General features: G+C 35.5%; 25 protein-coding genes across 35 annotated transcripts; 15 read left to right on the top strand and 10 right to left on the bottom strand.

The window, feature by feature from the left end:
• Window positions 1-1444: 1444 nt before the first annotated feature.
• Window positions 1445-6770, top strand: LOC143465744 (twisted gastrulation protein homolog 1-like). The gene is made up of 3 exons (XM_076964205.1): window positions 1445-1738; window positions 5416-5616; window positions 5798-6770. Exons 1-3 carry the CDS (start codon window positions 1489-1491, stop codon window positions 6100-6102), a joined length of 756 nt encoding a protein of 251 aa, XP_076820320.1. The 5' UTR covers window positions 1445-1488; the 3' UTR covers window positions 6103-6770.
• Window positions 6771-11550: 4780 nt separating this feature from the next.
• On the top strand, window positions 11551-23492 carry LOC143465772 (WD repeat-containing protein 3-like). Its single transcript, XM_076964241.1, has 23 exons — window positions 11551-11772; window positions 13664-13873; window positions 14024-14142; window positions 14476-14554; window positions 15246-15344; window positions 15835-15910; window positions 16373-16482; window positions 16649-16772; window positions 16910-16994; window positions 19325-19558; window positions 19676-19803; window positions 19962-20112; window positions 20693-20837; window positions 20917-21050; window positions 21237-21372; window positions 21587-21772; window positions 21968-22063; window positions 22265-22330; window positions 22440-22490; window positions 22561-22604; window positions 22790-22918; window positions 23103-23196; window positions 23288-23492. Exons 1-23 carry the CDS (start codon window positions 11602-11604, stop codon window positions 23441-23443), a joined length of 2823 nt encoding a protein of 940 aa, XP_076820356.1. The 5' UTR covers window positions 11551-11601; the 3' UTR covers window positions 23444-23492.
• A 2679-nt stretch (window positions 23493-26171) lies between these two features.
• On the top strand, window positions 26172-27219 carry LOC143465720 (uncharacterized). The gene is made up of 3 exons (XM_076964170.1): window positions 26172-26352; window positions 26464-26603; window positions 26869-27219. The coding sequence occupies exons 1-3, from the start codon at window positions 26246-26248 to the stop codon at window positions 27012-27014; spliced, it is 393 nt and encodes a 130-aa protein (XP_076820285.1). The 5' UTR covers window positions 26172-26245; the 3' UTR covers window positions 27015-27219.
• Window positions 27220-45002: 17783 nt separating this feature from the next.
• LOC143465344 (uncharacterized) lies at window positions 45003-46433 on the bottom strand. Its single transcript, XM_076963578.1, has 3 exons — window positions 46192-46433; window positions 45953-46059; window positions 45003-45587 (listed from the first exon to the last, which is right to left on the bottom strand). The coding sequence occupies exons 1-3, from the start codon at window positions 46326-46328 to the stop codon at window positions 45478-45480; spliced, it is 354 nt and encodes a 117-aa protein (XP_076819693.1). The 5' UTR covers window positions 46329-46433; the 3' UTR covers window positions 45003-45477.
• Window positions 46434-50497: 4064 nt separating this feature from the next.
• Window positions 50498-63824, top strand: LOC143466175 (uncharacterized). Its single transcript, XM_076964813.1, has 13 exons — window positions 50498-50584; window positions 50734-50772; window positions 50869-50951; window positions 53440-53531; window positions 53659-53877; window positions 54875-54983; window positions 58176-58552; window positions 58681-58801; window positions 59172-59272; window positions 59592-59851; window positions 59974-60032; window positions 60249-60601; window positions 60723-63824. Exons 1-13 carry the CDS (start codon window positions 50498-50500, stop codon window positions 62003-62005), a joined length of 3183 nt encoding a protein of 1060 aa, XP_076820928.1. The 3' UTR covers window positions 62006-63824.
• A 5541-nt stretch (window positions 63825-69365) lies between these two features.
• On the top strand, window positions 69366-71670 carry LOC143464901 (protein OSCP1-like). 2 transcript variants are annotated; one of them, XM_076962944.1, is made up of 2 exons: window positions 69366-69572; window positions 69890-71670. In XM_076962944.1, exon 2 carries the CDS (start codon window positions 70549-70551, stop codon window positions 71668-71670), a length of 1122 nt encoding a protein of 373 aa, XP_076819059.1. In that variant the 5' UTR covers window positions 69366-69572; window positions 69890-70548. The 2 variants fall into 2 exon arrangements, with proteins under 2 accessions (XP_076819059.1, XP_076819058.1); XM_076962943.1 differs by having other exon boundaries at window positions 69834-71670.
• A 2774-nt stretch (window positions 71671-74444) lies between these two features.
• Window positions 74445-79638, top strand: LOC143464900 (tyrosine--tRNA ligase, cytoplasmic-like). The gene is made up of 16 exons (XM_076962941.1): window positions 74445-74577; window positions 74711-74826; window positions 74989-75056; window positions 75165-75311; window positions 75433-75512; window positions 75594-75735; window positions 75870-75953; window positions 76728-76808; window positions 76914-77006; window positions 77123-77258; window positions 77412-77497; window positions 77683-77812; window positions 77901-77995; window positions 78628-78827; window positions 79059-79200; window positions 79280-79638. The coding sequence occupies exons 1-16, from the start codon at window positions 74489-74491 to the stop codon at window positions 79388-79390; spliced, it is 1800 nt and encodes a 599-aa protein (XP_076819056.1). The 5' UTR covers window positions 74445-74488; the 3' UTR covers window positions 79391-79638.
• Window positions 79639-82422: 2784 nt separating this feature from the next.
• On the top strand, window positions 82423-87489 carry LOC143464963 (uncharacterized). The gene is made up of 2 exons (XM_076963051.1): window positions 82423-86279; window positions 86427-87489. The coding sequence occupies exons 1-2, from the start codon at window positions 85697-85699 to the stop codon at window positions 86531-86533; spliced, it is 690 nt and encodes a 229-aa protein (XP_076819166.1). The 5' UTR covers window positions 82423-85696; the 3' UTR covers window positions 86534-87489.
• On the bottom strand, window positions 87300-90435 carry LOC143464962 (sphingolipid delta(4)-desaturase DES1-like). The gene is made up of 3 exons (XM_076963050.1): window positions 89614-90435; window positions 88483-89225; window positions 87300-88292 (listed from the first exon to the last, which is right to left on the bottom strand). Exons 1-3 carry the CDS (start codon window positions 89786-89788, stop codon window positions 88014-88016), a joined length of 1197 nt encoding a protein of 398 aa, XP_076819165.1. The 5' UTR covers window positions 89789-90435; the 3' UTR covers window positions 87300-88013.
• Window positions 90436-93620: 3185 nt separating this feature from the next.
• Window positions 93621-99632, top strand: LOC143464988 (uncharacterized). The gene is made up of 11 exons (XM_076963082.1): window positions 93621-94377; window positions 94493-94628; window positions 95103-95510; window positions 95668-95883; window positions 96103-96248; window positions 96696-96813; window positions 96938-97066; window positions 97644-97717; window positions 97833-98055; window positions 98181-98220; window positions 98337-99632. Exons 2-11 carry the CDS (start codon window positions 94526-94528, stop codon window positions 98626-98628), a joined length of 1749 nt encoding a protein of 582 aa, XP_076819197.1. The 5' UTR covers window positions 93621-94377; window positions 94493-94525; the 3' UTR covers window positions 98629-99632.
• Window positions 98953-110817, bottom strand: LOC143464987 (tonsoku-like protein). 2 transcript variants are annotated; one of them, XM_076963081.1, is made up of 24 exons: window positions 110559-110816; window positions 110141-110236; window positions 108554-108648; window positions 107359-107543; window positions 106943-107158; window positions 106429-106600; window positions 106244-106349; window positions 105930-106072; window positions 105681-105833; window positions 104855-104980; window positions 104157-104364; window positions 103906-104054; window positions 103617-103689; window positions 103322-103485; window positions 103118-103225; window positions 102091-102953; window positions 101650-101879; window positions 101364-101467; window positions 101003-101203; window positions 100741-100894; window positions 100513-100663; window positions 100310-100405; window positions 99942-100004; window positions 98953-99450 (listed from the first exon to the last, which is right to left on the bottom strand). In XM_076963081.1, the coding sequence occupies exons 1-23, from the start codon at window positions 110581-110583 to the stop codon at window positions 99968-99970; spliced, it is 3855 nt and encodes a 1284-aa protein (XP_076819196.1). In that variant the 5' UTR covers window positions 110584-110816; the 3' UTR covers window positions 98953-99450; window positions 99942-99967. The 2 variants fall into 2 exon arrangements, 1 of the variants encoding a protein (XP_076819196.1); XR_013118566.1 differs by lacking the exons at window positions 98953-99450; window positions 99942-100004; window positions 100310-100405; window positions 100513-100663 and having other exon boundaries at window positions 100754-100894; window positions 101003-101190; window positions 110559-110817.
• A 954-nt stretch (window positions 110818-111771) lies between these two features.
• Window positions 111772-116021, bottom strand: LOC143464849 (uncharacterized). Of its 3 annotated transcripts, XR_013118545.1 has the most exons (4): window positions 115787-116021; window positions 113854-113987; window positions 112124-113566; window positions 111772-111844 (listed from the first exon to the last, which is right to left on the bottom strand). XR_013118545.1 is itself a non-coding variant. In XM_076962870.1 (3 exons), the coding sequence occupies exons 1-3, from the start codon at window positions 115953-115955 to the stop codon at window positions 113330-113332; spliced, it is 540 nt and encodes a 179-aa protein (XP_076818985.1). In that variant the 5' UTR covers window positions 115956-116021; the 3' UTR covers window positions 111772-113329. The 3 variants fall into 3 exon arrangements, 2 of the variants coding, with proteins under 2 accessions (XP_076818985.1, XP_076818986.1); XM_076962870.1 differs by having other exon boundaries at window positions 111772-113566; XM_076962871.1 differs by lacking the exon at window positions 115787-116021 and adding an exon at window positions 114283-115245 and having other exon boundaries at window positions 111772-113566.
• On the top strand, window positions 116006-119450 carry LOC143464848 (somatostatin receptor type 2-like). Its single transcript, XM_076962869.1, has 10 exons — window positions 116006-116670; window positions 116882-117044; window positions 117409-117580; window positions 117742-117885; window positions 118025-118119; window positions 118244-118382; window positions 118570-118662; window positions 118772-118963; window positions 119088-119165; window positions 119317-119450. The coding sequence occupies exons 1-10, from the start codon at window positions 116412-116414 to the stop codon at window positions 119425-119427; spliced, it is 1446 nt and encodes a 481-aa protein (XP_076818984.1). The 5' UTR covers window positions 116006-116411; the 3' UTR covers window positions 119428-119450.
• Window positions 119451-119600: 150 nt separating this feature from the next.
• LOC143464847 (uncharacterized) lies at window positions 119601-127087 on the bottom strand. Of its 2 annotated transcripts, XM_076962868.1 has the most exons (13): window positions 126695-127087; window positions 126179-126324; window positions 125316-125549; window positions 124820-124974; window positions 124334-124411; window positions 124117-124269; window positions 123800-124032; window positions 123588-123678; window positions 123258-123467; window positions 122829-123190; window positions 122414-122718; window positions 121271-122292; window positions 119601-121195 (listed from the first exon to the last, which is right to left on the bottom strand). In XM_076962868.1, the coding sequence occupies exons 1-13, from the start codon at window positions 126793-126795 to the stop codon at window positions 120437-120439; spliced, it is 3849 nt and encodes a 1282-aa protein (XP_076818983.1). In that variant the 5' UTR covers window positions 126796-127087; the 3' UTR covers window positions 119601-120436. The 2 variants fall into 2 exon arrangements, with proteins under 2 accessions (XP_076818983.1, XP_076818981.1); XM_076962866.1 differs by having other exon boundaries at window positions 119601-122292; window positions 126695-127086.
• A 2549-nt stretch (window positions 127088-129636) lies between these two features.
• Window positions 129637-141156, top strand: LOC143465057 (matrilin-1-like). 3 transcript variants are annotated; one of them, XM_076963194.1, is made up of 11 exons: window positions 133593-133727; window positions 136118-137452; window positions 137661-137731; window positions 137849-137940; window positions 138475-138586; window positions 138863-139037; window positions 139116-139188; window positions 139333-139475; window positions 139646-139751; window positions 140083-140197; window positions 140662-141156. In XM_076963194.1, exons 2-11 carry the CDS (start codon window positions 137289-137291, stop codon window positions 140715-140717), a joined length of 1107 nt encoding a protein of 368 aa, XP_076819309.1. In that variant the 5' UTR covers window positions 133593-133727; window positions 136118-137288; the 3' UTR covers window positions 140718-141156. The 3 variants fall into 3 exon arrangements, with proteins under 3 accessions (XP_076819308.1, XP_076819307.1, XP_076819309.1); XM_076963193.1 differs by lacking the exons at window positions 137661-137731; window positions 137849-137940; window positions 138475-138586; ... (4 more) ...; window positions 140083-140197; window positions 140662-141156 and adding exons at window positions 129637-132160; window positions 133105-133284; window positions 135213-135351; window positions 135441-135777 and having other exon boundaries at window positions 136118-137284; XM_076963192.1 differs by lacking the exons at window positions 136118-137452; window positions 137661-137731; window positions 137849-137940; ... (5 more) ...; window positions 140083-140197; window positions 140662-141156 and adding exons at window positions 129638-132160; window positions 133105-133284; window positions 135213-135351; window positions 135441-136100.
• Window positions 141157-144118: 2962 nt separating this feature from the next.
• On the top strand, window positions 144119-147737 carry LOC143465648 (transcription factor E2F5-like). The gene is made up of 2 exons (XM_076964049.1): window positions 144119-144267; window positions 144499-147737. Exons 1-2 carry the CDS (start codon window positions 144204-144206, stop codon window positions 145335-145337), a joined length of 903 nt encoding a protein of 300 aa, XP_076820164.1. The 5' UTR covers window positions 144119-144203; the 3' UTR covers window positions 145338-147737.
• A 69-nt stretch (window positions 147738-147806) lies between these two features.
• LOC143465647 (uncharacterized) lies at window positions 147807-150801 on the top strand. Its single transcript, XM_076964048.1, has 7 exons — window positions 147807-147956; window positions 148591-148668; window positions 148805-148915; window positions 149015-149169; window positions 149270-149415; window positions 149554-149640; window positions 149844-150801. The coding sequence occupies exons 1-7, from the start codon at window positions 147824-147826 to the stop codon at window positions 150325-150327; spliced, it is 1194 nt and encodes a 397-aa protein (XP_076820163.1). The 5' UTR covers window positions 147807-147823; the 3' UTR covers window positions 150328-150801.
• A 98-nt stretch (window positions 150802-150899) lies between these two features.
• LOC143465649 (uncharacterized) lies at window positions 150900-155776 on the bottom strand. The gene is made up of 5 exons (XM_076964050.1): window positions 153145-155776; window positions 152864-152983; window positions 152033-152197; window positions 151494-151647; window positions 150900-151392 (listed from the first exon to the last, which is right to left on the bottom strand). The coding sequence occupies exons 1-5, from the start codon at window positions 153238-153240 to the stop codon at window positions 151247-151249; spliced, it is 681 nt and encodes a 226-aa protein (XP_076820165.1). The 5' UTR covers window positions 153241-155776; the 3' UTR covers window positions 150900-151246.
• A 1388-nt stretch (window positions 155777-157164) lies between these two features.
• On the bottom strand, window positions 157165-160719 carry LOC143465650 (uncharacterized). Its single transcript, XM_076964052.1, has 5 exons — window positions 160513-160719; window positions 159822-159967; window positions 159597-159702; window positions 158238-158326; window positions 157165-158139 (listed from the first exon to the last, which is right to left on the bottom strand). The coding sequence occupies exons 1-5, from the start codon at window positions 160577-160579 to the stop codon at window positions 157981-157983; spliced, it is 567 nt and encodes a 188-aa protein (XP_076820167.1). The 5' UTR covers window positions 160580-160719; the 3' UTR covers window positions 157165-157980.
• Window positions 160720-161830: 1111 nt separating this feature from the next.
• Window positions 161831-166267, top strand: LOC143465651 (uncharacterized). The gene is made up of 4 exons (XM_076964053.1): window positions 161831-163454; window positions 163564-164721; window positions 164925-165025; window positions 165789-166267. The coding sequence occupies exons 2-4, from the start codon at window positions 164577-164579 to the stop codon at window positions 166035-166037; spliced, it is 495 nt and encodes a 164-aa protein (XP_076820168.1). The 5' UTR covers window positions 161831-163454; window positions 163564-164576; the 3' UTR covers window positions 166038-166267.
• Window positions 166268-166569: 302 nt separating this feature from the next.
• Window positions 166570-170961, bottom strand: LOC143465645 (dual specificity tyrosine-phosphorylation-regulated kinase 4-like). The gene is made up of 10 exons (XM_076964047.1): window positions 170470-170961; window positions 170172-170393; window positions 169879-170057; window positions 169543-169697; window positions 169306-169440; window positions 169097-169226; window positions 168874-168967; window positions 168520-168765; window positions 168028-168145; window positions 166570-167742 (listed from the first exon to the last, which is right to left on the bottom strand). Exons 1-10 carry the CDS (start codon window positions 170828-170830, stop codon window positions 167646-167648), a joined length of 1737 nt encoding a protein of 578 aa, XP_076820162.1. The 5' UTR covers window positions 170831-170961; the 3' UTR covers window positions 166570-167645.
• A 1532-nt stretch (window positions 170962-172493) lies between these two features.
• LOC143464592 (tektin-1-like) lies at window positions 172494-179983 on the top strand. Its single transcript, XM_076962457.1, has 9 exons — window positions 172494-172616; window positions 174976-175195; window positions 177526-177691; window positions 177778-177906; window positions 178193-178336; window positions 178511-178733; window positions 178912-179079; window positions 179220-179330; window positions 179818-179983. Exons 2-9 carry the CDS (start codon window positions 175006-175008, stop codon window positions 179893-179895), a joined length of 1209 nt encoding a protein of 402 aa, XP_076818572.1. The 5' UTR covers window positions 172494-172616; window positions 174976-175005; the 3' UTR covers window positions 179896-179983.
• Window positions 179984-181131: 1148 nt separating this feature from the next.
• Window positions 181132-189080, bottom strand: LOC143464593 (uracil-DNA glycosylase-like). Of its 3 annotated transcripts, none has more exons than XM_076962458.1 (7): window positions 184203-186902; window positions 183881-183945; window positions 183566-183680; window positions 183211-183381; window positions 182919-183030; window positions 182665-182843; window positions 181132-182456 (listed from the first exon to the last, which is right to left on the bottom strand). In XM_076962458.1, exons 1-7 carry the CDS (start codon window positions 184260-184262, stop codon window positions 182316-182318), a joined length of 843 nt encoding a protein of 280 aa, XP_076818573.1. In that variant the 5' UTR covers window positions 184263-186902; the 3' UTR covers window positions 181132-182315. The 3 variants fall into 3 exon arrangements, 2 of the variants coding, with proteins under 2 accessions (XP_076818573.1, XP_076818574.1); XM_076962459.1 differs by having other exon boundaries at window positions 182778-182843; XR_013118520.1 differs by lacking the exons at window positions 181132-182456; window positions 182665-182843; window positions 182919-183030; window positions 183211-183381; window positions 184203-186902 and adding an exon at window positions 186909-189080.
• A 3748-nt stretch (window positions 189081-192828) lies between these two features.
• LOC143466017 (DNA damage-regulated autophagy modulator protein 1-like) lies at window positions 192829-199731 on the bottom strand. The gene is made up of 6 exons (XM_076964592.1): window positions 199349-199731; window positions 197865-198020; window positions 196557-196656; window positions 195775-195952; window positions 195573-195598; window positions 192829-194681 (listed from the first exon to the last, which is right to left on the bottom strand). Exons 1-6 carry the CDS (start codon window positions 199450-199452, stop codon window positions 194475-194477), a joined length of 771 nt encoding a protein of 256 aa, XP_076820707.1. The 5' UTR covers window positions 199453-199731; the 3' UTR covers window positions 192829-194474.
• A 2472-nt stretch (window positions 199732-202203) lies between these two features.
• Window positions 202204-214794, top strand: LOC143464938 (uncharacterized). 2 transcript variants are annotated; one of them, XM_076963002.1, is made up of 14 exons: window positions 202204-202602; window positions 203881-204181; window positions 206064-206209; window positions 206348-206507; window positions 206657-207032; window positions 207817-207867; window positions 208146-208257; window positions 210323-210482; window positions 210560-210643; window positions 210783-212225; window positions 212311-212447; window positions 212552-212681; window positions 212788-213827; window positions 213989-214794. In XM_076963002.1, the coding sequence occupies exons 2-14, from the start codon at window positions 203914-203916 to the stop codon at window positions 214139-214141; spliced, it is 4260 nt and encodes a 1419-aa protein (XP_076819117.1). In that variant the 5' UTR covers window positions 202204-202602; window positions 203881-203913; the 3' UTR covers window positions 214142-214794. The 2 variants fall into 2 exon arrangements, with proteins under 2 accessions (XP_076819117.1, XP_076819116.1); XM_076963001.1 differs by having other exon boundaries at window positions 206049-206209.
• Window positions 214795-219315: the final 4521 nt, after the last annotated feature.

Raw genomic sequence — 219315 nt, 5'->3', positions numbered from 1 at the left:
TGTGCGCAATCAAACAACAAAGCTTATAGTAAAATTTCAGTGATTTCTTTTAGTCTGAAAAACCAGATTTTACTTCCAGTATTTATACAAGTTTTTTCTTCGTCGGGCACCTATTGAAATTTACTGGTCACATTTCTCGCAAAAGAAGCTAGTTATTACGCGAGATTACACGCCAATATTGTCGGACAATGTAACAAGTAATGTCTTAAACTTCGCTTGTGGGAGGCCGATTCATAAGACAGAGTAAGAGAAAGAGAGAGAGAGAGAGATAGGGAGAAAGGTGTTATTATTATTTAGCAACTTTGCCTGGTGGAGACGGTTTTGCCTCAGTCAATTTTTCGTTTTTTGACCTTGTAATACTGCTTTGGTTAAACGCCAAGCACAGAAATAGAATAACAATGTTATTGTGTTTACAGCAAAGTATGATAATACGATGTTAATAAGCTGTTTGTAGGAAATATTTTACATTGAGCTGATATCATATTGCTTCATTTTAGAATAGCGATGTTTGAAGAGAACCCAGTAAATCATTACTTATCTTCGTCATCAATTGTTTTACGAAACAACCTTTGAAAATTTTATTGTACAAATTGGCTTATTAAGACAACTTTTTATAAATGTCAAGGAATGTTTTGCACAAAAGTACAGTATCGCATCTCGATAAGAAACCAACCAAATTTAATGATCCGCTAATTTATAGATATATTAGCAGCAAATTTAGTTGAGAGCCTGAAACTAAACAGAACTGATACTTTCTGGCAAGTTTCAATTTTTCTCTTTATAACATTGGCAAAAGGTTGATAAAAATGAATTGATATAACCAGCATAGATCGAGATAAACGCATTCCGGGCTGATACAGGTATGCCAATATAGAGTGGGAACGTTCATTAAATATAGGAAATGTTTCAAACTCAATAGAAGATGTCCGACGCCCCGCTGTATCGTTGATAAATTTTAGGACAGCCTGAACAATGACTCACCGGACACGAGCAGACGAGTGTTTAGTTAGTGATATCTGACGTTTGATTAAATTACTCTTTTATGGAACAGTCTGCAGAGTTTGTCTAACGCTATGTAAAGTTATAGACGCTAGTGTGTACATATCTGTCCAATCTAGATATTAATCTAAAAACGATTTTTATATGCTAAGAACGAAGAAACAATATACACCTGGTATGCGAAAGTCAAACTCACACAGGAAGTTAGAAAAATGGAAATCCTTTTGATAGCAACAGGTTTTAGCAACAACAACAGATTTTAACAGCAACAGGTTTTAGTAACCGTTTATCAAAGAAAATCTTATTCCATCCGATGAAGAAAAAAGGTTTAAAGTAAAGATGTAAAAAGCTTTGTCACTCTGCATTTAGCAGTTAAATTGTGGTTGTTGTAACATCAAAGAGAAATCTTCGAGCTGGTTCGATGTTTTCCAAAGATAACTTTGTGTTTCGTTTTTGTTAAAGCAGGTATTAGGTGACGATATTTCAAATATGTTTGCATCAGTAACAGTTGTCACAACATTGGTTATCATCGGAAGCTTTGAAGGAACTTCGGCGGGAACTCAGTTGTTCGCCCACCCGCAAGAACATCCTAGTTGCAACAAGGCACATTGCGCTTCGATCGTGAGCTATTGCCTCATCCAGGAAAAATGTAACTGTGATCCAGCGAAGAACTGTTCCTGCTGTGCTGAATGTGCTATGTGTCTCGGGGATTATTATCGACATTGCTGTGATTGCGTGGGTAAGTTCAATTTTATCCAAAGTCTGGTTTTGGTTAAATCAATACCGATGTATCAATCATTTCGCTCAATGTTACCTAGAATAACTTGATTTAGATTTTTTTCATTGAAACTTTTGTTTAAAAAAAAAAAAACGGTAAAACTTGACTTTGGCTACGGTTCGCTCAGAAATTGATCTTCTTTTATTTTATCGTACTACGACTAAAATTTCAATCGTGTTTCTTTTATCTAAAGTTTAAGATAGCGAGTCGTATCGGGTTTGATGCGCTGTAACTTGATCCAGTTTGATCTTAATCCCAGCGTCGGGTCTGGTTCACGTATGCATGCCAATGTATGGAGGCCTGAACGAGTAGGACTTATGACGTCATAATTTTTCAATATGCGATCCTGACGTTACTTTGGCGTGTATACGTGAGCAAGACCTGAACGATTTTTTAAATGCGTTTTACCAACTCGAACTCCTGTATGTACTATGTAGATTGTAGCCTATTGTATTGTATTCGGAATCATAATCAATTAGTAAGTACTGTAGAATGGATGTTTAATTTTGCAACAATGAATAATACGCTGATATCAATATTGTAATGTGTACGTGAGTTTGCCCACTGTTCGTAAAATACTGCGTGAACTGGTCAAAAACAAACAACAAAATTGAGTTATTGTTAGAGGCGATGTCTATTAGCAACCTTAAGTGTCCTTATTTTTGAACGTCTTGTTGTTCCCTTGCGTTGGTAACGAAGCTCGCAGTGATTCACATGAGAGTTTTCTGGCGCTTAAATCACTCTTACGAAATTTCTTTTTTGTTTTTTTTTACCTTTTTGCGTGATCAGAAGAGAAGATTGATTGACGTTAAAACTTGACGAAACGTGGTTAGTCGTGGCTTGAATGAGATTCCCTTCTATCTCTGTAATAAAATACTTTCGTATTTCTTTTGATTTACCTGCGATTACAGTTTCTTTTTGTTCATGGCTTAAGTGTACAAGTATGTTTTGATGCAGTTTGGGTTACATAAACGCTGTGAGTAGGTGCACAACTGCACACGTGCGCCCGACCTATTTACATGTGGCGAATCATTTGCAAATCACTACTAAAGGCCAGGCTACCTTCAGATCACATCGATAGGGGTAATGTGTTGCTTATTTTTACCTCGCTAATCAATCAGTGAGATGTGGCTTTATCAAACAAGTCCTTATCTAGCCGGCGCCTTAAATGACCTCTTTACCAACGACATAAAATAAAACGGTTATAAATGTTGGCGGGTTGATTGAATGTAAGACAAACAAAACACATCATGTGTTGGCTGATACTAGATTTTGATAAAAAGCAGACTTATATATAGTTACTGTATATATATATAAATATACTATACATTTTTCTTGGAAGTAAGTATTTTCTGAAGTTTTAATAACGAATCGAACGAGTTAATTGATTATGGCCTGAAATAATTCAAAATCACTAATCTTTGCAATGGCTTATAGAAGGCTTTTAGCATTGATATAATTTAGTGAGTGTGCTATTTAGATTCTGTTCATGGATCCTGTCCACCAAAGCAACAAGAAACAAACGACGTTTATCAAAAAATAAACCTGTATTATTGATGTAAGCAAACTTTTTTCCGCCTGGTAATGACCATCCTACTTTTGAGTTGAACGAAAGTTGTTGGTAGCGTTGGTGTTGTAACAACAAGCAGCAGGCCGTGGCAGCAAAACAGTCAAAATCAGCTTTATCATAATCTTTTTTCTAATGTGATTTCGCGCATTTTTTAACTTATCAGCTTGATCTACCGTCAGTTTTGTTGTAACAGCTGCGTTAAGCTTGTCTTCTAGTTATCGTCGTTAATATCTAAGCCCTCTTCGTATAAATGTTTCAAAGGAATTCCCAAATTGGCTCAACAGCTGTCAATGTCTTTTGTTAAGGCATATCAGTTGCAGTTGCAGTCACTTGCCAGAAATTTGCCAACTTTTTATTTTAGTGGATTTTGTGGTGAATACTGAAAAGTCGACCATCAGAAGATGTAGTTGTATACTGCATCCTCATGTCCTATATGCATTCTGGGCTTTTTTTATGACGACTAAATTTGTAAACTGTTTGTCCATAAAATTTGATATGTTGGGGAATTCGAATCTGCATTAAACAATTATGTTTGATAATGATAATATACAATCGATCTTTTAAAAGCCTATGCCTACGACCCTTGGAAATATTTCACGAATAATTTTGCAGCTAATTTTAAAGTGAGGGTGTGAAGTCACGCAATGAATTTCACTAATCCGGCGATGATAGGGAAGGCAAACAATTACCTTTTCGCCGAGCCGTTATATCTTGATGACTTTAACCAAAGAGGAAGAAATTTTATTTGTTTTCATGCCTTCTTAACCAAGCGAAGAAGGTTCACTGACACTTCTGTTGCTGAAACACGAAAACTTCACTTATAATGCGGCTTGGTTTACTAGCGAAAGTTTTCAACTACCCGTGTAAAGTGTTTTGATTTCTGGTCACAGCATCTAGCGCTTTTTGACGCTTTTGATAGGTAATGATGATAGATTACATTCTTGATATGCTTTAAATGTCGTTCATTGGGATTTAAAAGCAGTTACAAGTGTTTTGCTAAGGCTTGTCACATAACTTTGTTTTACACTGTTTTTCGTTGACCAGACCCGTTTGATTTAACGCAGCTTATTGGTGTATTCACATCACCTTCTTGTTTTGAAAGCGTTGCCCTGGATACCAAAAATACTTGGAAATGTACGATTTAATGCTGCTATCTTAGCCTTCTTACAAGCAGCAAAATCGGCCAATTTTTAAACTTTTTCGTAATATTTAAGCTTATATTTTCAAATGCAATACTTGCAGAAAGACTTTTGAGGTATAGCAGAAAACTTATTGTCCCTTTTTTGATGCTAATGACGTAACAAGGCAGATGTTGAAAGCTTTTGACGTATTGCGTTTTCGTGCCAACGGATTAATATTGCGACTTAAGATCTACTCAAAGGTGCACGCGCAGTAAAAGGCTTTGTCACTTGTGACTGCTTAAACTTTACCGAAGTGTGTTATTGCTTCCATCATACCGTAATCTTGTTAGTGGTCAGACTTTGTGCGGCCAGACAAACTTGTTTGTTAAAATTGACGAACACGTAGACGGGAAACAATTTACGCTTACGAAGTTTTGTACAAGTGTATGTTGAATTGCGGCTTCTTTTATTATACTTATTGATTTATCTCGTAATTTACGGAAGCTATCCGTCATACAAACGCCAAACTTTGCGCCGCTATAAATCTTATCAAAAGGGTAACCACTTATTAACTCTTTAATCTGTCTCCACTGGCGTCACTGTTTGTCATAAACCAATGAGACAAGCCTAATGCTTGTGTGTGTGTTATGGTGCCCTGTGTGCTTAGTGCTATAGCTTAACGATTACAGGCGTTTATCTCACGATTAGTGTGACCTAGGTCGTCTTGGTTATTGTTAGTAACAATTACACATGGTCAGCTAATATTTGAGGAGTAGGATTGTTTCGTTACCAAAAGCTTACGTAATGAACATTGAATGCTATAATTTCCTTATGCTTTAACTAAAAAATTTATTTCGACTACTCTAAGCAAATATTTTGGTAGAAAACTTGTTTTTGCCTTGATGATTCTATAATTCTACTCATAGCAATTTTAATTATACTTTCAGGTATGAGGAAAAGCAGTAATTACACGGCAGGTCTTCCGACGGTGACGAGCACAGTTGCCATGCTCGACCAGCCGGCGCCTGATTTATTCATCGCTCTTACAGAGCAACCAGCGCCCAGTCTTCATTTTACAGTCTTGCAGTTTCCCGTTATAGAAGAACTTGGGGCACATCGTCACGGTTTAATACGCGCACATAAACAACGTAATTCATAGCTTTGATAATAATAGTTGTAGTTATGGATATAAACAATTACTAAAATCAACCTAAATAATTTTATGAAGTTACGTTTGTTTCACGTTTATAGCATGATAGCTATAAACGGAATTGCTTTTTAATCACCACCAATCACCAGACAAAACTGAACATATTTTTGCGTGTGTAGCGCGCCACCACGCGTCCAGCTCTTCGACAGTGGAACTGGAAGGACAGGATCCCCACCAGACGTACTGGGAAGATGTTCAAGTCGTCTTGCGGCAAAACTACGACATCAACATCACCGACACGAGGGCTTTGTGTACAGTTGCCTATTTCGACCAGTGTTTTCCTTTAAATGAATGCTTAATGAGTTGTGAATCGATGGGTGCATCGTCGTTTCGTTGGTTTCACAATGGTTGCTGCCAGTGTGCTGGACCTACTTGCCTTAACTACGGTAATATGTACCCAAAGTGTCGAGAATGCATGCAGTGACTGTTGACAGTTTAACATCTCCAATCTCGTCTTGCCCGTTTTGCTTCAAGATCATAAGAGCCTTTGCGGCAATAAGACCGGAGCATATTGCCTGATAGACGGCAAACTCAAAGCAAACATATTACTACACACAGGCAGTCATTTTTGCTGTAGAATGCGGTCGTTATTAATTTAATTTGTGCTTTTCGTCAATCAAACAAACGTCTTGCTCAAAGGAACCACTCTAAGAAAAATCAAGGGTCACATAACATTTTAATTGAGAAGTGGCTTTTGACGTAACTTCCGAATATGTTTCAGTTTTGTTTCTTTTTAAATTTGATATTTGTTCCATTCATCTTTTTGTAATGCATTGAAGTCCTGTGAGTATAACTTGTAATCTAAAATTGTATTCATATACAGGGACGACGATATGTAAAATGTTGGTAGATGAAATAGCTGCTGTGCACAATAACAGACTAAAAAATGTCTGCCGACCGCAGCATTAACAATAAATTACCTGTGTTCAAACCTGTTCTGTACCACCCTACTTACGTGGGCTATGTTGATGTTTTTGGTAAGCTTGTGTATTTTGTGGTAGGTTATTTCTGCACCTGCAAACATTTTGTTTTCTTTTTCGCAATAAAAGCTTGCACTAAATTGAAATAAATCTAATTATGTTGTAACCTGAATACCAGAAATGTTCGTATATACCTGGCCTTTGTTTGCCTTTACAGCTTATTAACCGCATCGTCGCCTTCTAACTCAATTACGCTACAATTATAGGATTAAAATGGCATTTAGGCGGAGTGTCGGCTGAAATCATAACGTTCGCTTGAAGTTTTTATAACACCAATCGGTAAACAAGGTTTCAAGACTTCAGTTTACTTCACTGGTGCCACTTTCACAGGATGTATAGAAATACTATGAATAATTACGCAAAATTACCTGAGAACAAACCCATAGGTTGATGTGATCCCAACAAATAAATACGACTTTTCTGAAAAAAGGTCGTATGTATTATTATCATATAATATTACAATATGGATGATGCAGAACTGTATTAACTTTTAAAAGCAGTAAACATTGCACATTTTAAAGGTAAGTTACTACTTTTCAATGCGAGCTTTTGCAAACTTGAATATTTTTCGTTAGTGTAAAAGTTTTTACGAAATTTCATTTATAGGCTAACTAATCAGACTATTATACCCTTTTCTAGCAAACACAACAATATCAGATGTTAACCAACTGAATCAATTAATTTTCCAAACAAACAACAAAACACTGAGATGATCTTATTAGAATATAGAGTTATTTCTTTCCGGCCATTTGTAATTTATGATCTTAGCTTATAAGGTAATTTGTTTTTATCGATGTGTTCATCAATAGATTAGCATGTTTATAGGAATGAATCTTTTAAGATTTTATTTTTCCGTTTGTTCTATTTTGATTTGTCTTAAATTTGTGTTAAACCTATTCCAAATGAGAATCTTTTGGTCAAAAAGGAAACAAGTCAAAAATTGAAAAATGTGCAGTATAAAAAACGATCGTAGCACATAGTCATAGACATTGCCTACAACGAAAGTTTCACAAGTCAGGACGATTTTTCTCTTGAAATAATATTAACTTTCGATAAGTCGTTTCTGGATGGCCAACCGCTACAAGTAAGCCTTCCAATTTTAGGTCACTAGTTCAAATCACTTTCAAATCTATAGCTTGAATACTCCCCTGTTCACATTCATCCGCCAGCAGTGATTGGGTACCTGCAATGTGATGCTCTAGGGAAGGAAAGGTGGAGAAGGTAGAGGAGGTACGCACGATGTAAGTCTAACTTTAACTGCTTCAACGGATTTTAAAAAGCCCTGGTTTATGTTTACTTACGTTTAATCTTGTTAATATGTCAAATGGATGGTGACAAGACAGTGGACCAAAGAGATAAAACATACGTTTTTGCTTTGATCCCTTTCAGCAGACCAAAAACAAAAGATTTTTTGCCAACTTGCGATTCAAAGAAATTATCGCGTTGTCAATTTTATGGCAATATCCTATGAAAATTCTACTTGCGCTTAAACCTCCTCTGTACATGTGTCACGCCAAATTTTGCTCGCTTTTACCGCTTACGGCTAGTGAATACAGCCAACACTTGCTTTTAAAACATGTAATAAAATGACTATCTTAACCGCTACCAAACCACTATTGCAAATCATTACAACTCAAGCACAGGCCTTCTCGAAACCACCCAACAGTAGAATACCAGCTCTTGCCCATAAATTCCCATAACCACAGGGCAATTAATAAATTAAGGGGCAAGATTAAAAATCTCTATCTGTGTTACATGCCTCCAGGAGAAGTCACATATAATGGCGTAAGCTATGTAGGCTATGTGACGTGTGTAGGAAACTCATCAAAAAATAGAGTCACAAACCGTATACAGGTAAAATAGAAGTAAAATAAAAAGCTACACATTGTGCGCATTAAAATACATTAAAGCTTACATTGTAGCTAAGAGTGGTCGTAACAATATGAATACCACACATAGCCTACGTCTAAAAATACTTCTAAACCCATATCACAGTCCAGTGTGGCGTTTGGATATAATCAAATTAAACAAGTTCTATAATTGGCGTTTGTTAAGCAATTTTTGTGTCTCCAGTTAAATTCTATTCAATATTTGAAATGTATTTTTCGTAGTAATCCGTTTGTCAAACATAGTTCCAAATCGATGTGTGTCGTAGTGAAGTGTGTCAAGTGGTTTTCTGTACCCGGTGCAAAATCGATTTTAATTCTTTGTGATAAAAGCTTAGAATGTAACATGGACACGTGTAGACGTGTCATGGTAAAGTAGAGGATGGCATTCGCCCATTGGTCAAAATATGGGAGTATAAAACCTAATGTTTGGTCTAAATCGTTCTCTTCTCTCTGATCTTTTGTCGCTCTTAGCTATACTTCTGTTCTGCTGAATTGAGGTTATTGCTGAATTATTCGGAATTGGAATCATTACTGAATTCGAGTTATAGCTTTGTTTAAATGTGAAAAGATGGTGTAAATGTTTCTAATTTGATACAACCTATTCGGACAATATAACAATTAGACTTTATGAAGTTGGTGTTGATTTGAAGAAACATCATAGAGACAGCAAACGCAACGGAGTCAAAGACAATTGTCTATAGGAGTCTAACAATAAGACTAATAGTCTTGGCTTTAGGCCAACCTAAAAGCAAGCCACACCACCATCCCCACACCAGTACCATACAAACACGCTTGATAACTGTAAAAGATAAACTCTAAGACGAACCAATTTTAATCACACATAGAAAGCTGAGGTTAACTAACATAAAAATTGGTGACGCATGTTCTTACTTATTTCAATAATAGAGTTACACTAATAAATTATTTCAATGCAAAATGTAACAAGGTCAAAACTACCTGGACTTAATCCTATTAATTAATAATTCAAGAAATTGATTTTCTGAGAGTTAAAAATCCCGAAGTAAATCAGTGCTACAAAATGTATCTTTGAAAGATATTTGTTTTCGATTTTCGCATAATATTTTTTAAGTGCTTTGTATGTGTGTTACTTTAACGTTTTTGGTCAAAACGCTGTCTTTAACTAACCCCAAAGATTAATTATAAAAGACTTTTAGAAACTATTAAGTATAAAGAGACAAAAGATATAATTGTAGTATAGATACATTATACATAGTATAGTATAATATAATATGTTATAGTATATAGCAAAAAGTCTTTTATGCTCTTGGCTAAGCCCTATGCAAAATTAAAGTTTAATATTTTATGTCGATAGTGTTTAAACATTTGATTGCAAATCTTTACTACGGGAAATTCCCTGAAAATATTTGGATTAAAAGTCTGTGGGATGCACGTGTTAATTGTACTGTTCAGCTGTTTGGGTTTTAAGCTACTTTCACTTTTAATCTTTTTTTCAGGAGATCTTGCATATCAGGCGGTCATACGGGAATTGTGATAAAACAATTTTACTAGTTTATTTTTACTTATCTGAAGTTTTAAGCCTGTCTTGCCTGGCTGCAAAACAGATGGGCAGTGATGGCAGATGGGCAAGTCTGCAAAGACATATCGTACTCAATATTGTTTTTATTCCACGTGAGCCAGTATGGAAATTTTGTATGATATACGTGGAGATTTCAGACCACTGGCGTAAACATCAGCTTCGGCCTTTTTGCCGTAGCGTCACAAGAAACGGGCTTACAAACATTAGGGTTTATAGTATGCAAGTCCACAACCACAGGATGCCTTTGTATGGATACTAGACCACAGCTATTCAAATTGTGATGTCATCTGGTTGTGCACTTGTATAGCCTACTAGACCGCCAATTTTTGGGTCTAGTGCAGAGGTGCACAACCAAAAAGCATCACAATTTGAGGAGCTTGGGTCTAACATACAAATGCATCGCACGGTTGTGCACTTCTGCACTAGACCTCAAACATCACAAGTGCAGTGAAATTACCTTTAGTTGCATCTCTTGCTGTCTTGACAGTGGCAGTGGAACTAATAAGCAGGGTAAAGCGAATAGCTTTCGAATCGGCTCCATTTATTAAAATAAGAATTGGCCTAGCCTAGGCCTAGTTGTAGCGGAAAATAATTAGAGTATTAATACTAGCCTGCAGATTCATAAATTTTCCAAGTGCATGGTGAGATTAAAATTTAAGCAGCATCTATTTCATTTGCTGCTGGTTACCAAATTTGGAAAAAGCTTCTTTGGTAAACGGCTAGCCGGTTATGCAATTGACCACACTGGAAGGTAGAACAGATTTCGATGATAAATTATGTCTTGAAAAACCATCTTCAAAAGCTTAGCAGGGTGGAAAAAACAAAATCAATCACAAACTCTATATATCTGTACATGGATCAATCTAAATCCAGAAATTTTAAGTGTATTACAAATAAGCAATTCATACAATCATATCACTATCAGCATGTTACACAGTAAACAGTTTAAAACTGCAATTCATTGCAGTACATTACAGTTTTTGTACTATATGTAACCCAGATTAGAAAGTTTGCCAAGTGCTCATGATGTAATATTTAATTGTGTGTATATATAAAGGCTTTTGTTTGATCTTGTTGCGCGGGATATTTCTCACTCAAAAACAGCTAACTTTCCAATCTGGAATGTAATATCCATTGAACTTCAATATTTTTTAAGTTGGTGTGCAGCTATGATTTAGCTTAAAATAAACTTGATGCAGGCTACTGCCATGAACAAAAAATTTGTTTAATATGCTAGTTTGGATAGAAAAAATAATTTTTGCTTGCCTGTGCCACAGGTTCTACCTGGGCTAAAACATGGTGCCACAAAGCCAAAAATATATGTCGCAATTGTTTTTCGTGTATTTTGTAAGGTATGCATCATTTAACACCAAATGTGTTATGATAAACAAATTTGGGTCTATTATGTTAAGCAAGCCTTTAATTTCAATTCCTATTATTTATCAGTTTACAGATTATCAATTACAGATACCCGTTTTCCTAGGAAACTTTGTTAAATGGGTTTAACAAAACAGTATTTACGTTATTCTTCATCTGCCCAGTTTGGTGTGATTGGAAGTACTCGATGTAATGTTGTGTTTTTAAAGTTAAGAAACACTATCGGACGATATGTGGCATCTGGAGCAGTTGAAGACATCAATGTTTGGGATTCACGTACTGGTGAAAAGGTTAGTAAAGTGCTGAAGGAAACCAATTCAATGAGCAAGGGTTTTTGAAAAGCTTTGCTCTCGTGTTATGCGCAAAATATTAAACTGAACTAAAATTTATTTTGTAATTTGGTTCTACTGCCCTGCTTATTATATCTGAACTGTTCAGTTCTATACTTTGTTTACTATGGGTTATAATTTCTTTCAAAAAAAATAGCTGATTTAGGTATGTATATAATGTATAGCAAATGATTTTGTTGAACAAGTTTACTTATACTGTAATATCTCTCTTCGATGAATTTTAGTGTTTTTAACATGATGTGTTTGGCACAGTGCTTTGCTAAAAGTATAGAGTTGTCTAATATTAAGGAAAAGTTGGTCTTCAAGATTGATCAGGTTTCAGTTTCCATTACTTGCTGTTAGAAAGTTATCAAAAAATTTTGTTTGGTCATAAAACTATAAGTACATATAGCAAACTTTAAAAGAATACTGGTAACTATATAAATATATTCCAAAAAGTTCACTCAACGTATCAGTAAAAGCAGGTGGATAGGTTAGGTGGAAAAAAGCACAAGGATTTTTGAACAAGACCATTTTCAGAATTCTTGTAATACAATGCGTACATAGCATGTAATGCTACATGTAATACAAAGCGTGCGTAGCATACTCTCGTACTGGTTTCCCTTGGTCAAGTTCACAAGTAAAAAAATTGTAGCAATTCAAAAATATGATAAATTGAGATTTTTATTTCGATTTCCAGATATATATTTAAGATAAGTTCCTCCTCAATCCCCATTGTATGCCAGTAGCTACCGTAATTTATATCTCTTTTGTGGCTAATGAGTAATAAAAGGACTAAAAAATGACCCAAACAAGAAAGTTCCAAATATATATGCAGCAAATATATACCAGTACATATTGCTAAAAGTAAATGCTGGTTTACCAAAGTGCTCAGTTAATTACTTTTACCAATTATATGTCATTTGTTCATTCTAGTTTAAGAATATTTGTAGTGATCTTTGAAGCTACATATTGTATTTTTAACAAAACTTATATCAACCAAACTTAGTAAAATTTTAGATTGATAATTATATAATTATTTTATTCAAAGAAAAAAAAATAATTTTGGAACTGTTTTCCAACGCCCCGAAATATTGCCCCAAAGTCGGGGCATTAAAAAAATGTAAGAACAATTTTGAAACCCTTACTTCTCATTAAAATCTTTGTTTTGGCATTATTTTAACCTCAAAAATGAATTCTTTGAGACCAAAAATGTTAAAATTCCTTCAAGGCAAAGAGTTACAACCAAAAAATGAACATGTAAAGTGAAAAATGGTTGCGTTCACCACCTAAAATCTTACTATTGGCCAAAATTTCGAAATACTGTATCTCGGTTACTGGTGGAGGTATTTCAAAAATTTTTATTCCTAAGTTCATAACTATTTAATCTCTATCACATATACAAAAACAAACAAAATCCCTTTCCAGTGGTTACAACATGTCTTCGATTATAAATGGAATGACCCATCTGCCTTATAAACAAAAAGTGGAAACGTCAAGTCATTTCGGAATATCAGTAATTTTTCAGTTGTATGCTAGTGATTTAAATTGTTGTAGCTATATGATAAATTGATATGCAACTGGCCTTTGCCTGTCAAACATACCAACTTTAATAACATTATGTACCAGAGAAGCTGCACTACACATACTGGTACAGCTACATATAGACTGGGGAAAATATTTCTAAATGGTCTTGAGCAAGCTACAGTCAATCTAAAAAGTCAGTCAGTTAACTTTAAGTTGAGACCTTGTTGACAGTTGACTATATTTTTGTCATTTGAAGTTTTAAATGTAGGTTGTTTTATACTCATAAATGTATTTGATTTTTAATCATTGTTTGGTTGTTACAAAGGTTTTGGTGCTGCAAGGTGATAAGTTTGAGGTTACTTGGATAACTGCATGTCCAGATGGTGAACGCATTGCTGCTGGATATTCAGATGGCTCAATTAAAATTTTCAACCTCATTACTGGAGAAGTGACTATCACATTCACTGGCCATCGCTCTGCAATATCTTGCCTTGCATTTGACGAAAATGGGATGCTGTTAGCTTCTGGATCACATGTAATATGTCATATTATAATATTGTCCACAATACTTTTACTCGAATTATAAGGTTGTTTAATTATTTGTATGTGTGAACTATTCCTATGTGATGCTCAGTTTTAAAGCGAATGGAAAAAGTTCAGTGTGTTTTATCCAAAAATTTCTCAGGACACCGATGTTGTTGTGTGGGATCTGGTTGCTGAGAGCGGCCTGTATAGATTAAAAGGACATAAAGGAATTGTGACACAATGTTGCTTTGTCAAACGAAAGAATATGCTCATTACAAGGTATTAGCAATTATTATTTAAATTTTCTTATAAAGAATATTTTTTAACTTTGCCAAGGAGGTTATGTTTTTGAAGCATGGTTTTGTTTGTTTATTTGTTAGCAACACATTTTTTCAGTCTTATTCTTCACTACATGTATTTATGCTGCAGTAATAGCATAGGACAATATTAAGAGTCACCCAATAAAATCTTTTTATTGCCACCATAATTTTCCTTCATTCACAAATTTGCTTCAACTAGGTGTCAGCAACCAGATTCAAACCCACATCCCTAAAATCTTTACCAAATAGCTTTCTATCTTTGAATTTAAAAGTTTGCTTGATTTTATCATAGTTCTAAAGACACGTACATAAAGTGGTGGGACTTGGACACACAGCATTGTTTCAAGACCATGGTTGGACACAGAGCTGAGGTAATTCTTTAGAAAAAATTGTGTTTTATTTTGATTATATTATTAGCATTTTGCATACATGATAAATTAAAGATAAAGGTTTTTGCAGAAGAAGTGTCTTGTAAACAATGCAGTGATCTTTTATCAAGGCCAAGACAGTAATGACATATTTTACCATTGTGTAGAAAATTCTAACCATGGCAATATGGTATACAATTAACCCAGAGAATTCACAAACATGTACCTGAGTTACTTAAATAAAGTGCATTTAGTTTTAGCTGGTATTATCCTTCCCAAAGCTGAAAAAAGGCATGCAGTAATACTAAAGATCACCTTAACGTTGTCATAGAATATTTTGGTACAATCCAGAACAGTGGTTTCCAATCTGGGTTACAACCTGGAATTATATTTAAATTTCTCGTAAATAGCCGTAACAACTTTGAAGTTTGTAGTCTGTGAGACAAAAATCATTTCATCTAGGGGTCTGCACTCTGCAGATAGGAAAAGGTCAGGAAGCACTGATCTAGAGTGCTGTTCTTGTAATATTGGTAATATTACAATCTTGTAATAACCTTGATGCAAACAATAACACTGTTACCATTATGCAATCCTGTTTCTTACTAAAATGTCATTTCACCCTTGTTTAGAACATAGCATGATTCCAATCTATTTATTTTTAATTTAAAGAACATAATCTTCTTGTTGGTTCTAGGTCTGGGCATTTCTTTTTACACCTGATGAACGAAGGTTAATCACTGGAAGCTCTGATAGTGAACTGCGAGTGTGGAATGTAGAATTGCTCGGTACTGAGGTAGGAATTTCATTTTAATTTGAAATTTTCATGTATTTTATGGTAGCCAGTACCCCAGTCTGTTTGTTTTTTCATTCTTCAGCTATGATTGCATTAATGTACATTAAGGTATCGATAACTAGTAAAAGTAAATGTTTGGTGGTTCTAAAGATGTTTTGTTTGACTATACCTATACCTCAGTGTACTGTACTTTGGTTTATTGTGTGCAATATTACATTTGAATTTGTAAAGAAAAATATTTCTCCCCCACCACAAATATTTGAGTTCCTAACATAGTTTTCTGTTAGTAATGTGTTAGTTATTTATTTCCACTTGATTGCCTGTTTACATGTATTATATGTTTCTTTGTTGAAGTGCACAAGCCAGTTCTTTGATAGCGTCAAGAAAAAAATCTAGATTTTTATTAATGCTAAACACTAGTCCTTACATAATAATTGGTTATGAATCACAAATTAAATTATTTGGAATAAAAAACGTTTATTACTTTCAGGACCCAGATATCCCCCCTCCTACAAAGGAAACAAAGAAAAATGATCCTGATCAGGACAATAATGAAGACAATATAGGTAACAAATTAGATTTCAATATTACTAATAAAGATAGCGTAACCTAAGCCCATAGTTAGGGATGTACATTGCAGATTATTATAGTTATTTTTATGGAATAGGTTTTTCGAATTCAGAATTATTGCAAACTCAAAATAGATTTCCTATGCAGAAAATAGATTCCCACAATTCACAATTAGATTTACATCATTTCTGGTTTGGTTCTTAAGGATTTTTTGTCTATAATGTGCATTCCTACCAACAGTTCTATTGACTCAATTTACTTTTTTTAATAGCATTTATGAAACTTTTCTATTTTATGCAAAAGGCAAGAGCAATTCTGTTCTTGCTAGACTTGCTCCTATGTGAATGGTATGTGCTGGGTCATAAAAGCAAATATCATTTAGTCAACCCTAGATTGGTGACTTGGTTATGGCTTTGGTTTTGGATTTTCATTTCCTAAAAGACAATTTTCTATTGCAGTTGAAGAGAGGCAGGTCATTTGTACAAAAGCTGGTTCACTGTTTCGCAAAGGTCGTGACAGAGTGGTCAGTTTGAACATGACATCTGATGGTCGACACATTGTCTGTCATGTATGTTAAAATAACCTAAGCTAAGAAATATTACATTGCTGTAGATGAGGCTGTGTGATGTTAAAAAATATGCACCTGTCATTTTTTTGATGTTCTCCACTTTATTTATTTCACACATACTTTATTATAATATAGACAATAATAGGTGCTAAAACTTTCTTTCCAGGGAAATGACAAAATGGTTGAATTTTATCGTCTCTACAATGAAAGTGAAATTGAAGTAAAATTAAAGAAAAAATTGAAGAAAGCAAAGAAAAAGAAGAAAAAACAAGAGGAGGAAGGGAAAGAAGGTTGTTTGAAACGTGTTTAAAATCGATGGAATCATCTGAATAATATTTTCTATAAATCAATGTAGTTTTCAGGCCGTAAAACTGCATCGGCCATTCTGTAGGTTCGTTTTGTAAAAAAAAGCTGTCTTGCTTTGTAGTTTCCGATGAAGAAATAAGCATTCAACGAACTGTTGATGATGAACTTGCTTTCATTGGTTCAAACACATGTGCTGGGAAAATCTGGTAAAGAATTTGGTTAGCTTAAACTAGTTTTGTAAAATGCAAACGATATTACTCTCTTGGCTTTATAAAATTTTAACTATGGCAATAGTATAATCTACGTTAAAGAGTACTAAAACCATAGAAACTTTTATTTTTATGTGTTTAAAATCACCAGCAGTATCGTACATAACTACGTGTGGCTCATGTTCTGGCTATTTTGAAAAGAAGGATGTGTCAGATGCCCAGATAACAAATTTGTATTAACACAAAGGTCAACCATTCTGGCATGAAAAAATACAGAAACTATTCATGTAGTTGCCAAATGAAAAAATCAGTGCTGGATTAAGGCTCAATATTGTTTTGTAAATACAAATATTTTGAAGTTACTGACAAAAATTAAATTAAGCCAGTGGCAACTCTAACTGGAATATATGTCTGGCTAATGACTCTGGCTTGGGGCTAAGGCTTTTAGCCTCTAAATAGTTGTTAGACATCGGCTGAAACTGGACATGTATGAAAGCTTTTGTGGCAAAAAATTGTACTGTAGTTCATTAACTCAAGAAAAAGTGTTGCTTATATAATAATATAATAATCCTTTTAATGTTTGAATAAGTTATTGAGTAAGCGAATTAAAATAAATGACTTTTGTGGAAAATTTGAAAAGTTTAGCATGACCTACTTTACCACTACTACAAACTCCATCATGGTTCTTGAGAATAAACAGTGATTAAGTGTGACCGACATAAAATTACTTAGTTACCCGTGTAAAATTTTGCAGTTACTTTCATCTTTGTCATTTTCCTTGCTTATGCATCTCTGCTGATGCTTAAGATTGCCAACATCAATTTGCCAATACTTTCCTATCCTTATTTTTTGTGCAAAATACAATGAATTAGTACTCTATTTCAGGACTTCTCAAACTTTTTGGGTCTGCAACCCCATTTCAAAAAAGAAATTTCTATGCGACACCTTGAGAGGTAGCCTACACGTTAATGATGTTAAAACAATAAATGTCCAATTACAAATCTCAAGTGGTATTTTTGTCTCTGGCAAAATCATACAAGTGCACACAATCCACTGAAGTACAGTGAATGCAGCCTACATTAATAAAAGAATCTCATAATGGAAACAGTAAAGCGAATAAAGAATAATCAAAAAACAATTCAATTTATAAAATTAAATTTGTTTCGCGACCCCAAAATTACATTTTGCGACCCCAAACTGGGGTTGCGACCCACAGTTTGAGAAATCCTGCTCTATTCTGTTTTTATTTTTTCATCAATCATTTATCTGAACTTATATGAAGTACACATTTCAAGAAAGACAGATAAAAAGCACAAGTGAATGTGCTTGAGCAGGGATCCACTCATTTAGACCAATGTTATAGACAATTGTATTTGTATTTATTTAGTTTTAAAGGGGTTAATCATGTTGAATGGGGAAAGTAATGGTCAAATAATAATCAAAGTGCTTAAGTGGTGATACCAACAACTAATGCAGTATATATCCAACTGTAAGATAAGTATTGCATGTAGACAATGAAATATTAATTTTGATAATTTGACAAAGTATTTTCATAATACATTTTGGTAAAGTGAAAACAGGAACGTTTGGATCCAATTTATGTGAATGCAAAACCATCGTGTCTGATCCAAAAAAGTGGCACGATAGGTCCCTTCAGAGTTCAAACACTTTAAGTCCTGATCAACGATATTAATCGTGACAATTAACGATTAGATTAAATGTATATATGAAAAACAATAAATATTCAATATTGTAAAAAATTCTAGAAAATTAATTACATTAAAAATAAGAGAATGGTACTTGTTTAACACCATAGAACTTATCTACATGCTTTTACATTTTGGCCTGGATATTTCGGTTGGCACTAAAGCATGTGCTATGTTTGCTTAATGGCTGATCTGGTGTTGTAACTTGTAAGTAATATTATTAATACCTTGCTTTGTTTAGCTTCCAACATAACATATTTGATCATTTTAGTAACTTGTTCTCTTAAAGATAAAATAGTTGGTTAGCTCTTGAGAACATAACTTGGCTGTAAGTGACAGCCCGCAAGAGACATTCATTCCTACACTTGCTTTTATTTTTGAAAATTGTACAAGAATTCATTGTCAAGTTCAAAAATGTTGTTGGTATTGATGTATTCAGTTAGTTATGTTAGTACAACATTGACGTATTTGGTTAGTGTTCGGTTCCATGATACTACTTAGGTTTACCTGACTTGCACAACAAGTTGTCATTTGGTGAATCACTTCAGGTTTAACTTAGTATTGATCCATCCTTATTTGAAAAGCACTAGGATTAAACTTAATGATATTGTTTACTTGTAGCTCTCTGGATATTGTTGCTAACACACCAGCAGGCGATTCAGTTGTTGTGACCTTACTGAGAAACAATCAAATCGAAACTATCAGCGCTACAACAAGTGCTGCAAAGCCAGAATTTACATCACTGAAGAAACTTTGTGTACCTGGCCACAGAAGTGAATGCCAATCACTTTGTTTCACATCTGATGGAATGGCATTCCTAACTGCTTCATCAGAAACAGCGAAATTGTGGAACAGGTTTACTTGGCTTTATATGACTATAGATAACCTTTTTATGATTAGTGATTTTTAAACAAATTTTTAACTTGAAGTGCATGTTAATGATGAAAGATTGGTAAGTGTTTGTTAATATAGGACCAGTCAGCAGTGTGTACGCACAGTCAGTTCAGCTCACACCAAATGTTGTGCATTTGTACCTGGAGACAGACAGTCACTTTTGGGTACTAAAGATGGAACTATAGAAATTCTTGATGTGGCTTCAGGTATGTTTTACATCTATACTTTGCATAAAATTTTTGTCATTACCTTTGTTACTTATTGGGTATGATATGTTCCACAAAAGATTATATCATTCCGTTGTAAATACTGAGTTCATAGTCGTCTCGAGGACTTTTCCCTACCAATATGTATTTGATTGCAGGAGTTCATTTAGAAAGCATATCAGCCCATAATGGTGGAGTATCCAGCCTAGCTCTACAACCCGATCAGAGAGGTATTGCTTCTGGTGGTGCTGATAAATTTGTCAAATTTTGGGAGTTTGATCTGATTTCAGATGACAATTATTCCACAAAGTAAGTTGCAAAATTTGTGGGTCGGAATATTTCATATGATACTTACCATTTTGTACCACATGCAGAGAAAGCTCAATAACTTAAAGGTGAAGCATCCATTAAATTACTTTGGCTAAAGTGCACTGTTAAATGGACTCGGATGATGAGTTATATGTTTAATATCATATATTGAACCTGCGGATTTTAACTAAGTGGTGCTACTTGCAGAATACGTATTCAGTTGTGCAGATGACCAGGTTGATGCATTGTTTCTTGGTACAATCCATCTTGACCAGTTTCTGCTAAAGAAAACAATGTTATTGCAGTTGAATCAATGTTCTGTTGATTCAGTTCTTATCTGTAAATAACAGAAATATCACCTATAAAAGGCGTGTGCTTAAAACAACTCGCTTCTGTGTGATATGTTACATTTGCAACGTTTGATACGACTGCTTTGGCAACATTAGTTGCATTGTTTTTAAAGAACTAATATTCTCATTTCTTTTGCAAAACACAAAAATTATTGTTGTTCACTTATCGATAATTTGTTTGAATAAACATGTGACAAGACTTTACAATATAATTTACTGTTTGACTGCAGCACTAAGCGATTATCTTTGGCTCATACAAGAAGCCTGGAACTGGATGATCAAGTTCTCACCATTGAATTCTCTGCCAATAAAAAGCTCATTGCTATTTCATTACTTGATTGTTCAATTAAAGTTTTCTATGTGAACACTTTAAAGGTATTGTCATATTAATATCACTTACCAGATACAACCTAACCTGGTTGTGTAATTTTTGGTATTTTGTTATGTATTTCAGTTTTTTCTCTCGCTTTATGGTCACTCTTTGCCGCCAAACACATTGAGTATTTCATCAGACTCTAGCCTTATAGTAACTGGTTCCTCTGATCGAAATGTCAAAATTTGGGGTCTAGATTTTGGTGATTGTCACAGGTGATAAATGTAGTACATGACTTGTTAGGTTTTATCTAAATAAAGGTATTTCCAATGAAACATTTTTATCATCTTTACGTTCATTAATTTTTATTTACACACTGTATTAAGTACTCATTTTAGTTCACATCATCTTTATAACATCGTTAATTGAAGCAAATTTAATGGAATATTTTATATAATTAGGTCTCTTTTTGCCCACGATGATGATGTGTCCTGTGTAAAGTTTGTTCCAGATACCCATTTGTTTTTTTCTTGTGGCAAGGATGGTCTTATCAAGCAATGGGATGCGGACAAATTTCTTTTAATTCAAGTTTTAAGGGTAAATCAATAGACAGTGTGCATAAAATACACTGTTATCTTGTTAAAATGTTGTCAAAACCAAAACTTGACTGTCACAAGTTCCTGTTACATAATATTGCAAAATTATTTTTTATATTTTTATGATACAGTAAAAGATATTTCTAATTCTAGAGCCTAGAGAAGTGCCTTTAAATAAATAAAGAAATGCTTTTCTGAAAGTATTTCGTAAATAGGGTCATTTGGGTCCGGTATGGGCGATGAGCATTGGCAGCGATGGAGATTATCTAGCAACTTGTGGCCGAGACAGGTCACTGAGGTTGTGGCAAAGAACAATGGAAGTTGTGATCCCGGACGAGGAAAGAGAAATGGAAAGGGAAGAAGAAGACGAGAAGAGTTTTGTGAAAAACCAAGGAACTGTTGTTAGTATTTTTAATACATCGTCCAACTAACCTAATGCACAGTACATAATATAGTATAGATAGAAGCCAACAAACCATATTTTCTGATCGAGTGTCTTGGTTTAAGTTGCTTACGAATAAAGTAACCATAATTGTAGATTTTGTACCAATAACTCACAATAGCCCACACTATTTTTGATGAAACTTTTCATCCAGATTGCTGGTGAAGTGGAATCAAGCGAGGTTGGCATGGCAACCAAAACAACGGCTGAAAGTATCAAAGCAACTGAAAGGATTATGGAAGCTATTGAGGTTATTTGAATTCAAAAACTTTTAATGTTGTTTTTCTAACCACTATTTGCAAGCTTTTGCTTGTTAATGTATTTACTCATGTGTCATTTCATGCTCTTTTGAGCAGCTAATATCATTCTCACAATAAATTTTTAATATATTTTATTAAACTAATACATAACTTTTATCCCAACCCGGATTAAAATTAAAGAATTTTTTAAGCTGTACAGAGAAGAAACATTAAAAGAAGAAGAATACAATGCAACAATAAAGACATCTGATAACCGGGTAAGAAAATACAATATCTACTTAAGAATTTATTTTCTGCTGGTAGCCAGTTTAATGTATTTGTTTATCTTGTCCTTTCTATCATTTACAATATTTTATCATGTTTCAGAAGCCGTATATCTCTAAACATCCCATTTTGATGGCCAATGGAAATATGTCGGTATGTTATTGACACTATAACATGACTTTTTCATTCTGACTTGACAGATAAAAAACGTTTTTAATTGCAGGCCACAAGATGGGTTTTGAAAGTTTTGAGAAAAATCAAATCAAGGTACTATACGACTCATTTAACCTAACACCGGAATACTTAGTTTGTTACAGCTTTTAATCATAAAATGAGAAAGAAGTACTGTAGTTCTTTATCAGATGCCGAGTTGAAACAATTTATAATTTCACTGTTATAACGTTGCTAGAAAAATAAAAAATGCTGTAATAATACAACACTTTTATTTTCAGCGAATTGGAAGAAGCATTATTGGTGCTTCCTTTCTCCTATGTCCCTGATCTCTTAAAACTCCTCAATATTTTCGTCTCCAGAGGTGGAGAAGTTGAACTCGTATGTCGCTGCATCTTCTTTCTAATGAGGTTTGAGCAACAACCAATTTTATTTTTATTTTTTTTTATGAAGTTCGACACTAGTTATAGATTTTTTTTATATTTTGTGCACATTTATATGTACAATGGAAATTAATAAGAAATACACGGCAGTTGGATCTAACATTTGGAGTTTTTGTACGTTAGTCTTATGCCGTTATGATATGTGTTTTAGAATCCATCACGGCAGAATCACTTCCAATCAAATGCTGGTTGATGTTATAGATGAACTTCGCACAAACACTGATGTCAAAGTTCGCGAAGTCAGGGTGAGTGTTCTGCGAAAACTTTGGCGAAATACCACCACCACCAAGCATCATCTTAAACATCATTTAAAATTTATGTATATTTTATAATTAGGACACTATCGGGTTCAACAAAGCAGCTCTCAATCATATTCGTCGACAAATTGAGGAGAAAAATGACGTCAAATTTTTTTCTGACGCCACCCAGCAAGCTAAACAGAAGAAAAAGAAGCGAAAAAGAACCGCGCAAAGAGCAATTCTGACGTTATGACCGAAAATGAGCGTTTATAGATTTTTCTGCAAATAAATCACCTCCTGGATGTTTGTTTCGTTTTTGCTATTGAAAGCTGTCTACTTGTAAATGACAACCTAGCAAGTGTGCAGCAACGATTCTAAAACAAAGAGCTAATATTGACAAACTGCAAGGAAATTTCCAAATTTTCTTGTGAAAGTCTGCTCTGAAATCAAAAAATGGCCAGGTGCCTGATCTTTGGTGATACAGTTACTAATTGGTCCAACTGATGCGCATTTGATATCATGATTTTTTCCGCAAAGTAGAATTTTTTATTTATTTAGACTGGCAAAATTATACTCCGTTAACATGTATTCTCCTGATCGTGTTATTAAGTATAGATACGAATACTTAAGTATACAGTAAATACTAGAATTTATAATCTTTGTTTGTTTTTAGGTCATGAGAAAGGTTCTATAAGTATTGAGAAAAATCAACTGCTTTAAGGCGTCGTCGCTTTGTTTTTATAACATGGTAGGCTTGCTTGAATGTATTATATATTTATTTATTTACCTATTGATCTGTAAGTCGAATCACGAAATCTGGACCACATTTATCTTCCACGAAGTGGCCTATTGGCTACGTCAAAGATAGCTTGGTCTAATTTTCAACCACGAACGCGAAACTTGGAAAAGATGGTCTAAGCTTGGTATATATCAAAAGTAAAGTTCTTGAAAAAAGAGCAGTTACGTAATTAATCACAAAACAAAGGTGGCACTGTACGCCAGAAACCTTTTGGTTTTATCAACCATCTTTGATATTTCTGGAAGTTGGTAAATGCAGTAATTAGTAAATAGTTGACTAAATACGGGGCCAGTAGGCTTCATGGCAGTCCATTTTCGCAGTTGCTCAGTTTTAGGCTTGCTTTGCGTGTAGCCTACACCATCACGTAGTCTACACTTTCTACAACAACAAAGCCGTATTACAGCAATCTACTGCGAAAACGTATTGACCATATGCTCGATGAAATGACGAAGTTGCTTATTAAAATTATTAAGAAAATATTTTTGTTAGTAAAAATCACATTTAACATTTTATCCTTTATCAGTTTGACTGTTTCTGGATTTTATAAGCAAGTCATCAGGTTCAAATAAGGTCGTCAAGTATTTATCCTTTTATGAGAGGAAAAGAGAAGTTTTTATGCGTTGTTAGATATGTGAAACGTGATTTAAATTGGCTATTACCAAAGCCTGTCGTCGGCGCTATTTTCGTCAATTGGATTGAACTGACTGATGACAAGGTTGATGCAAAATGTGTATAATTACTTAACACGAATGTTAAAAAAATGTTACAGTTTTGTTTTTATGCTTTATCTTTTTTGGTTGTAAAATATAAGCTTAAATTAAATATAGAAGCTTTAAAGTTTTTATGCAGCGTATATTTGAAACAAATTTCGAAAATGTAAGTTCTATGTTTGTTACAAGTAGATTAGGCTAGATAAAATTCATAAACATGTCCTAGGTTCTTCACGAGGGGTTACCCACAAGTTGATAATGTAAACACGCTTTGGGGCAAGTTTTGAGAAAGTGATGCTATCAGATTTGCCAATCTACCATTGTTTGCCAAACAGCCTATGTTTATGGATGAAAGAAAAACACAATACAAACGAGATTGTCAGTTGTTCTTTACCAAGCTGTAGCCTACTACTTCTTTTCATTGTACTATTTTAAGTCGTCTATATGGATGAATCTATTTCCAGTAATAGAAAAATTTCTTTATTTTAATGGTGGCCTGTTATCAATGCTAAGAGGAAAGTCCATTTAAGCTGGACAAATTAAGTGGAAAAATCACCCTCGTGTTGAAGATGAAGATGCTTTGCCCCGAACCACAAAAAAGTGGAAGAACATAGCGTTTATTTCTAACTTAAGCAGTTTGATCATAGAGTTACACTATCCAGTTATTTTATTATATACTGTATATTTGAAAAATAAAATGAAGTTATGCGGTGCACTCACTTATTACTTCTAGCCTATGGTCAATAGCTAACACGTGTTCCAATACGATAGCCAACAGTTAAATGCCATCTAGACTTCGAATATTTCAGACTTTTATTTTACCAAACACCGTTTTTATCTTACAAGTTACTTTTTTATGAAAAATAAGTTTATTTCATCTTGATATCGAGTCAACATAAATAACTTACCATACTTGTAAATAACACGGTAGCTTATTTCGAAAACGTTGTTGCCTATTCGATAAGGAATTATAATAACAACAACGGAAATAGCGAACCGCTTAAAACCTTTCTCCCACAATTCGAAATGAGCTTATAGGACTTGAAAAAAATATTTTACTGTTTACGTGTCAAATAACGTCACAATACAACAAAAACATGACAAGGTAAGAACATGATAATAGATATTCAATTTAATCTCAGAATTTTTTCAGCATTAGTGTTTTGCTGTCACGTCGGGGTAATTTGCAAAATTAAAACATGCAACGTTCGTTTTTCTTTTTTGAACTCATGGATGGTTCTTGACATGAAAATAAAACCCTGCCTGCGAGAAAATTCTTTTTTCTTTTACAGGCTGCAAAATGGTGACAGTGTGTATATATACAGATACAATCCCAACTGAGCAATCGGGTAAAAAGCCTGAACAAACCGCTTTAAGAGATTTGTTGATGGTTGTTCTTGTACGTTTTGCCTTAACGTATAATGCTCTTAAAACAATGGATTTAAATGAAATAAATGTAATGAAATATAATAATCATTGATCGACTTTTACAGATATTGAATGTTATTTGCTTCGAGTATTTGTTTTTAAAAAAAATTATTGAAAAATGGTTGAAAAAACCGAATTGATCCTTTTTTTAATTTGTTTCTGCATTCTGTTTGACGCTGCGTCAGCTTATCCGAAGAATAAATGGCAACGTTATGTATGGGGAAGGTGAGGATCGTATTTAACTATTTTGTGTGGCGACGATTGCACTAAATAACTACTCTTCTATGAAACCTGCATGAGTTAGGATAAGAGTAACATTGATTTCATTTTTAACAGGCAAGTTTATAGACGAATGAAACTAGAAAACTCTGGCATAACGTGTTCCACCCAAACACACAGATCTTGCAAAAGAATACATTCGCGATGCATAATACGAAGAAAGCGCGAGACTTTTACTGAAGAAGTACCTGCTGCGGGTAAAAGATTTTTAATGATGCAATAATAGCACGTAGGAGTAAGCTAAGAAGTTACCCGTTTTTAAAGCGTAATCCTATATGCAACATATTATAGGTGATCATAAACATAATTCCTTAAAAAAGGCAAGAAAAATATCATCTTATATACAGCAATAACAAAACTAACATTTCTTGCTTATAACGGGTATGCACTGTGGTTAATGTTCGCATGACTATGTTTTGTCACAACCCTCTGGAAAATGTCACTAAGTGCTGTGTACCGTAGGTATCCTATCCGACCTATCGGATACAACGGAGTCGTCGCGGTCTTTCCACAACCTTTCTCGGCGCTCACTGGAGTTTAGACGACGAATAACTAGAAGCAGACCACGTGTAAATTGTTTAATTTGTCAAACTCTTACTTGTTTTTGAGCTATTTACTTCATTTTCTGTTTGCAATATTATGCTATAACTTTCTTGAAATCGGTTTGTCATAAAACCAAATAATTTATTTTCAAACTTATTGAATTTATTGTACTTTATAGTTGTATTATTTTTTATGTTTTGTAGTAGAGCTTTTATGCAACTCGTTTGTGTGTTTGTGCAGTGTAAACAATAAAAACACTTTTAAACTGTACGCACTCGGCAAAACGTCGTAAGGTACAGCACGTTATGAAGTTATTCTAACTTGGCATTTTTGCTGTCAAGCATAGTCCCTAGTTCAATCATCACCTATCTAATTTTTGTACATGTACATCTTTAAAATCGCGGGACAAAATACTTTAAAAGTTGAAGTTTGTGTCATAATGTGCGTGGTTGTTGTGTAAAATCTTAACCCGAGAGTATGTTGTTATAACGGCTCAAACGACGACGCCACTAATACCATGTATCAGCTGCATACTTTCATTATTAATAGTTTATTTTTCCTGTGTGATAATCTCATAATGCCAGCCAAGTCCTGAAGTGCTTTAAAGGCGTTAATCCTTGCAGAAGTGCGACCTTTAAATATATACATAGACACAGCCTTAATAGCTTTCTAGTTACTGTCGCTATAAAGTGAAAAGTGAAAATGATTTGAAAAAAGGTTAATAGAAGTTTAAGCACGTTTTATGTGTCTGAACGTTTTTCTATCAATCATTGTGATAAAAACTCAAATAACCACCGTGACCACTGATCTGTCAGCATTGCACAGCTAAATAATAATATACCAGTCAGCATAGCCATAAAGTGTTCATGAATTTACAAGTCACATGAAAGTATTTGCCGCAAACGTTTAACAAGAACGTTTCAACATTTTGTGAGTTCATTTTTTTTATATTTTAACATACTGACTAGTGGAGCTTACTGTGTACAGGCCACTGCATAACGCAATGTTTATCACCGATTATAACACTGGCCAACAAAAAAATTTTGGCATGGAAGGTAAGAACGGTTTTAGAGTATATCAGGGGCGCTGAGCTCGAAAATGCCATTAGTTTTTGCAAATTGGCTCTAGTTTTTAAGATATTGGCGAATTTCGATATTTTTGGTACCTTTTAAATTTGAAAGTAAGTTTCATTTTATCTTAAAGAACAGCCTATATTAAATGTTGTTGTAAGTCTATCTGCACTAAAACCACAAGAATGAGCAAAAGCTAAAGACACAATGAGATTAGCTAAACGAAGAAGTGCTGCATATATCTATTCTTTTCCATATATTCAACACAAAATATGCCCCATTCATTCGTATTTTCATCAGATTCTCCTAACATATTGCGATTTGTGAGACTAAGCTTCCAATACCATATTAAATGTTGCTTGAAGTGAACAATAAATAGCAGTAATTTGGTAATAAAAAACCAAGTATGCCTAAGCATACGCAAGAAAGACGACAATTTGTAAAAACAGACGAAATGAACAAGCAATCAATTTTTTTCCTTTACCACGGAGTATTCAAAGCAAAACACTTTATGAAGAAATATATCCATTTCAGGATGTGCATTAGTGAAGTTCTTAGATGCACCCTAGTTAATTACTCAAATTAGCTTAAAGTCATCTGCAGGAAAGTCCTCTTGTACGACTTTCGCCTGTAGTCTTGTTGTGGACAGCTTCGCATTAGGCAACAGCAGTAATCTGCCATCATGTGAGCATCCCATCTACCTTGATATCTCTCTTCCATTAACTTGATATCTTGGTGAAACCTTTCACCTTGCTCCTCACTCATATTTCCGAGGTTTTCAGGGAAGCGATCCAAGTGACTGAATAGATAGTGAACTTTTATGCTCATCCGTGATCCAAGAGCTTGAAAGTTCGTAAGCTTCACTTCTACGAGATCCACATAACTTTTGTGTTTACAAGAAATCCTTTTACAACTGCAACGAAAGAGTGCCAGGCTGCCTTCTCAACTTCAGTCCTATGTGATGGAAAAACTTGATCTTAAATTAATTCTCGTATTTGCGGCCCATCAAAAGTTCCTGCTTTCAGCTTTTTAATACTAAGACCAGGAAATACTTTGCACATGTAATCAAAACAAGCACCACCTTGTACGGCCTTGACAAATTGTTTCATCAAACACAATTTGATGTGCAATGGGGGTAAAATGATGCGATCACGACTGACCAAAGGTTCATTTACAATGTTTTTATCTCCGTGCACAAGCTGTTCACGTATGGGCCATTCCTTTTTAATCCAGTGTTGATCAGTGGCCAGACTATCCCAGTAACAAATAAAGCAGGGATACTTGGTGTAGCCGCCTTGTTGTCCTAAGAAAAAGCTGACCATTTTCAAATCAACGCATATCTCCCAGTTATGCTCAGTATAAGAAAGTTTCTTCAAGACCTTCTTTACACTTTGGTAGTGTTCCTTTAAAACGACTGCGTGGCCAATTGAAACAAAGGCAAACTAGTTTCCGTTGTGAAGTAACACACATTTCAAATTTTTCTTGGAGCTGTCAATGAATAACCTCCATTCTTCTGGTTTATATTCAAGTAGACCCATAGATGAAAGAAGTCCTTCGATGTTTTTACAGTACACAAAATTATCTTCTTAGAGAAAAATTGCATTAACATTGTCCCGGTAAAACGTTATTTTTGTTGCCGAATCAATACTGTTATGCTAAGTGTTGATGTTAAGGCGTATGTTAGTGCTTGATGGGAGATGATGTAAACTAATCTAAGGTCTTATTTAGCTCCCAAGCGAGAAATTTGTACCAGACAACTCAACATTTGGGCAAAACTAAATGGCTGCTTCACATGGCTTCAGTTTTTGTTAACCTGTGTTACTCACTAGCATACATTGCTAACTTTTCATGGCATATGTAGGAAGAAGCAATATCTCAAAAACTAGAGCCAATTCAGCAAAAGTAATGACATTTTCGGACTCAGCGCCCCTGATATACCCCTCAATCGATCTAACATACCATGCTTTTTGAAAAAAAAAATTTTTTGTTGGCCTGTGTTATATTTGCAACAAATATGGTTTCTGCACTACATGAGTCTGCAATGCACACAACTGAACTGTAAACATTTGACGTTTAACTTGCTAAACGGAAATTCTATAATTATACTAATGTGGACATTTTTTGGTTAGAAGTTGGCAGCTTGAAAATATAAAACTTGTATTACAAGTTATGTTTTAATATGATTTTACTATGATTGCGATATGCCATACTGACCCAGACTTATCACCCAAGTTGCCAGATTTATGAATTTACTGATCGTATCTCGGAAATTTTGAAATACCACGCGGTTTGAGGCCCTATATGCGTAACTTAATAGATATATACATGCTGTAGTGCTGGATAATTACATACAACATATACTATACTCTGTAAAATATGAAGATCGGTTTAAATCTGATTTTCCTCCTTTATAGCCTAAACAATAAACATAGAGGATCATTTAAGAAGTACAGCAAATAGTTTCATGAAACCAAACTTGTTGTAGAGTACGGAAAAGTAAGACAGAACATGGCGCTATTTTAAACAACTTTTTATTTCGCGGTTTCGCAAATTACTGTGCTGTATATTATCCAAGTGTATATTGTTTAACAGTAAGCACGCTGTTGACGTGATGTACCAAGTGTGCTCAATTTTAACCGTTGGATTTAAAATAACTCCATCAAAGCCAATCCCCACGCTTTGTACTGTACACTCATACAGAAGTGGTACACACACAGCGCACAACTGCTGTCGAATAATACGGGTGCTAGCCTTTATCAGAAACAATTACTCATATAAAAGTACAATATAAACAATATATACGAAGTAGTATACGTTAAAAAGTATTCGACCTTTAGAATCTTTAAAAAATTATAAATTTGATGTAGTATTTTTCAAAGCATTTGGCTCGGGTACATATGCATTTATTCCAGCGTTAATATATCTATACTGAAAGAAGTTTTAGAAATTAAACTTTGGAATGTTGTTAATTTGTGCTAATTTTTTGTTGTTATAAAACAATATGAGTAAAATTATATATCAGGGTACTTAACAGGAAAATATACTTGGCAACAGATCTTAAAATCTTATCTGCTATACCGTATAGTTTGTAATTGTACTTTTTGTGTCTTATACTGTAATAGTTTTTTTTGTTATATAACAATCATAAACACAATAAATACAATATCGCAAAAAAAATTAAAAAAGCAGTCATCAAAGAAAATTCCACTTCGAAAGGTGCAGTCAACTTTCGTCCGTCTAATATGCGGTAAACCGTTCAGCTTGCAGCACTTGTCTTACCAAAACGATAAATTCATTTACGTGTAGACGGCACTTTTTAACTTTGGATTTATAAATAACAAAACGTGCACATAACAATAAACAATTAACTAACTTTATATTATTTCCCATTTCTGCTACGCTGAATAATTTAACCTTTCCTTGTTGGTGCCATAGAGTAAAAAATTTGTAATTTATCTTGCACTTGCGCGATGCAATGCGCCTCTTGTGGACAGCTCTGTTCTGATGATTTGTACACGTTCGGTGCAGACATGCGCGTTTTCTTTGTTAAACTTATTAATCATTTAGGCTACAAATAATATATAGTTGATAGTTTTCGCTAGAATTTATCGCTTTAAGAACGATAAGAAACAACCATTTTGCGAAATATATTTAAAAAGCTGATGAAGATAGAGGTTTTAGTTATTTTCAAGTGTTAATTAAATGTAGCTTGTGCAGATACGTTACTTTCATATTTTATACCACTGGTTTCCAACCTTTTTAGGCTCACGGCATCCTACAGAAGAGAAAAATATTTTGCGGCACCTCGTTTTGCAATCAACGGTCATTGACTTCGACTGTAACAGGTTGTAAGTTCAAACAAGTTTTCTAGTTGTGCCATTAGGAAAGGCACTTATTTAGTAATTGTTCATTGAAAAATCAACATAACATAAGCAACACAGAAATTTTACTTGGAGTTTAAATGTTATTTTGAAAATGCAGTTTGAAAAACACAAAATAAACTGTATTGACAATTTATTTCAAACTCAGTGTGAAATTTGTGCTTGGTTTATCGCGCATATCCCCTTTATATCTGGACGCACTTTCGATAAAGCTGCCCTCATTTCTTCCTCGATTATAAGTAGCTTTTCTCTTTTTATTGTTTTGATATTCGTTAAAACTGAATATTAAATCTCGCATAAGTATGACGTGGAAAACTGTAGTAAAATCATCAATGCCGTTTCTCCAAGGCAAGGAAATTCATTTTGAAGAAAGATGACCATGTTTACTTGTAAAGTGTCTCTTCAACTTGCTTGGGACCATCTTCATTTGATAATTTTGCATTACGGATAAGACAATATGGTATAGGTTGCGTTTCTTCACCACACCAAGTAAAGCCTATATTTAAATAACTGTCGCAATAAAGGCGAGTTTTCTTTGCTTTCTTTTCGCTTGTGCTTCCAGTTTCAGCTATCACAATCTCGCTCTAATCGACATCACTTGATCTTTTTCTTGTAATAAACTTCTCCATCATAAATATTATGAAACTAATTATCAGTAACTGAACACACTGTTCCTCTCCTAATAAGACACAATGGGAAACATCCTTTACAAACACTGTATTCACTTTACACTTGTTCATTAAACTGAATTTGAACCGATCATCAGCAGAACTCGTACAGATATTGTATGTGATGTCACAAAACCACAATAATCGAAATGTGCTACATTAAGAAGCCATGAGTTGTGCATTGAAACAGCATATGGCATGACAAAAATTGTCCTAGTGATGTAACAAAAACACTTGTCTATAAAAATTGTATCAGCAACAGTAATCTTGCCTATAGCTACATGAAAACGTCATAGATAAAAATGAATAATAGGAATAGCTTGCGGCACCCCTATGTATCGCAAATGGCACCTCTGTGCAGTGTTTTTTTTAAGGTGTTTTGGGGGACCGAAACGGTCCCCCAAATTTCTCCAGCGGTTTCCCAAAATTTGGACTTGCAACTTACTACTACTATTTTTTGGTATTTAAATGAAACACTTGCGGTCTCTTAAAACTACTTAGCGGTCACCCAAACCAAACCTTAAAAAAAAACCTGCCTCTGTGTATCGCAAATGGTACCCCAGGGTGCCGCGGCAACCCCGTTGGGAACCACTGTTTTAAACAGTTTGAAATACAAATAGGTATAGGTCTTCTGCCAAAACAATTGTTTAAAAAATGTGCTCATAAAATTGCAAAATAAGTGACTAAAGTAGTGGTAGCGGAAAACAGCGCCCGACTTTTTCGTTCGATTAAGGTCACTATCTTGTCACTGACTTAGGGGCAGCTCGCAGCTATCGTTGAGGTACCGGCTTCGTGCTAATTATTATTAATGGTGATCACCAATCCCTTTCCAGACCAATCGCACATGAAGAAATTTTATATCTTTACTCATGATGGTAATGGTGTTTCTTCACCCACACATTGGTATATGATTTGAATGTTTCATCTCTACCTCTCACAGAAGCAAACTATCCAACTACATGAGGAAGAAGTCGTTTTCTTTATTTCGATTTGTTTCGCAAAAACATCAAAGAGTACGTGTCACTCGATGTAGACGGTTGATTCGATGGTCAACTGGTTTCAAGAATAATCAGCATGTACGTGGCCTTTGTAAATTACGTGATTTAGATATCAGTAACCTTCACTCATATAGCGTATTTGCAAAAGTTTAACTTATGTCAGCCGCACATGCGCGCACTGAACAATTTTACTTTCCGTTTCCAGGATCCTGCCTGCATTAAAAACACACAGCAATTTACAAACACAAAATTAAAACTTATGACACAAATTAACACCTCACTGATATAGATATATATCCCGGAAGGGTGAGATTATACGCAGAAATGTTATGGAGCCTACAACTTGATTCGCAAGTGATTCACAACGACAGTAGATCGTCATTTGTTGCATGGCAACATCTGCAGCACTACTGTACTACACGTTTGCTGTGCTTCAGCTGTTGCGCTTTATTCGAAAAACGTTTATTACTGTATACAACTATTTCTGCAACTCTTCTGTTAAATAGTACAACTTTTTCTTTTTTATATAGTCACAAAACTGACACAAGTTCTAATAAATCAGAATGTTTGGCCGCCGACAGGAGCTCATTAAAGTTAATTTGGTGTCCAGCTGACCTCCAAGATATCATTGTCGTTAACCTTTGTAGACTTGAGTAAAGTGTTTTAGTCATTATATAGGTAGATTCTTCCCTAGCCTTGACGATAACCCGCAATGTCAAACGCTCCTCAACCATATAATGCGACCTTTCGCGTGGTACACTTCACTACACTTTCGGTACACTTCATGTACTGATAACAACTAATTATTGAAAAATTAAAGCCTCAGAACGAACAGACTTGGACGACTGCTAATCAAATTAAATCTGTTTACAGCTTGCTTTGGGGAAGTGCAACTCGAACTCTCAATGATATTTTAGCTAAATACTCGTTTACACTGACTGACTAAATAAAAAGCCAATAAAGCATAAATTGACTTTGCTCTTGGCGACCTTATCAAAATGCCGTGTCTCTACCCATATCTTTCGCCTTATACGGTTGCAAACTCATATTGCATGAAATATCAAGACAAACACGTGCTACGTTGCAATAAAAGATAGGCCTACTGTAAGTACTCCTAAAAGCCGTCAATTAAGTTTTTACGACAACAACAGTTATCAATTAAAAACATTTTAACGACAAGGCTTACCCAGACGATAAATAAAACTCAATGCATTGACAATTTGGCGATCCGTCTTGCTTTGTCTTATTTGGCCATTTACTGTAGGATAAATTTTTAGTGATTTATAAACGCCTAATCTTGAAATAGTCGAGGTAAATTGTAGGTCTATCTATTATTACAACTTTTACAAAAAACCTTCATTTCACAAACAATTTGCGTAAAACGGTGTTGGTGTTTCAAACCTTTTTACTGTGCATTTTTTCTGGTATTCTAAGTAAACATGAAATTTTAAAGACGCATATCCTGCTATCCAATTGGTCCAACTACCGATTCAAACAAAACAGTTTCAAGTTATTGGACTGACTACCTCACCTGATGTAGCTTGTAAACTTGAAGTGCTGCTATTGAAGTATAGCAACCTTCCCAAACACTAATGATTGGACAAGAATCGCTTGGTCTTCGTCAAATGACGGTTCTTTTAGAATCTAGGCAGATATAGGACAGAGCTTCAACGACGGCATAAGCAGATAGGCTATTTAAACGACAGACCAGCACACACCTTGACCGACAGACAGAGATGATAAGATAAATATGTAGAGCCTTACCCAAATAGTCAAACAGCTTTTTTAGTCTTTTCCGCTAGAGTGTGGTACGTGGTCGTTTTTCAGTCTGTGACTTCTAATAATTTATGCAAACTATAAATTAGCGAAACACTGCACCCCAATATAATATAAACCAGAATTTTTATTTTAAACTTTGATATACGGTAAATTTACCTACGTAAATAACCATAGTAATGCATTTCCATTGTTTAAAATGAAACCTGATTTATACTAAGATATTACTCTTTTAATTTGTGGTTGTCGTGAGCGATTCAAACCATGATGCGTGAAAGAATTGCACGATGAACAATTTCTCAATATACTAAAAAGGAACCACGATATATGGTGAGGTAAACTACTGTTGTATGTAAGAAAAATCGACTTTAATATATGGCAAAAATACATAAAAACGATCTCAAGTGGTAAAAGTAATTGGTGGAAGCGACTAGTTGTCTATACCTGTAGCGACGGTTAAAGGTTACAAGGTTAGTATTACAGTGTATTATACAATATGTATTATGCTTTCTATTACCTTCAGTTTCCGACCTTGACAAACCGTTGATAAGACGTTCGGTTTAACTAAATCTATCGTGTGATTAAAATGTTCGCGGAGATGTCTGGCAATTTTAGATTTGTCGTTAGAGCTTTTGCAAGGCTTGGGTTGACCCATTGTGCATTCTCTTGAGGAGATTTTTGCAAGCGTGTCCTTCTACAGATATTGCACAATGCACACCACAAAAGCAAAAGAGTCAGTATACCACACCACAGTTGTCCGATAGTATGAGATCATCAAAATCTTTGTATATGCCTAAAGAAATCAGGATAGTTGGTTGTTTTATGCGTGTACGTATATTGGAACCTAGTCTGCGTTTGGCAAAGCATCGGATTTTGTTTTCCAATTGATAGGAGGCTTCGCCAGGCCCAGATATGGAAGTCAAATAGAAAAGGCGCTGTTCGTGTTTCTAATTGTTTATGAAATTTAATAACGTATATAATAGTATATAATGTTTTTTACTGTGTTGGCTCTTCCATTCTTTCTGCGTATATTGCTATGAAGGTTTTTTAACTTCAAGCAAACATATTACTTATAGTGATTATAGGGTTAACAAAAGAAATGTTGCTTAGATCCAGAAAGTTTTACTGAATTCCGGTTTGTATACCGAGCACATGAGAAGCTACATTATTGTAGGTAAAACCAGAGCCATTCAGACCAAGATTTGAGACGTTTCGTATGGTGCATGGCTGTTTGCTCAAATGTTAACTGAGACGTATCAATCAGCCATGGCAACGTAATAGTCGAGGAAAGCCATTATTATTGATCATGTATATACTGGCGAAATACAAAAAGCTATATATTAATTAAATTATCTATGGAAAATGATTGTCAGCCTCATGAATTGCGGTAGCTCAATATTTAATAGGCAATTTGAAAGAAGTCGATTTCAACAAAAATTAGTCAAGCTCTTTAGTCAGTGCACTTCCGTGCTATTTATTTCCATGCTGGTATGGTTCAACTTCAAGCCACTGTTAAACTTCCTACACAGAGGTTAGGTCTACTTTATAATAAATCAGAATAACTTAAGAATTGAAATGATGAAAAATTAGCCATAGAGTGAAAGTCCAACCAGCGTGAAGGTGATTTCTCGTTCTCTGGCCGGTTACTTATTCAGATACTTGTTCAATATCGGGAAATATTTTTACTCAAACGTGATCTAATGAATATAACTAACTATAGGTAGAGCATGTAAGCATGCTTATCTGTGACAAGTGACTGAGTAAAAATCACATGATTTGTAACCAAATTTAATTTTTAATTGAGTAACCAGAGAATAACCGGTAACCAGCTTCACGCCCGTAAAGGGACAGTGCCTGAGAAAATATTCTTTTCCACAAAAAGCGCTACGGAGTCGATGGCTTAATGCGACATATTACAAATTATTCTCGTGTATGCACTACACCGGTTCGTAATTTCCTTGGTAAATCTGCAGCACCAGGTAGTCTATACAAACAAAATGTGTTGACTATGGCAGCATTTCAGGACGATTCACAACTTAAGGATTGGTATAAACGTTTATTGGTCCCTGTTTGTATGGATGAGTTTTAGTTTTGTATCTCAAAATGAAATAATAATAATTACACGTGCGCTTGCATATACAGTAAATTGAATTTCCATCAGCTTCAATTCACGAGCTATATCCTACATGTGGTTTGTATGGCTTCTGAAGCAGCATGTCCTTTAAACCCAAAATATTTATTTTGACAATTCTGACTTTCTGGTCCCAATGCGATTATAGCTTACGATAATCATATCCCCACTGTCATCAGTCAGTCATAAGTTTCGCGTTGGTAAAAGGAAGTCTTCAAATGTTATTTACTTCCTATATGTATGCTTTTTATTTGAAAAATGATATTATCGTAAATTTATCCTCCAATTTCCTGAGTAACCGGCACCTAAAGTGCGGATGCTCTAAGCTGGCGTATTTGATGGACTTAAATGTCAAGGAATAAATACAAACAATCGAAGCATTATTTAACTGTTGCGCTTTGAAGTCAGGGACGGTATAACAAGTATAAGATTGACTTTTGATTTCGATCTTGGCGTCAAAATGTTTACCAAAATGTTGAAAATCAGTCGCTAATCTGCAGCCGTCAAGCGTGTTTGATGGTAATCGCTGATGAAAGCTTTCCTTGTAAAAAATACTGGTGGATTCTGTTTCTCTAAGACTTTTATTTCATTCGGTTGACATCAATCACAGCCTTACTTGCATTTGCAGCTACTATAATTTATCAGGCCGGTATACAGTATGTGTAACCTGTTTTAAATCTCTTTATTATTTTTCCACAAAGTAATGCTACTTATGACATTATGGTGACGTGACGTTTCGTGTTTTTGCTGTTGATTTCATAAAACTTTATTAAGTTATAAAACAAGTGTGCGAAGTTGTCATCAAAGGTTTTCGTGTTATGTGTAAACAATTTTACGAGGGATTACACGGATTGCACGATATAAACTTCCTCCGCTCGCATAACTATAGATATGACAAATACATGCTGAATATGTGTTCCGTGATGTCTCACTGTATTAGTCGTTACAATAATCCGATTCTAAATTTGGTAAGGTTGAAGCTTATTTCTATGAAAATGTGATCAGACAGTTTTCAGACTTTAATCAAAGATTTACTATTATTAGCAGAAAAGCAATGTTCTAAACGTTAAATGTTGTTTACCAGTTGTATATACATGTTCTATACTGGCTATACTTTTTTACACTGTATTTCAAATGATTTTGTTCTAGGATGATTTTTGGGATGTTCGGAGTTTGTGCTCCCAAAGTTTTGAAATTTTAGTTAACATTAGTATAGGAATTTACATATAGGTGTCGTAAATTCTTATTTTATACCAAATTAGTTTATTGGAAATATATGCTATACCAAACTGATAAATCATCATCCAAAAAGCTTTGGCTGTAACTTCATGAACAACAGATTTACACGCTCTCTCAGAAATTTTAAAGACATAAAACTTGAATCTTTTATCAATGAACCATAATTTACTAAGTAATAATCAAATCTTTTTTAAATCTTCAATTTTAAATTTCCCAGTTAAAGATAAAAAAGCCAGCATGAAAACAAAATATTTGATTAATTTTTTGTTAATTTTAACCTCAAGAATTTCAGCACAAAAGAACAAGGAGCCTATATATATATATGGCGCCCGTTTGTTTTAATCTAAATGACTACCATGCGAATAGTTTTCTTCGTCAATTTTAACCAAACTTGCACTTTAAGTTTACAGGAAAGGTTTTTCACAATCTTCAATTGATTTTTTTTCTTGATTTTGTCCATCGGCCACGCCCCAAACACTGCAGTTAGGAGAGTTGGCATACTTTGTTGACAAAATCATCTAACATAGAATAACACAAACGTAGCCATCTTTTTAGGCAAGTAATTACAACTGAGTTAATCCTTCTCTGCCGCTGGCTATATATTTCCAGCTAACGAGATATGGCCGACTCGCACTTTAAAAGTTTATTGTACCATATAGTTGTGGTATATATACCATATATAGTAAGCAGGCGTTGCACAATTTCCATTTGCAGAAATTAGGCGTCACCATATATAGGGTTGACTCTACCAATCCCTCACAAGCTGCATTAGCCATTATATTGGTGTAACGGATAAGACTGTTGTACACTGTCATGTTCTTATCGAGGTAACGGCTGCCGCAACAACCGGGTTTTCTTCAGACACCACTGCATTAGCTCAAACGGTCAATCCCACCATTTAATGAAACGGGAACAACGAATAAAACGTCAACTGCTGGCTGGGATGTCTACTGAAATAGGAGCCACAATTAAAAAAACGTCTGTACCCGAGCCAGTCACATCTAGAATCCTATCAAAGTCAACTACCCTTCCCATTTTAGCATGCGGCACGCGGATCTAATCAACCGAGAGGGAGGATGAAATAAAAGTGACGGCCTTAGACCCAAGCAAATAAAACTTGCGTGCGATCAAAAGCATTGAAACATAAGGAAAATACAACTCACAACAGTGAAAAAAACATGCGCAAAAAGAGGCGAGAATTAATAACAATACGAAAGAAGCAAACGATATACTGTAATAACTGTAGGGTCAAACCTCATTTTCAAAACAACGAAAAGTGCAGTAAACTCATACTATGAAACTCTCAATTGCATAAATAAATATTCAAACAGCAAACACAATTTGAAATAAGAAAAAATTATCGTTACTACAGCATCTTGGGAAAAAGCTAATATAACCACTGAAACCCTGTGTGTGTAACGCCACTTTTGCACTTGAGTCAAATAATTACGCTTTAGAAAGTGTACATTACTACAGATAAACTTGCAAAATATATACGCGACGTCGGTTTACAAAATAATTAATCATTGCACACTTGCAACTGTACAATTTACGGCAGTTGAGTTATTTGGTAAAACTATCAATGCTTTATATATATTTCCGCTCTATTTTAAAAATTTTTATAACCATTAAGTTGATGAATTCTGAAAGAAATTAAGAACAAGATTGACGATTGAAACCAATAAACGTATGATAAGTATATAGATGTTATGTATTTTTTTAAAGGTATTTATGATTAAAATCGGTATAATTTGAATATTCGTTTTAGGTTTATATTACATCTAACAAATTAATAGAAAAATTGAATAGCGACAAATGCCGAAAACATTTCATATCCGCACCAACTTTCCAAAAAATTGCAGTAACAGCAAAAAAACACAACAAAAGTTTGTGATAAAACTAGAAAATATCTCATTTTTTCAGTTAGTAACTGAGCAGTGTCCAACATCTTTGCCTGTTTGTATCGTTATGAGTTTGACGGAAACTTTGACAACTATTTTTCTTAGAACAATCACAATACGTGCAACCACACACAAATCTACTAATAAGAAAAATGTTCTTGATATTTTTAGTTAGGTATACGTGACAGCAAGCAGATACGGATATGTTTTAATATTTCCTGTAAAATTCGGTTTGTACTACCGAGAGTAACCCACCAAATCAGTTTTTATTGTAAAAGATTTACCAATGTTGCCTGTAACAACAAATACTTTTGGGAATGTTGTTTAAAAATATTTATTATAAAGTGTAGGTTGATTGTTCCTGCTCCTGATGACTACAAACTAATTCTGTGCTATATGATCGAACCAACTCGAAATACCTCTTGTAGGAGAAATATCAAATGTGCTTTTCTCATCAACTTTAATCTGCCTGAACAAAACATGCGGCTATAACTCTTCGATTTCCAAGTAAAATCTTATCAATAGTTTCATAGTTTAGATGCTCTGTTGTAATACCAATACCGCAACACGAGACAAGAGCAAATACAAACAAGCATCAAAAGAGATTAATGAACCAGAACGGCAAAAGCCGGCAAATATCTGTAGTCGCTATTCATGACACATGCAAAAAGCAAAAAGAGTGGTCATTTTTGTATGTAGCAACCTTTAAAAACAATTAAACAATCAGATTTTTCTAAGTATGTAATTTTATGCAAGCAAAAAATAAAAATTTCAAAAGGAGATAAATTGTAAATGAATTTGATAATTGGTTTGCTGGGTAGTTAAAGATTTAATTAACTTTTTAAACACTTTTTATTAAAGGACAACTACAATCGGAATTTTATTCTAATTTTATTTCGCTATCAAGATTTCGAGCACATGTCTCGCTGCGAACCAACTGCGGGAAACTTTTTAACAATCGAGACTCATTCGCATTTAAAAAAACTCGCCATTTTACCAAACAACATAACTGTAATTCTATAGCTGTTTTAAAATTTGAAATTAGATTTTAAAGTGTAGTTTCTTGCTCTTAAAGCTTTGCCATACTTTTCTTTGAAAAAGTTTGCAAAAGTTGCGATGCTGTTGTCATTTGAAGAAGCAAGCTAATACTGCTAAAGTGGTAATGAATTAAAGTTACCCTTTGAGGCGATATATTCTGCTTTTTCTTTTATTATCTGTAACGCTGCATATTTGACACAATGGAACAGTAACTCAAATAAGCTGCTGTATAATTACCGTTATTGGAGAGCTATTTGCATTATCCAAAATAAACTCTAAAGTCTAGACAACATTCACTGCATCAATTCATCGAAATTCTATCACTTCTTGCAAAAACATTGTCGCCGAATAGAGCACAAACCTGCAATCAAAGATCTGCGATTGCAACACTAACTGATTTAGTTAGATAAGCCATAATTATACCCCGCTTTACGAATAATTCCTTGTGTGCACATACGCCAAAAACAATGACTAAGTTGTTTTTTTTCGTTTACGCCGTATTCTGTGCTAACTGCTTTTCTCAAGATGCCGTAAAACACACTGACAATAAACAGACATCTCATACAGTATATTGTTTTAAAAATAACTCATATTCAGAGTCAAGCTGAGGCTTTACGAAAATGAAGTTAATAACATAATTTTATTTTTGTAAGAGGGCATGTGTGCATTAGCTACCATGATTTTTAAATTTTGGTTTTAAGCTTCGTTTTGTATTTATTTACGCAATGACTTTTCTGATAATAAAATAAATATATACGATTTATCTATGAGTTACTAGTTTACACAAATGTCATAGAAACGTAGAAAATGTATAAAATGCAAAACACAAGCATCAAGTCTTTTACCATGATTTTATTACGTGTTTGTTTGTTGTAGCCAACTTCACGTTATACAAATCATGTATTCCTAACTGCATAGGACGTTTGTAGTAGGTGATGCAAACATACAATTATTATATTTGATTTATTGTGTTCCACACCAACCAACTCATGTAAGTCGCTCAGCACTTAAGTGTGTAGTAGTCTGGCGCAATTTATCATTTGTTAATCCGTTTAAGCAGAAAATCCCCTTGAGTGCTGGGCATTGATAACGTTTACGCTTTGTGAGTTACTCGCTGGTCTGTATGACGTTGTCGACAAGTGGAGCGCAGATATGAAATGAGTAGCTGGCAGACAATTGAACTTCGGATTATTCTAAGCAAACTATCTGCAGTTTCACGATAAATTGTCCGATATTTGAACAACTGTTTTCAAGGCCTTACTGATAGCAATCATTTCGATTCATTTTGCTGTAAAGTCAAGCCGTAATCTGGCATTACAATAACCTGAAATATAGGAAAAGCAAATTCCGATTCCATCACTGCTTTCTTTAGCTGAGAGCAAAAGCTTTACACATTATGGGTTTTTTGTTGAATAATGCCGCTGGAAGGTCAGGTAAATATAAAAGGTCTATAAAGGGGGTATTTGCCAACAAATATTTCCATTTATTAAAAGAGTCGCTGTTATAGAAATTCTTTTATTTTGTTGTGCATACAAACTAATCACTTAAGTTTTGTAATGTTGCTAAAGGCCTATACGCAACCTATATGAAGTGATTCATCCTGCGTCATACCCTAAGTTTAAAGTGAAAACGGTATTTTGAAAATAGTTTCTACCGGTCTCAGAGATTTTGTCTATTACAAAAACCAGCTTTTCCTTTTTTGCGTTAAACGTGCCCATTTTGAACTAAATCAGAAAAACATAAAATCATTTTATAGGAATTGAATTAATCATCATCACTTTATAGAAGTTTGCAAGTGACAGAATTCAACTCAATTTCGAAACAAATTAAGGCTGAAACATGCAACCGGTCTCCTAAAACATAAGGCCTGCATTCAGTCTAGCGGGAAGTTTTCTGTAAGTTTGTCACGGTCTCCGATGCAAGGCCCAATCTTTGCCAACTTGCCCAGTTTAATAAGTTGGGGCTGAATTTGTGCCTGAAAGGTCACGATTTACTGTACAAAACAAATAAATAAATCATAATTTACACCAGCAATTTGTATGTGCAAAGTGTAATGCGTGAAATTGTGTGTAGAAATGCAATGACAAGTTTCTTAACCCAGTAACTTGTTGCCTACATGTATAGCCAAATACATCAAAACTAATGTAGATGTCGGCTAATCTTCTGTTGACGTTATTATTCTCTTTCTTTAATCGGGACGTGCCTAAAAATAGCCCAGCATTCGGTTGATATCAACGCAGAAAACAATAAAACGAGTAAAAACTTTGAGCCGACACATACCATAAACACATTTGGTGTTTGGTTTAAAAAAGCATCCCAAAATACGTCTCCATTTTTTAATTGTTAGTAAGACAATGTGAATCATGCAAATGCAATGGACACGTAATCTCAAAACATTATGTACTTATTGGTCCGTCATATGTAGCAGGTATTGCATAAGAGCAAGGAAAAAGTGAAAGGAAAAGGAAAGGAAAAAGATTAATAGAAAAAGAATAATAGAAATAAAAAGGAGAGTAATAGAAATCAAAAAGCCGTTTAAAACTTTAACTACGCTTTTATTATGAAAAGGAATTGGTTTTTGTGGGGACAGTTGAGTTGACTTTTCTCATTTTCTCCTACAAGCGTCATAATCCCAACTATAAGGAAAGCAAAAACAGATTAATTAAAACTCTGAATTGAAAATCCTAACCGAAAAACCGGCAATTTCTTAAACTTAATTCAATGCTCGAACTAACTCAAACTTTCAAAACTATATCATAAAACCTTGGAGTTGTCAACAAGTTTGTTAAACTTAATTGCTCTATCTGGTGTGATGAGGTTATTCCGGTTAATAGGTTCAGTATATCAATGTGCTCTCAAGATCAAATTTATTTCAGCGATACAATTGTGATTTCAATTTTAGCTAGGCCCGATAAATGACTAAACGCCGTTGCCTGCAACAGTTATTTCCTTGTTCGTCATTTCTCCTCGCATTGGGTGTCAGCTTGTTATAAGCCATGTTAAACTTGATAATTAACATGTTCCTACTCCAAGTATAAGTTACACACTAATTAACATGCCGTATATCTGCAATATTGAGCTGTTTCAGCTATCTTGTACAGATTTATATCTTATAGATTTAGGTCCAAGGTTACAAGAATTACTCCTTTACGCTGTCATATAGTATGGTAAAATTTGATATTCGACTAAGATAATGGCCTACAAAGAGCGTATGTTTATAGGTTTTTCGTTTTTGTAGCATCCTATCTGCTATACTTTCGTTTTGTTAAAATGTTTAGTTTTACATTTTTTTCAATATCGCTCGTGCTCTGCAATAAGCTTTGCGGTATCTTTCGTATATCTCGATTAACTTCTGAAGGATAAAGTTTATTCGGTGAAATAAAATCAGTGTGACAAAAACATTATGGTTGGGTAATGAAATTAAAGAAAACCCAATCATTTATCGCATATGAAACAAAACACAGAAAATACAATAAAAAAGAAACAGATAAAACATTTATACATAAATATACGTAATAAATAAATAATTTTATAAATAAATTAGAACGTTTAAAGAAAAAAAATAACAAAAAAAAACAACGGTGAAGTAAAGAATTTTGACCCTCGCAATCATTTGAATGATTGCTATATAGGTCGGTGTTGAGTCAAAATAGTCATGGACGATAAGCATTCTCGTTACTATCCATTCGCCCAACTAAATTTGAAGCCAAGAGGTTTAAGACATCGGAAAAGTTCACGTTTTTTCGCCAAGAAGTAAACTGAGTTGGCGTGCTGAAGGCAAAAGTGTTGAAGAGATTTGAGGTTTATAACGTCTCGTCGTGTGCAATCACCAACAGTACGTCCTGCACACTTTGCAACTAACGCGGAATCTGGCTTTTCTTGAGATCAATCGGGTCGATAGTTTTGCATTGGAATGGTGGTCATCTGCTGAAAAATCTAAAACAAAAAATTGCAATTTTTAAATTTAAGACAAATATACATACTCTTTTTCACAAAATCGAACCAACTAAGGTATCATCAAATATCCTGAAACTCGAGAGCTTTTTGCTACAGATCATAGCATTACACTGCGATACACCGACTGAAACTACAAAAACATACGGTACGACACCGTAATGCGCGCTAATTATAGTTTGTTTGTTTTACGCGTCTTCGCTCTGGTTGATTTTTATTAAATGCTTTTATACGTTGGTCGAATATAATTTGAAAGATAGCCTACACTATTAATTTTTAAGCGTGATCCGAAACTACATTTTAAATTGCATAACTGAAAATTCGGGAATTTAGAAATTAAAAGTTACCTGGTAAACTTTCAATATCACGTTTGAATAAAGTTCTGACACGGCAATATTTTGACAGGTACAGACATTTGAAACGTACGACACTTTGACAGTTTTGTAGCATGGTCCTGCAAAACAAAAACGAAAACATTAAAATGAATACCTTGCGGAACAAAACAAAAATACGCGGTATATTTTTGAAATAAATCTGAACTTTTTAATAAACATGTACGCTAATGAAATCTCACGAATGTACTTACCGAAATTCTTTTCTGGTCGGGGTTCCACTTGAAGACGTAACGAAAGCGCATAACATGAAAATGGTGAAATAGATCCTTAAATTGTTGCAGAAATGTGTCTTACAACACTTATCCAACAAAGAAGATTTTAATTCCATGACAGCAAACAAAAAACTTGACCTCTTTGCAATGGAAAATAGTCTTTCTTTCGGCGATACTTTTCGAAATGATATCTGCTTTCATATGATGAACACACCTCAACGTTTTTCAATTTATATTTTATAGCAAAAAAACGTGATGTCATAGTTTTAGTAAAAGAAGAAGGCATTTTTTTTCTAGTTCATGCTATCCGCTTTGGGCTAATACTGTATCACTAAGAGAGAGGTCTTAACATCAAATATTAAACCCTGAGTCAGCAGCTATAAATAAATTTTATATAGTCTGACGTTCACGCCTTGCGGGCAGGGGAAAACAAAATAAGCTGTCTGTTGTAACGCTTGCTGCAAGTGCGGGCAAGCTCGGGGTTCTCATGCAAACGATTCTGAAAAAAAAAACAAAGAGATAAGCCGGAGAAAAAAAAATTCAATAGTCATTGCAGCCTTGAAGTATGCAAAAATTGCAACGCCCTTGCAAATGAATAAAAGTTGCTTTAATGAAAAGGAGGAAACTCTGAAAACTGTTGTTGTTACCTATAGTTTTCAATATAAAATTTTGTGTTCCCAACAAAAGCTGAATAATAAACCACGGAATCACCATAGTATACATTGCAATTTCAAAAAGATTTAAAGGACTGTATAAAAAGTTGTATATGTACAGTAGCTGTACAAAATTAACTTGCTGTTGCTCCCATTCTAAATATTTATGAATGTTTTCGGCAATGACAATTCTATTTTTTCAGAAATTGTGTGTGAACACTTTGCCTATACCTACCTAGAAAAGTACCGTTTCCGGATTGCATTTAAAACGACGAACTAAAATCGGAAGGTTAACCTGTAAGACTTAACTGCGTGTTAAAACAACTTAAGTTAATGAGGTGTAGGCGGAAACCTCCATAAAATTTCAAAAAAGTATTTTAAGTATTGTAGTTTGAGAATCAAACAGTTACCGGTATGCTCAACTCTGTGCTAAAGCATATTTTAAAATATTACAATAACCTCGCTTGAGCTCTTTTTGGCTTAAACAAACATTTAGTTTGTTGTCAAAGAGACCATTGTTTAACCTTCTTATGTCTTTTGCGTTTTATCTAGGAGGTACTGGTTTCCTTAATCAAGTACAAGGACAAAGTTGTATGTCAGCAAACTATGTCAAGCCCTTGCTTACGTCATTAATGAACCTCAGTTTGATATTAAGGGTAAATGTCCTTTTCACATAAGCTGCTGTGAATTATAACCAAACATAATCCTATAATGCTGAGGTTGTGTTATGGGACAAATCCACTCTCAGTAGACTAGAGCCTTGAGCATATACAGCCTTGTATGTTGAGCAAGCAAGATTTGAGACATGAGCAAAATTTTTGCTAACATCAAGCTGGCGTTGATGTGTTACTAAAAGGGGAATATGATATAATAGTAGGTCATGGCATGATGGTAATCAGTCAAATCGGTCATGATGATCAAACATAAAGTATGATTTGTAAAAACATGATGATTGAAACGTGGCGTATAGAGCGTGCCCTCAGCAAAACGTCCAGGATTTGGTTTGAAATATAATCTGTTAATGTAATTTACCTAAGGTTTGGTTCAGTGAGCTGAATGCACATTTGGAAGATTTAAGGCCCAAAAATGAGATTTAGGCAATCACTAAAATTCGAACACGCAGCTTGTACATCATTTCACGTCATCTATGCTTATACTGAACTCCTATTACTATTATCATAAGAAATTCACCGAAATTCTTAAATTTGCTTATAAACGGTTTATTAGTTGGGTGTATTAGTTCTCATATCTCGGTTTTATTTACCAGACTATGGAATTTTATTTTTCGCACATTTTATCAAAACAATCTTAAGGCGTTTATTGAATACATAGTTTCAACGTATGTTAATTTTAAGTAAGCCGTGATCCTCTTTATAATTTCTAGTTGGATACGTGAGAACGTTGAAGAAAATAAATACCTCAGAAAGAGGACCACTTTTTAAGAAAATGGGAAATAGCGCAAACTAGGACATTTATTATTGTTAAATATGTTGTTTATTATAATCTTTTACGTAACTTTAAGTGAGTCAAGCGATTTGCCCCCTTTTCACACTATACGCCCTTTTTTGTACTGATTTTTCCCACTTTTCTGTAGCTCTTCAATCACTGTGTAGTAAAATTTGTGCCTTCCGTTTTAACAATTTCTGCGAGTATAGTTGTCCATCCTTTTACAAATATGAGCGACATTCCATCATACATATTTGCATAGCTTTATCCATGCAATGTGCGTTTGACAAAGACGCTCCACGCTTCCACCTCATAACGGCAGTGACATGACTTTGCATGCAGGCGTATTGATTTCATGACAAGGTTAAAAAAGTTACTACACAGTAGGCTATACTTAACAATAAGTTTTCTATGGAAGATTTAACCTTGACATAAACGTAAAAGTAAAACCACAACGAACCTTTATTTCCAGATAGTGCAGAGCCAATGGCTCTCTTGAAGGCGATATTGTGTTTACCGGTGGTAAAATGTTTATCGCTATACGGTTTTCAGCTAAACATTCAGATACGTCATTGGATTTATGAGGCCATTTAGGCCATCGTTCAGACAATGAATTTTCTTGATAAATTAGTAAAGCCACTCAGAAACCTGTAAGTCCAGTATATTGATTATGTTTTATAAGACGCATTGCTTCGACCATCGGATGAAATTTAATTTCAAGCTGTTTGTAATTACATAGAATTACACTCAACTAATCTTATAACTTCTGCATCTCTGAACAGTATAAAGAAAAATTTGATAAAGTTTTCAGAACATATTAGGGTTATTAATGTTGGTACAAAAACTTGCAAATAAATCGGGTTTTCACAAACCTGAGCTTTTGACTTTACCATTTGTAAGAACCTCAGCCGAGCCCGAAAGTATGACGCTAAGGTAAAAAAAACAAAGGCATTTAAATCTAAGCCAACGGTCTTTATGGATATACTCAGGCTGGAGAGTGTAAAGCGTGTATTGCTATGTACAGATCTGTAGTATATACGTCGTCGCTATACCACAATACGTAAATTAATGAATGAATTAAATGAAACTATCTGCTAGACACGAATCTTATGATATAGTAAATCGTTTAGGGACACAAACCGATATATCGTAAATGCTAGCGATTAAGTCGCACCAACCGAAAGTTTAAGTGTGATACCAGTGAAACTCTGACCAAAACATATGCGTTTACATAACGGGTAAGCTAACGTAAGCTATACAAGGAGTGTACAAAGAGATGCCGGTAAAGCCAATAAAGGAACAAAGAAGTTTGCATTACAAGATAACTGATTGTGTTTAATTAAGCCTGACAAGTAACGCATTATTTTTTTCAGAGCGGAAGCTACATAATTTCCAAGCATGTTTTTTAGCTTCTAACAGTTTTCTCTATTTGTGAGATAACTAGCTATATATACGACGTTATCTAAACTTGATGAAGTTCTTGCAATGTCGTCAGGCTCGTGTTTGTCACATCCCTGCAACATGTTTGTTTGTCTTCCAAATCTGTGATCTATAATTGTACCTTCCACTTAACTGTAATACCAAATTATTTAAAAAGTGATTTGTGTTAGCTGATCAAAATAAACTCAATCTTTTTTTGATGAAATCGAATGACTTGACTGGTATTCCAACAAAATAAATAAACCAAACTATCTTGAAAGACAAAAGTGAAAGAAGAAATGTATCAAAATATCCAAAGTGCCAAAAAATACTAATTGAGGTCTTCGTTAAAAACAGCACTGAACTTTATAGATAAAATCGCTGTATACAAGGATAAGTAGGTAGTAGGACATGGTGGAACTAGATTGGGAGGTTGTAAGGTTGGTTAGAAAGGGTGGGAGCGTAAGGCGGAAAAATTTTAATGTGTTTGTAACCACCTTTTTCATTTACGGTGTAGGACTGTAGGTATTAATTTACGAAACTGTATAAGGGCTGAAGAGTAAATATGCAATGTTTAATCAGTGTAAAACTTCTAAATAATACAGCCTTAAACCAAAAATCACTGTTGTATAATAAGCTTTTTGCGTTTTTGTATTTATATTTGCTAGTTGTTTGTTGACTGTCATCATCACATTTTTAGTAATTACGCTTCTCCTCCCTCAGGCTAGACCATCTTTGTGTGCACTTGTTTTAATTACCCGCTGATGATGTGGATTTGTCCAGCTAGGAAGTGTGTGAGAATGTTGGGCGTAGAAGAGGACGGAAATCATCTATGCTCTCTCGATATGTCCAAGGTTTAAGTTTTTTAGTGAAGATACCTCTACTGTGCTGAATAGTGATATTTTGTGGCGGCTTGTAATATTGTTCCTGCTTTTTATAACGGCTAAGTGTGAGATATAAAAAGGAGCAGAACAATTAGTCTAGCAGTCGGACCATTATCTAGGAAAAAGAACCTGGGAGTGTTGGCGGCAAGAAAAATCCGGTTACACTTATGAGCTCCACAATATGTCCCTATACACAGTAGTTGGAGTAAAAACATCAAATGGGTAAAAATAGGGTCTGATGCCGAACTTTGTAGTTGAGTATTACAGATACTCTGCAAAGAATTCTGAGAGCAAATGTCCACGCACAAGCACTTTTTCACTCTACATATTCAGGCAAGTAAGAACGCGTTTCACATTTCTTGAAAAAGCAGTATGATGTTAACGACATAATCTGTTTTGCAGCCTAAAATTCTCTTACAGTGTTTTGGTTCCTATACGAAAACAAAGTTGTTAAAACTGTACAATCTATTTACGAAATTTTCTTAGGGTTCTGTTTTCATGCTTTTATGCGTCAAACTGTTTTTGCAAAATTGTCAACAAACTCAAAAAAGCGGGTTTTTTTCCTTGAATATTGCTCGAGTTGCTGAAGGAAATTTTGAGGCTTATCGCGTTTCTGACGGTTGAAACAACGTGCAACTTTATTGAATTGGCTCAAAATGCTCTCCTAAAACAATCTTATAACTATATTTTTTATGAACCAAAACGCTGAAAATTCTTACAAAGCAGTTGAAGAGAATAAGAAGGACATTTCATATTCCTCCGGGAACTCAATAATTAACAGTACATGTAATGGCTCTTTTGTGCTGTGATTTTATTGAATAAATTGGCTTTGGTAAAACAAATCGATTTTTACTACTGGTTGATGCCGGTCTAAAGCGCAATGGGTCAAAAGCGGTTGTTTTACCACCAATTCGTTACTATACTCTTTGTCTTCCCTTGGCCTTATTTTCATGTTTAGTGGCAGATAATTTTTTGTTTTTTCCTATTCTATACTTCGAGTCAATTCATATTTCGTTAATCTTGTTATATACCTCAAAGGCACACTCATTCTAAGAATTCTGCGCTCGCATGTATTCGATAGGTGATTGAACCTTGTTTTTAACTTTGGTTTACTGTATAAGCTAAGTATTTTGAAAGAGAGAGAGAGAGAGAGCGCGCACTTTTGATCGGTTGTAATGCGTAAAATGTGAACCTTAAATAAGGCCGGCAGCTGCACCGAAGCCAGTTAATATTGGTGGTTTGATGATCTTGGATTGAATTCGTTCGAATTGAATCCTTTCGTATGCTGAATTCATGTTCTACCATAAACAAAGCGAAAAGCGCGGTCTACCAACTATGTTGACTAATGTTTTGGGCAAAATACTGAAAACACCGCACCTATGAAAAAACTTATCAAGTCGGCCTCGCAATCAAAATATTAACGCACTCACGAATTTTTATTTTGAGCTTTAGATAACCTTTGCAATTAACGTGACCCATTCACATTCTTTTCGACATACAGTACTTCGTAAAGCCGCTGTTGGTTACACTATATTGGGATTACCAAGCTCATAGCAGACGATACCGGTTGATAATATTTATGACAACCAAGTATTGCACTTAAAATCCGGGCCAATTAAACTTTCTCCATCGCCATCGCCGCTACGTCAGCAAAGACATTTATGAAAGCATAATTGTTTCTTTAAAGCGCTATCACGGACTGTATTTGGCTCAAAATATCGGAAGCAATCGAATCGAAATAAACTTTCAAAACATCAAGACCCTTTCAACTTCCTGCGCGTGTTCAACATCACGACCTTCGTAATCAGGCATTTTGAGGCAAATATCATGGTTAATATTTCTAATCTGCAAACACAAACAGACAAGCAGGCGGAACAGACATGTGAGTTTTCTTGTTAATATAATCAGCTCTATGATAGACATGAATCTGTATGTTTGTCACTGGTGAGTAACTTGTGAAAGTGGCTTTTCAAGCGCTTGTCGAACGTTTCTTTCTGGCAGCGTTTTTACCTAGATAGGCTTTACCAACTTCTACAAAGCGAATATAGCAGCTCAGTATCTAATAAACCGTAGATTAAAATATCGTGAAAGAGTTTTGAAGAATTGCGATTCTATATAGGAAATGACTAAACCAATCAACAACATATATCCTGATAAAGAAAGGTTTCGAAGTGCAAATTGAAGTAAATTAATTTTAAATCTTTTCGAATATTTAGCTTATGAGTTATGATACTCAGTGGCACAGAACAAAACCTGCAGGCAGGAGCAGCATGTAGTGTTTAGAATGAAAATACTCGCCGATGATGTTTAGTTTAAAACAACCGCATTTACAAACAATAGTGTTGGTATATAATACGCTGTAATGGTTGGCTATGTTTCATTTCCATAAGGCCAAAGTTGCACGCGATAATATTTAATCTAGTAAATATATAACATATAAGATGATATGCGAGGTATACTGTCACAGGAATGCAATATTTTACTTACATTTTTAGCGCACATTACATCTTTATAAAAATATCTCTATAACGCGAGTTGTTCAAGGCCCTGTATTATATTTTACTTCTTGTATTTCAAGCTAAGCTGCCGTAATAGCAGATATAGATACATTTACGTAGGTGGTTTCCGAGATTTTACGTGTCATATTTTGGGGAGCAATGCCGAAAACATTAAAGCACATGTTAAAGTTTAAATAAAATCCAGAATAGCGTTCGGAGTAATACAACTGTTTATATATTAAACACATTCACGTCAACGACGTGGCATGGCAAAAACACATATCCGAATTTTTGTCGAATTTTTATTAAATATAAAAACAATTTCAGGTCGACGCAGACGATCGAGTGGGCGTTTTGGGGTCTACTTTTGCCGTTTACCATCATTAACGGATTAAGCATCACAGCACGAAAGGATTATAGTAAGAGTTAAAATTAGAAAAATACTAGAATTAATCCCTTAATTTACCATTACAAACCATTGCTACATCGCACGTATGAACACGCCGACGTAATCTCGTGTGGTTGTTGGACGATCTTTTATGTCAGGAGAAACTACAACCACCATACAAGCACAAGTAGATCGGAAAACAAGCATTGTCGGTCTGGGACAAGAAAAGCTGACAATAATTTTAAACAGTGAGCAATCTGGGGCGAGCACAGAGGCCTTGAAAAACTTGGAGCATATAACGAGTGGAATGTCGCTTACGTCATCAAAAAGAAACCAGATCAATTCTACGACAGCTCAAAGCACAACTAAATACGAAGGTTTATGATAAGTTAATAAAATCATATTAAACTTTATATGTCTTTTTATTAAGGTTGGAATTATTTGCTTGGTTGCATCGACGTATTGCGTATGCGCGTAATCCGTTTTACGTTCACAAATACGTAACAATCAAATTTATGAGGTTATCAACACACGTATTTCCGACGACATTTCCTATTTCACAACACGTTTTGTACAGGTTTGTCAGTAACCAGATTACTACTGCTCCATTAAACAGCTTAAGCAAATTTGGAGTTCTAAATTACACTTTTATAACCACATGATTCATGCTTTTAAAGCAAGCAACACCAATGCAGTCACTATAATACTCAATACAACACCACAAGCCTTGAAAACACCTCTAGGCTCCAATATTTCTTTCAGAACATACTGTAGAAATATATACATAAAAGCAAGATGTCAAAAACAGGCTACCAACGCGTGTTAATATTGTTCAAAATCGCAATATTTTTGAAAAGCATAACTAAAGTCAATACGAACATGATACATGGACATATCACACACACACGATTAACCCATATGGCTCCTCACGACAAACAATGTTTCCAGTTAGGATAAAATCCTCATATAATGGATGATAGTCCTTCTCACGGAAATAATAACTGATATTGAAAGGGCATTAGGCCTATGTAGATGTAAAAATATACAACAACAGGATAAAGTTACGATCTGTCACAGATGTCAGGGGGAATTGGTCAACTTGTTATTGAAGAACAACTTGAATATAAGTTACTATCACTAAAATATAAGCACAATAGGTTTTCTCATAACGCACTGTATAATTTCAGTTCGAGTACTATTGTCACTGGTTACATATATCTATGAGGCTATCGCTACGCGACTCATAGAGCTTCATGCTGTGTTTACAAGCGTGATATTTGAGAAAACTGTCAGTAAAATAAAACGTTTCTCGGTGGATACCAACGAAACCAGATATCCGGCGGCTGAAAATTTAAAACAAATATTTATTTTTAGTAAGTTCTGGATTTTTCTCACGTGAAATCACAAAGTGGGTCTCAATTGGATTTAGTGTGTTGATATGTCTGCTATGCTTTTCTCTTTTTGTCACGTGTTGCAGAAAACGGTAAGTCAAGCCATTTTCATTTAAAAAATGACGTGTGAAGATAGATGTCATTTTGTTTCAGAAGCCAAAGTGGATGGCAGTTGAGCATTTTTCTTTAATTTTCGCTTTTATAACCTATTTTCAATAATTATATAATCAACCTTTTTAAATATTTATTACATCATAAACTTTTATGAGCGTGATTACGTAATTCTGAGAATTAAAATGGGACGGTGAGAATTTTACGATGAAAATATTGCGTTGTTATGTAAATTGAAGTCTTTGCCAATTTCATGCATGTTAGTCTTCTACCAGCGCAAACAACAAAATCTTTATGAAATTGCTTTATATGAAAACATAATATTTTTTGTGAAGTTTTAATGAAACTTTGTACGTTTATACAAGTAACACTGAGTTAAGAACTTGTTTTCGGCTTGACTTGATCGCTTATAACACAACGACTCTCGAAATCATTTGAAGCATAATGTCTTGGTTTAACGTTAGAACGCGTTGTGGAGTTAGAAGCCTTATACCCTGAAGTACATTTGCATGACGACCTGCATATTGGCCCAAGTCAAAACTTTTTATTTACATTATGATTCATTCCTTTCAACGCTTTGTGTTGAACAATGCGATGACATACTAACAACAAGTAAGTTAAGAGATACTATTCAACGACTGATGATTCAGTAGTGTAGCTTTTTTGCAAATTTTCTTGCGTATAGTATATAAAAATATACACTTATAACCTGTGACGATATGGTGCCAGTTGAATACAACGCAAGCATTGAATGGGCGTCCTTCCTTCAAATTATTTTTCCTCAGACATTGTGACGCATACATATCGTTACAGTTTCCAAATCCGGCACTTATGTTATCTGCTATCAGATAACACAAACGCTGTCTAAACATTTTTTCCAATATCTTTGAAGACAAACATGAACTTTTCAGATAAGTTAAGTATATGTAAACTTTGTCGTAATAGTTTTATCAAAAAGTGTAATGGAGTCTCGCCTTTTGAGGCACTTACAATGGGGTCAAGTTTGGTTGGTAATCATACAAAGCATGAAGGTTGTTCTTTTACGCCTCAACTATATCATTACAGCAATTAAAGCACTTTTTGCTATACCGTACCCCTTTCCCTTTTAAAACAGTGCATTTTTACAAAATGCAAACGTTATGAAGAATTTAAGAAGAGTTTCAGGTTCTTCCGAAACTTGCTTGGTAAAAATCATTTTCCGATATCTGATCGATGATCGTGATCGATATCTGATAAAAAAAAGTCCTTCATGTCATCAGATTATCATCTTTCTGTTTCCTCAATGTCATTTCATACGGTCAAGTTTGCTGGGTACACTTGATACTACTTTCGTCAGGTTTCTATATAAGTGCCGGAATACCATTGTAATTTACGAAGCCCATCTTGTTCGTCAGAGCAGCAGTAACTAAATTTCTACTCATATATATCTCAGCACAAAATTATATCCCGGGAGCTCCATAATTCATTTGTACTGTTACTATTGTTATTTAACTGTTACAATTAACACGTTGTAAATTAGGTTCTTTAACGATGTTTGCTTGCAATATTGCGTTTGAATTATGTGCTTAATATACGGTACCGCATTATATCTAAAAATTCATTTTTTTCCCGAAAGCATTTCCGGACGAGGCACATGATATCAAATTGTCAATGGAAACTGCAACTCTGGGGAATGTGCCCTAATTAATATTTATAAGCAATAAAGTTTACGACTTATCTTTTACATAGGCTAACGTATGCGTTAAAACAAGCTGTAACGGGAAATGTAACGCGTTCGTTCCTACCAGATCGATTCTTTAACGATAAACCGCCGCACCGAACACATGAGGTAGAGACAAGATTTTTGGATAAAACCGTTTATTTGCAACAGAAAACGACCACCCCTCTCTCAATGATTAACATGAACCAAGCTTATATAAGCTACCGGGCTACAGCTGAGGGGTAAGAATGCTTGATAAGATAAGAAAAACGTGCAAAGTGATAAGGCTACTACACAGTACACACGCACAGACAAAATCAATTAACAGCACAGGTTAAAATAAACTACCCAGCACCCACCTGATAAAAATGTAAGTGTGAAGTCATTGATAATTCTGAAGTCAGAGTGACGACAAATAAATGAATTACTCAGTCCACATTTCCTATAGAAATATTATTTCCGTAGCAAATAGAATTTTATTACCCGCGCCAGACCATCGCTGCAATGCTATCGAATGCCAACAAGCGTTTTTTTTGCGTCATGCGGCCTACCGCAGCTTTCGCTATGCGTTGCATAAATATTCAGGCAGTAACAATGATGCAAATCTAACTTTTTAAATGCTAAAGCCTTCTGAATGTCTCAATTAAATTTAGACGTTTAGTATTTTTGTTATATCATTGTAGTGTATATATCCGTGTATAGTTATTTTTGGTTTTCATTGTATTTATTAAATTCAAAATATCCAAACGGTTACCGCAGAAGCACTTTAACGTTTAAAAGTTTGATTTAAAATATCCTAAAATCCTTAATTTCTCAAATATTGAGTCATCTGAATTGCATGTCCAACTATTGACAATATAGTTTAATTCGTTTGGCAAAGTAAGCAAAACTGTTTGTTTCAAAAAGCTTTTTGGTCACAAAAGAAAGACTGAGTGACAGAAACTAACTTTTTTGTAGTGTATTGTTTACTGTGTTTTGTAGTTATTTTCTACTCAGAGGGCAAGTACAAAATGAAATTTTTTAAGTAATCGACAGTCTGTTCATCGAAAATAATTCACTAAATCAGTATTCTATTAAACAGGCCTACGTTTATTGAATTTTCTTTTTCTCGTTAAACGAAAAATCAATAGTTTAGTCTTCTCGTTACAGCAAAGAGAGTTTAAAAATGCATTAAAAACCGCACAAATAAACTTTCAGTGTATCACGCCAAAGGTTCATATTGTGGATCACAGCAGTTTTGCGTAAAAATGCAAACAACTTAATTGATGACCAAATGAACAGCGGAAGATTTGAAGTCAAAGAGAGATATATTTTGCATTAGGGTTTTAATATCTGTTGGTGCGATAATGGGTACTGATGCGTAACAGTTTGACTTGCAACTTGCAAGAATTGTTTTTTTGACAGCAAGTCTGTCAAAGTAGATGGTTCAGAATGCAATCAGATTATTACCTATAACCGAACAATTCTCCTGCAGAATTTTTAGGCAAAGGGTGAAAAAACATGGAAAGAGAAACTTGTGCAAAACGAATGCTGACCTTTCCACCCCTTTGATTTGTGATTTCACTGGATCTGACGAAAGACGTGACGCAGATGCTATGATGCAGGTACGTCAACTCGTAGCATCTAATTGCTCAGCTGCTGGTAGCAAGCAGAGCATGAAGCTACCGCAGACCATTAGAAGAAGCAATTCACAACAGAAAAACGGAACCTATCAACCCGAGATTTTTGGCAGTCATTCCTGTCGGCAACCTGGCAATATTACAAATGCACGGCAGTCGACTATGTCAGCAAACAATCATTTAACTGAACTGAACAACCGAACGTATGAAGATCTAATCACTTCCGCTGCAAGTAAGCCACACAAGCTAAACCGAATGAAAATTTCACATCGACTACACCTAATCCATGCAAGCCAGCTGTTTGTTGCCTACTGTCAAATAAATGTTTTCTCAACTTTGGAATATTCTAAACATTTACAGAAGATGTGGGACCTTCTCAAAAATCGAATCAAGATAACGTCTATGACGTCACTTCTGGTGCAAACCTGCCATCGTTTGTCGAATACGTGAATATAGAATCAAATAGACATCGCAAGAGACGGTAATTAATTATTAAATGCCATCATTTGGTGGTCGTGTAATAAAAAGTTTGTCAAGCGGTTAATTTTTGCCAAATTAATTTTTCACAAGCAGATTTTCGGTTCAAAGACGTTACACTTTAAATTGCACTTTCAAAGTAAGCCATTAGCGACTGTCGATAAATTAGTCTACCTGTCTTTGCCAATTCGCTTTGAAATTAAAAAATATTAAACATTCCCTGAAAAAAACGTTTCGAAACGTAATCTCTTTAAGTCATATGGAAGCTCGCATAAAAAATCATATATTGAACAAAATCAAAACTAAAATGGAAAGTATTTTAAATATATTTGCCGTTTTTAATATTTTCATCGATATATTATACAACTATACAGACAAGAGCACGCTTATGAGACGATTGAATGTGAAGGAAACGAGGTGACGATACTGCCAAGGAATAGAGAAGCCGACACACCGGAAGGCTTTTGTAGACCTGGTATCAACACTAAATTATATAGAGAACGTTGTTAGCATAAAATCAAAAAGTTGGCTCCAAGAAAATTGTTTAATGTTGAAGTGCTGATCTCACTCACGGCTTAGCCCAAGAATTTGGCTAAAAGTTTCTCCTGTTCCTTTAATTAGTATTCATATCGCGGAGCTTAAAATTGTCAAGGGTCTCTTGTATGGCATGCGCTAAATCTTGTTAAAAATTCTTTATAAACGCTATGTTAGCATCTATGTCTTCGGGGTAATCAGGGTTGAATCTTGTTTTCTTATCGTTATATTAATTAAGCATCTCCCGTCTCCCCTTGTAGGTATACGACAACAGTGCAATCAACCCATGACCTTGACGATCAAACCTGAGAAAATGTCGTCTGGCTTCGGCGAAATCGAAAAACAAACACGGCAGATGAGTGTCCCAGCCGTTGGTAGGAAGAGTTTGTTATCTCGGCAATCGATCGACGTTCAGGTTAAACCAGTGCGCAAATCATGCCACCGGGCAGTCTCCACTAGTAACTTCCCAGACTTGTCGTCAACAACGGCTAAATCAAGAATTTGCGTTTTACCAGTCGAGGTATGTCTATAATTGGGTCAAAATAATTGGGATTCTTCCAGCAGCAAAGTATAGCCAATTAATAAGTATGTGAATGTTTTTTGAATAACTTTTGAATTGAATAACTCTGTAATTCCTTTTAGAGCGGGGCTGCCTTTACGGCCAACTCTCAACCGCAAAGTAATCAAACAAGACGTCGGAGGTGAGAGAACTAGACACATTTTTTATAATACGTGATGGAAATAGACAAAGACAAAAGCGTCAAGACTCGATAGTAGAAACTCACCACTGATGTTACTGCAATGCCTTACTAGCCCGGAGTGCCACCAATATTTTCTACCCAATTTATGCAGGAGCACAAAAATCAATAAAGAATTTTCGGCGATAATGCGTAAATACCTTTTTGTATAAATTACAGAGAAGTGTTACCAGCAGTTTGTGGTAAGGTCCACGTGCGCCGAAGGTCAAAACGAAAAGTAAGAAACAAAAGACGTTACTGGGACGAAAGAAGAAGCCGACGACTGCATGCGTCTTATCTTCACTCCACTGAAGAAGATGTTTTTTTACCAAAAGACGCAGATGGCCAAAATCGATGGCCTCTGCCCGGCGTGTATTTTAACAGCAGCAGCGGTAGCAGTAGTGAAGTTTTTAGGTTTAGGCCAGCTAAGATGAGAAGAAAAAAGACCAATCTCAACGCACCGCTGGGCGAAGCATCTTTGCTTGAAGATATCTGGCACCACCTTGACGAAATAACAAAGAACAAAACAAAAAGTAAAGATTTCAACGTTATCTTAAGACTCCAAAAGAATGTCAATAACATGACGTGTGCAAAAATATATGTCAGTAGTATGGCGTGATGTTTGATGACAACTAATGATGTTTCTACACATAGGGTCAGACTCGTCTCAAAGGACTTCACTCTCAATTACAAGTTCTACGGACGATGTTACAGCAACGCGAAACTTTTCTAAAATAGAAACACTTGCATCGCCATCATTGGGACCACATGAGATATCACCTGACTGTACGTCAGATCGCGGATATTTCACATATCGGCACTCCGAAATTGCGAAACCCAATTCTTATCAAGTTGTCCCTCATTATGATCGTTCTGCTGCCCTACAAAACTGCTATTGCCGTGTTCCGACAAAACATTCTTTTCACACTTTGAGTGATTCGTGCACTGAACAATGCAAATCTAGCAGTGCTACACTTCTCAGTAATATTTCTAGCTGCGGCAATGAATCACTTTATTACGGTTGTTACGCAAAGAAGAATTTCTCAATGTCTTATAAATTTTCAAAACCCGATAGGTGTGAAAATTGCGATGTTAAACTTGTTTTGCTCAAACCGAAGTTAAGCTGCCTTGAAGAAAGCAGTCCAGTAGTAAACAACGATACTTGTGAAATTGCCAAGCGGACTATCACGCAGTATCCGCTGAACCAAATGTCAAACGATTCGTATTTACACGTCCTGGACTGCTATTTGGAGGCTGAGGCCTCAACTTATGACAAGTTTACCAATTGTATTTCGATACCAATCTGCCACGAGCACACAAAAAATCAGTACGGAAGAGAGACACCACTTGACGAAAAACTTGTTCGTGAAAATTTGCCTACTGTGGAAGTGAGCAAGATAGAGAGAGAAGAAACAATAACCGCCGTGGAAGCGTTGCACATGCAAGACACAACTGACGTGAATGCGTCCAGCCAGACTTACTTAAAAGAACAACTAGAAATACAATTCAATGACTGTGAAACGAAAAACAACACATTTGATTGTGATTTGAAAATGCCAGAAGCTTTACCTATTAATTACCAAGAACGCGATTATACCTGTACAACAAAGATGAAAGAGTATCCTCAACGTAAAGAAAATGACAAAACTTATTTATCAAGCGTTTCTTCAAACTTGAGGTGTAACCTGCCAATCCGATCAACGACAACCAAAAAAAAGAAGAATTACGACGTTGTTGTTCCTTCAGTGCTACTCAAACATGCACAAGCTACTTCGATAAACAAAAAGGTAAAACCACTTTCTCGGATTAGCAAGGACTCTTCGCAGGATACCGTATTTTACTTTGGACAAGAGGAAATTCGTAAAGACTCAATTATCCAAAAAGACGAAAATCGCTTTAGTACGTCCTTCAAAGTTATCATGCAAATGGCTATGTAAAGTTTATATTATCCTCCTGACTTAATCTTACCTTTGAAATTTTCTTGTTTTAATTAAATAATGATTTAGTGATATATACATTGCAATTTTTTATAATTTGCAAGATGCTGCAGTTATAGTGCGATTTAATCAGCCGCAGATTTCAAAAAGAAGATTAGTTTAAGCATCCTAAATGCCAACCTCATTTTTCACAGGCCCAAAGCTTTCTTTTTGGAAACATATCGAAACATTTTACCACAAGCAGCTTATACAGGCTACAGTGTGTTGACAAAGCTTGCCTATTACCTTTTGCTGCGGGCAAATTTTATCATGCAATTTTTTGGAATCTTGTCATAAATCAGTTAGTCGTAAATCAATCTGTCGTATATCAGGCAAGTTGCAAATCGCCAAGTTAAACTGATCACTTCGCCCGAAATTCAACAGCAAAATCTCCCAGACATATGCTGCAGTGTTTTATAGGGAATGATAATGGAGTTAAGTAAAGCTTGTTTTTACACGTCTTGCGTCTGTAACTGCTGTATGACGTTATTGTTACTGAGGAAGTAGGCCTATAACAATTGCAATGTTTGATACGGTACCGTTAAAACAAAAGTCACATTAAAAAGGTAACATAAAGATGATGAAGACTGTTAGAAAACCGGTGCGCTTTGGCTATAAGGCTCAAATGTGAACATTACAACAGTGTTTTTTTTTCAAAATCTTTTAGACGTGTTCGTAAGTGTATATATTGATTTGTACGACATCATACAACAGAAACGTTTACAATAATTTTTTGAAAAATTTATCTCCTTAAATTTGCAGAAGCAACTTTATAACTTTAAATTCTACAGCCGTTTATATTTAAAAAACAGACTTGTCCACAATTCTTATGGTGTATCAGTCATTAGAACACTCATCAGGGCCGTATAGAGCGCAATATGGGCCAGGGCCAGGAGGTAAATTTAGGCCCCTGCAGAAATTATGTATGCTTGTAATTCCTAAATAAGGATTCATAAATAGCCAGTTGTTAAATTTACCAACTATGCAGATATTACTCACAGTCATGACGCATTTATTCTATTGCTTAAGTTAAATTGTGCGATAAATCAAAATTCCAAACGTTTCCTCATTGAACACTAAACTTGTTTGGCTATATGTTAATACTGTAAACGTCCCACAAGATTTTGTTAGGAGAATCTTCTTATAACGTGTGTCATTATTATAAAAATATATATACCTACCGCAGAAAGAGAGTTTAAATGTAAACAAGAACACAGTTTGAAGGGTCGCATCATGCCCATAGCGTCCACGTGGACACGAACAGATGCTATTGCACAAAAATTCGTATTTTTTGTACAATAACTTTTAACCTTTGTATTACTTCTACATTCTCACTTTATAGAAGCGTGAGGATAAATGCGATTTGCAAATAATAGGCCTCATTAAAAGTCGTAGGCCCAATTGGCCCGTCTGACCCCCCTTTACACTGGCCTGAGAACACTGGATATATATTTAGGCTGTTCAACATTAAGAATTTCAAACATCTTTGCAAACATTACCCATCGTGTCGGTATAGTAGTAAATTATTTAAACTTCGACGAGTTTTTTGCAGATACTGGCCAAGTTTCACGACGTGATTAGTTCTAAGCTTTCGGTTTGCATTTTATTGCTACCTTTATAAAATATTCAAGTGCTTAAACCACAATTTAATTTTGTCGACATTTCCTTGTGCAAAAATATGTAGGCTTATTGCTGTGTTCAAAGACTTCTTTTATTTCGTTTATATAGACATTGTTTACATGTTTCGCGCTCGCTGGCAGCAGATGACAAACAGTAGGCCTATTATATTATACAGCACAAATGTGGAGTGTTATTGTTTACACTAACATTAATACATTAAGCAACTTAGGTCGTGTTTAGGTGAACTTTTGGAATATTTTGACAGCTTTCACTAGAAAGCAACTCAAAATGTCATAAATAAGTAATAGCTTAATTTTTCAAATACAAAACTTATAAAAAGAATTTGAAGTGTTTTTTATACTGGCGTAATTTCAACAGCTTCACACTTCCGTTTTGACATGATTCTGCTTTTGGTTGCAAAACATATTATATTGTATACACTATAAAAGGTAAATGAATTTTAATCTCAAGAAAAAGTTAAGCCAACTATGAAGAAAGATTGCTGTAAATAGGTTTGAAAAGTATCATTCAATCTGGTACTTGTAATGATTAAAACTGGAAATAAACTGTGCATTTAAAAAATCTTTATCAGTGCAACCTTCTAAGAAATTTAAAGTTCTGAAAGGCGTTTACAGTTGACCTATATGGACTACTTTTTATTCATACTAAATTCATCTACATTTGATATGCTCCAATTTATAATGCACCTTTTTGCGGCCGTTATCGCTGAGTGCACAATGGCTATGACCTCTACAAAGGCGTACTTAGGTCGGTCCTAGTGGGAGGTCCTTTTTAATGCATATTATCTTGCCATCTTTGCCGCTCGTAACCGGTGATGAGTATATTGTAAATCCCTGGTTGTAGAGAAGTTCCGTTATCATGTGGTTCATGTCATGTCATGTCAGGGAGGAAATGAAGTAGTTTGCAGGCAAGACCGCGAGGCAATATACTGTATCATTAAGCATTTGTAAAGTTTGGAAATACAACTCATAGTTTCCAAGCTACCTTTGATGTCTTTTGCCATAAAATTACCCATTGTTGGCTTGCTTGACTTGACTTGACTGACTTGGCTAAAAGGAAACGCAAAAGAGATATTTGGCAATAGCTCTTTGGGACCCCTGGCGGCTTTTGAAGCCATTGGTTTGTGACAACAAGGGTCCGTCTCCAGATTTGAGAAGTTTTCTAATGTCGCAAACAGAAAGTGGCAGAGTCACGCTTACATGGCAGGTCTTACGTGAAGTATGATAAGAGAAACGGGCGGATTTTGCCTGGGTTCGGAACTTGTATGCATGGCTTTGTTTGCTGAAGGGCAGCGGCAAACTCTTCTGGGGAAAATCATAAGACAGATTATTGTCGTCAAGGTGTATTTGCAATCAACAGATCAGACACTTACTTTACATCAAATCTACTTGCAAACATCTCTAGCTTCTTAGCGAAGAGTTTCTCCAATAAAGTGGTGGTTATTACGTTACATTATGCTTGGAGAACCAAGAAAAAAGAAGTCGTATAGAGGGATTCATATTCAGTCCTAACACGGCGAATAGTTAGTACAATGGCCGTGAAAGTTAGTTTTTTTGCCACTAGTAAACTATTACGGCACCGGAGAAACATCGATAACTTTGGTCCGATTTTGCAAAGTCAGTCGACAAGAAACCTGGTGCGGACTCGTTCGTAAAAAGTAAGTTATAAAAGTACTTTTTCTGAAGTTTCATTTCTCCAATCTGATGTTGCGAGTTTGCATAGGCCTAGGTAGTGCTTAACGAGAATCAATTTTGTACCTTACTATAATGTCTTTACTCACACATCTGTACGTTAGGTAAACTGTTAGCGTCGATTCTGGAAAATGCCAAACTATAGCTTAAATCTGTTCCGCAGCAGCCAGAGAAAATGATGATTGTATCTTTAGGTTTAAAATAGAGAACCAAGTTATTTTTCGCCCACTAAATAGTGAGGTAAAATCCTTCGCTGTTGGCGCTACTCTATTCTCAGTTAAATTTATGACAATTAACGACACTGGGGTAAAGATTGTGGAGGGGAACAAGAAAAGGGCCGAAGAGAACACTCGCGAGCGTATTATAAGGACGCGATTGTGACCAGTTACTTGTTAAGCAAGTGCGTAAGCTGCAAAGTTCGGTTGTCATGAAATGAGAGCTTTCTAAGATCGCTAAGTTTTCAAATCAGTTTTCTTCACACTTGAAATGCAAGATCTGGCATCAATATTTTTTTCCAAACGGCTGAAATTGTTTTTGTACCGGACGAATCACCGTTTGTTGCCATTCAGCCAGATCGGTGCGCCGAGACATGAAGTAACTAGGGCCTTGTTGACGATGCGACAGCCGGAGTATCAGAAGTAGTTTCGTCAATATGGATGCCAGGAAAAGATTCAGCAAACAACAACATACTGAAATTTCGTTAGCAGCTGCGGTGGTGACGACAAATTTTGTGAAAAAACACAGGGGCGAAGGTTGTTCAAGCAAACTGCATCTCCCAATGAGATGAGTTGAAACAGCGAAAATCATAAGCGTTAATAATGAGCAAGCAAAATAAACGGGTGGAGTAAAAACGATCTAAGCACAAAGACAAAGGTACTCAGCATATAGGGAAAAGAAATAAGCATACAACTATACAAGCGAGACAGAAGAAAGAAATTTATCAAAAGCGACGAAGTACAAAGGTTAACAGCAAAAAATGGTACGAATTCACATGAAATTAATGGTACATAAAAAACAAAGTTAAACAGATAATGAAACTTAAATTGTGTGGGTTTCTGCGAAATCAGCACGAGAATTTTTAACAACGATAATAATTATATAAGTGAGCAAGAAATTGTGGGCATAAATATTGTAAACTTAGTCTTTGTTTGCGTCTAGTCAAGATCGTACGTTTTGGTTTTATCTCGTGCGTCTTTGTCCGCAATCTTGTTGGGCAACTTTCAGAAAATTCTGCTTCTAATATTGTACCTGCTTGCGTTCCAATATCACTGAATGCGATATAAAAAAGGATTTATGGTATTGTCAAGTCGTTCTTTTTTGTCTGCTAAGAAAGAACTTCTTACAAGTTTTTGATATTAACTCGAGTATAGTTTCGTATCTGAAAACCGAGCTACACGGACTTAAAATTTTTTCTTATCATGACGTTGCAGTGAATCGTGCATCATCATGCCAATGTGAATAAACCTAATGTAACAACTAATAGCAAATTCGTGAAAGTAAAGTGTAATTGAAAACCGACTTTCACGCCATTCTATACAAGTGTGTTATCAAAAATAAATCGTTTAGATATGTTCAAATCTTGCTTGATTGCCTTTTTCAACAATGACTGTTTTCTTTGCGTCCTCGCGAGCCGCATGCGGCTCTCCGGCATATTTTTTGTGGCTCTTCTGGTCGAACCGTAAAATTCCAAAAAAATTGTAAAGGCTACCAAGAGTACCGTTTATGAACGTTTCTGTCTATTGTTTTGCTTATTTAGGCCAGCATTTCGTTTATGACGCAACACTAGACATAGAATCCGACATTGTTTTCAGGTATAGATTCTATACTCTATGAGTCTATGGCAAAGGCTGTTAAAGTGCGCCTCGCCGACATGTTTTTTATGGGTCTTCTAGCTAAAAAGTAATATCCCAAAATGACTACTAATAATATATCAACCAAATTGACAATCATTACTGATTTTGCGGCTCGCTGCTGTTCATATTTTTCCGCAAGCGACTCTTTCATTGAACAAGTTTGCCCACCCCTGGAATAGAGCTATCACTTGAATTCAATAATGAATAATCCAGAAGGTAAACTGATATGATGAGAAGAGAGAGATTTTAACCAAACCAAATTTTCTATACTGCTGTATCCAACCAATGGGCGACAGACCTGTTGCTTACCATGCTACGTGTAACATGTCACATGTATTATTCTACGTCATCTACTTTTGACCATGTAGCATCCAACTTTACGCCGTAAAACACAATTGCTACTTGACACACTTCACTTGGCGCTACAATATTTAAATAACCGATTAAGCATGAAAAATACACCTGTTTAAATATTCAATTGCATGTAACTGGAGAACACACGATCGCTTTTAAAATGCCAATTGTAGAACTTATTTAAATTAATTATCACAACCGCCACACACTAAACACAGTAAAGATTAAATGCTTTTAATTTTATAATAATTTTAGAAGCGCTAGTGCCTAGTAAGTAGCTTATAGCTTACTCACGTTCAGTGAAAACATGTAACGTAATAATCGTGTTCAAAAGCATTATACGAAATAAGTCAAAACCTCTGTGGGCAATGATTGTAATTAGAATAATATCAGTTTCAAAAACAAGAGCCGAATTGTTTTGGATTCGATTTTTTAAAATGTACATCTCTAGTCTCAACTTGTAAATGTAGGGTGACGTATTTAACATTATATGTTAGGCTGCCATTATTTTTGTAATTGTGAAAAAATTGTGCGTTCGAAGCTATTTTTCAGAGTTTCTTGTAAACATAACTTAATTATACTTATAACTTATAAGTTATAAGTTATAACCAGGGTTACCATTCCGTGCTTATTGCTAAGATTTGTGCTTATTTTCAAGTAGGTTACAATGTCTTAGAAAATATTAAAGTGCTTATTTCTAAGAAACGTGCTTATATTTGTTTTATTTTTGGGGTAAAGGTTCCAACTTTTGGCATTTCGACCCCTTTAGTGTACCATTTTGTACCAAAGAGATACCAAAATTAATAACTTGGAAATAGAGTCTGGTTTTTTTCTTTTTTTAGAAACATTGATTGCCTTCTCCTGTTGTGCAATGTTGAAGGTTCTACTCTTCTTTCGTTTCTTAGTCGTCCTTGTTTTTAGTCCAGACCGATGGCCACCCTGCTAACAACGCAGCAAGCTAAACATAACAAAAATCTACCTTCTAATCCAAATTTAACTCCAATAAAACCTTACATAATTAAAATCAACTTTTCGCGTGGACATTCTCCTAACCTAACTGCCTATCGTTAGCTACAGTTTGCGTGACCTGCCTCCGGAGAAATAGTCACTCTCTGTTTTTTATTGGCCATTGCATCATCCAGAAAATAAGATGATCGGCAACATAGGTTGTTGCATCATCCAGATGCTGCCTGAAAACTGAGGCTAGCTTAAATTAACTAAATTACTGGCACACAATTTTCTTAGTACAAACCGCTGAGGTTATATAAGGATTATGATTCTATATCATGATAAATAACTCAATACCAGCCAGAACACTGGTCGGCGGTCATAACGATGATGAAGGTGTCGTGCGCTGAAGTGACCAGTGCGCCCAAGTGGTCAAGCTTTGTGACGTCGCATCACTCGGCGTAAGTTTTTTCTGACATTTGTTGGATATTGTTGTCGATTTTTAAGTACTGTACTCACTCAAGTAACTCAAGTCACCGTGCACTCAAGTAACCAAGCATTGTGAGTCAGCAAAATAGTATTTCACATAATGAATTTAGTAAAGGCAAATACCTTTACGCTGACTCACAATGGTTGGTTACTTCAGCGCACATGTCACTTGAACGCACACACCGTCTTCACTCATTGTGACGACCGATCATTGTTCTGGCCGGTATAAAATGATTTGGCATGATATAGAATTTATAGAATCATAATTCTAATATAACCTCAGGGGCTTGGACTAAGGAAAATGTAGCCTAACGCACAAAAATTTTGAAGAACGTTTTGTGGGCTTCCGCTGCAGTCATATACATTCTGGATAAAATTTGCACAGGCCACCAGAGGCGATCACGGAGCTGGAGTGCTGCAGTTTAAATGGCCTATTTTGCCGAAGCAGGAGTTGAATAATGAATACTGTATATAGTAGGGTGCACTAGGTATAGTTGGTAAATAGGTTGGTAAACACTTGCTACTGCTGCCAGAAAGCCTTCATATTTGAGAGTAAGTTTTTACGCTTTCACTTTAATTGTAAAAATTTGTTCGAATCAGACCTTTTTGGTCATAATATCCAAATGGTCACTATAACCGAAGCTGCTGCAGTGCTGCATAACTCCGGCCGCCAGCAGTTTTCAATTAGAAATAATGCGTGAAATTCAAAAATTTTTGCATGATGGTGTGCGCTGAAATCTCAATGTTTTGTTTATTTTTAAGGCTATACAGTGGTGTTGAAACAACTAGATTTTCTTTGTTTGTTTATTATAGTTCGTGAATTTGTCATGAAGATAGCAAATCCACCTTGATGAATCTTGTGCGTACAGGTGCACTTTCCATTATGACCGCCTGGAAAGCTCAGTTTTGGCAGTTGGTATTTTCTGGAAAAAAATCCTGCATGCAAAGATGCAAATTTTGCCGTGGTGGCATGCACTTTAGCCTCAACTCCTTGAACATTTATTATAAATTGGTGTTCAAACAACCAATGTTTTTTATTTATTTATTATAAATCAGCATGAAGATAACAAATTTGCCGTCCATGTTGATGAATGTTGTGCGTTCAGGTGCCATACCTTCCACTATGGCATATATAATCACACCAGAGTTGACACTTTTAGACACAAAATGACAAAAATATCAAATTTGTCATATATTTCTTTAACAATGATGGTAGCATGTTAGTTTGGAAAAAATCTTTTCAAAAAAGAGTGTTTGGTTCAAATGGTTGATCTAAAACAAAGAAAACCATAACTGACATGGAAATATTCAAAAGAGATAGAAAAAGTAGTCATAATATTCAAAGACTTGTTATAGTATTTTTATATGGTGAAGTTCAGGACCGTACCAAAATGATCAAATAAAGCAGTCATATTATTCGTGGTCGTATTAAGCGGATTCTACTATATTTAACACTTTCATATTAAGTAGAAAGGCATAATCTGATCACCTGTTTATATTCATATTTTAAAGTTAAAACTAAAAAAACATGGTATCTCAAGCCTTGCCTATTTTGTTTTACAACTTGGGAGGAGAAATGCTTTATGTTCTGGACCAGCGCTTAAAAGCTCAAAAGATTCCAGAAGAAAGAGCTGCTAAGGTTATTGCAGACATAGTTGGCACTATGTTCAGTCACCAATTCCTTATAGAAATGTTGAAACCTCAATCACTGTACACAAAACAAACTTTGCGAACAATCTTCAATAAACTTGTCCATTCCTCGATTATGAAAGTTAATGCAGACAGCATGGAAAGATTGTATGATCTAATGATAATGGCAGTGAAATATCAAGTTACGCAGTGTGAAATGCCTGGTGACATACTGCATATTACATTAAACCACTTGGACGCTGTTCTTCAGTTTGTTGCTGGCAATGCCGTTGTTCATCAGAAGGTCTCTGGAATATTTCACAATCTTGTTGAAATCTATGGTCTCATGACAGTTGGGGATTTTATTATGATAAGACAATCACTCCTGGGTTTTTTGCAGGATACCAATAACAAGGTATCAATTTATCTCACAGAGAAAGTTCAAAATGAAGATGGAAGATTTATTATTCGTAAAACTGGTGAAGTTGCTCCAGGTGTTGATGTCCCTGGAACTGTTCGTTTGTTCAGAGCTAACAAGGAGACGGTGATTAATTTTCCATGTGGAAGTAGTTTTAAACCCAGCACGCCTGTTAATGTATCTACAGAGATAGGAGGAAAGCGTAGTACAACACTCGGCACAAATATTTACACCAACTGCCATAGTGCTGATTACTCGATTACGTCAGACAGTAGCTCATCTGGAATTTTTGCGGAGAGTCATCGCTTGGCCAAAGCAGAGCTTGGTTTACTTGCTCAAATCATTGGTTCTAATGAAGCTCTCACGTCAAACAAGGAATTCCGTTTACAGTTGTTTTCATCTACCAATGAGCCCCCACCACCAACTAATGTTACCAGTAGCAACTTTAAAGAACCAGACAAAAACGTGATGAACATTAAAGCTACCGTGCACGGTGGAGCAGAACTTTCAAAAATTGTGGGTGATTTAACAATCAGTGGAAACAGCAGCTCATCGACAAGCAAAACAAAAGGTGAAGATTTGCTGTCATTAATGGACCTATAAATTTGTACCACTTCAACAGTCGATTTTCTGCATTTTAGTTCACTGCTTTATTAATAATATCATAATTGGAGGTGCCATGACAACGATTATTTCGGTAACAGTATGATGTGAACTATAACGTCATGTAAGTCGACATGAATAAACTTGAAGCAGTGTTGTAATGACTCGAATCACGTTTTTAAATTACTTGACTTGACTCGAGTCTCGGAAAGTAACTTCACCAAGTCATTCAATCTTAGTCACTGACTTGAAGTTTATCATATTAGCGTCAAACAATAAAGTTTCGTCAATATATTTCCCAAGTTTACTTCAAAGATGACTCAATTATTGAACAATTTGCTTTGTTTCAAAATAATCTACTGAAATGTTGATTTGGAATCTAAGTTGAACTCTGTATAATAATTATCTTTAATGATTAGCAATAGTGTCCCTTCTTCAGCTCAGCAATAGTGTCCCTTCTTCAGCTCAGCAACCAAAGTAGATCATTTCTTAAAATTCTCACTTAAGTTGATACAATTACTTTTTGTTGTATATGAGTTAACCACTCATCAGAATTAGTGTTCATATTTGCCTAAATATTTTTTTGGCAGTCTTAGTTGAAACTTTTTGGGCTTGGGTTTTGTATTGACCAATTCCTACTATGACAACTATATATAACTTTTTTGTTGATAAAGTTGGTTTTTGTGAATTTTGAACTGTCAAAAGTGGCTATATTGTGTTGTATATATACTGCAATTGTGCTTTTGTGGTATCGTTGGAGAATATACCAGTAGTATTATGTATAGATACATATATATTTATATATATATATATATGTATGTACGTTGAAGTGAGATTTCATCATAATATTATGATCATCTATTAGCACAAGTTTCTGGAAAATTCTATGTAGTATGGAAAATTGGTATTTGTGTTCTATGAATAACATTTTTGTACATTGATACAAAACAATATTTGCACTTAATTTTGTGAAGCCTAATCTTCTCATTTGTTTATTTTTAAATCTAACAATTTTACCACTTTTGTAGCAAAATTGATCACTATTTAAGTTGTAACCACTGTTGTGAAAAACATATCATTATTTAAATTGTAGCTACTGCTGTGAAAAAAAAATAAACAATGTTTGCATAACATATTCTGCCTTGATGCATATAAAGATATATATATATTTTATGCTAGTATGCACACTATGTATTGGCCTTCGAATGTTCTTGTAAAATTTAGCGTTCAGCTATTCTGCTTATGTGCGTAATATGTATGATGTACTGTATACAACTACTGCAATGTTCTGGATTTCTTCTTACCATGTAGAAAGTGGGTACATTTTGATGTGCGTATATATACAATTTAGCACATAAGTAAAGCCTTAAGTTAACTAGTTTTCTCTGTATGTGATAATTGTTGTTATGAATGTATGTACAATTTATAGATGTTTATTATCCATAAAGTTTTCCAGTATCGGTATTCACAATATGTACACAATGTATAACAATTTCAGTATAATATTATACATCATATAAATCAAAAATGCGATCGATTTTGAATTTATTGCTCACTGCCAAAATTTTTTATGTGAGAGTGATTGTGATGGTTGAAGTAAATTTCCCATTTGCTTTGTTTTGTAGTAGCAGCTCACATTTGCACTGGTATATATTTTGTATTATATATATAGCTTATTAGTTTTCCTAAAGTTTTGCACAAGACTTGATTTAGTAGTACAATGTAGTAAATATACTTTCAGCAGATTTATCTTGTTCGTAACATCATTCACAACTCTTACATGCTATACAGTATAATAACCTATATTGTAAAATATTCTACAGTTGTACTTAATTGGTATGTCTTTCACTGTTAATTTGATAAATATTATTTTATATGCGTTCAACTTGTTGTTTCACTAATCACTATTTAGTTTGTGATTGATTCCAAAAAATGTACCAAATGAACGCACTTTACCTTTTGGTTGTGGCTTGTATATTGTAAGTTCAAAAGCCAAAGATGTATGTGTTGCGATTTTTTGTAGACCATGTGGTGGTACTAGATATTATAAGACATGGTTTTCTACACCATATATAACTGTGATTTGTATTGTGTCTTGTTATTTTTCCAGGAAAAATTAAGGCTTCTGCTGCAGTTAAGTCTTACTAAAAATATTAAATTGATAGTGTAATTGTATAATATAATACATATCAATAGCAGTGAGTATGTTATAAATTGCAAATATGGTATGATACCATGTACCAATACCAGTAGATAGTAGTCCACATCTGATTTGTTTTTCGATGTGATTTACTTCTGTTAAGTTATTGTTCACTAAAGCTTCTATCATACATACATTTGGTCATGAAATTTTCCTCTTTATAATTCAAAGTTTTAAACATTTGAAAACTTTGAATCATGCATCAACTGAGTGTGGATCAAATGCAGGCCACTTGTGTATCACCAAGCTATTTTGTATATCCTGTGAACATTTGCATGATTAACAGCAGAAGTTGAAAATAAGTAAATTTATCACAATAAAGACTTTATTGAGTACCAAGTGCAGGTATCACTTGCTTTTTGGTTGTGTTAACTAGTGAGTGAAGGAGTGCAGTGCAAAAGGGCACTTAGCAATTTTTTGTGTAATATAATGTATAACGTAATGTTCATACCAGTAGCTGTACCGGTGTTTTGTAAGTTTTGAAAGTAATTGTCTGCTGCATGCAACACCTCCTACATACAACTCAGTTGTTTGTTATTATTGGTTCATGTATCTGTCTTCATCTTGTAATACACATATACTTTAGAATATTGCATTTTTGTTGATTTATCATGGAATATGTCTGCATGGAATTTAGAAGAGCTGAATAATATTCTATCTAGTCAGAGTTATATTAACGGATTTCAACCCGGTGAAAGTGATATCAGGTAAATATTACAAGAAACTTGCATCGTGAAGATTTTTCATTATCAGCATTTGTGTTCACACCCATTTATTTGCCACTTCTGCTTAATTGCTGGAAACGCTGTGTTGTTTCAATGATTTCCTCTCTTTAAACAGGCAGCTTCATAATTTATCGTCAAATATTCCTCAGAAGTTTGTGCATATAGTAAGGTGGAAAAAGCATATTGAAATTCTTGAAAAGAGAGATTTCCATTTTCCTTCTGTGTCCAAAGGTAATACCTTGAGAGTTATAACGTCTTACTGCCAAAGAAATACTTTTGGATTGCATATATGTTTTTGTTTGTCAACTTTCCTGGAAATGAGATCACAAAATGAAGAGTGGTGAATCAAAAGTAAAATCACTTTATATTTCTTCCCTTTCAAATTAATTTCAGACAACAAGATTACAATGACAGAACTTTCATTTGAAGAAAAAAAGCATCTCATTGTTAGAAACTTGCAGGTAGTATTCTATTTAATACTAGTGTATTCAAAAAGTTAAAAAAATAATTGAATTTGTTTCTTGGTACATTTTATGAATGTTTTACATTTTACTCACATACATTTTCAGGAAGTTCTTGGAGAGGACAAATTAAACGAACTTCTTAAAACTCGTGATATAAAACTTTACTGGGGATCAGCCACCACAGGAAAACCTCATGTTGCTTACTTTGTACCAATGTCAAAGATAGGGGATTTTCTTAAAGCAGGATGTGAGGTAGCCTATATTATGCTTATATTTTCAACTTGTTTTTAGAAAAAGTATCAATACTGGACCCAGGTACGTGCTTATTTTCAAAACTTTTTAAAACTTACCGCTTATTTTGCTTCTATTTCAGGTTACTATACTTTTGGCAGATCTGCATGGTTATTTAGATAACATGAAAGCGCCGTGGGACTTACTCAACCTTCGATCCAAGCAAGTTTTAGTTTTAGAGCTAAAATGTTGATTGTACAGCCTTGTGTCAAACTTCGCTATTTATTTCCATTTTTCTTAAAGATATTATGAATATGTTATAAAAGAAATGTTGAAGTCAATCAAAGTTCCGCTAGAGAAGTTGAAATTTGTCCAAGGAACTGATTTTCAATTGAGCAAAGAATACACATTGGACATGTACAAGCTTTCTTCTGTTGTCACAGAGGTAAAGTTTGTTGATTGTTGTGTAACAAGATTACTAAGCTAAGGAAATATATTTGGTTATCATACTTGTATCACATAAGGGTTTAGGTGCTTCTAAAATAACATCACTGAGATTAGATTGTAATTTAATCACAGCACGATGCAAAGAAAGCAGGTGCTGAAGTCGTGAAACAAGTGGAACACCCATTGCTTAGTGGACTGCTGTATCCTGGACTACAGGTATGTTTTACTGAGCTTCTAATCACGGTTAAAAGACCCAACCCCCGGCAAGTGTTACGTTTCTAAAAAAGTAGTCACTATTTAGTATGATAAAATAATACATTTGGTGCTATTGTGTCTGGCTCCATGCTTTCTTCACTTGAAAGTTATAACATAGCAAAATCTATATTAAATATATTACTTTAATATCTCATAATTTTAATGCCAAACTTCAATTCAACACTAAGCAACTAAAATCAATTTTTACATATCCAGTAGACTTTACTTATTATGACCACCTTGAGACCAGACCATTTTGTTCATAATATCCGAATTGTCACAGTAACCAAAACCGCTACCGTATCGTTTAATCACACCAGGATCAATACAGTTAAACGCAAAATGACAATAAACATCAAATTCATCGTTTATTTCATTAACATTAAACAGCAACATTAATGTGAACATCAGTAGGTGTATTGAGAATACACGTGGCACAATTGTCACTGTCAAGTTACATAATAGACACGAAAAATTGATACAAAAACTTAAAAAGATGGAAAAGTGGTTATAGTATCCGAAGTCTGGTCATAGTAAATGAAGAATTTTATATGGCAAAATTTGGGACCTTACCAAAATGGTCATATAAAGTGAGTGGCCATATTAAGTGGATTCTACTGTATCCTTTCCCCAAAGCTAACAGCCTATCTTTGAAAATGGGCTGCCTAACTTGTTCCAGTGAAATATCACATTTAAAAGTATAACAAAAGTTATAAAATAAAATCCCTTAAAAAGGCATTGGATGAAGAATATTTAAAAGTTGATGCGCAGTTTGGTGGCGTGGATCAAAGGAAAATTTTCACCTATGCTGAAAAAGTGGGTGGACTGATTATTATTGTGAACTATAACCCTTTATTACTGCAGTGTAATGAAATAGATACAATTTACAACTATAATCAGTTAGTTGCATTTGTTCTGCAGTGCTTACCGGCATTGGGATATAAAAAAAGAATTCATTTCATGAATCCAATGGTTCCAGGCCTCACTGGTGATAAAATGAGCTCATCAGTAGAAGTAAGATTTATTCCATTGTCAACTTTCTGTTAATTTCAGGCTTTCTACTTTTAACGCAATCACTATTTAACAGCTTTGTTACTAAGTAACAGTAACACCACGTATTGTACTGTTAGGATTCAAAAATAGATTTGTTAGACGAGCCTGCGGCTGTTAAAAGAAAATTAAAGAAAGCCTTTTGTGAACCTGGAAATATAACAAACAATGGCATTCTATCCTTTGTGAAGTTTGTTGTTTTCCCAATATTTTCAGGTAAGTTTGTTTATATCATTTATTTTGCTCAGCTTTTTTTATTTCATGTTCATGTATCGGTTTAACTTTTTTATTTTACATCAGAACATGCCATGATGGTTTTGTCTGCACAATCATTTTATTTCAAATTAAAGTACGTTTTGATGTCTGTAGAGTTTGAAGTTGTTCGAAAAGAGGAGTTTGGGGGAAACAAGAAATATACAGTTTACGAAGATTTAGAAAAAGATTTCGCTAATGAGGTGAAACTATTATAGTTTATTCAAAGATAAAACTGCAAAACTTTTCCCAGCAATGGCAGATTTATCTGTTCCAAAATATGTCGTTAAATCAGGAAACTTGAATTAACACAAGATAATTATCATGTGTGCTCTTACATCCTATTGTCTTTTTGTTTGATTTTTTATAAGCTCTTTATTGTTTATAGGTTGTACATCCAGGAGATTTGAAGAATGGTGTAGTAGTTGTTATTAATCGTTTGTTAGCCCCAATAATTAAAAAATTTCAAGAGCCTGAACTACAGAAATTGACCAAGCAAGCTTATGGAACTAAAATCGGTGAGGTTGAGAAATTTAAAAAAGAGGTTTACCTGAAATATTTTTATATGAAATATAATTTGATGATTGTACATATTTTTGTTTACAGCTGGTGGAAAGGGTGCAAAGAAACAAACAGATAATGACGTTGATATTGGTGGGCGTGTTGATCTCAGAGTGGGAAAAATTATTAAAGCAGAAAAGGTGAGAGAAAAAAAAAGACATAAAATAGAACTGATATGTATTTCAGTTCAATTTAATCAGTGGTTTTAATAACATAGTAAACACTGCTTAATAGATCTCCATCGGGAATGACAGACCTGTTGTAATAAGCAGCTTATGTATTAACGATGAGAGCTGTTTACACTGCCAAAGTGGTGGTTGTAACAAATAAAAGTCTGACAAGTTTTGATATCAAGGCTTTTTATTCTCATTTACTGTACATTTTTACTCCTAGTCAGTGTTTTGGAATGCTGGTTTCAATTTCTGTTGCATGGTCAATAGCGTGATCATGCTTTAATGGCAAGGTCCACTCTTTTACCGCTTTTTATGTTAAGGGCTTGTCGCCACATGTCAAGTTGATCTAATAAGCGGTGAATTTATAACAGGAAAATCATTTTTCGTTCTATATCAGTGATAACTGCTCTAATAAGCAGTTTGTTCCATAAACCGATGCTTTATTAAGCGCGGTTTACTGTATATGTAGTTGCAAATATTAATTGAAATATTCCAAAATTAGTCCGCAGTCATATTTTAGTTTTGTAGTCAAAGATAGATAGTCCATAACCATATAGTTAATTTTTAATGATAGGTGAATTAATTAATAATCATTGCAGCATCCAGATGCAGATTCCTTGTATGTTGAAACAATCGACTTTGGTGAAGAAAGTGGACCCCGCACGGTAGTGTCTGGATTAGCAGGTTTTGTCCCACTGGAGATTCTACAAGAGCGACTGGTGGTTTGTGTTTGCAATTTAAAACCTCAGAAAATGAGAGGAATAGAATCCCAGGCCATGTTACTTTGTGCAACTAATAAGTATGTACTTTTCTACATTCATGCTGTTTTTGCTGTGTTGTACCCTGGGTTTAATTCTTTTAATCCATAATTGGTTGAAATTGTATTTGGCCCTAATAAAATATAGTTTTGCTTATAACGTAAAAAAAAGTTTAAATGTCATTTTATCGTTACGAATAATGTTGTCGTTGTTGAAGGTTCATTACTACAACAGATAAGATCGTTACACGCTTTGTTTTTGCTGATTTACAGGACAGAGACGTCGAAAGAAGTTGAGGTTCTTAATCCTCCTCCAGGATCAGTGCAAGGTGATAAAGTATTTATTGAAGGTTTATCGCATGCAACCCCTGATGAACGTTTAAATCCCAAGAAAAAAGTTTGGGAAAAAGTTCAGGTAGAATGTTTGTCCCTTCTCTGAACTTGCTCGTATTCTAAGTAGACAAAAAATTATTTAAATGTTTTCACAACCTCAGGTTGATTTGCTTGTTACGAATGATGGTATTGCCACATGGAAAGACAAGTCATTGCAAACTTCGAATGGAAACGTCACTGCGCCAACTTTTAGAAATGCTGCTATTAGCTAAATGTTCGATTTTTAGCGCGTTGGTGTGGGCAAATAGTAAAAATGTGGGTTTTACGGGAAGAGGAGTTTTGGGTAGAAGTTTACCGTTTAACAGGAATTGCTTTTGAATATATGAAACTTTTATGAAGATTGTTATTGCTCAAAGTAGTAGGTATACTGCTGTGATGCATTAATCATGAAATAATAAAGCCGTCCTGATCATAAACGCACTTTGTGGAGTGCTATTGCATTAAAATTGCTCGCAGCTTATTTGTATTCCATGTAATCTTACGGAAAAATAGGTAAATCTAAAAGGTGGTTTTACTGAGGTGAGTCAAGTTACTCAATGAGCGACTTAGCGGCTTTTGCACTTAATCCGTCGATTTGGAAAGTTCAAGAAATTTATTGCGATCATACCTCCAGCTTTGTGTCACGACTTCAATGAGAATGAAGCCGAGTGAAAATTGCATTTCCATGTACGACATTTGTCAATTGATTTTAAGGCAATCCAAAGTATTTTATTAGCAATTGTTCTGTAGTTCATGTTAACAAAATTTTTATCTTTTACTTACATAACCTTAGTGTTGTTATGTTATAGCTTACTCTGCAGTTGGACTTTATCTCAGTCAAGTTGTATTCAGAAAGAGATTAACTCAGGGTAACTATTAGTGAACTCAAAACACGACAGTGATTTTTTTATGTGAAGAGAATATATTCTTAGCTGTAATATACCAACAGCGTAAAATCAGTTACTTTTTCCCTCTTGGCGTTTTTCTAATCTCGATTCAGCTTGTAAAATATTCGATCACATAAAATCAATGTTGGTTAATAATGCTGAAATGAGGCTGAAATTTTTAAAAAACTTCCGAACCAAACGACTTTATTCTTGCGCTCTCTAGGATGTTTTTTTGGATGTAAATATAGACAAATTGTACCAGTATTGCACAAAACAAGCTAGCTAATCTTGGTAACAACTTGCTGAAGTTCATATTTTTCTTAAATGTTTTAGACGACTGTCAAAAGCGTCATTTTTGTACCAGAAATAAAAAATTAGTGTGTACAAGTAATTAACTTAATCAGGCGCTCATGTTAGATTTTGTGATCAAGAAGTCCATAAGTTACATTTATGTGGCCTAAAACTGCCGTCTTTTGCGCACTGCTTTGGAAAAAAAGTTTATTGCCTAAATTTACTAAATTTCTACTTCAACGTTTTTGTAGGTAAATCAAAGTTTATAAGAGTTTTTGGGCTGAAATCCTTCTTGTTTAAAATTCTTGTCTGAAATTAACAGTAGAAATAAACGGTTGCTTATAAATCTGTCTTGATTTGTGTCCCTTAGGTGGAAAACGATCCGCATCACGTGGTGTCGTGAATAATCCTTTTCCATTTTAGACGATCATGTGCAAGTTTTCTTGTTTCTGCAAATGACAGTCGATTCGGGTCACTCTATGTTATCCGACCTCCTGTTCTAGTCCCCTCTGCCGCTTCTTGAAAAATGGCTTTGGCAATGCCGCAAGGTCTTGTATCTTCGGTACCGGTACTTAGCAAAAATGTACTGACGGTTCCGGTATTCGGTACTATTTTTAAAAAGTAGTTCGGTACTTTGTTGGTACTCGGTACTGGCACTTTTTGCGAAAAAAATGCTGCTGCACATGCAATGTTTGCCGTTATTATGCTCTGGGTAAAGGTTACTTCAGGTAAAAACATATGTGACGTTAATCGCTTGCAATTTTACTTGACATTTTTACATAAAAAAGAGCAACAGATGCTAAATTTGATATTAAGGATTAATTAACATGTATTTTTGAAAACATACTTGTTAAAACTTTGGAATTATCACTTGAAAAGTACCGGGACCGACTGAAATTTCTTGAAAAAAGTAATTCGATACAGAGATTCAGTACTTTTTTTTTAAAATAGCCTACCGACAGTAGGCTATAGGTATAGGTACTGAAAAAGTACCGCCGTACAGTAATTCGGTACTATAGTACCGCGGTACTGCCCACCTATGGTTATCAGTTACAGCCAGGGTTGCCATACCGTCCTTATTTCCAATATTTGTCTTTATTTTGAAGGTCTGTGTCTTAGAAAATAGTTTTGTCCTTATTTCTAAGAAATGTCCTTATTTTCACTTTCGTCTTTATGTTTGTCTGATTTATAGGGCAGAGGTTCCTATTTTGGGTATTTCGACACCTTTAGTAGGCCTATACCATTTTGTACCAAAGAGATCCCAAAATTAAGAACATAAAAATAGTGTCTCGTTTGTGTTTTTTTAGGAACATTGATTATGATTGCCTGCTGTTGTGCGCTGTTTATGGTAGGGCTCTTTTTTTGTTTCCTAGTCGCCCTTATTTTTGAATCCATCTCGATAACAACCCTGCTTATACCTCTATATGTTGAGTGATAGTCTGAAGAACTTGCTTGTAGGTTATATGTCTAAGATAGGTTATGTTCAAGATCTTACGATAAAATCTTTTTTATTTCCACAACTTGGATTTTCCTGTTTAATTCTGCTGGGAGGGTCCTTGTCTCACAGGCATAGGCTGCAAAAATATAAATAGTATGAATTACACCAGGGCGCGCATGAGTCTGGTTTCGTGGATGACGGTGATATGTTTTAATCGCTTTTTCCCACTAAACTCAAAGTCGTATTGCATCTAATCTACATCGTAAATTGTAAGCTAATTAAGTTAACTCGTTCAAGAAAAATAAAGAGTATACCGCAAACGCTGTGAAGGGAAAACAAAGCCAAATAAAATACCGAAACAGGCAAACGTTATACAATCTGGTTACCAGATTTGAATATTTATGTCCCTCATCGTGACTCGATCGTGAGTGATTTGATGGTTGATTTCTTAAAAGCTCAGAAAGATCATCAATAGTTTTGTAATTATTTTTATAATTTTCGTTACACCTTTTTCGTACGTAAAGTATTTTGGTTTTTTTTCTTTGATTTGTTTTATTTTCCGTAATGTATTGTAAGATGTTTATAGAATGACTTCACTCGTAGCACAGCGACTGGCAACGCAAAATCGATCACCAGATTGGTATAATTCACTACTTTCCATGGCGGAATCGCAATAAGCTTATAAGCTATAGCTTACTAATCAACCATCATGTACGTTCTGAGATTAGCGTGGTGGAATCATAGTAGAATCGTATTCGGGCATCGGTAAACATCGGCATTGTACACCGAAGATTTACGCCAACATCAATATTCCATTAAAATAACTTAGTTTATTTAAAATATCTGCTGACTTAAAAAATACTTGTAATGTACGTCAAAAATTTACATAGGCTAGGCTATGCCAAAATTCACCTTCGTAAAGATTGCATTTGGTTTTCCACTGTAGATATCTTTGGCGAAAAGGCTCCAGATTCTAGTACTATAGCTCTAGACTGCATGCTTTGCATAGGCTACTTACGTACGTTTGTAATGCGCGATTGACCAAGTTCCTTATCAGTTTTGAACAAAGTTGCGCAGATACGACTTAGTTTACTTACGAGATATGTTTATGTAGGCTAACTTTTTTGCCGTATTTCTTCTAGCAGTTGAGTAGCGTCAGAAAAATTTAAACAGAAGTACAAAACCGCGGCGGCACAAGCGGGAGATGCACATTAGTCTGCACCGCTGGGATTTCAGCCTGGCTTTGCTTAGGTGCACCTGGAATTCAAGCGCTTTGTGCGGGGAATGTATTCCCCAATATCGACAAAAATGCAGTCTGGCTTCAGCTTAACTGCATAGATTGGGATTTGGGCTAGATGCAAAATTAACAGAAGCGCACAACCAAATTATGTTATAATTTGGGAAGTGGTTTCTTTTATAATAATGCATGCATGACGTGGTTGTGCACTTCTGCGCTAGATCCCGGAATGCAAAGTTGCATAGCATAGTAAAATCAAGAAGTGCAGATTTGCTGGAAAAAGCTAAAAGCTACAATAACTTTATTTTCTTTTGGAACCTAGCTTAGTCAGTACTCATCACTTGTCATCAGCCTGTAGTGGAAAGTGTGGCATCTGCATGTTGGGGATTCACCGACGTGCACTTCGAACTTTTTTGTCTTCATGCCATGTAGTTGTAGTGACACGTTTTATACAATACATCATAACAATATATTGTCGTCGGAATAAACATAAGTTCAAGATGGTTTCCTTCCTTCATCAGAGTTCTCGTATCTTTTCCATTCTCTACTTCGTATTTCAAGGCAGCTACACACCCAAGATAAATTTCAATTAAACTTTCTGCACACTTGATTTTGTATAAGCCATAATTTGAGAGTAAATATGAATAAATAACCACCTAATACTCTAATATAGTCTAAAAATACCCTCTCCTAAGAGATATGTTCGAATGGTATATACTCCTATGGTAACAATCAAAGTGAGATGATATCTATTACTGTGTAATGCTGTAATGACTATATATTTGAACATTGGTAATTTCTTGCAAAGTGTGAATCGATCACAACTCGTTGCATATATCAAGTGACCGGCAAGTCCAGTAGCTACTATGCTTTACTTAAGATACGAATCTAAGATATAGTCATAGCACGAAAGAGCTTACGAAGTAACACTGTGAAAAAGGTTTAGAGTCATCATAAGTAAGGTTGGCTTTATTTATTTAGCCTTAAGGATTGGTCAAATTTCGATAAGATTCAGTGAAAATTTATCCTGCCCTCAGGATTTTTTGATAGGGTGTTATATTGATCTATAGTTACAGTGTCAGCTTTGAATTGCACTGGACAATGACTGAATAGGTGCCCACTTCCCTAGCCTTTGCACACCTGAGTTGGCGCGTCTGTACAGCTCAGATCTCGGCGAATCCTGCCATGAAATACCGACCGGTCCATTCTTAACCCAGTAGCCTATAGTGTATAGACATATGTACATGGTTTTGTTTTTATTCCAATACCTTGGATTTTGTTCAGGTGTCGATCTTATGTCTCGGACACATAATGATGTATTTATTTTTATCTATTATGGCCTTCTGTAACGTTGAACTTCATATTGGTCACAATTTGTAAAGTCAATTACAACAAGCGTATGAGTGACACTTGAGTGACATTCTTATGTCTACTCATTCAATTGGTTTCACTGGTTACAATTTTTATACCATGCTGTGTGTGGAAAGCCAAGCAACCATTTAGTTCTTCTTTTTTCTTAATCAATGTTGCTCTGAGGCGATAAAAGCATGTTCGTCTGTGATTGTTGTTAAACATATTTTATATGCAACACAAGGCTTTGTACCCCAGGAATTACTTAGTGACCACATGCTTTACACCAGAGGTGACGAACATGCGGCCCGCAAATCGGTTTGATTATCACTCTTGTATGGCGACGCATTCCAGCAAGATCAGCTGTCTCGAACTTTCTTTGACCTGTTTCTAATCTTTGCGCAATGCGATATCAAAAGCTGATGGCACGATTGAGTCGCAGCAGTATATACCTATTCACGTCTTCAGTAGATTGCTGCACTCAACCGATGTATTTTTTGCGGGCGCAGGAGCAGTTAAAAACCTGTCGAATGAAGTGGTTGCGCTTGAATTCTAATTATTATGCAAAATTTTACAGGTTACTAAAAAGTGGTGCAGCCCGCTTACTTTGCAGACATGTGCCTACACTTTTCACAATGAATTTTGGTTTTGATGTTTAGCGGTGTTACACTGACGTCGCTTGTGAAAATCATGGCGCACACAAGTCGGACTGCTAATTTTGCATTTGAATTGCAATCATTTTACCAGCTTTTTTGCATGAAATTTAGAAAAATTCACCTTTAAAGGCTTAGTAACATACATGTACACGCCTGGTGTACAGGTAACTTTTCTGCGACAAACTAAAAATTTTATGTTTTTCAACTTAATGCAAACTATTTTTTCTATTATTATTGTAACTATTATTATTGGTTTTCAATGTGCCCTGTCATGCTAAGACTTGTGCCTCTCCACACGATTTTTTGTCGAAAACTGCTGTACTTTCTAGTGTGGGTCAATGCAATGTTATTTTACAACGCGTGAACAACATGTCCTCTTGTTTAGTGGTCCTGGTGAAATGTTTGAAATTTGGGTATCACTAAAAAGCTGAATAGCCTTAAGATTGTTTGAATGTATAGGCATATTGGCATTGCTATTTGAAGTGTTCACGTTTGAATAAATACAGTGAACTATCAGGCTGCAGGCTATAGCCAATATGTTATATAATAATGTCGTAGTACAGTAGTAACTAGTAAATTGCTTGTATTTGTAGGTTTCTTATGACAGTATGATAATGCAATAAAATTGTTCGTAGAGGGATGTAATAAGCTACGTATGCGAATCCATAAAATTAAACGTAATGCACTTTGCCATGAAGGAACAAAACAACACCATCAAACATGAGGGGCCAAAGAAATTTCTTTATTCTGGCCCACCTAAGAAAGAAACTCTTCCACAGCAGTGGTCACAAGAATTTAATACAACCCAAAATAAGGTGAATGCTCAGCAAAGCATGGGAAGCTTCAATTTGGATAGTGTGTGGAGCATTAAGAAAAACATGACTGTAGACTCCAATAAAAAGCCTTCATCCAACAACTATAGTTTCAGCTTGCCAACCAACAAACGAGATCATGTCAGTATTGGAAATACATTTTATTCTCGCCACAAAACCATCTCTGCAAATCCTGTTGATCCACTTCAGTCTCAAACAACGAATAAGCTTGAAATTGTTTCTCCTGAGAAAAATAACAACGACACTAGGCAGAAGAAGCCATGGCAGAGAGGCAGTGCCACAACCCAGTCCAATACTAGCAGTAGCCCACAAAATGTTTTCTCAGATGAAGATGAATTTGATTTCAATATGCCTTCAAATTCAAAAAAATGGAACTCAGAAGCCATCAATACACCGAGTCCAAGAAGATCAAATCCATACCCTGGGACAGGTGGATAATTTTGCTTCCAATCAAAACTACATTTAACTACCAAGAATTGTTTTTAAAGACCTGTGTGATTCTAACTATTAGTAGTGGTTGAATCATTGGTAGCAACAGTTTAGGTATCACTTTAGAGTGTGCTGCTTTTTTTTTCAGATCGGTCAACAACAGGAATCAGTCAGCAGAAAACTGATCTTAGATCCAGTAAGTTCGTGGGCAGTAGCTACGGAAACAAGTACAACCCAGCTTCATTTGACTTCTAGCCATGATTAAGAATTAGATTTTGCCAGATTCTCAGCGCTTTTTTATTCCACTTTAGAAAATGACATTGAAATATTCTAATGCACATAACTTTACTTGCCAGTGTTATGTAAACCATTAATAATCTTAAAATTATCTTTTGTCACATCAGTATATTGGTTTTGTATATTTCACTGTGAAGTGGTAGTATAGTAGTTTCTCTGTTTTTTACACTTTATACACTGTTGGCTATTTTTTTCAGGGAAAGCTTACGTGCCGAGTATCACTTCATACATTAAAAATTTTATAAAATATATTTATGGGTAGAATTAATATTATTTGGTTTTAGGCCAAAATTACAATTGAAAATGGCATTTGTTATCTAATCAAGAACAGTAGTTGGGTCAATAACAGAGGAGTGTAAGGGCATTGTTTGTCTCACTTGGCACATAGCAATCAGTGGATGGTTAACATAGATGATGGCATTGTGCAATGTATTTTTTTGGTATTCTGGTACTAAGTTGTTTGTGAATGATGACAATCATGTGTTAATGATTTCAATGGTATAGACTTTTGTGTACCCATACACAGGGGTACCATTATTTCCATACCTAATAGAAAGCTGACATTGTAGCCTAACCTGTTTGTTGATCTTGTTATGATGGAAAGTTTTCAAGTTATATAAAAGCACTGCATATGTAGATAAGGCACTTTGTGTTATTTAACGCAATTTGTTGTAAATAATAAGTATACTGCTTTCTCCTATCAACTAACATAAAAAGTGAAGAATTCAGCCTTATAACTAATGTTTTTATTTATATTGAGTAAGCATTTCATTATAGATTTTTAACACCATTGCTGTAGGCCAAGTCGACTCAGCAAGCAATATAGGCAACATAAGAATTTCATAAAAGAAAAAAATATTTTTGTATGATAATGTTTGTTATACTGTAATATTAAATAAATATCTTATTTGCAATGTTTTCCTTTATAAAGAAGAGATGGAATGATGACAAGGAATTATACACAACTAGTTTATATTTTAGACCAAAAGTAATCACTTTTACAAGAGCACGGTGTGAAGTAAGAAAACAAAACACGACCTCAAATTTACATGAAAAAAGTCATAGGCCATATGCCAGTTATATTCAGTAGCGCACAGGTTGTGTAAATGTGACCATAATCTCACCATTTAAGACCAAAAATCTGATAGGAAGTTGAGGGAGAGAACGATTAATTATAGTAGAACAACAAGTAATATTTGCAAAGTTAATAACTCTTCAAACAGCGAAACATAGAAAGGCATAAATACATATAATACAGCACAATCAAAGATTAATTATATATATGCATAGTCGCATACCTAGCAGTAGTGCATCCTACACATTTATTTAAAAAGGAAAAAATCGACTGCTAATTATATAACATAGTAAAAACATGCAACATTATTTGTTTCAATATTTAAATGATTTGTTTCAGAAAAAACATAATTACAAGAGTGCACTAGTGTCCATTTGACAAATAATTCTGGGTCTGACTGCCAACCACATCACCATTTGCATGACCATTACCAACATGCCCATTGCCACTAGTAAGTTGAGTTGTTTTCTTAATTCCATCATCTTTCTCTTTGTGCTCCTTCACCACACCATTCAAATTAATTTCTCTCCGAACCCTTGCATATGGTCCGATAGCTGGATCAAAAACAAAATTCCAAAGCACCTTGCACCAGGAAGTATAGCTTGGTAAATCATCATAAAAATCAGGTGCAATTTTTCTCATCTGCAAAACAAAACAACATTAAATCAAAAGAGCTGGTAAATGGCTTATATTTCAATGCACATCGGACAGTCGTTAACTTAAAGTTTAAGGATAAAAGTAACCCCTAATGGCATCTAATGGAAGTTTGTTGTTGAATTAATAAGTTTCTACTGTACTGGTTATGCCAAACACCATAGCAAAATGTTGTTACCAGCGGTAGCTTCGCGCTGGGTATTGCAGGAAAATCATGATGCTCTACATGGTAGCCCACATTGAATGTGATCAAGTTTAAGATTCCATAATAAGAATACGTTTCAAATCCTTTTGTGTACATATAGTGCTCTGAAATAAAATGGCCGGAAACTGGATGAAGTCCCAGAGAAAGTAGTGTGCCTGCCAATAAGTAGACGATTGGTTTTGGACCCCACATGTAAAAGATCCAACCATCAAAAAGAATCTGGATAATAGCATTGTGAAATTCCAACACTGTCATTGGTTTGGGGTTCACAGCTAAGGGACGTAGGACATAGAAGAGAGGATTTAAAAAGAGCCAGATAATTTTCAAGAAACTATTACGGAAGAACATCCCTTCAAACTTGGTGGGAAGATCGGTATCCAATTTGTCTCCACCTAAATAGCGATGATGATCAACATGGTACTTCTTAAAACTTATCGACATTGGAACGCCAAGTGGAAGGTTGGCTAACATTCCAAAGTAACGATTCCATTTTGAATGTTTGTAACCATATGCTGTGTTGTGAGAAATGTCATGAATTGCCAATGTCAAGGAGTGATTGATTGTGCCACCAAACACATATGCTAATAGTATGATCCATGGCCAGCTCATATCCTTTACAAAGTAACAAGCAATAATTTGTGTTGCCACCATTGCCAATACAATGTAGGGAAAGTGTGGATCACTGGTGAAAAGCTTCTTGATTTGTGGGTATTTTTCTGAAATAAAATGATATGTTAACACAAAAAGCTTATGTTTCTGTATATAATTTTAACACCTTTATATTGATAGTAATTTTCTCCAAGTGACTCTATTAGCTACAACGACACTGTAAGCTCAATGGATTGAGCTAAATTTTGCACACACTGAAGCATCAATTTTTTGTTCATTTGTAATTTAAACTGGCATTCAAACAATCAAACGTACCTTATTCGCTTATCATAATTTGACATAAGCTTGTAAAAGTTAAACAAACATGCTGTTAATGGGCCTCTTACATGCGTGCACATGCCTGGCTTTCTATTATCACTTGTAGGCATAAAAGTTAACAATGCTAACAACAATAAATTGATCATGTCACATCACTAATTCCTAAATAATACATACTGAGCATTGCCTTTCTGCGATCTCCATGTGGCTGATCAGTGTACACCCATTCAAAATCTTCTCTTGAAACTTTGGACCCCATTTTAAAAAGAGGTGTTTGACGGAGGCCCAGTAGTGTTTCGTCACAGTGTATTAATGTTATAAGCTTCCACTGGTTCCCTACAAAAAACATCATCGTACATTTGTTAACAGAAATAGGTCTGGCTAGCCTAGTCTTGAGCAAGGGTTGTGTAAGTTCCTATTTGATAACCATTTTTTTCAATCATTTTATTTTTTGTGAAAAGCGCGGTGGGGACGAAAAATCAAACCAGTTGTTACTAAGACGCGCCAATAAACAGGAAAAAGTGACAAAACCGAAAAGGCGTAAAACGTGCTCAAGACATGTATTGTCAATATTTGCAACTAGCACGGCCACCAAACCTATACTTAATTATAATTAGGCCTAGATAGGTCCATAAAACATAAGCTGAAAATTTATTTTTATTTGGTTTCCTGATTGTTTTGTATTGCCCCAACTTAAAATTGTTCACCAGGCTCCCTAAACATTACAACAGTGGCATCGACACGGGCCGATTGCGAGACCAACGCTCGAACCATTCCTCTACCGAGCGGACTTTCTGTTAATGACATTTGCCTAAAATATGGAACTCTGGCGAACTGAGCAAATCAGCCTAGTTTACGCTTATTGCAAACCAATGCATTTTACTAACGTTCGAAATGAACTATTAAACCAGTTTATACCACATCCACAAATCCTCCATTGCAAGATGGGCTAATTCACGCACACAGTTATAGACAAGCTAGTCTAGCGCCTATCCTACTGTTTGCTCACCAGTTTGAGAAATAGGATGAGGAAACGCTTACTGTTTCCCAATAGACAGAAAATGTTTCTTATCATAAAAATCAGAATTTGATTTCATGAGTTTCATAAAAAATACTTTTCGTATTTTTCTAAAATTAACTGCAACTAACAGTAACTTAATAAAAGTTCATATCACTTTTTGACCTTAAGATATTGTTTGAAATTACTGAAACTATGACCTACGCTTTTCGTTATGAATGAGTAATGAGCGATGTCACGTGGTCCAAAGTTACGTAATTGGAAAATTGATCGCCTGTTGCGATAGTTACCTCACGCAAACTGAAAGCAAAATGTAAACGCGATGATGACGCATTTACTAACACTGTGCGAGGCCTTTGTGGGTTCTGCCCATTGTAGATTTATTGGGAAAACAGCAAGGAGAGATACTGAAATACCATTTGCTTTATTAAAATGTCAAATTAAATGCCAAATACGAATAGAAAATTTTAATTGTTCTTGGTAGCCGAGTGGCATTATAAATAACGACGCTTGCACTTGTTTAGTGGTATTGATGAACAGATCTAACTTTGTGGAATATGACATAAAAATCAAAAAAAAAAACAAATAAAAAGATGTGACAATCGGAACTTGCATAAAAACTAGCTCGGTATCATCTGGTTTAAGTTGTAGCGTTGGCTATCTTGTCCGCTAGGTAGCGGCAGGACACCTCGTTTAGTGGCCGAAAAAGTCATTTGTGTTTTCAAAATATTGTCACCATAAAAAATGGATGTCCTTTGAAGTATTACATACTGTAAACACTAGCTCTCGCGAAATATCTTAACGTATCTCTCTAAATGTTTTATTTGAGCAAAATTTTTTTGGCAGAAAGTGATATAGGCTTATGCCTTTATATAAATACTGTATAGTTATCAGATTGCAGCACAGTATAAGTAAGTAGGCCAAAGCAAATCTGGACTTGAAGCACCACTACACATTTACCTTTCTTCAGTGGCTAGGTCCTAACAAATTTTTAAAGGAATTTATTTCACGAGTAGGCCTAAAACATATTTCAAGAAAAGACTTATGGACATACATACATAAGCGAGTGAAACATACAATATTTTGCGTGAACTTCATTCTAATTGCGATCGCAAAATATTTCTATGGTGTGAAAGCAATTTTAGCATAATAAGATATTATTTGACTATATTTCATAAAAGCCATCACCAATCGAAATACCTTACCAGGCCAAATCCTATCTAATGTTACTTTTTAATATGAGCCGCACATTGAATAACCTATTACAGATGATCACGCTCAACACAAATTTTTGATAAAAACCTATAAATCATAGCAAAAATTTTGACAGCACTTTGTATACGCCGATACACAAAATTTTGAAAAAGCACGTGCATCGTTCTAGGATAAGATTGATATCTTTCAGTAAATACCCATCGGCCAGATTCTTACTGACAACTCTTTTCTGTGTAGCACAAAATTAAGCAGATTTTTATCATACCGTGCGTGCATATAACAACTGAAAGCTTTAAATGGGCCATGAGTTGGTCATAAATGAGTTGTGATATTTTGGCGAGGCAAAAATAGTTCTCGCAAGTAAAAAGTGCTCTGGAATTTTGCCAAATCATTTTAAAGTTTTCAAAAAATGTTTCGTGACAATGTAAAAATATTTTGGAATATGGAAAAACAAGGAGTTTATTGGGTGAGACGCAAACAAAAGGTAAAGCAGCAGAGCATTGATCATTGGACATCTCTCGAAAGATATTGCATTGTGCAATCAACTAAATTATTTTGATGATTCAAATTAGTTTTTTGGTTTTCTTAAAAATCCTTTGTTGCTTAGCAAAACAATAAGCTTAAACCAATTTAGATAAACTTCTAAAAACTTATACGATGAACTGATAACTTTTCATGCAATTAAGGATGGATGACCTATCCTGTATTTCAAGATAAGTAACAAATAAGATGTTACTTTTATAATAATTCTTTAATGCCCTATGGCGTTTTTAGGCAGCTACTATTTCATCGGAAAATCGTGCGTTTAAAGCTCGTTTTCACAGTTTTTTGTTAGCATAGTTTAAAGGATATTACATAGCAATCTTAACAGTACCTAAATTTACCTTTTAATCTGAATTTAACTTTAATTAAACCCGAAATAAAGGAAAATCAACTTTTTGCATACCCATTCTTGTAACCTGACAGCCTATTTTTAATAACGTCCTGCGTGACCTACTTACGGCAAAATAGTAACTCCTAAAAATCAATGTGTCCAAATTGAACTGTAACACTTGTTTTTTCGTCTTTTTGATGTTATTTGCGCGTTGGGTTTAGTGGCCATGCTAACCATTGATCGACTTTATCATGTGTTAGTATCATTATTGCATGTTTTAAGGCCTTGGGCTTTCCTACTTTTTCCTGTCATTGTCTGCTGGCTGAACTGTGATGTTTCTACGTTACAATGGTTAGCATTTTATTTTTCTTTCCCCCACTGACGATGACGAATAATAAACGAAACGAATTCTAACGTGTGGGGTGCTATATGTAAAGTTGCTGCTGTGCAATTTACGAAAAAAAGAAGGTCTATCTGTTATTTTACATATTGGCTGGAGAAATGGGTTACTTGCAAACCAACTACAAGAATGAAACCGAATTGATGTAAACTAACGTAATTTGAAATAGGACACTTTGACCTTTGTGCATATTTATCTGACGAACCACTAAAATGTGCAAAAACCAAGTAAGCCCTACCTTATCTTTAGTTCATGCTTCTTGAACATATGAAAAGCGTTAAATCAGAAATCAGATTATCAGAAGCGTTAAATATCGAATTGAGCGAAATCCGATAAATGTTGAATATCAAAATATTTACAGCTTTATGATATATGCTATAGAAAAAAATATAGCATTATCTCTGCCTATATTTGAACGAGAAAAGAATGTTAAGCAAGAAAATGTTAACGCTGAACCCGTGCTTCCCTAGTGAGCAGCAAGGTGCGGAGCCTGTTGTAAGCTATGACCTCATGGTCACTTTATACTCATTGGCTATAGCCTAACTGCCAAATTGGAAGCGTAACCTACATGCACTTTGTTGCAAACTAAATTACTTTTTCTATTTCCAGCACGAAATGTTCATCCACTTCGTGCACATAGTCATTCATGTGACGAACTGTTTGTGACTGGTTGTTTATCTTTTCCTTCTAGGGCTGGGCAACTTTGGCCATAAGGGGCTTTTTCGAAGGCATCAGGTACAGAACGTCATCTTCCTTAAGGTGTGAATTACCCTTTCATTGGCGGCCAAAAGCAGCTTAAACAGGAAACTTGCACAAGCTAGCCAGAACTTCACTAGATCATTTTGCGGCTTTATGTTGCGGTAACCTTTTATACGTAGTAAAGGACATGTTTGCGAAGAGTTACCTTTCTGATTTTTTTTGGGAGAAAGTTATAATGTAGGAATGCACTCATAACTAGCAAGCAAACTAAAAAGTAAATATTGTCTGAGTCTTTTACAGAAGACTCCGAATGCAGTAAAAGGTTTTAGTGGTCAAGACATTTTGGGAAAGTTACTTTTCTCGGAAAGCAAATGTAGACTAACCAGAAACAAGCGCCAGACATACAGCATTTTTGGGTAGCCTCGACTTTTCACAGCAATCGTAAAATAACTACTGTATACAAATGCATCTGACCAAATAGACAGACAATGTGCCCAAATAAGGAATAGCTTGATGTATTCTGTTGAGAAAAAAGTAAAAAGACATTCATAAATTTTATTTAAGCAGCGGCACATTAATGCAAGGGGCTACAAAAATTGAAGTTAATTAAACATCATCGCCGTTTTCTTACTCTCGGCAAACGTCGCAGCTTGATCGTGTTCCATTTTGAAAGTTATTCAAATCCTATTGACCAACCACTTCGCCTGTGACTGACTTCCTGTTCCACCTATTGTAGTAAGTTCGGAAAAACCAAACGTGTTTTGCCATGAAGTAGCTCTTGCAGAACCAAAAATATTAACTAGAAATAGGAGATAACGTTAGACGTACTTGGTTATTATTGAATGTTTAGATATCTGCTGCATAGCCATCTCGTATAATACAAATGAGTCGTATACTTATGCCTTTGAAAAGTACTGCTTTGGCATTTGTTCTTTATGTAGAAGCTTTCAGAGGCATATTGAGCTCTTCAGCAAATTCAGTTCCAGGTGAGTTAGAACGACTAACATGAAACATTGTGTGTGTTTGTTGTACGTTTAAATTTTTCATATACAGTAGTTTGTTTAGTGATAGAACAATATTGGTTTTCTTTCTGCTATAGTTTACCCCCAATACACTACAGCAAGCCTAGTATTGTAAACAGTAAATAGGCTTATTTGTGCTGTGCTGCTTGCAACATGTTTGCGTTAAATTAGTTCCTACGTGCGTGATTTGACGTGATGTGTGAAAAGCTGCGTACTTTAGCTTTCCTGTTGCAACACCTGTGCGAAATTATGTGACAGTGTTTACATATACAGCATATATATACGCCTATTACGGGGTATATTTTGTTCCTGAAAATTGCTACCGTATAATGTTTTTTGCAATTGTCATCTAAATCATCACACTCACATGTCTGTTTCTTATTTCCTACAATTGCTCATTCACATGTACAGCATATTGAATCAGAATGATTTCTTTAGAAAATTATGGATATATCAGTACTGAATCGGTTGGTTCCTACGCAAATCCTAACTTGACCTGGACGGGAAATGTTCCAAACATCACTCTGAGGTTTAAACTGGATTTTCAAAATGCAATAACTGGGTCAATAGCACCGGCTGTGAAAGTGCAAATGAAAACATTTACGGCTACGCTGGCACTGAAATACGGCATGTGTGACGTTCAACCTAATCGCACAAAGTTTAACAGATACTTGTTGAGTTGTTCAAAGTTGAAAATAGACAATCGGTCTTGTTCGCATTTCGAAGTGAATCTAACTATACGCAACCCAGAGATTGAACTGGATAATACATCGGTAGTGTTTAATATTTCATCGCCATCATCCTCCACATGGCAGACAAAGATGTCAAGGCCTGTTTTCATCAAAAGTAAGTCATGCGCGTTTGAATTACTGTAAAATTTCAAAACTTATTTAGCTACATTTGCATTTGAATTGCGTTTTAAACAATTCTATTGCGTAGTAGGTTTTTGAGCTCGGCAATATGCATTTTCATTGTAATATTCAATTAATGCATCGCCTTACAGATTGTCCGTTAGAATTTAACAACAAAAAAGTGACTCACAGTCGGCCTACCCCTACCAGTAAATTCAGATTTCAGGAGAAAATCCCAGTGGAATGCATTGAGGGTGTAATGTTTTATGGGAATGACTCATACTTCAAAGGTTTGGCTTTTCCACCTGTGTATCAAACTTGCGGTCCATATGCCAGGTTTGATGGGCCAGAACTTGCTTGCTGGCAAGGTAAATGATGATGATAGATTTTATTTCTTTTATAAGAGAATACATTAATCCCAGACATACTATACGTCGTTCTATACGTGCAAAATATGCTAAAACATTTTTTTTTACTTTTTACGCTAAAATCATCTTCATTGAATGGAAAATACTCAACAGATGTTTTGGAGTGTTGCACGAAATGTTTTTTTTCTGTACACTATATTAACATAATTGTTAATGCAGGTCAGAAGGTTAATTTAAGTCAAGCTGCCACTCACGTCAGACTAAGGGATTCACCAGCGGTGTTTTTGTGCTACAATGAAAACCCAAACTTTGTTTCAACTGTTACGTTACACGTCGGGCACCATAAGTCTGTAGATCACTCAACTGTGAGTTCATTTGGCATGAAACTTGTAGCATGGATATCCTATACTGCTTTTGTTTTCTTTTCTTCACCAAAGGGTCGAGTTACAATTTCAAACTTAACTTTATTGATATTTCACTGTTGCTGGTAATTGAATTAACCACAAACTGGCAGAGGAGGAAATAATCGAGGCAATTTCCGACAATTAATAAACGAACACCACTATGATAGTTGATTCATAACCATATCAATATTGTGAAAGCATAAAATGGAGTAAACTAGAGGAAGAAATATTCTAGACAAGACCAAAACACTAAGAACAGAAACTAAGCAGTGGAATTTTGGTATTACCTATAAACTATCTATTTTTCAATCAATCAAAAGTTACAAACGTCAATCATGGGGTGAAGTTAAAAACGCCAACTACCCGATTAAAGATTATAAATTAAATGCTAATATAATTTTTGCATAGATTGCCTGGATCAACGTTTCCTTACCATGGCAACACGATGTTCACATTCACTCTTCTTGCACTCAGCACTTTTTGAACGGAACAACGTCACAAAAAAACGTTTGGATTGAAATTTTAAGTAAGCACATTATGCCATAACACAAAGCTGATGTTGCTAGTCTGTCTAACTTGTCAATCCGTATGCATAAATGTAGGCTACTATTAAATCTTGATTTTAAATCTTGTTTCAATACTATACACAGACCATTCGCCGCGTATTGCCTCCCAAGTGATGACTTTTCATATCCAAGAAGGTTCGTTCGAATTTATCAGGATTCCGTTTACCGTTTTCCCGCCTATCAATCGTTCGAATGTTCACATCACTAAGGCCGGTAAGTTTTGTACGGTTCCCTTAAGAATTGCACCCATATGAAGTTGCTGTACACACATATACATAATACCATACAATATTGCTCATGGGTGCAATCCGTTATTACCGTTTAGTACAGTATGTCGCAATCCAATCAGTTTCAAAATGATGTTTTGATTATTATCTTTTATTTAGGATTGCGGCACTAGTACGAACTATGACGCCACTCTTGACCTAATTATGAAAAATATAAACTTACATGCACGACAAATCTTGTGACATGTTATCCGGATTACGTAAAATTCGTGGTTTAATTTTTTGTGTGTTATTAGTCATCTCTAAACATAGAAATGGTTGTTCTGCGAAAATATGCAGTGCTCTGCTGCAGCTAAAATATTTAACTTCCGTTCTGTGAGTGACCCTGACTTTACATCACTTAACTGCTGGACAATGGTGTTGTTGTGTTTAATTATTTTACACATCTAAATAACATATCATGCATTTTTTTGCGCCAAAAGCATAATTAAATGTACCGGTACATAAAAACGGGCCCGGAACAAAGTAAATTTGCACGGGTTTACAATAACACTTTTGTTTAGGAAAAACTTTCACTTCATTCATACTTGAACGAAGACACAAAAATATTGAAATCGTGATAATGAAGTTTGAATCGGTACGTATGACAAGTAAGCCAATGTCATAACTCATAACTGTGTAAACCGTTTCATTCTGCTTAAGTCTTGTCAGAACCCCACCGGGCCACCGTTTCACAGTGCGGTAAATTCCAGGTAAAAGCAACGGACTTCGGCAATTACACAATCGAAATCAACGATCCTATGTACGACGCTAGTGTGAAAGCAGAAGTGTTGCTAGTACGTCATTCTTCAACACCCGGAAGTGTGGTCGGAGGCATTGTTGCTGGCAGCGTGATTTTTGTGCTTATTCTGCTCGGTTCTACCCTCTTAGTCATGTTTAAGCGAAAGCGACTGCTGTACTCATCAACAAGCGATGGTATGAAATCATGCAGTGTATTATGTGCGTCTATAGCGGGTTCACTCGTTTACCTATGCTAGCTACTACATTGTGGCTATCAAGATTTAAATACGGTAAGGTTTAGTGTAGTTTTTGTAACCCAGGTTCAATAGAACACTTATCTCCAGCGCCAACATCTTACAAGTAAGCACTTTTGAAAGTAGATAATCATAAAAGTTAATGACGAAATTCGTTATTAATGTTATGCTTCAGCTGCAAGAAACCTAGAAAACTTTAGCAAAATGCCTTTCTTCGTATAGCGACGACGTATTTCTGCCAGACGGGAACAACCACGAGTACGAGATGGTGGACACGTCGAAAGCAGAAACGCAGACGACAAGCTTCACCAACGCCATGGCTACAATGGCGCCTGAGGACGAGGAGGGTTACATGACCCCGGCCCAGCTGGGAGTGGGCCACAATTACTTGGCGGTAGACGATGATGAAAAACTGGAGAAAATATCCAACAACACTGACGTGTCATACGTCAATACCCTGGACGCGGATGAGAGCCATTACGTCAATCTCAGCTTCCAGTTTCAGCAAACGTGAACTGGTGCAAACCGGTTGACCCGTTGAAGCAATCTATGCAATACCATGGCCTGGTATGGAAAGATATATATATTAACAAACATAAGGCCTATTGAACTTTGATATATTTTGTTGCTAGTCTATCTACCACTTCTGTCCGAGGCCTCACATTACGAGAAGTATTAAGGACTCCTAAATTTTCAGTTGAAAATTTCCATGACAAAGCAGTCTATGTAAACGAAAACTTAGCTATTAAAAACGTTTTCAATTGCTTTGACTCTTGCGTCACCATATTTTTCGTAAAAGTTAATATATAACTCTGAAGATTTTGCTTTAACATCAACATCGCTGCATTTTCTTTGTCTGTATATTATTTATACATATATATAACGATAAAACTTAAATAAAGTGCGTCTAATCGCAGTTTATAATTCGAGAACACTTAAAGCTGACAAGGCGTAAACGATACGACACTTAAATCACATCGAACAATAAACGGACATACAGCAGCTACAATAAATAATAATCAACGCTGTTCACCACTTTCCATTTCTGCTGTGAGCAAATCAATCAAGTCGGATTCGGTGAATTGGTTTCTGGAATGAGCAATGGTCACAAAAGGCACAGCGTGACGTTTTATCAAGTATACTGCGTTAGTATAGGCTTTTCTTATCTGGTCGTTGTACTGAAGTGGGGCCCAGATGAAAAGCACCACGCAGGTAATGGCTCTCTCACGAAAAGTGAACTTGTACCGAAAGACCAACCAGCAACATTCGTCGTGATGGCAGTTGCGGATCATCTCTTCAAAAGACACAATGCTTTGGTCGAGTCTTGAAACCACATCTATTAGACCAATTTCGAAGTGAATTTTCAACTTTAAACAACCAAACCTATAATCGGTGGACTGTATTTTACGAAGTTCGTCCTTTGCATCTTTACCAACTAAATATCTGTAACCCATTTTAAACTGCCTTGCTTGAATATTCTTTTAATGCTTTTGTTTTGTTTAATAAATTTGATGTGTACATAGTGGTCCACGCAAATTACGCTATGAAACGCATTTTGACGTTGTGTGGCTATACGACATACAAAATTTTTCTTACAACGCTTTCAAAACAACGTTGCATTTCCTTTTAATTATAACATTACTAGAGATATCATTCGATTAGTTATGTATAGCTATAATTTGTAATAGCCATATTTTGTCTGATGATATTTTCCAACCGTTTTTTTAAAGATTCTAAGCAAGATCTTTTTATTACCCTTGAAGTAATGCTCAATTATCTTATCACAAAAGTTATTGCATTGAGTGAACAAAGCAACCGCACAATTACCTGGAAGCGATGGATCCGAATTAAACTTAAGTTTGAATTCGCTTAATAAGGCCAATCACGGGTCTGTAAAAGGCAATAAGTGGAAATTAAAATAGGTATGTTGCATATAGGACATAGGTGCACGCTAGATAAACTTTATAGCGCATATTATGGAACAACTTAACTGTGTGTAAACCAATAAACTAAAACTAAGTATAAAGTGTGAGAAACATGTCACATGCAAAAAAATGCATTAACAATTATTACAAGCAGAAATCTTACAGAAACGGTGTTAACTCAACAAAGAACTGGGCAGCTCCGACATTGTGCCATGACAGAGGAAGGAAATAATTAATTAATGTGATGTCAGCAGTACATCCTATGCCTACCTGAGCAGGTCTAATTGTTCTGTGGACAGGTGGTTATTTGACAGGTCTATAAAATCCAACGTCGAACTTGACTTTCCAAGGAATGTCAGCAAGTGGCTACAGCAAGTTAAATTAAGGTTCAAACGTAAAATTTAAAAACATCTTACCTTAAATCATTACGTCACCAATATCTTGTTTTCTTTAAGTAAGTCTTAACAACGTACCCGACAACGTAAGCGTTGCTTTGAGAATTCGAAATTTCACGGAAATGAAGACGTTTTATAATTGTCCTGTTAAGTAGTCTTAACCACTTTAACAAGCCATAAGAACCAACGTCATTTTTGGAAATGTCCAAATGTTCAAGATTTGGTAAACCTATTTATCAAAATTGATCGATTGAATGTTAACCAACCGGCGAACGCTAACAGTTGTGTGTGAAAAGTGATAATTACTGTTCTCCGCAGGATCAAAATTAACGAAGAAATCTTCTGAAATAAGACACTTCTTCAAAACCAGACTCTGCAGTGACTTAAAACTTAAAAGTAGTTTCCGCAAACCGTCTCCGTTTAAAAGGGGGTTGAAGGACAAATTTAAACGCTTCAAGCACTGCAAAAATATACACAAATATCAAACAGGAAACAATAAATTGAAAATAAACCTTTCAAATGACCCATTGAAATTCTCACAAGCTATGCCCATGTTAACTTAACTGACATGCAAAGGCTCGCATTCCGCAAGTGTGCCAATTGCTTCGCTATCCAAACCGCAGCAAGTCAAATCAAGCTCTTCGATTGGCGGACGGACCTCAGGAGACGGCTGACTGATCGATTGACAAAAGCAGCGGACACCGTCCTTATCCAGTCTGTTGCCAGCCAATATGAACTTACGGACTTCTTCTTGACCTAAGCTTAGTATCTTTTAAAAAGCGTTGCTATTAAGTCAGTAGCTTATTTCCAGAAGTTAATTTTAGCACACCAAATCAAGCTGAAAATATACGATCATTGTACAACTTTGCTGATCACTTACGGTATACTTAAAGCTAACTTTACGCAATAATTTAACTTAGTCTACCTACCAATGGTTTTAAGTGTCTTTCGTGCGAGAAGCCAAGGTTTCCCAGCTTGAATGTTTTTGAATTTTTGCAGTTTTCACATGCCTTTAATATGGCCGGGAGAATAGCTGAACAAAAGTATACAGCAAGTTTATAACGTGTCATGCAAGCCAACTATACAGCTAGACTTAAAGTCAGACGCTTTAAAATTTTCTACCTATTTAGATCTCTGTGACAATGTTTTCTCACTTCCATGATATTTCTTTAAAATTACCCTAAAAGACTCGCAAAACAATCGAAGAAAACTTACGGCGCTTCGCGGTTTTGCAGTTTTCAACGTAACACTGAGATATTGTCAAAACTTTATAGGATAATATATTTCCAACAACAGTGTCGTTAAAAGTGAGCGTGTCACAGATGAGATCATCAGGGGCAAGAAGGCAACCATCGCTGGTAGACAGTGACAAAAGCGGTCTTAGACGGGTCAATTTTTCATAGCGACTGGCGGCAGTTTCAAGAAGCCAGCTGACTTTCTTGTCTCTGTGAGAGAATTAAAAGCAAGGATTACAAAAGCGTCATTAGCTCCATCAACGACATATTACTGAATGTAAATATATACAATACAAACTACAGCTGTACAGGCTAGTTAATTTTACCAACAAGGTTCTCTTTGTATCTAAACTATTATTAAAGTAAACAAACGCAACAATTCAATAAACTTCACTTAACTGAATCGTAGCAAAAATCTCACCTTCCAGGTACAGGAATAACGAATGATTTGTCACTGATCTGTACTTTTAAGCGAATTGCAGATGATTGTGAGTGCTCAGGATGAGGATAAAAGTGAGTGGACGAAGCACCAGTGTGTTGATAAACACACATGGTACTAACAGAGTTCAGCGGAGGTTGGGAGGTGATGTCCAAACTCTGTTTACTTGCAGTGTCTTTGTGAACATCTGCTTCATGTGATTGACGATGTCGCTTGACTGGTTGAGTGTCCATTGCACACTCTTCATCATCTGGCACGAGCCAGTCATCATTGCTCAAAGCATCATCATCTACTGATAGAAGAGCTGGCTGCTTGGTGGGTCTGTTGGTTGCAGATCGAGAAAGTTCACTGCAATCGTTTTTGCTCTGAGGTAAGAATGACGAAGAAAATGGACCTGACCTTTCCGACCGCTTCGTTCTGACAAACCTTGAATTTCTTCTAGATTTATCGTATCTTAGAAAAACTTTATCGACACCAATGCTGCTTGATTGTGCTGAGTTAGACGAATAACATTTTCCACCAAAACGCTTTGTTTTAGCACTTTTGGCGTCTTTTAAAATGTTTGCAACTGACTTCAACGTATTAGGATAATTTTCTTCATAATCCATAGTATTGTCGTCGGAGTCCTCAATAATAGCAAAGTTGTCATCTACTTCCTCGCCATCTGAAAGCTTGCCATGTTCCGGAGATGCTTGAGAAATTCTCAACGATTCCTTTTGAAGACCAGGCAAGTCATCATCAAGAAATTCCAATATTTTATTATTTTCCTTTAATTCCTCTGGATAGTTTGCAACGGTTTGGGGTAAGTCCGTTACTGACCTATTAGTAAATTGCGTACTGCGCATCTGGAAAAAAATATGAAGCATTATGCCCGGCAAGTAAGATGACACTATGCAGACAGGCATATTGCAAATAATACTGTGCCAAGAAATAATGCAACCGCTTTTGTGGTCACGGTGTAGTCAGAATACAGGGTAAGTGTAGTTAACATAGCAATAATTTTTCATACGGATTTTAACGTGGCTAACAGTTCTTTATACTCTTCTTTGCTGTCGCTATCCAAATCTTCTTTATGGCGGTGATAATAGTTAACAAGACAATCCAGAGTAGTATTTCCCTGCATATAGTTTACCGACAATGTTACAGAAGTTTCATCAACATTTTATGATATAACTAGATATGATATGCTATTGCTAAGAGTGAATTGACCAACATGAGCATTGGGAATATTTGGATCAGCGCCACTTCTCAATAAAAACTTGACAACGTCAAAATGTCCATTTGTGGCCGCGTCATTTATAGGGGTGATGTTATCGCAGAGTTCTCCACCAGTGTCATTAATGTGTGCGCCATTGTTCACCAAGAAGTCCACCACATCTGGATGAAAAAAACGTAGAGCCGGGAAGTAAGTAACATGAGGTTAATAGAACAATAGAAAAGTAATAACATCTATTCAGAAACTAAGATGCTATACAGAATAAAACAGCTGCGTGCAACTCTGCATGTACCTAAGTGTCCATGGTTACAGGCTTCATGAAGCGGAATCCATCCACAAAAGTCACGAGGGTTAAGAGGATGCCCCTGTAAATGACAATGAAGTATTGAAGAATGAAGTATTTTTACAGGCTACAATAAATACAAAAGGCCAGCATTAAGTCCAAAAGTAAAAGATTATAGAAAATTTAGAAAAAAATATTAAATTCTTATAAAGTACATTGTGAAAGAAACTTCAGCAGAGCATTCAGCATTTTTCACTTTCATAGGTAAGCGTATAAGTGGTAACTATGCTCCTTTTACCTGTCTTACTAGCACTTCTACACTTTTTAGTTTTCCTTCGATACACACTCTGTGTAGCAATGTTTCCCCTTTTTCGTTTGTCTTTATGAAATTTGTCTTTCTTCTTCTTCGGGAAGTATCACCATCTTCCATTGTATCCATTTCAACATCTTAGAAAGTAAACCATTAATCAAGTGTTGATTTCCATACACCAACCAACTAAAGATTTATGCTTAAGTTTCAGCTATTCACAATAAGAAATCGCACTTTACCTTCATTTGTAGTCATTTCTGCCTCAAAAAGTTCATCAATATCTTGTAAGAAGCATGAGTTCTGACTATCTTCGTTTTCACACATTGCTTCATCAGCAATAACACCCAACTTCAGTTCCAATTCAGAAATTTTCTGCCTCGTTTCAAAAGCTTTATCTGTTTTTTGTAAGTTTCTTTGCATTTCTTCATATGGAACAAGAGTTTGTAGCTGCAAAACAAAATACTTTCTACACATTTCAAAAAAAGAAAATAATTATGTTCAAAAATGAAAAATGGGAAGTTGAAAGCATAAACGGGATGCTATCGGAATTTTTAGGTCATTCTAAGTCTTCAACGATAACGATACTGTAGTCTTGGTGATCATTTTACTCTACTTAAATCCTAGTAACTAAGCTTGTTTGTATGCATTTTTTGTTTCCAATCTTATGAAATTGCTTGTTTTTATGAGATCTTGTCGAATTTGTCATTGTTTACCAGCACAACTAAAAAGGAGCAAGTGTTGTTAATACCTTGCTTTAAGGCATACCAAAAATTGAGTATTCCTACCAGGTATCAAAACTGAAATCACTTAATTGCAAGTCAGACGCTGTAAGTCTAAGGCCTAGGCTCTGCCACTAAACTGCCTAGCCAACAATTGTTTCTGAAGTACAGTTAAATGACATGAAATCTTAGGAATGATGCTTCCATCAAAAATCAACCTTTAGTAAATCATCCTTTGATGCATCAGCACACTCTAATGCTTTCACATAGATTGTCTCAATTTCTTCATAAGAAGCTTCATTTTTTTCCATAGCTCCAGCTATATGTGTAAATGTTTTGGAACGCTACAAACAGAAAATTAAATAAATAGTATTTAATGTCAATTATGCAGTAGCACTCACAAGTCATTTTAAGTATTACTGGTAATAAAATACTTAATCAACTTTAATCAAGTGTTTAAACTTCACAAATCCAAGCAATTTAAATTTCAACTCATCCCTCGTATAATGTTTAAAAATTTAACAAACAATTTTTTAACATTTTTAACAATGTCAATATTCATGTTGTTATATTTTTAATTCCTGTCAGAAAATACCAAATTTGATGCCATAGAAATGCTATCGTTCATGAGAATGAACCTTTTTAAACCCAAATAAATATAAATGCAATAAACAAAATCAGTTTTTGGTAGAAAAGTACAGGAAAACAACAAAACAAGTGTCTACAAATATGACATTGAAAAATTGTGTAAAATCTTGCAAATTTTAACCTAGTATTATTTTTATTCATACAGTCAATATGCTTTATCGCCTAACTCCCTTTGTATATGTATATTGACTTTAAAGAAATGTGATTTCATAAACTTGTAACCAGTGTATGTACAAATTATCGGTCAATATAGTTTGAAAATATTTTGTCTTGTGTCTTGGTTTGTCGCAAATAAAAATATTACAAGACAATATTCATGTAATCAATAAGTAAAAAAATTCTAAAAAGTTGTTTAAGATTTACTGAAAGAGAATAAAATTTCTGAGAAGTGCTCACTTCATTTTCTTCAATGCTTGATTCTATATCTTTATAGTAGTAACAAATCGCTTCATCATATTTTTTCACATCAGACAAAGTAGATGCAATTGAGAAGTAAACAGCAGTTCTTTGCTTTGAGCTGACATTGGGTAACTTTGGCAAAAGTTTTTCCTACCATGCATTAAAGTTCAAGATGCTACAGTTCTTTCATCAAACGTACAAAATTTTAAACATATATATGAGAAACAGATGATGTAAAAGTCGTACCTGCATTTTGTAGTGTTTAATAGCAGGGTAAAAACTTCCTATGCTGCAAAAAGCATCCGCCAAAGCTTCGTGCAATGAATACTCTTTCTGGGGATTTTCTTTTGAAGCAGCAATCTCCTTTTGAAGATGGTACAACTTTATTACTGAAAAAATTTTTGTTGAAAATGTTTTGAAATATAAAAGCTTTTGTCAAACTAAAATGATTTATACTATGCCAGTAAAAAAAATTTAGTGCAAGTTTCATATAACAAGAGTTAGAAGTAAATAAACTTGCGCTTGTTTCAACGAAAGAATAATGTGCAAACACTTGTTACCTGTTTTGAGTTTCATTTCAACCTCGTTGCGCTGTTTTGGATATTTTTTGTAGATTTCTTTAAGATAAGACTTTGCTGCCTGGAGGTTTTCCATGAAAAGGTAAGCCTGAATATGTGGATATGAACATCGATTGATATAAAATCTAAAACACTTTAATTGAAAATTCCAAAGAAAAGTGACTTACTTCAGATGCTAATTCCAGAGCTAGAAGTGTTTCATCTTTCCTGTGAATTTTTCTAGCAATCTGAAGAGCGCACTCTGCACTCCTCGCAGCAGCACTATATTGCTTTCCATCAATATTAACCAAAGTTAATATTCGGTTTGCCAAACATCGTTCCTCATCGAACTCGTACCTCCTAAATAGTTTTAAAGGTAATATTTACTTTCCTGTTAACCACCTTACTTTGAAAAGAAATCTTTACATTTTGCATAAAATGTATTTTCAGTTTAAAGCAAACTCAGTCAATGTAGTGACTGACACAAAGCGCTAAAGTATGCTAGACAGAAATCGATATATTTTCAAAATCTTAAGAAATTTCAATTTTTCAATTTCAATTTTAGAACTCAAATATCAGACCAACTGTGGTAATTTAAGCTTAAATAAATACCATACTGATAAACCAAATAATGTCACAGCACAAAAATCAAGTCTAATGCATCGTGCATGTTATGCTGTTGAGTGTTGAGTAAGCATTTACTGAGACAGGTAGAGGGCTTTCTGAAGATAATCCTTGCTTTTGGTGCTAGACTTGTTTTTGTCTTCGACTCTAGAGATGCCAGAGAGATACGAAAAGCAAAGTCCCAGATTGAGTAAGCTTCTAATTTTCATTCCAATGATTTCTTTTTTGTTGACTGTTCCTTCTTCCATCAAGGTTGCCACATTACTCATACTTTCATCAAGAAAGCCAATGGATCTAGCGAAGCAAAATGGTTCAAGCGTAATCTGAAACTAAGCTAAATATTAAGCTAAGCAGCTTAATACCTTAACCTAAGCTATACGCAAGCATAATCTAAATTATGCTATGCTAACATTGGTGCATGTATTAGCAATATAATGCAGATGTTGTTTCAGTTTAAAATAATAAATTGCAGACGTAGAAAAAAATTAATTTACTTTTGTAGTGCTTTGCGTGATTCTTCTCTGTTTTCTAAAGTCTTTGAATATTCCAGATAAGATCGTCCCAGCGAGGTGTTTGCCCTTTGCAATTCAACAGAATCCTGAGCTGCTAAGCGAAGATACATTTTGTAATGCTTGATTGCTCTCTGGTAGTTTTCCAATGCAAGGTATACATCTCCAATCTGTGAAACATTAATTGATTATTTAAAATTAATTGACACTAATATGTACTGAAATTTGCTAATACACAAGTATTTAACAAAAAATATCCTAAAGTTGTAAACATAAAATAAAAACATGAGTCAAACAAAAACAGGACTGAAGAAAGCTGTTAGTAGTCTATTTACATTTTATATTAAACATATATGGTACATGACAAGCTTATTTTATGACTTAATACAATTAGTGAAAAAGTCATAGAATTATCCAAAGATCTTCACGACATTTGCTCAAAATACTGAGTAAGTCTTAAGAGCAAGATATTGGAAAGAGAAAGTTAAAAATATTTATAGGAAACAAAAAAAAAGACTGAAAACTAATGAGGTTATTTTCCTAACAGACAATTTGGGTATTTACTACGACATTTATTCGAATAGAAGCTACGACTATTATTCTTTACTGAAAGCATTTTATGTAGCCTCTAATCCAGGGCAGCTACTTTTTTTTCTTGCCTTAATAACTTTACTTAACCAATACCATATGTACAGCAGTTAATGTGCTGCTAATCCTGTTAATCAACAGTTATTTAGAGTAAGCTAATCTCAATTTGTCAGCTCTCTTCTTTGTTGATAAGACTACATTTTCCAAATCCAACGCCGTGGGTGTTAAGTTGTAGATAATATCACAGATCTGATAGAGTTTTAACATGTTCACCTGACACTAATCTGGTTGCTAATCTATAATCTATATGTATCGTATAAAGCAGTGTGATTTGAGTCAGTGTGAAAGGTGTGAGACACTTCAAGTCTGTTAAATTTTTGCACTATTTCATGTGCCCATTAATCAAGGGCAGCTACTGTGGTGCTCAATTCTAAAAATCATTCCGTATAGAATTTAATCAGCTTTTAATCAAGCAAAATGTGTATATACTTATTATGCATACTTATTATCACAGCAAAACGAGCTAAAACGAAGTGCATTAATTTGCATAAAAATCGTTAGCCAAACGACTCAACTTATGGTATACATATACCTTTCTATTTGCAATAGCTTGGCCTGTTACGTCCTTTAGAACCTCACACAGTTTTAACTCGCTTGTATGCATAAGCAGCGCTTCTTCATGATTTTCTGCAAGCATTGAAAATGTAATGAATCTAATGTAATGAACTCAAAAAAACCAAGAAAACACATGCACATATATTATTAACATTAAAATAGTGTCTATTATAGTATAGTATATATGTCGAAGAACTGAGAACTGTCACATGAAAAAATGTCATCTCAGGTGTATGGCATACTTTAGTAAATGCATATCAAAATTCGAGAATGCAAGCCAACCACAACCTGAGGAGGAAATTTACTTGGCCCTCACCGTTTTTAAAATTGCATGTAAACATTTCGTTTGCAGTCACATGGTGCTACACATAGATCATATCAGGTTAATGCAGTTTCTTTTTCGAAATTATGGTGGTTTTTGTTTTTTCAAGATGGTAATGTTTATTTAAAAATTTAACTACTGGAATCCAAGCATGATATTTTAGCACATAATTGAGCTTTTAATTGATGCCTGTTATTGTGTAATAGCTTTGAAAATGGGACAAGAAAATGTTTACCAGCTTTGAGTAAATGAGAGTGGACTTAATGGTTTAGTACTGTAATCAGTGTGATAGTGGCAGTAATTGTGTTTACAGCAAGTAATAAAGGAAAGCTAACAGTGAAGGAGGCAAAGAATGGCAGACATCACAATCTATTTTCAATGAATAGTGCAGCAACCATCTCCTGGCAATTTACAACAAAACTGTTGCTCTAAGGCAAAACAAAACTTTATGCAAATGGACTTGTACAAATTTTCAAAAGATTAGGTATCAGGTTGTTGATTGCGCTGAAAAAGTGATGCTCACCAGTGCTGGGCAATTGAGGCAAATGAAAACATCAGCAAAACTAGTCATGAAGTATTTGTGGTATATATTTAATTAATAGCTGAATAATAATAATAATATTTAGTAATAATAGTAATACTGTAATAACAATAATAGTAATAATTAAATTAATAATATTTAATATATATGTAATTAATAGTTAATCATAATGAAATGTTGAGTGGTGAGTTTGCAAAAAGGGGTTTGATAAAAACTGCACATGTCAAGAAATTTTTATAACATATTCATCCCGGAAAGAAGAAAAAATTTGCCAATCTTTGCCTTTTCTAGACATTGTTGCAAGATGAACTGATGAGCTATCATCATAACTATGTTAGGGAAATATCGAGGAATCAAACCAGACGTAATTAGATTATTTCTTTGGCTTAAAAAGAAAGCATCGGACACTACTCAGTTACTAACTTTCTTGAGTGGTACAAATACAAATATTGAGATAAATATTGATTACGAAGAGATACGCAGTGCCCCATGTATCACGCTCTACGTATGTTTGAAGAATAAAGTTTGTGTATTTCATTTTAACATTTTTATTTCACAACATCATTAAATAATTAATAGACTATCCATGCACCTTTCATTGTTTAAGCAATGTGGTCATATGCTATAGGCCCTCAAACACTTTCATATTACAGCCCTGATGAGTAATTTATGTACTTCATATTGCCTAAACAGAAGTAAACCTTGTTTTAAATACAGATCTCCAAGTACATTGCAGCAATTCGATTCTTCAACTATATTCCTATCCTTTTGTGCTTTAGTTCTCAATTTCAGATAACCTGTTAGTAAATAAAATATACACATAACTATAGGCAGTTTTACTTACGGTAGTTACACATTATACAAAAAGCTAGGTTTTTAAGTGCTTGTGCAATAGCCTTTCCCTTGTTATTATGCAACTGGAAAAACTTAGGTTAGCAATTGCAGTGTAAACTACAACAAACTTATATGTCAATGCCAGAACGACTTCAAAAGATCAGCAATATGATAGTCCAATACAATCTGAATATGGTAGATGCAAGTAGCAATTAACAGAGGTGCAAGTAATATTCACTATGATTCAATACCAACATATATCGCACATTCTCAAAACTAACTTACGTTTTATTTCCTTTGAATAATCCATACTGCACAAGCCTATATACAGTTGAACTATAACAGCAAGATAGGCTGCGGTTTGGTGGGCCAAACTAAATCATATACAGTTATTTAAACCAGTTTTAACAAATGAAATCAACGGCTACTTCGAAGGGTTGTTGCGATCTTTAATACTCAAAACAAATTTTTTTTAAATAAATCTTGGCCAAGACCTGAGAACAGAACAACTTCGGGTAAGTGATTTATCACAGTATTAATCTTGAAAGAAAAAACATTCTCGCGCTCAAATGTAGTTTTTTATCAGGTGGTTTCCCAAAGTTTAAACTTTTTTTAAGATCCTGCTATAGAGATATAACTTTTGTCTACTACCGGTATAAAGACTAACCATAAAACACAATTCACGGTTTTATGAAGGCCTAATTTATGTAATTTATGATTTGTTAATCATTATCAAATAAAACTGCAAATTCATAAAATTAGGATAAAAAAGTTTAAAATGACATAAACATTTTTGTTTATTATTGTATTTTATCATGTTACTTCATGATAATATTTCATAAGGCTTTGAACATTTCAAAATAAGCACATTAATAAAATTATGTAATAATACTGTATAATGTAGTTTTCACATGTTTGTATTTAATTTATAAAGAAGATCATAAAATACTTGTTGTACCATATTTCTATACGCTACACTTTAGTTTTAATTCTTCGCACGACTTAAACTTCGAGTTGATTGCTCGCAGCGGCATTGCTCAAACACCGGTTATCGAAATGTTTTTGTGCAAGTCCTAAGAGGCACACATAATTTTTATTTTTTTTCTTATTTAGTTTTGTTATCGTAAGTTATATCCTGAATAAAGCTGTTCATCACGAGCATTCCATATGCAATGCCTACATGAAGCGCCGATTGATGCTATCAAACAGGGTGCTCATTGTTAAGAGCTGAGCGCTTCGCTACCGTACCAGCAACCATGTTGTAGCGCTTAAAAATGTATCATGGTCGATAGTAACAGGCGCTACACAAGAAATGGGTTTGATTATGATCTTAAGATCGAAAACTCTTGCAGACAAGACAGATCCAGGAAACTCACTGCCTGTCGAAACTAGAGCCTAGTTCTAGTTTTAGTTTTAGTTTTTCTATTTGTAACTTTAGGTAACATGTGAACATGTAACTTAGACCTAAGGTTTACTCTCCAGAATCACTTGTAGCAGATCGTGTAAGCGGCACTGTATTTTGGTGGTACGTCTTTCAGTACAAACTGCACGAGTGCATGGTTTTCTACAAACTAAAACAAAACGTATGAAAACGCAGAAAAGGCACACCAAAGCGTATACCAAACACAGCCGGTAACATATGTAGCAAACGCACAAATAAATATCCAATGTTTTTCGGACCAGGTACGATTAAATTCTAACAATGGCCGATGTTCTTCGGAGTAACTATATACAGTACACAAATGTGAAAATGAATAGGTTTAGAAAGAATATTGACCGTTAAGAAGTTAACAAACACCCAAAAAAGGTAATAATAATATCATTGCAAGATATATGCACAAAAAACTCACCGAAATGTAATTTTACAACAGCATATAACTTAAATCCAATAAAAGTGTAACGTAGTCCTTAATCCAATATTATCACATGATAGCTTAAAACTTTCTGCAGTGCATCTATAAGATAAGATATACATATAAATGATTAAATGCACTAAATACCAGGTCGTTGTTGGTTAACAGATTAGCTTCACAAAATCTAAAAAAATACCTGCTTGGCATCAACTCCAGCTTAAATGAAGGCTCAATATAGAATTTTCAAAAGGCTACACGGTACAATACGATTTGCAGCACGACATTAACCACGAGCGCAACCAAGCGATAAAAGACACACGATAACACACAAGCCAAATTTGACAAAAAATATTGATAATTTACGATGTAACACATGAGCTGGTGGAAATAAACATGTTTGATAACTGGCGCTTGAGACAAGCATGGTAATAGTTGCGTCATCTTTAATTTATTAACACCAGCACATGCATAAAATTGATGACTATATTTAAAAATTAGTAGTAAACTTCAATTCCGTTGTTCTCAAAACTGAACACGGCAATTCGTTTTATAGTAACACAAGACTTGATATATGAGCTAAGTTTGCATCTAGATAAATTAGAAAACATATACAACATTTTTGTATAAGAAATCTTGGGTAAGTGATTGTAATGACTTGGCCTTTAGTTTCTTAATCACTGTTCACAAATTTTGTGACTGAAGTTTCTTGAAAATTTTTTTGTTTAATTTATCAAAACATGAACTTTTTTAAACCAAAGTTTTCGGAGCAAAGGTCAAATTAGTTCTTTTCACTTGAGAAAATAACAGATTTGGAGTTTACTGCATATTTTTGAATAGCGTTATAAAATTTTACACATGTCGTATTTAAAACCACCTTAACAAACAGTCGATTGTGCAAAAAGGGTAAATTTTGAGTTGGCCAAATACTGAAGTTTCTTAGTTTTCCGGAAAGAAGGCTCTGCAGTTCCTTATCAAAAATAAGTGCATAAAATTGTGCCCAAACTTACAAACATAACGGTTGACGAACTAAAAGCTTCAACTCCAAGTTTCTTACAAAATTTGAGTGCATTCAGGAATAACGAAACCACTGGCGTATTCAGTATAACCAATATAATGGCGTATTACTTACTGAGACTTGGCAATAAAATATAGAGATATCGATTATAATTAAAATTGTGCGGATAAACATTTCATAATATAAGTTTATGTGTTTGGAAGGTATCTTGCAAGCAACCAAGCCACAAACGACCAGATCCTGACCCAAAAACAAAGAATACTTGGCTCAGATTTGTTGTCAGTGTTGCATGCGTCAGCTGTACAACAGGAAGAGCAGACTTCTTGCATAAGTCCAAGCCAACGCCATCGACAGCCGCGAAGACAAGTGATGGCACAAGAACGATCCAGCTTAATAGTGATGCCTTGCGTCATGGTTCTTTCCACCTAAAATATGGTAATTAACTTATCTAAGTACGTTAACAAGATAGTGCAACAGACCTAGGCTTAATACACTAAACTGAACTTGCGTGAAAGAAAAATAAAATTAAACATTATTGAACTGAACAGTGTTACAAAATAAAAAGAGCCCAAAAGCATCTATTAAACATGTATTCCCGAGCATGCAAACTTAAAACTAAAGTTTTGTGTTTATCTAAATGGTTCCAAGCCATCAAGCATGACTTTTTTGGTCATCCTATGAAATCATGTGGCCATAAACTTGAACTTACTACCTTGCAGAAACGCGTTTGAGAACTGCAAGTCGCCAGAAGACTGTCATCGGCAATAATCTGGCAGTCATCAACATAGTAGTGGTCTTTGCTGTAGTATAAACAATCGTAGCAGGTAAGATTTCCCCGAGCGAAACCTTCACATACATGGTAAAGCTGAATTTACATTCACATGAGTATTCATATGCACGTTGGCAAATACCTCAATCGCATATTTATCTGCACAACATTTTGGGCAAAACTTTTATAAATATAGGCTACGACTGATGACGCATATGGCAGCAATACCACTGCGTCAACTCCGAGCGTTTAATACGTCAATTTTGCCATTTCAGCAGTTTATCAACAAAAGAAAAGCGTGGGAAACGACTACTACTTGCTAATAAGTTCTCATTTAAATAAACACTGCGGTTACTCATTCATTTGGTATACCTGGAATGCTCAAACGAAAAATTACCATTAAGACAAAAATCCTAAGTAGTGCTGTTTGCATGGCGACCCTAGCTGATATGATTGTACACGTATATGGTGAAAATCTCTGTTGTACGATTGAATTTTTTTGATCCAGTTGGCCTTAAAAAACAATATTTGAAAAAGATCTTTATTTATTTCCTTATTTAGAGGTAGGTGGAAACGACAATACGATTTAAGGCTTTGTTTCCGCCATCTGTCACTTGATGTATTGTTACCAGTCAATTCGATTTATCGATCTACATTATGTAGCCTAAATATGGCCCAAGCGACAGATCAGCATTTCTTTAAACTAGTCACAGCAAAAAAACAAATACTCTCATTAAATTTTAATTGATTCATATAACTGTAATTTGAAAACATGAATGTCTGTTTCCTAAGCCTAAGATTAGGAGTTCAAATGAAGTCGTATGGGTTTTGCAGAATCCGGTGATGTTTGTATAAATAAAATGCAATTTACAGAAAGATCAAATTGCATGGCGTAACTATAAACGATTCGTTTTATAAATTTTATCTCATCTAAACGTAGGCCTATAGATATTTTTGTAATTTTACTCCGAGCATTTCCCTGTAGTGGAGGTGTTGGCAAAAATCGAGACAGCAAACGGGATGTGAAAAACCACTCAGGCTGCCTTCCGCTTTTAAACGATATTGTGCTGCTTGTCTGGGAAGAAGTCAACAAACAATAAAGTTATAAGTCAAATAACGACACTTGTGCATAGCTTGAACATGGCAGATATTTTTGGCTCCCAGAAGATGTTTCTTTTAAACAAGAGTCGGGCAAATAGGTAATGTTTTCAGCAATTAAAATCTAAAAAAGGATTTTAAAATACCTCCGCTGCGAAGGCGACATTCGTTAAATGTCACGTTCGGAATTAATGAACGGTTGGCTTCTGAACACTTCCCATACGCATGCAACTTTGGTCAAGAAGCAATAAAAAGACAAAGCATTGGGCACCACCAACGAGCCGACGACTTCCCACTTTACAACCAAGCTAAATCAGAAATACGCGGCGGGGTTGTTTTGATTAAGTTCTTTCCGAAATTATATCCCTAGATCATTGCAGGAAAAGTAAAAGCCTACTTCAGAATGCTGAAGCAAAATAAAAAATAGCAGAAAAAATATCAAAGTCTTAGATTCCGACCCTCATACCGGCAAGATTAGCAAACACCAAGAGTGATAATCCTTTTAAGCCTCTGTGTGCTTTAAATCAGAGTCGTTTATAGACAAAGAACTCTTTTAACACGAGAAATGTTTTCAAACTAAAGAAAAATAATAATATTATTTAGATCAGAAACCGCTCTATGACATAAATGTAGGGTAGTCTACAATCTATTTTCGGTTACGGCAATTGAAACGGATAGGTTGTAAAGATGCAGGAAGACAGGTGAGGCATCGAGACACGCAGTTCAATTGTTACTGGTACGACGAAGTATACAAAATATTAGTTTAAATAAAACATACCTGAAGTTGCGAATTTTTGCAGAGTCATTGTGCAGTAGCTTGTTATGTGCTTTTTGCAAATTTTTAACAGTTTTCGCAGTCGTTCACTAACGAAAGCAAAGCGCGATTGGCAAGTTGCTATGCTTTGGTCGCATTGTAGTTTGCAGAAAACATCTGGTATATGATGCATGAATTAGCTAATGTACACAACCTGTCCTATTAGATCATTTCAAACTTTGTGTTTTCATGTTCAACACGTCCTTTATCGTTTGCTGAAGAGCTGCTGGTTATACTAAGTTGAAATTAAAGAAAGTTGCATTTCGCTTTTGTCTAATGGACGTTTATGCGACCTTGTAATTTATAGCTTAATGATTAATTATTTTTAATGAACTATTCCAATTAAAAACACTGTCTTGTGCAATTGCAAGTTTACTCATACGCTTTAAAATAATCCTATGTTTTTATGTGATAAAAAATCGTTTCAGTGAGAATTCGGGCACTGTTTCTTACAATCGGACATAAACGTTTTGATATTCCAATCTAGTTTACTATAGAATTAAAACTTTATGTTTTTAAGCTAGTTTGCGAGTTTTGTGGACCAAAAATAGATTTTGCTGGTAAATTTATTTGCACCTCAAATCTTAACATGAGCAACACAACACTACATTCGGAGCTCTTGAGTGAATTGCAGAAAACAAATTGCACGACTTGGGATTACTTGCTCAGTCTGGAGGACGTTCAGGTCGAACCCAAGAACTATCGACAGCAAATAGTGAGCGCAGCTTTCGGCTTCATTTGCATTGTGGGATTACTGGCAAACGCCTTTTTGCTGATATCGCTCTTGCTTGGTGAAAAGCGAGGTGTCACTTTTCGCGCACCGTCGACAATCCTCATCATCAATCTGGGCAAGTAATTTTAAAGATCTTCGTATTACATTACTCCTAATTTTGAGAATGTTCCAGCGGTAACTTGCTTTTACAAAATATAGATACGCTTCATTCACAACGTAGTTTCTTATACAGGCAGTCCGGACGGTTTTCGTATTTTATTTTCTGAAACGTTTCTTGTTGTAAAACTGCTCTCTTACAACAATTGTCTAATGCATTCTTTCATCAGCCGTCGCAGATACTTTGCTGCTCTTAACTTTACCATTTGCGATTGTTCATCGTCTCCATGAAAGTTGGCCTTTTGGAACCTTTGTTTGCAAACTGGAAGAATCTATCAAATTTCTCAGTTACTACGCGTCGGTGTTTTTTATTACGGCTATGGCTGTTGACAGGTAAATGCTATTTTGTCAGTATACACGACAAACGGAGGTTGAAGAGCCCCCTTTAAGGACGATTATGAGCAGACTTTTCACCTGATGCTTTGAGGCAAAGTTCAACCACAAAAATAAAACATTATACTCAATTATAAAAGTCCGAATCTATGATCGAAGACTTTAGAGTTCCAATTCAATACAGAAAAAATTACTTAATTTGCGCTTCGCAAATCGTGCTCAAAAAGAAATAGACCCATCTGTAGTTCCGCCTTAAGCAGTTACTATGTAACAGCAATTTAACATACTAAAAGAAATAAAAGACGCCATGGCATATGGTTCATATAAAAGTGCATCTAATTATGTTGTTTACTTTCTGTGCCAGATTTTCCATAGTATGCCACCCTGTAACTTACAATCGGAAACGAGCACGAAAGAATCTTTGGATTGCTTCAGCCAGCCTTTGGTTTATATCACTTGTCCTGGTTGTCCCAATCATGGTGTTTGCTCAAATTGACTTTCATGGGTACTGCAACATCGAATTTCCGGTCGACAAGGTTGGTGATTTGTCAGGATTGTTTCCTGCATTTACTATATTTAACTTAAAACAAACAAGATATATTTAGCAATTCTATTTTTAATGTATTTTCTGTTTTGAGTGGCCTATATTTAGGCGGAAACGTAATTACAAAAGGTGACATCCTGCTGCTTGATTTAGAATTCGTCAAGTTTGGCAAGCTTAACTTTCGAAGATTATGAGTCCATGCCGTGTTTGGAGAACCTGTTTGAATATTTCGAATTGGATGAATATTACGATTTAGATAGTTTGGAAGAAACCGCTCTACAAGAATCCCTTTACCAGGTTTGTTCAATACACCAAACCTTCAATTGTAACTTACAGTTGTTTCAAAGAAAGTGTGCACAGGTTTAGGCTTAAAACACGGCAAGCTCCCAGGACTAATTTGTTATATTTTATTTCATATGTTATAAAAATATTACAGGAGAGTTTGTACTCTTATGACGCATACTTTTCAAAGTGTTTCCAGCCACCTGTCCAAAGCTTGCACATCTGGCTGGTTTGCAACTTTATCATTGGGTAGGCTTACAAAGTAGACTACATAGAGTTACTTTCTATAATATCAACTGGTAGCTTCTCTTTACTTATACAATATATTATAACATCTGTAGCGTTTTTATTTTAAAGCAAATGTTTTTTATAGGTTTGTCATACCGTTTGTGATAATTAGCGTAAGCTACTTTAAAATTGTCATGCTAAAAGCATCTGTTGTTTCCACAAATTATGAAGTTGGGCAACCAAGCCTAGACAAAACTGTGGGCGATGATTTAGCACCCAGTGAAGTAAGTTCGCACTTGTTACTCGTACTGATATAGGTGTCGTCAAATTGTTTTCGTAGGTTCTGTGAAAAACTGAAAGTGAACTTTTTGTTTATTTATTATTCTTTTGTCTCCAGTGGAATCGCTTTTGCTAAACTAAAATTTTCGTTTTAGTTAATTGCAATTGAATTTAAAAGAGCGATGTTTACAGGATGAACGAAACGCAAGAAGAGAGAGCAATAAAATAGTGCGGAAACAAATGAAAGCTATCAGTAGTCGAGCAAGAGTTATCATGGGTGTTTTAGTAAGTATAAGTTGGCTAGACGTTACACTTTGGCATGTCGTTGTATTGATGTTGGAGAAAAACTTAAAAAACTCACTCAGACGATGTTTTGTTTGCTAAACTTCTCCAGATTCCGCTTCTGGTCTTTGCCTTTGCAATTTGTTGGTTACCGTATCACACGTGGCACCTGGCTCAAATAAAAGGAGTTAATGTGGACGACATGGAAACCTGTTCCCTTGTTCAGGACATCACTTTTTGCTTAGCCTTTTTTAACAGCGCTATCAACCCGATCCTTAATTCTTTCTTTCTCTTCAACTTTAAGGTAACTTTCAAAGTTGTCGAACGTACACTGGCGTTTTGGTTTGACCTTTGTCTTTTGATATTCCATGTCGATGCAATTTGAAATATTTTTGTTTAATTTTATGGCAACGCTTGTGCTTTTACAGGAACGACTGCAACATTCTGCTTCCTGGTTTAAGAGATTATCTGCCCGTGGAAATCTGTCCGTCAACTCAACAGATGAGGTTAAAATCATAATTTAAAAGATAAGCTTATACGTTTATATATGATTTTAAAGATATAGGCTCAAGCGTAAGACACGAGGTTAATATCATCTAATTTATAAATTAAAGACAAGACTAAAATGTTATGTAATCAAATGGCGTTTTCGCACAGGGGCTGAATGCTCAAGGAGGTAACGAACAGAAGAATGGCGATGCAGTGTTTGCCACCACCACACTGGACAACACTGATCTTTTAGACCAGTCAGAAGTTCTTGACCCGTAAGAAAATGTTCTGAAGCTCTGTAACTTCTTGTCCGCAGCTTTCTCAGCTTGTAAATTGGGAAGAAGATTAAGATACGTTTTCGAGGAAAACCAAAGCTTTTCTGCATTATATGTAATGTATAGTATTTTTACAAGTTGATTCATCTTCGCATACATTCACCTAACGTCAAGTGCTATAGTATGCATATATCCTTTATTTGAAAACAATGTACGAATAAAAAAAACATAATGACCTTATAACGACAACGTATGACCTTTTTCGATGTAAAAGAGTGATTCATCTCCAGGTAATCGATCGTGGGAATTAGGCTTCGGATTAATTATTTCGCCGAATTACTTCTCAATAAAGGGAAGTAGCAAACCCGTGAATTCTATATAAAGACACGCAAGAGGTCGTGATAAGGCAATCAGTAAACACGAAGTATTCCAAATGCGCTATACTCCCGGACTTGCTTTAAATGCATTCAGGTTGAGCCATAGTGAAAAACGGTCTTTTAAGACAATTAACATACCGGTAACTTAAGCAAAACCAAAGCATACTTTTTAAAGTCACTAAGACACCATAAACGTCATAAACCATACACAATAGAAAACAACATTTCATGAAACCAATTTAGCAGAAAGGATGAATAGTCAACATGTAAAAGAATAAAAGAGAATATGAACAAAGGTATCGGAACATTCTGTGAAAAATATTGCATGTTCATGGCACTATTAGGAAATTTTGTAAAAAGGCATTTAACAAACAACGTTATTGGATAACTTGAAAACAAGTTGAGACACAAAGTAGTTTACAGGTCAATAATAAATCGTATATGCAGCCTACATCATAAAAAATAAATCCTTTATGTTTTTTACGTATCAGCAACACCATTGACCTTGCGATAAGTTTGCTATTTTGGACACGGTATATATTTTGTGAATGATGACAAGCTTATTGCACATGTACACATTAAGAATTCAACATACTGTATATGAGACAATATCAAAAACATAACTTCTTGGCGGTTTTACAAAATTTCCGGAATGGCTTCTAATGTGGAGGTTAAGCCTTTGTTGGTAAAATTTAATTTTTGTGTTTCCCTGTCCTTGGATTCGCCCATTCTGTCATGGCTTGGAAATGGTTTCATTTCAACATTGACATCGCCTCTATTACTTTTCGCTTCAGGAATCATCTCTATTCCTACTTCGTTGTCTTTCTCGGGTGACACAATATTTTGCTGGATGCTGGGGGCATGTGGTATAACAATACTTTCAGTACAGACATCATCCAGATCGCTGGAAGATGCATGATGGATTAGCTCTTCTTCATCATGCTTACTGATCTCAATGGATGAGGGTATAGTTTTAGAGCATGACTTCCAACTTTCTTCACCGGAAATGCTCTTGCTTTCGGAAACGTTAGCTTGTATTGAGCAGCTTCTGCTAAGCAGTTCGTTAGAATGTTTTAAGGTTCTAGCAGATTCTAAAGTGCCGTTAATATCTTCTTCCTTATTTGCATCGTTCCCATCTTCAGTGTCTGTTAACAATCCAGTAGGAAAACTGTTACTGCATCTTAGGAGCAACTGAGGTGAAATGTTTGATGCCTGATCGGGTGAAATTTTGCTACTATGGTCTAACGGGTCTTCCGGCTCTGTTGAATTTGTAATTGCTGTGAGTCTTTGATGATGTTCTTTGTGGTTTTCAGTAACGGTCGGTTCGGGAGCGGCAAGGTTAATATTTTCATCGGTCACACATTTGACAAGTAATGTAGATGGTCTCTCAACAAGCTGAAAAGAAAAATTTTGTTCAACCCCTTCGTTAACCCATTGAACAGATTGAGTTTTACTGTGATCTTTTACTACCGAAGCGTCTTGCGATCGATCGCCAAAACCTTCTTCGGTTTGAGAAAGAATTCTTTCCTCTTCCAGGTGTTTCAGACTAAAACCTTCATCAGAATATGGTGGTTTTTTGTGTTGAGAAACTTCTATACATATTTGACTACCGTCTGATGTTAAACTATTCCGCATCTCATCAGTTTTTAAATCGTCAAATGCAAATTCTTTGAAATCAGTTTTTGAAAAATTACCTTCGGACTCTATGGTGGGCAATAGATTGAGTTGACAATTTGGCATGAGTGGTTCCATGCTCTTAAACTTAGTTCCCTTTCTTTTGGCAGTCCACATTTTAAAAGCATTCCACCACCTGTTACTTGGCTTTCTCGGTGTGTTCAGAGAAACGCTCAACCAAGGTTCTTGGTTCATGTTGAGGTTGTTATTGCAATCTTTTAACAGGTGGTCAGAGGACTGCTGAATAGTTATCGTATTGCTTGCGGGCTTATTTTGAGTTCTTGCATTAAATTGTGCTGCTTCTTCACCGGTAGGTTTTGATAATCCATTGCCATTGCGTTTGCTGTTACTGGAAGTGCTGTCCCTGGATTGCTTCCCTGTACTAACATCTTTCGACTTGAAGAAGCGATTGTGGGCCTTGGTTCCTTGAAATGTAACCTCTGAAGAGGATTTTGCTCCGCTTACAGAACTTGTCTTCGGTTGAGTTTCAGCTGATAAGAGCAAATTTATTTTATGGTTGTCTGATCCAGACGAAGACTTCCTGTTCCAAAACGTACCACGAGGAGATTTGGGCACCGGAGAAGATGCTGGAACAATTTGAAGGCGTTTCCTTATGTCTTCTGTATATGGCCGAATAAAATCTTCTTTTACAGAAGAAGAAATATAAGGATTAAAAGGCAATGGAGGCTGATTATGGGTGGGAGAATTGCAAGTAGAGTTTTCTGCACGACTAGAGTCAACGTTACTGTTCAATCGATTGAAATAATCAGAAGCAAAACCAGGTGTGGACATTGTGTCGGTTGCAATTCCTTCAGTTCCTGTAATACCAAATATATATTTTAAAAGTTTATATTAAATATATTCAAAATTTTTCATCCGTGATAAGTATCCTATAAAAAAGCTCGAACTTGTTTGCTATTTATATCTAAATCCACTTACCGGAAGGACTCGGCAATGACGATGTCAACGACGTGTTATCTCCATAAGTATTCCTTCTAGTCCTGAAAGCAAACCGAAGTGGCTTTGGAGATGGAATGGAAGCAGAACAAGACAAAAATGACCCAAAAGGTGAGTCAAAGAATGCCCCCGATCCAACGTCCGTTTCGCTAAACATTGAACCGGTATCTGGTGACCCCACTGCGGAACCGTTTTGTAGACGCTTCTTTTGCCATTTCAACCAGACACCACCATCACCCGCTGTTCTTCTTGCACGTTTACGAGGTGGTAAAGCTCCTCGCGTCCTCCTAGACGTCACATAAGTGTGAAAATTTCCAGAAATGCAGAGTTTCAAATCAAATGAGGGCATTTAATTAAATTTTGTCTAGCAGTGCCAAAACATTAATTTATATCTTACCTTCGTCTGTTGGATAAAAGAACGCCTCTTTTCTCTGCGTTTCGTCTTTCTTCGTTTTTGTCATAGCTAGTTTCCTTACCACTTAGTTTGTGAGACTTAGAATTTTGTAAGAAACTATTAGACGACAATGCAAAAGTGCCGGACGGAATAGAACTGAAGAAAATATCTTGTTTAACATCAGCTTTTTTTTGCTTTTTCTCGATTTTAAGTTTTGTTTCTTGCATTTCCGAATAACTTTTATTAGTAGATAGCAAGTCATCGTCAGTAACGTCTTTATTCGGTTGATTACTGATTAGTGTGTCGTCATCACTGTCTGACGTAACGCTTATATCCCCATCGTGCTGAGACTGGTCAGATAAATCCTATCATAAATTAACATCGTAAGTCACCAAGCCATTGCAAGCTTATATCTTTACCAAAACAACTCACAGCTAAAGACATGTCATCTTCATCCCCGCTAACTTCTGTGGTGACGTGGTCGTGGTCGTGGTCGTTAGATGACACAATGAGCTTGTTTGTTTCGTTGTTGTATTGGTAACCAGGGAGGTTAAGAGAAGGAGCCATAAATGTTTTCAAAGATTTAGGAGCTTTCTTTTGATTACTCGTCTGAACTAGATTAGGAGTTTGTTTTCCATTGCTCTGTTTGTCGTAAAATTGAGTCATGAAATAACATAACTATATACTAGTACATATAAATAATTAATTTAGTTGCTTTTATCTATTTATGAAAACAGAAGCTAAAACAGTAGTATAATTTACCAAAATATCAGCTGATTTATCAGAAACAGGGTGCGTTTTAGGTTCATTGGAAAAAAGATTTTCAATGATCTTCATTTCATCTTTGTCCACTCTGCAATAACATTTTAGGTGTTAACTCTTCTTAGTACATCATTTACCACTGCCAGAATAATAGTTCACCATAAAATCGATAGCACCCTATCTTGATGTAATGAACAACTTGCTTTGCTCACCTCATGTCAAACGTGGAGCCCATAAACGGGCTGACTTTATGGTTAACGGAGGCCGCTGTGTAAGGGATGTCGGGATTTGTCACATTCCAGTGCTTGTCTTTTTCAAGCTTTGGATGTTTTGCGTACATCTTGTCGGCAACTATCATGGCAATTTCGTGGTTTCTGTCGATGCACCAATTCACTTCAAAATCGTCATCATCTTCTCCAAAAGGGTTAATGAGTTGTTCTGCCACCTTTAAAACATTTTAACAACTGCATTTAACAGAGTTCATCCGCTTTTTACACAGTGCAAACGTGTTTATCTGTTTTGATTATACCTTCAGCCATCCCATATAGAAAAAAAACTGGCAGATTGTAAATATAGGAACATACAAATCGACCTTGTGACCATCAATACCGCTCGAAGGATCTAGATACTGCCTACTAAGCAAAGTAGACACGAAATACATGTAAACGGCAACCGTAACCACCTGCGAGAAAAGTGAACAATACAGTATATTGCGCCACACAGAGTTGAATCACGGTCAGTCGCACCTGTGTGTACACCAAGGGTACGCTGATCCAGTCGTAGCCAACCAATGTCCCACAAGCACTGCGAAACACGATCAACTCCTAAACATATCAAGCAACATATATGACAAATGAATAATACTGTAGCTTTACAGCGTATCCTGCTTTGTTAGATTTGTAAATTCGAATTTATTAAGATTTGTTTAATAATTAATTAACCAGAAGCTGCGTGGTGGATATCTATAATACACAAACTGAAATAGGTGAACTGGTGGCAAACAAGATCATTGCAGTGATGTATAGCCAAGTAAATATAAACTGTGTTCGTAGTAAAATTTTACAGCCCCGCTCTCTTTTGTTATGGAAGCAAATTTTAACGCAGGTAATGGTGACAGTGAGTTCAATGAATAATTTATAGCAACATAAAAATGACGCAAGGTCTTTTTTTAACAATACAAAGGAGATTGCCTAATTGCGTTGATACCCCTTGCCTGTGGAATGCATTCTAACCTGCATAATTAATTTATACGTCATGTCATCGTAAATTCGTCCTTCCTGGCGTAGTTTGGACGCAAGATTACTGAACCAGAGAAGTGGGACCCAGTATTTGAGATTTTCGGTCTTGAAATTTTCGTATTCTTGATATTCATTTTCAGTCATGAGACCTGTGACACGAAAGAAGTGTTGATTGTCTTTAAAACGCTGACGTCTGACATACCAATAGGAAATGATAAAAGGATATAAGTTCAGACGGTTTTGGCCTGTTTTAAAAAATGAACATTTCAGCAACGTCTGCTTCCTTTGAGCGTCTATTGTTATAGAAGTGTTTACCTTACCATGTGTCAAATGTCGTCACGGCGCATAAAATTATACAGGCGAATCGTTCAACATCATTTATTTAACGACAAAAGCATTTTATAAAATTGTTTCAAATGAAGTTTGCAAAAACTTTCTAAGTTATACACTGCTTTATTTTATTTAGCCAACACCATATTAGTCCATATACCTGCGTCAATTACATGTCTCATGGTCGGAAACCGCTTGTAAACCGCGGTAGACATGCAGCGGTAGGTGAGGACTTGAGCCTGGTTCAAGTAGCGCAGCAAAGTCCGCCTGATCAATCTTCCTCTTTCATCCGCTCCGTGGACGCTAGATGTGATAATCAACATCAGACGATCAGGAAATGGCAGATTCTCAAACTGTGACCACCACCGACCAACTACTATTGAGACGTAAAATCCTGAAACGTAAAATGTTTGCGACACTGTACTTGTGAAAAAAAGCTTAATATTATTTGCCTGTTATGTAATTAGTAATTTTCATATATCAGCATAAATAAATTTAACTAGGATTTATGCAGTCGAATCAACGGCAGGACTTCCTACCAAAATAGCACAGATAAATAAATGTGCAACGTGGCTATATGTCTTCATAGAGTCGCAACGTTTTCATGAATAGTGACCTTTACTCAGTAGGCCTACATTATTAAACAACTGTGCTTTGTGTTTTAGCTTGAATGAAATCATTCCCAAGACAATGGGGAAAGTGTACACTGTGCAAAATATGTTTAATTTATGTCGGGTTCGAACAATACAGGGATAACCTAAATGCAGATAATTGGTGGGAAATAACAGCTAATCTAAGGGAGTGTAATAGAGATCAAATAAGCTGTAACCGAAAAATAAATATTTAATATCGTGGGTCTCATGTGAATAAGTCGTTCAATAAACCTAAATTGAGACCAAGAACTACCGTACAACACTACTTTTGACTGAGAATAAAAGCAATACCAGTAGACCGGCACAACTAAAATTACGATAAAACACCTAGCAACGCATACAACGTTGATAGCATAGCAAATTACAATACCTAAGACAAAACTGATTGGTATAAGGTCGGTGTAATGCTCAAACTGCAAGCAGAGCTTTTCAAAATACTCTTTTCCATTTCGGCTCATCCCAAATCTGTATGTCATGGATACGACACAATAAAGGGTGATGAATATGACGAATTCCCTAAAACATGAACAAAATATAATGATTAAAAAAAGAGTAGCCCTTTTATTTGCAAAGGAAGCTATGCTACCGAGCACTTCGATTTATCGACTAAAATCGTTCAGTCGACCTAGTATACTATGACAACGAAAGCAATATGTGCTTGTGTTTATCTTCAAACTAGGTTGTTTTGAATCCTACGACGATTTTGTTACTCAAGCTTGCCGCATTATAAGATTTAATAATTTTTCGATTGTGTATCTACGTATGCTTTTGTAAACTATCGTAGTTTCAATATTTAAAGAATGAAACATAATTGCTTTTACTTGGTTAAACTAGATTAACTGTTTGCAACAAATATGTAACTAACACAAGTCCGGCTTTTGCTTACTTGTAAAATAGTTTATAAACACTTCCTTTCCAGCGGATGAGCAAACTTGAAAATCCACCCAATCTTGCATCAGCAACCTTGTGAGTGTAGGTCACCGTCATTCTAATATATGCTGTAACTTTTCTTCAGTTCCAAGTCATCTGAGAGACCTTAGTACCGATAAGATAGATATATGCTGCTCCCAACAAACACGTCTGTTCGTCCTCGTGGTAGAGTATATGACCGTTGTTTACAATTTTTTTCCTCAGCAAGGAGTATGTAATGTTTTGCACCTTTTCTCCTCTCCTACCCTTTCAACCCATGGCTGTATCGAATATTCTGAATCCTGATTGCTCTGGTTCCATCTGGTCGAGTGTTCAAGTGTTGGCGAAGCGCGTGGATCTAACCATCGCGGTGACGTCGAACGTAACACTTCTACTATGATGACGTATGTTTATGTAAAAAGGGCAATTGGCGACATGGGTTTTTCAGTGGGGGATTCACGTTGAGTTGACGAAACCCGAAAGAAGCAGTTTGAACTGGTTACGCATTTTTACGCCAGTCCGTGTCAGACGCTCAGTGTTAAAATATATGGTGACGCATTTTTTCTGTTTTTTGGAAAACGCATTGCGCAATTACTAAACTTATACGTCAAAGACATACATTTTTACTGACGCAGTTCTTGTAATCACAAAACAATGTCGCAGTAATGTACATAGTAGTATAGAAGCTATAATTATAAGTGGTTTTGCAGTGTGGTTCCGGCAAAAGTAAACTATATAAGCCGTTTGGCGATAAAACAAGACAAACAAAGCATTGTGCGTGTTATAACAAGGTCAAACAGACGACAACGCGCAAACACTTATAAATATAGTAGGCCTATAGTCTATATCAATTTCGCAGTATTTTTGAAATTAACTTGTCTGGAACACCATGGAAGACATATAATTACATTGTAATATGGGTTACTTAATAACACTCTTACATTTCAGTTCTTGTTTGTATATTTAGCTTATGCATTTACCGCATTTATGTGATTATTAACGTTTATTATAGAAATATTACTGTTAATAACTTTTCCCTTCTAACTTCTTTTAAACAGCCTAAATAAATAAGTTCTCTTTTAAATTATGTAATATTCTTTCCCTACTACAACCATAGTTTTCCTGAATCATGAAATATATTTTGTATTTTTGAAATAAAGCTAATTGTGTAATGTTGTTATTATTGATATTTCAGTGATAATTAACTATACCATGATTATATGTTCACTTACTGTAGGCTATATAGAGATAAGAATCCATGAGGTAAGCGAAGTAACCAAAAATAAAACAAATTTCCTGTTTTGAATTTATAGATCTGTGAAAGAAGTCATGTATATAACCTGCATTAATTTTACATTAATGGTAAAGCATAACTGATACAAATGAAAGGAGACTTAATACCAGTGTAACAACAGCGCCCGCTTACAGCCAACGTTTCTATATAATCTTGCCGTCGGGTCGCTAGATGTTTAAAATAGTTAACACATAGGCCAACCTAAATATTTTAGCTTACGTTTATTTTATTGAAATTTTTGTATTTCGTATTAGGCCTGTGTATATTTTCATTTATATTTTATACACTAAAACACTATATATACATACATTAAACATTTTTAAGTTATATTTGAAAGTTCATGTGCGAATGTATTTACTTTTCATTTGACGGTGCTGACTATACTTCATTACTGACTAACACTGCTAAATTCCATAGTTGAAAGCATGACAACTGCACCTTCTAGATTTTTCAATATTGTGTTTGGATAACCCAAATGTGAACTTTAGGAAAAGGTATGTTCTCTAAAAAAAAGAGATTCACTTTTGCCCTTTCACTTTTCTCTTTTCTATGCAAGTAAGGGGCCTAAAGGATTGCGTTTAGTTTACCCTTCATCGCAAAATGCACCTGACGCATCATTTTGCACCTTGATTTTATCCATGCTTTCGAGTACGGACTAAATTACTAGGTTAGGTAATCTAGGTTGTGATTTGATAGCCTATATAAGTTATGCTACTTTTCAACTCAAAATAAAATGTAGCCTATTATACCACAAATTTTAACAATTTTTAAGCTGAAGTAGGCTATTACATGTCCATACGGCAAGGTTATGATCCTGGGATTGTGGAAGGGAACTTCACAGTTTAAAAAACACTTCCACCCCTTCAATGAGGGTTAGGGGAAAAGGACGGTAATCATACGAATTTTAACGGACATTGACAGATTCCGTAAAACAAGTAAAAGACGGAATTTACGGCAAAATATGCAAACTAATTTTTTCTTGCTATCGACCTTCGGCAAACACGCTTATTGTACGAAGGCCATCGCTTATTATACCAACGAATTTGTTTACGGACTATTTCTGTTCAGTAACAAATAAGCATGGTTGTTTAGCTAAGGTCTTTTTCATATTGAAGCACTGACCTTTAACAAGACAACTTATTTTCCCCGTGAAAAGGCATGGTTTTGTCACAATCCAAAATTCCAAATGATAAAACTGAATCGTCAAAAATGTAATGTCTAATTGTTTGGTGCAGTATGGTTTTCGATATGTGGCAGTTGAAACACAAATTTGATGATATGTAAACAATTTCGTTGATGTAATGTGCGATGGTCTTCATGGTGAACATGTCAGTATGAAAAACTACGTAACTAAACTAAATCAAGCTTATTTGCCATTGTGTAGACAACGTACGTAAACAATTTCGGTCGTATAATAACCAATGGAGATTATTTTGCAGTTAATGGCCCCTGGTCGATAGCCAGAAAAAAACTATTTGAAAATTCATAAAATTGGTTACCGGTAGTCCATAAAAGTCCGTCTTTTACTTGTTTTACGAAATCCGTAAAATTCCGTGCAGAATCCGTCTTTTACCTACTCCTCCAATGATAAAACTACAAAATGCTTTAGCAATTGAGCCAAGGAGGTTTCAATCATCTAGGCTAGCATTTTATTTTTCGTCAAAAGCGCGGTAGGAACTAAAATGAGGATAGTTGCTACTCGCCAATCAACGGGAAAAAGTGACGAAAATAATTTTGGCGAAAAATAAATGATTGATGAGGATTGAAGCCGAAAAGGCTTAAAACGTGCTCAAAAATGATTAAGGTATTAATTCGGGTCTTCAGTATCGTATTCTAGTGCACAACCAGATGACGCCACAATTTCAGTAGCTGGGGTCAAGTATACAAAGGCATCTCATGGTTTTTGGGTTGTACATTTGTATAGGCCTACTAGACTCAATAATTGTTGGTAACAACTAGGACGGCCACTTAACCCAAATCAATTAGAAAAATCCACAAAACAGAAGTTAAAAAAGTGGAATTAAGAAGACGAGCAGGTGGTGTGTGTAAGCAACAGATGATTAAAAATCCTGAAATCGCTTCAATGCTGTACATCCAGACATCAGTGGATGGGAAAAGAAAACTCACCATAAAAGAAATCCCATCCCGGGCTTGAGCCTGGTTTCTGGTGGCCATAACACCAATGAAGGGTGTTGTTAATGAGATATATAAGTTTGTACAGCAAAAATGCACACCATTAATAATCTTAGGAAGATGTGATGACAATACTTCTCGTTGCAAAATGGAATTTTTTCTGGTACATTAACAGTGATATACGGAGAAAGATGCCAATGCGACAGTATTGTTCAATAGATGGTAGTGCTGAAGGGAAACTTCTCTTATTTCGAAGCTGAAGACTCGAGTGGTGATGTCTCAATCCAGTAACTAATTCCAGTCTTTAATTTTGAAAATATGTAAAAGCAGTCTGCAGTAAATATCCAAAATAGCTATGAAATGAGTGTTGAAACTTTACAAGTTATATACTTAATAAATAAATAGGTTATCGTATAAATTTCTTAGTCCGATTTAAAGGTTTCCAGCACCATCATCTTATCAAAGTGCTTTATCAAAACTTTTCGTGCGCATGCTGGGTGCTTACTACCATGTCTAGAGTTTGGCAACAACAAGTTTGGTGGCAGATGGTTGAGAAAGGCATTAATTATTTTCAAGTTGAAAGAAAGATACAGGAAGTGAATGTGTGTTAAAAATTCTGTGAAACCTACAATTGAAAATATATACAGTAAAATTCGCCTATATAGACAGTTCGCTTACATCGACACTTTTTCGTTGGTCCCGGTGAAATTCCTATCTTTTACATACATTTGAGTTCGCCTATATCAACTTCAACTATATCGACATTTCGCCTATATCAACACCTTTTTTGATCCCCCAGAGCATTTTGTTCGTTTATAGTGACAGTTGTAGCTCTTCTTTTCACTCTGGGAAGTAATACCACTTACGACTTTATGAAGTTATCGTATGACGGTTTAGGTTGCCTAGTCGTATTTGACGTAATTATGATGTCACCATGACTTATTATGACTGAAACAGTGTCCACAAATCGTCATGTTGGATAGCTGTCTTTGGTTTGGCTATTGTCTTTGTCGGCTGATGAGTCTCTTCCCACCAAAGAGTTTGACTACTCCGTTTTATATCAATATGTAAATGCAATTTAGCGCACACTTACTGCACTATACCTTACTGTAGTAACGCCATACTTTTCTGCATCAGTACCATCTGTGTGCGTATTACATGTAAATACAACTACCATTATTTTTCAAAACCTTGTTTGAGTTGTTTTTTGCCGTAGTGTACGCGAAAACATAAAATTAAGCGGCAGTGCTGATTTAAGTAAACATTTAACCCTAACCAGGCCTTTACATTGAACTAAAACCAGAATTTAGGAACAATTTATATTGATTCGTCTATAGCGACACTTTTTTTTCATCCCCCAGAGGTGTCAATATAGACGAATTCTACTGTACATAATATAGACGTTAATCATCAATTTTCTAAAATCATGTGGAAGCGTTTATGCCAGTGCTTTGTGTGACCATAAATTTTACCATGGTACAACCTTAACCCAGATTTCTTGCTGTTTGACTGGATTATCTTCCTTGTTTGTTACCATTACCAACACTATTAAGGTATTACTACTGCTAAGGTTTATCGTTTGTGGCAACTACTAAACATGTTTATTGTTAACTACCTTTTTTCGACTTGGTAAAAGGTGAAATGATTGTAGGCTCCTACAAGCCATATTTTGTTAATTGTATATATAATGTTGTCAAATAAATTTAAGAGAACTGTGATTGTTGAAGTCAATGGTGTTGATGAAGAAGCTAATTTGTTTGAAGATACACAACATGGTAAAGATTTTCACATGAGTGAACAGAAAGCAAGAGAAAAAGAATTGAATATGTTCCTTTCAAATGATGAACTATGTTCATTTGACAAAGTTGCAAAAATACCTGATTCATCTATGAAAAAATCAAGAAAACGTAAGGGTAAATACTCTGATATATTTCCTGATGTAAGTCCATTCAAATGCCCATTTGAAGGTTGTGGAAAAGTCCTAAATGATAAGCAACAACTCAGAAGACATTACAGGTATATATATATATATATATATATATAAAAATATTTCATATCTTAAATGAGTTAGGCTATATGGGACTGAGCATATTTTATTAACACTACAGGCTGCATTGTAGGCTACATATTATTGTTGTAGACACCATATTTTTCGGGTGGCAAGATTTTTACGATCCCCTATACTTAACAACGGAAATTGTCGACCCATCTTGATTCTTTTTTAAAGTACAAACAATAAAAATTGTAACAATTTTTCTTAGGTGCCTAGCATATGAATTCTTTTTCGCAATAAAGTAAAAATGTTAAAAATATGTTGCCTTTTTCTTAAGTTACGGTGCTTTGAATTCTATACACTGGACTTGTTCAATACGAAGTCCTGTTATGTGGTCAGCGTAGGATGTAACGTAAAATGCATAGGAGTTTGCATGGTATCTGCGGCGCGTTTGGAAGTAACAATTCGGTTTGTATTTACTTTTAGTTGATTATTTTAAACTTTGCTTGACATGCCAAACAAAATTATCCTATGTAGCTCGCCACAGATAACACACAATTTCTTATGCATTTTACGTCGCATGCTTCGCTGACCATGTATCCAGACATCATACCGAACAAGTACAGTGTGTGGGATTGAAATTGTAAAGTAAGAACTAGGCAGTATATTTTCAAAATGTTTTCTTTATTGTGTAAAGGAATTCATTGGCTATTTACTTGAGTGAAATCAGACCAATCCGATGCCCATAACACTTGAAATTTAAAACAGAATCAAAATTGGTCAACATTTTCCATTGTTAAGTATAGGCGATTGAAAAAAATCTTGCCACCCAAACAGAAACTCGGAAAAGATCTATAGAAGTACATGTGATTACGGAACTCGGAACTCGGAAAAGATCTATAGAAGTACATGTGATACATAAATATACACACATATATACAGTATATGTTATATGCATATCTTGCAGAAATCATGAAGAGAAGAAACATGCTTGTCAGTATTGTGCACAAAAATTTTTATATCTTAAAGACAAGAGGATTCATGAACGAACGCATACAGGAGAAAGACCATTCGAATGCCATGTGTGTAAAAAGTGTTTTGTCCAGAAGTGCACACTTGCCAATCATCTTATTACACATAATAATGAGTGAGTTTTCATGCTTTTTTATTGATTTTCTCACGTCTGCAAAACACAAACTTAGTAGTCAGTTTACCAACCAATAGGCTATTACCTAACTGTTGACTTTTTTGTGTACCTCTCGTTAGATTACTTTGAGTTGTATTTCACCGAATCAATATTGCTCTAGGCTTGCTTGAATATGCTGTAGCTGCATAATAAATCAAAAGTAAAAATAAAGGCGCTAAGAATGATATCCAAAGTAGTAATCCTATTAGAATTATAATCCAAATAGATGATTGTGTTAATGAATTTTAAACCTTCATTTCTTTGTTTAGAGAAAAGAATGAAGTGTGTGACATCTGTGGTCGTACATATTATTACAAAAAGAGCCTTGCCCAGCATAAAAAATTAAAGCATGGAGGGAAGTATGCCTCATATGTTTGTTCATATTGCAACAAAAAATACTTAGGGTGAGTAAACTTAAGGTGTAAAATATAACCCATATTTTGCAGAGATGTATTCTACTTTGTCTAATTTACATGTGGATATTTTTATTGTCTCAGAAATTTTTTCTTTCATGACTCACTGAACTAGTAGTACAACTTATTTATTATGCCGTTTTCTTCCACTTTTTATTTTGCCTATTACAGCTACTGGTTTATTGATGTTCCAAAATATTTGAATTTCTCCACCAGCTTTTGCATTTTTTTAGCCTTGTGCTGGGTGCACTTGGCTGGTTGTCTTGGAGAGTTGGAATTTTTCTTGTGCTTCTTTTGTTTATTTTTACCTTACATGATTTTAGGGTTTCATTTGGGGGGAGACTCTAACAGTACAAAAACTTTAAGTTGTTTGTTTAATCATGTGGTGAAGTTGCTATAAGCAGTTAGTAAAACATCACCACAGAAGACCCTCCAAAATTTTGTCAGATGGATTTGTCATGTCTTAGGTTGTAACTTCATATACCGACCAAGTCACATATCTCCAACTCCTGTATTAGCAGCTTAAAGTCAAGACAAAAAGTTTTTCTAAAAAATTATCCATTTTCCTAATTTGTAGCCAGATCTTGCATGTGACACAGCTCTTTTCATCACTCCATCGCCAGGATATTTCCAAGGCCAAAAAAAAACAACACCACCTTATCGCTCGCTGATTGATCTAACCAAGTTTATTTAATATGTATGTAACCAATTTAAGAGGCCAACGTTGTCATAAAAATCATAATTGTTGGTGTTTTATGCCTCAATTATGCAGTTACAAAATGATCGAGTATGTTTTGACGTTCAGTTTCGATATTGTCAATTCTTTAAACTTGAATGATATTGTCTGTGCAAAAATTTGTCTTGCATACTGATCTTGCTGTACTTACCACATGAGACATGATTATTATGTTAAACCGGTTAATATTGTTTTGTCTGCTGATGCAATTTGTGGATAATCAGTTGTAGCAAGCTGACAGTTTCCAGTTGTTGATTCTCTGTCACAAAAAACAAATGTCCATGAAGGAATACAAAAAGCCATCAGAGCCCGTTAATGTGCACTGTCTGTCTACTATTAACTCACAAGCACTCATAGCTTTAAGTCTGTTGGAGCAACTGTAAGAACAAAAGACACATTCCAATTTGTATTAAATCCACATCGCTATGTCTTCCAGTCACTCCAGTGCTTGTAAATGCATGGAATGACTTAGCATCAGAAACAAAGCTTCCTTATTTGCCCCTCTAAAAGTTTTTGATATTTCAAGCATATTTGTATTGCTAAGTTGATAATGCTTGAAATGTTTTCGCAGCCACTTGTATGTGATACATGGCTAAGGCAAAGGCTCCAGTTCTCACCTCTAATTTTGGTTTGGATGCCGAATGTTAAGACAAGTTGCTCACAAAAAAATACCAATTGCTCATTTATGTTGGAGAAATTTGTTTCAATGGTTGCTTAACAATTTGCTTAAACTTTTCTAGGTTAAACAGTTACGTACAACATGAAGAGAAATGCAAGAAGTTGTTTGAAAGAAAGTTACAAGACGTTAATTTAAGTAACGTTTCTTGCACGCATTGCGGTGAATTTTATGCATCGCCAAATGTGCTACAAAAGCACAAGGTAAATTTGAGCGTTATTTAAAGCAAAGATTTCATAACTATGAGTTGAAGTTAGTTTTAAAAAACACTAGTTGGCTTCTCTGTTTCTAGGGATCATGCCCAAGCCACATTTATCAATGTGGGGTTTGCAGTGCTGTGATGCCTTCAGAAATTGAACTACGAAACCATATGCAGCTTAATCATAGCATTGGATTTGATGACTGCATACAAGTTCATTTAGTTGATGGAAACACTTTTCAAAACGAAGATAGGGACTTGTCTGACAAAAATGAATCTGTGAAAGTTCATCTTATTGATCAGTCTGCTTTCAAAGAAGAACATTCGAATATAGATTTGCCTCATCAAAACCAGTCAGTCGAACTAGTGTTACAGCCATCTAATTTTCTTGATGGCATAACTGACACCACCATGTGCTTTTGAATTATACGTACAGTTTACTTTCCATTTCCTGGAATTTTGTTATTCTGGCAGGTCTATTTTTTAAGTAAATATCCCCCCCCCCCCCAGCTTGGTTTGCCATAACATTTTTTTCTGGATTCTGTCCTTAGCAACCTGGCATTTTCTTTTGATGCATTTTTTACCTTTTTTAATATGTTTTTTGAAAACTGTTCAATCACGAAATGTGCGAGAGCCAATCACCTCTCTTTTTTCAAATAAATTGTGACAAAACTGTATAGTGGAACAAACCCAAAGCGTAGACCGATTATACTTGAGTTTTGAGTCACATTTGTAGATTAGCTGGAAGTTAATCTACCATCGCTTTTTAGTTTACAACTGGCAAGATTAATGAAATTATTCAATGAATACACATTGGAATTGGAAGACAGAAAAGAGCTTCCTATTACCATCGGAATGAATTCAGTCAAAAAACTTCTCCAAGCTATTGGATCGTGAGTTTTATTTTCGAAACAACAACCGGTCAAACTAAACTTCCATCGTTGGACTATTTAGTGTAGATCTAATTAAAAAGCGAATCTAATAATACCACATGTTTTGAGATACTGCGCCTTAATTAACTTCGCTATCAAAGTGCCAAGTTTCGTGTCTAATTTTTTCCGGTTTATAATGAAACTAAACATAATTAATTGACAACCAATTGGCTCTATTTGCTGTAAGCAGCGTATGACACGATTTATTCTATTTTTTTCACGAACATCTTCACAGCAAGTAAAAAACATCGGGCAAGTAGGCCTTAGTAAACTCATACGTGTAACTACCGCGACATACCAGTTAGTATAGCATTTACGGCTACGCGAAAATGTCAGAAGTAGAGAAATTGTTTTCGTTTGAATGCATAGGCGTAATTGGCTTGGAGTAAATATTAGCACCTTTTAGTCGAAATTATACGCTAAACTTTTAAACACATTTCCTGCAATATTTTATAAAAGTCGTTTTTACTAAATTTAGGGCACAGGTTTTATAGTAGAAGTGTCTTAATTTTTTAGATATAAACTTGTTTTAAAAACCAATTTCTCTGAGCAGAGGCCATATTAGTTGGTTTCATTTAAATGAACAACAGATTTGTTTTTACCGTAAAGCTTTCAACAAAACCAAGTAGTTTTAATCACTTACATAAAAGTCACCAATTCCGAAAAATACACAAGCATAAAGCCTTACTTTTGTGAGAAAAAAAGATTTGTTTGTGTAATAATGTGGCTTTAAGCGTTCACAGTAGCCTACTATAACGAAAGGGAAGTTTCTCACTAATGGTGGAGTTGCATTCTCGAAGTTTAAAGCAGATGGGTTTCTCTTCTACTAAGTTAACCATACAATAGACGTAGTTAATTATATTTGTCGAGTCAATTGTAGCCTATTCTCAACGAGATATTTAACAAGATTTGAACTTCAGACTTTTACAAGGTCATAAACCCACCCTACATGTATGGCAGATTTGTCGGTAAACGAATGCGTTTGTTTTAGTACATTTCTCGAAAAACAATGATTTCTTTTCTTACATTTCTTTCCCTATCATCACTTTTTGTTTCTACATTCCACTGCTTCGATATCAAGGAGAGGGAAGGTACACTAAAGCTGGAGTCAGAGACACCGACTTCCTTTATTGGTTATGAACTAAACATTGACGACGAAGAAGATCACTTTCGGTAGAATTTCAAATTCTCTTCTACAAATATCTTACATTCGACTTACCTTTAACAAACATTTTTTAAACCTAACAACGCTTATTGTCTGTAAATTAGAAAAACTTGTTACATCACGTATCTACAGTAGTTTGTCGTAATATGTATAGCTTTCCCTGTAAGTAATAGATTGTAAGATTTATAATGCTCGCTTTAATTATTAATTTTTAAGGTTGTTTGTTGGAGCTTCAGAAAAAAACAATCCAATCGAAAAATCTTACAAAAATGAATCATCCTTTTCAGGTAGAGTACGTTAAAACCATACAAACGTTATAAAAATGTTAAAACTATAAGCCGTATATACGTTCATATAGCGTAACAATGAACTTTTTTAATAACTTTGTGTTGTAAAAACTACAGGCGAAATCGAGTCATGCAAGCTAAAAAGTTCTGTTGTTGAAGCTTTCGATACAGTTGCGGTGGCACATCGCCCAAGTGATATTCTCTCACAAGCGAGTTCAAACTATAGACTATTTGTTTTTGTGTTTGCATTGGTGCACCATCGTTTAGTGTTTTAACTTGAGTGTATCAGTCTTATCAATATAACTGACTACGTCAAATTTTTAAATGCATATAACTTGTCAAATGTTTAGCCCGTCTATCGATTTTGAACTCGTTTCTTGTATTAACCATATTGGGTGAGCGTATCACGACGACTAAAAAGTTTACTGGTTTTAACACCGACATAAAGGAAAATTTTGTATGCAAATGTCGCTTATTACAGCTTACACAACTATACTTGTCAATATTCCAGACAAAATTGTCAACGGTTCATAACTATGTTAATTACTTAACGCTTTCTTTAAGCACGTTTTTGTTAAAATCATGCACAGAACTTTTACTATCACATAGCCTATATACTGTACGTATATAGATAGGCCTATATGTTGATGCTAATATCGCATAACGCGGTGGGTTGAATGTAAAACCTTATATCTTTGTGTCTACATAAAAGCAACTAATTTAATGATGACAACTGTTTTAAGGCGTGTTCCCTCAGCGGGAATCAGCCGTGTCCTCCCATCGCATACAACCCCGGATATTGTTTCAGGAAAAAAAAAGCAACTCAATCTGGAAAAGAAGCTTCATACACTAAAGGTTTTCTCCTGATGGCCGTAGTAACGTTAAATTGTTATGTTGTACAAAGAAAATTTTAAGACTGTGTACAACCTTCAAGAATAAGTATGAACTTAGTTATTTCTAGCAAAGTGAAATTGCAAAATTGCCACGAGATATATACTGTAGTTGCCGGATGCGTCGTATACATTTATGTTGGGACAAAGTGTGATTTGTTGTTCAAACTTTGAAAGCCAAAGATTGTTGTAAGTTTTTTAAATAGGTCATATTAAATAGCTGGTGAGATTTGTTTTGTAGAATGTTCGAAAACGACTCTTGACATGATATTTTTGCTTGATGGGTCCTTTTCAGTCGGGTTTGTACATTTTGAACTGATTAAGCACTGGGTGAGGAGCTTTGCACGGGAGTTCAATATTGCCGATGGTTCTACTCAAATTGGTGTCGTACAGTATTCCCATTATGACAATCGTTTGTAAGTATTTGTGCATTGATTTGCGTTGATTTTCCAATAAGTAGCGTTGTAAAAATGTTGCAATTATTTTATTTTAAGGGATCTAAACAAACAACGTTATATTGTAACCGAAATTAATCTTGGGCAACACAGAGACCATGCGCAATTTGCAGTAAGTCTTCTCAGTTATTTGTTAAAGGTCAAAATTTCATGTACTACAGTATAGGCTATGTCTAAAATATATCATTATCTTTGTTAACTATAAACTGCATTTCCTGTAACTTTAAATATCTTAATTGAGTCTTATTCCTCACAGAACACGGTGGAGGGAATCAGACTGCAAGGTTTTACTACTTATACATCTCATGCGTTAAATAAGACGGTTCTTGATTTCAAAAGCTCCCCACGATTTTCTGACCCGACAACTGCAAAAGTGTTGATTCTCATCACAGATGGAAAGTGAGTAAACTAGTTTTAAACGGAATAAAATCAGATTTTATGAAAGCTAAACTTTGTATTCAAAGTATACGCATTTTCTTTATGCTTATTCGTATGGTGTGACGCTATGGTCAGCAATCAGCGTACTCTTGCACGCTTGTCAACTTGTGATCACATTTCTATTTACGCAGTGCCTCTGACAGCAGTCTCCTGGCGAACAGTGCTAATTATTTACGTTCTTTGGGCATCAAAACATTCGCCGTTGGTGTGGGAGAACTTGTTATTAGTCAACTACAGGCATGGCTAAAGATTATTTGCAAAACCATTTGCTTCTTATACCAAAAATTTTCAATAATGATTCCCATAAGCTGAGTCCAGCGAACTCATGAAGTTGTTTTTTAATGTCGACAAACTTATCCTATAACATACTAAAGACTCGAAAATGAAGTTTTAAAATGTCATTTGAAAATATAATTATAGTAAAGTTAAATTACTTGTCGTTACAAAATAAACAATTATCATATAAGCCTGAAATTAATTTCACTTTTAACCATTTGCCAAGAAAGGATGAGCAGGTTTATCGGGTGATATCTACACTATATAACTTCAATCTAACTTTCTCGTATAGACAATAGCAAATGGGAAAGGAACAAATGAAAGAGTGTATCATTTGCCCGAGTTTGAAAGTATTCCTGAAATAACAAACCAAATTCGATCGGAAGTTTTAGACATTGCTTCCAGCGGTAAGGGGTTATAATAGGTTGAAATAAAATTTGTTATAAAATTTTACCATAGATTATTATCCCATAACATTATGTTATATAAATTTCACAGATATGAATGCTTCTAATAACGATATACTTAATTTGCGATAAGATTGCATTCATTATAAACTATAACCCCTTGGAGAAAAACATTCTAGTCATCTAGTGGGTTATTAGTTTTTTCCGACTTCAACGTATCTAAGCGTTTTATGTTTTTACAAAAGCGTTTTTTGTAAAGTTTCATCGTAAACTTTAACCTTAATTTCATCAAAACGGTACAGTTTCTGTCGCCTTCGATTTTATTCTGCAAACAAAGAGATGTATAGATAATAATATTAACGTTCAAAACAATATCCGAATTCTCCACGTTATGATTGGCTAAGATATTGGCCTCTATAAGTACCTATTTAAGTTAATCATTTTATACAATTGTTTTACTGCAGCTGCCGGAAGATCAGTAGAAGATGACATCTGGTGTGTTATGTTTGTCAAAGTGTAACAATAATACAAGATTTACGATTACCTTTGTTGAAGTCATATGTTTAGCATGCATTTCGAAAGAAATTATTATCATTGTAAATATTGAAGGCTGAAATAAACATGTAAATGAACATTTCAACAAAATTGGTGTCCTTTAGCAACATGTTTAGGTTGTGACGGTTACGTCACAAGTCATGGGTTGTTTTAGAAATGCTGAAATTTTACTTTGGGATCTTGCGACTCAATTGCTGACCAAGCTTAAATTCTCCTTAATGACGTTCAAACAAATTACCTCGCTTGAACTGGTATGCCATATAAATACGGTTGTAATGTTTGCAATCCTTCCTTTTTACCCTTTTACTCTTTCACTTGTTACGAATGCGCAATGTAACATGCAGTAAGCTTTGTCCAAAGGTGTAAGCCTTTGTTTCTGATTATAAATAAAAATGGGAACTTTATCATTTAATAATATGTATAGACAGAATTAGGCAACTAACCGCATAGTCATGCCGTTTGAGAAATGGGAACTCATACTATCAAAGCAGAAGCAAAACAAGTTATCATCTTCAATAGTACCTCACTCATATTGTAACAATAGCCGCCAGTGTACGCGGTCTTTATGGCGAATATGGTTGTTGTTTAATACTTCACATAAATAATACAACAACGAATTATTTGTCATAAGGTCTTAATATCACACCACCGTTCAAGGTCAGCAAAACTGGTTACACGCACGCCGTAACATCGGCGTCCCACATGAATCAGTCTCAGTCAGTCTCCGCTTTTATCTACAATGATATGATAATGTTTATCTTCGAACTGGGGAAAGTCTTTGCAAGACTTACCCGACAATGATTTCTTATCGCTCAAGCTTGGGTTACCCAGCTAGCCTTTGAGCAAGTTCCGATTGTCACACATTTTAAATTTTGCTTTTTTTTATAGTATTGTCCGAATTTAGAACTGTCCACCAGGTCCACTGAACAGGAGCAAGTTTCGACGACGCCTTGCTCAAGAGCATTACAACGACATGGCGCCACTGGGTATCGAACACGGAACCTGGGCTGCATTTATTGCGAGACCAGCTTTCGAACCGAGGGCTACCGAGCCGACAATATAACTGTTTCCTTTCTTCCTTTCCTTTTAGAAAAATTCCAATTTGTAGGCTACTGGAATTTTCTAGCGCTCGACTAAATGTGTGATCAAACCGTCATTGTTTATATGCAATAATGGAACGAAAATTGATGAGAGTGGCCAATTACGCATTAGAAGGGAATTTTTTTTACTCTGTGCGTTAGTTAGCAAAATTTGTAACCAGAGTTGATAAACTTTTTCTATTGAATTTTGAAAACTTTTGGCTAAAGCACAGGTACGCATATAAATATTTTCGCTTTAAGATACCAAAATTTATTATCAGACTGTTTTTTTTAACACAGTAAAAGTGCGATAAATGACACATCCTGTGTATATTGTGTTTGAATCGCAGAAATAGTGTGAGCTAGGTTTATCCATAGACAATACATATACATACATATAATACAAACGTATATAATACTCTACATACGTATATGTATTATCTATGGTTTGTCACACGTTTTTCTGCCATCAATATTTTTTTTTCAATGCGGTTGCCATATAAGGCATACAGACATCCTGAAACGACTTTTTAAATGATTTTTGAGACTTGAGTGACATTTAAAAATAGGCCACCCAGGTAACATGTTCATAACAATTTGTATGGTCAGGCTACTGCAACCAGTGCTAGACTGCTAGCCTCCCTGTTGTGATTATGGTTCGTGAGGCTAAAGCGCCTTGCAGTCTGCACAAGAAGGATTCGTCCCAACTAGCAATTAACCTAAGAACAAAATCGGTCTCACCATCTCAGCCTCAGGCCGAAACCGATTACCAGTTATGATTAATTAATGATTTCCATATCATATCAAACTTATGAACTTTTGAATCTAGTGCATAAGTGCACCACCACAGGATATATTTGTATACTTGACCGCAGCTACTTAAATTGTGACGTCATTTGGTTGTGCACTTCTATACTAGATACAAGTTTATTCCCTCATTTGCAGTTCTTACTAAAGGTATGATACTGGTAATGTCTTAGGATGACTGGTCCCAATTCCCAATATATTTCATACCAATCAGATGACATTGACTTATGGTACTAGGCTATGCCCGTATAGTGAAGTTTGGCACAAAATGTTATAGGCTATAGCCTAATTATCTGAGAGTTTGCGTGGTAACAGTCAAAGTTTGCATGGTATCTGCAGTGGACTACATAAGTAATTTCGCATGGCATTTCAAGCGAAGTTTAAAATAATAGACTAACAGTAAATATAAACTGAATAACTACATTTCAGTAATTGCACGCACCACAAATACCATGTGAACTCCTATGCATTTCACATTGCATAACTGCACTGGTCATGTAATGTGACTTCATATCGAACAAAACTAATGTGTTGGATTTTAAGCTCTTTAAAATGAAAACTTGGCTACCTATTTTCTATATCTTTACTGTGTAAAGAAATTCTCATGCTACCCACCTGAGCTAAATCTTTACAATCAGATGCTCCCCAACTGAAAAGTTGGCTGTTTTTAACAAGAAATTGTGCAAGCAAACATGCAAATTTTAGCGTGATGACATGCACTGAAGCCTCAAGTCTTTGTTTATTTATTAGGCTGTAAATTGACGTTCAAACTAACAGCTCTTTGTTTGTTTATTATAATTCGGCATGAAGATAAAAAAGTTTGGTGTTGATGAATCTCGTGCATGCCACACTTTCCACTATGGCCGATGCTTAGAAACCTTGCATTTTGAAAAAACAATCAAAGTTGGTTGACAATTTCCATTGTTATATATAGGCCATTGAAAAAATCTTGCCACTCAGACTGTAACTCTGAAAGGATATATTTATGTATGTAGCTTAAGACAAATATGAATAAGCTGTCATTATTTCACGAGAAAAAGTTAAGCTTTTTTTACAGTTTCTTGTAAACCTAACTTCAATGTTATAAAATACAGTAACCCAAAATTACCTTTTAATCAAAATTTTAACTCCATTTATACCCTATACAGCTAAAATCAACATTTTGCATGCCAATTCTCCTAACCTAATCGCCTATCTTTAACAATAGACTGCTTGACCAACAGTAATTCGATGAAATAATCACTTTCCGTATGAATATGCTGACTATAAATATGGTATACAGTGCTCATTAAAACCAATAAACAAAATAATAGGCCTATGTTACAGTAACATCAGAAATTAAAGTTTGTCTTTGCAATGCAATTCTTGTTTATGCCCTAAGACCGTCATGTGTGAGTGTGATTGAAGATGTAAATGCTAATTCATCAATTAAAGAGATTTAGACGGCAAAAATTAAGGAGTAGCTGGATAGAGTGAAAATCGTAAATCCACTTATCGTAAACTAAGTCTTGAACCCACACAGTGCACTGCAAAAACTGTTCAAATTAAAATGTCAGAATCTTGGAATGCATAGCTGTGCTTCTTTTTATACCTATCCAATCCAACAAGAGCTTCCCAATGATAATCCAGGTACATATCTGTATGATACTTTGCAAAGTGTAAGCAAACTATAGACCAGAAGGTTAAAAAATTTTCACGTGCCAGCTTTAAATGCTTGGATCACTTGCAAGCCAGATTTCATTGAGAATTAGCAAAAGCAGTTTAAATGAGCTTCTTTTGCTGTTAAAACGGAACCTTCCTATAAAGTCTTTGGTTGATAAATTATTAATGGCATTGTAATGTATTTTTTGTTTTGTACAGAATTGTCTCATAAGTCTAAAAAAATGACTGAGACTAATCCAGTCAGTCGGCATGAAAAATCTTTAGGTTTGCTGACAACTAAATTTGTTGGTCTATTAAAAAATGCACAGAATGGAGTATTGGATTTAAAAGTAGCAGCGGATCAGCTTGCTGTTCGACAGAAGCGTCGGATATATGATATCACAAATGTTCTGGAGGGCATTGGGTTGATAGAGAAACGGTCAAAGAACAGCATACAATGGAAAGGTGCTGGCCCAGATACTAATGATACCAATATGACAGCTCAGTTGAATGAACTACGTGAAGAGATAAGTGAGCTGGAACAAAGAGAATTAGACTTGGATAAGCAAAAGATGTGGGTACATCAGAGCATACGAAATGTAACGGATGATGTTGATAATAATAGACTTGCTTATGTAACTCATGAAGATGTTTGTCGCTGCTTTCGAGGTGAAACTTTGCTGGCTATTCAGGCCCCATCTGGAACCCAGTTGGAAGTCCCCATACCTGAAAATGTTGATGGAAAGAAGAAGTATCAAGTCCATTTGCGCTCTTCAGCTGGCCCCATAAACGTTCTACTTGTAAATAAGGATACGTCTTATCCTGCAGTCGCACTTCCTGTGCCACCACCTTCAAAGTCTCCTGAAATTGAAGTTGCCAGCAACTCAGAAATGCCCTCATTACCGGAACCAGATGCAGACATATTTGATGGCTGGGGTTTTTCGGATACATTTGAACCATTTTTAAGTCTCTCACCTTTGCCAACCGATCAGGATTATTGTTTTAATCTTGATGAAAGTGAAGGTGCTTGTGATCTATTTGACATTTCATTACCTTGAAGGTTTTTTGATAGTTTTTTTTATATAAGCTTTGTGCTATTGTGGTAAAACTGCATCTAGAAGTCATGCATAATGTCCTTTTGCTCAAAACCTGTTCCATTAACGAGCATCTTTGTTGTTTGATAAAGAATAATTTTGTCAAACAGAACAAATAATCGAGCTAACGTGCTGGAGAATATTTTTATTATGCAGTTGCTCCAATTGCCCTTGCAATTATTTGCAATGCAAATAAATGACAATTATCTGCATAATAAAGAAGTTCACTCGTTATTCGTTCTTGTATAAATATGTTATTTGTTCTCCGCATTACTGATAACAACTCACAGCAGTTTGCTCCAAAATTTTGTTATTTTCTTCAACATGGTTTTGTGTTGATTGTCATCATGCTAACATTCGACAACTTTTTAGTTACTACTGTAGGATTTCTGCGTTGTATGATACAGTATATGTTTAATTTTGACAGACAAAATGCAAATCATGGTTTATGCTTTTTCAATCTTCTTTGAGAATTACTGCTTTACCATTCTAGAAAACAACAAAGAATTTGCAAGTTTTTCTTCCAAGGCTGCAGTTTTAAACTGTAAACTCGTTTTCTTGTGTACAATGATTCCTGAGTTGTACTAATAATGGTTTGCTAACTAGCGGTATGGAGAACAGTTCCAAAGGGAATTGTGAATTGTTTGCCTCTTTTTATTGATTTTAGATCCATGTCTAGTAGTCGAATAGTTGCCACATGAAGAATCATTCCTAGTTCAACCGTTCTTGCACAATTAGTTTTTGAAACATTTATCATACTTTCTCTTGCTTTGTATGTCATTGTAAACAATTACGGTAATATTAAAGAAAAAATAAAACGGCATAATGATAGTATATTAGCCCATGCATTTCACTTTGAATCAACTTACTGATTAAAGAAAACAATTTTAAGGTGTATAAAGAACAGCAAATTTGGTATGAAGTAAAAAATATAATTAATAATTTAAATAATATTATTTGGAAAATTAATTTTTTGTTTATTCATATGTCTCGGTGCAATGTTATTTTACCCCTAACATATTATAAGAATTAAAATTAATCTGTGCTGCTCCAGTAAAGAGGTTCCAGGCTGAGAGGTTAATTTTTCCAAAACTATTAGTTTGCAGCAAATTTATTGACTTCTTGAGAATATTGCGCTATTGCTTTTAATTCGACTTTTTAAAGCAATTCAAGTTGATACTACAATAGCCTAGTAATCTAAAATCTTGCTAAGATCCACACTATTAAAATTTATGTCAATTTTTTTCTACTGTTTTATATTTAAAGTATTCATACTTTACAATTTATGTACGAAGCTGCATAGCTGCCCGAATCCACTCGATTGCAAATTTCTTCTGCTTTATTTTTCGGACAGCTGTCGTTGAATTTCTATTGTTCCAACATCTGCAGCCATCTCTAATTATATCTTATAGATGATAAGTATAAATGATAGAACTTTTAAAGTTGATGTGGTTGTTGTTTCCCTATGTATGTGACCTGTGGTTCATGTATTGACTAGTGAGATTTATCTTAGTTTGATTTCACTAGCATTCAAATGATTTCTTACAAACTGCACTCATGCCTATACGATAATAATTATAACTAAATCAATTAAAAGAGTTAACACAGAAGATATTAGGTATATGGATGCAGTCACCGGCTTGTTTGCATCATAAACTCAGCTTTACTTGCAAGTCATGTAGGTCTATATAAATTGGAGTATTGGGTTTGATTTAGAAAAATGCTTTATTGTAGCAAGTGTACAATGCGGTTGTTTCATTTAAAAATTGAATACTGTGAGATCTTTTGCTAAAGCTCTATGCTTTCAGCTCTTATAATTATGACAGTAAATAAACTTTTATATGTATGATGTAAGTCGATATTCGATAATATTGTACATGAAAAGTGGCTTTCAGTGATTTTATGTTTTAAAGTTGCATTACTTGTACATTGAATAGAATAATTTTACAATTTACAAAATTACTGTGTAGTTAGCCATGTGTAGCTCATATGACAACGAACTGGCTCTTTTGGTATCATACCAATGAATCAGTGCAATAAATTGGTTATTGTTAATACTAAAAGTGCGCATATTCTTCACTTTTTCAACTATCATCAGTTGCTATAAAGGAGAGTTCATTTATTATTACGCTGAGCTCATTTTGGTGTTGTGGAGTACAAACTGATTAAATGATTTCATTCAATATTAAAAGACTGTTATTGTTACTTGTGATTATGGTATGCCTACGTGAGCATGGTTTACTCGTATATGATGTGTATAGTACATTTCATATTTGCACCTTCAGTTTTCTGCTATTCCTGCCCAATGTTAGTTAAAAGGAACTACTATAGTAATTGATTTAGTCGATTGCTTTTGTTGTATAGGCTTTGTATGTGATTTTTAAGTACCGGTTCAAGTCATAAATTTCTATAGTGTCATTGTGTTCTCGAGAAACATTTCCACTACAATTATGTCTTCAAAAAGGAAGAGTTCCAAACCAATCAGAGTTTCCGAGCATGAAGGAACCCACAATTCCATCGAATGCTTGTCTCAGCCTGCACAAAATATCACAACAGGATTTTCTAATGGGATTAGTTCCGCAGGTATTGTGATGTGATAATAAAAACAGTGAGCCGTAAGTTAAACCTTCAACACTTATCTATCAAATTAGCTTCCGTAATACAAGGTCATATATGGGTACATTTTGAGAAAGTAAAAGCTTTTTAGCGTCTCGCACAGAGAAATTTTTCTCACCGAAATGTCAACCTAATCTTACAGTTAAAACTTATCTTAATATAATATATTAATATAAAATAATAACATATCTTAAAGTCACGATATACTAACCTCAATGTAGCCCTGATCCATCATTTGAAGCAGTGGCTCTTAAACTAAGTTTAATGAGTCAATCTTTGGATTCGACGGAGATCAGTACACACATGTTCTGTATAATTATGATGTATGTTTTCTAATTTTAACTAACGGTTTGGTGAATGTATGTACGCCACTCGTAAGGCTCAGTACCTCCGGCAAGTTTAACCACTGCCCTGGTCTCACTCAAATATTAACTGGATCGTTAATAATGAAGTTCTACTTGCTGCTTGTTGTCTAAGCCAGATCCCTATCTCAAACAATGCAATCTGCCTTTGATATATTCACTTAGTTTTAAAAAGTAACTGCTTCTTAGTTTTTAGTGCTAGGCTTACTGACTTAAAACCTGATTTTTAACTATTGCAGGCTCTGTGGGCACCACATTTCAACCTCTGATTTCAAACCAGTCCATGAATGGATTCTATGTTGAACCGGAGCAAATTGGTAACATACTCATTAAACATTTAGACCACATTTAAAGAAAAAAATTTTATGACATTTTGACAGTATTGTGTCCGATTAGTCTATGACGTATGTTGATATAATTTTAATGACTTGCTTACATTTAATTATTATTTAGGGTCTTTCACACCCCGACGATTTTCAAATCCAGTTGGTGATGATAGTTCATTTAATCAAGTGGGAATGGCAACCCAGAACACTTACAGCATGGACTCGCAGTGGCTTGAGAGTCTGTTTTTATTTTGTCACCATTAATGTTACTTTTTAAAAAACGTACAATTTGAAAATTGGAAAACCAACATGTCTTTAAATTTAAATTAACATGCAGACAATAAACAACTGCAGAAGGCACATCATTCAGCAGTGCCAAGCCCCCACTTATACGATGGCAAACAGCATTCACCAAGAGTAGGCAACTCTGGTACACAGCCAACAGCCAGAAAATCGAGCAAGACAAAGTATAAGTTTCAGCGCAATTCAAATGTATGTGTTTTGAAATTTTCAAATATGAATTCCAAGTGCTGAGTAGCCGCCAACAAATAACTTATTCTAGTTCTGATTTGATCATCAGATACTTTACTAGATTGATGTGAAGTACAAATGCGATGTTTGTCTTTACTGTACCAACCGAAGTGACCACTACAAACGTCATTTGATAACGCATTCTGAGGAAAAGCCTTTAAAATGTTCCAGATGTGGTTATGGAACTGGCAGATCAGACCATTTTAGGTGTGGGCTTCAATTAAGGATAAATATCAGATTTTGTTTAGAGCTTGTTGACAATTTGCAACAGCTTCAGTTATTGCCGTTTTGTTTTTCGTGTAATGTTAGAGCTTATGATAATGTCATAACTATGTACTTCCTCAGGAGACATTTAGCAAGACATGGATTTAGCCCACAAGAAATTTTGCAACATTGTGAGATGAATGGCTTAAAATCAGCCCCTCATCAAGGGTATCTTTGGTTACAGTTTCCACTTTACTTAATAACTGAACATAACTAAGTCTTATCTACGACTTAAGCTACCCTTGTCTAAGTAAACTGCTAATTTGTGCTATTTACTTCAAAATCGATGTGGTTTTTGTTTAGTTGTGTTAATAAATTCCTCTGGTTCTTGCAGGCAATATATTTTGATTTTTATGTGTGTTATATTACAGAAAACATTTCTTGAAAGCAACCAGTACCAATGGCTCGGTGGTAGGCGGTTCACAAAATGATCAGCCACGCACCTATATAGTCGGTGATATACGCAACGCCGAATCTTCTGTCGTAGCCGACAAAAAATTCCAGTGCGAGTTGTGTGGGTATTCTACGGACCGGAGCAGCCATTACAACCGGCATGTGAAGACCCATACCGACAAAAAGCCTTTCCATTGTACAGCCTGTGGCAAGACGTTTAAACTTGACACCTATTTAAAAAAGCATCGCTGTACCGTAGAAGTAGAAACGATGCCGTTAGCTTTGTCCCCCACAAACGATGAGTGTGTAACTGCCCAACTAACCTTTTCGGCTCCAAGTACCTTCAGCGGTGTAGGAAATGAAGATTTTACTGCTGCATGTGCTGCCTGCGGTGTTTGGTTTCATAATCAAAATGACCTGTCGTCACATATCTGCCCACACATGCGGACCTACTTGTTATAAGCTCGGTCACGTTGTCATTGGTTTATGGGCAGCTCTTAGACTTGTATATTGGTGCACACAGGTGCTTGTCGGTGTATTTGTCTGGACATTTTTTGGTGAATGAAAGAAAATGTTTGCAAACTGAAGCATTATACATCCACCATATGTTACACATTAGGTTATTTTTTCTTTCGTTTGTTAACTTTTAACGTTACGTTTTTAGTTCTTTTCGTTTGTTAACGTTCTTTAACTTAAAAGTTTTGAGTTGGAGTTTACTTTTTTTGGTTTATTTATGTTTATTCAAATTACCTTGCTCTTAGTTTATAAGCGTACAAGTATCGTTCCCAATCCGGAATTAAGAAAAAGTTAAAGTGACGTGATATAGATACCTACTATACCTTTGCCCAGGTTGCAAATGTAGCCTATATCACCATATAGCCATATATCTCTTTTTTGATAATAAAAATAGCAACCCTTTTTTTCAATTTGTAGGCAATGATTTGCAGTTAACGTGTTTCCATGATCTTTAAAAATAAGACAGTACCATTCTATGCAGTTTTTAAGAATAGTTATTTTACACGTAAATAAACCAATTCTCAAGCCAAGAAAGTTGTATTTTATGCACCTTTCGGCTATCAGTGTCAGTTGTACAACGGTAAATGGTATGAACATCTGACACGCATTTCAATTAATAACTATCGCAACTCCATCGGCAAAAAATTTAGATTTGAGGTAAAGTGCTGGTTTTTAGAGCCAGAAAGTGGCGGAAGTTTGCAAAATTTGCATTGTTTGTAACTTCAAATAAAAATAAAACCAAAACTCAGAAAATAGTTTTGTCTTTTTTATGCAATAAAACAAGTTTCTTTACGAGGAATCCAACTTAGGGAATGTGGACAAAGGTTGACAGAAACATTTCCTTCTGGAAGCCCGATTTTGAAGGTTAGTCCTGCCTCTTCAGCAGATTCTCTCTTACATGATGTGTCTTTCTATAGTACAGCAAGCATGCCGTCGCAGCTAGTAGTTTTATTACTACAACAGCTATAGCAGCGCCATCTCCAAAGTCTGTGGTTCCACTTAGTAAAGAAACTAGAAATATAAAACAGTAATCATAAGCAAGTGTCGTGTAATTTGCAGTATAATGAGAAGGGTATAATAACCTAAGACAAAACACATCCTCCTTTACCCACCTATGACATCCATTAAAAAGTAAAACGCTTCGACAATCAATGCGATTCGAACTGCTCTCCTGTTATCTTTGTGTATGACAGCAACGGCAACAAAAAGAAATGTTAAAGCCAAATACGCAACACCACACATTCGTATTGGAACTTGACAATGTTGCTGAAAATAAAAACTTTGTAGCTTAGCTGCTGGGAATCTTTGTTTATTTACTATAAAAAGTAAAAACTCAATTCACATTTCGTGTCCTGAAAAAAATTTGGTTGCCTAATGTTTATAAAACGCACACAACTGACATCTCAGCCCATGAGGAAAATAAAAAGCGAAAGACTGGATCCAAAATTAAATACAACTACGTATAGCTGACACGCAAAACATGTATTGTTCAATTAAAAATTCATCATTTCTTTGTAGATCTGATGGCATTTGTATTTAAAATAGAAGCTTTGACGCGCTAAACCTGTTAATTTTTTCGTTCTTCTGTTCCTTACACGATTAATTTGAAATGAAATTTCTGTGTTCCTTTACTTTTTAAAGGAAATCTTACCGCGTCACAGTCAACGTCGCCCAGAGTCGCTCCTTGTGAATCATGACCGGATTCACGTGAAGAGGATTCCTCTTCATCGTCTTCAATCATGTTTAACAAACGTCTGTAGTCAAATGTCATCGCTGAACCCATGAGGAAATTGAAGTGTGGGTATAAAATGTACATCTGGGTTTCAAACAATAAAATGCTAGTATATTTTTGACAAACATATCACAAAAATGCAATATAATCGACAAAAACTTTAAAATACAATCATGGTCAATTGTGAGTCTATTTTTTAACCAGCAAAAGAAAATTTGGTGAAAAAAGTTACAATGTTCCCTATCTTTATAACGATCGAAGCAATCTGTTTCGAGTTTGACACAGGTCCCTGTTTTAACGCCAGCGTTGTAATAATTCAAACTTTGTAATAAAAATCCTGATAACCCTTTCAGGTTTGTTCAGAATACTTACGCCCTAACTAACCCAAATTTCAAAAATTATCCAATAAAGTCGGAATTATTACTGCAATATCTTGTGCAATCGAACTATTCCGGGGTGTAGTTAACCTATTATACACAGCATATACGGGTTCACATTGGACATTGGAGCAAGGACGCTTTCGAAAAAATGTCTTTAATTGCACATTATTATTTCTGACTATCGCACCTTGTGCCAAGTGACGAGAAATAGGTTATGCTTGCTATACATCCACTATCGCTATAGATATAATCCAAACGTAAGCTCAGTTTACTTAACCATTAACCCGGCACATATATCACGTCGTTGGTGTTGTGTGTAAATACCGTTATCTTAATGTAAGACGAGTATTACGGTTATTACATAACTTACAAGTCCAAGACTACCAAAATAGAAACAAGTGATCCATTGAATGACACGCAAGCCAAATGGATAGTTGCTATCTTGTATTACGACGTGCTCCAGATGGTCATCGCCAAGAAGTTGGCTTATCTGAAATACCAACAACATGTTAACGATTTTAAAATCAATGAAAAGTCTACATGTATGCTTAGAGGGCTTGTATGTCTTCAGGAGAGTTTTTATGGTACTTTATGGACACATTGCTGAAGTAGCATCAACAAAATGACATCGTAAACACGAAAAAGTTTCACCTTGGATCGTGGGATTTTTCCGTCTGAATTTTCACCAACACCTAAAACCTTGCGGTGTTTGAGTCGGCTTTGAACACTGTGCAGCACGTTTGCCATATCGATATATCGATAATACGTTAAATGTAAGCTTAACTTGGAAATTTAGTCTGCAGAGACTAACATGATACAAACATTCGTTTCACAAGGGTTTTATTAATGTTCTGGCTGTTTGTGTATACAACAATCTATCACTGTCAAAAGCCTGGGGCGTCTTACTTATAACTAACTGCCTGTTCGATGTGAATCTCTGAACTTGAGCGACCAGGAAAGAACTTCAGCATGCAATATACGCCGACCGAATCAAATAATATGCAAAAATATGGACTTGTTTACGGGCAGGGTTTCACGAACTATGACGAAACCTATTTCCGGCTTTCTCTGAGGGCGTTTGCTCTAGCCACGTTGCGCATTAACGCAAAACTGCAAGCTATTATGGTGCACCGATTCGATAAAACTGGACTAAGCATGAATAAATCAATACACGCAATGCTTTACACTGCGTTAATTGCACTGACTTGTTACTGCTGCGATAAACATATGCTCCTCACTCGTGTTTCAAAACACATTCCAAGCACTTTTTCATTCTAGCTGGACCAATTGCTTGGCAAGCTTTTTGCAAGCCTACGGTTAATGGAAGGTGGCTAGTCAACAAAACGCTTTTTCTTCTTTGGACTATTTTAATAACCGGGAAGCAATTAAACACTGCGGTACGTTCTGCAGGGCGGAACACGTCAGTGTGGAAAGTATGGTCGTGGTAGATAGATGACTCAAGTCAGTTTTAAATCTCACGCAAAGCGTATAAACAAACACGTGCACAACTACACATTTCAACATGTTACTCGCGATACACGCTAAAGCACGTTTACTCTTAGCTTGCAACTCTTCAAACACTAACAGAATACAACTTTTCTTCGGAGTTGTTTTTTGCCGCAGTTGCAGCGGTTGCTAGGCCACTACTCCAACAGCTCATTTCTATTTGCATCAAAATTTTGTATTCCCTGTGGGAAAAGATAAGACATACGTAATCTTTGTAATTTTAAAAATATAATCCAACTTCCATGGGAAATATACCAAACACTGCTTTGTATACTTATAAACTACTAGATTTAAATACCGTTTCGAGGTTTTGAAAATGTCTTGCAAAGATCGTTTTTCAAAAGAAGTCAGAATTGACTGTAATAACGCGCATAAAGAACAAATGTCATACGTACGTAGCCTTTCGAACTTAATTTCAAAATATACATTGAGCAACCAGCTTTGTTTCAAGAAAAAACTAACTGAAACTTGATCCGTATAGACCCACAGAACACTAGATAGTTCATGTCGTCTGCATTCAATACATCATCTTACATCCGTTTTCCACTGCCATAGCGTTAACATCGTGATGGCAAACTCAAACGATATGGGATTCAGGATGCGTATGTGAAAAGTCTATTTCATACTCATATGGGTTGTCGCTCTGCAGTAAATTACTTTTCTTCGGACAGTTATTCGTCAATGCAGGCAGCAAATCTGACTCATACACTGTAATTAACGTTAAGGTAAAGCCACTAATAATAAAGCGATCACACTGTAACAAAGTGTATAACAGTTTAATGCGATTCAAGTCAACTTTAGCACCTGTCCACAAAGAATTTTGATTTGAATAGGCCATTGTTTGGTAATGGTGTTGACCACACATATTCTGAAGCAGAAACTGACAGGACCATCTTTTTCTCATTTTAGGAAGGTCTGTCATGTTATCGCTGATTACTAAATCCCCTGAGATCGATCCTTAAACTTAAGTGGAATTGATTTGAACCATTATCTCACTGATAGATGTTACTGGCTCGTCAGTCAATAACAGTATCCTGAACTGATGTAAGTGAATGCCGATTTCACAATAGCCCGTAAAAACCTTTTTAAAAAAATGCAACCTGACATAGGTTTCGACCCTAATTCTCGAAAAATCGGTTCGACTGTAGCTAAACATGTTTAAAGGTTTTCCGCTCGACAGTTATACATATTTTTAAATGAGACCTTAGTACTCGAGATTACGAGTATACTTGATTGCTAATTTCCATTGACATGCATATGTCCTTTCAAAAGCTATTTCTGTATTTCTTCTACATTTGTTGGGAACTAAGCGTCTGTCGACTCAAGAGGTATGTGTGTTGTTCGATGACCCACGAGCTAAATGTAGTAGGCAGAAACAAGCAGGAAGTAATAGGTTTAAACGTTTTTGCTTAGGAGCTTTGGAGAAATTGCTGGATGTTTGGTTTACCTCTTTTGTACCACACGGTAAAGCGTATTTTAGCTCACGGTATTACGTGCCATCAACCAAATACGTGGAAGCAAATTATTTATAGAATTCACCATTATTGTACAGTTTCTTTGTCTCAATCTGTGCTGCGCATATTGTACTAGTATTACTGAATGACTCGCTACCTATTCGAAAAATGCGCTTTCAATTAGTGACTACAAACCAGCTCAAAAGAAGACAAAACCTAAAATCCAAAAACCAAGCATCTTTATTTGGACAATACTCTGCACTATTTAAGTGGTGTCATATACTATAGGCTTACAGCCTTGCTATATACCCTATATTAGTCAGCGTTCTGTACTTTTTCGCAGCTCTATAAAACCGAAATCAGTTGACGCCCGTAGCGAGAATGGAACGCAATTATAACCGTACTGGCTGTTTCTAATTGCCTTAATGGCATGTTGTCGTTTCAGGAGGCTAATCATTAAAATAAATAAACTCAGTTCGAAACACCTCTGTATTCTGCAAGTTTTAAGCTTCGTCATAATAGCCCAGCCTTACACTCTGTGCTTGTTATAAAAACGGAACATTTTTTGTGAATGCCAACGTTCAACGGCCAATAGCGTTGTTGATCGTACGCAGTGGCAGCCAGCCACGGTAAAGCTTGGCTTCTTATTCCAAGTTACTCTGCCTGTTTATTTAATCGTTTCCGATTTCGTCTCTCTTTAATCGAAGTGTCAATCTTCAACACAAACTCAGAAAAAATCTCGAATCTGAAAGAAATGCAGGCGCTATTCGAGTTATTTGAAAATAAAGTCGCATCTGGCAACTGTTTTCGCGAAAAATTAATGAACCGTGCAAGGTGCAGTGCACCATGGTCCACAGGCTATGATCGGGTCTGCTTGTAGCTTAATACTGTGAATAGTATTCGTATACCTTATGCAATGACACCTGCTGCAAGTGGATTTCGTACTTGCTGAACTATCTATTACGACCTGGAATTTTCATTGAAAACGTTCAAATGGCACATTTTAATGTTAAGCGATAGGCCTAAACTAAACCAAACCAACAAATTTGCGTAGCCTATTAAAGCAAAGCGCATGAAACTTTTGTCTTGTTCACTTAAAGTGAAAGTACCACCCTCAACTTTTGTTTTGTTTAGTTCAAGTTTAGTTTTGTTATATAATATGTCATATGTACGGAATTTGTTGTTTCCACATTTGTTACCTGAACAGTCAAACACAGCTTGGAATAGAAACATCGAAGTTTTGATCCGGCGAACATCTATTTGACGTGAGAAACCGAAAGGGACTTCCCTGCAAGAACAGAAAAGGTCGTTTCGTTGTTATTGCGTGAAAGACATTTCGTACGTTCTTTATGCAGAAAAATTGTTAATAATCAAAGAGCAAAACATTTCATGTTGCTGCATGTCAAATGCATGAATTTTGAAGAAAACCGTACGTCCAGTAGTGACTTTAGGGTGAGGCGAGCTTGGTCGTCAATGCAATGAAGAAATGCACAAACCAAGTCTCAGGCAGTTTGTTTTTTGAAAGAAAAGTGAAATTTTATGCATTTTAGACCAGGTAAATTTAAACATTTCCGGGGAACTATGCATCCGGAACCCCATAGGGTACACTGCTACGTCTCTCGCTATTTTGAGCCCCCCAAACTTAAGTCACACCATACCTCGTCCTCCCACCTCCCCACCTGTAAGGCCGCCACTGCGCACGTGGATATAGTTACTGTACATCACATATTTCTTATTAAGACCAACTTATTTCAATGATGTACTAGCAATAACTGAACAAAATTCTATGCTTTGGTTAATGACCAAGCTTGTTGATTTGGTCCAAACTTTGGCAAAGTGCAATATGCGGAGACATAACACCGCGGTTGGTAAGAAAATGGTGCTGGGTAGCAAATACAATCAGCAACCATTGGGAAAATAAATTGACCGTTACACAGCAGTCCAAGGTAGAGGTTGATGACAGCAACACAAGGCGTGTCAAGCGCAATAAATATAGTACTACGTGTACTGCATATACAAGTGAAAGATTTCACAAAAAACTGGTACATCCTCTATAATAACGTCAGGTTTTGAATTAATTATTGGACCAATTGCATCAATTGTACGGCTATTACGGGTTATTTAGTGAGTTCAAAACAAATACAAATATTCAAGGGTTCTGTTCATATGTGTATGACGTAGGGATGCTTTTGACTTTGAAATACAAATCTGTTGTGGTATTAATTATAGCGCATCATAATGTATTTTAAGCGGACCAGTAAAAGTAAAAAAAATCGTCAAAGACATTGCGATAGAAAACAAAAAACAACGGTTATTTCTGCATTCTGTTTTGCTACAAATATTGCAATGTTTCGGCGGACGATATTGAAACGAGATCACCGTTTGAAACCTATTGCGTAGGCCGTAGATGGACGGAGATGTGCTTGTGCCGTTTTTCGAATAAATGTTGTTACTCGTGACGTGTTATAAGGACGATCTATAATTCTATATCAGTCCTGGAACGAGTTTCGCGGATTTTCCCAGTTCGTCAAGTCGGTTGAACTCCGCCTTCAATATCGGTTATAGGTTGTTTATTTTCGATTTCTTTCGTTTCCTCCCTCCCTCCTGTCACATCATCGATCTTGTTCTCAGTCTCCAGGTTCTCTTCCGGAAGCTGAAATCGAAGCGCTTCTCCAATTCCTTCCATCTATAAGGAGATACAATATTTTAACAAACTTTTCCCTCCATGATGATTAACTTCAAATAGATGATGACTTTGGCAATAATTTACAAAATGTCGCTTACTTGAGATTTGTATTGATTGTAGTGCTTTGTTATGTTCAACAGTTTCAAGTGCAAATGTTCCTTTTCAATTCGCAACTTTTCGTTTTGTTCTGCACAGAAAGCAACAGCAAGTATTATGTGACACAAAAATTTAACCTGCCTCACATCATTACTTTTGGAGAGGCTCCATAAATTATTCTCAACGCCGGTATAATCTAAATTCTGTAATACGAATACTAACTAAAAATTTTTGACAAATTTTTTGTGTATACTATGTGGTTAAAACTAATTCAAATCTGCAAAATAATCTAAAAATATTGGAACTGTCAACAAGTTAAGTCTTATTTTTAAAATGCTTTCTTCTGTGGTGGGATTATTCGGTTTGAAATATTACGTGATCCCAAAAACTTCGACCCAACACGTAAAGACCGGACAATTTATACGCACAAGAAGGTCGACATTGAGAAAAAGGATTGGTGGAATTACAGCAACCAATACAACCATACAATACAGTTATATATGTTTCATATCAACTGTAATAGTAAGTTGGTTCACATTTCGCGTGGAGCTTAAGAAATCAAAAGAATGAAGAAAAAACCACTGATATATACAGACAGTAATATTTGCTCGTTCCGTTAAATTACTTGAGTCTCAAATATCTACGGCCAATCACATAGTGGGGGTAGCTTACTTTTTACCAAAAATAGACAATAATGGTTATCTCAAAATGACTTGAATACATCGCTGTGCGCCAAATAGAATGCTTCCATATTTCGTTTTGGACATTAAACAAGGTCACGCCTTGATCAAACAGACCGCCTTCATATTAAACAATGATCAGTCACCAAAACAATGAAAACGAATTCCTGAGCAAGCGCTCATTGGTGATTGTAATCTCGTCTGTTATTTTCTACCTACAAGATTTTTTGGTAGTCAGGCTTATGCGCATGGATGAAGCTTTCATGTCAGGGTGGAAAATGTTTTCGTCTCATAATAACAACTTCATTTCTTTGCACTTCACAAACGTCTTATAGTTCCCAGTCTATCGCAATGCAACAAGGTGACAACGGGTGCAACGATCAATGACATGCAGTTTACTATTGCCCAATTTGCAATTAAATTTTTTGAATTTTAATGCTCTTGTAAATTTTTACAATGGTCAGGTGGTTACGCACCACATAAACGTTTATAAACAAATAAACGCAAATTAAATTATATGAAAATTCAATTATGAATGTATTTGAGATGGATTTATGGAAATAGAAATTAAATTTGTACCAAACAATCTTGTGGTTTAAATACTTCTCTTATTTCAAACTTATATAAACACGCTCAAGCGAAAAATGACGTGCTTTGCACAGTCTTAAGTATATAACTTGCCTTTCAACAAATCCATAGCGGTGTTATGAGCTCTATCGGCTTCCGCTATTTCATTATGGTGCTGGTCCTCTTGTTCATTTAGTTCCTTCGTTTGGTGATTCTCAAACTAAGCAGCAAAACAACACAACTGCTGTATTTGGAATATTTTGCGGCGACCAAGTTCGATGCAACATCAAACGACGTTCGCGCAAATTAACAATTGATATTTTCTGAGAAATATCAAACCTCTTTGGTTTGTTTTTCCCATTTCTGTTTAAAAAACTCCTCGTTTTCGACAATCTGTCGTTTGCATTCTTCACGGATTTGTTCAATTCGGATCTGCGTGTTCCTCTCGGTCACTTTCACACCTTCTTCTTCAATTTTTAATACCCCTGAAATACAAAAGTATTAAATAATCCAATGCAATTTGTATATTTAAGTTTGTTCTTTTGCATTATTTTAAATAGCCTTATACTGGGCCAAAACGCAGACAAGAATATAGATTATTACACGTTTTAAACCAACAAAAAGTGCTTTTCAGATGAGTTTCTGCAGATTTTTACAGGAGAAGTCGGGATGTCGTTTTTTCGACTGGGAAAGTTGTTTTAAGGAGGCGAAGCAGAAGTAATGAAGTTATAAGCCTGCCCAAATTATATACATATCTGTATGATGTATCACCACTTTGGCAGCAATTCAAACAAAGCTATTCAAATTTATGACAGAGTTGAACCAATCCGAGTAATTTTTTTGCATTTGGATATCATCCCGTGTACAATGCGCGTGGAACCGAGAAATGCAAATGAAATGTAAATTTCATGAAGTACAACAAAAGTTTCGCAAAAGTACAATAACCTTCAGAGAGGTGCAAAGCTGTATCGCAAGTTATTATAAACAATTTTAAGCATGGCAGCATCCCTCGAACCATTTATTTACTTACAATTAATTATTGTGCCTAGGGTAGCAATAGACAGTAAGACAATGACCAGTATCTTCAGAAAGGACATGGCGTGTCCTTCAGGAATCTTTTAGAAGCTACCATAGGAACAAATGTCGCACTTGCAACGCTTCATAATAATGTAACAAGCGCACCAAAGAGATTCTTATAACTTAATTCCAACTCCTGCAAAATTTTAGCCACATTAAGGAAACCTATACAACTTTGGCAATTACTAGTATCACAGAATGAATGCTGTTGGCAGCAAGCATTGATTGCGATCACATTCACATAAATAATATAAGAACGCATGATAAAACCTGGAAGCGTGCGACCTAGCCTAGCACAATACATACTATCTGACGTTCAGTACAACGAAAAGTGCTTCTACACAAGTGCACTGAATGCTACATCGGATAGACGGTATAAACTAAACAACCAATTTATTTAACGCTTTATGTTCCCAAAAAGCTGTCGATATAATATGAGATATAAACTAATACAGTTGTGTAGAATACAGTAACAAAGTTGTGTAGATATCCTGTCAGATTACGACAATGAAAATACTGTCTGAAATGACTTCAGTTCCGGTTAGCTCGGTTGAAAAGCCTCAATCTCTCTTGTATAAGCTATTGTATGAAAGTTGTTAAATTAAATATAATCATTAGTGAAAGTGCAAGCTATTTTTGTAGCTGCAACGTTTGACTTGAAGTGATCATTTGGACATGGACCCGGCCTATGTAAATATTTGCTGGATCGAATTACTGTTTGTATTCTAGGGCTATACTCAAAGAGCGCAAATTTTCACGCAGACCTACCAGTAAAGAGCCTGTGAAAGCTTGGCAGTACAGTGTTCTGATGCCAAATCAATACTCAAAAGTACGCAACCAAAACTGCACCAAAACATGTAATACAGGCAGTTTATAATTGTTAACAGGTTTTAGTACTGAAGTAAGAACGAGGTAAGCCTACTTCTACTGCTTCAGCTAACCACTGCACTTGTACATGGAAAAACATAAGCGATGTTAACCTCGAGAATGAAGTAAGCAAAAATCAATTCTAGCACACCCGTTTAAAAAAAATATAAGGGTTAAACGAAATGTACTGCTTTATAACTAATAAAACATGTCTAAACTTGCAAAGGTACAGGCAATCGTACGCTTTGTGCGTAAACATCAACCTCGCACTTTTTTTTGCCTGGGGCTGCTGTCGCTGTGAAACGCGACTAACCGCTTTGTCAACTAAGTTGCCTGGGTTCTTTTTGTGTTGGTCATCGCGTATGTGCGTGCGTGTCAGCTGTTGGTGTGTAAACGCATAATCGACCGGCAACAGCTCTTACTTCGCTGCATGCGCGATAAATCATGAAAAGTGTTTTGAGAGTGAAATTTTTTGCGTATTGCTTTTTCTGAAACGAAACCCCTGCTACGGATTTATATCAAATGTCCTGAGAACACTGTTGCTAATACAGACAGACTGAAATATAGACTTAAAACGGTCTAGAGTAATTAAATAATTGTACGATGAAGAGAGCTTATCGTGGTATGTGTACACAGCAAATTGTCGTTACTCGACGTTTTTGTATTAGGTCTTCGGGTTGTTTCAGCACCATTATATCTTTTAATATTGCAGATTCTTGCCAAGGTAGGTGGCGAAGTAATTCTGTGACTCGCTTGAGAAAATCAATACTTATTAAATTCGAGAACTTCGCAAAATGATCCTAATCGAAGATAAATGGACATTTGTTTTATTAGTATTATCAAACTTGTTCGCATCTCTTTACTTTGAAAGGGCGATCAGAAGAGTCAGAAGTCAGAAACGAAGTGGTGAATACTGTACAACGGTTAAACGCCGCAGTGTTAGTTGATTACAGTTGCAAATATGCACATCGGTTGATTTTATGAAGACTTCAACAACTCACTGAGTATAATAGAAACGAGTTAGTTGCTGAGACAGCTACAGGTGAAGTAAAACTAAGTAATCTATTATTGTCAAATTGCAGGTTTCCATGTTGCTTGAGGCAAGAGTTCTCGTCCAGAAAAATAAATAGCGTGGAATGGAAAACAATTATACTGTTTGAATAAGCGATGGAGAAACGTATAATGGGCTAACATCAGATAATGTGAAGCATATGCGCTCCTTTTCTACATTCGTTTGTCCAAATGTATAGAAGTACCTTTTTTGTCGGTGTTGTATAGCAGTTTGATCGTTGTCAGTAGCTTCATCAAACACGCTTTTCGGGAAAAACTGCTACAGTATACCTAGATTTAATTAGTCACCTCAGTTTGTCACTGATGGACTGATGATGGACAGCAGAACATTTAGAGCAAAATTCCAATCTTAAAATCAATATGTTTGCATAAAAAGTGTACGGCCTTTTAGACTCAAAAAAGTTTGCTGGAGTCTCCAATCCGTCATCTATAAATTTTTGTACACACTTGTCAAATATTATGATTATGAAACAGTTTCAGAAACGAGGGCCAACGATGCCGAAACTTTTGTAGCAGACAGTTTACACGTCTACTTGTACTTTTATTTTAAAATATTCACATTTCAATCAATCGACCATCAAATTTTGTCGTCATTGGCTGGGAGATACAAAAAATCAGACCAGGTGGGAATAGCAAGCGCTAATGGACGGGGAAAATAACAAAGCAGAAAGGCTTACAATTTTTATAACAAACTTTGGGTTGAAGCTTTTAGTAACTTGGCCTTTAGTTTTTCTACTTTGGGCATAACGTTTTTAGGGCTGTGCTATTGCTTACTGATTTTCATTCTGATGCTATTGCTTACTGATGCTCACTTACTGATTCATAGCCATTTTCATCTAAGAAAACAACGAAATTGGATTTTACTATAGATGTAAGGGTATACAAGTGGCATCTAAAATCAGCATAACTGACAGCAACCTATGCAAGTAACCAGCGAGGAAAATTTCTTAACTTTGAGTAAGGCCAATGCAAAAGTTTCTTGGCTATCTCGGTCAGGTGTCTACAGTTTCTTATACAGTAATTTCTTAAAAAGTTAATTAATGAATCATTTTATATTTTGTCACAGTGCGGAGGAGACGAAACAAGTCCTTACAGTATTTCATTGTTTCATATGAATTCGTGAAATTCCTAAAGTTTTCTTGAATTATCGCTTCCTGGATTTTATTCAGTGTTTTTTGCCCACGCCTATTTTTCGTTGTAAGTGGTCTGTGACTGTGACGCATTCGATAAGTTCCACAAACCATAACGTCGTATTGACATGTATATGTGATGTTACCAGTTTTCTGTTCCACTTCATTCGTATTAAAAAAGAAGTAAACTCGGGGTGACACAGAGACGGCATGCTGTACGTAAAAACAAGAAGCAGCTTTCAATGATTTCAGTTTTCGCTAGTTTTTATAGCTGAGGAAACAAATTTAACTGAAATGTTCTGAATTTTTTGTATAAAATATTTGTTCGGAGATTCCAGTCATTCAGCGTTTTATGGTTGCTCCTAAAGGTTTCAGCCCAAATGTTATAGTGTAGTAATATTTTCTTGATTTTTCAAAATCAAAGGTGATCTAAAAACAAGTTCACCTTAAATTAAAGAGCATAGCCTTTAAATAAATCTACCCCGCATTAAATATTTCCGTTATATTCATACTTGATCAAAGATATGCGTCATGCATGTGGAATTCATTATTGTAAACGTCATCATTGTCACCACGTATCTTATAATTAGCGCCAAATTTGCGTTTTTTATCCAAATGTTGGTGCTAATTGCTTAACTACTGAATATTATTAAAAATGTCTTTGTCCTAGTTGCATAGACCTACTTATTGAGAAATCTTCTTTGCTTTAAAGTAAACTTGATTTCGCGCTTGCCACTAACTTATTCAGGGTACCCGGGTACTTATCTTTTCTGGAAAAATCAATGCTATATAACTTTGCTATGTTCATTAGCCACTGTAATATAGATATATTGTTGTTATTGAGTTTCTTGTACATTACCTTTTGATGAAATTAACCTTTTTTATCAGTTAAGTTTTTTTGATTATGCAATAACTTGACGGTAGTTGTAAAATTGTAGTTGTACATACAATGTCATATCCTCCTGTGAAATGTCGATGTTGCAGTGGTTGCTGTTCAAGATTTTGCAAAAGCTTGGGTAAAGCGAGACGTGAAATTCCAATAGTTTTTGAGTTACTTCTTGCCGTTTCCATTCTTTGCTCATTACTGATTTTAGGTGAGCTGGTTATTAGTGAATTATGCCTACATTTTAATGTACAGCATATAAAGGCCTTATACCAATTTGTTACTACATATAAGGCCTACTGTATTATTCATAAAGTCGTGACGTTTTTTGGGTAAAATGCGTTACTAGTATTTCCATGTATGAAAACACGCAAGTATAACTAGATATTAATGCGCGTTGAAATATTCAAACAGATATAGTTTGGCTTGGACATGTGCACACATTGGAAATCGGAGAACTGGACGAACTTCACGCGAATGACTTAAACAGATTTAGGAAGCAATACGACGTGCAGGTGCGTATAGCCTACACAAACCCCCGTACACCATTTCTGTTTAAAAAAACAAAATTACAAAACTGTAAAGGCCTTGTTTCGTAAAGCTAATACACTCATAACTCTAGAATCTAAATCGAGCTAAGTTAAAGTTAGGAAGCTGTTCTCATTTATTACTTACGTTCCTGGTCGATTCAGCCCCACACTATTCAACCCAGGACGACCCAACTAGCGTCTATGGCTTGAATTGTCCTAGTTTAAATCGTCCGTGAGTTGGAATGACCGACCACAATTACTGGCACAACCTGTTGTTTGTTGTGCTGGTTTTAAAGGCGACATTTGTAAAACTGTATGCGTGTGGCTTTGTTGAAACTTTTTCAACTGTTGCAGTTGAAACTCTTTTAGTTTTTTAATCCGAAATATCTTCATACTTGCAAAAGTTGATGTAAATTGTACTGAATAATGATTGCCTTTCAAAATTTCACCGAAAAAATTGTACGTCCAAAACTATTTTTCACTGTTTCTTGTTAACCCAGCTTAACGTTTATAACATAGTAATTTAAACCTAACTTAAATCTACCATCTAATTCATACTTTATTTCTATTGAACCGAAATAACTAAAATCAAGTCTTTGCGTGTTCATTTTCCTACTCTTACACCTTCAATTTTTAAATATAGGCTGCATGAATAGCGATGAAGTAGCGGTGGCTATAGCGGTGAAATAGTTACTTTCATAATGCTTTACGGCAAAAAAGTATCCAAATGCCTTGTGCTATACTGTAGATGCATGAGATTGGTAATCAGCAGAAACAGATTGGTAGTGATTTAGAAGCCGCCCATTCCGATGAGGTCAACCGTCTCAAATTGAGTCACCAACAAGAATTGGAAAAGAAAATTTCAAATATTCAAGAACAACTTAATAGTCTGTTAGGAATGTCGAAAAATTATTGGGAAAAACACGCTGAAAAACATCGAGTCGACATTGGCTTCCAACCGCCAAAACTTCAGGACGATGCAGACAATGATGTATAGTCGCCGTATATATATGCGCTTATGTTGCTACATTACAACAAAGCAGTTCATGTTTTAACCTATATTAATTTATTGCATGTTATCAGTTTAGTTTTTAAGTTATTTTTCCTAAATTTTAGCCAATCTAATGACTTCGAATTTTGTGCAATGATCGTTTACGCTTGTTCAATAGTATGTATGTCATCTTTGGCAGCTGTGTTCGATTGACTAAATTAAACTCTTCAAATGGACAGTTTTCCTTGACTTTTTCGCTTTGGCGCAATAACATTTGAAGCCAGTTTCTTATAATTTAGTTTTAGTTTTGGAATCTATACAAAATTTGTTTCGGGACCAACGACGTACCAAGCTCAACATGATCACGTGTCGAACCCCTAATTTTGGGCTCCAGGAAAACCGATCCCGTCAATGCTGGACTACATTGTTTAAAAAAATGTAGCCTATACACACTGGCGCAAGCACAACGGGTCAAAATAAGTGAAAACCAAATTATGGTTTAGGTTATTGCTGATTAAGTAGCCTACAGCATTATAGTTTTCGACATAAAATTACAGCAAAGACAAGACAGCGTCCAAATGTTTTTATATAAAACAAGAGATGTTAATGAATAATGACTTGGTACAAAAATACGGAATTCAGAATATATAATTGTTTGAACTATTTTCAATAATTTAAATAGCCACTATAAGCCATGACATTCCTAAACGAAAATGTATGCTTATGTAGAAATGCTCCTTTACGCACACTTGCGTGACTTCGTGCGTGTAAATTCAGTACATGAGGAAATACATGGTATAGTATCATAATCTTTATCATTGAACTGAAAAAGACCCGTGCACGGCAATACAAGACAATACACGACAATAATACAGGCGATGGCGCAATACTAGGCAATGACTTCTCATTCCTCGAGCCACAGTTACATAAGTAGTGCAGGTGTCGATAAACACACACTTTTTTGATTTTTTCTTTTTATGTCTTTTGTATTACTTTGCCTAAGTTTGGGAATGTTTACCAAAGTCACTGAACAGCACTGGTATTATAAATGTATAGCGCCGCTGGTTATATGGAACACAGGCCTTTTCGTTGCGACTTGCGAGTCTAGCACTGCATTACTACTTCGTTACCGAGTCGGATTGTCCTCCTCATTTGTGCTATATTTGCTTGCCAAATCAACAATTGACATTTATTGTCACTTTTTGCAATTACTAAGGTTTCTGATGTTCGCACGTTTGTTTTTGACCGTAAAACGTCCTTATTTAAAAAATAAATGAAGTTGTAAACTAATTAAAAAGACAGCCTTAAGTTGAGATATTTTTCATTCTATGCAAATGGTACCGTCGCGTGCGTGGTAGCAAATGACTAAAACCGCAGAGCGCAAAACACAAGGACGCGAAGGTCTCAACAATGTGGGTGACGTAAGGCTGGGGAGCCAATGGTCTCCAATAGCAAACGCTTGTTTTGCAACAATTACGACAACATCGCAAACTTTCTGCTCCAAGCACAGCGTTTTTGCTTCGCGCAGGTTAATTTTCCGCTTGGTAACTGACGATCTACAGAGTTACTGCCTCCACCAGTTTAAAAACATGAGTAACCCTGATGAAGAAATTTTCAATCATTAGTTTTCTCTTTGTTTGTTAGTTTTTGCGCCGAAATAAAAGGATGACGTAAGGCTTCGAAAGATGTCATGCGTTGTTTGGGATCCAGCCTTAAAAAGAATGACACAATCAACGATCGTGTATTGGAAATGAAAAAACGATATTGTCCCTATGTGAAAGCGCTTCGCAAACTTATTAAGAAGAAAATAATAACATCTTGAAGGTTAAGCATTTGAAAATAAAAGGGACAAAAAATAACATTTCTCTGTATAAGATATTAGCAATATACATTTAACCTTATGACAAGCACCATTTGCAAAGCTGATACAGAAAACAGCTCTTGCAGTTCGCTTTAAAGGCGCCATCCTAATGTTTACAGCATAAAGAAAACTTACTTCAAACATCTTTTGATAAAGTCGAGGAGTACATCGGGTGCATCTTTCAGAACGTTTTCGAGGGGCTTGCGATAGGGGACTCTTTCAAATCCGTTTTTGCATTTGTAACAAATTGCATCTGGGAATTTGAAATAAAACCTTACAAGAACTCAACACGGAGACGTAATGTACATTCTGGATTTAAGATATAATATGAAATAAAAATGTAAGTTTTAAATTCCAATTATTACAGGGAAGCATATACATCATTAGCTATATATAGAGTTTTGCGTTTTGTGATTTTAAATCATTATACAATATATACTTTAACTGATCAATCATCATGTATCGTATAATTTTAACTTTATTTTGTAAGATGTAAAATGTTATCAAACTTATTGTTAAAAATATGTTTCAAACGATTTCTTAAAAAAGGGGAGACTGTTTAAAACATTTGAGGGCAATTTCGTTACTTCGTGCAGAATTTTTACGAAGAAACTACAGCAAATTTACGTTGATAAGTATGAATCCGAGGTGACTGCTCGACCATATGTGCAGGCACAAGACCTATGACTTCCATGATGGCTGCTAACTGATCGGTAGAACTTTCTCCGTAAAACGGAACTTTGTGAAGAAATAGCTCGGCCACAATCACACCAACACTCCACATGTCCGCCGTCTCATCGTAGGGTATATCCAGTATTACTTCAGGAGCTCGATAAAATCGAGTTTGGAAATACCGTCCAGGACAAGTATAATCTAAAGAAAATTTTGTCAAAAATATTGAACAAAAATGATTCATATATAACATACATGCATTGAACCAAACACTAGTTCAACAGACATGCTGAAGTGATTTACACCTACCAGTAGAGTTCTGAATGCAAGCTAGATTAAAGTCTGCAACCTTCACATAAACATCACATGAAGCATTACAATTCGGAGCTAGCATTAAATTGTCCTGCAAGTATATTATTGTGCAATAATAGGAAATAGTTAAGCAGAAACGTGATTTGCAGACACAACAGCTGTTAAGCATGGGTCGTAGAATTTCATTTAAGTTCAGGCAATTTTTTAAATGGTGATTTACCGGTTTCAGGTCACCATGTATAATATGGGATTTATGTAGATCAACAACACCAAGTAAAATGTCTTTTGTGTATTTTCTTAATGTATCCATGTCATGTACTGGTTCATTGTGTACGTCGTCCAATGTCTTTCTGAATAAAATGACGCCGCCAGTTTTACGTAACTAGATTGCAATTGGTCTAATTATTTTCAGCAATGCTTAATGCTTACCCCAACAGTTCGTAAACAATGCAAAAATGATTTCGAAAATAAAACGTTTTTAAAATGTTTGGAAAACGTTCCGGGTTCCTTGTGGATTGTTTCACTAATCTCATCATATCAATTTCCTGTTTGAAATACTCTTTTCTGCAATAAAGCAGTCATATTTATAATAAAAATTCCAAAATATGTTGAAAAATAACCTACAATCCTGCATGAATGATTTTTCGTAATTTGTAGCTTACTCACGCTGAGCTATCATTATGAAGTATCTTTATCGCCACCTCGAGGTTTTCATTGTCTGCGGGGAGTGCGTGATCCAGAGCTCGTACGACTGTACCGAAAGATCCACTTCCAAGTTTTCGAATGATCTCGTATCTGAATGCAATGTGATCTCCTTTAACCTGTCAAGCAATAGGATGTATCTTCAAGCAGCAAAATTATCTTTGCTAACTTTCAGTAAATATTAGACCAATATCGAAATATAAAAATAAACTTGTTTAAGCACAAAAAGCTACTACACAATTTCTACGGCATTTAAGCGTAAAAATTATCTTTATAGTTTATTATTTGGACTTGTCTTACTATTCGCAATCTACTTTCTCGGTCTCCTTCCTTCATATAATCGAAACCATAATTTAGAGGATCACTCTGATTATAGACAGTCTTGTTTGCCTTTCGTCCAAAGTACCATATTTGAGGATAGTTTGGCAATTCAAGAGTCTCCCACCATGAAAGGTAATGTTGAATCTCTTGTTCGACTTCTACGTACAGAGTATACGAATTTTAAAAACCTTTATTAAATTATTACAATTTTATTGAAATAAGGCTGCAGAAAAACTAACTAAGTTAATTCCAATGCTGTAGTGTTTACAAACCTTTAGTTTTCAAAGAAGATAAGAAGTTCTTTGGATTTTCATGTGCAAAAACGTAGCTTTGCAAATCGTCCTCCGTACCAAATTTCTCAAAAAAATTTACATGCTTAAAAATTTTTGCATGGTCCTGTTGTTTTTCTGCATTTCTCTCTTCACTGTCCTGTATCGTTGGACTCTTTGCAGAATCATGAGGGTTAGTTTCAGCTACATAGTCGATTATTTTACCTGAAATTGCAGAAACAATTTGTCCGCCATGCTTCGAATATTACAGAAAATTTTACAAAAACACCTCAAGACTCACTGGCGTTGTGTTGTTTTTCACCGGCATATATTTCTTTTTGTTGATTAGGATTTTTGTCTTTATTATCAATATCATGCATAGCAGGTACAGGAAAGCTGCTAACACTTTCAAGAAATTTCAACATCACGGGTTGTATTACATCATGGACCCTTGTCTTATCGGTCAGCAAAGTTTCCTTTAAGAAAGATTGTTTTTCAACACGCAGTCCGTGCCCACATTCGGGCATATAGTAATACAGTAATCCGATTGTTACGGTGAACAACATCGCATAAGCATATCTTTGTTTGCATTTTGCTTTGCAAATTCCCTGAACAATCAAACACACAAGAAATCCAGCCAGGAAGACAACTATGCTGCTCATCACATCTGTCTAAACTTCTATCAATACGAAATGCAACATCCAGACATTTGATACAGTACAGGTAGTTTTGGTAAGTCTCATAAAACACACAGTAGCACACACTAAGCTTGTATGACGCTAAAATGGCACCATTGCTTTTACCAACATACAAACATAGAGTTGAACAGTTACGCACTATGGTTAAAGTAAGTTTGGGATAAAATGTACCACATAATAATGTTTATATTAAAACCTGATTACCAACTAAAGAATCTTAATGTTGTAGAATCGTCTATCCCTGTATGTTAGATTATAAACTATCCTGGTCTGCTCGATTAGAAATCTATAACGACAAGCACAAAATTCAGATAATAGCTTAATACATTCATGTAAAATTTAGATGGAACGCCATTTAGCTAAACACAGCATAAGAAGTTGTAATGCTATTTACTCGATTTCGCTAAGAGATCGCTGTAAATTTGTCCGCCCTAAGTTTAAACACATGTGTGAGTTAAGGCTTCTTTTCTGAAATTAAGCAAATAGAGCTCACTTTGTTTGATGAATATCGCTACTCGCCAGACAATTCACCTATAAACAGGTAAAAAATGTGTTTGGTATGGGACTGATGGAGGCTAGAAAACGTTATTTATTCATCTATTACCGTAATTATTGCAATAAGATTGTTGTCGATAAATTTGGTAATGCACTTTTTTCGGCCGCTTGAATTGGCAAAATAGAGACCGCAGTCACCGCACCGTCTTTTATCAACAAAATTCTTGAAAGTTCGTTGCTCTATATCAGTTAGTTGTTCGATATACGTAAGTCATCAACTACTAGGACTAGAGTGTAGGCTATGCTTACAAGCGAATAATAGCCTTTCAAAACAATGTTTTATGAGTTAACGCTACCATACAGAAAAAGACATAATTTTTAACATCGATAAAAGTTTACAGCTGTAATTTAACTTGGTTACTTTGATGTCAAAAGGTAAACATAATAGCCTAGGGTAGTCAGGACATGATGGTCGTTACACTGGCGGTCTCAAACAATAACTGTAACCGGAATTTCCATGTACGTTATGAGTCGTTATAAGAGGATTCACACTGTATTGCCAAAAATGCGCCTATCTTAGTAGATATAGTAGAGCGGTTAACATGCCTGGCTCGTAAATATGCTAACCGGGTTCGGTTCCCAGTTGCGCTACCGTTGTAATACCCTTGGCGTGAGTAAGGTATTCACAACGCTTGCCTCTGTTTAACAGTTTCGAGTTAGGATAACATAACAAAAAAAGCAATTCACTAAAAATAACTAAAATTGTATATTCATCGGAATTTGTACTAAACACAAACTAGTTGATTGGGGCTCGAACGGTGAGAGTTCATCGTACTCGTACAAAAACTTTCATCCTTCCGTGGACAAAAATTGTTATACCACCATACCATACTAACAACTAACCTAACGGTAATAAAAATAACCAGGAAATTTTTATAAATGCTTTTTTGCTGTGTTCATACAAAAAATACGATTGAAAAAAATCAATTACTATATTTTCATGAGTACCATTCTTGAAGCTTTCATTAAACAAGCTTTCGCCACCAGTTTGATTTCTATGTACAAAGTTGGATTGTGTCCCTTTAAAGTCGTCAAGAAAACGTGACCTAGCAACGGAACCGCGTCTCATTTGGTGAGGTGTTACAATACCGCTTAAAAGAGATTTAATAAGTACAGAAGTAAAGGGAATGTGTTCGCCTGTCACTTGATACGCAACAAAAGAAACAAGGCGGAGTAGTAAGATATCTGTAGAAAGGTGGGTTTTAGCATTTAATTTGTACACATTTACCATTTAATTTGCTTTGTATAGTTAAAATATCTAGGCCAGCTGTTAATCTGTATTTATTTTTCTGGAGCAATTTAAGTCTTTAAGTAAAGTGCTGTATATGAACTTTGGCTGTATATGAAGTTATGGCAGTATGGATTTTGAAATAAGCTCCTATTTTTATAATGGGTAGTTAAAGTTTAAGTGATGGATTTGCGTTTCTGTACGTATAATAACGTACCGGTAGGAAGTAGCCTTTGCTGTTGCCTTCGCATAAAATTTTGTTTTACATTGAAACTTTATTAATTGTTTAGCCTATCAGCCTATATAAAAACGAAATTTGTATGCATTGCAATATTCACCTTCTTACTGAAGAAGTTGGTTTACCTTAACAGTGTTTTCATGACTTAAACCCTGATTGGAAAATTTTTTGTCCTTGAGTTGAGAGAGAAATCCACTGTGCAAAAAAAATCGAAAGCATAGAAAAAAGTAATGAACAGATAAAAAATCCTTGGCCCAGTTAGACTAGTAAGCTTTCTGATATTGACCTAAACTTGAAAATGTTCACCAGGGCACTGAAAAGTCCTACTGGAAAGTTGGTATGATTCACAATTACCCATGGCAACAAAAATTTGGCTTCTGTGCCAATTTTCTGGCGCAGAATTGCTGTTTTGGAGGAGCAAGTATTGTTAATGCCTTTCGCAGTAACCGGACTGAAAAGCATGGCACTCTACGACAAGATCTCGGAGATGCAGGATGGCTAAAATTGGGGTAACCGGGTGCAGAACAGCTCAAGTCAAAACACACTAGGTGCATTTTTCAGTATGCAATGAAGGCTAATCTAACACAAAGCCTATGAGCCCCCTTTTTTTGGTGATAAACTGAGATCTTTGAAAAAGGAGACAAAATACTTTTTTTGTCTTGAAAGAGAAAACTGGAAGAACATAAGTGAACGTCTCCTTTTTCGTCTCCGAAAGTGATCCTCACATCTTTTCCTAAAGTTGACAATCGGCACCAAGCACAGTCTTAAAAAGTCATGCGGGTGCAGTTGCTATGCTTTCCACTATGGCCAAGTATTAATTTGAAGTTTCAGCACAAGTGTAACGTTGTGGATTATCAAATCCAAATTGCATAATTGTAAGTTTCCATGATGTTTTATCGCTAACTGCTGCACTGGCAGGTTAACAGAGTGTAATTTTATCAAAACCCCCATTGTGTCTGTGTGTCATTGGTGAATTCTGGTATAGTATAATCCACTTGATATGACCACAGATAATATGACCACCCACTTTATATGATCATTTTGGTACGGTCTCGAATTTTGCCGTATAAAGTTCCTCATTTACTATGACCAGTCTTCGGATATTATGACCAGTTTTTCCATCTATTTCAATTTGTTTGTGTCAATTATGCAGCGTAACAGTGACAGTTGTGCCACGTGCATTCTCAGTTCACTTATTGACATCAACTTTCATGTTGATTTATAATGTTAATGAAATAAATGACGAATTTGATGTTTTTGTCATTTTGTGCCTAACTGTATCAATCCTGTTGTAATTAAACAGTGTTATAGCAGCTTTGGTTATTGTGACCGTTCGAATAGTATGACCAAAACAGCCTGGTCTCAAGGTGGGCATAATAAGCATTTTTCTAGCATTTTAATCTAGCATTTTTCCCCGTAATATACCGGTATAAATTTTAATTTGTTTATTTTAACCATTAAAACTGGTTTCAGATTCAAACTTTTTTGTGCAGGGAATTAATATTATGACTGCTTTTTGATGCTTGTTGCACAGAGAATTATTCTTTTGCAAAGGCCAAATGCCAAATGAGCCAATTTTCTCAGTAAGAATTTACTTTTGTCACAATGTTCTAATTTTGAACCAAAAAGTTTTTTTTATGTATTATAATACATATAATACTTATAAAATTTATAAGTGTATAGAAATTAATATTCTATATTAATCAGCAAAATTCAAAATTTGCTTTTATAGTTTTTGTTTGACATGCCTTTTACCTGCCACACTTTCCCTAATTTGGATAAGCTGCTAGTATCAGTGAACATGAGCTTAAAATTTATGTGGAGTACTTGCATAGCATTGGTACTTCTTAGTTAACAGGGAAATGGTACATCCTAGACAAAATAGAATTTTTATCAACAAATAAAATATTATTAATCTATATGTAAAGAGTTATGTTCGTTTTCCTCCAGCATCAGCTATTGGGCAGAAAAATATTATACAACTTAAAATGCACAAACTACCTGTTATTAGAGAATAGTTAGAGGTGTGAGTAATGTAATCTGCCAAACAACATTATAAATTTAATACTCTAGACATAATTTTCACAGTGGGAGATATAAGATATCTTAAATTAAATTATGGCAAAGTTGGTGCAAGCTCCTCCTAAGTTTACTCCTCCTGAGTGGCACAGCTCCAACAAAATCAAGTATCACAATGCAGAAGATCAGAGATGTCGATCGGAGAGATTGATTGATGAAAGTTCAAGATTAATAGAGGAAGTGGAAAAAACGACAAGGAGAAGTCAAAGGGATGTCAACAAAAAAATCGGTAAGATGTTGAGCCAATCGGATAGTTTTTGGTGTACTGGTTATCACCGGTATGGGCCATCCCATTTCAATTCAGACAATTTTTGAAAATCATGACACCATAGGTTCTCAAAGTTTTACCAAATGTCCAGCATTTGTAGGTTTTGTTATCATCATCTCAAAAATTTACCATTAGGTGGCAATTTTTGTGCTGAGCGCATGACATTTTTGCAATAAATGTGATGTTTTCATAATATTATGCTAAAATATCAAAAAATATGGCTGTTACCTATGAATATATCATACGATAGACAAAATGCTATGCAATGGTTTGATGTTAAACTTCATAAATGTGTATCGTAAACTGCTTAGTGGTATATTAAAAATCTAACTAAAGAGGACCATATACAATGGTCTCATTGTGATCAGCTATTCAAATTTGTATATACCATAGCAATATCAATTATTAGAAACTTCTTTAGTATCATACAGTATAATACTGCCTATGGTACAGTGGTTGTCTTTTCTTTTTTCTTCATTACCCACTTCCGGCTTAGACTGAATGTCCATACCCACAATCGAATTCTAACCTAAAAGGAACTGAACCCTTTCCATTGTAGTGCAGACAACATGCTTAACACTAGAATGACCACGCTTTCAAACTACATAGAACGACCAAGTGCATTAATTGACACATAAAACTACATAAAATAGAATTTGTTCATTTATTTAGTGAAAAAAAAACATTCTTGAAGTAGAAATGGCATTAAATGTCATTCGTTGCACCTTAAAAATAATTAATTGATCACACACCATGTTATACTTTATTCGGAAGAAGAAAACATACAATTAAAAACGCAACCTGGCAGGCATAAACCACAAATTTGGAACATTAGCAGCGCTTGAAAAAGAAAAAAAGTATAACTGCATTGAGTGATTTGCTTTGTTGATAGTAGGCCATCGATTAATTATTATCTTGCAGTGCTTAACATCAAACAACTTGCAGTGTTTGACCATTCATTGACAATCAGACCATTATGTTCTTCAATATGGCCATTGTTTTGTTACAGTGCTGTCTGTAGCTTTTGTAGCACTTAATATTGCAAGGATTGTAGCTGATGATGTGGTGCAAACAATAGATGCCATGAGTGAAAAGAAAGGAAGGTGAAAAAACACCTATGGCCTCAAAAATACTAGCGCTCGCAGAGGATAGCAAATCCATTATTTTAAATAATAACCTGTTTACATGTTCAGGTGATAACCAAATCCCATCTGCAAGCCAAGTGGCTATTCCCGAACAGGTTAAAAACCACTGGCCCAACACCTAAAATGACGCTGGAACTTCTGATTCAAATTAGTGTACTATTTTAGCTACTCATTGCCAAATCATGTATTATTTTATAAGTTATGACGTTACAATAAAATTTGTAAGAGCGATATTGCAAAATAACTTATCATGGTATCAGACAGTATGCATACCGTATTTCTATAACAGTTACAATGGAACAAAATATCCTTAATTTACATTTTTGATAGATCAATGAAAACTTTCCTTCTATACATGCAGTTTAAAACATTAAATACATTGTATAACAAGTTGTCTATCATGTGATATTCATACCACTAAGTTGATGTTGTCTGAACCGTATTAACCAAATTTTAAAGTAAAATAAGAAACAGGATATAGTTTGGCACTCTTAAGGTTAACTTTTTTTTTTCAAAAATAAAGAAATATAAAGTTATCCTTAAGAGTGCCAAACTACATCCTGTTTCTTATATTACTTTATGATATTCATAGTGCATCTTGTATTTCAGCAAGAGCGATATTACTGTAAAATAAATTGAGTTGGTCTCTGATTTGCAACTAAATCAGTTAACATGGTAACAGTTTCATTAACATAAACTCTGTGCATTTAAAATCAATCGCAAATGTCAAAATCTCTTTAAAATATAAAAAATACAATAACTATCCATTTTTATTGTATGATGTAACATTCATTAGTAAAGTAACTGGTATCGCCACCTATTGACGAAAGTTTGAGATGGGATAACTTGAAAAAATTTTGAACAAATTTTTTATTATAGCCTTGATTGCCACACACCTCTTATCATATTTCAAAATTCTATCATAATCTGAGACACCTCGGTTATCACCATTGTCTGAATTAAAATGGAATGACTCGTATCTGAACTGCAGTAAGCACTTTAAGTTTGCTAGTCAAACATGCCAATTGCCAAATATTTTGATGTGTTTTTAAAAAATTTTGCAACAAGTTTGCTGACTCTAAAAACATCAGCTGGTTACTGTATGTGCACCAATGTAGAGACAAAAAAGCTTTTTTTTGTTTGCAGCTCAGCGTATTGAAGACATTAACTTCTGGAAGTCTGAACTGCAGTTGAAGTTAACAGAACTGACTACAGAAAATGACACTTTGCTAAATTATAAAGCTAGATTAGAAAAGGCCCTTGCTGCTTGTGAGGAGCCACTTTCAATTTCACAGCAATGTCTTTTAAATAGGTATGTTGTTTTAATTGTATAATAACCACATATAACAAGCCGTTGCTAACTAGAGTTGCAAAGTTTGAATTCTTTTCATTGTTTAGAGAGCAACGTGTTTCTATTGATTTGGTTCATGATAAAGTGGAAAAAGAGCTTTTGAAAGAAGTAGAAGTTATTCAGGGTGTAGTGGCTCTTTTGAGGCGTTCACATGAACAAGCTGTTGAGCAAATAAGGTATTCAAATTGCATTATTGAAAAGTCATCAGTTTTATTTAGCATTCAATAATAATGATAGTTACTGTAACATTCAGTTCAGCTAATTTTGTTTGTTTTCACCAGATAATTAGTAATATTTTTTCCGTTTTTAGGTATTTTAAACAGTACTTTATATTATTGAGATTTGAAAACGAAATGAAATCTTATGGTTTATATTTAATTGTTTAACAACAAGTTATTCAACTTAGCTTTGATGAGAACCAAAGATATGGGAGTATATTTCTGCAGTGTTGGTATGTTTCAGACGAAATCGGTCAGCTATATATTACCTTGAAAAAGATCTCAAGGACAAAGCAAGTGCACAGAACATTGATACATTTTGCTCAGAACTTCACAATAACACAACCGGAATTGGTTTCCACGGCAATGTAGTAAAGATTGAATCCAAGTAAATAGCATTCTGACGGTATAAGTTTTCACAAAATAAATGAATACAAGCATTAATTAGTTTTTAGACATTTGCTTTCCAAAATTTGTAAAGGTTTTTTCACTTTTGTTGCACTACAAAGAACGTACTATTGGTGTCCTTGCTTTGTTTTACCTGTATTTATTTGGTTCATAGCTCTGTTACTCCACAAGATTGGATGGCTTTCAGCAATGCCAACATTGAAAAGGCTGAACGTGAAAGAAACAGTTCAGTGGCGTTACGTGCATTGATCGATGGTTCCTTGAAAGAAACTGCAGATGATATGAAGACACAATGTGCAGCTGTTAATCTTGCGCTAACTGAAAGAATCGACGAAACAAAGATGGCCAAAGATAAACTGGAGAAGCACTTAGATAAGGTTTGTTAAAATTTGGAGTTTTTGCTTTTCATCTGGTTTGATCATAACGCTCACAAAACGTTTAGAACCTACTAAATCACAATCTGAATTTAAAACTAAAAGTGGTAAGTTCTTACATTCAACTAATGCTTCCTATCTTATGCATGAAAACCTTTTAATGTAAAGAGTTTGGTTGCAGGTCCTTGGTGAAATAAGTACAATGGAGAAGAACATCATTGAACTGAACAAAGCAATTGCAGATAAGAAAGGACCAATGATGGTATCACAAAGCCGTTTAAACGAACGCACACAGCGACCGAATGTTGAACTTTGCAGAGATCCTGTGCAGTATCGCTTGATCAGTGAAGTGAGGCTACTCAAATGAACCGTTTCAATCAACTTAATTTTATCACGATTACTTTGCGAATGTTAAACCACATCCCCGTTTGTGAAATTATCTGTTTTCGTAAACCAACACCAATTTTTGTATCATCATTTTTCTTAAAGGTTAATGAAATCCAGACGAGCATCAATCAGTTGGTAAGCACACTTGCCCAAGCTGAGGCTGAACTAAAAGGACTGATCCGCAATCAACTTCTTCTTGAAGAAGACATTCAGGTAATTTGAAGATATGTTGGCAGAAATAATTAGGGCTGAGTATGAGGTTTAGTTGAGCGTAGCAGTGTTTATTGTTGGGGATTCTGAAGAATTGTGCTGTGGCAGCTTCTTAACTCGACTTAGTTGGGCAAACAACAGAAAACCCAGGCTGCAATAGCTGTAGTGCATTAACATCTAGGTCAAATACCATGGAAATAAAATGAAATCTGTAATGTTTGAGTCAAGTTGATATGAGTTTATGTTTTTTAAACACATGTTTAATTCTACTTTGGATATATTCCTTTCTGGGCTTCCAGGATGGTGTCAGCTTTGCTTAACTAAAGATTTCTGAAAACTCAGTGTACTCTTACTGGTCCAAAATGCAAAATGTCTGTCGAGTAAAGTTATTTCGACTGTAAATAAAAATATTTTAATCATTTCCTTTAACCTCGAGTTAACAAATTTCCATTGAGCATAACACTAACATGGGCTATTTAATTTTTCTTAGGTCAAATCCAACTCCCTCTATATTGATGAGGTACAATGCCAGAGAATTAGAGAAGCAATCTCCATCAACTACTTTTAAGTCCCTTGTTTATTGTTTGTAAAGAAATTTTGCTAAGTTTGTATTATGAATTATGTGAATACAAACCATACATGTTGCGTCTCTTCCACATGAAGCTCCATGAATTTCTTTCATTAACATGCTGTTAGTGGCAGAAATGTCCGTTTCACACAAACACACACTTTTAACTAGGACTGCATAATGTTGCGATATTAACGTGTTCACATATGATGCTTAACTTTTACCATTGTACCAACTGTCAAGTATGAGCTTAAATTTACATTCAGCGCCTGCCCAAAACGAATCATTTTCCGCTGCACTTAGAATACAACTTTATGAGATTGAATAATGTTTCAGTGATTTTCTAGATGAAGTTTCACTTTTTACTTTGTTAAATTTTTCGTAGAGCTATGTATGTTCACTATTTTGTGTCACGTTTGCTTATCAGTTTAATGTCTCTATGGTATTATGTTACATAAGCCTTTGTCAGAGGAATGAAACTAATTAAGAGTCTATAGCACTGCTGTTGTCTGTTTTTTAACACCTGAGCTCATCATACTTAACCATTATATGACCTATGTGGGTCCCATTAATTAACATATGTTTCCTCATAAAAACAAGTAACAGTTCTCTTGCAATGAATGAAAATAAAGTCTGATGATATTACCAAAATGGTCTTTGATTTTATTTGAATACAGTGCTGATATTGTTGTATCCTGAATTATTGTATGGTGTTTTACTTGCAAAAATCAGTGAATTATAAGCCAAACTGTAGAAACTCACTTGCTTATCTGATTTTGAAATTTGTATGTACAATGCTTTCATTTTAAAGCTGTGGTTTTTCTTATACATGTACATTAAGTTACTAAGGAAGCAATAGGTTGTCATTATGCTTGCTTCAGCATAAGTTACCAAAACGCCTGTAAGCTCAAAACGAAGTTTCACATTCAGGCAGCATTGCTTCAAATTTTGTAGTGTAATTCAAGAGTGTTTCTAGGTTTAAACTGATAGATTAAACCATCCCTTAAGTGCTTTTAAAGAGTTTGGCAATTGGCCGTAAGTGGGGTTTGTGTGAAGCACTACTAAAACCTAATTGTAATTTAGCATCTTTTTTTAGGCCAAGTGCAGTTTAACGTATTGCCAAACCATTTAAACAACCTAGTAACACTTACTATGTAGTCCGTTCAGAAAAACGGTGCTGTGTGTTTGTCTGAGATACTTTCTACAATCTACACCTTGCTTTTAACAAAAAACTGATTTAGTGAAATATGGAAATTTATTGACGAATGTGTTTGAAATTAGATGAAGTGAAAAATACAAAAAACAAGCAATATGCAATGAATTTTTTTTGGTAAAACCTTTTTCATAAATATATACATTTGGCAGCATTATTTCCCAATCGAAATTTCAAAATTTTGCATTTAAAACTGTAATTTTAGCTTAAACATAGTAGGCTTATGACTATGAATGCTAAGGAAAACTACATATTTACAAAACTACGGTACAAATTCAAAAGAAACACAAACTATGTACAATGCAACCCCTTAGCAGCACGTTCCAAAACTATCATTTGGCAGTTGGTGTTACATAATATTTTCACAAACACAATATATTTACAAAACACAAAAGCATACACATAATGATTGACCAGGAATAGACAATATGTACACAAGCTAAAACTTTGCTATGATTGAAGTCTGGCATGGTAAACTGGGAAAATCTTTAGGAACAGGATTGAGAATTGATTCTAACTGTAACCAGTAAATCCGTATGAGAGTGGAACTTTTTTTAAATCATATCATTGTAAGAAATTAGCATTTTTGGTAATTGTGGATATAACCTGCAATAATACTTTTAAAACTTTTACAAGGAGAACCTAAATATGACAACATAAGCAATGCGCATTACTGGAGCCATACAGTTTCTGGGCAGTGGCTATAGCTGTACAAGTGACGATTTTCAAATACTTACAAATTATAGGGAGCTTAGATTGTATGACTGTTAACACAGCAGCACATCTAAAAAAGTCCTCTACGTGTTACTTGTTATGGCAATGGTGACATGCAAAAGAAACTAAAATGAACTATTTACATCTAAAAATGACATCTTTTCGGTGAAAAATGTCAACAAGGCACAAGATGTCGTGTGATGTTATGAAAAACAAATGTTGAAGCTCACTATAAACAATTTACTTAGTTCTACATGAACTAAAAATGACAGCCTACCTAGCACAAACTACATGCAAATTCTATACAGATGTACAGTGTGTGTAAACAAATTTTACCAGCTAAGCACCACGGATTGATACAACTACGATTTACAATGTTCAACTTGAACAGGTTGGTGCACGGTTGCGATATGTTTTGGTTTTGTTACTTTCAACTAATGTGTGTGGCAGTCTGCACTGGAATGACCCAGTAAAAAGTATTCTCAGCATGTGTTTATAATGCGGACCAGTTGATAGGAGATTTTCCTTCTTTGATAAGATAATCATTAGCTTTGGAAAAATGTTGGCAGCCAAAGAATCCACGATGGGCAGATAGTGGTGATGGATGGACACCTTTTAGTACGTGATGTTTTTTCTGCATGATGTTAAAATTTCCAGTGATTAATATTATTTGTGTTCCTTTTACATTCGATACAATCAAAGGGATTTTATTTTTTTGGTTTTGGTACCCAAAATAATACATTCTATGACTGTAAACACAGCAGCCCATCTAAAAAGCCCTCTACGTGTTGCTTGTTATGGCAAATCACAAACATTTTCCAATAAAATCCTGAGTTTCTTACAGCATTTATTTTTGATCCTTTCTTTTGTGCATAAGCACCCCATAGAACGAAGACAACACCACGTAAATTGCAGTTTAACCAAGATATTACCGCATCTGTAAATTTTTCCCAACCTTTGTCCTTATGAGAATTCGCTTGTGATGCACGAACAGTCAGTACAGCATTGAGCAATAAAACACCTGCAGAAATGTCATAAAAGTTTGAATTACACAAACAAAGACATTAAATTAAATTTAACGTTTATCTAATATTACCTTGGTTAGCCCATCCACTAAGGTCACCGTGTTCGGGGCGTTTAAAACCACTGATGTCTTTTTCTAATTCTTTGTAAATATTAAGAAGACTTGGTGGTGGTGGAACGCTCTTCTAAAATACCAGAAACTGAGTTAAATTGAAGGCAGGGTCCCATAACCAGCAGAAGTAATGAAAAGATATTAACATCTAGCATTAGCCTAATCCCAAACAAATGCAGGGAAATTGAAACAATTTTTTTTCATCTTCGAAAAAGAATTGAAGAATACGTGCCATCATACAGTCTAGCAACACCTGCACACTGAAACATAATCCATGAGCTTGGTTAGGTCCATGATATGGGTCCTGTCCGAGAATGACCACTTTCACGTTATGTATGTCGCAATGCTGTGTCCATGTAAACACCTGGTCCTCTGGAGGGTAAACTGTGTATGACGCTCTTTCCTTAGCGACAAAGTTGCACAACTGTAAAATACGTTAAAAGCATATAGTCACCTTACAACAGAATTTTGCACAAGATGTAAATACTGTAAGAAAACATCAAGACATTAATGTAGTTGGAAATAAAAAAACTTCAAAATTACTATTCAGAAAGTTGTTTCTTTTGCATACTATACTTCTACATATACAATTTGATTAACAAAACTACTTCTTTGTAGTAAGATTTTTGCAATTCAGTTTGAAGGGCTGCTTTCCATGAGCATTGCATAACTTTCTTGTTGGAACTAGGAACGAATTTGAAGGACCAGGTGCTCTTTGGAAAACTAGAACATAGTAATACTTTCACGACAGTTTGGAAGTTTGATAGAATTTAATGTTTGCAAAACTCATAACAAAGTAGTAAAACAAAAAAGTATGTAAATAATTAATCATTTACAGCAAATGACTGCGCAAATGTCATAAAAAAGTGGTATGACATCTTTTTTCAAAAAATCTTAGATATTTAATCAAGCAAGATATTTACCTTGATTTTGGAAGATCACTTTCGGTTTTTCGAACTTTAGCTTCTGGTTGATCATTTGCTCGAATCTAGGAATATAACAGCATGAGAAAGACAGATATAACAAAACAGATGTAAATGTACATTGTAGTAACAAATGAAATGAATGCAATTAGGAAAATCAAATAGGCACAGAGGTCTGGTGATAAACAAATATTTTTCTTGCAAAATATCGTCAATGATTTTGTACTTTTTGAGCTAAAGTCTACAAGGTTAGTTCTAGTTTTAATCTTCTTTCAAACATAACTACTTTTATTAAACTTCATTATTATTGCTTGCAACTTACCACTGAGAGTGCAGTTCTTTTTGGTGAAAAAAATGAAGATATTTTCTGTTGGCCTGGCATTGTAGTTTTAGTTTCATTAGATTTTTAACAATATCCTTTTACATCTTAAAACTTAAGTGGTAAAATATTGAAATTTTACCAGGTTACTACGCAAACTAGCTGAGTCCAACAACTAGCACCAAACCTAACCGTAAAACGCATTGAAAACAGTGATAAACTGTAAACAGATTTAGTATTACTGTATATGTATTTCTGTAGATGCATACGTATGTATGCAGGTATTAAATTGAGCTCAACACTGCCAATGAGTTTGAGTTTCCATTAAATTGTTTTGTATTTTTTCAATCACTTTAACAAGCACGGGCAGATTTACATTTACAAATCATTTTTTAATTTATATTGTCAATAACCTACTTTATTGCACAACTATATAATCACAAAAACTTCATAGTGTCAAAAAATGTTGCAATATGAAGAAGATAATTGAATTTATAACCTTACAAACTTCAGGCACAATATAATACATAATCTCATACTATTTCTGATGTCACAAAATGCAGCAAAGTAGTATTCGCTTAATAAATGTACCTTGATCCCAGCCAATTTTAAATTTACCAAGTGTCAGGTTTATGAACTCATGGTTGGAAAATATAAGAAAATGTCAATAAACTATACAGATTATAATGTTTCCACAATCAAAAACATTTTCAAATGACAGATTGCGTACGTTTCTTTAAAAATAAAAAAGTCTTTGCCAATAAGAATCGCAAATGGATTTTAAAACTTGCTTTCTATCCATTTACTGGCATATTTTCGGTGCAAGAATTCTGTCCCAGGGGAAATTCAATCTAATACTGAAGTTAACATACATAAATTTGCAAGGATTTTTCTAATGTATCTAGCATACTAGCATTAAACACAAAACACATAACAAATTGCAATATCAATTTGGTGACTTCAACATCAAAATTCACTTCATAATAAGCATGGGTAATCATATGTTGTGTATCATATACCTACCATAATAGGTAATGAAGAAAATGCACAATTTGAAGATATGCTGATACATAGAAAGCTTCCAAAGTGTAACGCTAGTGTATACTATATAGAGGTAGAGCAGTGAAACTTATTGTCAAAATTTACAATCTTGCACAAATAATTTTTTTTTAAGAACAACATAAACCCAAGAAACCAATGCATATCACAAAAATGAGAGTTAATGTGTATGATATGATTTCATGTCATAAACTCTCATAAACCCAACACCTTTGAAAAATGAAATCCAGATAATATCGTATTTGCAGGGGCGGATACAGCCGGAGTGTTGAGATGTTGCAACACCATCCTCAGCAGTTAAAATAATATTTGTGTGTACTGCTTAAAAGTTTATTTTGTTGGATAAAAACAACTATTACTTTGTTCCAGCACAGCATGAAACACAACACGTTTTCTAAAATGCTTTATGACAAGAGGTAAGCATTTTTCTCCCTCACTATTCTCTCTGTAGATTGCACAACTTTTTTCTCTAACGCTCCTTTGAAATACTCACTTTTGGTTTAAGCGCAGTCCAGCGGAAAATGAAACCACATTGGTGTTATCAACAATGCCTAGCGGGAATGTTCATAAAATTTTCTCACACAAAGCGTGTCAGCGGCTAATGTTGGCTTCTAAACATTGCATCGTGATTTTAATTTTCTTGCACACGTTCCCTTGCTTTATCTGATTTCTGGGTTTTACTGAACCCATTGTATCAAAAGCTATGGCACAATATAGATATAGCCTTTCACTTAAATGTGTCATGTGTGCATTGAAGCAGTGTTTGAGTTGTGATGTACAATTGCTTTTCGGATAACGTATTCAAGCATCATTATTGAAGGCATTCTTTTTTTGAAAAAGTATCAATGATCAACGAGTATCGTAAGCAATGAAATGCATTGCACCAGATAAGCAACAACTCTTGTCGATTTGCTTGTGGTCTTGTACTTTGGTAAGTTAACGGGGAAAGCAAGCAGTGGAATGGCTAGGCTAAGAATGATTTAATCCTCTGAAACACAGCGAATATAGTTTTAGCTCACTAACCAATACACTATGGATGGTGATACGAAAGCAAATAAACCAGCAGTAAAATAAACCTGGAGAAACCCAATTTTCAAAACTTTAGCCGAATGGAAAACTCCGCTTAAAAATTTTCTAGATCTGCCCCTGCACACTTGGTAATGTTACTTACATAATTCCAATTTTGTAATAAAAAGTCAAAGAAAAATCTGCATCGAAATAATAAAAGGTGGAAAACACCTCTCTTAGTGTTCCCAACATAATTACGATTGGGTGTGTACCTCCTGGGTGTTAATAAGAATTTCCTGATAAATCTTACAAATTTATAAAATTCTCACTGTGCATATGGACAAGAAGTTTTAAAAACAAACTGTTTAATTTAAACAAAGTTTGTATGCACAATACATAGCCAACAGACATGATACATTAAACTTTTTGATTAACATTTGCAATTATTATTTTAATGAGTTTTTAAATGGGGCTCAATGAGTCAGTCTCTGAGGTATCAGCAAAGTTCAGTACACACACAATGTAAACAGTTAAGTAAATCTGTTATATAAGTACATAATCAGAAGTGAAGATTATCATTTTGTCAAGTATTCCATTAGGTTAATCATTATCAAAGCTTTGCGCGAAGTGTAAGATTTCTACCTAGAGACTTCCCCAGAACTTCATACAGCATATCCTTGTACAGCACAGGATGATTTCTTAAATGTTGTACATGACCAGAATCTGTCCATACTTTACTAGTAACATCTACACCAACATTTTCCCAACTTCTAATAAAATCCTTCACAGATTCAGGCAAAGCCATTGGATCATCTGTACTTGACAATATAAGTGATGGGACTACGCATGGCCTTAGCTTCATAGCATCAATTGCTTCGGTATAGATTTTTACTGTAAACGGACGACTTAATGCAAAATATGACATTATTGATGATTTAATTAGACGGCTGATAGTTCGATTCTTAGTACTAGTGGTGGAGACGCCAATAGCCATTTCTTCCAGTGTGCCGACAACTGGGCTATCCACAACCTGAACTTTAATATTATCCAAAATTGTTCGAAATATATCTGGTTCTCTTTGCAAATGTATTAACATCAACGCATAGAAATAACACCCTATTGACATGGAATGGATGATTATTGGCTGGTTATCTGTTTCCATTTTCTTCTTGACATCTAAAAGAAACCGCCTGCTATTGTTCAAACCTGTTGCTGGCCATAGAAAATCTTTGTAATATGAGTGTTTCACCAACACCTGGCAACCAACTTCTTCATAGAGTTTAATATACTTAGATGCCGCTGATTTTGTGGCACCAAGCCAGGGTAGCATTAAAACAAGTGGCTTTGAGGTTGAAACAGTGGAGGTAGATATTGAACCACCATTAGTTGAATACCCGAAGTTGGAATTTGGCTTTAGTTTTGCAGCTACTTGTTTAATTAGAATCAAATTTCTTTGTAATTTTAAACACTGAGGAACAAAATTTAACAATGCCATTATGGGATCACTTATTCCATGCCGAAACTAAATCCTGTTAAGACAAGAACATTTCACTAATAGGCTGTAATATCATTCATTAGTTAAAAAGACTGATACAATAAAACCCAGACTGTACAATTTTACCTGAACAAAAATGTGTTTTCTACGCAAAAAATTCTAGAATGTCCTGTAAAACGTTTTGAAACGTTTAAAATGTAATATTTAATTGCAACATTTCCTTTGAACAGTGCCTTCCATTCGCACATTTTTAGTTTTATTATGAAGTAAAAATCTAGTTGAATATCTCAAAATCCTTACAACATTTCTTCTTTAAACGTTACCCATGCATCTCAAGTATGAATATTTTAGTTTGTGTAGCCTATATATTTTTTAATCTAAACGGAAGTTCTGCAACAATTCAGAAAAAATATACTTCTTATGCATATGTGATAATAAGGGCATATTATAATATACAGATCGAATACGGTATAGAATTCTAAATTTTCGAACATCGGCTTAGCGAAACATAACATTACATATGGGTGACTTCCTGCTTATCGTTATTAGTCGGGATGTAAATATTGTGCCTGTCTATGCTGTGTATTAGTTTCATTAGTATCAGCATTATTATTCACACTTATTCAATGCAGCAAGTCTACTAAGATAAGCGCTGTAACATGGACGTTTTTATACTGTTGATGTTTTGTCTAAATGTAATCGTTCAAAGAAGCTTCAATATAATCAGTATATACAGTTGTCATTCTGTCTAACCATTGTTGAATTCAATTTGAAGAAGTTCAGTGTAAAGTTAGGCAACTTCGTTGTCATCTTCACGAGACAATAAGCAGTTAAGGTGAACAATTAAGTCTGAGGGTGAGAAAAAAAGACAACGACCTTATGAGACTCATATAACATCACCCGCAAAAATATTTCAACAAGCAATTATTGTAGTGGAGTGGGTCAACCTCTCAAGTTCAGGTGCCATATACCCACCTTTCTGTTACACATATATCGGTAAACATTTTTGTAACCTAGTAAAACTCTGCAGTCCGGATCTAATTGCCATATTTTGTAATATCAATTATGATCAATTTTTTAACCTCAAAAAACTATTACCAGATCAATTTACACCCTGGCCATGAGTTTCTTCAATTGCAACATTGGCTATAGCATTGCAAAGCCTTTCTGCCTTTATAGCCAAGCCTACAGTCTATATAAATTTACAATTTAATTTTACTTTTAAAAATTTATACTCAACCAAAAAGACAGAAGTATTTCCGAAAAATCGAAACTAGGCCAGTTAACTTTAATCAAATTAAGCACTTATCTTCGTTCTGCATTCCTGTAAGTAATTTACTGCATATTTAGCAAGCTCGTGCCACAGTGGTTGCCACATTCTGTACGCCACGTTTTTGGCTCAGATGCGCCAGAACATTTCAAAACGTATTGCTGCCGCATTTTACAAAAACTAGAAAGTAGCGATATCCACCATCACCATTTTTCAGATAAGAAGCTTATTTGATTAAAAAGCATATTATAATGCAACGACAAAAATAGAAATACAATATCATACAAAGAAGTCTAAGAACTACTAAATATGGTTAGAGGGCTGTTACAAAACGGGCACAAAACAATAAACATTTCCATATCATTTCAATTTCCGTCCTGCTCGTAAGCAATTTTGTTTCCGGCCTCAGTGTAAGTGGTATTCTGTGTTAGCTTCGATACAATCCATGCTTCAACATCTTCCCAGCAGCGCGTAATCGATTCAGAAACACAAAACAAATGAAATAAAGTCTCGGCAGCATTGCTGCAAAATCACGTTGAATCCACCAGATTGAAAGCTTGAACAGCTTGATTGGTCACAACTTCCCGCAGATTATTTTATTTCAAATAAGTTTTATTTGAAAATCCCTTAACTTTGTCTCAATTGTGGAGCAATATACACGGTGACACATCTCCTTCCATTCACGCTGAGATAGTGGATTATTGATTCGTTCTTCTCATTTTTGTTCATGTTTTCTTATTGGAGTTTGAAACGGACGTTTATATTGCTGTCCCGTGTGAACGTTTCTTGTTCACATTTGGAGAGAATCCCTGACATCAATTTTACGTATTCTATAAATGCTGTGTTGTTTGGTCACATGCCAGCCATTTTCGTCATACGTTAACATTTCTCCATAATAAGATGTTTTCGCAAAAAAATATTCCGGTCATCGCCATTTCGTTTATCATAAACACCCTACTTTTATATTTGAGCTTTTTGTTAAAACAAAGAGGTTTTTGTCAAAGTGGTTGATCTCTAATGTCTTGTTCAAAAACTTTCTCTATGTTGCGATGGAGGAGCGCATTGTTCGCAAGGGAACTAATTTCTGAAATTCAGGGTTATCTTGTGGAAAATTTGAAAGTGTAACTTATCTTGAGATTTGATACGCGTAGTACGCCGCCGAACTGATTATAGTAGCCGTGAGTGGCTTAACTCCGATATAATTAATATATCTGACTCCTTAGAAGGGCGTCTCGACCCCAGCTCATAGGCGGCTTTTAATCGAATCAATAACAAGAGGTAGCCTATGTTTCTACCACGAACGCAGTCAGTGTAATGTGTCCGATCGGTATTGAATGCGCGACGCACACAATCAAAGCGCATTCTATTCATAAGTACAACGTGAACACAGACATTTTAAAATGTTCAACTAAATAACAGACAAGTGGCGGTGTGCACCATAAAAGTAACGGACACGTAATGTCTTTGTCGTATAAAAATGCTTTTCGATTGCTTTCCAGGGCCGGGAAACGAGTAATTATTGTCCACAAGCAGTTTAATCTATTTCATTTTAAGTGCCAGAGTATATTTTTCTGTGTGTCAATCATATTTGTTCCGCCCTTATATATTGGTTGGCACATCTGGTCCTATTTGACACTTCTCCATTTTGATCTTCAAATAAAAGTGAACAGCTTACGTTGTATTTTGTAGCTTGTTGTATTAGTATTTTGTAGCAACGTGTAGCTTACGAGATTTTTTTGGAATAGCACATTGGGTTATACTAATTTTATAAGTCAGGATTGGGAAATAAAACTTTTGACGATCGTGATTCTTCCTGAAAGGGAAAGTCCGCGGGAAGATCACAGGTTAACCAAAGTCGATATTTTAGTGAGCAGAGGTGGAAAGCTGAGCTCGGCTAAAACGTGTTGTCCATTTGGCCTAGTTATTGTATAGCATTTAGTCCAAAGTATAAAAATTGATCAGTATAGACTATTTTAATCCTCTATCTTCTAAAGTCTAAGGAGTGTGTAGTTCTTGAATGCAAAAATCCAACGTAAAAAGCTTGCTATTTATCCATGTTAACTTCAGCCGGATACGCTAGATACCGAGTTTTAACAAATATTGCTCATGCACATGACCAGACAACTTTTACAAAACCGTTTCCTTTTCCTGATAAAAGCACTAATATATATCGTCTGCCAGCAATGAGCATTTAGTTTCGATATTATCAATGGAGATACTTCGAGACGGACTGTTTCTAACTGCGGTAGCTAGACATTCTATGCATAGTACAAATAACGTGAGTAAAATGAGGTTTCCTTGCCTCACACCTCTCTCTATATTAAACTTTCGAGACAGAAAGTTGTTGTTTGTAACAACACTTACTGGGTTAGCGTAAAGAGTTTGGGTCCACTTTAGTACGCACGGGCCACACCCTAAATGAGTTCAGTACTCCGTGAATGAATTACCATTGAACTGTGACGAAAGCTTTGTATATGTCGAGCGACAAGACCGCTCCTATTTTGTTTGCCATATCTACAAAGTCTATTACATTAAACAGAAGGCGGATGTTATTATTACCAATATAGCGACCTTTCATAAAACCATTTTGTTCTTTTCCGATCAATTTTTCCAAAGAAGGTTTTATTTTATTGCTAATCACCTTGAAAATAATTTTGTAATCTGCATTAATTAATGTTATTGAGCGATGGTTTGCTCCAGCAGCGGGATAGGTCGTTCTTCGTCTCTGCAATCGATTAGTTTTTGTTCAGCTTCTCGGACGTTTTTCTAAAAGTGTTTGCCATTGAGTTAGAGTTTGTTTGATTTGGGCTGAAAAACAAATGTTTTCACCGCAAATAACGTATTTTAAAGTGCATGTCCCACCTTAAGTGTGCTGTCGTGGTCTCAGAAGGGTTATGTTTTTTATAAAGTCTTTCATTGTATTAGTCATTGCTCCACAAAAGATTCGTTCTCCAGATGGGACGGGTTGAGCTTCCGCGCAATAACATTTGCCATGGGGAGTTGGATCAAGATTAACATGAATGATGACCAAGTTATGTTCAATACTTGGCAAAATGTCGCAAAACTTCACCTTCTCTGTGAAAGTACAGCATTCATGGACGAAATTAAATTTTGATGCGCATTTTCATTTCTGTGAGGCCCATCTCCTATCTTATCGATGTCATTATTCAACACCACGTTAAAATTACCTGCCATAATAATACTCGAGTCGGTAAAACAGGCTAATTTGTTGAAGTAATCATCAAAACGTTCTGGTCTGTAATCGTTGGGGCATATATATTAACCAATTAATGTTCAATTTTTAAATTGATTGTTAAGAACCTATCGTCATCATCAGAACAAGTGCTTAGTTTTTGATATAAGCCTTGAGTGAATAATACTCCAACACCTCTGGCGAAGTTCGACCCATGAGACCACAAAGCTAACCCGCTCCATTGCACTTCCCGCAATCTTTCATCCTTGCTGGTGCAATGTGTTTCTTGCAGAAGAATAACAAGGTACGTTTTTTAATGAATAAAGTTTTTTGAATTGGTTTAGTTCAAAACGTTTGTTTTATACCAGGTTTAATATAAATTTATCAAAATGTTTTACGATACCAACGACATAATACAAAACAGTTCGTTTACATAGAAAATATGCAACCACCTGTCTGTCAGGTAAAACGCTACCTGGAAATTTTCGACTCAGCTTATAAAAACTTTTGCTTCCCCTCCAATCTTAAATACTGCTTAGGCCTAATTCATTTGCTTATACGAATCATTTTGTTTTAAAACGTTCCTCAGAAAACCAAAATGCACCACGCTTATATTAATATCCTCAAACTGTATTGAACTAAATAAAATTATGTTAGGGAATAATTTTGGAAACATCACACAAATAGTTTATATGCGTCGTCAGGAGTGTATCTTCTTATCATCAAGTCGATGACTCAATGATAATAACCGTTGAAAAGATTTGAACGACAACCGGCCGACAAAAGCATAGTTTGGGATACCGGGGACAAAAGTAATATAGGTCAATTGTAACAGCTCTATCTTTCCTTGTTTAACGTGCGTCATTGAACGTCGAAAATTTAGACAATACATCGGCTTTACAACCTGTATGAAATAAGCTAATCATCTGGACTGTAGTGTAAGCAAAAAAAATTAAAAATCAACAAAAGTTTGTTTTTTAGAAAATTGAGTAAATTTTTTTTAAATGGAATAATTAGGTCTGCATCTGTTAACAAATTAAATCTGATTTTTGGTGGTAGCCAGGAGGAAATGGGAGAGAAGAGCAGTAATAGACTAGTCTTTATTGATGCAATTGGCTTATAGAAGAGTAGAAACTTTGGTCACAAAGTGAATGTTTATGCTTCGGTAACAGTAACAGTAATTGTGTCACGAGAGTATTTTTATACACCGTTTTTATATCCATCACGTTATACACTATTTTTATATCCATCACGTTATACACTATTTTTATATCCATCACGTTATACACCGTTTTTATTCGCATTGTATTGTCTTTATATGCATGTTCACGATATGCCGTGTTTTACTTGTTTATACTCGTGACGTCTCAGATCGTTAGCCCGAGGGCCCAATTAGTAATGTATTTAGCGTCCCACGGGGAATCCTTAGTCGCGTGGAATTTGTTTTGTGGTAAATGTTGCGCTCGGCTGTGTGGTGCTGAGCGAGTTGAGTTAGTCTACGTTTTAATTTTAATAAAGAGAAGACGTTTGTTTTTATTCAAGAAAGACTCGTAAAAATAAGGGAGTCTGGCTGATTGACTAGCCGTTAAAGCGGGGAGCTTACCTGGTCAGAAAAAGTTTGGTTACAATTGTAACAGCAATTTTAACAGCTTGTCAAACACTATTCATAAGTCACTTAATAACCATTGATTTCACTCACGGCCAAACCATTAACTTTGTTAGTTACGATCGTCCTGATCACACTCAAATCGTTTTGATTTTGATGAATGTGACGACGAATCTTATGCTTTGCAAAGTTTGTATGCTGTAAGCATTTTAATAGCGGTCGGCAAGTTGAGTAATGGATTCAATGCATGGCATGCAAGCATTGGCCACATGATCGTGGTTCCAGTGAAGTTTTAAACGTGTTTGTCTGTCAGACCTGTTTGTGCTGTTCGTGGCTCGAACAATGGCTTATATTACATATAGTTAATTTGCAATAGAATAGCAGTTTTAAAGATTGGCGTTACAACGGATCCAGCGATATGTTACAATTGACTATATTGGGTCAAATGTAGAAATAAAACGAGCATATTAAAAACAGAAAAAGTTTAAAATTTTTGGTACATATGTACAAGGTCGTCATTCATGTATTAGCACTAATCTGTATGAATCAGACGCACAGCATTTTAAGTGAAACGGCACAATCTGAATTTTTTACAATTGTCCCCGGTCTCTCCTACAGCTTTAGACAAAAATATTAACTTTGTTTCACACGACATCGACAAAAGCATCATTTGTGCATGGAGCAGAACTTGTGACTGGATGATTGTTAGTTAAACGTTGCAGTTTTAAGTTGACTTCAGTTGTTCTGATGTTCCTCAGGTCGTAGATAAAAGTCAAGAGAAATAAATAGCTTAAATACGTCAAACACCACTCTAAAATGCTGGTCATGTTGAAAAATTTGGCTTTGTTTACCTATAAGCAAATTTAGGCTAGTTTGAATAAATGTGTTTCTAGAAATCATGTTTTTAAGAGGCGTATGGCATGGGTCACAAAATAAGATTTCTCTGATTTCGTCCGACGTCTTACATAAGACTGTTTAGACCAGGGATGTCCAACCTGCGGCCCGCCTGAGATTTTTGTGCGGCCCGCTAGTCATTTTCACTCCAAAAGTATGTACTTCATGTACCTATTTTTCTTGAAATTTAATAGGTTTTGCGGCCCATTCAGTTATTTCAAGTGACAATGCGGCCCACTATAATAAAAGGTTGGACATCCCTGGTTTAGACCAATCAGAGGGCAGCGTAGTAGGTATTGTGTTTTAGCCTGGCAATATATTTCCATAGGATTTGGCTCGTTTCTAGGTTCCAGGTTGCGCGGAAAACGTGGATAAAAATTAGCATGAAAAAGTAGGAAATGTGTATTTTAAAATCTAAAATTCCACTTTTGACTTCGGGCCTATGTAACGGGATGTAGAGATAAGTGATTTTTGCCATATTCCACTAAGAAATAGTATTAGACAATCATAGTTCACATGCATAGTTTCAGGGATCCCCGTAGGCCGATTTTTGAGTAATTGCATTTTTAATATTTCACTACATAAAGAAATAAAGAAAGGAATTGACCCTTTTTTGAATACCATACGCCTCTTTTTAATGCCGTAAGGTGTAAGCTATAACATACTTCATTTTTCTTTTACAGATTTATGTCTAATAGACTCCATACATACAATAACTTATAGCAATAACTATAATAACAGTTAATACGTGAACTAGCCCGTCATTTATATGTTACAAGATACGTTTTGTGAATACAACAAAGCTACAAATGCTGCTGAGTTTGGAAACGCAGGAAAATATAGCTTACCTGTACTAGCATAATTCCAACTCCACCTACATTGCAAAAGTGTTAAAGAAAATATTACGCAGCTGGGCAGCATATCGTAAAAATGGTAAGAACAGTACTTTGTTACTTATTATTGCTTCTATTTCTATTCGGCTTTCACAAAAGTTTATTTCAGTTTTAAAATAAGTTATAACTCGGTATAGCCTATCTCGTAAAAGGATACCTGCTATTAGTAACAATGTTGTCAGAGATGCAATGACTATTCTTAAGTAAACAATGCTCTTGCTATGGACATCAGGAACAAGTGACCACGATATGGAAACAATCATCCAAAAATATACTATGCATCCGGCGAATGTTAAGCCTGCCCCAATCATATGTGGAACAAATGAATCAATCCACTATACAGAAAAACAAGCGTAAGTCAGACACATATAACTTATGCCTGAGAAAAATTAGATGTCAGGCATAGGTCAAACTGCTCATCACTTACGGGCTGCACTTTCAAGACTTTTATTTCACAAGAGCCGCATTACTATAACCGCGCTAAAACAGTAAAGAATGGGAATTTTTCGGATACATTTGATTTAACAAAAAACCTATTATTTTTAGAAAACGTATGAAATGTTAAAAATGCTTCTGTTGTTTTATTGGACAACTTAATTGAATTAAATTTTTAAATAATTGCGTCATGGTGGTTTTTGACCTTATCGTCACGGCGTATGCTTTGCTTTAAGCTGTGTGTTTAAACGGCGTCAAAAATGTCACAAAACTTGCATATACACTATAGAAGCGAAATGTGACCAGCGACTTGTGTTGAATGTAATTTTCTGAAGGAATATAAAAATAGAAACAATTCGCGGGCCGCACTTGAGCTCCAAAAGGACCGCGAATATTTTATATGCCTGATTTAAGTGAAACCTAAGCTATACGACGCTTATGGACTATATACTGTAATTGTAACAATAATAAAAATGTAAGAACTTAAAATGTCGCATACAATACCTCAAAGGATGCAACAAGAGTTATCCCAAAGCAAGCAATGAACCCGAATACTAACGCAGCAATGTTCAACTTGGACTGCCTACTTGTGTGAATTACGTATCTAAGAAACGCAAAATACAAAAGAATAGTTGGCCAATTACAGTTATAAACAATTTAACACAAAACAGTGGTATTAATTAACTTAATTAATATTGCATTTATCTATTTACGAAAAATAAATGATTCGATGTGACGAGGGTGAGGGGAAATGCAAAAACGAGTTGACTTTGAATCAAAGAATAGCTGCCAGTAAGTATACCGAAATCTAGTTTTTCAATAAATTAATCTGTTATGGTTTATTTGCGGCCGTTATGTATCGCAAATTTGCTGTGAAGTATGATGGAGGTATACAACTATGACGTCACCATGTATAGCAACATGTTTGATGGCTGGCCTTTAGTCAAGAGTTAAACGTGTTTTAAATGAAATACGAGTTAAGCTTTTACTCGTTGAGAACGCTTATTTTCGGCATAGAAGTTACAGTCCATGCACTAGGTAAGCATTCGCATCCTTCCGGCAAATATCGGCATTATAATAATAAACTCAGTCTGCTTCAGCTGACGCTTAGTTAGAATTTATCTCCATCAGTACAAATATACGAACTGTTAGTGAAGTTAGGCCTGTAGACATCGGAATTATAATCACTAGATGCCCAACTTATACTAGACTTATCTACTGGATACCCACAAATAACGCGATTAAGCTTTCGATAAGTCACTTCCACTTTGCTTTAGAAAGAAAGATATTAACCGTAACCGTATGAAAGTAACCGTATTGCTTGCATTAATCCATTTTTCATGTGCAAGGATTTCAGATCGTGACGTCATAAAATACCAGTATTTATTTTACATTTGGCGCAATATTTGCATTTTATGCGACGCTTCTTTGACAATAAATACTTAACCGCTTAACATTATTGAAATTTTTCTTCCAGAAGAATCACTAACAACTCTTTGATTTAAGGTTAACTTGTTATAACAATAGCCCCTCACTTAAATGCTGCTGTAGGAATATAAAAACGTTTTTCTTAGGCTACTGCATATGGTGACGTATCTTTTTTTCATGTGAATTTCTGCAACCGAAAATGAGTCAACACCTAGCCCTACATAATATAGCACACAGCCAATTTAAGTATATTATTACATGTCAACACAACTCAATTTTCGAAGCGTGTTTTTATAATCCACCCGCTTATACAGTTACTGCAACTAATCTAGGATAATTATAATTAATCTTTAGTTTAAGATAATACTTCACCACATAATTTACTTGTAATATGAATACATAGTTGCAAATGTCGCCAAAGCTCCCCAGTTAAAAAGCAGTGAGAATATAGCGTTTGAAGGTGGCTGCACCCCGAGGTCGCTGATAAAAGGAAATCCAGGCAGCCCACGGATGAACTCATGTTGATAAATCACGGCATAACTGCAGTATATACATACGTAATATAACTGATTATGAACGCGTACTGCCAATATATACCGATGCTCATAAAATATTATATTATTATAAATGTACACTGACCTACATACACCTTTCAAAAAGTTCTACACAATGATATAGGCTAACAAGTTTATTTTAAGCCTAAAGCAAGCATTTTTTATCATAATGTGATAAATGTTTTCATATTTCAAATAGGTTCATTTCTTGTGCGATGTGCAAGTATAGGCGGATAAGTTATACGACGGCCCAAGCAAGTGGCGTCTATGAAAACTGAATTAATTTAAATACTTTGTAAGGTGCGCTAGACTGCACATTATTACTTGTTCGTATTTTAGATGGTAAACCAAAATTCTGAAAATAATATGGCATATTTCAATTGTTTCATTAATGATCACCGACATAACCTAAGCCTGTATGTGAGCCTATACATAATAGGTATATTTGTATTATACACGACATACATGTGTGAGGTGTATAAAGCTGTGGAAGTGTTTTTCTCAAACATCAATAGGCAATTTTACAGATTACTTAAGAATTTAAAAAATTCTAACTTTACTTATGATTAGTTATTAAAGCAATAGATCTTAAGTTTTTGTTTCACAGTTAGTAATCCGAGGTTCGAAGTTGTCTATATACTATAGGTAGCACTAACCCTATACTTTGCAAGATGTTGACGACGATCACCCGTTCATTTTTCATTGCCGGTGGCAACAGGTAATTGCAATCCTGTTTCTTATGTTTTGTAAGTTTTATCAGCCTCTGTGCCTAACTTCATTTAAGGTGTTTGATCATTTTGAAAGCTTATCGTTTTTTATCATTTCCAAATCTTGTTTTATATGCTAAAGTGGTTCAAAACTATTACTGATTCATTGAAAGTTAATTTTACGATACATAGGCCTAGAAGTTAACAACAATGTCAGGACTAGAAACATTTGTACAAAATTTAAAACTTGCGTCAAGTAATGTAGGTCGAGTACAAGAGCACGCGTATCAGTAATTAAAGCAATTTTATACTGTATATAGCTTGCATTTGATGACAGAAACCGACATCAGGTATGCTACAGCAAGACATTACAACTAGAAATAATGATTTAACTTATTTTATGTTGATATACTATGGTTGCCACCAGGCATAATAATCATCAAATATAAGGCACAACTGGTGAAAACAAAACTTTATTGTCTGTCGACGTTTCCCCATTCGGTTTAACTTCATCAGGGCAATTTCTGTTTTCACCAGTTGTACCTTATATTTGATGATTACTTTTTGTTGGTTAATTAGTAGTTACATGTTACTCGTCAATACTTACCATATGATTATTCCACCAGGAATAAGTACGAAGGCAAGAATAGGCAAATAGATGAAAGACTTCAGCGAAGTCGTTTGAAAGTTTTTCCAATCGCGGCTCTCCATGACAAAAAATGTTTGAAAACAAACAAAGCGTGTTGAAAAATATTGGTCTCCTACAATTTTCCTTGTCTGATAGTAATATATTCTGAAAGTTTAACATGCTAAGTATTAAAAGTTTTTCTCTCCTAACAGATGAACAGCACAAGCTTGCACGCAGGCCTATAACCTGCGTCTGCTAGCCACTTGCTGATTTTTGGTAACTGATCTATAAATTGGTAACTTTGTACCTGGACCGAACACATGCACATATAGGCCTAACGATGTCAAAGGCTGGTAGGTAAAAATAACCAAGTCGCGGTTGTGATGCGGATAGCGGTGGTTTCCTTGTATCCCGAAATGCCCGAGGTGATGACTGGCGCAAATACGACCATCACATAAATAGATTTGTATAGTAAATTTGTGGACGTCAAGAAATATATGAAACTTTTTTGAAGACTTGTACTGATATGCAGCCAAAAAAAATCTTAGAGCAATTTATTGTTTGCGTCATTTGGAGAAAAATTTATGTCGTTACCACTCGGCATAGAGTGTGTTTATTTCCGCTTATTCAAAACATTTTTAGAAGTAGGCCTTTAGTAAGCTTAGTCTAAACTCCTGCAGTATATGTGACTTACTGCAGAATAGGTCACTCTACTGTATTGTATTGGCCTAAATCGGTTGCTAAAGGCAACCTGAGAATTGCATTGTAAATCGCTAAATCCCAACGACGACCCATTACTTATTATGTGCTTTTTTACTTACAAAAGTCAATTTTAAAACAATTTATAAAAATAATATAAAGTGCAAAATAATATGAAGTAGAGGTTATGCTGCTCGTTTGTCGGTCAAGCATAGGCTTACTATACACTATAGTGCTTTGGTTCTTGTATTTGTTCTAGGTAGCCTACTTACAATCTGTTTAAGCTTCCAACTAATGAAAGTAACAACAAAGAATATATTCTACTTGATAAATAGGTTAAGTTACGTCTTTCAGCTCATCAGCAGAAAATCAAGAGTACATGAATACCCTCCAAAAAGTTGAACCATTGAAAGCTACGGGAGCACGACATATGGCCGCGGGAAAGTGGCCGCGAACAAACTCACCGGGGTCAACTGAACGTGACGTAAATTGACCGCAGACAAACTGACTGTGACATAAACTGGCCGGCGATCAAATTAACCGTCGATAAATTGGCCGGCGATCAAATTAACCGGCGACAAATTGGCCGTCAAAAGGTCAAAATTTTAAACTCGGTAGGTACACGGTAAACCGAAAGCTACAATGTACGACACGCACTCCTGTGTTAACTATAAATACCGAAATGTATCGTTAGCAGTGCGCTAGAGCTTATAAATCGGTGGGTTAATATTTGGGAATCTACAATGAATTGAGCAAAAGTGTTAAATTTCTTACACTGACAAAACAGGCACACTGAAATAGTACTTTTGATTTTAAATAGTAACAATTAACAGAAGGATGGCTGGAAAATATAGGCCTAAGCCTAATAGCAGGTGACAGCAAAAACAAAGATCGTAATAGAATATGCCGATGATAGACAATGAAGGTAGCGTACTGGAATATGATAGTAGGCCTACTGAACATTCGATACTAGATATTGGCGGAAACGTTTTTATGCCAAAAGAGAAAAGCAAGTTCTCAAAAAGCTATAGGACTAGGCTAAGCCAATACGCCTGTCAAGTATAGGGGCACGTCTGGCGGATACATGGGCTTGCGTAGGATTGCAGAAGTGTTGTCTTTGTCTAGACTGGATTCAGTACTGTTATAGACTGGGCAAATTTGATTTTTTTAGTTGGCTTAGGAAAAGCGTTTGCTAAAATAAGAAGATTGTATAATTATTTAGAAATATCCTTCTTTAATGGAAACATAGATTACCAACTGATCATTATCTACTAGTACTCAGCAAGGGTTTTAGGTCGATTCAACACAAGACGATTAAACAAGATTAAACCCAGGACTACCCAACCAAGGTCACACTGAAACCGAAGAACATTTAATGCCACTGCTGCGTTTTTTTGTTGAGAGAAAAAACATTTTTCATGACCGCCTGTTGTGGTTGATTTGGGTTACTACTTAGAATCCACCCTGTTCCCAACGTTGAAATTATGCAAACCACGGAATAAGAATCTTAACTAAACAGTTGTAACAACTTATCTGCATTACAGTCATTTTCATTTAAAAAATCCCGAATTAAAAATTGAAAAGGTCTTTTTCCAGAGAGCTAACAAAAACTTATCCTTTGTCCCTTCAAAGAGTATCTTTTATAATCTTTGGTCCCATCCACATGCATTAATCAATCGGTTGTTTGTTGCGCTGGTTTTAAATGAGACATGGGTAAAATTGCGTGGTTGGTTTTGTTCAATACCTTGGTTTATAGACACTCCATTCCAACGTCCAACCCAAAGTTTTTTACTCAATTTTTCACGAATACCCTAACATATGGGAATTATTGACAAACTTAAATCTCTGCTATGCTATCTCTTGTGCAGTAGTAGTCCAGTACAGATACATTTTGCAATTTGCCTTGGTAGATTTGCAAAGTAGCCTACGCTGGCTGCCAAGGAACAAAGAAGAGAAGTAACAGCCAAGCTAGAGAAAAGAACTCTACTACATCACCACAATTTTATAGACAAATATAGACAACAGAGACGTCATAGAGTCCAAGCACGTGACACATAATCAGTAGACCGAAAACATGTTCTTTTCTCATATCCCGCACGTTCAGCGCAACATGAAAGGATAGTATCGCTTTTGCTTTAGTCCTTTCCGTTGCCAGTTTGTTATTGATTTAACACGAAGTTCAGGTGAAAGCGTAAGAAACCACACCTACATGCTGCTGTCTGGATTAAGTAAAAATTTAAAAAAAGACTTGAGCTTTTCGGTATTTTTAAACGGTAATTTTATTTTGAGGAACTGCGAAACCTTGAAAGTCTGAAGACAGCCTACATAGTAGCCTAGTATCATGTCAGACTTGCATGTGATTAAGAATAACGAATTGGTTACAATAAAACCAAAGTGCATTTCTATATGCAAGTTGAACTGTTGGATATGTACTGGAAGTAATTAGAGTAACTTTGCTTCTGGACATAGAAGGCTTTGTTAACTCAATATGAAAGAGCTCACTTGCTGAAGGTGGTCAGCAGCTGTTTATAAAGGTGCTATTGTTACAATTGTACGGTATACAAGGTCTAGCTGAAAGTGTTGGCACCTGAACGCACGAGATATCAACTTGTACACCAAACTTTATCTTTAAGCTGAATTATAATGAACAAACAAAGAAAAGCTAGTTGTTTGAACGCCAGTTTATAATAAATAAACAAAAATTGAGACTTCAGTGCAAACCATCATACCAAAATTTGCGTCTTTGCATGCGCGATTTCTCGCCAAAACGGTAATACTTGGCATGCTTATCCTAATGAATCTGATGTGTACAGCTGCCACACTTTCCAGTATGGACTGCATTGACATACATATGTATGATATATGCAACATATATGTAGTGCTTTTAATTTTGTGAATTTGTATACTGGCGCTTGTTCGTTCTTGTCTAACGAAGTTTATGCCATTTTACTATACTGTATTAGTATTTAACTAATGAAGATATTATTAATAAGTATACAATGCAATATTGTGCTAATCAACAAGTTTAGTCCACCAAAGAGCCCTTCAATTGTACTCGCACTTCCACCACAGAAATGGGATTTCTTTTTATGAGCAATCAATGGTGAACAAACGAATTGATAATTTCCAGATATCAGAAAGTTTGCAAGTTACTGGATATAGAGATTTTAATCTGTGCTGCAGGCTACTGTACTTTTGTCGTTTCATTCTTGTTACATGAGACTTGAGATTGTTCTGTGGTGTTAAGTTGCTTAATTCTAGGTGGTCAGCAAAATGTATTTGTAAGTTTTCTACTAGAATAGCACAGTTTTTATTGACCTGGTTGTAGTCATTTTACTCATTTTATATAGGCTAATGCATATCCACCCCTTTAGAATTACTCTTCATGGTTATGTTTTTCATGTTGTTGGGTTTAACATGATAAATAGGCTGAGTCTGTTATACATTTCAATTTCATACATAAGCATGTTATTTGTGATTGGTAATTCATACACTGACATGTTTGTTGTGTTGATCTGTAGTCCAATCGCAGACATTTCATGTACACAATGCGATTATCAGGCGTACAATTTGTAGTCTTGAAATTTGATGTTACAATTGGCATATTTGTATGGTAATATAACATGGAAGATATTTAAATACAGTCATTAGAAAATACCGATGTGGTTGAATTGAACACAAATCTGAATATGGTGCAGAAATTAGCAAAGCAAGAATTTATATCCAGAAGTTTTATAATATAAATATAAAAAGATATTTATATTATATTAAAAGAATATAAAAAGAAGTAAGACAGATATTTTTATTCTAAGGTAATTAGGTGGCTGTGCTTGGCTGTCTCCATTATGAGTCTTCATACTCTTTTGGAAGCAGCACAATATCTGGAATGTGAGGCTGATAATGGCAAAACGATTCAGATGCAAGCATCAGTAAACAAATCTACTGCAAACGAACAAAAAGCATCATCATTAAATGAAGTTGGATGTATGCCAAATGTACCAGAAGTTAAAGCCACAGTTACCTGCAGACCTGAAAGTTTGAAATCACAAAGCCATATTACTGCTCACCATTCACATAGCAATGAAGATCAAGAGAACTCAATAACTAATAAAAGTATGTGAATCTATTATTTTGTATAAAATTCTCATGTTATTATTTAGCTATTAATGTTGTTAGCTGTGGACTGTTTATATCATCTCACTTTTAATAGTGTTACTTTATTAGAAAATATTTCAACAGACTGTTGTCTCTTTGCTAGCCTACACAAATAAAGCCATGGAATTACCCATTACCATTAGACATAAACCATTGTTAGCTCAAAGTAGTGATCAAACAAATGCCATGTTCATCACATTACATTTTCCGCTAAGTTCATAGTGCTTTTCTAAATGCTTGAGCATGAAGTTTTCTGAGAATGTCTTTTCCAAGTAATATATCTAATGGAGTTCTTCTTTGGAGGTCAACGTATAACGTTAGGTTTAGGAAGTCAATAAGGAATTACTTTTTTCAAGGTACCAATAAATTTTGGTAAATGATAAATAAAGCTCATTGTTTGTTTAGATTTATAAAACTATCACCCCGAACTAAGGAATACTTCTTTAATTGATCATTATACTTACATTACAGCAATTTTATTATCATTAAATTATTGGCAAGCATTGTAGCCCCCACCACCACGGTAGCTTAGTCTGGAAACTCTGATAATGTACAACAAAATTTTTTAAAGTTTAACTTAACCGACCCTGGAAAATTCATTGTATTTTTCGTTGTTATTTTACGTATTATCTTAAATATTAGAGCTTGTGAGTCCGTAATCCGCATATATGTGTTTTGTTACCGTTTACAAGTCCACTCTTCACAAAATAGCACCGTGTGTTTTATCCTAACTTATCGAGATTGATTGTAGTTGGTACCGCTGATGAATGAATCATCGTTTTTTTTCGTTAATCGATTTTTAAGTTGCTCTGGTAATAGTTGTAACGCAAGTTTGGCATCATGTATTGTGAGAAATTGGCGAATGTGTGTAGGTGGTGGCTTGAACGCTATGAGAGTGCGCGAAACGAACAGCCGCTGTTCCTTTCAACCATGATGATTCACCGCTCCCGGAATGCAAGCAAGTTTGCGTGATATGTCTCTGTTTTTCTCGGCGTAACACGAACTGACCTACGGTTACCCGAGGCGAGTGGCGCGTTCGGTGCTTGTGTTACCCATGTGACCAGGACATTTATAAGTCACGTGACTTCTTTTTCTCTTTTCAACACGTGCGCGTGAACGCGTGTATTTTGTTTCGACCTTTTGCTCTTCTTCGCAGCCGCTTTTTCTCTTCTTTATCTTTCGGTTTAAGCGATCATGCTGCCGAGGTCTAGCGTGTTGCCAAGGAGCGAATCTGATTGGACAGATTTTCGTTGTGTTGGCTTTCTCGCAAAATCCTACCAGTCATCAGAACTTCCACTTCAGTTAGTTACGTGCCTTTTGCCGTTTGTTTTTCGACCTTCGCGTTGTTATTGACATTCAAACGTCATACTTGTCAATTGTAGATTACAGGCGGTGAATGGTTGTCCCACTGACGCTTTATCAGAACTGAGGCCAGTTTCCAAATATTTTGCGTAGCAGTGAATCATCGTCCTTCCCTGAAAATAAATAAGCCAAACGCAAACGTTCTTGAACCGTCATGGTAATGTCTACGTGTTGGTTGGCATGGAAATAAGCCTGGCTATTGATTGCTGAATATAATTTGAATACAGTGCAAGCTCAAATCGCTTACTTTGAGATGATGAATAGACGAGTGAATTCAATTCAATTTGTTTAACAGAACATCGTATTTTTACTATGAACATAATGAAAACGAAAAGTATTCGTGAAAATAGTTGTGGTTTTAATTTCATTGCGTTTAACTAAAGTATTAGTGTGTTTGTCTTCCATTAAAAGTTTTATACTGTCATAGTCTACGACTCTACATCAACATAGACATTTTTTATAGAATTCACTTCCACAGGCAACCGTAACGAAGAAACACAGGTACTGGCAACAGCAAGCATCACTTCGTCATTAGAGAACTCGGCACGTACGGTGACCCAAATGACCCAGACTGACCATCTGAAAGTTCCGGTATCCAAAGCAACGTCATCTAAAGCAAATGAGGTACTCTTGCCACTTTACAGGAATCTGTATATCGGGTGCCATTGTTCAATAGCCGAAAACGAGGTTTCGGTTCATTTTCGGTTCCTTCTGGAACCGCTTGCCCAAGCAGGATACTATTTGTTTAAACTGTTTTCATAGAGTGGAATCATGAACTCAATCATGCGAGACGACAAACCAACTTCCCATGTTCTCTCAAGCGACACTCGATTCATGAAAGATTCACTTTCACCATCTTACATGCACCCCTTGTTAATACGAGCGAGAGCAGCTGCCGAAAATATACCTCCTTCGTCTGACGGTATTTTTCGATTTGTTTCGCATACTTGTACTGGTACTAAGTACTTCGCTAGTACAGGTGATGTGGTATTTACATACCGGTGCCTAAAGCGAGATATAAACACTATCTCAACGTGTTCTTACATATCAATGCAACGTCTACATTTTCAGCAAATATGTCATCGCGGCAACTGATTATTCCACCTGCCAAAACCCGAATTGCGGCGCTAGCACAAAGCGTAGACGTGGATCTTCAGCAAACTGCTAATTTTAAAAGCAAGGAACAACGACTGGTGGCTACTGAACCGCAAATATCCACAGCCAACAAGTCTGTTCCAACCGAACTGCCACGTACTAGCAACTGGCATTTAAACAATAATCCGATGGTGGTTGAAACCAACTCATCTCCCCATTCTGGTCCGAATGCATCTTCCTCTGCTAATGATCATTCAAAGAATAACCAATCTCAAGTCGATTTGAACGTTTTACTTCCGTCACTCGTGAAAACGGGCGAAGATGATAAGGTCTATACCGCATTACAGATCAAGTAAGTTTTTTTCATTTTTTTAAAATTATTTAAAATTGTAAGGTATTCTGTAAAACAAATTTGGTATAGATTGCGATTTGTGACAAACCGCATTCTTCAACGTATATCCCGCATTTGCGCGTGTTTTTTTACGTTTTTTTGTTATTCCAGGGGTGCGAGAATTCGTGTAAACTATAAGTAAATCGAAATGACAAAACGGGGTTCTAATAGACATCTTTCTCGTCGTTGCTGGTTAGCTTTGTAGCATTCGTTCATTCTAGTTACATTCATATTCGGTTGTAAGATTTGGCAAAAATCCTCTTGCATAGGTGATTCTTCATAACTTGTTGGAATTTTATCGAAATTTACAGAATTTTTCCTAATCTGCTATTGAACAGGCAACGAGAGCGAACAAAATTGTGGCAGATTTAAAGAAAGTTAGCAGCCGAAATTGCCTAATTAACACACCAAATGTATGCGTGCAGTTAGACACACATTCAAAAATAAGATACGCAAAGTTTTCATAATTTTTAGGTAGCGGCAGTTTGGTGGTGAAAGGTTTTTATTTTCCGATGAAAGGCTGCTTTGTTTTCTTGCAACAAATATCTTTTTCAAAGTTGGTACGTGCAGTGTACACAAATGCGCGAAATACACGGAAGAATACTGTATAGTGTATACATTAACGCACGGAAAATTTCTTGGTGCTAATTAGTCTATCTTCGGCTCGTATTAATATAGCGGCCAATATGAGCATGCAGTACTCGCCACAAAATTGTGGTTAACTGAATGTTTGTTATTTGTACAGGCACATGAAGCGAACGGTGACATTGACGCATAACCAGTTGGAGAAAAACAGGTTTTTACACTTTTTTTTCGAACTCACGCCAAAAATATTTCTTTAAGTCACTATTGTGGTTTATTGGAAGTTTATCAATGCATCCATTATGTGCCCCGAAGAAAGTATTCTACCAGATATATCTAATATCTAAGTTAGATAGTTTTGATGGATGATTTAATACCGATTTAATTGTATAGCAACATTTTGGAATAGGTTCAAGCAGAATTTTATAAAGTTGTATGTGCAATGATCTTTGGCTTTGTGATGTCAACGTATTAGTGCGCAATTTGTTTCAGACGAGCCCATTTAAAAGAATGCTTTGAAGCTTTGAAAACCAGCATACCCCGTCCGGGAATGCGTCGTTCTTCGAATCTTACGATCCTCAAAGCAGCATTGCGGCATATACAGGTATAGGCTAAGCAATAGCTTAATTGAATTCACGTGCAATGTTGCATTTGCGTACAATGTATAGCTTTAGTAGTCTAGCGCTTTCCTTCTAGTCATGTTTCGACTCTACTCCAGTATACTTCATGTGAGGCCTCCAACGTAGCGCATAGAGCCATAGACTGTGCTTATTTTTGATTAATTGTCAGGACTGGGCACGAGACAGACTCCTAATATCCTAACCGCATGCCCACAATTCCGGTTTGTCGTATGTTGCCGATAAAACCAATATTCATGTGCGATATGCTACTTCGTTGTTGATGGTGTTTAATAACCATCGTGGAGGCGTGTTTCTACGCCCCCTTATCCTGCTAGGTTTAAGATAACATCGTCCGGTTCGGTCTTATTACATCGAATAAGCTCCACATTCGCTTACATAGTATCGCATTGTGTAGGATTTCGATTACTGTGGGATGATAAGGTTTGCAAAATGTGTTCGAATGCAGTTGTGTTTTGAAACTTGTATGTCTATAATTGCTTCGTCTGTACTTGCATCGCATGCGTATGATTATCCATTACTTTTAATAACGCTGCCGCCAGAACTAGATTTTCCCCACGAGAAATTTTAACAATCGGCTTTGCGGTAATAAAACGCCCACATTGTGAGCCTGACGTAGTTCCTGCTTCACTACATTCCACTTAGAAGAACGCCGTCATGTAGCCGATAGCGTGCAGCAAACGTATTGCGCCACTGGGTTGAACAAAGGGATACTCAGAACACCTATTGCGCAAACGTCTGATCATTGCAGCTTTGCCTTTTTCTTTTCTTCCCTGCAACGCTTCGTTGAGCATTAGCTGTGTCTTCCACGTGATCTTTTCACGTGTAACCAAGAGCGTGCTTTCTGTCCCAATTGAGAATGCGTGACCGTATACTAAGAAAACAATGGTCTCTGATTTATTCTCTTTATTATCCTTTTTCTCTTCGTCTTTATGACATCATTGTTGTGTCGTTTCCGGCGTTGATATTCATCCGCGCGTCGCTTTTTCGGGCTAGACTTTAAAAATAATTTTGAGGGCTTGTTCGTGATGAATGCGTGGTTCACAGATACATTTTTTCGAAGATAGTGAGATAGATGCATTACGTCATATGGTAATTACTGTACATACTTTTCTTACACCCTAACGTATTAATATACATTTAACTCAACGCTGTTAATTTTTTAAAGTTAAAAGCGCTACATTAACGCCGATACACTGCATAAACAAAAATACAACCATGGTGACAAAGCAGTGTAGTTACTACGCGGTGCGCGAGGCCATTTTTAGCAAGCGCGTTTGCACGAACGGAAACGCTCAAAAACGCCAAGTAATTCCATGCCTTGATCACAACACACGCCCATGCTGTCTTACTTGTTCGTGCAAGATGCGTTTTTGTTACGTCAATATACGCACTAGTACATCTATTGATGATTTGGTGTTTTTATTTGAGAGTAGGCAATTTATGACGTTTAGTTATTTAAAGATGTTAGACGCAGTGTTTTGTTGCTCCCTCTTTAAGTTTCGCACTTATTTGTGGCAAACCACTTCGTTCACGCGAAACTTTATTAAGCTCTGTTAAGGTTAAGAAGCGAAAAACGAATTGTTCAGTTATCTAACGTCACAGGAATTCTTTTTACCCAACACCCACTTATTCCACCAATCTGCCCAGCTCATTGGTGCCTGACCTTGCAAATGTGATATTTTTATCCTAGTTTTTTGACGGCATTTCCGTTACCATACCGTGATATGGTCCCTGATTTGACTGAATAGTTTGTTCATACTCTTCACCCTTTGTGGCACAAAACTTACGTGGATACGTAACACTGCACTATCACCCAAGCGTTTTGGTTGGAGGCCTGTTATCAAATTTCTTATTTCAAGGCATTGCAGGCACATTTTATTTGGACGCCGAATACGAACGTTTCTGTGCGTACATTAATGTTATTTTGGTATCGTTTCAATGCTCGGTTGAAGGCAATGTTAGAAAATTGTTTAAGTTATACAGAAGAAAAGAGGTTTTATAATTCTAACCAATTCTTGAAATATTTAGATACTAAAGCGAAAGTCGACTGAATATGATCAGGCGAAAGCCCTGTTGAAAAATGAAGTAATTGCCAAAACAAAACTTTTCGAGGCGTTAAAACAGGACTTGCTGAAAGTCGTAGACAAACAGACGATCGAAAAATATCTCGACGAAGCTATAAAGAAAGGTAACTTACACTTTCAGCGATCGTGTGTTACAACTGCTTAATGAGCTGGGTCAAACGCATTGTTCTGCTTTTAACAGATAACCATTTACTTCAAGCAAGCTGTAATTCAGTGCAGTGTTCCATTTTAGAAGACGACCAACAATCCACTTCGACAGCGTCGGGTAGGTCAATTTCTTCAGTCGTTGTGGAAAGTGTTAAAGCACGAACTCGACTTTAGTGGCGGTTTTGGATTTTGTCGCTCATTGCATTAAGCCCAAGACAGAGATAGTTATTCCAGCATTTGCATTTGCGTTTTTGCAGAAGCCGAAGAAGAGGAACTGCGCTCAACGTTTGTAGATACTGATGAGTCATCTAAGTCGCTGTGCTATCAACAACAACCACAACAAACAAAGGTTTTCCTCGAAGTACCGCAAAGCTCCCAACCGGAATTGCGATACTCAAAGCCGCAGCAACCGCAAAATTCCCAAAGTCAGGTCATTTCTGCATCACAACAAGCGTCTCGTCCACCACCACTGGCGTCAACGCAACGGAAAGAGCCCACGGCTGGCGAAGTCATTCAACAGCATTACCAAACAGCGGCGCAAACCCAGTACAAACTATTCTGCAGGAATGCCAATGATTTGAACTCGACCGATGCCGTCCGCTTAATAGAGCGGGCTATGGCATGCTCACCGAATAGATCGCCGGTCAAATTTTACGGAAAACGTTCCGGGCGCTCCGTCACTCCCTCTCCGCCATCGAATTACGTGTCATTTTTTCCGCGGTTTAATGTGGGCAGTGGTGCGAGTCCGCCCCTGCATAGTACGTCAGATTTAGATTTTAACGAAATCCATCCCGCACCAGCCATGGTGTTTTCGAAACCGATTTTCGAAAAGTCTGACGCCAATTTGTTGGCAGTTGCACCATTGCCAAAAATTGCTATTGTCAGCAACCTTGATAAAACCCAAGAACGAACTCAAGCTCAGCAAATGCGACCCGCACTTAATCCGATACCAACATCATGTTCTAACACGGAACCTGCGTATTTGGCGGTCGTGGCGGGCGAGCCGTCAAAGGTGATTTCGGAACGAAAGGTTTCAAATGAAAAAACAACAGCAGAGTCTAGTAGCCAACAACCTCACCCGATTATACCGGCCGTTGCACAAAATAATGCGGATGTTGCTGTTACAATGGCAAATATAAATGAGGCAAGCGCGTCGCTTCCAGGCTATCCCAATTACCAAGTGAAGGTGAAATACCTACAGCCTGTGACGAGCTCTGCAGACCAGACGCACATACCGATGAAGAAACGATATATCGACGTCAATTCATTTTCAGTTTCGCAACCACAAAACGTGCCACAGACTCCTTCTGAAGAAAAACCATCCTCGATGAGAGCTGATACGGAACACAAAATGACCTCTCTCTACGTTGGCGCGTCTGCATCCCTGCTCGGGCTCAGTTCCCACAATGACGATTTTATATCCACCTCCGATAACGAGAGCGATCGTGACTCCCCGATGTTTGCGGAGGGCAAGCGAGGGAAGTTGCATCACTGGAGGAAGGGCTTGGTGAATGAAAGATCTGGCAAAGAGTGGTTGGAATATCGCAACAAGCCAAATGACAGACTCGGAAAGAAGAAGACCTTCTTCATACACCAATACGAAAGCCCTACGGTGAAGACAATAGCGACCTCATCCAAGACGAGCAGCGAGCCGAAAACGAAGGCAACGTTTTCCTTGTGGGATAGAAAGCACCATGCCAGTAAGTAACTTGCAAAGCCAGTACGCGTTGTTTTACCGAGTTCCACTACCTTGTAGCTTGACGGTGATACTGTTATTATATCTAGTAACCATGACAACGGCCACGAACTGGCGGGGAAAGCAGCAGCAGCAGTTAATAGCATCAAAGTCCAAGAGTACTGCAACGTCATCACCTAGTTCTTCTCAAAGTATGTGTCACGCTACGAACCACCCACTCACACAGGTATTATTGCACGCCCAGCATTATACGTTTCGCTTATCTCTGTTTTGGCTACTGTTGGTGGTTTTTGCATAACATAAACTTTGCCACTTTTTAAAAATTGACAGGTTTGTTTCACAACCCTTCAAAAAGCAAACAAACCTGCAGTTCCAACTTCATTAATTATGGATAAAGGCATCCAGGAATCTGCTGTTAAACAGAATACATTGTCATCACGATCGCAAGCACCTACTGAAAGTAAGTGTTACTGCGTAAAGTTTGGGGAGAGTAGACCAAGTGTAGAATGCACATGCATCTGTAGCAATGGTGTCTGTCAGTAATGTATGTGTTGGCTTTTTTGTAGCGTCATCGACCGATATAACGCCGAAACCTGTGCCAATTTCAACCCTTCCGTCTGAACTAAACGGCATGACTAAACCAGGAAAAGCCGCCATGTTGCAATATCATACGCTACCTGTCAGCGTAGCTGGCAACCAAGTAGCTTACCAGATCATTCCCGCTCCGAAATTGCTTCCCGCTGCTTCAAGCGGTGTCACTCCCGCTAGCACAGGAGCAGTCCAAGCCCCAGCTAAGGTAGCTGTTTCGAGTTATTCGAAGCTAGAAGCACCAATGCATCCGGCATTAAACTACGTAGCCGTCAATAATCTCGGGTTACAGTCGGCAGTGACGCATGAACAAGCTAGTTCTACTGTTGGTCTTCCATCAGCAGTCGCCAGACCAACAGTAACTAGCGCTGCGTTGGCTGCAGTTGTTTCGAACACGGCGGTACAGATACCTCAGGTACCTTTTGTGATTCCATTCGGTTACGTAATGTACCCGGGCGGCATGCCAGGTACCGTCAGTCCCGCCGGTCTGCATTTGACTGATATGCAGCAGCAGGCCGTCGCTGCCGCCGATATGCCACAGATGCAGTGTTTGCAAGTGCACAGTGCCTTGTCGCAGGTTAACGTTAAGCGCGAAGTGACACTAAACACGCCACCTAATGATCGCAAACGTCCGCAATATGAAAGTAACCAAGTCTCCGCTACTGGCAGCAAGTTAGAAGACGAGAAACTATCTCACGTAATACCGAAGAAGCGCCGCCTGTCAAATCAATCTCAGGCCCAAGATGAAACACATCCATCAACAAACCACCTTGTATCGCAACCCTCACCGGCACCGACCTCGAAAGCGGGATTACCTCAGCAAACCCATGTGGTTTTACCAAGTAATTCGGGGTTCATGATGGCGGCCCCGGGTGCTGCAAATGGGTATACAATCCCCATTAATTTTTTGGGATACCCGTATCAAACCGCGTACCCCGCACCAGGCCCCGGCGGGTGTTTACAAGCTGTTCAGATCTCTGGAATACCAAACGTACAAGGCATAAGAAACTTCAACCAGGTAAATAAAGGTTATGTTGATGGATATTCAATTATTCACCGATTGATGTTAGTGAATGAACAATCTTGCGCATTGTATCAGTATTCGCTGGGGTTCAGTAAATAATTCACTACCCGTGAGGAGAATCCTCTGGAAAACTTATTGCTTGTATGTGGTTTCAGATGTGGCCTGTCAACCAGGGTCTGCTTGGTCGCCCGGTTGCTTATTCCTCAAGCTCCGCGGTTTCGTTAGCGACATCGCGCGACCAACTTGCAGAGCAGCCCGGGCTGCCATCGTCTGCAGTTGCTACAAGGGTGAACGACGGAGGACAGTAATAAACATCATTCTACCTCACATGTAATTGATGGTTGCACGAATTGTTGAATATTTTTGAATGTTGTTCAGTTGTGTGTTGATGAGGTGTAAAACTGTAACCTATCAATAGCAAAAATTCCCCTTCTTGGCTCTTAAAAGTCTTGGTTGGATTTGCGAAAATAGTAAATGGTCATGTTGCATTTTCAAATGTTGATACCATTTCATAGTCTTCTTTCACGATTCTTGTAGACGGAATATATTATGAAGACCTTTCTCACGCCCCATTTAGTTACCAGAGGCATTTTGTGTGTTTCCATGTTACAGCTCTGCACTTCTTCATAAAAGCATATTTTATCCTCAAATACTCGTTTGTGGTGCATATTGCTTAAGTTTACGAAAGTATTAAAAATATCATTTGCTCCATTTTATTGTGTTCCACCGCATCCATGTTCTTAATTCTTGTAAATGACGTGAATTGAATTTATTATTTTCCTATAGAATATTTGTTGCAATGCAGGTGTTGTTTACCATTTTTTCGTGGTTCTGCAGCTAACTGTACATGCAGAAATAGAAAATTCTGCCTATTAATATTAAGTAATTTGATTCGTTACCGGTTGTTAAACTTGCTTTTTTTTAGTTAGTTTGTCGTGAAAGTAAACGTTTTCAAAAACGAGGTCAAGGAAGCTGCATTAGCAAGGGTAATCAGAGTAAATACATACAAATCTATTTACTGTTTTATGTGAAGGTGGGTCGTGTCTTCAGTGAAATAGCAGTACTTCACATTATGTCATTGTAAACGAATAACGGTCGTTGGGTAGAAGCTACTCAAAGTTGAAAAGTAAGATATGAAGATCGTAAAACATAACAAACCATGTGTTTACGTTGATTGTTGCACGTTCTGAATAGGCCATGTAGAAAACCATTTTTCTTATCTTTTTAGGAAAAAATTGGCGAAAACTTGCCCTAAATTCACCCCTGCCTTGTGATTTTAGCCTAATGTAAAGTTATTGATAGCAAGCCTGGATTACACAAAAACACTATGTAGGCTATAATCTATTGTCATACACGCATGTAGATTGCAGACAATTCCTCCCAGTTAAGTGCTACTATACCCAACTTGAGTGGGTGGTGTAAACTTGTCTTGGAGGTGCGTAGCATAGCAAGCAAATCGTTAACCTTTAACCGGTAGTAGGTATTATTGGTATGGTATGATAATAATCTTTATCCTCGGACTGAGGAAAGTCTTTGCACGACTACCCGGCGATGATTCCTCATCGCTCGAAGATGCCATCCTGTTGTAAAGCCCTTGGGTAAGACATTAACTACACTTGCTCCTGTTCAGTGGATCTGGTGGACAGTTCTGAAGTCGGGCAATACTATCAAAAAACAAAACTTGCACAAAGGCTAGCTTGGTAACCGGGACTCGAGCGATGAGTAATCATCGCTGGATTTAAATCGTGCCAGCGCTGGGTTTAGATGGTGGAGTACCCTGGGTCCCAGCATTGGCTGGCCCTGTTTATTAATACGATTATAATTTAAGCGCATGTGTGCTAAGTTTAGCTTTACGAACTCCAACGCCTTTGTGTACGTTTATCTAACTAAACTAGCCAGCTGCTGCTATATGATTCAATCGATAAAGAATTGCGCAACTAACCTATACTAAAATAACAGCATTAGCGTGAAAATATTAAAATACCGATTACCATCACTAACATAATATTGCGTTAGCAGGTAAAACTGTGCATAGTTAGCATGCAGTGGTGCATTTAGGGTTGCGTTCAAGGGAGGCAAAAACTTTGAAAATTTGTTTTGAAATTCCTGAGCTTGTGTATCACACCCAAAATGTGCCAAACGCAAAAATTTTGTGTTTTTGCGCTTTAAAACGCCCTAAACAAAATGTATTTTCATACCTATGTGGACAATACAGCAGCCAAATTTATGTTTTCACTTTTGAGACGCTGTGTACAACTTGTATGGCCGTATACATGGATTTTGAAACGCCGTAAACCCGCCTATTAATCTTATAGTCTACGTTTTTCTCTGTGTGTAGTAGATTGTAGCTGATATGCAGTCGCAAACATGGAAATGCAACAAACGAAAAAAAGGAAAATGTATAAATGGCTAAAGCGTTTAAAAGCGTTAGGTTCGTGAGTAAGTATGGCCCAATGCACCTTCTTAAACATGCTAGTCAGCTGGTGTAAGCATAAAATAATATTTAAGAGAGTAAATGACAAACTCTCTGAAAGTCTTTTATGATTTAGACATTTTTTTGAACTGCATTTTTACACCCAACTACTGAAATAGCTTTGTCCCAAAAATATTTATAATGTACCTACAACTCAATAGAAGGTTACACCATGATTAGTGACATCAACGAAATTTTAATGCTTACTTGACCACTTATACTTTAACAAAAAATCGAGGCATAACTCTTAACGAAGCTTGTATTGGGTAGGGACCATAGCCGTACTCAGTTCACAATGAGTTTTGTAATATCACTTCCTTTCAACATCCACTTTGGATAACGTGGATAACCTTATTTTGCTTTTACAGCTTGATTAAACAGTGAACAACTCCGTATCAGGAACTGCAATGCTCAATTTGCATTATTGGAAATAGGCTTTTTGGAAACTTTCTCTCGATGCTTGATAAGTTGATAACCAAAACGACAAGCAATCTGTTCTGTTTCACGATCAGCCAATTATGTTCTTGACTTTCGTCATTGTTTCATAACAATGCTGTCGGAAGCTTTCTTGTTATAGCTTATCGTATTTAGTATACAGTATTACAGTTGTTATTATAGCAATATAGCCGATGAGGAGTCGCAAAGGAAAAAAGTAATGAACAGAAAGACACGGAAACACTTACGGTCCCCTCCGTAAATACGTTAGTCTTACTCTTTTTTAGTCATCGACGTGTGCAGCCGGCTTTCAATCAGTTTTAGTTGAGAGAAATAACGTTTTCCAGTGCAGTTTGAAACTATTAAAACGAAATAAACACGCAATGCAATCTAAATGTTGGAGAAATTAAAGGTTAAATTAAGGCAAAATTTTAAATTTGGTGAATATTATTGCATAATACATCAGTTTATTTTTGCTCATTTGTGACACAATGTAGCCGGCCAAAAAAATAGTGGAGACCCTGGGTCCCGCCGCCCCCCACATCCGGCCCTGAGTCGTACAAACACTTTCCTTAGTCCGAGCTTCCGAGGATAAACATTATCATACCATAACAAGCAGTGGGGTGGGGACCTCGTTCCTACATTTTTTGTTGATGTGAGGACACGTTCTCACTTCTCATACTTAAAAAAAATCATAAAACCCATTTGAGGATGTATTTCTGTACCAAATTAACATTCACAGGTATATTCTCTGATAGAATATTTTTCGTAGTATGCTGCACTGTTCAATTGATCTCAGAAGCAAGTAAGGATTATAGATAGAGCCAGGGTAGTTGTAAACACTACAATTGCAAGCGTTTTGAGCGCTGAACTCAACGTATTTTTACCGTGAGAGAATATACTATTATTCACTACCATATATTCTATACGTTGTGTTTCGTGCTACTAATAAGGAAACACCATGGTTTAGGCTAAAGTTAAAAAGTGTGATTAGAGCTGATAGCTAAAAGCAAGTGATAGAGACGTGATGAGTGTTGACATAGCCTACTTTTAGATATTGGATAACTGCGTTTTGAATAAAACCAACGTGATCGGATGACTATGTTGAAAGTAGGTTAACGTTTGTGGATGCTTTCCTTTATCTTTTAAAATACCCTGTCTTGTTTAGCTATAGATGAGAATTGAGATGACTATAGGTTGGAAAAGTCAATCAACTGTAACGGATAATAATGAGACATCTTACCGCTTCGGATTATTTTCCACCTTCAAATAAGACTTCGTTTGCCATAGTAAGGGATGCACATTCTAGATTCTAGAATAACGAATCCCAAAAAACCGAATCTCAAAAGATTCGAATCTAATTTTCGTATTTTTTCCAAATGTTAGGAACCGGTTTTATTTTATGATTGAAGGTTTTTATTGGCATGGGCTGGAGATGTTGTCACGTGTTATTTACATTCCAGTACTATGTGGTAGGTGCGTTAATCGTCATGGATTAAACCGCGTCTTGTCAACTTGCTTGAACTAGCCTATAATAATTTTATGAGCCTATTGCAAATGCAAAACAGAAGCACTCCGGCTGCTTAAATTTTTAACTTTTATGCTCTTCTAGAATAGGATTCGAAATTCTACATCCGGAATAAACTGTTGTAGATCATTCTATCCGATCCGGTTGATCCTTCAAGAGATTGGCTCCGTGAAGTTTTGTATGTCACTCTAGTATGCCTTTGGCTATTATTTCACCAAATCCTAATCAAATCACATGCCTTTAACTCTTGCAATAGAATGTAAACGTTTAGCCTGCAATTTTGTGCCCTAAGTCAATTTCATCTATAATTCAGGTTAACCTAAACATGCAACCTGAAAGTTTTTAACGCGCTATTCGCTAGAATAATCTGCGCACTGAAAACTGACTTCGGCCATGCTGGCCTCTGATTGGTCTAACACACTTTTTGAACCATTAAGTAGAACGTCAAAGATTTTCATGGAAGTCGCAAAATTTTAGGATATACGGCTCCTTAATGACTTGCCCAACGGCATTAAAACGGTAGCGCCGCTGAGTATTGAACACGGAACACCGGCCATATTATTTTGAATCCCGCGTTCTAACCACTCTTTTGCCAAACTGACAGGTGTACTTGTTTCTCTTCCTGCACTCACTTTTCTTTAACTCCTTGGCATGCATGGGTTGTTCGCGTATATTTATTAGCTGTAGCTGGGCACTGGTCAATGCAACGATATTCAAGTGAAATGTTTCCAATTTTTAAAAGTGCACCTCAAAAACTTCATGAAAGTTAACCTTACCAAAGTTTGATGAGATTTAGCCATCACAGGTTAGCTCAAACCATGAACTTAAATCAACTGAAATCGCGACAATACGAAAACTTCAACAATTCAATCCTTTCAAAAGTTTTACTTTTACATTTATGCAACTTGAGCCTGGAGAAAATTAGGTTTGCATTGAATAATAATAATTAATCACACCACGACATGGGTATTACACAGTTTGGACACATAATGGTAATTACATTAACTTCAGTGTAACATCATTCCACAGAAAATACTGAAGTATTC

This window comes from Clavelina lepadiformis, chromosome 7, assembly GCF_947623445.1.
Source record: "Clavelina lepadiformis chromosome 7, kaClaLepa1.1, whole genome shotgun sequence".
Classification (NCBI taxonomy): Eukaryota; Metazoa; Chordata; class Ascidiacea; order Aplousobranchia; family Clavelinidae; genus Clavelina; species Clavelina lepadiformis.
Note: the sequence above shows the minus strand (reverse complement) of the source record. Positions and strands in the feature narration are given on the sequence as shown.

Excerpts from the sequence above, each read along its gene's own strand:
- LOC143465645 (XM_076964047.1), bottom strand. The coding sequence starts at position 170,830 with ATGAGCAGCATAGTTGTCTTCCTGGCTGGATTTCTTGTGTGTTTGATT. Across the intron at positions 170,394-170,469 it reads TGAAAAACAACACAACGCCA|GTAAAATAATCGACTATGTA; the intron begins GTGAGTCTTGAG and ends CTGCAATTTCAG. Across the intron at positions 168,146-168,519 it reads TCGGATTCATACTTATCAAC|ATGCAATTTGTTACAAATGC; the intron begins GTAAATTTGCTG and ends TCAAATTCCCAG.
- LOC143464849 (XM_076962870.1), bottom strand. The coding sequence starts at position 115,955 with ATGCATCATATACCAGATGTTTTCTGCAAACTACAATGCGACCAAAGC. Across the intron at positions 113,988-115,786 it reads GCAAAAATTCGCAACTTCAG|GTTTCGCTCGGGGAAATCTT; the intron begins GTATGTTTTATT and ends ATGTATGTGAAG. Across the intron at positions 113,567-113,853 it reads CTCAAACGCGTTTCTGCAAG|GTGGAAAGAACCATGACGCA; the intron begins GTAGTAAGTTCA and ends ACCATATTTTAG.
- LOC143464592 (XM_076962457.1), top strand. The coding sequence starts at position 175,006 with ATGGCAAAGTTGGTGCAAGCTCCTCCTAAGTTTACTCCTCCTGAGTGG. Across the intron at positions 179,080-179,219 it reads AGTATCGCTTGATCAGTGAA|GTTAATGAAATCCAGACGAG; the intron begins GTGAGGCTACTC and ends TTTTTCTTAAAG. Across the intron at positions 179,331-179,817 it reads TTCTTGAAGAAGACATTCAG|GTCAAATCCAACTCCCTCTA; the intron begins GTAATTTGAAGA and ends AATTTTTCTTAG.
- LOC143465648 (XM_076964049.1), top strand. The coding sequence starts at position 144,204 with ATGCATAGCTGTGCTTCTTTTTATACCTATCCAATCCAACAAGAGCTT. Across the intron at positions 144,268-144,498 it reads GCTTCCCAATGATAATCCAG|AATTGTCTCATAAGTCTAAA; the intron begins GTACATATCTGT and ends TGTTTTGTACAG.
- LOC143464938 (XM_076963001.1), top strand. The coding sequence starts at position 203,914 with ATGAGTCTTCATACTCTTTTGGAAGCAGCACAATATCTGGAATGTGAG. Across the intron at positions 212,226-212,310 it reads GGATAGAAAGCACCATGCCA|TAACCATGACAACGGCCACG; the intron begins GTAAGTAACTTG and ends TATTATATCTAG. Across the intron at positions 212,682-212,787 it reads ATCGCAAGCACCTACTGAAA|CGTCATCGACCGATATAACG; the intron begins GTAAGTGTTACT and ends GCTTTTTTGTAG.
- LOC143465647 (XM_076964048.1), top strand. The coding sequence starts at position 147,824 with ATGTCTTCAAAAAGGAAGAGTTCCAAACCAATCAGAGTTTCCGAGCAT. Across the intron at positions 147,957-148,590 it reads TAATGGGATTAGTTCCGCAG|GCTCTGTGGGCACCACATTT; the intron begins GTATTGTGATGT and ends TAACTATTGCAG. Across the intron at positions 149,641-149,843 it reads AAATCAGCCCCTCATCAAGG|AAAACATTTCTTGAAAGCAA; the intron begins GTATCTTTGGTT and ends GTTATATTACAG.
- LOC143465651 (XM_076964053.1), top strand. The coding sequence starts at position 164,577 with ATGTCATATCCTCCTGTGAAATGTCGATGTTGCAGTGGTTGCTGTTCA. Across the intron at positions 164,722-164,924 it reads TTGCTCATTACTGATTTTAG|ATATAGTTTGGCTTGGACAT; the intron begins GTGAGCTGGTTA and ends ATATTCAAACAG. Across the intron at positions 165,026-165,788 it reads GGAAGCAATACGACGTGCAG|ATGCATGAGATTGGTAATCA; the intron begins GTGCGTATAGCC and ends GCTATACTGTAG.
- LOC143466175 (XM_076964813.1), top strand. The coding sequence starts at position 50,498 with ATGTGGATTTGTCCAGCTAGGAAGTGTGTGAGAATGTTGGGCGTAGAA. Across the intron at positions 59,273-59,591 it reads GGAAGGCTTTTGTAGACCTG|GTATACGACAACAGTGCAAT; the intron begins GTATCAACACTA and ends CTCCCCTTGTAG. Across the intron at positions 60,602-60,722 it reads AACAAAGAACAAAACAAAAA|GGTCAGACTCGTCTCAAAGG; the intron begins GTAAAGATTTCA and ends TTCTACACATAG.
- LOC143465720 (XM_076964170.1), top strand. The coding sequence starts at position 26,246 with ATGGTTGAAAAAACCGAATTGATCCTTTTTTTAATTTGTTTCTGCATT. Across the intron at positions 26,353-26,463 it reads CAACGTTATGTATGGGGAAG|GCAAGTTTATAGACGAATGA; the intron begins GTGAGGATCGTA and ends CATTTTTAACAG. Across the intron at positions 26,604-26,868 it reads TGAAGAAGTACCTGCTGCGG|GTATCCTATCCGACCTATCG; the intron begins GTAAAAGATTTT and ends TGTGTACCGTAG.
- LOC143465772 (XM_076964241.1), top strand. The coding sequence starts at position 11,602 with ATGGGTTTAACAAAACAGTATTTACGTTATTCTTCATCTGCCCAGTTT. Across the intron at positions 11,773-13,663 it reads ATTCACGTACTGGTGAAAAG|GTTTTGGTGCTGCAAGGTGA; the intron begins GTTAGTAAAGTG and ends GTTGTTACAAAG. Across the intron at positions 14,143-14,475 it reads AAGAATATGCTCATTACAAG|TTCTAAAGACACGTACATAA; the intron begins GTATTAGCAATT and ends ATTTTATCATAG.
- LOC143465649 (XM_076964050.1), bottom strand. The coding sequence starts at position 153,240 with ATGGCAAACGTGCTGCACAGTGTTCAAAGCCGACTCAAACACCGCAAG. Across the intron at positions 152,984-153,144 it reads GAAAAATCCCACGATCCAAG|ATAAGCCAACTTCTTGGCGA; the intron begins GTGAAACTTTTT and ends TTGGTATTTCAG. Across the intron at positions 151,648-152,032 it reads GCGACGTTGACTGTGACGCG|CAACATTGTCAAGTTCCAAT; the intron begins GTAAGATTTCCT and ends TTTTATTTTCAG.
- LOC143464847 (XM_076962866.1), bottom strand. The coding sequence starts at position 126,795 with ATGACGGTGACCTACACTCACAAGGTTGCTGATGCAAGATTGGGTGGA. Across the intron at positions 124,270-124,333 it reads TACCCTTGGTGTACACACAG|GTGGTTACGGTTGCCGTTTA; the intron begins GTGCGACTGACC and ends CTTTTCTCGCAG. Across the intron at positions 123,191-123,257 it reads AAGATGACATGTCTTTAGCT|GATTTATCTGACCAGTCTCA; the intron begins GTGAGTTGTTTT and ends AATTTATGATAG.
- LOC143464848 (XM_076962869.1), top strand. The coding sequence starts at position 116,412 with ATGAGCAACACAACACTACATTCGGAGCTCTTGAGTGAATTGCAGAAA. Across the intron at positions 117,581-117,741 it reads TCGAATTTCCGGTCGACAAG|AATTCGTCAAGTTTGGCAAG; the intron begins GTTGGTGATTTG and ends TGCTTGATTTAG. Across the intron at positions 118,383-118,569 it reads ATGATTTAGCACCCAGTGAA|GATGAACGAAACGCAAGAAG; the intron begins GTAAGTTCGCAC and ends CGATGTTTACAG.
- LOC143465344 (XM_076963578.1), bottom strand. The coding sequence starts at position 46,328 with ATGGAATTAAAATCTTCTTTGTTGGATAAGTGTTGTAAGACACATTTC. Across the intron at positions 46,060-46,191 it reads CCGACCAGAAAAGAATTTCG|GACCATGCTACAAAACTGTC; the intron begins GTAAGTACATTC and ends TTTGTTTTGCAG. Across the intron at positions 45,588-45,952 it reads TGATATTGAAAGTTTACCAG|ATTTTTCAGCAGATGACCAC; the intron begins GTAACTTTTAAT and ends TTTTTGTTTTAG.
- LOC143465057 (XM_076963193.1), top strand. The coding sequence starts at position 131,832 with ATGTTGTCAAATAAATTTAAGAGAACTGTGATTGTTGAAGTCAATGGT. Across the intron at positions 132,161-133,104 it reads CAACTCAGAAGACATTACAG|AAATCATGAAGAGAAGAAAC; the intron begins GTATATATATAT and ends CATATCTTGCAG. Across the intron at positions 133,728-135,212 it reads TGCAACAAAAAATACTTAGG|GTTAAACAGTTACGTACAAC; the intron begins GTGAGTAAACTT and ends AAACTTTTCTAG.
- LOC143465650 (XM_076964052.1), bottom strand. The coding sequence starts at position 160,579 with ATGTCCTTTCTGAAGATACTGGTCATTGTCTTACTGTCTATTGCTACC. Across the intron at positions 159,968-160,512 it reads CCTAGGCACAATAATTAATT|GGGTATTAAAAATTGAAGAA; the intron begins GTAAGTAAATAA and ends TTTGTATTTCAG. Across the intron at positions 159,703-159,821 it reads GGGAAAAACAAACCAAAGAG|TTTGAGAATCACCAAACGAA; the intron begins GTTTGATATTTC and ends TTTGCTGCTTAG.
- LOC143464900 (XM_076962941.1), top strand. The coding sequence starts at position 74,489 with ATGTCTGCATGGAATTTAGAAGAGCTGAATAATATTCTATCTAGTCAG. Across the intron at positions 75,057-75,164 it reads TCATTGTTAGAAACTTGCAG|GAAGTTCTTGGAGAGGACAA; the intron begins GTAGTATTCTAT and ends ATACATTTTCAG. Across the intron at positions 75,954-76,727 it reads TGCTGTATCCTGGACTACAG|GCATTGGATGAAGAATATTT; the intron begins GTATGTTTTACT and ends TCCCTTAAAAAG.
- LOC143464987 (XM_076963081.1), bottom strand. The coding sequence starts at position 110,583 with ATGGATTATTCAAAGGAAATAAAAC. Across the intron at positions 103,690-103,905 it reads TAGAAGTGCTAGTAAGACAG|GGGCATCCTCTTAACCCTCG; the intron begins GTAAAAGGAGCA and ends TGTCATTTACAG. Across the intron at positions 102,954-103,117 it reads TGTTAGCCACGTTAAAATCC|ATGCGCAGTACGCAATTTAC; the intron begins GTATGAAAAATT and ends ATTTTTTTCCAG.
- LOC143464963 (XM_076963051.1), top strand. The coding sequence starts at position 85,697 with ATGCACTTTGCCATGAAGGAACAAAACAACACCATCAAACATGAGGGG. Across the intron at positions 86,280-86,426 it reads AAATCCATACCCTGGGACAG|ATCGGTCAACAACAGGAATC; the intron begins GTGGATAATTTT and ends TTTTTTTTTCAG.
- LOC143464988 (XM_076963082.1), top strand. The coding sequence starts at position 94,526 with ATGAGTCGTATACTTATGCCTTTGAAAAGTACTGCTTTGGCATTTGTT. Across the intron at positions 96,814-96,937 it reads CGTTTGGATTGAAATTTTAA|ACCATTCGCCGCGTATTGCC; the intron begins GTAAGCACATTA and ends TACTATACACAG. Across the intron at positions 98,221-98,336 it reads CCAGCGCCAACATCTTACAA|CGACGACGTATTTCTGCCAG; the intron begins GTAAGCACTTTT and ends TTCTTCGTATAG.
- LOC143464593 (XM_076962458.1), bottom strand. The coding sequence starts at position 184,262 with ATGCCAGGCCAACAGAAAATATCTTCATTTTTTTCACCAAAAAGAACT. Across the intron at positions 183,946-184,202 it reads AAAGAACTGCACTCTCAGTG|ATTCGAGCAAATGATCAACC; the intron begins GTAAGTTGCAAG and ends TTATATTCCTAG. Across the intron at positions 182,844-182,918 it reads TAGTGGATGGGCTAACCAAG|GTGTTTTATTGCTCAATGCT; the intron begins GTAATATTAGAT and ends ACATTTCTGCAG.
- LOC143465744 (XM_076964205.1), top strand. The coding sequence starts at position 1,489 with ATGTTTGCATCAGTAACAGTTGTCACAACATTGGTTATCATCGGAAGC. Across the intron at positions 1,739-5,415 it reads ACATTGCTGTGATTGCGTGG|GTATGAGGAAAAGCAGTAAT; the intron begins GTAAGTTCAATT and ends TTATACTTTCAG. Across the intron at positions 5,617-5,797 it reads AATACGCGCACATAAACAAC|CGCGCCACCACGCGTCCAGC; the intron begins GTAATTCATAGC and ends TTGCGTGTGTAG.
- LOC143466017 (XM_076964592.1), bottom strand. The coding sequence starts at position 199,452 with ATGGAGAGCCGCGATTGGAAAAACTTTCAAACGACTTCGCTGAAGTCT. Across the intron at positions 198,021-199,348 it reads CCTGGTGGAATAATCATATG|TTATGCCGTGATTTATCAAC; the intron begins GTAAGTATTGAC and ends TATATACTGCAG. Across the intron at positions 195,599-195,774 it reads AACATTGTTACTAATAGCAG|GTGGAGTTGGAATTATGCTA; the intron begins GTATCCTTTTAC and ends TTTGCAATGTAG.
- LOC143464962 (XM_076963050.1), bottom strand. The coding sequence starts at position 89,788 with ATGATGTTTTTTGTAGGGAACCAGTGGAAGCTTATAACATTAATACAC. Across the intron at positions 89,226-89,613 it reads TCGCAGAAAGGCAATGCTCA|AAAAATACCCACAAATCAAG; the intron begins GTATGTATTATT and ends ATTTTATTTCAG. Across the intron at positions 88,293-88,482 it reads CCAGCGCGAAGCTACCGCTG|ATGAGAAAAATTGCACCTGA; the intron begins GTAACAACATTT and ends TTTGTTTTGCAG.
- LOC143464901 (XM_076962944.1), top strand. The coding sequence starts at position 70,549 with ATGGTATCTCAAGCCTTGCCTATTTTGTTTTACAACTTGGGAGGAGAA.